The 242,448-nt window shown below is 42.0% G+C and overlaps 2 protein-coding genes across 9 annotated transcripts; one reads left to right on the top strand and one right to left on the bottom strand.

The window, feature by feature from the left end:
* Positions 1–18,618: 18,618 nt before the first annotated feature.
* Positions 18,619–167,059, bottom strand: rps6kc1 (ribosomal protein S6 kinase polypeptide 1). Of its 8 annotated transcripts, none has more exons than XM_055639755.1 (16): positions 166,826–167,059; positions 165,467–165,502; positions 160,356–160,476; positions 150,514–150,629; positions 135,376–135,469; positions 133,695–133,748; positions 110,808–111,179; positions 91,337–91,461; positions 84,052–84,144; positions 70,424–70,471; positions 64,000–64,132; positions 51,759–53,501; positions 51,382–51,471; positions 29,491–29,573; positions 29,298–29,393; positions 18,619–19,200 (listed from the first exon to the last, which is right to left on the bottom strand). In XM_055639755.1, exons 1-16 carry the CDS (start codon positions 166,925–166,927, stop codon positions 19,081–19,083), a joined length of 3,426 nt encoding a protein of 1,141 aa, XP_055495730.1. In that variant the 5' UTR covers positions 166,928–167,059; the 3' UTR covers positions 18,619–19,080. The 8 variants fall into 8 exon arrangements, 7 of the variants coding, with proteins under 7 accessions (XP_055495730.1, XP_055495731.1, XP_055495734.1 ...); XR_008723922.1 differs by lacking the exon at positions 18,619–19,200 and adding an exon at positions 33,438–33,512 and having other exon boundaries at positions 29,343–29,393; XM_055639756.1 differs by lacking the exon at positions 165,467–165,502.
* A 34-nt stretch (positions 167,060–167,093) lies between these two features.
* Positions 167,094–211,230, top strand: angel2 (angel homolog 2 (Drosophila)). The gene is given in 12 exon segments (XM_055639762.1): positions 167,094–167,367; positions 170,032–170,164; positions 170,825–170,941; positions 173,941–174,446; positions 181,665–181,918; positions 199,528–199,597; positions 200,343–200,494; positions 200,496–200,762; positions 204,437–204,548; positions 204,729–204,801; positions 207,587–207,750; positions 210,951–211,230. Coding segments are annotated over 10 exon segments (1,758 nt in total). The 5' UTR covers positions 167,094–167,367; positions 170,032–170,164; positions 170,825–170,924; the 3' UTR covers positions 211,094–211,230.
* The last annotated feature ends 31,218 nt before the right edge of the window (positions 211,231–242,448 follow it).

Raw genomic sequence — 242,448 nt, forward strand, 5'->3', positions numbered from 1 at the left:
TTCTGGCTTAACCCTGCCCGCAGTCATGAGCTGATTCAGAGACAGTTTCTTCCCAGCTGTTATCAGGCAACTGAATCACCCTACTACAACCACAGAGCAGTCCTGAACTACTATCTACCTCTTTGGTGACCCTTGGACTATCCTTGAACGGACTTTGCTGGCTTTACTTTGCAATTAACGTTATTCCTTTATCATGTATCTATACACTGTAAATGGATCGATTGTAATCATTTATTGTCTTTCTGTTGACTGGACAGCATGCAACAGAGGCTTTTCACTGCACCTCGGTACACGAGACAATAAACTAAACTAAACATTGTGTCTATCTTTGGTTTAAACCAGCATCTGCACATTGTGTGGCAGTGAGGGGACCTGACAACGTTGTGGCTGAAATCTTCCATCGATGCTGCTCATACATCAGTTACCACACTACATTGACAATAACACACTTTGTAATCTGCTGAGGTTATGCATGATGCAAGATAAATTAAAGTATTTTATTTTCTTTCCATTTACTTGCCAATCTGTTGAACATTTTTTTCGAAATCATGCATTGCAACGACTAAGATTGCAGTCATTTTGAGAAAATAGTATTTTAAACACTTCTGCTAATACTAAAGAGATGAACGAAAATAGAATCCCCACAATTCACTTAAGGTTGCAAACCTTTTCAGGAAACTGACCAAATCTTAACATTTTTTAAAAATGGGAACATACCGTAGGCTGCAATGTTATATTTGGTAAAAGTAATTGGATTTCAGGCAGAGCAATGTATAGAATGTTTCACCTTGCCTTCCCTTAGGTGTGGGAGCTATACTTCTACAAGAGTGCTCCAATCTCTGCATGGGAAGGTGAGGATTCAAATCCCACTCCAAAACCTGTAGTGTGGAACCCCAGGCTGACTGTCCGGCACAGTTCTAAAGTAATGCCAGAGATATTGCCTTTTGGATAAGTTGCTAAAGTCAGAACATTTGTGGCTTCTCAAGTTCAAGTAAAAAATCCCTGGCACCAAATTGAAGGGAAATTTTCCAGTCTTGGATTCATACAGCACGGAAACAGGCCCTTCGGCCCAACTTGTCATTGCCAAGCAAAATGCCCATATACGTTCATCCCATTTGCCTGTGATTGACCCATGTCTCTCGAAAACCTTCCAATATTTATCCCTTGCTCAAAAAGTAGATGATCGGATAATTACCACATCACTGTTTGTGAAGAGCTTTCTGTGTGCCGTATTTCCTACATTAGTGGCGACATTTCACAAGTTCTTCATTGGCTCTAGTGTACTCAGGAATAATGAAACACTTCAAATTCACCCAGGAGGGAGAATATGCCACAGGCAGCTAATGTCAACTAATTCTTTGTAGGGTGCTGGAACAGAACACTCTGCCATCTTTACATAGACACTTAAAACGCGTTCAATAATGTAGATTAAACATAAGTTTATAAAAAGAGCACAATAAAATATATTTGCAAACAAATCTAAATATATAGGTTCATTTATTGTCAAGAACCAAAGCCATCATATATGGCAATTTAAAATAATTGTCCCAAATTTGGCATTTTTTTCAGTAGGAGGAATGGCCAATTATATTCTTGTTGAGCTTTTTTCTTTTTCTATTTAATACATTTAATGCGTAGGTATAGCGCATAAAGAGTAGTGACTTAGAGCGGAAAGTACTAATGAGCAATTTGTCTCTTTTTAGGATAGGTTTTATTGCAAAATAAACAATCTAGGGAATTAGGGACACAATTTTAAAAATCCAGGCCTTGTTAAATGCTTATCAAGAACAATTCATGCTGAATTAATAACAAATGCTGCTAATGTTGGAAATCTGAACTCAGAACAGAAAATGTTGGAAACAGTGTGTCAGGCAGAGCATCTGTGGAGTGAAGTAACCAGATGAAGGGTTATGCCTGCAGTGTTAACTGGTCATTTCTCCACAGATGCTGTGCCTAACCGAGCGAGCGTTTCCAGAATTCTCCTCATTTTGTTTCATGTTGACTGACACGAGGGAAGAATAACAGAAGTGGTCAGATCTGGTCCTAATGCTTAACTACGAGGGAAAATCTTGAAATGTCATTACAGCTGCTGGGAAATTGAAACAATATGTAAAATAAACTAAAGAAGAAAACCCCAAATAGTTTTGGATTATTAACAATGCCTACTATGCAGTGTTGCTGATATTTGTATGTAAGGTTTTGATAAACATAAATTATCTGAAATATATATTCTGCAAATTTTAATTTATCTTTAATATATAATTGACAATTTGATTTCCTCTCTCCCATTCAAAGAAAAGTAATTGCAAAGTTAAAAAGCAATTCTTCAAAAAAATTAGTCATTAGGATTTTATTTATGTTGGACAGTTTTAGTACAATTAGCAGAAAATCACTTTATATTTAATATTACAAATTTCTTGACAAGATGAATTCTCTTTTTTTTTCAACCAGTAATTTTATAAAACATTTATTGGAAAATGTTGATAGCTTCCCGGTTTGCTTATAACTTTGGTAATAAAAAAGTTTTAAAATATTGCTGTAGTTGATAAAAATCGCTCATGTACTAATTAGTCTTAATACTATAATCTGTTCCTTTTATACGTGGTTGATACGTGATCAACTATATGATCAGGTTTTCTAGTATTGCCCTTAAAATCACGCATCACATCAACAATTGATGTGATGCGTGATTGCCAACAATTAAAAACGGCGGCACGGTGGCGCAGCGGTAGAGTTGCTGCCTTACAGCAAATGCAGCGCCAGAGACCCGGGTTCGATCCCGACTATGGGTGCAGTCTGTATGGAGTTTGTACGTCTCCCCGTGACCTGCGTGGGTTTTCTCTGAGATCTTCGGTTTCCTCCTACACTCCAGAAACGTACAGGTTTGTGTTAATTGGCTGGTAAATGTAAAAATTGTCCCTAGTGGATATAGGATGGCAACTTTAAGATTTGCCTTCCACCACAGTGAGGAGGTGTTTGGTGAACTCACTGTGGTGGATGTTAAATTTGTGTTGACTATGTGTTTTGTCATTTTTTTAATTATATGTATGACTGCAGGGAAACAGAATTTCGTTCAGACCGAAAGGTCTGAATGACAATAAACGAATCTAATCTAATCTAATCTAATCTAGGATAGTGTTAATTTGAGGGGATCGCTGGTCGGCACGGATCCGGTGGGCCGAAAGGACTTGTTTCCATGCTGTATCTCTAAACTAAACTAAACTAAACTAACTAGTATATACTCTCCTCCTCCCTGGCCATGTACCTAACTAAAACTCCTTCCTTATCATATTCCTCTACATCCCACACATAAAAAAGTGATCAAAAGCTACAACTTGACACATCTAACAAACTTTCATGAAATTTGAGACATTTATTGAGAACTTTTCTTTTGCGGTTTTATCTCCTTTTGTGACTGTTGTGGAAGGATAGATACCCAGGTCCCATGAAAATTAACATTTCCCTATTTCTCTCCATTTAATAAATACTCAGCCTTTTTGGTTCTGAAGTGAATAACTTAATTTTGAAACAGAAAAAAAGTGATGAAAATTTATTTTTATTCCCCTACATTTGCCAATATCTATCGAATCTCTCTGCATTCTCCTCACTACTCACATTTTCCACTTAGCTTCATGAACACCAATCCCCGCAGAACCCCTCTTAGTCCTAGAGCAGTGCAGGCAGCATCTCTGGAGAACCCATTCCTTCTCTCTGGAGATGCTGCCTGTTCCGCTGAGTTACTGCTGCATTTTGTATCTATCATCGATTTAAAACAGCATCTGCAGATCTTTCCTACCCCTCTTAGTCCTAGTCTGTTTTTTCTTTTCGAGTACACACCCAAGATTAGAAGTTTTTCAGCCAAAGCTGAACACACTTCTCGGCATCTGCATACAATGGTGTCTGTTTTGTGTGTCTTGTGCTTCTTGTGTGTGGTGGTGGAAAGATTGTTGGAAACAGGGCAGCAACGTAAACGGTCTTTCCTTGACCCCAGTCCCAGTCTGTTGCCCAAGTACGATCTATTATTCCTATCCCCTGTACTAGATACTCAATGCATAAACATCCTATATAGGAGGTTATAAAAAGCCATCTGAAAATCCAAATACATCATAGTCAATGAACATTGAACATAGAAAAATATAGCAATCGAAAATGCCCTTCTGCCCACAAAGTCCGTGCCGAAGATGATGCTGTTAAACTAATCTCCTCTGCCCTTATGTGAACCATACCCCTCCATTCCCTGTATATCTACATGCCTATCTAATAGCCTCTTAAACACCACTATCTTACCAGCTTCCACCACCACCTTTGGCAGCGTGTTCCAGATACCCAGCACTCTCTGTGTAAAAAAACTTGTCCTACATATCTCCTTTAAATTTTCCCCCTCTTATCTTAAAGCTTTGACACTTTCACCCTTGGAAAGGTTCTGACTGGAACAGAGAACAAAATAGAACAGAGAACAATGATTTCCCCTCATCCTCTGCCAGATACATTATCAGAGACCATTGATAGATTACGAGAACATTATTTCTCTTCCATAATTCAATTAGATTGTGGTTGACCTTTTACCTTAATGCCACTTTCCTGTATTAACCCCATGTTCCTTTGCCTCCTTCAATATCTAAAAATCTTTCCACTACTTATCTTGAATATACTCAAAAGGTTGAACTGCTACCACTCTTTTGGGCAGTAAATTCCATAGATTCATCACACAGTCAATTTTTAATAAGTAAAATATTTTAGTTTAGTTTAGAGTCACAGCACATAAGCAGGTCCTTCGGTTCACCGAGTCCGCACCGACCAGCCATCACGGCACATTAACACTATCCTACACACACTAGAGACATTTTTACATTTACACCAAGCCAATTAACCCACAAACCTGTACGTCTTTGGAGTATGGGAGAAAACCGAAGAACTCGGAGAAAATCCACGTAGGTCACATGGAGAACGTACAAACTCTGTACAGACAGCACTTGTAGTCAGTATCGTACCCGGGTCTCTGGCGCTGTAAGGCAGCAGCTCTACCGCTGCGCCACCGTGCCGCTCAATTTTCAATTGCACTTTTCAGAATATTGCACATTTCAATTAGTTGAAAACAGTTTAAAATAGTCAGCTCGCATATGAAAATAGATTGACTGAGAAGGCAAATAATTTTGTAAATCAGGAAAACCCAAATTATATGGAATTGCTGCGTCAGCTCCCACAGCGGGGGTTTTTTTGGAATAAAATCCCTTTATTGGTTTTCTCATTAAAGCAGAATAATATTTCCCCCCAGAGTATAAGTCTGCGACTCTGCATTCCACTCTGACTGTACAACAAATGGGCTACTAAATGGGGTAAGAGATGAAAGAAGCAGTAATGTAGATTAAACATCAATATTTCCTGTGCTTTATTCTCAGAGGTGAAGGATAATCAAACATTTTTCTCAAGGTTAGGGTGAAATTTGCGACGGGAATCAAATACTCTTCAACGTTGACAAATGTCCTGACTGTCACGTTGGATAATTTCTCCTTCAACTTCTGGGTTAAACCAAGCTTTTGTGCTCATTAAAGTGAAATCGATGGTAAACACAAAGTTAACATTTCATTGGTTAGAAAATGTAAGTCAAGTGCTAAGCTGACTGGCATCGGTGCCAAGTGTTTTCTTTATTATCTCGATATTAAACCCTAAATACAAAGGAGAAAGGGTCATTCTGATGCTGCAGCAGAGTATTTCCATTATCAACCATGACCATCTGGCACTGACGTTGGCAAACATTTGGTGCAGATTTTGTTGTGGATTCTTGTTCGCTGAGCTGATGCTGAGGCTGGCAGCAATCAGCACTGCGCGTAACCCCTAACAACAAGCAATGGGATATGCTGGATGTCACTCTGTACATGCACAAGGCAATCTCACGCCACATGGCAAGTAACTTTTGGAGCCCTTTCCAATTTCCATACAGTTTTCAGCAACAGGGATTTTGCTTCTAATGACTACAATTCATCCAACTTGGTGGAAAGTCCGAAGAGGAAAGAGGATTGTCCTACGAGAAAATGTTTGTATCAAATGTAGGTTTTTTAAATTCATTTCTAAGCATATATTAGCTTGTATTAAGTAGCGTTGAGAAGGTGGCATTGGGCCTTCATGAACTGCTGCAGTAGGGAGAAAGGCTGGTCATTCCTTGCTGTGATGAATTCTCGAATAGCCATTAAGGACCAGTGAATGACTCCGCTAAGCAAACCAAAATAAAACCCTGCAGATACTGGAAATCGGAAAAGAGAATGTGAGGGGCACAGAGTCTCAAACAGGTCAGTCTCCTTCAGCAAATTCCTCCTTCAATTTTACTGGGTCGATTCGATTTCCAACAATCCATCAGTCTAGTTTCTCTTCCTCAACAGAAATCAATGCAGTCCCATTGTACCAATATAGTACTTATGCAGACAAAAACACATCAAAAAAGATTTCTGAAATCAGCATTCAGTGTGCAGTAATATTCAATCTCAAAGAAACAATGACAGTGGATTCTAGGAGCTGACATAATACTAAACAAAGAGGAGATGCCAGAGACTTTAGACGTTGGACTTTAGAGATATAGCGTGGAAACAGGCCCTCCAGCCCACCCAGTCTGAGCCATCCAGCGATCACTCCATTCACTAGCAGAATCCTACATACTAGAGACAATTTCACTGACACCAGTTAACTTACAAACCTGGACGCCTTTGGAGTGCGGGAAAAAACCGGAGCACCTGAAGAAAACCCACGCAGAGGTGAGTGAATCTTTGGGAAGTTGTGTCCCAGTCGGAGTTCCATCATCCCCCGAGTCTCAGTTATTCAAACGTAGCATCAATAGATTTTTGGCTATTGGGGGATCGTGTTTGTGGGAAGAAAGTGATGTTGAGGGAGAAGATCAGCCCTGAATTTATTGAATGGTGGAGTAGTTGAAAGGGGATGAATGGATACCTTGGCAAGGTAGGCAAGCTAAGAATTTCACTGTGACAATAAAATATTCAATTCAATTCAGAGTGCGAGCAGGACCTGGGAGGGAATTGACCCTAGACTGACCCTGAATTGGGGACTGGACTTTGTGCCTTCCCTCATAGTGGGAGCCATTGTGGGGGGATGTTCTTTGTGTTTAAGACTCTCATTGGTGTTATGTCTGTATTATTTCTTTGTGTGCTGCAAAATGGCAAAAAGCATTTCACTTCATTACACCTCGGTGTATGTGAATGTGACCAATAAAATACCTTTGATACCTTTGATACCCCATGAACTGAGGCCAAGATACATACGGTCTGTGTGAGCTAAGAATGAAACCACTAAACAAAATTGCACAAGACATTCAGCTTATCATGCGAGTGTTTAGTTGAGTTCAGTTTAGTTTATTGTCATATGTACTGAGGTGCTGTTGGAATAGAGTAGTGATCAAGGCTGATCTATCTTTCCCTAACAAACCACATTCTCCTGCCTTCTCCCCATAACCCCTTGCACAGTGAAACCAGAGACATGGATTATGAAAAACAGGGAATCAATGGAAATTGTTTCTCTGGCCTCACTCGGACTACGTTGCCAGTGCTTGTCATACCTCAGTAGACATTTTGCCTCAGCAAAGACACCTGTGCAAGGCCAGCTCCATCACCAGCAGCAGCAGGCTTCATGTCAGGGCTCTGCGCTTGTTTGGAGCAGCCCAGGGAGAACGTGAAGCCTGCAAAGCCTGTGCATGAATGTTTTTCTTCCAATTATTACCTCCTTCTCATTGACTGCTGTGGGAGCTGAACAATTCCAACTGTGGCAGGTTCAATGCCTGCTCTGTTCACACCTGACAAATGTCCTTTTATACTTAGTTAAAGGGCCCGAGGCTTTTCTCAGACAATTGCCCAGCAGACCAATTTCAACCCTGGTACCCCTCATAGTTTGGCAGCAAAGCAAAAGTCGATCTGCCGATGCCAGCAGTTCAGGTGGACTTGAAATGTCCTAGGGCACAATTTACTGATCACACAGAGTTTTGACTTTCAAGAGAGAGTTTGAAGAGAGTGTTGGATTTAGCTCTTAGGGCTAAGGGAATCAAGGGATATGGGGGGGAAAAAGCAGGAACGGGGTACTGATTGGGGATGATCAGCCATGATCATATTGAATGGCGGTGCTGGCTCGAAGGGCCGAATGGCCTACTCCTGCACCTATTTTCCATGTTCCTATGTTTGACAATGCCCTTCATCGACATTCAAGCCACAACCAACACTGGGCAGAAACAGTCGTATTGTTCACGGAGGTCAGGGCCATCGTGAGCTTGTGAGATTACGCTAATTGAGAGAGGCCATCTTTACCTCTGAAGCAGCAATTCTTCAAGTTAAGGAACGACACTTTGGCCCAACTCAAAAACAGCCCAAATGACACCTATATTCCAGCATTACAGGTATGCTATAAGAAAACCAGCTCTTTCAGTTACTTCAGTTCTGTGAGGAAATGTTGTGGAGATTCCCTTCCAGTTTCCATATGGGTAAGCATTGCTGTTAACTTGGTGAATCATAGAAAAAAAATCTTCAATTATTATAATAATTATAATAATTAATTTGGTCTTCAAGGTGCGGGATGTTGGTGAAGAAATATATAATTAGTCATTGATGCCACTGTTAGAAACATATCTACAATACAAATCAGTAGTGGAGGTCCTTCTGCTCCAGCAAAACACAAACTACTGGAATAACTGGGTCAGGCAGCATCTACAGAGGGGAATGGACAGACAGCATTTCAGTTTCAGACACTTCTTCAAACAGGGTTTGAGACTGAAATCTTCAAACACAAGACTGTGGACATTTCTCTCCACAGATGCTGGAATCTTGAGCAAAGCACAAAGTGCTGAAGATGGACCCAGACCCAAACTGTCGTCAACACGTTCAGTCCACAGATGCTGCCTGATCCACTGGGTATCTCCAGCAGTTTGTTTATACTCCTTCTCTGGCCTGGCAATGAAAACTTTAACAAATCTGGTCTAGATTAAATGTGGATCCTGCAGGCATGGTAATCCACTGTACAACCTTAATCCATAAATTCATAAGTGATAGGAGCAGAATTTAGGCCATTCAGCCCATCAAATCTACTCCGCCATCTGGCCGAGCTATCTTTCCCTCTCAATCCCATTCTCCTGCCCTTTCCCCATAACCCCTGACACCCATACTAATCAAGAATCTATCTATCTCTGCCATAAAATCATAATCTTTCCATATCCTACGAAAAGCAATGCTTGCAGCAGATTATTATCTGAAAATTAAAGTTTACCATGGCTTTCATGTGCTAGATGAGTGTTGCGTGTAGTCTTGGCATTCTTGGGGTGACTGAAACAAAAGTTGGTGCGGGTTTCAGCCCGATTCAAGTGTAAAATGTTACCTGTGTATTTTCCAACACAACTGCCTGCAGGAGAAACAGCTGCTCTTTCAAAGCCACACGTACCGCTGCAAAGGATGCCCAGCCGTCAGGAGCCGTGGTTCAACAACATGAAGCTACCGCAAGTGCTGAGGGAAAAGGGGGACAGATGAGGATACAGTACTCTTCTGTGATTCTGAGCATCCCACATTCGATGGGAGGTTTGATCATTCATCACCATTTTAAGTAGTCCCAAGCCTCTGCAAGGTACAGGCTCACCAAGGTCCCAGTGAGGACAGCATCTTGTTCAGAGGCACATACTATAAAAATGATGTAATCTCTGCAAATTATATCTGTGCAACATAGACAAATGCATCTGTGCCAGCCTGTATGTGTATGTCCAAATGGGAACTCTTTAATAGAGGTCTCGTTACCCATTGCTACATAACAATAGACAACAGACAATAGGTGCAGGAGTAGGACATTTGGCCCGTCGAGCCAGCACCGCCATTCAATGTGATCATGGCTGATCATCCCCAATCAGTACCCCGTTCCTGCCTTCTCCCCATATCCCCTGACTCTATTTTTAAGAGCCCTATCTAGCTCGCTCTTGAAAGCATCCAGAGAACCTGCCTGCACCGCCCTCTGAGGCAGCGAACTCCACAGACTCACCACTCTCTATGAGAAAAAGTGTTTCCTCGTCTCCGTTCTAAATGGCTTATTCATTATTCTTAAACTGTGGCCCCTGGTTCTGGACTCCCCCAACATCGGGAACATGTTTCCTGCCTCCAGCGTGTCCAAGCCCTTAACAATCTTATATGTTTCAATGAGATCCCCTCTCATCCTTCTAAACTCCAGAGTGTACAAGCCCAGCTGCTCCATTCTCTCAGCATATGACAGTCCCGCCATCCCTGGAATTAACCTTGTAAACCTACGCTGCACTCCCTCAATAGCAAGACCAAAACTGCACACAATACTCCAGGTGTGGTCTCACTAGGGCTCTGTACAACTGCAGAAGGACCTCTTTGCTCCTATATTCAATTCCTCGTTATAAAAGCCAACATGCCATTCGCTTTCTTCACTGCCTGCTGTACCTGCATGCTTACTTTCATAGACAGGTGAACAAGGACCCCCAGGTCCCGTTGTACTTCCCCTTTTCCCAACTTGACGCCATTTAGATAGTAATCTGCCTTCCTGTCTTTGCTCCCAAAGTGAATAACCTCACATTTATCCGCACTAAACTTAATCTGCCATGCATCTGCCCACTCCCCCAACCTGTCCAAGTCACCATGCATTCTCATAATTTTACTCGGGAGTGTGTTGCACCTTACTGGGCATTTATTATTCATGCCGTGCACAAATACCTGTTGCACATCAATGGCGTTAATAGAAGCATGTTGACACTGGGCAAATGTCTGATCACAGAAGGGTCTGGGCCATTTTCCTCAAAGGTCACTAACTGACCAGGATAGCTTACTTATTTGGGACAGGCAGCATCTCTGGAGAGAAGGAATGGATAATGTTTCGGGGGGGGTTGCGACCCTTCTTCAGACTCGACCCAAAACGTCACCCATTCCTTCTCTCCAGAGATGCTGCCTGTCCCGCTGATTTACTCTGGCATTTTGTGTCCAACTTTGATTTAAGTCAGTTCTTTCCTGCACATTAGACGCAGCCATTCTATGACAGCTACTGGCAGGGCAACCGTATCAATCCCATTCGCACTCCCTTTATTTCCCTGGGGCCCTGCTACTTTATTCTCTACCACCTGCCCATTAACCCTCTCTGACTCTTCCTGCCCTCAGGATGTGAGAGGAAACCAAAGCACCCGGGGAAATCCTACCTGATCGTGAGAACATGCAAACTTCACAAAGCACGTGAGCTCTTGATTAAACCTGAGTGTCCAGCACTAATGAGGCAACAATTACCTGCTGCATCATATAATGCCCCTATCCCACTTAGGAAACCTGAACGGAAACCTCTGGAGACTTTGTGCCCCACCCAAGGTTTCTGTGCAGTTCCCAGAGGTTTTTGTCAGTCTCGCTACCTGCTTCCACTACCTGCAACCTCCAGCAACCACCTGCAACCTCCGGGAACCGCACGGAAACCTTGGGTGGGGCGCAAAGTCTCCAGAGGTTTCCATTCATGTTTCCTAAGTGGGACAGGGGTATTAAATGCCACCACTAGACTTACCAAACATGCACGTTACTCATCGAACATGTGCTTAAATGTTTCCAATATATAGGCACTAGGTTTTTTTGTTTGCATTTATAAATGTCAGGCTACAAAATCATAAAGTTTAAAGGTAAAAGCTGGAATAATTTTGATGACACAGATCCAATCCATGGATTCCATTTGTGAACTCTGTCTGGGAATCTTGTGAATTTCTGCCTATTTTCCATGGCTATGAAATCAAAACGCAAATCGGAGTGACTAAACAGCCTTAACAAACGTAGAGACAAGTTTTAAGATTTGCAAAACTAATTATGGTGAACTTTAATTGAGTGTGACTTATTTGATAACTGACAGTTTCATTGGCAGGCATGCTTGTATGAAGTTGCACATTGGCCAATTATCATATTGAAGTAGAGACTATTAACATGCTTCCAACTCCTGGAATCGCTGCTGTCTGTGGGTCATCAAGAGGGTAATTTGTGGTGCTGGCTCTGAAACAAAAAAGCCAGGTTACCTAAGTCACAGAGGAGAATGAAATGGGGAAAACATCACTTGTTTAAACAGTTCCATTTATGAAATCAACTGTTACTGAAATAAAGGGATACCGAGATGGTCCATTGTTTTTTTTTGCTCTGTAAATTGTTATATATCCAAGCACACACATCAATGAGTAGTAATGCAGATCATTTCAACGGATCGTGAAATAAGGATAACACATTAAATTCCATCTCTTATGGATATCTGACCTGTTGTCTGTGGATTGTCAAAATCTTTGTCAAAACAGAAAATGCAGAATTATTGCGTTAGTTCATTTCTTATAACCATATAACCATATAACAATTACAGCACGGAAACAGGCCTTCTCGGCCCTACAAGTCCGTGCCAAACAACTTTTTTTCCTTTTTTTTTTTTTTAAATCAAAAAATTTATTCAATTATTAAAAAATAATATTTACACTACAATAAAACAAGCCAGAACCCACCACCATAAATACAATACAAACATATATCCATAATAAACTGTTATACAATTATGATACAATCCTTATTGAGGATACATTCAACACCCTGCGGAGCCCAGCGGTCCCGGAAACTTTTTTTCCCTTAGTCCCACCTGCCTGCACTCATACCATAACCCTCCATTCCCTTCTCATCCATATGCCTATCCAATTTATTTTAAATGATACCAATGAACCTGCTGACACCACTTCCACTGGAAGCTCATTCCACACCGCTGCCACTCTCTGAGTAAAGAAGTTCCCCCTCATGTTACCCCTAAACTTCTGTCCCTTAATTCTGAAGTCATGTCCTCTTGTTTGAATCTTCCCTATTCTCAAAGGGAAAAGCTTGTCCACATCAACTCTGTCTATCCCTCTCATCATTTTAAAGACCTCTATCAAATCCCCCCTTAACCTTCTGCGCTCCAGAGAATAAAGACCTAATTGATTCAACCTATCTCTGTAACTTAGTTGTTGAAACCCAGGCAACATTCTAGTAAATCTCCTCTGTACTCTCTCTATTTTGTTGACATCCTTCCTATAATTGGGCGAGCAAAATTGTACACCATACTCCAGATTTGGTCTCAACAATGCCTTGTCCAATTTTAACATTACATCCCAGCTTCTATACTCAAATTCTATATTCTTCATATAAAATGTTCAGTTCTTTGAATCTAATTATTTTCAAATCCTAAATCTCACGGTTGCTGTCTGTACGTTGTCCCTGTGACCACGTGAGATTTCTCCAGGTGTTCCGGTTTCCCCCCATAATCCAAAGATGTACAGGTTTGTAGGTTAATTGACTTCTGTAAAATTGTTAATTATCCCTAGTGTGTAGGATAGTACTAGCGTTCGGGGTGATTGCTGGTCGGTGCGGACTCAGTGCTGAAAGGCCATGTTTCCACACTGTATCTCAAAGGTCAGTATCAGGACTATCAATAATAACAAATCATCTTTCCTGCTGGTGCTAATTCCTTACCAACCCCAATTGTTTCAACCAGCGTTGCAAAATACTCTTCCACCATTTGAAGATGTTCTATAAATTAGAAAAGCAGATAAATTAACATAGAATTACACATACACTTGTATATTATAGCAAGAAGGGAATTTATGTGTGGCCTTGTTTTTGACATTGAACAAATATGAACCAACATGCACACATCTTTATTATTATCTTCATATCTTCATAATGTTCTTGCTCTGGCAGTTACCACACATGCATGTGAAAGATGACAAGAAAGAGTTTTTGAAAATAGAATGATCCACTTCGCCTTTTTTTTTTTAAGGAAAGCTCATTGAAATATTAACTTCCATTATCTGTTCAGAAGATGCCACTAAATTTCTAAACAATTCAGTCTATAAATTGTCATACTCGGCTGAAGATCCAATAACTGGTCCTATAGACATAGAAACATAGAACATAGGTGCAGGAGTAGGCCATTCGGTCCTTCGAGCCTGCACCGCCATTCAATATGATCATGGCTGATCATCCAATTCAGTATCCTGTACCTGCCTTCTCTCCATACCCCCTGATCCCTTTAGCCACAAGGGCCACATCTAACTCCCTCTTAAATATAGCCAATGAACTGGCCTCAACTACCTTTTGTGGCAGAGAGTTCCAGAGATTCACCACTCTCTGTGTGAAAAATGTTTTTCTCATCTCGGTCCTAAACGATTTCCCCCTTATCCTTAAACTGTGACCCCCTTGTTCTGGACTTCCCCAACATTGGGAACAATCTTCCTGCATCTAGCCTGTCCAACCCCTTAAGAATTGTGTAAGTTTCTATAAGATCCCCCCTCAATCTCCTAAATCCTAGCGAGTACAAGCCGAGTCTATCCAGTCTTTCTAGCGAGTACAAGCCGAGTCTATCCAGTATAGGAAATCACAATTCCAGTAAAAAGCTCCTATACCAGAGTTGAAATTAAGGCTAACGTCGCTACTCTTAGCTGGGGAGTTCTAGAAATGTTGAAGTTTTCATTTTCTGGTACACGCATTTCCTTCTTATTCTGCACAGCACAATTTAGATTTTAAAGACAAAATATTTTTAATTAGGTCCTTCAATACTTGGGGCTGTCCACTGAAGTGAGTTAAAAGTTGCTGCTTTACCCATTTAACACACAGGGTGCGACTAGTCTCTGGACTCTTATAACCAGTGTATAGCAATGTGTCAATGGTAGTATAAAGCAATTCCAATGTGACGTTAACTTAAATCTTGCACAGAAAGACCCTTGGATGACTGATTTCCAAAGAAAAAAACTTACAGTTTCCAAATTTGGAGCTGAGGTTCATTTTGATAACAGGATAGTAGTTTAACATTCTAACATTTGGCTCGGAATGTACCAGGTGCCCGAATTAGGAAATGTTCCAATATTCCGGCAGTGAAATCCCTCAGCTGAATGAGCACAACGGCTAGAAAAACAATATTTAGATTAAAGATGTGGTACTGCTGAAGCGGATGCAGAGGAGTTTCACCGGGACGTAGCCAGGGATGGAACAGTTCTGTTCTGTACTGGAGAAGCTGTCTGTTCTATGGAATGGAGGAGGATAAAAGGGGAGATAATTGAGATAGAGAAAATATTGTGGTATAAATAGGGGAGAGTGCAGGAAATATTTCCTCACATCAGAGGTAGATAAAGAGAGGGCATAGATTTAGGGTAATGGGCAAGAGATTTAGAGAGGATCTCAAGACAAACTTTTATATAGAGAGTGGGAAATCCTATAATGCACTGCCCGAGAAAGTGTTGGAAGCAGAGTCATGCCCCTGTCCCACTTCGGAAATCTGAACAGAAATCTTTGGAGACTTTGCGCCCCACCCAAGGTTTCCGTGCGGTTACCGGAGGTTTTTGTCAGTCTCCCTACCTGCTTCCGCTACCTGCAACCACCGGCAACCACCTGCAACCTCCGGGAACCGCACGGAAATCTTGGGTGGGGTGCAATGTTGGTTAAGAAGGTTCAATGGTTGGGTATTAATGGTGGAGTAGCAAGATGGATTCAACAGTGGCTGAATGGGAGATGCCAGAGAGTAATGGTGGATGGTTGTTTGTCAGGTTGGAGGCCAGTGACGAGTGGGGTGCCACAGGGATCTGTGTTGGGTCCACTGTTGTTTGTCATGTACATCAATGAACTGGATGATGGTGTGGTAAATTGGATTAGTAAGTATGCAGATGATACTAAGATAGGTGGGGTTGCGGGTAATGAAGTAGAGTTTCAAAGTCTACAGAGAGATTAAGGCCAGTTGGAAGAGTGGGCTGAAAGATGGCAGTTGGAGTTTAATGCTGATAAGTGTGAGGTGCTACATCTTGGCAGGACAAATCAAAATAGGACGTACATGGTAAATGGTAGGGAATTGAAGAATGTAGGTGAACAGAGGGATATGGGAATAACTGTGCACAGTTCCCTGAAAGTGGAATCTCATGTAGATAGGGTGGTAAAGAAAGCTTTTGGTGTGGTGGCCTTTATAAATCAGAGCATTGAGTATAGAAGTTGGGATGTAATGTTAAAATTGTACAAGGCATTGGTGAGGCCAATTCTGGAGTGTGGTGTACAATTTTGGTCGCCTAATTATAGGAAGGATGTCAAGAAAATACAGAGAAGATTTACTAGAATGTTGCCTGGGTTTCAGCAACTAAGTTACAGAGAAAGGTTGAACAAGTTAGGGCTTTATTCTTTGGAGCGCAGAAGGTTAAGGGGGGACTTGATAGAGGTTTTTAAAATGATGAGAGGGATAGACAGAGTTGACGTGGAAAAGCTTTTCCCACTGAGAGTAGGGAAGATTCAAACAAGGGGACATGACTTGAGAATTAAGGGACTGAAGTTTAGGGGTAACATGAGAGGGAACTTCTTTACTCAGAGAGTGGTAGCTGTGTGGAATGAGCTTCCAGTGAAGGTGGTGGAGGCAGGTTTGTTTTTATCATTTAAAAATAAATTGGTTAGTTATATGGATGGGAAGGGAATGTAAAGTTATAGTCTGAGCGCAGGTATATGGGACTAGGGGTGATTATGTGTTTGGCACGGACTAGAAGGGTCGAGATGGCCTGTTTCTGTGCTGAAATTGTTATATGGTTATTATATGGTTAATGTCTCCAGAGGTTTCCGTTCAGGTTTCCTAAGTGGGACAGGGGCATTACTGACCACATTTAACAAGTGTATGGGCGAGCACCAGTCACTGAACCTAGAGCTGGAGGGTAGGATAAATAGAGACAGTCCTACAGGTTGGGCTCTATGGTTGGGCGAAAGGCCTGTTTGCATGCTGCATGACTCCATGACTTACTGATGCAAAACAATACAAAGATGCGATTGCATTCAAAACTAAACTTCTTACCCCAGTTAATATTTTATTATAACACAAAGATCTTTGAATTATTCATATTGAATTGATTCAATTGTTCATTCAGGGAATATATTGGTATTCTTGCATGAAAGAAGACAAACAATCTGTTCTGAAAGTGGCCTTTCTTAGTGCGGGCCTGACAGAAGCAAGATTTCTGAAAATAAATGCGGTTGATAATCTATTAAATAAAATCTTCTCCAAAGGTAGGTGTGAGTTTAGATTTTAAAGCCTATAATTACTCAGCTCCCATGGCCGTCCGAAAGGGGGGGTGCATTGGGTGCGACCACACCCCCCTTTTTACCCCCATAGAACAAAAATCACCACAAAAAAAAAAAATTGGTTAAAAAAAAATCAACATTTCCAATTTGGAAACGGCCAGTTCTCTATTCTCCCGTCGCCGGGCAGGAATGGCTGAATCTGAACCCAACGGCTGTAACCCCTGCACCAGACACCGCTGCGGCGGAGCTCGATCCCCTCGCCTCCCCCTGCCGCCGGGGCCCAAGCCATCTTCTCCCCACACCACCCCCGTTGACCCACGCTGGGATCATGCCACCCCCGCTGAGCCCACGCCACCCCCGCTGGGCCCACGCCACACCCACTGACCCCCGCTGTGCCCCCCTCACCCTCACACCACCTTCATCCCCCCCGCGCCCGCTGGGCCCCCGCTCGGCCTGCACCACCTTCATCTTCGCCCCCCCCCCTCCCCCCTGCAAGAAAGAGGGGGGATATGAGAGGAGGGAGGGGGGAGAGAGAGAGAGGGGAAGGCAGGGGAGAGAGAGAGATGGGGGAGGGGAGAGGGAAAGGGGGATTATCTTTAGTGAGATTGCAAAATTAAGTTAGGTTTTAGAGCTAATATATTTTCTCCTACATATGAATAACATTAAACAATATCAAATAATGGGTTATTCATATTCTCCACAGATGCTGCCTGACCCACTGAGTTACTCCAGCACTTTGTGACAATTTTCCCTTCACCCATCTGCCCAAGCCCACTCTCCCCTCTCCTTTCCTATGTTCCTTTTCACCCATAAACCTCTCTCTGCATTTACATTTCACTCCTCTTTCAAATCTGCTCTGCTTATCTACATGCATTTTTCTTCTTCACTTTTTAGTCATAGAATGATGCAGTGTGGAAACAGGCTCTTCAACCCAACTTGCCCACTCCGACCGACATGTCCCATCTAAACTAGTCCCACTCACACGCGTTTGGCCCATCTAAATCTGTCCTATCCATGTACATGTCCAAATGTCTCTTAAACATTAGGATAGTCCCAGCCTTAACTACCTCCTCTGGCAGCTCGTTACATACACCCAGCACCCTTTGTGTGAAAAAGCTACCTCTCAGATTTCTGTTAATTTCTGAAATATTGGTCATAAATTTGGTGCAAAAAAAAGCTCCAAAATAAGGCTCAGAATGCATCAGAGAGCATCTAAAACCCCTGAGCTTCCAGGGCTGGGCCCTGGATCCCGGCATCAAGGAACTTCACGCTTCGCGCTCGTGATGTGAGCAGCGCGCACATTATTTCACATTGTTTTTTGTAATCCTGTCATGCCACCCCCCTTTTTGAAAAGCTTCGTACGGGCCTGGCTCCTGCGATTCCAGATGTGATTATATTGGTTGATATGTGTGCATAAAATAATGCTACCTTGTTTTGGACTGATGCCAATAACATATACATCTAACTTCCAAAATGTGTTTTGATCAAATTACATTTTTGAAATACATTGTACAAAACAAAATTACATGTCACTCTTTAGGAAGAACTGAGATTTTCATGATAGTTAATTTGTAAACCATTTTATTTACTTGGTTCCAATCTATACCCTGCTGCAATTCATTGGTTCGTGTGATAAGAATAGTAATTAGTAACAATGATCAGCAGAAATTACCCTCATTAAGGACAGGCTAAATTCAATATGTTACAGCACCACCAACTATGTTCTATAAATAAATAGGAATTGTGTACATCTTTATTCCAGTCTGGCTGTACCTGCCTATTTTATACAGTTATTCACAAAATATAATCATTGCAGATTCTGCAGCATGATCTAAAATACAGCACCTCAGGCATTTGTAATAGACGCAAATATAATGAAATAATCCCACAAAAATTCAGTTGCTCCATCTTGCCCAACAGTTCATGTCCTTGGTGGTTGAAGGCCTGGGATTCGGCCAGTGGTAATGTTGACCTCCCAAGTGCAATCCTGGTTAGTGCAGTAAAAGCCGTAGTCTCCTCCTTGGCTTTAGTTCATTACTTTGTTACTCTGAGACCAGTCCACAGTTTGGAAGAATGGGTGTGATTTTATGTCTTCAACACCTGACACGCCAGCACCAAGTCTCTCGCTGGGATTAAACTGCAAAAGCTAAAGACAAGACAGACAAACAAATCACACACATTCTGTAGCTGCAATGGTTATTACAGATGCTATTTATCTACACACTATATTTATGAAGATTCCTCTGACCACCCACCCTTTCATTTATCAGACAAATTTCTCGCTCCAATAACCCCAAAATTGATATGGTTTAGAGATTTTTTTTTTTAAAAGACACCATCATCCTTTTTGCTTAGGATTGAACCAATTTCAATTCCTCGCTGATTAAAAAGTGGATATAGAACTCCAAGTGTAGCCTCACTAATGCTATCTCAATTTAATATTCTTAGATTTGTACTCTAAGGATCTACCTAGACAGACATCATTTTGTCTAATTTAAAGTATTTTTAGCAATTGATCAACTTGCTGGCCCAAATCTTTTGCAATGCACTTTAATTCATTAAATTCTGTAGACTCAATAATACCATTACTAGGTTTATGCATCAATTTATATTCTCAATACCATTTACCATTATGCACACGGCTATTAAGGGCTCAATCCATCTTAAGAATACTTTGAGAGGCTTCCACATGCTTAGCAAAACCTTCACTCGGCTACACATTCAGCTACTGCTACTTGTTGTCATTCTTAACCACGGTGGAAGAAGAGAGGAAAGGGCTGTGAAGAAGAGGTAGATGGGTTCCAAAACAGTTCCTCACTTGTCAGAGCTCCAATTGAAACTACTGTAATATTTACAGTGCACTTATTCCAAAAATGATAACGCAATTTATATTCATCATCTTCGATCCATGTGCATACATCTGTCAGGAAAATGTCCTTGATAGAATTTGTCCTGACTGATAAAATACACAATAATCCCCAGTTATTCTTATGGCACAAACATACAGGATTTGCCAAACAGCCACAAACAAAAAAACATAGTCCTTTCATAAATGCAAGCCAGCTTGGATTATTTATCATCATAGTATAGAATAGTCACATAGGGAGGCCACTCATCCCGGTGTGTCTTTGCCAGCTCTCTATCCAAACTGCTCTCATGATCTACCCACCCCGACCCCCTTCTCCATGATCTTGCAAATGATTCTTCCCCATATATTTATTCAACACTCTTGAAAGCTGCAGTGGAATGTGACTCCACCCCGCTGGCAGGAGGAAGGACCGGTGGGCTGCATGGCCAAGACAAAGGACGGAGAGGAGGGTGGATGGAGCCTGCGATGGTGGATGCAGGAGCAAATGCTGGCAAGAGAGTGACCCCGGGCCCTCTGGGTCTGCTGCAGCAAGTGCCTCAGGGGCACACAGGCTGAACATGGCCGGGCAGGAGAGGGACGTTGGTTTGCTGGATGGTCCGGAAGGAGGTAATGGCTGGAGGCCTTGCAGCAGCCTGGGGCTCGCCTAGATCGGGAGCTGCTCCAGAAGACTGATCGCACGGAACAAACTCGAGTTTGAAATGATGCCTAAACTTGGCGATTCTTGAATACGGTCTCAGTGGACTATTTCTGTACACTTTGTACTAATTGGGAAATGTGCATAGGTATGACAATACTCTACTAAATGTTACGCATAAAAATAAATTTCACTGTACATCTGTACATGGGATATTAAAAAAATTAACCCATTGGACCTACAGGCAGTACAGACATTGCATCATACATATTAATATACTACATCTTATTTTTAAGAAGTTAAAGTATATTAACCATCTTTCAGTCGCCCACTATCATCCTCATTTTATTCTACTGTATATTTGGCGAGTGTGCAGAAGAGGTTGACCAGAATGGGGCCTGGATTAGAGGCTATTAGCTATAACAGGTTGGACAAACTTGGATTGTTTTCCCTGGAGCTTCGGAGGCTGAGGGGAACAGGATAGAAGTGTATAAAATGATTAGAGGCATAGAAAGGATAGACAGTTGGAAACATTTTCTCAGGAAGGTAATGTCAAGGTCTAAAGAGCACAGCTTTAAGGTATGAGACGCAAAGTTTAAAGATGTGCAGGGCAAGTTTAATTTTGCACAGAGTGGTGGATGCCTGGAACACGCTGCTGGTTGGTGGTGGTGGTGGAGGCAGACATGATAGGGGCATGTAGGAGGCCTGTAGATAAGCACCTGGATAAGCAGGGGATATGGATCATGTGTAAGGGCAGCCTGGTGGCACAGTGGTAGAGTTGCTGCCTTACAGTGCCAGTAGACCCAGGTTCGATCCTGACTACGGGTGCTGTCTCCTCAGAGTTTGTACGTTGTCCCCGTGACCTGCGTGAATTTTCTCTGAGACCTTCGGGTTCCTCCCACACTCCAAAGATGTACAGGTTTGTAGATGAATTGGCTTCGGTAAAATTGTAAATTGTTTCTAGTCTGTGTAGGATAGTGCAAGTGTGCGGGGATCGCTAGTCGGTGCGGGCTCAGTGGGCCGAAGGGCCTGTTTCTGCACTGTATCTCTAAACTAAAGTAAACTAAGCAGGGGATAAGGATCATGTGTAGGTAGAGAGACCAGTTTAACTTGGCACCATGTGTAGGAAAGAACTGCAGATGCTGGTTTAAATCGAAGGAAGACACAAAATGCTGGAGTAACTCAGCGGGAGAGGCAGCATCTCTGGAAAGAAGGAATGGGTGACGTTTCGGGTCACCCATTCCTCTCCAGAGATGCTGCCTGTCCCACCGAGTTACTTCAGCATTTTGTGTCTACTTTTAACTTGGCATCATATTCGGCACAGACATTGTGGCCCAAGAGCTTGGTCCTGTGCTATGTATAATCATAGGCACTCCTGGTGAGATATCCACTCATCGCTATTCCAGAGGTTTTAACAACTTATTGATTACTATAATTATAAATACTATATACTCTACCATATTATACCCAGCCTCAATACCTAAGTATATACAATGTTATGAACAAAAAGATTCAAAGATTAGCTACGCATCACTCAGCAAATTATAATCAATAGCACTCAAGACCAAGTAGGAATTTTGCAAAAAGGGATAAACATTTTTATTTTTAATACTTTGCAGATTAATCTGAATTCATTTTAACAAGCAGATCATTAATTTACTTTTCTTAAATGTTTTTCATTTGTTTATAATTAAATAGATGATAGTCAAAGTATTCAGAGAGTTGCATATTCTACAAGAAAAGTAACCAAGAACATTTTTCAAAGGTAGACAAAAATGCTGGAGAAACTCAGTGGGTGAAGCAGCATCTATGGAGACCCTTCTTCAGACCCTTCTTCAGATCTCTCTATACATGCTGCACCCGCTGAGTTTCTCCAGCATATTTGTCTACCTTCGATTTTTCCAGCATCTGCAGTTCTCTCTTAATAAAAAGAACATTTTTCTTAAGTGTGAGGTGTTGCATTTTATTTTAGAAATAGCAAACAAAAGGATAACTTCAAGCAAACAATGATATTTGAAAGTGTTTAAGAAGGAACTGCAGATGCTGGAGAATCGAAGGTTACACAAAAAAGCTGGAGAAACTCAGCGGGTGCAGCAGCATCTATGGAGCGAAGGAAATAGGTAACGTTTCGGGCCGAAACCCTCCTTCAGTCTGAAGAATGATATTTGAAATATGTACTCCTTCTTTCACATCTTCAAAGTAAAAACACAGCAGTATTTTAACAAAGAATTCCTTCCTAACATGTATGATTTGTCCCAGAATAATTAAGGTCAATTATAACACCTTTCTCACTTCCCAAGTGAGACTGGCTATTGGTCACAGGCTGCAGACAGATTACTGATGACTCAATTCAACAATGTTATGTATCCTAAAGGAGTCGTTTTCCGAATAATGGGTATGTGATTTATTTATTGACAATGCTGCTAACCTCAGTCAGTGTCTTTCTTTCACATGTACATACATACAGACAGAGGAACGGAGGTCCATTTCTATCGTTATGCTCAGAGTAGGTATAGTTTGGGTCCAGATTCCATCTTTCGACAACAAAAAAATCTTCAAAGTACAACAGTGCTTTTGACAACAACTTGAATTTGGCTTAACTCAGCTCCAGCTGGCCTTTCTGGCCTGAAACATTAACTCTGGTTCTCCCTATCTGTTGAGTACTATTAGCATTTTGTGTTTTGACTTCAGCATGCAAAACATAACATAGGGTTTTAAGAAGAAATGTGATTTAATTGGTTTCAATTATACTATCTTGAGTTGGGAGGTGGTGGTGAGGCATGAATGTCAGTCTTGATAATTAGCTTCTGTGAAACACAAGAAACAGAAGTTGTATGTCTTTCTCTTGCCTGCTCTGCGATTCAATGTCATGGTTGGTCTTTTACCTTGACACCATCGTATTTTACACAGTTCAATGTTTTTAAACACTAATTGAAGAAATCAAATACGTTTTAATACCAGGAGTCTTTGGATACTTATTGCATGGTTTAAGTTGAAAGGGACCAGTTTGACCAGGCTTATGGACATAGTCTGGTTCATGGGACATCCTCTCCACCAAGGGCCTCTTTCCATTCACTCTCCAATTAAGTGAAGGGTGTAAAGCCATTTATATGCATTTTACGAGCATGGTCTATCTTATAGAGTTCCATTGTGTTAGGTGAGGCCACGTTTGGACACCCTGCAATAGGAAAGATATTGTTAAGCTGGAAAGAATGCAGAGAGGATTTACAAGGACATTGCCAGGACATAGGGAGGGGTTGGTCAAGTAGGACTTTATTCCTTGGAGTGCAGGATTATGAGGGGTGATCTTATATAGGTGTGTAGGATCATGAGGGGAGTAGATCCACAGAAGGGGCTGTTTCCCTGCTGCATGATTCTATGAACAAAGCTGTAACATCATATCACTTAATATCCAAAAATCTAACATGCTCTGCCCTGAACATAACCAGCGACTGAACTTCTTCAGATCTGCTGGATGAAGAAGTTATTTTCTGGTTGACCCCTTATTTTGAGACTGTATACTGCTTGAATCTCTGGAATTCTCTGCCACAGAAGGTAGTTGAGGCCAGTTCATTGGCTATATTTAAGAGGGAGTTAGATGTGGCCCTTGGGGCTAAAGGGATCAGGGGGTATGGAGAGAAGGCAGGTACAGGATACTGAGTTGGATGATCAGCCATGATCATATTGAATGGCGGTACAGGCTCGAAGGGCCGAATGGCCTACTCCTGCACCTATTTTCTATGTTTCTATGTTTGTGGCAGCCTAGTCAGAGGAATCATCATCCCAGAAGCTAACCTATCAAGACCAAAGAAAATGCTGTTTGTTTCAATGCCTCATTCTTCTAAAGCGGAGTACAGGCTAGGTCCTCATGACCTCTTGTCATCCAGCAAAAATGGCATCACAAGATTCAATCTGGCGAACCTTCACTGTACTCCCCCGAAACCTAATATTTCCATCCTGGGATATGGAGATCAGATGTGTACATAATATTCCAGATGCAGTTTCATCAGAGTACTCGAATCCAACATAATGGTCAACATAGAGTTTGCCTCCGTGATCACTTGCTGTGTCTGAATGGCAGTGACTCATATACTAAACGATACAAGTCCCTCTGAACATGAATTCTTTTCCATCTCTCACACTTCCATTCTTTCCACCAATGTGGATGAGCTCGCATCTTCCCACATCACAATTCATCTTACATATCCTTCTAAAATTTCCACTGCAATCCAGCTCAGTATCATTGATAAAGGTGATCATAATAAACCCGGTCCCCTTCACCCGAACCATCGAAGCAGATTGGAGCGGATGAAGTGTGGTTTAGGGAGGGGATGGCAGAGAGCAAGGCCTTGGAGACTGGAGCACATGGTGAGAGGCTACATCCAAACATGGACCAGGTGGAATTAAAGGGATTAAACACCAGAGGTGGTTACAGAGACAGGGAAAGTGAGGGGAAGAAAATCTGAATTAAAATAGGAAATTGCTGGAAATGCCGGGAATGGATTGGAGGGAGAAATGGTTAATATTTCAGGCCGGGACCTTACTTCACAAACATGCTGTTTTACAAGAAAAATCAATTACTTTGGTTGTTGTGATGTAAGTCCAACATTGTGCTTCTGAACTGCATTTACCAACTTGGTGCAATAAAATATTTATTGTGATGCCGGTATCTGTTTGGGCAAGTTATCCTTTGCCGTGTGTGTGTGTGTGTGTGTTAGGGATGGAGACTACTCACTGCTGCCTTTCGTCACCGGTCAATAATTAAATATGTAGTGGATAATTAGGAGCCGTGCCAAGTGCTTAGTATTTAATTCTTTAGGATTATCTGTAACTTGCTCAGAGGTGGCAATGGGAAAGAAAGAAATGTGGTCTTGCATTTATGCAAAAGCTAGACACAACGTGCTGGAGTAACTCAGCGAGACAGGCAGCATCTCTGGAGAGAACAACTGGGTGACATTTCAGGTCGAGACCCTTCTTCGGACTCATAAATTCATAAACGGTAGGAGCAGAATTAGGCCATTCGGACCATCAAGTCGACACCGCCATTCAATCATGGTTAATCTATCTCTCCCTCCTAAGCCCACTCCCCTGCCTTCTCCCCATAACCCCTGACACCCGTACTAATCAAGAATCTATCTATCTCTGCCTTGAAAATATCCATTGACTTTGCCTCCACACAGCCTTTTGTGGCAATTAATTCCACAGATTCAGGCAGCATCTCTGGAACAAAAGGAATAGGTGACTGCAGTGGCGGACTGGCCAGGATGTCAGCTTGCCCGATGGCAAGTGGGCCCCTGATGAAGTGATAGCAAGTGATGGCAAGTGGGCCCCTGTTAAATGATAGCATTGTACTTGTGGGTGGGCCCCCGTTGTCTCCTGGCAACCAATATTTTTAGACCCAATCCGCCACTGGGTGACTGGGCTTGTATTCACTGGAATTTAGAAGTATGAGAGGGCATCTTATAGAAACATATAAAATTCTTAAGGGATTGCACAGGCTTGATGCAGGAAACATGTTCCCGATGTTGCGGGAGTCCGGAACCAGGGGTCACGGTTTAAGAATAAGGGGTAGGCCATTTAGGACTGAGATGAGGAAAAACTTTTTCACCCAGAGAGTTGTGAATCTGGAATTCTCTGCCACAGAAGGCAGTGGAGGCCAATTCACCGCATGAATTCAAGACAGAAAGATTTTGCTCTTTTGCAAAGGGAATCAAAGGATATGGGGGAAAAGCTGGAACGGGTACTGATTTTAGATGATCAGCCATAATCATATTGAATGGCGGTGCTGGCGCAAAGGGCCAAATTCAGATTCAGATTCAGATTCAATCTTTATTGCCATTGTGCAGTGTACATTACAGAGACAACGAAATGCAGTTAGCATCTCCCTAGAAGAGCGACATAGAATACGAGCAATAATAAATATATTTACGTGCATACAGTCATAGTAGTGCAATTATTTTTCCCTGGTGGAAGGAGTGTCCGGGGGGGTGATTTGCAATCACCGAGGTACAGTGTTGAGTAGTGTAACAGCCGCAGGGAAGAAGCTGTTTCTGGACCTGCTGGTCCGGCAACGGAGAGACCTGTAGCACCTCCCGGATGGTAGGAGGGTAAACAGTCCATGGTTGGGGTGAGAGCAGTCCTTGACGATGCTGAGCGCCCTTCGCAGACAACGCTTGCTTTGGACAGACTCAATGGAGGGGAGTGAGGAACCGGTGATGCGTTGGGCAATTTTCACCACCCTCTGCAGTGCTTTCCGGTCGGAGACAGAGCAGTTGCACCTGCTGCACCTATTTTCTATGTTTTCTATGTATTATAAGGAGCTGGCGTTACAGCAGCAATCAATGCTCATATGCTCTCATCCTGAAAATAAGCTGTTTATTTCTACTGCTTCCCATCCATCTCCTAATACCATGAGCTCCAGCAATATGCACAGTTCATAAGGGGAAATGCAACAGAACCATGTTCCCACATGGCCCCGGATGGCTGTAGACCTGCGGGAGCGGTGTTTATATACCACCCTTATCCCAAACGTTCGGTCGTACTTTGAGCTGGACATAAGTAGCATGTTCGTGAGCTGTGGTGGACCAGTGCACCACATCCACCAGTTTGCCTTTATCTGCTCCGCTGGTTACAACTTCAACAAAGTAACAGGTTTTTCAAGCTTGATTTAATTGCCATGAATCCACATCGACTCTGGCTGATCATCTTTATTACTTTTTAAATCCCATTACCATTTCCTCAATCATACTCTGGCACTTTCCAAAATACAACAAAAAAAACAGAAAATGCTGGGCTGGAAACAGAAAATGCTGGAAAAACTCAGTGAATGAATATTAAAACAAAAACTGCAGATGGTAGAAATCTGAATGATGTTGGAACACTTTCCTTCCTATTGCTGTCAGGCCAACTATGTCCTATCATTGATGGTGACATGCTGGGTGCCTTTGGTAACTTTCAAACTGTACTGCAATCTGAAGGACGGTCACGGATGTATTAGTTGTCACCTACCTTCTCCAGGGTCAAGGAAAGAGCGTTCACGTCGCGGCCCTGTTTTCATCAATCTTTCCACCACCACACACAAGAAGTGCAAGCCAGACCATTGTATGCAGATGCCGAGAAGTGTGTTCAGCTCTGGTTGAACAACTTCTAATCTTGTGTGTGGACTCGATAAGAAGAAGATCTACCTTCTCCAAAGCAAGTCATTTCAAAGGCCAGAAATGTACAACATCAGGTAGCTCCTTGGTGTTTATCAGCTTTCACTTTCAAACATTTATTATCCAATTCTATTTTTTGTTTGAATCAATGCTAATTTCCTTCATTTCCTCATCCTTTTTAGACCTGTTGTTCTCTACTTTTTCCAGGAAGTTCATCGTCTTCTGTTGAACGGCTCTGCCATTTCGCTCATCAGCAATTTAATTTGTGCTGTCTTAGTCTGCAATTAACTATTTACCACATTAACTATTGCTAGTTTCTTTCCGTGCACATTTAGATGAGCATGGTTCAAAAGATTGGAAAAAAAAAGGTCTGGCATGATCCCCTTACAAGCACATAATTTCTTTGCGTTCATCATTTATGAGGTCATAAGTCTTAAGTGATAAGAGCAGAATTAGGCCACTCGGCCCATCAAGTCTACTCTGCCGTTCAATCATTGCAGACCTACCTCTCCCTCCTAACCCCATTCTCCTGCCTTCTCCCAATATCCCCTGCCACCCGTACTAATCTAGACGTAATATATTACATGTGAAGCTAGTTCAACCATACAAAGATACACATCTCCTGATGCCTGTGGCTTCAATAGTCCATACATATATAATGAAAATGAAGGTAAACACAAAATGCTGGAGTAACTCAGCGGGACAGGCAGCATCTCTGGAGAGAAGGAATGGGTGACGATTCGGGTCGAGTCTGAAGAAGGGTCTGAACCTGAAACGTTACCCATTCCTTCTCTCCAGAGATGCTGCCTGTCCCAAATAAGTAAGCAATCGTAGTCAGTTAGTGACCTTTGAGGAAAGTGGCCCAGACACTTCTGGACATTTGCCCAGTGTCAACATGCATCTATTAATGCCATTGATGTGCAACAGGTATTTGTGCACTGCATGAATAATAATGCACAGTAAAGTGCAACATATTACATTACTTCACACTCCTGAGTAAAATGGGTGGCACGTTATATAGCAATGGGTAACAAGACCTCTATTAAGAAGAAAGTGCAGAAGAGTCTCGACCCGAAACGTCACACATTTCTTCTCTCCAGAGATCCTGCCTGTCCCGCTGAGTTACTCCAGCATTTGGTGTCTACCCTCGATATAAACCAACATCTGCAGTTCTGCCTTACACATAATGAAAATGAAGAATGGGTAAAGGAATTAATAGTTAAAAAATTAAAATAACCCGAGAAATAATGGTTGGTTTCTTATGCCCCTGTCCCACTTAGGAAACCTGAACGGAAACCTCTGGAGACTTTTCGCCCCACCCAAGGTTTCCGTGCGGTTCCCGGAGGTTGCTGGTGGTTGCCGGAGGTTGCAGGTAGTGGAAGCAGGTCGGGAGACTGACAAAAACCTCCGGCAACCGCACGGAAACCTTGGGTGGGGCGCAAAGTCTCCAGAGGTTTCCGTTCAGGTTTCCTAAGTGGGACAGGGGCATTACTCGACTATTACAGACAATGTCTAACTCATTTACTTTAGGGCACAGACTCTCAAAATATTTATCCGATAGAATTTCATTAGAAATAGCAGGTTACCTGCTGCACCACTGATCTAGCCTCCTCTGATATGTGATCTGGCAGGTTTAGAGCTGTGTGTGTATTTATTCCAGCTGGATGGCACTGAAACAGAGGCTGCAACAAAGAAAATCAATTGCCATCATCAAGTATTATTTTAATATACTTAAACATTTTAAACATGCATTACAGTTCATCACCCTGTTGTACTCACTTTCCCAGTCAAGAGTTCAAATAAAATGGCACCTAAACTCCACCAGTCACAAGCATCAGTTTTTTCTGCGATGCCTCCAACCTCTGTAGAAAACATAATTAATTCAGTTTAAACTAGTGCCTTAATTCAGTTTCAAAATTCAAATCAGTAATGGGCATTTTTGCCCAAATAAACATTTGTGCGATAATATTCCTCGATGTGCATCTTGAATTTAACAGATTACTTTTACAACTAGCAGAGGTTTCACAATCTGATAGTCTTAGAGTTAAAGAAACAACATGGAAATGGGCCCTTTGGCCCTCTGAGTCCACACCAAGCATCACATATCCATTTAAACTAATCAAACATCTGAACAACAGGGGTGATCTCTACTGGCCAGACCCACATCAGACCCACATCTTCGGGAGGTGTGCGGAAACAAAAGCAGTGAAGGAAACGCATGCCATCACAGAAAGAACATGCAAACTCCACACTGACAGCATGGCGTTCAGGATACAACTTGGGTTGATAAAGTCAATGAGGCAGCAGCTTCAATAGTTGCACCAGTGCGCCACGCTGTGCTTCCATCTGCTCTGCGCTGCTCCACATTAAGTGTTTCTCTTTCTACGAATGCTGCATGACCTGAACATATCCAGTTATAGGTTTAGGTTTATTATTGTCACGTGTGCTGAGGTACAGTGAAAAGCGTTGTTTTGTAGTCTGTCCAAACAGGGGCGGCACAGTGGCGTAGTGGCAGAGCAACTGCCTTACAGCTCGAGAAACCCGGGTTCGATTGTGACAACGGAGGGTGGCGCCGTTGAGTATGGCTGCCTCGCCTGCAGCTGTTCGTCCTTTCATCCTTTTTAAAATTTTTAATCCGTCAAAAAGTTTTGTTTGGGGGATCTTTTCGTCTTTTTATGTGGGGGATGGGGTGGGGGGGAGGGGGGGGGAGGGGGGGGGATGGGGGGGGGGGTGGGGGATGGGGGGGGGATGGGGGGGGGGGGAAAAAAAAAGGGGAAACTGATTTTTCTAGTCGTTACCTGGTCGAGGATGCGTCTTTCCTCCAAGCCGCATCTTTGCCCCCTCCTCGTGGCCTACCATCTGGATTGGCGCGGCCTTTCCTGCCGGACACCGGCCAGAGCTTCAGCTTTAACAGCGGCACAGCACTGAAGTACCATTTCGGAGCAGGCGATGCCATACTTGGGTCGCCATGTTGGAGCTCCGGAGTGCTGGGACTGTCGACTGGGACATCGTGGAGCTGTGATTTGCGGAGCTTTCAGCCGCGGGCGGCTCTGACATTAACATCGGATCTCTCGCCGAGGATTGCCCTGTGGAGCTCTGCCCAGCTCGGCCTGTGGACTTCGGGAGCCACGGTCTCTGGTAGGAAGCGGCCGATTCGGAAACTCCAAGCCGCTGAGAGTGTTCTTCCGACGCCGGAGTTCCATCATCCGGCAAGAGGGCCTGAAACATCGGGCCTCCGTTGCGGGGACTGCGGAGGCCTCAATAGGCCCCAACCACGGGTGAACATAGAGGAAGAGGACTGAACTTTGTTGCCTTCCCTCACAGTGGGAAACGTTGATTCCACTGTGTGGGGATGTTCATGTTAAATTCTATCGTGTGTTGTGTTCTTTTTATTTGTATGGCAAACCAAATCTCGCTGTACCAATTGGTACAGTGACAATAAATGTGAACTTGAATTTGAACTTGTCTGTACGTTCTCCACGTGACCGGCATGGGTTTCCAACGAGATCTTCAGTTTCCTCCCACACTCCAAAGACTTACAGGTTTGTAGGTTAATTGGCTCGGTATAAATATAAATTGTCCCTAGTGTGTGTAGGGTAGTGTTAATGTGCGGGGATCACTGATCGGTGTGGACGCGGTGGGTCGAATGGCCCGTTTCCAGGCTATATCACTAAACTAAAAGATCAGATATACCATACATAGAAACAAATCAGTTCAAACTGAAGTACAATAGATAGAGCAAAGGTGAAGATACAGAGCGCAGAATATATTTCTCATCATTGCAGCGCATCTGTTCCTGAGATAAAGTCCAATGTCCTCAAGAGGGTAGAGGTGAATCAAACAATACCCTAGCTTATGGAAGGACCATTCAGAAGCCAGATAATCGAGGGGACGATGCTGTTCCTAATTGTGGCACAGCGTGCTTTCAAGCTTCTTTACCTTCTCTATCACCGCTCTGTTGATGTCCCTCATTTTTACAGCCGCTGCCTAATCTTGTAACTATATGCCCTTGTTCAAGGTTCTCCCACTAATGGAAACATCTTGATGTTTACCCTGTCATTCCTCCTAAAGATCTCATACGCTTCAGTAACATTAGAAACATAGAAAATAGGTGCAGGAGTAGGCCATTCCGCCCTTCGAGCCAACACCGCCATTCAATATGATCACGGCTGATCATCCAAAATCAGTACCCCGTTCCTGCTCTCTCCCCATATCCCTCGACTCCGCTATCTGTAACTCTATCTGACTCTCTCTTGAAAGCATCCAGAGAATTGGCCTCCACTGCCTTCTGTGGTAGAGAATTCCACAGATTCACAACTCTCTGGGTGAAAAGGTTTTTCCTCATCTCAGTCCTAAATGGCCTACCCCTTATTCTTAAACTGTGACCCCTAGTTCTGGACTCCCCCAACATTGGGAACATTTTTCCTGCATCCAGCCTGTCCAATCCCTTAATTTTTTTATGTTTCTATAAGATTCCTTCTCATCCTTCTAAATTCCAGTGAACATAAGCCCAGTCGATCCATTCTTTCAATATATGTCAGTCGCTCCATTCCGGGAATTAACCTGGTGAACCTACGCTGCACTCCCTCAATTGCAAGAATTACCTCCAATTCTTCTAAATTTCAAAAAATATAAATCGACTTTCAGTAGCTTGCCACGTTATTATTCACCCCATATGCGGCATTATCAGAAGCCATGAACAGATTACATTTATGCACATTGGCAGTAGGGTCATCTGCATTGGATCTGAAGTACCTTGCAAATCCCCATATATTTATTAAAGGTGTCCAAGGTTGGTGACATCAGCTGACATGTTATTTCAGCTGCATATACACTAAATCAGTCTCTTCATACCTCTTCATACCTGCTGGAGTCAAATTCTCCAGGTACCATCGGCCACTATTATTTTTGTAAAACAGCTTTAATAATAATTATTTTAATTTATATTCATGATAATGACAAACATCACTTAATTCATGATTATAATACAATGAAAAAAACTAGTCAACGATTTCCCATAGAGCTGTCATTTTGTTGCAAATGACGATTTCTTAATACTACTACAATTTTGTTTTAAAAGCCAGCATGTTTTCTCACATACAGGCCATAGGTGAAATCTTAACGTGAATGGGTTAAATTAACAGAGTTTCATTATTGAAGTACATTTGCTGGTGAGTGTATCATTTAAATTGAGTAGCAGATAAATTTAAATGTCACGAACGAAAGAGGAAGACAGTAGTTGAAGTAAAACATTTCTCAATTTAAGGCTTGGCAAGCAAGGTTCCGTGTTCAGATGAAGGAGTTCCACCTGTCCTTTAAGAAAAATGTTTGCATGCAAAGGAAGAAACTACACACTTCCCACTAAGAAACTTCAGCTTCCCCAAAAGCATCCACTTCAAAAGAGACCAAGGGATCTTATTAATTACTTTGCATAGCACACATTTCAAATTACTTCTTTAATTCCAGTAAAGGAAGAACATCATTTCCCCCCTTGTCAGAAAAGAAAATTGATCTATTGTTCTTAGAGACATAATTTTAAAGAGCATCCTCTTCTCTTCATAGCAACTTCCCTGTCATCTTGAATAACCCCCGATTCCAAACAAGAAAGAAATCAGCTGGTCTAGTAGTACTTCAAATTGCAGTGATCTTTTGTTTCAAAATGGTCTATTGAAAAGACAATAGTCCATATCATAAAATTCAGTTTTGGTGCAATTATTTATACCCACTGTCAAAGGCAGACCAATTCAAGTTGTGGGCACATATACGTGATTAATTCCACTTTTCATCCGTTGTAATTTTAACTGTGAATGTTAAAAGGAAAATCATTACTTCTCAATGAAGGGCCTTTAATTTGAATAACATCCATTAAATGAAGAGAAAGCGATCTACCAGTTGGGAGAGATTTCATGGTTGAAATTCATCCTCTTTTGTATACACCAAATGAGTGATGTAGTGACACATGCATTGAACTGAGCTCCTGATATTCAGTTCCATTGACAAATGGAATAGTATTTCAGAAGCCTAGTGTTCGTTTAGCATATACAACCGAGGAGAAATGTCTTACCTTCGGCTGTTCTCTTATGTATAACCTACTGAATCAGGCATGATTGATGAAGGTCATTTGCCCCACCTTAATGTTCAAATCGGCTGCCACATTTCATACATTATAACAGTGACTATACATAAAAATGCATCACTGGCTGTACATCACTTTGGCATGTCTTGAACGGAAAATGAAACACACTATGTAAATGCAAGTTACATTTCTTAAATAATTCTGGATCTTAAGTTCCCTCAATCTGTTCAGAAATCCATTCCAAGTATTGACCACAACGTAAAAGTTATCTCCAAACATCAATCCCAAGGATACGCTTTAGTAGCTTACAACTATTTTTCTTCATATTTCCAGAGTTTAATTTTATTCAATTGTATTTTTGCTCATGTTGAACAACTTTTCCTGTTGGAACATGCAAGCAAACAGCACTGACTGGCAAAGAAATTACTTTTTGACTACTATCTCTTATCTTGTACCAGCACAATTTTGAATCACGACTTGCTTGCACTGGTATTCTGTTATTTTAATGATGCAGTTCCCACTGATCTTGTTGATTTCTGTTCTGTACTGGCTGGACAGGAAGGCGCTGAGTTGACAAAAACTCTTACAACGTCAGTTATTTCAGCCATTGGACTTTCAGTGTTGGTCTTTGTGTATTTTATATTTGTTCATCCTATACTCAACACTTTACAGCTGCCTGCATTAAATTTAATTTGCCATTGTTCAGCCCAGTTATAATCTAGCCTTTCTGAGCTCTTGAGTTTACCCAATTTGCATGGGGTTTCCAAGTCATTATCTCATTATCAAATTAGAACCAGCAGTTGTCCCGATGCTAAGATGAGGTAACGCAGCAAACAGGGGCTTCTTCTAAATGTTGCATGATTTGTACTTAACTTTCAACTCTTTATCCAGTTTATTTTATAATCTGCCCTCAATCTACAGTTTAATTAGCAGAAAGTCAGATAAGATCTCATGTAGGTAAAATATTATCAACTGTTTACTAGGTTCTTATATAATCAGATTCATTACTACATATGGCAACAAAGGAAGTCCAACATGTGCACAGTTCCGTGTTGCCAACACTTTTCGATTTGGAGATCACAAGCCGTTTTAAAGTCCACTGGTATTTCTAAAGGGCCTGTCCCACCAGCATGCGACTGCATGCGACAAGCGCGACCTAACGTGGTCGCTTGAGCCGTACGGCCTCTCGGGGCCGGTCCCACTTCGATCGCCGGAGCCGTATGGAGTTGTGCGGAGCTGGTCCCGACATCGCGCGGGGCTCCGAAAAAATGACACAGTCCAAAAATTCCGCGCGGCAACGGCCTGCCGGCCCACAGCCGCATTGAGGGCGTGTGCAGCGTCTCGACGGGCGTGCGCAGCGTCTCGACGCCGTACGCAGTGTCTTGACGGCGTACGTCACGCGCGAACTTCCCGTGGACTTTGCTAGAACTTCACGTCAACTCGTACGGGATCACTCGACCTCTGCGTGGCCCCCGCTTCCGGTTTGGTTGCGCTCTCCACATGCAGTTGCATGCTCGTGGGACAGGCCCTGTACGGGATCACTCGACCTCCGCGCAGCCCCCGCTTCCGGTTTGGTTGCGCTTGCCGCATGCAGTCGCATGCTCGTGGGACAGGCCCTTAAATCATCCACCTGCATTGTCATCGATTGTAAGCATGAACAAATTCCACTGCAAATCTCTCATAATACGTTGAGACAAAATTACGATCTTATTCCTAAAAAAAATAATTTTGTTCTTTCAGCATGAAATAGTAATCTTGAATGGTAGTCTAATGTGTTAGATCTTGAATAGAAGGAAAAGTAGATCAGTTGGTGTACATGGACTGCAGAAGTGTAGATTTGTCTCACTTTTATTGTAAAATGTCATCTTTCCTATTACTGGTTGTCAATATTGTAATCTTCCCTCTGGTGATTAGAAGATATTTATTGCTGTGTGTTTATGTAGTTTTTGTTATTTTATGTTGGGGTGTGTGTGTGGGGGGGGGGGGGGTGGGGTGGGAGGGGGGGGGGGAACTTTTGAATCTCTCCTGCACGGAGACCCGATTCTAAGGTGTCATTGAGGCCGCAACGAGGAGCGGCCTCCAACGGGAAGAAGCCGGGGACTCTGGTGCTCACCGTTGCCGTCGCGGAGCTGGCCGAGACCGGAGCGGGTGGAGCGGTGGAGGAGCGCTGCTGCTGCTGCCGATGCCGCTGCTGCCGCTGATGCTGCTGCTGCTGCCGATGCCGCTGCTGCTGCTGATGCGAAGGCTGCTAAAAGCCCACGGATCCTGGAGGGAGGGAGACCGCTTTTCGTTCGAATTCTCCCGCCCGTGTAGCGGAAGAGCTAGTACACCACTGCCCCGCTGAATGGTAGTCTAATGTGGGCTTAGACCCGGGTGCGACCTCGCACCATCTTGAATAGAAGGAAAAGTAGCGGGACAAGTTGGTGTACATGGGCCAGCAGGGGGCTTAGATTTGACTCTGACTTTTATTGTGCAGTGGAAGATGTCATCTTTCACAGCTATTATGGATGGTTGTCAAATATTATGTAATCTTCCCTATTTGTGTGATTATGAAAACGATTTAGTATGGACACAAAAGCAATTAAATACAGATCTCAGTAGTATGGACACAAAAGCTTACAGCTCAGAAGTTCCATACAGCTTGAGTTCCAGCATACCTGGTCACTAGCAATCTATTTGCATGAGACAGAAGAGCAACATTTCGTTTCCTTCAAAGTCCACTACACAGTCAGATTAATTAGTACTTCGTTGACCTCTTCACCTTTCCCCTTGAAATAATCGTACCTTAAATTTAGCTTCCTTTCGCTACCTTATTATTATGCTACATACATGTTATTAAAGTATCATTTCAATGGATTCCCCTTCCAACCTGGTTTCTATATAGACCCAGGAACCATCAAGGCCTCAGGGTGCAGAGTGATCCATATTCTATTACCACTCCTATTAATAGACACAAAGTGTTGGAGTAACTCAGCGGGACCTGAAACGTCACCCATTCCTTCTCTCCAGAGATGCTGCCTGTTCCGCTGAGTTACTCCAGCACTTTGTGTCTATCTTTGGTTTAAACCAGCATCTGCAGTTCCTTCCTAAACCAGTCCTATTAACATAGGTTAGTGCGACTCAATCCTTTCTCTAAACAAGAGCCCATGAAGTCTAATGACTGGATGCCTATAAACTAGAATGAAGATAGCAGATTTGCTCCCACTTCAATCTTCTGTCTTCTACTGACCTATTATATATAAATATGGTAACAATAGCTCAAAATGAAAAAAAATCTAAAATTAACCATTTTTCATTTCACATTGATATTTGTGGAAAATTTGGTAAAAGTAGCAAATTGAAGTACTGTAGTAGCATACGCACATTCATGCACATTGGATCAATCGCGAGGAATGAACCAAATAATTGTCATGATAGGTAAGACATTAACACACAAATGGAAATTTACTTAAGAGCTGAATATTATGTATATGGGTGCCAAGAACAGAACAATATTGCTATGAGAAAAATCGGCTTTCATTTTCATGTAGTTGAACGTTTAGTCTACGCGCAAAATTATCCCGTATTACTTTTGGAAACTTTGATATTCCAATTTTAAGATATTTTCAAAGTATTGATTTGCGTTGTGTTTAAGCAAAAAGAGGCCAAACGGTTAATTTTACTCTTCCTTTCAACACGATTGCCTTTCCCGGGCAGCACAGGTGTCTTGTCCGATGCTCACTCTGATCTGCAGGCAGGATAATTGGGATTGACTTCTCATGAAGCATTTCAAAAATATCTGGAATGTCACCTTTACGAGGGTTGAAGATGGTACGCTGGTTTATTTTTCAATCACAGGAAAACGCAAATTCATCGTGTGACTTTAAAACCAAATGTGTAAAACAGTGCTTTATAAATAGAACAAATTTATCCAACAGCTGAATAACTGCATCAGCCAAAATCCTGGTTATGAGGATTCATGCTTGTGAAACAAGAGGCACATCAGTCTATTCTCAGTTTTTATAATGGGCTGATAACACACATCTGAAGGTATTTGTTACATGAATGTGGGTCACTAACAAGTTATTAATAGCACCCACTACAAGACAAAAGGATACAAGGTCACCTTAGATTACTGAGATGTGCTGTCATGTGAAAATAATAATTTAAAGGGGAGGAGCAGAAACATATTTAGAAACTTGTAATGTACAAGAAGCTAATGTCAAAATCCATAAATAGAGCAAACTTGATCTTATAAAAATACAGCTTTTTTTCCCTCTTACACTGCCATACATGCCCCCTCCTGTCTTATGTGTTTCAAACGCTTAAATGCCATGTAACATTTTGATTATATAAAGCTATCAGCTGGATTTGTATGCCATTCCTTCAAGTTTCAATAGATCTGGATTTAGTTGCATTTAGGCATTTTAAAAAATATAACACTGCAGGAACCAGAATTAATGCTCCAACTGGGGCCTTTCAATATTCTCATACTGGAAGTTAATGGGCTTTCTGCACTTAAGTATTTAATCCTGAGTCAATCTGTAACATCTTCTGTCCAGTTAATAATTTACTTCAAGGCTGTTGTGCCAACTGTTCTTTTCTGTGAGCGAGCACCAGACGTGTGCTTTGCCTACAGTAATGTCACTAATGGTGCATGACATCCCCTGCAGGTTCCTTGACGTTACTACAGGTCTTTCCACAAAACTATTTGACAGAAAGAAAAATCTTCATTTAGCTGCCTGCACCAGTTGTTCAAAAAAACTGTAGTCTGTTCGGATCCAACCATTCAAAGAGACTGCCTCTCAGGATACAGAACATGATAATAATCAGATCATATCATTTAACTGAATTGCAAATAGCATCACGTTGACTTTTAATAGCATCAGAGTCATATTCGGCCCAATTTGGCCACACCGGCCAACAATGTCCCAGCTACACTAATCCCACCTGCCTGCCCACGTTTGATCCATATCCCTCCAAACCTGTCCTGTCCATGTACCTGTCTAACTGTTTCTTAAATGTTGGGATAGTCCCTGCCTCAACTACCTCCACTGGCAGCATGTTCCATACACCCACCACCCTTTGTGTGAAAAAGTTACCTCTCAGATTCTTATTAAATCCTTTTCCCTTCACCCTAAACCTTTGTCCTCTGGTCCTCATTCACATACTCTGGGCAAGAACTACTCAATCGATTCCTCTCATGAGTTTATAAACCGCAATATGATCTCCCCTCATCCTCCTGCGCTCCAAGGAATAGAGTCCCACCCTACTCAACTTCTCCCTATAGCTCAGACCCTCTAACCCTGGCAACATCCTCGTAAATCTTCTCTGTACCCTTTCCAGCTTGACAACATCTTTCCTATAACATGGTGCCCAGAACTGAACACAATACTCTAAATCAAAGAAAAACGGTAGCACCTACAGGTTGAACAAATCACCTCGGTAGGAATGATAAATGTATTAACTACAAAAGGTGAATCTGTTAATTAATCCATTAACCAATTTTCAGGTTGGCAATCCTGGAACGCAATGGTTACAGTCAGAATCAAACTGCATGAAAACAGGTCCTTCATCCTGCCATGTCCATGCTACACTAATCCCATGTAGTGGCATTAGATCTACACCTTGACGATTCAAATATTGGATTGGATTCGTCTTAGAAATTAGCAGAGTATCTACTTCCAACAAATACACAAAGTGCTGGAGTAACCCAATGTGTCAGGCAACATCTCTGGAGAAAAAGGAAGGGTGACATTTCGGGCCCAAAACATCACCCATCCCTTTTCTCCAGAGATGCTGCCTGACCCAAGGTTATTCCAGCATTTTGTCTATCTTCAGTATAAACCAACATCTGCAATTCCTTTTTACACTTCTACTTCCAACACAGGCAAGATAGTCACAAAATGCTGGAGTAACCCAGCGGAACAGGCAGCATCTCTGGAGAGAAGGAATGGGTGACGTTTCGGGTCGAGACCCTTCTTCAGACCCGAAACGTCACCCATTCCTTCTATCCAGAGTTTCTGCCTGTTTAGTTGCGTTTAGTTTAGTTTAATTTAGAAACCGGCCCTTCAGCCCACCGGGTCCGCGCCAACCAGCGATCCCCGTACATTAACACTATCCTACACACACTGGGGACAATTTTTACGGTCTCGGGGCGAACGTACAAATTCTGTACAGACAGCACCCGTAGTCGGGATCGAACCCGGGTCTCCGGCGCTGCATTTGCTGTAAGGCAGCAATTCTACCGCTGCGCCACCGTGATCGCCCATGTTACTCCATCATTTTGTGCCTATCTTTGGCAGCATCTACTTTTTCAGGCAATGCAATGCAATGCAGGCTCCTTCTGTGTAAAATAATTCCCCTCAGGTCCACTACAAATGTGGAAGATAGAGGGTAGCGATGTAAGCAGAAGCGGAAAACCCGGGGGGGGGGGGCCAGAGGGGACACGTCCCCCCCATGTTTTGAGAGGTGGGGGACATCCCCCCCAAGTTTTTGTGATCCCAATTTTAAAATCTCCGCTTTTAGCGCTGGATTGAGCCTCCGAAGCCTCACACGTGTGTGGGAGTGTGTGCGCGCATGGCCGCCAAAAAATTGTGTCCCCGTCCCCTCCATGTTTTGATAGTGAGTTCCGCTCTTGGGTGTAAGGGTGTTTCTCCAACTGGAGAACTGTGATGTTCCACAAGGAACAATGCTGGAACTTCAGCTGTTTGTGATGTAAATACATTATATGGATGATGATGTACCTGGTCTGATCAGTAAGTTTGCAGATGTTACAAAAATTGGGGGTTGTCAATACCTAGAAAGGTTGACAAAGGAAATAGCAGAATATACAGTATTCAAAATAGCAGATAGAGTTTAATCCAGACAAGTGTGTAATGTTGCACTTACAGTGGTCATATGCAAGTGGAAAATATTAGCAGATGGCAGGACCTTTAGGGGCAAGGGTGTACAGAGGGATCTTGAAGTGCAAATCAATAGTTCCCTGAAAGTGGCAACACAATTAGATGGGGAGGTGAAAAAGATGTTTGGCATGCTTGTCTTCATCTGTCGGACCATTGAGTAAAGGTTAAGAATTGATGTTGAGTTGATATAAGAATTTAATTAAGCTATATTTGGGGTACTGTGTGTAGGAAGGATGTGGAGGCTTTGGAGAGGGTGCAGTTCACCAGGTTTTTGCCTCGACCGGAGTGTATAAGAAGAAAGAAGAGATTGGACTTAGACTTAGGTTGTTTTTTCTGCAGCGTCAATGGCAGATATTATGAGCGGTATAGGTAGAAAGCAAGAGTCTTTTTTTCCAGGGCGGCACGGTGGCGCAGCGGTAGCGTTGCTGCCTTATAGCGCTTGCATCGCCGGAGACAAGCGTTCGATCCCGACGGGTGCTGTCTGTAGGGAGTTTGTACATTCTCCCCGTGACTGCGTGGGTGTACTCCGACATCGTTAGTTTCCTCCCACACTCCAAAGACGTACAGGTATGTAGGTAAATTGTCTTGGTGCATGTGTAAATTGTCCCTAGTGTGTGTGGTGTTAATGGGCCACAAAACCCGCAGTTCATGGCTGTGCGTTGAAATCGCTGCGCAGCTTGCCGCGAGGAGCAGAGGTATTGTGACGTCATCCAGCTCGCTTCAGCTCGTTAACTTCAAAAAATATGTCAGATTGGTGAATCATTTTATTAAAAAACTCGGGAAATAATTAATAACTTTTTCAGATGATGGGATTTTTGAAATCATGAGGTAAATCTCTACCGGAATATGTAAAACCGCGTCAGGTTTTTGAGGAAATGTGAATCAAAGAAAAAGTTCAAGCAAGCAAACAAACCCACAAGTAAACATACAAGATAAGAGTTTTATATTAGAACTAGACCAAGTGCAGACCCGTTGGGTCTGTTCCTCCAACGCGTGGTAGTCCAACAAACGGTTGTGGGGGGGGGTGAAGCATGCGGCATCACACGCACTAACCAGCCCCACACACACGCTAACTAATCCCTTGATATTATATTAATATTATTAATTTGCTCCTTTTACACCATAACCCCCCTATCCACGGACGCATAGCCCCCAACTCGTAGGCACGTCTAGAGGGGGGGGGGGGTAGAGAGTGAGGGCAGAGACAGAATGGGGAAAGACAGAGAGAGAGAGGGGCAGAGAAAGACAGAGAGGGAGTGAGAGAGACAGAGAAAGACACAATGGCACAATGAGAGTGGGTGAGAAAGAGAGAGAGTGTGTGAGAGACAGAGAGAGAGAGAGAGAGAGAGGGGGGAGACAGAGAGGGAGAGAGAGAGGGGGAGAGAGAGAGAGAGAGAGAGGGGGAGAGAGAGAGAGAGGGGGAGAGAGAGAGAGGGAGAGAGAGAGAGGAGAGAGAGAGAGAGAGAGAGAGAGAGAGAGAGAGAGAGAGGGGGGAGAGAGGGGTTCAGGACAGCCAAAAGCTTCCGCCAGCGTTATAGAGGATCGGGCCGCGGACATGGACCGAGAGGAGGTCGCCGCTGTGATGGGTATAGAGGAGAGGGGAGGAGGTGAGAAAGAAGGAGGGGGAGCCGAGCGAGTGGGCTGCGAACAGCGGAGAGAGACAGAACTGGCTTAACTCTCTGGAAACCAGCAGCAGAGTTAGCAGGCGGGGGAGGGGAGGGGAGGGGCAGGGCTTCACGAGCTGCACGGGCAGCGAGAAAACTTCCCTCGCTCGAGGCATCGCTCGCTCGCTCATAGCCGCTCGCTCGAGGCGTGGTTCACAGCCGCTCTCGGGGCGCCGTTCGCTCACAGCCGGAGGCAACCGACTTGCTTCTGAATCCTCTCTGTCTCCACCGCCCGATCGTAGAACATGCGAGCGGCGGCCATTATCGTCGCGGGGGTGGCCCGCTATAGGATCTTTGGTCCGCAGCACAGCAGGAGGCGAAAAATGACTGAGTGGGGGGGTGGTGGAAAGTGCGCCTGCGCGTTGAGAGTATCTGCTTTAATCAAGAGCGGGGGGTGTTGGAGGGCGGTGCCGCGAGCAAGGGCATTGTGACGTCCGCAGCTGGGCAGCTGGGCAGCAACTTGATTTTTAAATGTATACTAGACCGAGTGGATCTGATCCCGCAACACGTGTTTGCGGGGTGGGGGGCGGGGTGGCGTGCGGCGTCACACACACTAACTACCCCCTTGATATTATATTAATATTATTAATTTGCTCCTTTTACCTCATAACCGCCCTATCTACTGACACATAGCCCCCAACTCGCAGGCAGGTTTAGAGAGGGGGGGGTGGGGGGTTAGAGAAACGACAGAGAATTACTTAAATGGAGAAAAATTACAGTAGGAATCACGGTGTTCTTGCGCATGAATCACAAAGCTTGCACAGAAGTACAACAGGTAATCGGAAAGGCTAACGCAATGATGGCCCTTATTTCAAGGGGCTTGGAGTTATTAATTTTCTGTTTTACTGTACATGGCACTCGTGAGATAACATTTTGTTCCCCCTATTTCGTTGTCTCAATGCATTTTGTTGTCTCTGTACTGTACACTGACAATGACAATTAAAATTGAATCTGAATCTGAATCTATTTCCTTCCATTATTTATTATGTAAAAGAATATGTGTGTTATGATTGTGTTTATAGTTTGTTTTGTTGTTTGTCTTTTACACAAAAGTCCGCGAGCATTGCCACTTTCATTTCACTGCACATCTCGTATGTGTATGTGACAAATAAACATGACTTGACTTGACTTGACTTGACTATTTACTGAATGACATTTCATTGAAGGTGGTTCACATAAGGTTCACTCGGACACTCCTGACTATTGAGGAGCTGACCTACAAGGAAAGGTTAAACAGTTCAATACTCCACTCAATGGTGTTTAGAAGAATAAGATGTGAAATTAGTGAAACACTCAGAATTATTCGGGGAATGAACAAGATAAATCCTGAGAGAATGCTTCCTCTCAAAGTTGAGTCCAGGACCAGCGGGCATGGTCTCTGAATAAGGGGAGCCTATTTACAAATGAGATGATGGAGAATTTCTTCTCTTGAAGGATTGTGTAACTTTGCAACTCTTTGCCACAGAGAGCTGTGGGACCGGAAACATCTGCGTTTTTTTCAGATTGAGATAGATAGATTTCCGATCAATAATGGAATCAAGGATTATGAGGAAAGAGTGAAAGTTGCCTTGAGAAATGTTGGATCAGCATGAATGGGGGAGCATGCTCAAGAAATCGAAAGGCTACTCTTGTTCCTATTTCTAACAAATGCATTGTGTCCAAATTACTGTCAAGTGCAGCCACTTCAAAATTATTTTAGAAACCATTTTATGTCAGTAAGCCTCCGTAATGTTGAAACAGAGTGGATCTTACAAGACAACAATTGCATTTAATACAGTATGCAAGAGTAGTGAAGGGTGGTGATAATATAAAAGTCAACTAAAATGAAAATAGCAAAAAAATAGTGCAACTGATGTCTTACTAATAATACGGAGCAAACAAGATATTTCTGTGAATGTGAGTGCTTGCTATATAACTAGAAAACATATGGAGACCAAACAAAGGTCAAGTGGTCAGAGACACCTCTAATTCTAATTATCAGAGTATATGCTGAACGATTCATGAATGCATTGATATAAAGCGGTCATGTTTCCAGGTTTTATTTGGTTTATCATTTGAATTCAAAGAATATAATGAAACTATAAACAGATTAAATTATTTTAAAAGCATGATTAATTATTTTAACACTGTGAGGAAAACACTCCTACAAATACTAAATTTAATTCTGCAAACAGTTATTCTAAAAGCATGGCGGAGCGACAAAAATGTATTTGACATATTACATTTATTTTTTTCCTCAATACCATTAAGACAAATCAAAATCAAAATCAAAACCACAGATGCTGGAAACCTGGAAAAAAAACAAGTGGAAGCACTCAGCAAATCAGGCACCATTTTTGGAGTGAGAATTCAAATAATATTTCATGCACGCAAACTGGCAAACCATTTGTCACTCCATGATTTTGTTTGAATTTTAGAAAATGACAAGCATTTTCCACTTTTGCACTTAAAATATTAAATATAAAACCATGTTCCTTTTTCCTCAAACATGGTATAATTGCATAAAATGATATACAATTATTTGTATATCATATATATAAACAAATAAATTTACAATATATACAATATACAAATAAATAATCCAAGAAGGCTTCCCTGTAATTTTGTCCCAACAACTAGTATAATATACACAAATAATATGTATATATCATTTATACAATAAATATACATATCCATATAGTTATTTAATTATAATTTATAAATTATGCTGAAACACTTCCTAAGAGCTGAAACTCTTCCTAATTTTTGTACGTTGATATCAGATTTGATTTTATAATTTATCCAAATACATATTCCTATAAAATAAAGGGAATGCATCCATTAAGGTAAATACTTTCTTATAATCTCACAAATAAAAGTTAGTTTATTATTGTTAATATGCAATAAGCAATTTGAGAAATGCTACAAATGTTGAAATGATTCAGGTTACATAGTAATATACAAGAAACATTACAAGCTAAAGGAGGGAGGAAAAGATAATTCCTCAAAAAAATAATGTGCTTGTTTTATGCCAGTTGTATGGCAATTAAGTTTACAGCCCTGCACCTACGAAGATATGCATAAAAATACAAAGATACCTCATGAAATCAAAAGGTGGGGAAATTGCACATTTTCTGACAGAAAGTTATCAAATGCATTTCCCTGCACTCTCTCACAAACCTGAGGCTTTTTACGCACCTTGATATGCCTCCAATGTTTCCCTTTAATTTTGTCCTAACAACTAGTATAAGCCTTCCACACATCCTTATGTTTTCTTAAGGGCCTGTCCCACTTGGCCGTCATTTGCGCACCATCTACGCGACCTGTCGCGTGTGGGTAGCAAGGGACGGGCGCATGTAATGGCGTGAAGGAGTGTGGAGTTGCGCGCGGCATCGCGCAGCGCTCCAGGATTTCGTTCCGCACATAATTTTTCTTGCACCACTGGCCTGTCGGGTAAATGATGGCCAATTGGGACACCCTGGCATGGCGCAACGTCTCACCTCCTACAGCAGCAGAAGTAGGCAAGCAATCGCTGAGCTCGGCCTGGGGCTCACGGCCGTTGCGGATCCGGATCTGCCCCCAATCCTTCTCCCAGAGCGGGGCCAAGACGATTGGAGATAGACACAAAATGCAGGAGTAACTCAGCGGGACCGGGAGCATCTCTGGAGAGAAGCAATGGGTGACGTTTCGGTTCGATACCCTTCTTCAGACTGAAGAAGAGTCTCGACCGGAAACATCATTCATTCCTTCTCTCCAGGGATGCTGCCGGTCCCACTGAGTTACTCCTGCATTTTGTGTCTATCTTCAAATGACGTCCCGCGTTCCAGACGGCTGTGGGAACGCATGATGACGCGCACAACTGTCGTGCATCAGATACCACTCCACACTCCACACTCCTTCACGCTATTACATGCGCCCGTCCCTCGCTACCGGCCCGTCGCGTAAATGACGGCCAAGTGGGACTGGCCCTTTACAATCTAATTTGCCCAAAGACACATTGTGCCATTTCAAAATAGTATCCATGGACCAGCTCAACTCACTGAATAGTTCCCCTCCTAGTTCGGCTTAACCAATAACAGTCACACATAACCTAATTCTTCTCTTGTTCTATATTTCTCACAGTTGTGTCATTATTCAAATCCAAGATCCACCAACTCTCTTGCAGCAACTTACAGCTCCAGGATCCAGTACTTCCCGCCCACCTTTGAATGCTCTTCACAAGCTACCACCAGCTGGCACCTGCATTGACTGCCTGCAAGCAACACCATTGCAAATATAGACACAAGAAGCTGGAGTAACTCAGCGAGACAGGCAGCAACTTTGGAGGAAAGGAATGGGTGACGTTTCAGGTCGAGATCCTTCTTCAAACTGTCTGAAGTAGTCTGAAGAAGGGTTTCAACCCGAAATGTCTCCCATTCCTTCTCTCCATTGAGTTACTCCAGCTTTCTATGTCTATCGAAGGTAGACAAAATTGCTGGCGAAACTCAGCGGGTGCGGCAGCATCTATGGAGCGAAGGAAATAGGCAACGTTTCGGGCCGAAACCCAGTCTGATGCAGGGTGGGGGAGGGGGCGGGAAGAAGAAAGGAAGAGGAGGAGCCAGAGGGCTGAGGGAGAGCTGAGAAGGGGAGGAGACAGCAAGGGCTACCAGAAATTGGAGAAGTCAATGTTCATGCCGCTAGGATGCAGACTGCCCAAGCGGAATATGAGGTGCTGCTCCTCCAGTTTCCGGTGGTGCTCACTCTGGCCATGGAGGAGGCCCAGAACAGAAAGGTCGGATTCGGAATGGGAGGGGGAGTTGAAGTGCTGAGCCACAGGGTGATCAGGTTGGTTAGTGCGAACCGAGCGGAGGTGTTCGGCAAAACGATCGGCAAGCCTACACTTGGTCTCACCGATGTAGATCAGCTGACATCTAGAGCAGCGGATGCAATAGATGAGGTTGGAGGAGGTGCAGGTAAACCTCTGTCGCACCTGGAACGATTGCTTGGGTCCTTGAATGGAGTCGAGGGGGGAGGTAAAGCGACACGTGTAGCATCTCTTGCTGTTGCAAGGGAAAGTGCCCGGGGAGGGGGTGGTGTGGGTGGGAAGGGAAGAAATGACCAAGGAGTTACGGAGGGAGCGGTCTTTGCGGAAGGCAGACATGGGGGGAGATGGAAAGATGTGGCGAGTGGTGGGGTCACGTTGGAGGTGGCAAAAATGACGGAGGACTATTTGTTGTATGTGATGGCTGGTGGGGTGAAAGGTGAGGACTAGGGGGACTCTGCCCTTGTTATGAGTGCGGGGATGGGGAGAGAGAGCAGTGTTGCGGGGTATGGATGAGACCCTGGTGAGAGCCTCATCTATAGTAGGGGAGGGGAACCCCCGTTCCTGAAGAATGAGGACATTTCCGATGCCCTGGTGTGGAACACCTCATTCTGGGAGCAGATGCGGCGTAGACGGAGGAATTGGGAGTAGGGGATAGAGTTCTTCCAGGAAGCAGGGTGGGAAGAAGTCTATGTCTATCGTCGGTTTAAACCAGCATCTGCAGTTCCGCCCTATACACCACTGCTAATATGCTCTTTTAAATGTCGTACCTATGGGTTCATTCCATAAGCACATGAAAATAATTAAAAGAACGACTTACGTCATTTCTTTCTATGTTCTGGTATTGGGCGGCTTCTGCAGTCCGTCTGTCTTTTTTTTTGTCCCGTTGAGTGTGGTTTGTAGTGGGGTTTTTTTAAATTGTTTTTAACTGTGTATGTGTGGGGCGGACTTTAAAATCTCTTCCCTGTACGGGGGACCTGACCTTTTCCCTGTTGGGTCTCCGTTGTCGTTGGGGCCTAGTGCCGTGGAGCGGCCTCCAGCCGGAACGACCTGGGGCTCCAGTCGCGGAGTCTGCGGACTCACCATCGTGGAGCTGGCCGAGTTCGGAACGGGAGGAGCTGTGGTGGCGCGCGGCTGCGACTCGACTTCGGAGCTTCGGAGGCTCCAGGCGCAGGTCCAGTGGATGGTGACATCGAGAGCTCGCGGGTCCCTGGTGGGAGACCACTTTTCAGAGCTCCTGCAATGGCAACTTCTCCCGCCTGAATAGTGGGGTTGAAAATGACCTGGAGCGGGGCCTTACATCGCCCGGCACGGCTTAAACGGCCGTGGGACTTGCTAGCGCCCGCCGGGGGCTCCAACATCAAGACTCGGAGCACGGCCTTGCATCGCCAGGCACGGCCTTAATTGCCACGGGACTTACCATCCTTACGGAGTGCAGGGGAGAGACCAGACTTTGCCTTCCATCACAGTGAGGAGGAGATTCACTGTGATGGATGTTTCTGTAAATTGTGTTGTGTCTTGATTCTTTTCTTGTTGTATGACTCCAGAAACCAAATTTTGTTTGAACTTCATGTGAGGTTCAAATGACAATAAACGCTATTGTATTATTGTATTGTATATGGGCAGATAGATATCAGTTTTATTTATGATGTATTTATGTTGTCAATGAAATGTGCCAAAATTGATTTTAAAATAGTCTGGGGAAAAAAATATGGATATACTTTGATGGAAACAATGCAGCTAACATTAAACACTGCTGGCTGGCTCAAAAACTGACAGGATTGGGTTGTCATTCCTAATCTGCAGCCCTCACTTATTTTGCAATCCAACATCCCATGTCAGGGATTTTGTGGAAAAGTCAGAGGATGGGATTAGGAAGGAGAGATAGATCAGCCACGAATGAATGGTGTAGACTTGGCGTAGAGTGGCCAAATGGCCTAATTCTGCTCCTATTACCTTATGTCCTATTGCTTGGCCTGATATTCTCAAATAGAGAGCCCGTGACAGGTTTCCTGGAAGTCAATGTTCACTACATTCATTTCATTTTCTTATTTTCTCAAAATGTCTCTGTTGTTGGGTAAACAACAGCGAGGGCTAATAATTGGTAAATAGGGATGTGGAGAGTGCTAATGTGGTGGCAGGAAACACAGAGAAAATCTAACAGGAATTTCATTGCTTATGCGTGCACCATTACTGCAACAGAAATTTGGATCTACAGTTATTTAGACTTGTGGATAATCATCTCATTCTCTTTGCCACCTAATTACGTCTTTCTGAGTTCCATTCTGTAATTAGGACCTCGTTTTATTGTTAATCAAGTCTATGTGTAAAATCTTGTCATCTGACAATATAAAAAACGTACCATAGTCGCACTTGACCAGTCAGTTTTGGCTGGCCTCCTGTCCGCTACTTCAAATCGACCGTTACTTCAATCACCATCTACGCCTTTTGCTAGTCAAAAAATTTGTTTTTTTCTTTTCTAAAGTCTCTGTCTGCTTACAAGTATTTTCTCTTCAACTACAGATATCTAGCTTCATTTTAATTAACGTTTCCATAACTATAGTTACTTATCTCCATTACAGCTCCAGGATGAAATTGATGAGAGATTTTTGAAAAGATCACCAGGAGGAGAGAAAGAATCATATAGCATGGAAACACCACCGGGTGGCGCTAGCAATGGCTGCCTCGCCAACAGTCTGTCTCATCCATTCCTTCTTTGTTGTCTAGTATGTGTTGAATGTATGTTTTAGTGTTAATTTGCTTGTTTTATGTGGGGGGAAGGGGAAGGAACATTTTTAAATTTCTTACCTCGACAGAGATGCAATTTTTTCCGTATCTTATCACCGTCCGCACTGCGGCCTAACATTGTGGAGTTGGACACCGATTTTGGGAGTTTCAACCGCGGGAGACTGCGGACTTACCATTGTGGAGCTCGCGGTACCTGTCGGGGATCGATCTTGGAGCTCCAACCGTAGGAGCCTGCGGACCTTAACATCGTGGCGCTCGCGGTCTCTGGTTAGAGACCGATTTTGGGAGCTCCAAGTCGCGGGAGCTTCGATCGCCCCGACACGGGGGCTTCGACCGCCAGCTGCGGGAGCTTCGACCGCCCCGACTGCGGATGGTTCGACTGCCCCGACCACGGGAGAATAAAGAGGGAAGAAGATTGGACTTTATTGCCTTCCATCACAGTGAGGAATGTGGGGAATCCACTGTGGTGGATGTTTCTGTTAACTTTTATGTAGTTGTGTGGCTTGTTGCTTTTTTTCAGTATGGTTGCATGGTAAATCGAATATCACTGTACCTTAACTGGTACACGTGACAATAAAAGACCTTGAACCTTGAACAGGCCCTTCGGCCCAAGTTGCCCACGCCAACCAACATGAAACACTGGTCTCACCCACTTGGCCCATATCCCCCTAAACCTATCTAGCCCATGTACATGTCCAAATATCTCATAAATGTTATGATGGTACTGGACGTTGTCTATACGGAGTTTAGGAAGACTTTTGTTAAGGTCGTAAGGTGGTAGGCTAGTCTGGAAGGTTAGATCGCATGGATACCAAGGTGAGCGATTGGATTCAATTGGATTCAATATTGGATTGGAGGAAGGGATTAAAGTGTAATTGTGGAGGGGACGAAATGTGTAGGAAGGAACTACAGATGATGGTTTAAACCGAAGATAGGCACAAAATGCTGGAGTAATTCAGGGGGACAGGCAACATCTCTGGAATGAGTGATGTTTCGGGTAGAGACCCTTCTTCAGAGGGGGGTGTTTTTTTTTTATTAGAGGCCTGTGACCAGTGGAGCTGCCATATGAAGCTCAAGAGGCAGATACAATCACACATTTTAAAAGACATTTGGACAGATATATGGATAAGAAGGGCTTACTGCAATCTGGGCCTAATGCAGGCAAATGAGCCTCGCCCAATATGTTAACTTGCTCGGCATAGACAGGTGTGGTGAGAGGGCCTTGTTTCTGTACTGCACAGCTCTATCACTCAATGACTCTTTACTTGTTGCTACTTTATTTTCAGGGAAACTATAAGTACACAAAGTTATTTTAATATGAAATTTCCATTCAATATAAATTTACATAAGTAAATGCTTTTAAAAAAATTATAGATTCAACCCATGTCATACTTTTTAATTACAAAAAAATGCTTTGCATACCAAATGGACTACACACATAAAGAAAGGTATGTGGTTAGCATAATACACAGAAGACAAGGAGAACAACGTACTTTATATGCAACTAAGTGTTCTAACCTGGGGCGCAGTACATTTTCTCTATGGCACTGCTGTCATAGGAATCGGCAACCTCACTCCATCTGCTAAAATATGTTAGTTGAATGTGTCCTAAAAACAAAATGACACGAGAAATCAAAACATTTTTTTCCTACATTTTCTGCAGAAGTGAACCGTAATTATTCTTTTGTGGCTAAAAAACAGTATCATTAAGAATAATGGCATCATTAAGCACTAGAAGCTATTACTGTGGGTGAATTCACTGCACTGGAATTGAAGCTTCAGACAGGAAATGAAGATACTAATTATAGGATAAAACGCCTACTCATTTAATTGGAGGCAAGTAAGCAACAGAGAAAGATATTAGGGAAAAAATGCATTTGCAAAAAGTTCCTGACCTTTATCATCCAGCAAGATGTTGTTTGGGTTCAAATCATGGCATACGATTCCTTCTCGATGAAGTGCATCAAGGGCGCCAACCATCTCTGCTGCCCAATGCTGAATACAACTCTCTGGAATACGAGCATTGGAAGCTCGCACTAAACTTTCTTCCAGCTCTTTAAACATTTGTGAGACTAACTTATTGCCAATTTCCCTGGTGACAATAAATCTTTCAGCTGCAGTCTTTTCACTTGTGAACTCCGAGGCACAGTCCTGTCTCCCTTGATCACAGATGCCCAGGTGTTCTCCAAATGCTCGCTCTTCATCTGAATCTTCATTCTTGTCTGCAATTTCTTTCATTGTTCGTGCAAGTTCTTTGTGATCAGAATAATCTTCGCCTGAAACAGTTTGATAATGACCAATTGGATCACTTAATTGAGGTATAGGGCTTGCATTTTGAATGCTGTGTGTCAAGTCTAAAGTGCTACAAGATTCAACACTGACAAATGACAAAGTATTTTCAGTTTTGGTGATGGGCAACATGGAATTAAATTCGGCTTCTTTCTCAACATGCTTGTTGGTACCGAGCTGTTCATTGAGGTCAGCATCCTTTCTATTCTCAGAAGGTTCCAACTGATGCCCAAAGACTTTATTTATGTTTCCATCACTAGAGGAGTCTTCACATTGTAAAGTCAGTCCCTGTGTCCTTTGAGAATTCATGCATTGATCGATATTGTAATTAATTTGTAAGACGTCAGGTTTCGCATATAGCCTATTCTCTGAATTATCAGTGTTGGTCACGCTGCATTTATCAGGAAAGAACTCTCCAGCTGCCTCACCATCCTGCGATACACCTGGTAAATTCACTAACAAATCAGGTCTACCTTCCTCACAGCTGCTTGTATCTCCACCTGCTGCATCCTGGAAGGAAATAACTGGTACAGAATCATTGGAGGATTCCCTGCTGTAGTCATCTGGAGCTAAAATGGCAGTGGAGTCCAGTTTAATGTCACTTGCATCAAAGTTACTCATATTATCTGTTTCAGGTACCAGATTAAAATTCAGTGCAGACTCAACTTTTTCAGGTTTATCTCCCAGTTCAAGGCTAGCCAATTCGTTTGTACTATCCTTGCTATCAATTCTGAAAAATTCCATTGGGCTATTTTTAGACAGATTTAGTGAATCCGAGGCCTTTACAGGGCTAAAAGCATCTGGGTGAATATCTTCGGTGAAAAATCGAAGCTCTTGGATTGTGGTAGGGGAACAAAGACTGTCATTACTGAGAAGGGAATGTGATCTTTTGGTCATTCCTGTGTCCGCAGAACTGCCAGGTGCATCTTCACAGACTGTTGGAAAAGTTTCAGACGATAGACTGTCAGGCTCTTTCTTTTCTTGTTCATATTCATGGCACAATGTAAGATAGCTACTGGTGCATTCTTCATCATCTGCTTCAGAATCTGACGAGGGTGACCCTAACAGTTCATGTGAGCTGTCCTGAGTATCTTCATCTGGTGCACTGCTGTCATCTTGTGAACTTGAAGTCAGGTTGTTATTCATAGGCTGGTCCTGAAGCACATTTCCAAGATCGCTTGCCCCAGAGCCAACACTACTACCCAAACCTTCAGTGTTCAATTGGTCCACAGTAAAGTCATCGTGCACAGCAAGTCTTCTGGAGCCTCGTTCGTCTGGACCAGATGATTTAAAGCTTTCATCAGACATTTTCTGGAGGAACTTGCAAACGTATGACCACAGTTTACCCCCTGAGGTAACAACAAAAAAAAATTATTAACAATTTAAAAAAAAAAAAAAAATCTAGTCTAATTATACAAATGCTCTTTTGTTGCGATTTGCTATGCTTAAATTGGATCCGTACTTTCTGATTTATACCACTCAAACAAAATATCAACATGGTACTGATCCAGACATTTTGCAGTATCATCTGGATAAACGCAAGTAATATAATATTTTATTAACTGGAGTGAATGCCAATTTCATGCAATAACTTCCGGGCAAAATCATATTATTGGAAAGAGCATGAGGAATCAGGCAGCCATTTAGACAGCAGAATGTTTCACTGGGGTTGTGGGTGGGAAAGATGTTTTACAGCTGCAGTCTGATCAACTTTTTCAACAAAAGACAGGATTAAGCATCCACACTTGTATATCTACATAAAAGAAAACAATCTACATCCTTCAAAAATAACACTTTTACTGATCCTTTATTAATGACCAAGAAATCCAACATTAAAAACTCTTTTAGAAATATTGTGTCTTGCCTCCACTACAATACATTGAAGGGACTTGGTTCTCAGAAATATTCTGAAGAATCATGGGTTCACACAAATCAACATCATTACCAATGAAATCTAAGTGCAAGCAATGTTCTTACTTTAATCCTGTTAATGTACCTAAAATATTTTGTTATGGAAAGCCTATTATTATCTGCTTCACTAAGGCACTAAAATTATGCTGAGCATCTGCACAAATAACAGCAGCCCACATGAGCATCTAGGGCCATTATCATGTTCAATTCATCGTGTTTACTGTGCCAGATTGGAATGCAGGTATAAGCTGGCAGCCTTTACTTAATACTCCTCTAAGTGCTCGAATTGTAATGATTTAATTGCTACTTTAAACCCAAGTGCACATCACAGCTTCCAGCATATCAAACAGTGCCTTTGTAATAAGGTTTTACTAAAACTAAAGATGTCATTCCAAATGTCCAGGTCCTCATGCAAAGTGCTTATAATATTAGGTAGGTTTATCAGAGGAGACATTAGGAGGCGCCATTTCTTTTCTAAATTGCATTTATTCCTTCAAAGCCTTTCTGACAATGTGGTTCTCGTTGGAAAACAGAACAGCAGGCCATCCTGGGCTGAGATAGACACAAGGTGCTGGAGTAACTTAGCGGGACAGGCAGCATCTCCGGATAGAAGGAATACAAGATAGAAGAACTCCCCGGCAGTCTTTTCAGGTGAAGCAGAGGTTCACTTGCATCTCCTCCAACCTCATCTACTTTCTGTCCTGGGACTACTCCAATGTTAGAGAGAGGCCCGGTGCAAATTGGAGGAACAGCTCCTCATATTTTGACCCAGCAGTAAGTATATTGATTTCTCCAACTTCAAGTAACCTATGCTTTCCCTCTCTCTCCAACACTCCTCCTTCCTAGTTCACTGACCAGTCTGACTGTCTCCCTGACTTAACTGTATCTCTGCATGCTTCGCTGTCACCTTCTCCTAGTTAACAATGATCTATTCTACATTTTCCTTGATCTTTATCCCCTCTGATGTCTCGTTTTCACAATTATGTGCCTCCCTCTCCCCCGACTCTCAGTCTGAAGAAGGATCTCCACCTGAACCATCACCAATTCCTTCTATCCAGTGATGCAGCTCCTTCATCTATCTACACATCTTGGCTTAAGCATGGTCCCGGGCACCATCAGCAAGATGCCGTACCTATCACCAGCCAAAAGGGATGGTTCTTGCTGGAAAAGTAACAGGATGCACATCAAACCGTCCAGCTTGTCCAGAGTCGTGTTGTAGAGCAGAGGGATCTAGGAGTGCAGGTATCTAGTTCCTTGCTAGTGGCGTCATGGACAGATAGGGTGGTCAAGAAGGTTTTTGATACATTGGCCTTCGTCAGTCAGAGTACTGAGTATAGACGTTAGGATGTTATGTTATAGTTGTACACGTGTTGTTGAGGCCGCATTTGGAATATTGTGTTCAGTTTGGTCACCCTGCTATAGGAAGGATATTAAGAGGAGGTGAGTGCAGAGCAGATTTATGAGGATGTTGCCAGGACTTAAGGGTCAGAAGTATAAGGAGAGGCTAGGACTCACTTCCTTGGAATACAGGAGGATGAGGAGTGATCTTATAAAAATGCATAATATCATGAGAGGAATAGATAGATGAAATGCACAGAGCCTTTTACCCAGAGTAGGGGAATCAAGAACAAGGGGACATAGGTTTAAGGTTAGAGGGGAAGATTTAATAGTAACATGAGAGGTAACTTTTTCACACACACAGGCTGATAGGTATATGGAACGAGCTGGCAGTGGACGTAGACAGGGCAGTTATTATAACAACATTTAAAAGGCATTTCGACAGGTACATGGATAGGAAAGGTTTGGCATAGAACTGGCATAGATAAAGTAAGCAGTACAGTTTTTTTTCCCAGGCTGGAAATGTCCAACACTAGAGGGCATACCTATAAGGTTAAAGTGGGAGAGTTTAATGTAATTGTGCGGGCAAGTTATTTTTGCACAGAGTGGGGGGCCTGGATACATTGCCAGGGATGGTGGCGGACGCAGATACGTTAGTGGTGTTTGAGGGGCTTTCAGATAGGCACATGAAAGCGCATGGAACAGAGGGATACAGACCATCTACAGTCAATGAGATCAGTTTAAATTGGCGCCATGTTTGGCACAAACACTGTGGGCCGAAGGGCCCATTTCAGTGCTGCACTGTTCCATGTCTATAGGGGTATGGGCCAAATGCAGGTAATTAAGACTTCATAAGGGCATCGGCAAAACGCGGGGAGGTGGGACTAGTGTAGATGGGTAATCTTGGTTAGTGTGGGTAAGTTGAGCCAAGGGGGCCAATTTTCCATGCTGTATGACTCTGGTTAAGAGATATAAGCACGATACTTTCAATTTACACCACTTCAGCACCGAACTTCATGGCCCACCGAACTTATTTCCACATACCTCAACTTCATCCTATCCCCCCTGGTCAAATCCCTCCCCACCTATGTCCAAGACACCTCACACGCTCTTTGTCTCCTCCTTGACTTCCGTTTTCCAGGCTCCCACCCTCATGTTCACCATGGATGTCCAGTCACTCTACACCTCCATCCCCCACCAGGAGGGTCTTAAAGCCCACCATTTCTTCCTCAACCGCAGAACCAACCAATCCATGTCTACTAATACTCTCCTCCGCCCAGCGGAGCTGGTCCTTACCCTCAACTTCCCATTTCTTCTAAATCCAAGGCGTAGCTATGGGCATTCGCATGGGCCCCAGCTATGCCCGCCTCTATGTAGGGTTCGTCGAACAATCCTTGTTCGAGGTGTACCGTGGCCCTATCCCCGAACTCTATCTCCGCTACATTGACGACTGCATTGGTGCTACCTCCTGCACCCATGCAGAACTCACTGACTTCATCCATTTCACCACTAACTTCCATCCGGCAATCAAATTCACCTGGATCATTTCCGACATCTCCCTTCCATTTCCAGACCTCACCATCTCCATCCCAGGTAACAGACTACTGACCGACATCTACTACAAAACCCACTGGCTCCCATGGCTATCTGGACTATACTTCTTCCCACCCTGCTTCCTGTAAGGACTCTATCCCCTACTCCCAATTCCTCCGTCTACGCCGCATCTGCTCCCAGGATGAGGTGTTCCAGACCAGGGCATCGGAGATGTCCTTATTCTTTCCGGAACGGGGGTTCCCTTCTTCTATTATAGATGAGGCTCTCACCAGGGCCTCCTGTATATCCCACAGCTCCACTCTCACTCCCCATCCCCCCACTCGTAACAAGGACAGGGTCCCCCTTGTCCTCCCCTTCCACCCCACCAGCCATCGCATACAACATATAATCCTCCGATATTTTCACCACCTCCAACGGGATCCCACCACTGGCCACATCTTCCCATCTCCTCCCCTTTCTGCTTTCCGCAGAGACCGCTCCCTCCGTAACTCCTTGGTCAATTCGTCCCTTCCCACCCAAAGCATTCCCTCCCCGGATACTTTCCCTTGCAACCACAGGAAATGCTCCACTTGTCGCTTTACCTCCCCCCTCGACTCCATCCAAGGACCCAAGCAGTCTTTCAAGGTGAGGCAGAGGTTCACCTGCACCTCCTCCAACTTCATCTACTGCATCCACTGTTCCAGGCGTCAACTGCTCTACATTGGCGAGACCAAGCGCAGGCTTGGCGATCGCTTCGCCCAACACCTCCGCTCAGTTTGCAATAACCAACCTGATCCCCCGGTGGCTCAGCAGTTCATATTTTGCTTGGGTAGTTTACACCCCGGGGTATGAGCATTGACTTCTCCAATTTCAGGTAGTCCTTGCTTTCTCCCTCCTTCCCCTCCTCTTCCCAGCTCTCCCACAGCCCATTATCTCCGCCTGTTCCTTTCTTCCCCCCTTCCCCCATCAGTCTCAAGAAGGGTCTCGACACAAAATGTCGCCTATTTCCTTCTCTCCATAGATGCTGCCTCACTCGCTGAGTTTCTCCAGCACTTTTCTCTACCTTCAGCACTTGTGATTGTTTTTATTAATTAATTGATTTTTAAAATGCTTGAGTTTTAACAACATATTTCTTCAGATAGTAAATTGTTCTTGGAGTTTTAAAATATGACATCATTGTTATTAGTTTCCCTTTGCCTATTTCTTCCCCTCCTTTTCATTTTCATTCACCTTCATCTCTATCATCTGTAATTATCTATCAAATCTCATTAGTCTAGGAGATGGTCACACCTTAACCGAGTCCTGGTGACTTGCTGCCTGTGCTGTTCCATTATCAGCATCAAATCCCAACAAGAGACATCTCCCTACTCTTTAAACTTTAGAGATACAGCATAGAAACAGGCCCTTCGGCCCACCCAGTAAGTGTCGACCAGTGATCACCCTGTACACTAGCATTATCCTACATTCTAGGCACAATTTACAATGTTATCAAAGATAATTAACCCACAAACCTGTACGTCTTTGGAGTGTGGGAGGAAACCGGAGCACCTAGAGAAAACCCACGTGGTCACAGGAAGAACGTACAAACTCCATACAGATAACAGTCATAGTCAGGATGGAACCCAGGTCTCTGGTGCTGTAAGGCAGTAACTTTACCACTGTGCCATCCTGCTCCTTGGCTTTCCTGATCCACCGCACTCCCATTCTCACTCCCAACCCCAAAGGTCCTACCCTGCTTGCCGAGTGGTCCCCCTCAGTTCTTTCAATGTTGGGTATTGTACCTCACTGCAAGATGATAGGCAATAAATTGGAGCTGGAGCTAAGAAGTTTTGCAATGCTCAATTTATTTCCTGATTATTGCCCCATTTTTATTAAATTTGCTCATTTAATACATTTATTCTTGATAAGAAAGCTAATTGAAATGGAGTTCAAGTAATCTTAATAAACTTAAACAGATTGTTTATGCTAAGTAACAATTGCTAAAGGCATAGACTTGGATGTCGGTAAACACACTACTATTAAAATTTGCACGTGAATAATAGATTGGGAAAACACCAGACACATGCTCCAACAAAGGTTGCAATACAGGCAAGAAGACAAAATGAGACGGGTAATAAACTTTATCAAAAATTAGGTGGACGACTTCTCCAAATATAAGATTGTGCTGTGAAAGTGAGTCCCAGTTATTTGAATGCCCTGCAGTGTTGAAGCAGAAAGCCACAAAAAAGTCAGAACTAAAATATTGTATGTTATGGGGAATGGCAATGATCAGTGGTACTTACAGTGCCCTCCATAATGTTTGGGACAAAGACCCGCCATTTATTTATTTGCCTTTGTGCTCCACAATTTGAGATTTGTAATATTAAAAAAAATCACATGTGGTTAAGTGCACATTGTCAGCTTTTAATAAAGACCATTTTAATACATTTTAGTTTCACCATGTAGAAATTACAGCTGTGTTTATAGATAGTGCCCCCCCATTTCAGGGCACCATAATGTTTGGGACACATGGCTTCACAGGTCATTGTAATTGCTCAGGTGTGTTTAATTGCCTCCTTAATGCAGGTATAGGAGCGCTCTCAGCACCTAGTCTTTCCTCCAGTCTTTCCCTCACCTTTGGAAACTTTTATTGCTGTTTATCAACATGAGGACCAAAGTTGTGCCAATGAAAGTCAAAGAAGCCATTATGAGACTGAGAAAATAGAATAAAACTGTTAGCGCCATCAGCCAAACCTTACTGTAGGCTTACCAAAATCAACAGTTTGGAACATCATTAAGAAGAAAGAGCGCACTGGTGAGCTTACTGATCGCAAAGTGACTGGCAAACCAAAGAAGAGAAATACAGAAATACAGAGGCTACGCTGCAAGATGCAAACCACTGGTTATCCACAAAAATAGGATGGTCAGGTTACAGTTTGCCAAGAAGTACTTAAAAGAGCAACCACAGTTCCGGAAAAAAGGTCTTGTGGACAGATGAGACGAAGATTAACTTATATCAGAGTGATGGCAAGAGCAAAGTATGGAGGAGAGAAGGAACTGCCCAAGATCCAAAGCATACCACCACATCTGTGAAACACAGTGGTGGGCGTGTTATGGCCTGGGCATGTATGGCTGCTGACGGTACTGGCTCGCTTATCTTCTTTGATGATACATTTGCTGATGGTAGTAGCATAATGAATTCTGAAGTGTATAGACACTATCAGCTCAAGTTCAAACAAATACCTCAAATTCTACAGCAAGATATGGGAGGGGTAGTTGAGGCCAGTTCATTGGCTATATTTAAGAGGGAGTTAGATGTGGCCCTTGTGGATAAAGGGATCAGGGGGTATGGAGAGAAGGCAGGTACAGGATACTGAGTTGGATGATCAGCCATGATCATATTGAATGGCGGTGCAGGCTCAAAGGGCCGAATGGCCTACTCCTGCAACTATTTTCTATGTTTCTATGTCTAAGACAATGATCCCAAACATATTGCTAAAGCAACAAAGGAGTTTTTCAAAGCTAATAAATGGTCAATTCTCGTGGCTGTCAATCACCCGATCTGCAAAGGATATGCAACAAAAATACTAAACATGACTACTTTCATTTACATGACATTGCTGTGTCCCAAACATTATAGTGCATTGAAATGGGGGACTATGTACAAACACTGCTGTAAGTTCTACATGGTGAAACCAAAATGTATAAAAATGGTCTTTATTAAAATCTGACAATGTGCACTTTAACCACATGTGAGTTTTCCTCTTACAAATCTCAAATTGTGGCAGGGGCAAATAAATAAATGATGGGTCTTTGTCCCAAACATTATGGGGGGCACTGTATTTGGAATGCAACGGTTAGAGTTGCACGTTTAATAATAAACAGACTGTGGGACCGGTTGGGTCCCAGTCACATGGGAGGCCTGGTCCCCCAACACAACCCATTCCCCAACACAATATTCCACCACTCACCCATAGCCCCTAACTTCGCAGGCACGGCTCATTTCCCCTCATCCCCATACACTCCCTCCCCCTCTTCTTTATGTGTGGGAGGGGAGATGGGGAGGTGTGGAGGGAAGTGGGGTGTGTGTGTGTGGACAGGGAGATATACGAGGGGGGAGAGGGTGGTGTGGTGGGGGGGGATGTGTATGTGGGTGGGGAGGGGGAGTGGGTATTGGAGGGGGAGAGGGATATGTGGGGGAGGGTATGTGTGGGGGGGGGGAGGGTGTCCTGCATGGGATATGTGGGGGGAAGGGGTGTCTGGGTGGGGGGAGGGGTGTGTGGGGGCGGGGGGGGGAATTGCGTGTGCGGGGAGGTTGCGGGGGGGGTGGGGGTTGTGGGGGCGGGGGAATGTGGGGCCGGGGGGTTGTGGTGGGGGGGTGTGGGGTAGTTGTGGGGAAGTTGTGAGGGAGAGGGGTGTGTGGGTGGGGGGGGAGAGGAGAGTGAGCTCAGAGAAAACACGGGGAAGAGCCATGGGGGAGGGGGGTGGGGTATCACGGTAGATGGGGGGAGGAGCCAGTGAAGAGGACCAGAGGGGTAGTGGCTGGAATTGGCGGTGCGATGGGGACTCACAGCGGGCACTGGTCACTGGTCGTTCTCCGCCGGGATCAGAGTCTCTGCTCTCTGTTTGGTGACTTCGGCAACTTCTCTGACTCTGGGCTGGGCTGGGTGTCCATCTCTGGGCTGGGCTGGGTGTCCGACTGTGGGCTGGGCTGGAACTCCGACTCTGGGCTGGGCTGGGTCTCCGACTCTGGGGGCTGGACTGACCAGGGTCTCCGACGCTGAGCTGCTTCGGGACCCTCTGAAAATTCAGTTGGAAAACTCCATAAGCCATCCTCAGCTCCAGTAAAGATGCGATGGCGCAGGAAGGGGCGGACTGTCCCGGTGAGCGACTGGGAAAGAGACTAATCCGTGCGGCGCTGAACGGCAGAAGAGATCGATCTGCACACGCGTGGTTTTTAAGATTTTTTTTAAACCTCGCTAACTTTTACCACATTCAACTGATCGGAACGAAACTAGGTGCACTCGCAGCACAGGGGAACAGTAAGTGAAATGGCAAAAATCGTAGCACTATCGTAAACTGGTTTTGTGCAAATAGAAAGACTGCACAAACCGGAAGATAACAAGTTCAGAGTTTTAGTTATGTATAAGACAGATAGTAATGCAACCTTACAAACCAATGTTCCAGTACATAACGTTATTGCATTTCATGAGGGAGTATTTTGTGTGGCATCCACAAACAATCAGTGGATAATTCCAAGTAAACACATGGCATCCAATCTGTGATAGCAGAAAATTTAAATCAAATGAAGACTCTTCAATTATAAGGTGCATTAGCTGAGCATAGTTATGATCTTTCCTAGTGACAGTAAAGTTCTCACAGTACTTAGCCTTGCTGAAGCAGTCATATATTGCTGAATAAACAAACAGAGCAGGAACAGAGCCATCTTGTCCCTGATAGAACTTATAGTGGGGTTTTTTGAAGAGGTCACCAAGAGGGCTGATGAGGGGATGGGCAGAGGACACTGTATTTGTGGAATTTAGCAAGGACTGACAAAGTCCTGCATGGTAGACAAACCTGGAAGATTAGATCAAATCGAATCCAAGCAGGAAAGATATACCAGGATGATGCCAGGATTAGAGGGTGTGAGCTATAGGGAGAGGTTGAGTAGGCTGGGTCTCTATTCCAATGGAGTGTAGGAGGATGAGGGGAGATCTTATAGATGTGTACAAAATCATGAGAGGAATAGATCGGATCTTTTACCCAGAGTAGGGGAATCGAGGACCAGAGAACATAGGTTCAAGGTGAAGGGATAAAGATTTAATAGGAATCCGAGGGTCACATTTTTACATGGAGGGTGGTGGGTGTATGGAACAAGCTGCCAGAGGAGGTAGTTGAGGCTGGGAATATCCCATCATTTAAAAAACAGTACATGGACTGTTGGAGGGTTATGGACCAAGCTCAGGCAAGTGAGACTAGGGTAGCTGGGACATTGTTGGCCGGTGTGGGCGAGTTGGGCCGAAGGGCCTGTTTCCACACTGTATCACTCTATGACTCTATGACTTTAAGCAGAGCTAGCCAACTGGCTACTAAATTATCCTAGAAGGAGACAAAGAGTGGTTTGAAAGCCAGTGACCAGTGTAGTGCCGTAGGGGTCAGTGTTGGGTGCACTGTTGTTTGTTATCTACATTAGAGTTTAGATGACAATGTAGTTAACATTGTTAGTAGATTTGCAGCTGGTGGTGCAGTTGACAGTGAGGAGGAATATCCAAGTTTACAACAGGATCTAGATCAGTTGTGAAGCTGAGCCAAGAAATGGCAAATGGAATTTAACTATGACAAGTGCGAGGTTTTGTACTTTGATATTTCAAACCAAGTCAGGACATACACTGTAAATGGTAACGCCTTGCAGAGTGTAGCAGAGTAGAGAGTTCTGGAAATATGGGAGCATGATTCCCTAAAAGTAGTGACTCAGGTAGGCAATGTAGTAAAGAAGATCTTGAGCATGCTTGCTATCATTGGGAAGGGCATGGAGTACAAAAGAAGGGACATCATGATGCAGCTGTACAAGGTGTTGGTGAGACCACACTTGGAAGTACCATATAGTTCCGGTCATCCAGGAATGGGAAGGATGTCACTAAGATGGAAAAGGTGCAAAAGAGATTCACCAGGATGTTACCTGGGCTTGAGTTATAGGTTTCTCTCTCTACAGATGCTACCTGTCCTGCTGAAGATTTAAAGCATTTTCTGCTTTTATTTCAGATTTCCAGCATCTGAAGTTTTTTTTTTGATTTTCACAGAGCATGTCGCTTTTAAAAAAAAAATAGAAAACACATCTGCTGGAAGATGTTACGCAGCAGATAATGCCATCTGATAATGACGGATTCTGGGAAAATATCAGACATGCCAGGCTGAATCACAAGAGGCACTAATCAACCTGCCAATGTTTAGTAGCGTGACCTGGCATTTCTAGGCATGAACAACTCAGCAGCGTCATTTCATAACAAATACACCAGTTTGAATGATAAAGTCAAAAACGAGTTAGCAAATGATCATGAGATGAATGAATCAAAGCTCAATACCGACCTTCTGCATGCTGCAGCAAAAGAAAGATGGAGTCTTCAGAAACTATTTGCTTCTTCAGTTGTACCATGTTAGGCACACTGTGGGGAATGATGGTTTTTTTGTTCCTGCTGCCCTCGCTGCTTTTCCTTAGACTCTGACGGAGAACAGAAAGGTCAATTAAACCTCTACTGCATTTGATCATCCTGTGCTCTGCATTTATGCACTACTCGAATCTATCCGTGCTATTCCGTGCTGTTAGAAAACCAGTTAGTCCCCTTTGCCTTCCCTTCAGTGCCCCAAGCTTTCTGACTTATGGCAACTGGCTCCAACACACAGAGGATGGCACTGAGCTACCATTAAATGTTCTATTGATTATTGAATTGAATACTTTATTGTCACATGTGACAAGTCACAGTGAAATTCTCTGCTTGCATACCTTGCCAAGGTATGCAAACAGTCACCCATAAAGAGCCCTTACAAAGTTCCAAATCCCCGCCAGTTCCCCCTTTGCTTTTCCCCCCAACCCCCCTAACTCACGGCAGCCCCCCCACGCCGGGTCCTCCTTTATTCCTTCCCTATTTGTCTCTCTCATTGAAGTCATCAAAATAATACATTATTTTCTTCAGAACAAATGCCAACAGTAAATTATATTGAAAACTGTACAAGCTGATCAAAGGTCTGCATTTATCTCTCAGGTTGAGTGCGGAAGACCAAGTCGAGACCCGAGCCATTGATCACAAAGACTAGCGGTTTTTAAAAATGAACAATTTCACAGGTTAGACCATTAACCATGACCAGGTAGCTTGGACATTCTTGAAAGAACATAAACAATAGCAGCATGAGTAGTCCATCACCTCCTTGTGACAAAATCCATTCTCAGCCTCTATGGTGGGATGGGTTGAGCTGGTGATCTACTGTGAGACACTGCAGCCACAGTGAGTCCAAAAGTGAAGATAAAGGGCCAAGATCTAGGGATCTGGCACAAGGGACACACCATGGATTGGGTGGGTGTCAGGAGAGTGCCTGAACATGGTGTTGGATGGAGTGCTCTTTCCTCTGGCTCTATATTCCCTTGCGATGGTTTCAGGGCAAACCAATCTTGGGGAAATACAGGGCGGCATTTACCCTCTTAATGGCACAACCAGAAATCTGTTCATTTGCTCCAATGTTCATGCACTTGTAGTCCTTCGTGGAGATAAAGGTCAAAGTGTTTTGAAACTAAGGTGATAAAACCTTGGGGTGTTATTGCAGTGTATTTAGTCACTGTTATACCTTGCCGCCTACTGATCAGATGGCTACTGTGTCCAAGTTAGGACTGAACTTAGTGAGTGCTTTGGTGTTGCACATGACCACAAATGCAGTGAGAATCTTATCATAACCCTGACTTACGTCTTGCAGTTAGTGGAAAGATTTTGGGGAAACAAAGCACATATTACTTGCTGCAGGACTCCCAGCCTCCGACCTACCGTAAGTAGTTATTTATAATCAATAACACTGTGACTCATCCAACATTTGGTCCAGAGAAAAAAAACCAAGTACTTCATTAAATCAAAGATAAAATAGTCTCAACTCCAAATTATTCCCTTATTTGAAAATACAAGCTATGATCCATGAACATTTTTAAGGATCTTTGCAAAATATAATTAAATAAGCTTTCTCATTCCATATTGTGTTCGCTATCAGAGGATTCTGTTCACATTCTATTCAGAAAAGTCCCAGCTGCCGACTCTGTCTGCTATCAGATAGCTGATCTCAATTAAGGCATCAAAAGGATCACAGCAAATGGCAGCTGTGGTCCAATGCTATGGATAGCAAAAAGGAGAACCACTTGGGTTCCTGTTATTGATTGCAAATAATTGAGTGCATTGCACAGTCTAAACTAACATATGAAGAATATCTAAATGAGTCAGAATCCCTGCTGCCTATTAATCAATGGTTAGGCTTCTCTGTGTTTCTTGATTGAACTATGATGGAAATTTCTTAGGAACTGGTTTCATTGGCTTCTGACGACCCCTCCACTTGCAAGGTTTTTGCACTTAACGTTACTGGAGCGCACAATATGCTTGCTTATTTAGGCCAGCGGTGTTATTATCTATGCAAATATCAGAATTACTTCAAGCTCAGTGCAATTTCTGTTCAAAATTTAAAAGATTTTTTTTATTTTGGCCAGCCAAGACCACCAGCCAAGTCGATTGCAAATCGTGCCACAGTATTTTTTTACGCCCTACTCTCACCAGATGAGCTCTCTAGTAAAAACCAGGGAACATGCCAAGACTATGCAGTGCCCTATCACCAGAAAATCTGCAGCTGGTGTAACTCCCCACATAGCAAATGTACCGGTTGAAATGCTGTGCGAGTACAAACTAAGTCAACATCTTTGGGAAATGTGAACCAGAAGATACTGAGAGTAAATACAATGATAAATATAGTTGTATGCTAAAGGGGTACTTAATTTAACAATCATTAAAAGATAACCAAGATTATAGGAAGCCAGTTTCGAAGCATGCTGGAGCGCCACAACCAAGGGAAATACTTAATCAACTGAATCCTAAAACAAACAACTGTTTTGGCAAAGTGGTGTACTACATATTAAAATTTATCGATGAGGTGTACCAACTCATTTCACTTTCTTTGCTTCCAAAGTGGAACTTCATTACCACATGAACATGTGATCTCGAATAAGGTACCAAGTCCAGGAATGGGCTGGGGGAAGATGATGTTCCTTTCATTTTTACTGTTGTGCAGCTCAGATTGAATAGAATTTGCTGTAGTAACACACCAAATTCAGAATGGCACTCCCTACCTCATGAGCATGATTTTTTCCACTGCACAAAACAGCCATCCTTACAGCATCTTAGTGAGAGATTGCTCAATTAGTGTCAATTAGTGATGAATTATGGACAGTTTTGTGCTGCTGGGAATGAGTTGAGAATGTCCAGGCTAATTTAACTTGGAATAACAGCTGTTAAGTAGAGAGACAGAGACAAAGCTACTAACCCATCTGCCAAGATGTATTTAGACATCTTCTACAGGTGAAAGAATAATACTTTAAACAGGTCTCGCTTTCGTCATTCCCTACACAAAAATTTGGATTAATTGAAATTTGAAACCAAGTTTGTTAATAATGAGCATAATGAGAAATATTAAGTGTCTTTTATTTTAAAAAACCTATTTTAAACTCCAGTTTAAAATACAATGTTTTTCACCTCTCAAAGCAAAACATAAGGAATTTATGTCTTTCTTTTTATTTTAAATGTCCATGTAATACATGTTTTACCACACTAAAGCTAATGATTATAAAGCATCTTTCGCAACCATCAGCTGTTCCAAAGTGCCTTGTAGGTAATGAATGTTCACTGTTCTAATGTATGGAGATGTGGTATCCAATTTGCATAGAACATGGTCCACAGACATTCATGAGAAAAATCACCAAATGCGTTCCAATGACATTAGGTGGAATGTCAGTATTAGGCAGTTCCTTGGGACAACTTCCATGCTCCAAGATAATGCCATGTGATCTTTATGTCCATCTGAGAGGACAGATGGGACTTCAATAATGTCAGTACTGAATGTTCAAGCTTCTTTGTGGATTGTCACCTTGTCGTGGTGGAGAAGCTTGTGTGGACCTGAGATCCTGAGAGCGATGCCGTCTGGAGCAATGCTCCTGGTAGGGCCATCCATGGCGGTAAGGTCGAGGGGGAGGACTCTGACAAAGAGCAATCCAACCAAGATCTCAACGGTGGAACAGGCGGAGGATGATGGCTGACCTTAGTGGAGCGTCACAACGGCTGGGAAGGCGGATGAAGGTTGCAGCAGAAAAAGGTCTCCGGTCGTTTTGGACTCCATGCCACTGGATCCTGACCCAGATCTGTCAAGGACCGTGGGGTGGCTGTCTGTGCACGAGTCTCCCCACGTTAAACGCACAGGCGTCACGCACAGGCGTCCTCCATATAGGGAATAGCACCCTGGAGACACCCATGGTCAGCCTGACCGAAGGGGGCCTAAGAAGAATGTTCAACATTGATCATGTGTTTAAATTCATAGGAACAGGGGTAAACCATTTTGTCTCTCGTATATTGGCAGATCGAGGTCTGAAATCCATATATTCACCTTATATCTTGATACCTCGAGTAAACTGAAAATCTATCACTCTCCAATTTAATACTTGCACAAATGATCTGGCATCAACTACAGTTTGCAGAATAGTGTTTCAAACTTCTTCAATGCTTTGTGGTAAAAACACTTCTCTATTTCATTTCAAAAAATTCATGGCTGTAGTTTTTAAGACAATGGTCCCAACCACATCCAACACTCCTCAATCAGAAAAGTTTTTCAAACCAAGTGGTTTTCATTTTCTTCTTATCCTATTACATAGAAACATAGAAACATAGAAATTAGGTGCAGGAGTAGGCCATTCGGCCCTTCGAGCCTGCACCGCCATTCAATATGATCATGGCTGATCATCCAACTCAGTATCCCGTACCTGCCTTCTCCCCATACCCTCTGATCCCCTTGGCCACAAGGGCCACATCTAACTCCCTCTTAAATATAGCCAATGAACTGGCCTCAACTACCTTCTGTGGCAGAGAGTTCCAGAGATTCACCACTCTCTGTGTGAAAAAAGTTTCCTCATCTCGGTTTTAAAGGATTTCCCCTCTATCCTTAAGCTGTGACCCCTTGTCCTGGACTTCCCCAACATCGGGAACAATCTTCCTGCATCTAGCCTGTCCAACCCCTTAAGAATTTTTCTATAAGATCCCCTCTCAATCTCCTAAATTCTAGAGAGTATAAACCAAGTCTATCCAGTCTTTCTTCATAAGACAGTCCTGACATCCCAAGAATCAGTCTGGTGAGCCGTCTCTGCACTCCCTCTATGGCAATAATGTCCTTCCTCAGATTTGGAGACCAAAACTGTACGCAATACTCCAGGTGTGGTCTTACCAAGACCCTGTACAACTGCAGTAGAACCTCCCTGCTCCTATACTCAAATCCTTTTGCAATGAAAGCTAACATACCATTCGCTTTCTTTACTGCCTGCTGCACCTGCATGCCTACCTTCAATGACTGGTGTACCATGACACCCAGGTCTCGCTGCATCTCCCCCTTTCCCAATCGGCCACCATTTAGATAATAGTCTGCTTTCCCGTTTTTGCCACCAAAATGGATCTCACATTTATCCACATTATACTGCATCTGCCAAACATTTGCCCACTCACCCAGCCTATCCAAGTCACCTTGCAGTCTCCTAGCATCCTCCTCACAGCTAACACTGCCCCCTTCACAGCTAACACTGCCCCCCTTATCCTTCTGATCTTGAAAATTTCTGATCAAATCACCTCTTGATCTTACAAAATTTTCAAAAGTACGGCTATTTTCTGTGATCTCATAATTTATCCAATGGAATCCAGATATAATTTTGGTAAATATGTGTTGTATTATTTTTAGTACCAGTAGTTTAGTTTATTTTAGAGATACAGTGGCCCGTCGGCCCACCGAGTCCATTCCCACCAGTGATCCCCGCACATTAACACTATCGTACACACGCTAGGGACAATATACATTTATACCAAGCCAATTAACCTACAAACTTGTACGTCTTTGGAGTGTGGGAGGAAACCAAAGATCTCAGAGTAAACCCACACAGTCACGGGGAGAACGCACGTACAGACCTGTAGTCGGGATCAAACCCGGGTCTCTGGCGCTGCAGTATGTATCCATCCTATCATAATCATCATAATCATAATCGTAATTTATTAGCCGAGTACGTTTTGCAACATACGAGGAATTTGGTTTGCTGTACAGTCATAACAAGAAAGCATCAGGACACAAAACTACATAAAAATTGACATAAATATCCACCACAGCAGCTCCTCCACATTCCCCACTGTGATGGAAGGCAAAAGTATTGTTCTCAGAATATATCCTTTCTAAAGTATTGTTCTCGTAGTTGCTCACAGAACTCCAGATCTAGTCTAGGCATGGCTTTGTATAGCTGCAACATTGTGCCTGTTCTAGGCCAGCATTCCATTAGCCTCTTTTTATTATTTGGAGTGGGACCTGACATAAATCAAACAGCAAGACCATCTATGGGATTGTCCATCTGTTCTCATCTGGGCTATTAAGGGAACAAGTGACTATAGGATGGCAAAGTTGCAAACATTCTGGCTTCAATATTGTATATCATTGGGCAAAGAGGTTCTCATTAACCATCCGCGAAGGCAAGCATTGGTGCTGTTTCTCTTACTCGCTTTCAACATTACAGCAGAATAATTAAGACGAGGTATGAAATAGCTCAGGATGTGTGTGGAATAAGACGAGGTATGGAAATATTTTTGAAGAAGAGTATATTGAGAATATGCAAAACAAAAAAAAGTCAAGGAACAATTACAATATTAGAATTAAACCACAAAGCTGGAATGAACTAACATTTTAGAAAGTTGCTTACTTTTAAAATGAAGGTTTCCTGTGTTCTGGAATCCAACACGAGCAAAACCTTCAGAAATAAATAAATACAGGTCAATAATACATTTTCCATCAACGCTCAATAGAGAGTGCATGCATACTTACTTATCGCAATGTCAAATCTCAATTTGAAAATTGCATTTAAAAATAATATCAGATACAATAAGGCACCATGGAATACCTGAACCTGATCCCCAAAAAATTATGTTAAATAAGGAAGTGGCAGGGAGGAGAGGACTGGACAAACATTTACCATCTCCTCGCCCCTCTCCTCTGTTATTCTTATATTTACAGTGTGCTGACACGAAGAAAGCACATCTGCGATTTTTTTTCGCTGTAAATTGGCCATCGGCAGATAGTTTTCCCAAACAGGTGTTTTATAAATGACTGTAAATCAGCCCCTGGAAACACCACCTCCAAGGCAGGCGAAACCAACGATGATACAATTAGAGCCAGATACATCAGGCAAGTAGATAGTCTCCATCTGTTCAATGTCATATTTAATCACTTTTACTTCTTTAAATCTACAGCAACTGAGCTTTCATAAACTTACTTACTAAAACATGAATATTGGTGCTGCCAAGTCCTGCTGTAGCTGAGTTATAACAGCATGGAATACAGCTGGGTTGTATCTAACCCAACTGGTGGTCTATGATGTAAACAGAAATGCAGTATTTTGCATTTTAATTATTTATCATCCACAATAAACGCTTTCTACAGGGGGTGACAAATGTCTTTACAAAACCTGTTAACATTTTACCACAACTTGACTTTCTCCCTCCACGCCTCTGGCATGATGTAATACTGTATTTCTATATCCAATTGATCTGTATTTTTGAATCGTGATATTTTATATACAATCCTGAATAGCATAAATGTGCAGATCCAAAATGTTTATCCTGGCTCCCCATGCTGGACAAAATGATTAATTTAGTTCAGAGATACAGCATGGAAAAAGATCCTTCCACCCACTGAGTCTACTACACTACACTAGTTTATGTTCTATGTTATCCCATTTAATTGGATAGTTATATGGACGGGAAAGGAATGGAGGGTTATGGTCTGAGCGCAGGTATATGGGACTAGGGGAGAATATGTGTTCGGCACGGACTAGAAGGGTCGAGATGGCCTGTTTCCGTGCTGTAATTATTATATGGTTATATGGTTATTTGTCCTCGGATAGGAGAGACTCCTTTAAGACTCCCTTAAATTTATTTTTAAGAGGTCAGTTAACCTACACACCTACACGTTGCGTGCAGCCACAAGGAGAACCTGCAAACTCCACACAGACAGCACCCAAGGGCAAGATCAATTTCGATCTCTGGCACTATGAGGTCAATGTGTCTTAATATCATATTCTAAATTAAAATTAAAGAGAGTTGAGGTGCAAAACAGCTATTTTAGAATTATGAATGCTATTATTGTAAAGCTGCTTTGGTTATTTTAGAATAATTGGGAGTCAATAGGGGCTAAAGGGGATAATAGGGGCTAAAGATGCTTGTCCAATATATATTAACAGGCATATTCAGCGGGTGTTGATACCTCATAGGTGTGTATTTTAATTGTCTAGTATTTTCTTTGTGATATAATATCAATTTGCGGGGAGAGTGATAAATATCCCTTCTCAATGCATGAGGGAAACTATCCTTGGCCCTGCCCAATGCCCAGGCTCCCAACCTACCCACACTAATTTGTTTCTGTTTGTGGAAGATGTGATAATCTTCTACACTCAACAGATATCCAATGAGGTCAAGTCACCAACATATAGGCCTTAGGACCGACCATTGGATCGCACTACAGACTTAGAGAGTGAACTGTCAGTTTCCAAAAGCTTCTCATAATCAAAGAGCTCAATAAAGAAAACAAAATGATTTATTAAAAAGGAAATGCATTAAACACTAACAAATAATATAAAACATAATACTAAAGTGGGAAAACATTACAAGGAAGCGAGGTCATTTCCCTTTTATACGGTTTCTATACCAACCACCCTGACCTACAGCCAAGAGATGTGATGAGCTTCTTCAAAGGGAAGGCACAACTGCACAATGGGGTCCATGGTGAGACGAGCACTGGAGGAATCAAATATATCACAGAATGAAATCATAAAGTGTTACAGATAATCTGGAGATCTCGATTCAAATTGCCACAACGACCCAGTTTAATTTCCCTTTACTGGTGATTTGGAGAATTTTCACCAGTAAAGCCACTTTTATTAATTATCCAAAATAAGAATTCTGATTAGATTTTCAGAACTGGGTGAGAGGTGGGTAAAGATATGAAGGGCTTTCAATTCATTTCTCTTTTTTTTCTTCTCTCTTTTCTCTCTCCTATTCTTTTTGCTTAGTTCACACCACCTTCTTCTTTTCTTTTTCGAGCTATATAATATTCTCTCTCTCTATATTTCTTGCTTTTCTTCCTTTTTTTTCTACTATTAAATTTAAAATACGTACATGAAATGTAATATGTTATTCACGTCTTATATTATTGTACATCACTTCTAAGAAAAATATTAAAAAATTAAAATAAATTGTTTTGTGTTTGCTCCTTATTTATGTTGAATGTAAAAATTTGGTCTGCTATTTCTTCTTCAGCCGCCTAGTAGTATGGGTTCTAAGATGACTATAGAAGCTAGTGTGGTCGTTGTGTTCCCTCCCACAGATGGATCTGATAACTCAGGAGAGTTGATGGTCTGATAGGGGTGATGTAGGACACCAGGTTGAGTGGTGCAGCAACAACAACCTTTCGTTCAACGTCATAACTACCAAAGAACTAATCGTTGATTTCAGAAAGGGAAATTGGGGAGACGACGTGCCATGATTTAATTGGTGGGCAGCAATAGGAGTTAGCAGCTTCAAATTCCTGTGCTTTATCAACGTGACTAACCTGTCCTGGGCCAAGATGCAATCACGGAGAAAGCGCACCCAATGCCTCTACTTTCTTAGAAGTTTAAAGAGATCTGGGTTGGCATAGTGGTGCAGTGGTAGAGCTGCTGCCTTACAACACCAGAGGCCGGGGTTCAATTCTGACCTCGGCTGCTGTCTGTATGGAGGTTGTATGTTCTTAAATTGACTGCGTGGGTTTCCTCCGGGTCCTCCGGTTTCCTCCCACATTCCAAAGACGTGCAGGTTTCTAAGTTAATTGGCTTCTGTGAATTGTCCCTAGTGTGTAGGATAGAACTGGTGTATGGATGATCGCTGTTCAGCACAGACTGAGTGGGCCGAAGAGTTTGTTTCCATGCTGTATCTGTAAACTAATTGATGTCATTTTTTGCAGTATTTTTCTTTACACTGCCTTGTATAATTCATGTACAATTTAAGTATTTGTATGTTGTCTGAGTCTGTGCCTTTGATGCTGCTGTATCTGTACCTTACTGCATTCGCGCATTGACCATTAACTTGGCTTCACTTCACTTGACTATGAGCACCACATGCATGGCTTTGAAGTTCCCAATATCATCCCAAATGGATCTCCATGCTAAACATGTTCCAAGCAGTCAATGGCAATTTGAACAACTTTAAAAGTGTAACTCAGACCCTAGCTTTAAATGTTAAAATTAATCACAGCTGTGAAATCTCATTGTTGCATAGGTTGCTTTAATATTTTGGTTCAGTTCAATTTATAAGTTCATCACTGATTCTATTAATGTTCTTGCATTTCAAAAGATCTCCACACTTTACTCTTAACTGCATATTGATAGAATATCATTATATGAAAAGTCAAAATTATAAGCCCTAAAAAAAGTAATGGTGAACGTTGACTGAAAGATTCACATAATGTGATAGAAGTTGAATCGATTTTCCTTGTGACTTCCTGAAATTAAATGCTTTGAAGATCCTATGACTTTAAGTGGACAACACTCCAGTAACTCAAACTTGGGATCTGTTTGACAGTCAAATTCCATGCACTTTTCAACACTACAAAAGCTTTGCCAATTTGGTTTGACTCTTTTTCTTTCGACAATTCTACCAGAAGTGTAACTGAATATTGAACAATTAACCTGTTCACTGCCAAGTTTGTTTTTTTAACTATTGGTCATGACCCGATTATACTCGTAGGGTGGCACTGAACAGGTTAAACGCTCATTCCCACAACCCCACCCCCTATATCATGACACTTGGAGCATCACCACTGCAGGGGACTCAGGGTCATATTAAGAACCAGTTAGGTGTAATGACCCATGTCTGTGTGTCGTTTCCATTCACAGGAATCACTGTTCAGTCAGCCACACTTGGACAAATATCAGAAGATAGATGGTTAACAATGCCAATGCCACACTGGTTTCTACAAAGAAGGTGGGAAAATATTAAATATAAGTAACAGAAATGTAAATCTGAGTGCTGCCATAGTTCGTAGCAACATGAAGTACAAAAAAAGCTTTTTTCTTGTGTACTTAGTGCAATTGGATCCCACGGCATCTAAATGGGTAGTTTAGACCCCAGAATTACTGCTGTACCACGAGGATGTAGCATAATTACTCTTGTAATAAAATATCCGGAATCACTGGTCCTTAAGTTGTTCTTCCCATCTGGAAAGCCATCGAATGCTTCCCAATACAAAACAACCTCCCTCCGTAAATTATAGTCAGAAGAAAATTTTGAAAATGCAACAAAGAAGATGCTTGAATGAATTTGCTTAAAGTGTGCGACTGACTTTTAATTCAATGTCCCAACCAACCAGCAGCATGACCTAACTACCCCAAGGGTCTACCATCTGCTCTAATCTAAAATCCCGTCAGCCATTTTCAATGGAAAAGAGACATAATTAACTGATGAGAGAAAGTAAAATACAGTGGTGAATAACTTACCAAGGCTAGCTTACTATATCAAGGATGACAGCAAATATAAAGGACAATAATGGCTGAGGGACAAAATTGCAAAGCTTACAAAAGATTCATCACGTAAAATATTTCAGATTAAAATGTGGTCATGTCACATTTGATTCTCATAAAACAAAACTAGAACTGGCATTATACTTTGCATTTTAAGGAGCAGAGTAGACCAAGCTATTAGAAAAGCGGAAGAACACATTCATTTCAAAATGCCACGTGAGTAGTGGAAAACCAAGGCAGTAAAAACACTGATAGAATTAAATAAGTCAAAGTGTGTGGCATCCTGCAAGGAGCTGTTGCAAAAGCATCTCCAACCTCCACTGATGTAATGATTAGGAACGTCAAAAACTGACCCGACAACTGTGTACCAAAAACTACTTTGAACGATTAAGGGAATAAACTTGGATGTGACACATAACAAAGTGGTCAATCAACAATCTGTTAGTAAGGGAAATATATAGTGACCATAATATGCTTCATTTACATAAGAGATATTGGATAAAAGATAATGATAAAAGATATAGATATAAAAAATATTAGACAAAAGATCTAGAAGGTAAAGATAAAGATAGATAGGGGAAAGATAAAGTAAGAGGGGAGCAAGAGGGACATGAATCAAGGTTTCTAATTAATTTGGTATATGTTCGGAAAGGGTGACAATTGAGAATGTATCTTAGTGGACAAAGCTACAGAGTCAGTGATAAACATTACAAGTAGTAATGCATCAGGAGGTCACCTGCATAAGCAGAAGAGTGCACCATCTCACAAATGTCACACCTGTCGTTCTGCCCCATTCCTGTAGCTGTCAGACAATGCTATCCACGTGGCTTAGTGGAGAGAACAAAGTGATGATCCCATTGAAAGGCACAGTTGAGGAGTCTTGACTGAACAGACCCTACGAGGAACCTTTACCACAAAGAGAGCAGAGAAACATTTGAGCAGAGAGTCAGGATAAGAGGTTAGCTACAAGACTGAGATGAGGAGCCCAAAAACGCTGAGAATGAGAAATAAATTCAGGGCAATTTAATTTACGATGATAGGGAAATCAAAAAACACTTAAGGGCCTGTCCCACTTAGGCAACTTATTAGGCGACTGCAGGAGACTATGCGGTCGCCACATGGTCGTCACATGTTCACGGGTGGTTGCCGGGGAGTCGCCTTCATGGTCGTGAGGAGTTCCCGCATTCTGGGAACTAGTCGCGGCCTCATTATGGTCGCCGGTAAATTTTCAACATGTTGAAAAATTAGCGGTGACCAGAATGAAGCCGCCATGGAGAGTAGCGAGAATTCTCTTGCCGTAGGTGCAGTGGTAGTGGGTTGCCAGGAGGTCAAAGGTTGTCGTAGGTTGTCGTAGGTTGTAGCCAATGCTGACCGGTGAATTTCATTGGCTCATTGGGAAAAAAAACGTACGCAGTAGTTTTCAGAACCAAGGATAACCGACCGGTAATGTTAATGTCCGCCGAGCTTCACAGCTGTGTATCTCTGGCTTCTTAAAAGGTGTCTCCACACCTCCCCCCCCCCCCACTTTTAAAGGACCTGCGTGACCCTTCCCGTATTCTGTGCTTTCACTGTCTTAATTACAGTGCCAACCTTCCTGTTCATCGCGGTGTGTGTCTGTATCACATTGGCTTTGCACCGTGTGAATTTCACTCAGACAGTGCCCCCTCCCCCCGCTTGCCCTGTTCCTCGCCTGCATAACGAGCTGGTGAAGGATGTGTGTGTGTGTGTGTGTGTGTGTGTGTGTGTGTGTGTGTGTGTGTGTGTGTGTGTGTGTGTGTGTGTGTGTGTGTGTGTGCGTGTGTGTGTGTGTGTGTGTGTGTGTGTGTGTGTTCCACTCTGACAGTCGCTATTCCAGTCGCCGGTTTTTCAAGCGACTGCCGGCGGCTTAGCAGTCGACAGGCCCATTAGGAGTGGGCAGAAAGGAGTTGTGATGAAAGATCAGATGAGCTATGACTTTCAATGATGCCACAGATTTGGACGCTGCATGGCCAATACCCACTCTTGTTTACTGCTGGAGTGTTGAGCTGCATGAAATCAGCATCAAATGTTTTCATGGCCTATCTTCTTTACCTGCTTCTAGGGAATGTTCATTGTGTATGCAAGAACACACTCGCCAAGGTGATGTCTGCTGCATTTTGAGCCACAACTTGTATTTGCACAACAGATTCAGTTTCTTAATCTCAAATTTTATAACAGTGGTAGCAAATTTATCGTGTGTTAGGGGGGGAAGTGAGCACAAGTCGACATGATGGCGCAGCAGTAGAGTTGCTGCCGCAGCGCCAGAGACCCGGGTTTAATCCTGACTATGGGTGCTGTCTGTCTGGAGTTTGTCCGTTTTCCCCGAGACCTGTGTGGGTTTTCTCCGCGATCTTCGGTTTCCTCCCACACGCCAAAGACGTACGGCTTTGTAGGTTCATTGGCTTGATGTAAATGTAAAATTGTCCCTAGTGTGTGATAATGTACGGGGATCGCTGGTCGGTGTGGACTTGGTGGGACGAAGGACCTGTTTCCATGTTGTATCTCTAAACTAAACTAAAAAGTCAATTAGTTGTAGTCTTGGAGACACAGAGTAAGATCAGTAAATATCTTTTTCTCTAAAATACATTAATGAACAATAAATGCAACTTTATAACAATCCAAAAGTTTCATTTTTCACAATTAATGATGATGGCTTTCGTAATTAACTGAATTAAACATCCATTGTGGGATTTGAACTCCAGAGATTTAGTCTAGGCCTCCAGGTTACTAGTTCAGTAACTTATCCATCATCCTACTATCCTGCTGAATGTAATTACCTCCTGAAGGCATCAAACTCCATCTTCAGTTTGCTGCCAATTGTTCAGAAAAATCTGAAGATCAAGCACCGAGTGAGTATACCACTAATGGAGCCCTTTTTCAAACTGTTAACAAAGCATCCAATCTCCCCAAAATGGGAATCTGTGCACAGAGCACAACCGGTAAAAATGATAAAAGGCATTTAGGCAAGGAGTTTGGGTTGCACTTGCTTTTAACTGCACCCCCAACCCCTACCAGCCCTCCAGAGGTGTCGGTCATGAGGTTGAGGGGAATGGAATTTAAAATGCTTAACTATATAATTATTCATATATCAAATAAGCATTGCACCTTCAAGGCCAGAATGACTGAATGCCTCGAATTAATTGAAGATCATCTGGAAGAGCCAGGATCAATTAATAAAAGATCACAGAGGCGGGGGGGGGGGAGGGGGGAGAATAAATTGTACAGGAAATCATCAGTATTATCAGTAATAAACATTCACAGAATTAGAGGAATCCTTGTGTCATGGGCTGATAGGTAGCAAACAGCGTATGATAATAGACAAGTTCTCCGGGTGATAAGTCTTGTATCCAAAGATATTTATCTGCACCTTTCCTTTTCATTATTTGTTTCAATAACCTGACTGAAGGAATAATGAGGAAGATATACATGCTTACATAAAAGTATTGATATATTGGGCTGAGTGGGGTGTATTGGAATTGCATAGTCCTACAGCATGGAAACAGGCCCTTCAGCCCTACTCATTCATGCTGACGTTGCCCCATCTAAGACAGCCCCATTTGCCCAAATTTGGTTCATATCTCTCGAAGCATTTCCTATCCATGTACCTGTCCAAGCGTTGTTAAATGTAGTTGTTGTACCCTCAGTGAGTGAAAAAGTTGCTCCTCAGGCCCCTATGAAAATCTGTCCCCTTTCACCTTAAACCTATCTCCTCTGGTTCTTAATTATCCTACCCTGGGTAAAACATTCATTCTATCAATTCATGTTCATAGGAAAAATAGGATCAGAATTAAGCCATTAGGCCCATCAAGTCTACTCTGCCATTTAATCATTGCTGATCTATCTTTCCCTCTCAACCCCATTCTCCTGCCTACTCCCCATAATCTTTGCCATCCTTACTAATCAAGGATCTGTCAATATCCACCTTAAAAATACCCAATGACTAAGCCTCCACAGCGGTCTGTGTCAATTAATTCCACAGATTTACCATCCTCTGATGACATAAGTTCCTCCCCATCTCCTTTCTAAAGCTATGTTATTTTATTCTGAGGGTGTGCCCTCTGGTCCTAGACTCCCTCACCAGTGGAAACATCCTTTCCACATCCACTGTGTCCAGGCCTTTCATAGCAACATAGAAACATAGAAAATAAGTGCAGGAGTAGGGCATTCGGCCCTTCGAGCCTGCACTGCCATTCAATATGATCATGACTTTCACTATTCGGTAAGCTTCATTGAGGACCCCCTCACCCTTCTAACTGCACGAGTACCGGCCCAGTGCCGTCAAACGCTCACCCTACATTAACCCACTCCTTCTGGGATCATTCTCGTAAACCTCCTCTGAACAATACCATCACATCCTTCCCTAGATATGGGGCCCAACACTGCTCACAATATTCCAAATGTGGTCTGACCAGTACCTTACAAAGCCTCAGCATTACATCCCAGTTTCTATATTCCAGTCCACTCGAAAGAAATGCTAACATTGCATTTGTCTTCCTTACTACCGATTCCAATTGCAGATTAACCTTTTGGGAACTCTGCACCAACATTCCCAAGTCCCTTTGCATCTTTTATTTCTGAATCCACTCCCCATTTAGAGAATAGTCGATAACTTTATTCCTACTAACAAAATTCATAACTTCACTTTGCTATGCTGTATTCCAACTGCCACTTCTTTGCCTACTCCTCCAACCTGTCCAGGTCCTTTGCAGAGTCCCTGTTTTCTCTACACCACCTGCCTCTTCACTTATCTTCATATCATCCACATATTTGGCCACAAAGCCTTCAATTCCCTCATCCAAATAGTGTCATACAGTCATAGAGTGATACAGTGTGGAAACAGGCCCTTCAGCCCAACTTGCCAACACATCCCTCAGAATACTTAGTAACTTTCCAACTACAGAAGTTAAGCTTACCAGCCTATAGTTCCCAGCATTTTCCCTGCAGCCCTTCTTGAAAAGAGGCACGACATATGCCACCCTCCAGTCTACCGGCATCTCTCCTGTATTTAAGAATGACTCGTAAATTTCAACCGGGGCATACTTCGTGTTTTTGACGAACGCATCAATTTCCCTCGTCAGCCAAGCTTCCTTACGTTTGCCTGCTTTGCCCTTCACTCTAACGGAGATGTACATATATCCTGAGCTTTCGTCAACACACCTTTAAAAACATCCTGCTTGGCTGATGTTCATTTCCCCTCAAATAACCTGCTCCAGTCAACTTGCGCAAGACCTTCTCTCATACCCTCAAAGTTGGCCTTACCCCAGTTGAGCATTTTAACACGTGGACCCTCTCCGTCCCTATCCATAACTATCTTAAACCAAATCGAACTGAGGTCAATGGTCCCAAAAGGCTCCTCCACAAACACTTCATTAACTTGCCCTTCCCAATTTCCCAATACTAGATCCAGTGTTGCCCTCTCATGTGTGGGGGCCTCCACATACTGCTTAAGAAAACTCTCCTGAACACTTTTGAGGAATTGCACCCCATTTAAACCCTTTACACTATGATTTTCCCAGCCTATATTGGAAAAGTTAAAATCCCCTACTACAACAACCTTATTCGACCTGCAGCTGTCTGCAAACTCCTGGCACAGTTGTTCTTCTAATTCCCGTTGACTATTCGGGGGTTTGTTGTATACCCCCAACAAGGTGATCATCCCTATCTTGTTCTTCAGTTCCACCCACGGAGCCTCACTAGACCAACCGTTTGTAATGTCACCTCTGATCACAGCCGTGACATCCTCCTTAACCAACAGTGCAACCCCCACCCTCCACTTTTTCCCTCACCCCTGTCTCTCCTGCAGCTCCTCTACCCCGGAACATTGAGCTGCCAGTCCTGCCCCTCCCTTAACCAGGTTTCAGTCATGGCTACAACGTTCCAGTCGCTTGTACCTATCCATGCCCTAAGCTCATCTGCCTTACCCATCAGGCCCCTTGCATTAAAATACGTGCAGTTTAAACCAACCCTCCTTCCTCACTCTCTGCCTTTCACCTGTCTATTTTGTCCACTAACCTTCCCCACACCACCCTCCGTACCAACTTCTAGCTTCTCACGTACCTCTGTCCTATACAAGATCCCATCCTCCTGCCAATCCAGATTATACCCTCCTTTGTAGCATGAGCAAACATGCCTGCCAGGATGTTGGTCCCCCTCCAGTTAGTCATCCCTGCCCCAGAAGAGATCCCAATGATCCAGAAATGTAACTACATGCCCCAACTCCTCAGCCACACATTCATTTCCCCAATCTTCCTATTCTTACCTACACCAGCACAAGGTACTGGAAGCAATCCTGAGATCACCACCCTGGAGGTCCTGCTTTTCAGTCTTCTACCCAATTCCGTAAACCCGTGTTGCAGAACCTCCTTCTTCTTCCAATCTATATCATTTGTGCCAACATGCACATCAACCTCCGGCTGCTCCCCCTCACTCTTGAGGATGCCGTGCAGCTGCACCGAGACGTCCTGGGCCCTGGCAACAGAGAGGCAACGCACTATCCTGGAGTCTTGCCTGTTGCCGCAGAATCTCCTGTCCACACCTCTGACTATTGAGTCGCCCACCACTGGCTCTGCCTGACGTCACTCTTCCCCGTTGAGCCTCAGTATATCATTGAAGAGTAGCTGCCCCAGCACCAACCCGTGGATCACTGCTAGTCACTGGCAGCCAACCAGAAAGGGCCTCCTTTATACCCACTCATTGCCTTCTGCCATGGTGCTCATGATGTCGACCTCCCCGTGGTGAGCCCTGTCAACTGACCTCAGCATGCGAACAACAACAAACAGAGACAGCAGCAGCACCGCAGCTTGGCGCCAACCCGGAGCATGCACCCTTTTTAGGGTGGGCACCTACGGATGTCGAACTGGATGGCATCACCCTGCTGCAGACTTCTGCTGCCTCAAACGCAAGAAGAAGAAGCCTTCTGCCATTCAGCCAACCTTCTCTCCATGTTAGTATCTTCCCTCTAATATCATGGGCTCTCATCTTCTTTAGCAACCTCCTCATGATTGTATACAGCTCTATAAGATCACTATTGTGCCTCTGGAGCTTAAAGAAGTAAAGGCCTAGCTTTCCTAAATTCTCCCAGTAGCTCTGGCCCTCAAGTCCTGGCAGCATCCACATAAATCTTCTCTGCACCAATTCTAACTTAATGACATTCTTCCTCTAGCAGGGTAACCAAAACTGAACACAAATGTGGCCTCACCAAAGGCTTGTACAACTGCAACAGAATGTCCCAACTTTTATACTCAATACCCTGACTGATGAAGGCCAATGTACCAATAGTCTTCTTTACCACCACATCTACCTGTGACACCACTTTCAGGGAATTGTGGACCTGGACTCCAAGATCCCTCTGCTCTACAACACTTCCTAGGACACTATCATTTATTGTGAAGGTCGTGCACTGGCTTGACTTCCAGTAGTAATAAACTAAATAGTCATAAGCGTTGTAATTAAAGTGAGCAAACAGAATAGGGTCGTTGGGGTTCAGGGAGAAGAGCGTAGTTATTCATTTTCAATCCAATCAAAATAATTCAGATTATTTCCTCAGGAGGGGGTCTCGTGTTTCTGTGGGCTACTTGAAGACATTTAAATTAGAATCTGATCACTGAACCCAACCAACTCCTTTATGTCTAATTGCTGGCACTGAGAGACCTTGGTACGAGATGGTGAGTGTTCAGCACTATTTCCAACAAGAACATCACAGGCTCATTGCACAATAGAGCTCTGCTGCAAGCACAGAACTGGTTTGCATCAGCCCTTTAGAGGCACTAAAGACTGGAAAGGCTGTTGTTTTCCCTTGCTAGATTAGAAAAAACAAAATCTTCAGGTCTTATGCATAAACTGATTCAAAGAAACACAAATATTTTAGATTAAGCCCCAGTTCACAAATTAAGAAAATTCGAATAGAGGCATGGGGGACACAAACCTACCTTCAACTAGTAATTTAATCAGGTTTTAGCCTTGTAATTTGCTCTAAGCTCTCCCAGTGTTCGATTCAAAAGGAATCTGCTGAAAATGATTCACTGTGATATTTGCAGCAACCCATCAGTATTATGTTTAGTCCTCACGACAAATATAATTTGTGAAATTGCATAAAAAAATTAATACTCTGTGGCTCAACCGTATCTGTTTTATACAAGGTCACTAAATAAAATCTCCTTTGAAGAAGTGATTGAGATGTCAAAAGGTTCTCATTAATTCTCTCTGTATAATATTAGTTTCTGCCGGTATCAGTTCTCTTTGCAAACATGAATGCAGGGATTAAGATAAACACTACCTCTCACTCATGCATAGATATGAGAGGAAGAGAGAGCACAGTAATAATTCAGAAAAAAAGAAACGGAGTCATATAATATTGTGTCAAATGATATGTGGTACAGTATACATTCACCTCTTAGATTGTCACAGACCCCGACCTAAACAAAGTTTGATGTGAAAGCTACTGAGCAGCAAACAAAACTAAACACTTGCTTAAACTCAAAAGAATAAATGCCCAGAATTTAAGATATTAGTTCAATTTCAATTTTCACTTGACCATGCAAAACTAAAATTGATATTAAAAAAGACCAAGGTTTAAAGGTCCTCTTATAATATGTACTGCACCTACATCATCTTACAATCCCCTTTCTCTGTGCGCGGAAAAAAAAAGCAACAAACCAAGTCATTTTTCTTTTGTTTCCTGTCAAAACCAATTGCTTCAAAGCTCCAGTCTCAGCTGGCGGTTGATTTATGGTTGAACCCTTGAAGTGAAACTGAAGAATTACCTTGTCAATCACCCCAAGGACTCTGAAGGCCTTCAGTTCCTCTGCAGGACTCCTCAGGTTCCAAGCAGGCCTTGAACTTAGCGGTCCTGGAGGCTAATGGAAGATATCAAAGAAAACACATCAATCACAGCCACACTTAAAGGAAGATGGCCTACTGGAGCAAATGCCACGTTACAGAAAACTAAATCTGTCACACAACAGTTGTGCGTAAGATCAAAAGGCAATTTCTCTCCGCTTCAAACCTGCAGCAGGCACCAAGGAGAACGCACTCCCCCATAGAAGATATTTATTTGGTTCGGATACTGTCATTGTTAAGTTTAGGGGGTGACAGCTGTTCACAAATATCAGCAATGTAATAGTCACAAGTGTTTTTTAGTATTGTGTAACAAAAGAGCAGTTATCACCAGTCAACAAGATCTTTGTGACCTATATATAGAACTGCCACTTGAATAAAGCAACCACGAAGAGAAGCTGTAATGGATTAGAACACTGAAGAAGCTGTAGACATTCCTGTAAATTCCTACCATTACTCAGTGGAACTCGTAATTATAGAAGTGTTTCAATAGAGGAGGCTATTCAGCCCACCATGTCCAAGGCTGTTCCCAGTGGAACAAGCCTGTCATTTCCATTAGCCTGTTTTACCCCCCACCAAGTTCCTTGCAAATTAATTGCCCACCATTGCTTATCTATTCCCTACTGAGAGCCTGATTGGCTTTTTCTTCCAGTAGGCTGGAAATTCCTTAACAATCGTGCTTTACACACATTCTCCTGTATCTTTTCATGGAAAACATATATCTTTGGCCCTGGTTCTTGAACCACTTTTCCTTAATTTGCCTCATCGGAACCAATCATCATCTTGTATACCTCAATCAAATGATCCCTTAATCTTGGGTTAGCTCCATGGTGACGCGACAGATGTATTCATTCTAACCATGTAGCCACGATCCAAGACCAGTAAATCTCTCTGTCCATGTCCATTCTCAAGTGAGGTGACCCAGGCCCTCCAGACTTCCCTAACCTTGAAAAAGGCTACAACTAACTACACAATCTATGCAATTCATAATCATTATAAGATCACTCTCTAGATACTCTCTAGAATTTAGAAGATTGAGAGGGGATCTTATAGAAACTTACAAAATTCTTAAGGGGTTGGACAGGCTAGATGCAGGAAGATTGTTCCCGATGTTAGGGAAGTCCAGGACAAGGGGTCACAGCTTAAGTATAAGGGGGAAATCCTTTAAAACCGAGATGAGAAGAACTTTTTTCACACAGAGAGTGGTGAATCTCTGGAACTCTCTGCCGCAGAGGGTAGTTGAGGCCAGTTCATTGGCTATATTTAAGAGGGAGTTAGATGTGGCCCTTGTGGCTAAGGGGATCAGGGGTATGGAGAGAAGGCAGGTACGGGATACTGAGTTGGATGATCAGCCATGATCATATTGAATGGCGGTGCAGGCTCGAAGGGCCGAATGGCCTACTCCTTCACATAATTTCTATGTTTCTATGTTTCTATCACCCCTCAGCTTCCTTCAGCCTATCCATTCCCTTCATATAACTCAAGCCCTACAGTACAGGCAACATTTTTGTACATCTTTTTTGCACACTCTTCAGCTTAATTACGTTCTTCCTTCTGGGGTTGTTTTTTCCTTTTTTGTGTCTTTCTCAAAATTCTTTCTTTTCTTTTTCTTTTCTTCTTTCTTTCCCTTTTTCCTTTTTCCTTTTTTCCGATTTAGTTATTAGTTTATAAAATGTTAAAATTGAAGCAGTACGAAAATTGTATAATTGTTATGTCGATTAATTTTTCTTTGTACAATTGCTTCCAATAAAATAAATACTTAAAAAAAAATAATAATAATAATAATAATTACATTCTTCCAGTAACGCGGTGACCAGAAGTGCACACAATACTCCAACTGTGGTCTCATCAATGTCATGTACAACTGTCACATAACATCCCAACTCCTGTGTAGGAAGGAACTGCAGATGCTGGTTTAAACCAAAGATAGACACAAAAACTGGAGTAACTCAGCAGGTTAGACTACATCCCTGGAGAAGAGACCTCCCACCAGAGATGCTGTCTGACCTGCTGAGTTACTCCAGCTTTTTGTGTCTATCCCAACTCCCGTACTCAGCGCTCTATCTAATGAAGGTAAGCATGTCGTATGGATTCTTCACTACCCTGTCCATCTGTTTTTCTACTTTCATGAAACTTTGTACTTGTAGCTCTTGGTTTTCTCTATTCTGTTATAGTTTCCAGCCCCTTGCCATTCACTGTATACGCCCTGCTCAGGATTAACTTCCCAAAATGCATCATGTTACAGTTGTCCGAGTTCAATTCCATCTGTCATTTCTTTGCCCACTTTCCCAGCAGATCTAGATCCTATTGTAACCTTAGACAACATTCTTCACTATTCACGATGCCAGCAATTTGGTGTCATCGGCAAATTTATTAATCATGCCACTTTCATTCTCATCATTAAAATATATGACAAGCAACAGACGATCCCTCCACCAATAAAAGCACAACTGATTCGACCAGCGCAGTAAGTATGAACAATCCCCGTGCCACAGGCGTCCATACTCCGTGGAAGCCCCATGAAATAATGGCAGTATTAAACAAATTCCCTGATAGAAAGAAGTCACCTGCTGCCTTTATAGACTATTTGAGAACCACAATGCGTGTATATCATGCAGATTCCCGGGATTTATGGAAGACCATACAACAGATAATTACTCCAGCTGAAAATACTAAATTTCTAGTAGCCCTAGGACACCCAACATGAAGCCTTGGCAAACATAGTAATGGATGACAGTGCAAGAGAAGAGGCTGTTTTAACAGCCCTTGCATACACGTTTCAAACAGCAAGCGATCTAACACGAATTCTGGAAAGAAAACCAGAAAAGGGTGAATTTTTAGACCGTTTTTCAAAATTATCCATGGACCAATCAGGTGACTTAAACTATCAAAATGGAGCAAGTTCCCCACAATATTGTGCTATCTTATTGAATTGGCTTCCCACTACAGTAGCGGACTCAATTAAGACTGATAACAGGGACTGGTCTGAGAACTGCGCCAGTCAAATGGCCAGAGCTGTGAGGCACTATTGGAAGGATGGTAGGAAACAGGAACATTATCCTGTAACTAGAAGAGAAACTGAACATATGGTTAAGAAGGAAGAACCAAGCTCTGACTCAGGACCACGGAGTCCCCAAATGTTAGTGAGGAACGGAATGGGAGAAATTAGAGTCCCAGACTCATCAGATTATTATTACAATTATACTCCCAATCTAGAACCCATTCCAATGGAACAAAGGGGTAAAACAAAGCCAACCATATTATCTAATCAATGTTACACTTGTGGGGGAATGGGACACTGGAGTCGAGCCTGTCCGACAAGGGAGCGAGTGAGAGAGGGGTCAAAGAAAGGATTTCCAGGATTATGAAGAAATTAGAGATCCTAGAGGATATAGAAATATCTGAGATCCCAGGAATTATAGGAGGTCCTTCAATTCAAGAGACTACTGGGACCCGAGAGAAGAGAGAGAGAACTGGCCCGAATGTCAGGAACCAAGAAGCCACACACCGTTTACTCAAACCAACCCATTCTCTCAGTCACGACTTACCAACCCGTCCAGGAATTGTGGACGTGGAGACATGACCCCTACTCTAGAACCCCCTTAAGTAATTCACCAGAATGAACGAATTGGATGTACTATTGTAGTAAAAACTGAAGATCACATAAAAGAAAATTGTAAACAATCTTATCACTGCCCAAGAAAACCCCTTAGAGCAAAGAACATTGTAAATCAAGGAGCTTGTCACAACTGTACACAATTAGGTCATTGGAGTAGGGAGTGCCCAATGAGAAGACAGAATATAGCAGAACGGAAGAGAAACCAAGGGGGCAATAAAGAAAGTAAGAAAATGAACCCAGTAGCTGGTGTCAGAAAGAATAAGATCAAAAGGAACCTAAACTGGCACTAGGGAGAGAAGAAACAAAGTTACTGTGCAGGAGGTACAGGAGTAGGGAAAGGAGCTATTGTACTAACTTGTTACTAAGTTGTTGTACCTTCAGGACAGTATAATCTACAGCATACTACTATCTGGAGAATGAGGTAAAGAGAATGTGGACCCTTTAGAACGGCAGAAGACACAGCTCAGGTAAGGTAGTTCCCCAGTAACAAGGAGGAAATGATACTGTCCTGTCCCTTTAAGACACATCTGGGAAGGCCAACAGTTAGAGAAGGCTGCTCCTCAGTATCCCTACTCTTTGAAACTAACATCGAGGAAGAAGAAGATACCTACCCTGGTGCCCAACTTTAACATCATCTAGCTGTTGACACCAGTGAATGAGAAAGAACATAACAGCATCCAACCTTTTCTAACAGATACAGACAACCTATGACAACTATCTAATTTGAAGAATTGAATTTAAAGTTGAAAATAGACACTCCTCTGTGGCTCGGGGCAAAATACTCACTTTGCGCCTAAATTTTGTTATAAAAATAAATTGATTTGAAAAAGGGCTTATGGGGTATAGTCTTAAAAAATTATTAGAGGATTGATAGTTGACTTTGCATTCTTCTCGTCTCACCCACAGGACGATAATCGAAGATGGGACGGGACTATTTAGTTTCTATCAAGAAAGGGACAGACCCTAGCGGATATCAGGAATTAAGACATACCCTGGAAACGTAAGGTAGTGGTATAAAATGATGAGGTAGACTGAAAATTTAGATAGTGAGTTCCCCTCGGAAGGTCAATACTAACCATCCAGAAAGAGTTTCTTAGAGGTAAAAGGAAAATAGTTATGAGGAAGAACCCCTATGGACTGAGAGCTGAGCCAACATACTAAGGAAGAAGTACTGGAGGAGAAATCTATAATTAAAAAGAGGAATAAAATAAAAATGTGGATATCAAATATGTTTGAAACATTACATCTGGAAGAGATGAGATTCCTCTTAGCAGGTAAAGCAGACCAATTCCAAAAGACGTGGTCTATGTTTCTGGACCTATTACAAGTATGAGGTGCAATAGTAATTTAAATAAACAAATAAATAAATAAGTGGTATCAGGACCTGGTAACGGGAGGTAAAACAACAAAAACAGACTTAGTTGGTAGTCCCCTTTCTGTGGAGTTTAATGTTATAATAGAGCGATTGTTCCTATTTTCTTTTTCTTTCTTTTCTAGGATCTATTTTCTCACTTTACTTCCTTCTCTAACTTCTTTTCTAAGGGGCTTTCTTTTCCCAACACTCTTGCACTTCACGACTCTCGCGCACTTTCTTTACTTTCCTTACTTCTACCTTTTTCTTAAAGCTCAAAAAAAATGAAGCGGTACAAAAAATGTATTAAGATATATGTGTTGTGTAGTATTGTAATTTACCGTACTTCTAATAAAAATAAAATTAAAAAAAAAAAAAAAAAAGAGGAATAAAGAAATGGGTGTTGAGATATCAGTCGATGTATTTGACCGGTGGATCTAAATTGTTTGACCCTTGATAGTAAAGCGGCTTCTATTGTCAAGATGGAAAGAAATTGTCCCTGGATTCGGCATCCTTAAATGGCTTGATGATAAAATTGACAACATATGGAAATTGATTGATTAAATTTGAACATCTGGGAATTCCACAGGAATTGGAATGGAATTGTGTTATCGACCACAAGCTGTGGAATGAGGAGGATGAGATGGGCCCTGAAACCTAAAATATTAAATTGAAGGTTGAGACTGAATTTGGTTGAATTTAAATATTTTTCATGGTTTGCTTTAAATAAAAGTCACGCCTGTTGGGAAATCTGGCCTGAACCCAGCTGAAATTTATATGAAAAACCATCATCAGCTATACATTAAAGAACATTGTGTGATTACGGAGAGGGCTGATTAGTGTTGATCCTGATTAGTGTTGATCTTAGTAAAGAGTATATTACAGAACAGAATAGTAATAGGAATACAGTGATAGAGCAGAATATAGTAGGGATAGTTATAGTGAAATGGAAAAGGCATAGTGTTGATAGAATGGGAATAGTACAGTGAATGTATGGTAAAGCACTAGAGCATGAATGATAACTTGCTTTGTCCAGGTTTTTCAGGAATTATAGGTTGGACTATGGAAATGGATGGAAGAATGGGCAACAACATGGATGGAAGGAATTTGCGCCCACGAAAACTCGGGAAGCTTGATAAGCTTTTGGGAAGAAATATTATCGTCTTCTTGTTGTTAATGGATAATGACACACATATGTATATCTGATTATCTGATTATTTGGTTATCATCAATGATGGTTTATCATATATGATAAAAGGAAGGAATGTTAATTCTGGCCAAATTGGAGATGCCAGGACTAAAATTGAGTAAAGGCTGGGCTGCTAGGCCATTTGATCAATTTAAATGTGCCTTCTGCAGAAATAGGACAAGCTGCAGAATGGTGCCAGCTTGTCTAGAGCCTAGATAAGAGTTGCAGGACGAGAATGGAACATCTGCAGATTCTTACAATTAGGTGTAAATTGCATGAAACGGATTGGGTGAATGCAAACCAGACATATACATTGTAAATATTGTTACAAAGCTTTACTTTGCTAGATGTTGATTGGGTTAAGTGTTGAGCCTTGTCTGGGTTTCTTGAATATCCAGGCACATGTTGCATAATTCATCTCTGTTAACTTGTATCTAGAAACTTTGTCAGATGCTTTGTATTAGTCACTGTATTATTGGGGTTAGGGAAATGTCTATCATGTACTGTGTTAATCGATATCTGTTATTGGACTGTATAGAGACCACCCCTATGTGGTTTGGCCCCTCAAGGTTCGGGAACCTATAAAAGGCCGTTCCCACAAGCCCCTGTGTCGATCTTCTGGGAGAACGTTTAGGACTGGGTGACCTTCTTGAGTGTCTCTGCTTGCACGAGGCTAGGAGGGCTTGGCCAGATAGATACAAGAATCGAACCCGCAGTGGTTAGGTATAGTAGTGGGGAACTGTTATTGTGTTTTACCAAAATAAAGTTTAGATGCACAAGTGCTTCTCAGTGGTTTTTGACTGAAACTAGACTGGGGGGAAGCTTAGAACAAGCTATTTACACTGTGAGGCAGCAGATCTACCAACGGCGGCAATGTGCTGCTTTAGTCTGTATGGTGTGTAAAAATAATGATCACTGGCAAACATTCTTGTGGACAAAATTTGCATTATCTCGCAGTAAAACAGATTTTATGAACTGCGAGGAAGAATTTTATCTACGCATTTTAGCAGAGAAACATGCGAAAGGTAAAATAAAATGCAAACGTGGACTTACCCACGACTGAAGGGAACCACCGTCCACGGGTGTCCTGAGACATCGAGTAGAGATCTGTTCTGCACGCATTAGATACTCTGCAGTCTTCTTTTTCACTGCTTCTCGGCGACTCGGACTCGATTCACCTGGATATACCAAAGATATTCAGAAACATTTTAATTTATTGAACCTGTATCCTAAAACAGCTTGAAAAACGTGTTCATTCTCAGCAACTGCAAATTTCTGAAAGGTGTCATGCAATGAATTCTATGGCAGGCAGTTTTCAAATTGAAACTAATGTCACAAATGGCACAAGTAATTACCATCTGTGAAAACAATATACTTTTTGGCTACATCACCATGCATTGGCTATAGTAATTAGCTCAATGAAGGCACAATACAAACACTTCATGTGACTCAGTGAAGTAGGACTTTCAGCCACACTGAAGATAGACACAGATTGAAGCTGGAGTAACTCAGTGGGTCAGGCAGCATCTCTGGAGAGAAGGAATGGGTGACCTTTCGGGTCGAGACCCTTCTTCAGACACACTGCCCCCACTTTAATCATGTAAAAATATAAATGATTTCTCTTGATTAAATATTCAAATCCTTTTTTTAAGGCACACCAAAAATCAATATTCAAAATGTTTAATGTCATGGCTGATAATAGTACAGATGTGTTTCAAAACAAAGTCCATATTATTTATTGGCTATCACCGTGCACTGTGTATTTGAGTGATGGAGAAGTATAGTGCATCTGAACACACTTTTTGTGCACGCTTTTGTCTTCACACCCTTCTCGCGCCAGAGATCACTCATACAATGGAGAATGTTGGTTCAGGTAGTGTCCATTGCAGCCATGAATGAAGATTTTTTTACATTTTTCCTTTAAAAATGCAAGTCAGGACGTGTGGAATGAATTGTGGTTGTGCATCCAGTTATGCCTCAAGCTCCAACTCTACTTCACCCTAAAGACACACATAGTCAACTATGTAAGAATCATTTGCTCACCAAGATAAATGGGTTGGATTGACTGACCCTCTTCCATTTTGCCCAATATATTGAAATAAAAACAATTTATAAGCAGTTCCATATAACCATATAACCATATAACAATTACAGCACGGAAACAGGCCATCTCGGCCCTACAAGTCCATGCCGAACAATTTTTTTTTCCCCCTTAGTCCCACCTGCCTGCACTCATACCATAACCCTCCATTCCCTTCTCATCCATATGCCTATCCAATTTATTTTTAAATGATACCAATGAACCTGCCTCCACCACTTCCACTGGAAGCTCGTTCCACACCGCCACCACTCTCTGCGTAAAGAAGTTCCCCCTCATATTACCCCTAAACTTCTGTCCCTTAATTCTGAAGTCATGTCCTCTTGTTTGAATCTTCCCTATTCTCAAAGGGAAAAGCTTGTCCATTGATAGTTCCTATCAACCTTTCCTTTTGTAAGTTCCTCAATAACACAAACTAATTGCAATGCTGAAAATACAGGAACGCCATAGAAGACACTGGACTTGTAGGCATTATATTAACACTAAACTGAGGATGTTACCCCAGCATTACAGCAAACTACTAAATATACGCAACTATGGAAACCAATGTATATCAAAAATACATGAATATTTATTGCATTAATCAGAGAGCATGTGATGAAAATCAAAACTTTATCAACCAAACAAAACACATTTGCTAGCTTGATTGTTGCAAAATGCTAAAGTAACTCAGTTTGATCAGGCAGCATCTCTGGAGAAAATGGATAGGTGACGTTTCGGGATGGAACCCTTCTTCAATGTCAGTGTCTGAAGAAGGGTTCAACCCAAAACGTCACCTATCCATTTTCAATAGACAATAGGTACAGGAGTAGGCCATTCGGCCGTTCGAACCATCACCACCATTCACTTTGATCATGGCTGATCATCCACAATCAGTACCCCGTTCCTGCTCTCTCCCCATATCCCTTGACTCCGCTATCTTTAAGAGCTCTATCTAACTCTCTCTTGAAAGCATCCAGAGAATTGGCCTTCACTGCCTTCTGAGGCAGAGATGCTGCCTGACCCGCTGAGTTACCCCAACATTTTGTGTCTATCTTTTGTCTAAACCAGCAACTGCAGTTCCTTTTTATTATATTCAGTGTTCAATTGGAAAGATGGTTTCTGAATCAGATATTCTAATATACAATATTTAATTAACTGCAGGCGAGAATTCAAGATTCAAGATTCAAGAGAGTTTATTGTCATGTGTGCCTGATAGGACAATGCAATTCTTGCTTTGCTTCAGCACAACAGAACATAGTAGGCATTAACTAAGAATGTGCTTAAATCATAAAAGTCAAAGTCAAAGTATCCTTTATTGTCATTCTGACCTTTCGGTCTGAACAAAATTTCGTTGCCTATAATAAAAATAACAAAACACACAATAAACACAAATTTAAAATCCACCACAGTGAGTCCACCAGGCACCTCCTCACTGTGATGGAAGGCAAAAGTCTTAAAGTCTTTGTCTCTTCCCTCCTTGTTCTCCCTCTGCGTTGAGGCGATCCAGGCCTCCGATGTTGTGACCCCACCGGCTGATGGTAAGTAAGTCCCGCGGCTCAACCGAGCTCCGCAAACGGGCCGGCTCAAACTCCGCGGCCTGGGGCGGTTGAAGCTGCCGCCCTCCAGTCCAGCGGACGAAGCTGTTGTTGCGGGAGCTCCGGAAAAACAGGTCACCAACCTGTGACCTGCGAGCTCCTGATGATGTCGTCCACTGGGCCCACGGCCGAGCCTCCAAAGTCGGCCATCCAGCCTTGTCGCCTCCGGAACGCCAGAACGCCTCCACAGCTCCAAGTCAGGCCGCCGCCGGAACGCCGGAGTGCCGCCACAGCTCCGTCGGGCTGCAGCCAGGAACGACGGAACGCCACCACAGCCCCGAGGCCGCCAGCTCCACCATTAGGCCTCAGCGCCGACGGAGACAGAGGACACGGGGGGACACGACAAATTATAATAATGCTGCAACTTCCTCTGTACCAATTATGACCCTTCTCAACCTCTGTACACTATTAAAATATATTTGGAGAGATTGGTGGATAGGATAGGTTTAGAGGGTTATGGGCCAAACACGGGCAAATGGGACCCACTTAGATGGACATCTTGATCAACTTGGATAAGTTGGGCCAAAGGGCCCGTTTCTGTGCTGTATGAATTTATGAGATATAAGACCATGTTCAATGGAATCAAAGATAGACACAAAATGCTTGAGTAGCTCAGTTGGTCAGGCAGCATCTCTAGAGAGAAGGAAAAGGTAACATTTTGGTCGGAAGCTTTCTTGAGACTGAAAGATAGAGGTGGGGCGGAAAGCATTTCAAATTTTGACCAATAATATTTTCTCTCAGGTAATTAAATAAAATAACCTCAAAAATATCATAAAAACAGCATCATTTTTAAGAAATTCTGAAAAGGGTCTCGACCCGAAACTTCGCCTACTACTTTTCTCCATAGATGCTGCCTAAACCGCTGAGTTTCTCCAGCATTTTTTGTCCACTTATAATTTTTAAGAAAGTTATCTTAAGGATGTTGAGGTTAATCCGCATAATTTCACAGAGACTGAGCGCCTGTGGAAATTGCTGAGGCCAATACGTTGTCGATGTTCACGGCTACATAGTGTGGGAGATATGTGTAGCAACATCTCCCACAAAAGCCTCTGGGGAACAAAAATCATGATGATCTGGAAACTACAATAAAAGTCTATACCATCGGGCAAAAGGTATAGAAGTGTGAAAACGCACACCTCCAGATTCAGGGGCAGTTTCTTCCCAGCTGTTATCAGGCAACTGAACCATCCTCCCGCAATTAGAGAGCTGTCCTGAACTACTATCTACCTCACTGGTGTCCCTCGGACTATCTTTGAACGGACTTTACTGGCTTTATCTTACAATAAACATTATTCCCTTATCATGTATCGGTACACTGTGAATGGCTCGAATGTAATCATGTATTGAGTTCCTCCGCTGACTAGTCAGCACGCAACAAAAACTTTTCACTGTACTTCGGTACACGTGACAATAAACTAAAACTGAACTGAAACTAAACTATAACTATTTAGCATTGCCTCACCAGATGATATTTGCTGCGCTCTCTTGAAACAAAGTCGACAAGGGCAACATTTTCTGTTTCGGCTTTGAGGAATCTTTGGATGGGGCATTCTGCAGAAGAGGTGATAGAATAGGAGGAGCAAGGGGTTTCGAAGGGAACATGACGAGTGTGTGTCAATGTTCATGGCATCCCCCAGTATCACAGATGGAGCAGATTAGATTAGAGCAATCCATGTCATTGGGCAGCTACAGTAGTCCCATATAAGCAATGGGGCAAGCTACAGGATAGATCCCTGTTATATAGCAGTTTCATGGGGCAGGGAAGATGTAGTTCATGCCTGAGGGAGGTATTTGATATTTGCAAACCACCCCGCTATTGACCATGATGGTAAACTGCTTTACTCATGACAAGGTTTAGAAGGAAACAACCTGAAAAAACAAAAAACAGATGTAGTTCATTGTCTGCGGTGCTATGGAATATATATAGGATGGATGACATGTGAATTCTTGCTTTGCTTCCATATAAATTCTCCTTCATTCAGTGGGAGGTCTGATCTCTACCAAATGGTAGCAGTTTGGTCCAAAGGAACAATGACCAAGCCAACAGTAGATCCACTTTGAGTAGATCACTGCATACAGACACAGAGATTATAATCATTCACGGTTTATGGTTCCATAAGAGCAAAGGTGCCCGAATCAAGAGCCTAGCTATTCTCCAGGTATATGGAGTTGCAAATCACTTCCCTACAAGAGAAGAAAAAATGGTACACAGGAACATGCCTCACTTCTGCAGGAGTAGAAACATACCACCTCACTAGCGTACCACTTCATCACGAGCAGCGTTCTGCGCAGGTTGCCTAGGAAGCTAACTCCAAAATGGTGGTTGAAGACAACAAACCTACGAACCTGTGCGTCCTTGGAGTGTGGGAGGAAACCGGACCACCCAGGGAAAACCCACGCGGTCACGGGGAGAATGTACAAACACCGTACAGACAGCACCCGTAGTCAGAATTGAACCCGGGTAGCTGGCGCTGTACAGCAGCGACTCTACCGCTGCGCCATCATGTCACCCATTTATATTGGTAAATCTACCGTTCTATTGCAGATAGGGTGCACTAAATGTCAGCCCTTTAAATTTGCCCTATTAATATTTCTCCATTTGCTGATACTATTTCTTGCTTGCCTTTTGTTCCATTGCCTATTTAATTTACACAGTACATATCTAATGTTCAACTCTCAATGTGTTGATCAGTCCACGGGGGGATTCTAAACTTCCAGTCATCTGTCACTTTCATTCTCTGTGCAACTCTGATTCCCATCCTCATCCTGTGTTGTTCCAATAATCCGCATCGTAAGCTGAGGGACAGCATCTCGTCTTCTCCCTGATTACACTACACCCTCTGAACTTAATATTGACCTCAGCAATTTTAAGTAACCATCTTTTTTTTAAGTTCCTCTCCACATACGTGGCTGCTACCTTTCTGCTGTAATAATTACCTGGATAACTTTGGTCTACACTATCAGATATGCCTTCTGATGTTTCCCCCCTTCCCCCTGTATGCTATTTAATAATGCTCACCTTTCCATTTTTCCCGTTCTAATGAAGGGTCCTTGACCTGAGGCGATGGATCTGTTTCAATCACTACAGATGCTGCCAACCTGCTGCGTTGCTTTCTGCATTTCTATTTGTGTTTCCTATTTCCAGCTTGTTGCTCCAATTGCGTCTCTCTCCTTGCTGACTCTCCTTTGAGGTTCCCTTCTCTCCCTGCAAGCTCATTTAAACCCCTCCAATGTCAACAGACTGCCTCTTGAAATACACACATATGGAAGAAAGTAGCACTAGTTGTACTTGCAGTAGTGCACTCAGTGTTCAATGAAGGTAATGGGCTGCACACAAAAGCCCCTATTCATGCCATTAATGGATAGAACATCTGATATCTGACTTATGAATTCATAGGTGATGGATAGATGCCAGGTTAACAACAGCCTCACTAAAATAAAGTGCCCAGGCCAATTTCACAATTGGCACCATTTCTCCCACAAACAACTGAAAAAAAAATGTGTGCATGAACTGCCCTTGGAAAAACAGGCATTAATGGGTCCTATTTTCAGGCTATTGCGAATACACTTGATGGAATATAAAACTCTTAATTAATCTCCCAGTTTACAGGACTGCAAAAAAATGATATTCTTTGGAGTGAAAAGAACTGAAACAGGGATAAAGGGGCCATGGAATGCCCTTGACAAGTTGGATTAAGAAACTTTGAAAGGCATTTTATACATACAGTACAAATCAGCAGACAGTTAGGGGGAAGGTTGGACAAGTCAAGGATGAAGGAGGGAATTCATGACTAGAGCCGGAGGAAGAGGCAAGGTACCATCAGTGGTTTGCATCAGTGCTCACCAAAGAGATGGGTCTGAAGGATAGTGAGATCAGTGTGGAGTTTCTCAGTAAGGACATATTGATATCAAGAAGATGATGGTGTTGGGTCTCTTAAAGAACACTAAGACGGATAAGCCATTAGGGCACTTTGGGATTTATCCCAAGTTATTAAGATAGGCAAGACAGGAAATAGATGTGGCCTGAACAGGTGTGGCCTCAGAGACTAGAGAATAGCCAATGTTGGTCCTTCGTTCCCGAAGGGCAATGAGGATAATCCAGCACATTACAGGCCGGTAAGCCTCACGTCAATGAAAGGGAAGGTCATGGAGAAGATCCTCAGGGATCTGATTTACTCACATTTGGAAACGCAGGACTTATTAAGGATGGTCAGCACAACTTTGTGTGAGGGAGGTCATGTTTTATGAACTGGTTTGAGTTTTTTTTTTGAAGAGGTGATGAAGTTGATTGATGAGGGTAGGGCAATGGATGTTGTCCAAGTGGACTTCAGTAAAGCATTTGAGATGGCCCCGCATGGTAGGCTGATCCAAAAGATTACAAAATATGGAATCTACCATGACCTAGTGGACTGGATTCAAAATTAGCTTAGCCATCGAAGACAGAAGCTGAAGGAATGATATTCTGACTGAAGGTCTATGGTCAGTGATGTTTCAGCTGGTCAGGAAGCATCTATGCAGGACATGGATGTCTTGGGTCAGAACCCTTCCACGTCCTCCAGAGATGCTGCCTGACCCACTTAGTTGCTCCAACACTTGCGGGTGTTTTTTCTTTGTAAAACCAGCAACTGCACTTCCTTGCGTTACCGAATCAGAGTACTGCTTGCATGCTTGCCTTACTCAGTTACAGTACTGAGTATGTCAGAAAGACATTTACAGCTTTATAAAACTACCTTTGGAATATTTTGTGTATTTCTGGTTGCCGCATTACAGGAAGGATTTATAGAGGTGTAGAAGCAGTTTGCCAGATCATTGCCTGGATTGGAATGAATTGGCTGTAAGGGGAGCTTGGACAAACTTGGACTGAAGAGTTGGAGGCTGAGGCGGGACCTGATAGAACAGTATAAAATTATGAGAGAGATAGGCACAATAGTCAGTGGCTTTTTCCAAGGATGGTCTTGCCAAATGCTGGAGGGCATCGGTTCAAGATGAGATGGGGGTGGGAAAGAGTTTAAAGAAGATTTCAAGGCATTTTTTGTTTACAGTAATTGGTAGGTGCCTGGAACACACTGCCAGGAGAGGCGGTGGAAGCAGATACAATAGCAACATTTAAGTGGTATTTGCATATAGGGCGGCACAGTGGCACAGCCATAGAAGGGCGGAACGGTGGCGCAGAGGTAGAGATGCTACATTACAGCGCTTGCAGAGCAAGAGACCCGGGTTTGATCCCTACTACGGGTGCTGTCTGTAAGGAGTTTGTATGTTCTCCCCGTGACCTGTGTGGGTTTTCCCCCCCAAGATCTTGGATTTTCTCCAACACTCCAAAGACGTAGAGGTATGTAGGTAAATTGGCTTGGAATAAGTGTAAATTGTCCCTCATGTGTGTAGGATAGTGTTAATGTGCGGGGATCGCTGGTCGGTGCAGACTTGGTGGGCTGAAGTAGCAATGTTACAAAATTTTGAGATTTAAAAAATCAAGTCTGCAATTTATCCCATCAGATAAAGCATAACAATAAGTTTAATTTGACACCTAATTCACTTTCATATCTCAAGTAATAAAAAAGTTATGGCCATTTTCATACTCGGAAATTAGCATCTTGTTTCCTATTGATTTTCTATGGACATAACAAAAAAGCTGTGATCGAGGACAGTCAAAAGCCCATAACCTTCTTAAAAATTAAGAGAACTGAATGAAATTTTCAGTTATCATAGATTGAACCATTCTGAAACAAATATAAAATAATCTTACTTGGAGGACCTGAAATTAAAGCATATAATTCGTTAGTTACCCCAATTGTAGCTAATTTCAAACTTCAATTACTAGATCTAAACATCTATCCATTTCTTAATAAATGATTAACATTTTTAAATAGCCTAAGTGTCCAAATAATATTCACAAATAATTCACAATAAAACATGATTTTTAAATCTCATTTACATCAATTTATAGGCCAAATGGAAGGCCAATTGCTGTAAATTAAAGTCAATTTAAATCGGCTTTCTAGTGGGTTCCTGTGAACGCGCTGGTTTAGAACGTTCACATTGCAGTGGATTTGTGCCCCCAAATGCCCAGAAAAATACTGCGGGATATAAAGAGCCCAAAATGAACTATTCGCTATAGAAAACGTTATATACAGGGTTCTTAAGAAGCCCCTTTTAATGTAAAAATAAGGTACATACCTTTAATTGTTTGCTTTATAAAACCCTGGGGCTGCGAGAGGTAGCGGGTTTAGAGAGTGGTTTTTAAACTACTATAACTATTATACAAGGCCATAAAAACTAATAATACCTTTTGCGACGGGGTCTTTCAGCGATTTTCCGTTAATGATTTACTAGGCTGAACATTTTCGATTGCAACAGCCTAGTAAAAATCGCGTTTTAAACCCGCCCCCTCTAAACAGCGCCAAAATCACGCACACGGGGCTGGGACAGATTCTCAGCCACGATTCAGGTAGGTTTTGTAACATACCTAGCTGAAGGGCCAGTTTCCGCGTTGTCTCTCTAAACTATAAAACTAAAGTAACACGCAGAGGATGGAGGGATATAGACTATTTGCAGGCAGATGGGATTTAATTTGGCATCCAGCACAGACATGTTGGATTGAGGCCTGTTCCTGTGCTCTACTGTTCTACATTCTATCAATACAAACCTGTACAGTCATCACCACTCTGCTGTGATATACTCTCTGCAACATTATCCTTTACTCTTGGGACATAGGATGCATACAACACAAGTGGAAAAATGAAAGCAGAAATTGCATAAAGATGCCAAAATTTGTGATATTATTCATATCTTTAAAATTATCAACACGATTACACTAACTTTTTTTTACCACACCTAGGCTGTTGAATATTGTAATGAGGGCATTTATGGTCTCAGTTAGCAACAACTTTCAAGTATATTGTAAACATTTTTCTCTGCATGTTGTACTCTTCCGATATCACTGGTGTCTGCTCCTGCACGTCCTTTCAATACTAAAATTCACGCATCAATGAGACCCAGATAATGATACAATTGCTGATATCACAATGCCAAACGTGACATCACGTAGAATGTTTGTGTTGGTCAGACCACACAGGTCCACGTGGCTGAAGGCAAAAGAGACTGCAGATGCTGGAATTGCAAGTAAAAAACACAAAGATGGAAGAACAGTGGAACAAGCAGCATATCTAGAGGCAAAACGCGTAAGATGGCATTTTGGGTCAAAACACTGCAGCTTAGGAGAACACTGTGCATGATATTGAGTCATAGAGTTATAGAGTCATAGAGTGTGGAAACAGGCCCTTCGGCCCAATTTGCCAACACCGGCCAACATGTCCCAGCTACACTAGACCCACCTGCCAGCATTTGGTCCATATCCCTCCAAACCTGTCCAATCTATATAGTGGAGTGTTATTACCATTCTACTATCATATCTAAAGACGTTTTGGAAGAGTCACCACAAAAGGAATGTAAAGAGCTTCAAGAATCTCAGAAATCTAACTTTTCTGCAGAAAATAAAAGCAATGGTCACATATCCTCCAAATACAAAAATAAATCATGCTACAGAGTTCCCCCGTTCACCAATATCTAAATCCACCAAAACCATCATCTTTTTTCCCCAGCCTGGAACGCATCTGATGTACTATCAACCCAAGCACTGGCTTCAGATACTTGATCATAGCTGAGTGCATTCCCTTCACAATACTCGTTTCATAAGTGGCATGTAGGCCATCAGATTTGCATCTTCTTTGAGAAAAGGAAAACAATTCCAGAATATGACTATTCCCAAGTCATCAATAAAAATACTGCAATGTAACACATTGGAAGAGTTTTATTCCTTTTGTCATTTTGAAACAATGCCCATTATTTTTTCCCCCACAAACGGCATGCTGTTTGTTGCATGTTATTTGAAACCACCAATTTTCCTGATATTTTGTCAATTTAAATGTTGTACATTGACATGAGTAGATTCTGTAGCACGAGGCATTTATTTGCAAAGGGATCTATAAAAGTATGTAACTTTATTGATATGTGTACAACACTCCATGACGACGCAATATACCTGTCTTTGCCCCTCCAGCAGTCACTTTAACTAGTTGAAATTCTGAAAACAAACGTCAGGGTTTTCTGTAGCTGACAGTACAAGGAATATACTGACTAAATAAGGATTTGTTACTGCCATCCACAGGAATAGTGGCTCCATTGCTTTTTTTTTTTTAATAGTAACATTATTCTGCAGAAATTGTTTCCCTCACCATCACTCTTATATTTCTAACAAAGGTGTATTGTCAATAAAAACCTTTTTACAATAATCTTCAAATTTTAGACACTTAGAGGCATGGCAAAACCACATTAATTTTGTATGGTGATGGATTCATTTGTGAAGTTTAGATTATGAAAGCCATTCCAATTAAAAAAAAGACTTAATTTCACTGCATTCTACATTGCTAACACCAATGCCCCAAATCTTTTTCCGGACTACCCTTCTTCCCTGACTTTTAATTTCAGCAATCACAAATCCTTGAAACATATTAAGCAAACAATTTTTATTTTCTATTTTTTATTTTAAAATTTATATATTATGTCTATGCAGAAATTCAAAACTCCATATTAAAAAGACGCCCTGACTCTCAGACTGAAGAATGGTCTCGACCCGAGACGTCACCTATTCCTTTTCTCCATAGACGCTGCCTGACCTGCTGTTACTTCAGCTTTTTGCGTCTATCTAAAATATTCAGCATGTGACAAGCTCATGAAGGCCTCGAACTCTGAGTGCTTTTAACTACATCTTTTTAACAATGATGGCCTTAGTACTGTTACACCAGTAAAAAAAGCCAGACACACAGCTGGGATCAACTAAACAAGCAAGATTGTCTTCCCTTTTGTAGACCAACAATACTTCATCAGGCTAACAAGGATAACAGATCTCTAATGCCACAGATTTTAATCACCAATGCAATTTCCAATATCCCTCCGGTCAGACGAACATATTTACTGAGAGTTTTGCTCAATTTTGTTACTTTGGGAGATGACATGCTCACCTGTAATTGTCACACATTAAAATACCATACTTGGTACGGGCAATTTCCTCATCACAGCTAAAAATCAGACTGTTCAGCCACAGGTGAACAATAGTCTCTACCTGGCTATAATCCAGTGAAGACAAAAAATAATTTGATCTTTTCATCAATTTATAAGGTGAAAACGTTACTTACTAGTGACCAGATAAAAGTACTTTCTGTATTTTTCACAGAATAGCAATTGATTTAGCTAAACGCTAAATTAACCTGCATTTTATCCAGTTAACTACAACATCATTAATTGATAGGCAATGGAAATTGTGAAAGGAAAGAAATTGTTTTCACAAATTTCAGCAAATTAATAACTAAAGATCCAAAATGAATAAATTGTGCGATTATATATGAAACCGGAAAGCTGCATTCCTTTTCATATGAAGAGGACTCGCAACTAATCATTTATAATTTATAATTTATAATTTTCGGAAAATAGGAGCCCGACAACTAAAATGTGACAAAACCACCAAACTGGCAAGATGAATGTACGTGCTTACATGCATCTGATCAGCCACATAAGGGAGAATGATTACCTTGATAACTGCAGAATTGAGTGGAAGAGGTTCTTTTCTAAACAGGACATCATTGGGTAGAAATTCATCCTCGGTCGTGTAAAAGTGCAACGTCTAGTAGCTGCACATTGAAATTCACTTCTGAAATTCGCTCCCACTGACTTCCGTACAGCAGAATTTCAGAAGAGAGTACAACACACATATGCTGCAACAATGTGAGTTTAGCAAATTATAAACTTCCACCCCCATACACTTTAGCTAATGCTGATACAAGTGTGTAAATGCAACACTTGCTGAAATCAGAATATATTCTGAACATATCAAAGTAACAAGGAGGGGAGTGCTGATTTCAAATGTTATTCAAGGCCACAGCTGGGAGACTCAAACCATTTTCAGATTCTGGCTTCATTTGAATTTTATCAGTGAGCTGCAGATGTCAAGCAGAATGTTAAACACTTTCTCAAACAGGAGCGCACCCTCCTCATAAAAATTCTCTAACCATAGAAACCGACCCAGAAGCAAATAGAGGGAAGAAATAATTACTGTCAAGAGAGAAAAACAAGTGATCAGCAGAAAACATCTCTCAAGATTCTCCTCAGAAACCTGCCTCAATTTTCTTTTTAAACTGATCAGAAAAGCAGCTGATACTCTGCAGCATTTAAATGACGGAGCTGATGGGATGGAGAGCCATCCTTTGGATTTGGCAATGACACAGAGATAAGCCGCAAAAGTGGCAGCACTACATTGCAAAGAGTTATTGATAGATTAAACAAAGTAGCAAAAACTCTTGCAAATGAATTCTATAGCATGCAAATGAGAAGGCATATGCTGCACACAAAATAAATATTTTCACATAAGAATATGGAAGGGTACCGACCTATCCACATTCTCCAGCCATGCTGCCTGGCCTGATGAGTTACTCCAGCACTTTATGTCTATCTTTGGTATAACCCAGCATCTGCATTTCCATGATATTAAATATGTTCATCAAATATGTTCAGGGAGGCTGGCTAAACTGAGGTCAACATTAGTAATTTGTTGAATCGATTCAAGTGTTTGCGGTGTAAGTGGATGTGCTGTCACCAGAGATGGCTCGCTCAAGGCATGGGGCTCACCATGTGGGTTATGGCCGGGTCAAGGTGGCCAGGCACACAATCTGTGCCAAAGATTATAGATCAGAGCAAGATGCGCCACTCTGCGAAAAAAGTGTAGTATGACATGGGTATGACATGACATCATTTTATTGAGCAGCAATTTACATTAATATTAATACATTTTACAATAATATTAACTAAATATGTGACGTGATCGATGCTATATAAAACACTGTTCCCTCCAACACTGATTACACCAAAGATGATAGAGCGGATCAATCTTTGGAACGGATTACACCAAAGATACTAGAGGAGCGTTGCCCGCTGCCTCGGGAGCGCCGACCACGGGCAGACGCTTGAGGCTCTCCCGCCGGCCAACTTCATCTGGTACCGGGGGGGACCGAGAATCAGTCCTGGATCAACTCAGGAGTGGAGGAAACGTCCTCTTCCCCCAAAGATACTAGAGGAGCCTCCAGTATCTTTGCTTTTCCCTGTGACCTGATGTAAGAGCAGATTGTATAACTGTGGAACCCGTCCCCGCTACCAAAGATGTCGCGTTTGGCATAAACAAATGGCGGCCGTGACGTTCCGTTACGTACTACACGTCAGCCCATTGGATTTAGGAAGAGTGGTCTATCTTGCTCTGCTCTATAATCTTTGATCTGTGCTGTTCCTCATGTAGCGCCTGTAGGGAAGCCAGTCACATCTTCACTGGCCTGTCCTCAAGCAGCTGAGGGTTATCCGGGCTTTCCTTGAAAGATTAAAACTTGGGACTTCATCATTCGTGTCAGTTGCAAGGTTGTGGTCGGTGATGTTTACGACAGTCAGGAGGTGTGCCACCAAGAGGAGAGGTGGGGCCCACATTTATTTGTCGAGCTCCAGGCATGTTCTCCCAGCAGATTAATTAATGTCCTTTGTCAGGGAGTGCACATCACTAGCCACCAGCGATAAACATTATTTAAGGAAAATGTTTTTAGTTTAGTTTAGTTTACTTTAGTTTAGTTTAGTTTAGAGGTATGGTGTGGAAACAGGCCCTTCGGCCCATCGGGTCTGCACCGACCAACAATCACCCGAACACTAGTTCAATCCGACACACTGGGGACAATTCACAGAAACCGATTAACCTACAAACCTGCACATCTTTGGAATGTGGGAGGAAACTAGAGCACCCAGAGAGAACGTACAAACTCCACACAGACAGCACCCGTAGTCAGGATCAAACCCGGGTCCCTGGCGCCTCTAGGCAGCACCTCTACCACTGTGCCCACCATGCCGCCCCCTTTTCTTGTGAACAGCAGGAGATTCAAAGTGGTCAAGCACAGGAAGACACTCAAGCCACATTGGTCTCAATGCTCCAGATGATCCTCATGGCTTCCCGCAGATGAATAGCCACCAAGGTTTGTGCGGCAGCTCGCGTGTCAGGTAGAGCAGCAGCGTTCAGCTGTTGGTGCAGGACTCACATCGTAGAGACGAAGCTTACAGGCTGTAATTTATTTTTCAAACCAAAATAAACATACTATGTTGGTTCCGAATGTTGCTGTTTTTGTCCCCCCAACAAACCTAGTATTTTGCAGAAAACAGAATCAGAGCAGCAACAAAGTCTTTGAAATTGTCTCACGGAGTAGCAATGATGGTGGCATTATAGTGAATGTATGATAGGACAAAATCAGCTGGAAATACATTTGGACAAAAGCCTCCTAATGGCAACCTTTGTTGTTTCTGTAACCATTCACTTGCATTAGCGTCGCTGCAGCTGCAACTCATACAGTTTCACTTGAATGAAAATATTAAGGCAAGAAACCACTCGCTTATTTTATTTTCATTCAACTTTACTGCATTTATTTTGTAAACTGCGTGCACAACAATACACTAAACATCTGGAGAAGCAGGTAATTAACGTGTCATACCAAATTAACACATTTAATACTAAGCCCATGCATGCGATCATAATTATAGCTGTTTTCTTCTAAATGATGATACTGTAGCTTAATGTTTGATAGTGCACAAGTAGTGATTTTCTGCATATTCAGTACAAAAAAAGGGCATCCATAACTTGCCATGGTTCAACCAATGCAGTTCTCTTGCAACTCAAATTTCATAGAGTGCACACAGCAATGTCTCCCCCCTGTCATTATTCAACATCAAAATTACAAAAAGCTCCAGCAAATTCTATGAAAGTGTTCCCTTTTACTTCCAAGCAGTTACAGTAATGATTACAATTAGTCTATTAATTGAAAAACATTTTCCATAATGTATTGTACTGCTTGGTGCTCCTGCTAAAATTGACTCACTTAGTTCATTTACATGCAGAATAAAATCATATTTGAAAACAGCATATTTAAATCAATGTGTAAAGCTTATCAATCAGATGTTCTATTTGCAAGTAAAATTAAAGTATCAGTCATATTTTTCTTTCATATTAAATGGAAGTAAAAAATCTTTGATTCCTGGTACCGTCCCATTTAACAGCAAGATAGCAATGTGAATGCTGTACACAACAACCACTGTGCTTACTTATATATGAGAATAACGTGTTGTTGCTCTACAGCACTGCAAATCTATCCAACAAATGATAAAAAATATGCAAACAAAATGAAGATGCGGCAGCCATATTACAAAACACAATCGTTTTATTAAAAGCATACTGTACACTCCCCTCCACCACCTCTGAAAAGGCTTCAGGCATCACGACTGCCCGCTTTTACATTTTCTCCAAATCTAACGTAGCCACTCCATATGAAGACTCCTTAAAATGTCCCCTTTCAATCTCATCTTTGGACTTCTCTTCTGTTTATGTGTCACCACCTGCTCAGTGCAATTCTCCTTTCAACCTTTCAAAATGTCTTGGGACGCCCTGCTTTTGTTCAAAGGCGCTTTTTACTTTAACTGTTGCTGCCGGCACTGCAAAACAGTTGTGGCTGTCCAAGTAAAGTTGAACATCGAGTAAACAGATTGCTTGAAAACTCCCCAGTACTGTCAGATTAACTAAATTCCCAATTACTTTATTGCTTAAAAATTCAGAAAATAACACGTTGAGTTCTGGATATAAAAATATTAGATGGAAACATAGAAACATAGAAAATAGGTGCAGGATTAGGCCATTCGGCCCTTCGAGCCTGCACCGCCATTCAATATGATCATGGCAGATCATCCAACTCAGTATCCCGTACCTGCCTTCTCTCCCTACCCCCTGATCCCCTTAGCCACAAGGGCCACATCTAACTCCTAGATGTAGATGTACTATGAATGGGGAGAATGGCCCAATTCTATCCTCACATAACATTCTGAGCATTCTTAGCCTGAGAAGAAGTATGACATTGCATTCATTTGAAGTTAGGAGTTTGTCACTGAATCATAGAGTCAAGCAGAGTAGAAACAACTCCACGGGCCCATCATGTCCAAGTCAACTATTGTACCCATTTACACGAATCTCATTTTCCCACATCAGGTCCAGAGCCTTCTATGCTTTGACTAGTCAAGTACCTGAGAATATCTGCCTCCACCAGCTCTTCAGGCAGACATCCAGTTACTAACCCTTTAACTCCTCCTCCCATTCCCACACTGACCTCTCTGTCCTGGGCCTCCTCCATTGTCAGAGGAACAACAACTCGCTTGGGCAGCTAACACCCCAGTGGTATGAACATTGACTTCTCTAACTTCAAGTAACCCTTGCATTCCCTCTCTCATCATCCCCTCCCCCTTCCCAGTTCTCCGACCAGTCTTACAGTCTCCGACTACATTTTATCTCTGTTTGCTTTGTTATTACCTTCTTCCAACTAACAATAATCTATTCTACATTGTCCTTGATCTCCATTCCCTGTCCTGTTTTCACACCTTATACTTCCTTATCTACGTACCTCCCACTCCCCTGACATCAGTCTGAAGAAGGTTCTCGTCACCCATTCCTTCTCTCCAGAGATGCTGCCTGTCCCGCTGAGATACTCCAGCATTTTGTGTCTATCCAGATACCAATGCAGAAAGAATTCCCCCCTCAAAACCTCCTTTCTTTCACCTCAAACCTAAGGTGCAAAGGAGTTCTGAATGGGATGAATGATGACCTCCTTCTGCAGCGTAACTATAATGCGACTCTCGTTAAAACTTACAAAAACCTTCTTTGCAACTCCGTACCGAGTTTGCTGAAATCCAGCCTCTGTATTCTGTAAACACTGGCAACATAAAAACTCTTCCTATATGTCACAGTGCAGCTTGTATCTTCATTAATGAGATACGCATGTATTTTACGGTTTAATTGCTCTTCACATCACAGGAAGAGCAGGTGATCATTGTGGTCTATCTCTATATCAAGTATCAACAAAAGTCTGCTGGGAGAAGATTAAAAGTATAAAGAAAATAAATGGCCAATTGCAAAATTGATTTTGCAATCGTGTCGGCATTTTATATGTGTGATATTCAAAACAAAGTGACCATTCTTGGTTAGGCAAACTCTTAATTGTTGTCGTACCTGACGAGTTGTCTTTGCCAGGAACCAACAAATACACAGAATAAGCATTTCTGTATATCTTTTAGAACATAACCCCCCCCCCCCCCCGTACTACCAGAGGCTAAAAACAAAAAGTCCATTAGAATATAACTTGGTCAGCATACAAATGATTTCTACTTTAGTCTGCAATCAAATTATGACTTCAACCATTTGGTAAGTCAAATGTATCAAAAGGTCCAATAATGTTAGTGATTTCAAATGTATTTGCCTCGAAAATGTAACTTGTCTACAAATATGTTAGAGGAGTTGCGCGGGAAGATTGTGCCAGTTTCTACAAGGCTCCCAAGCTCAGATATTCTATCAAGCTCAAGGCATTGTTTGCAATGGGAAGATTTTAACAACAATTTTATTTGTAATAGCAACATTAAGACAGGAAAACACAAGGCATCGTGAGACAAGAATAGACAAAAGGAGATCATCATACAACCAAAAGCTTAATCAAAGAGGAAAGCTTAAAGGAGCAATTATAAGACGGACTGAGAAACAAAAGGCTGAGAGGTTTGGGGAGAGAATTTCTAACCTTCAAACCTGGGCACTGAAGTCAAAGCCTTTGAAGGTAGAGCAATTACATGCAGGACAGAAAAAAGAATCAGATTCAGAGCAGTGTTTACGAAGGAACTGCAGATGCTGGAAAATTGAAGGTAGACAAAAATGCTGGAGAAACTCAGCGGGTGAGGCAGCATCTATGGAGCGAAGGAAATAGGCGACGTTTCGGGTCGACACCCTTCCTCAGAGTAGAGCAAGTTTCTCCAAGCACGAGAGCACTATGTGGCATTACAAATAGGACCAGGGCTAAGCCACTGATAGGTTTGAAAGCAAGATTCATAGTTTAAAATTATGGTACTGTTTAAAACGAGGAGCCAGTATATATCAACAATGAAAGTTGAATCGAAACAGTACAGGATTTAAGCAACTTCAAGCTTGCAGCAGAAGAAGAGGACTCATGAGGAAAACATTATAATAATTAAATCCAGTGATAGGAAAAGCATGGATGCAAGGTTCAACAGCAGGGTAGTTATGGCACAGCGAGAATCAAGTGACGTTATAGAGGGTAAAATCACAATATCATGGATATGAAATACCATGTCCAAGACATGGTAGATTGTGAACAGCCTGGTCCAGAGACAGGACAGACTCGCATGAAACTAGAGAATCAAATTGGTGAAGGATTGAATATAATGTCTTCTGCCTTCCTTAAAGGAATTCTCTGCTCATCCAATGCTGGATTCAGGACAAACAGTGGGATCATTTAATTGTGAAAATATCAATGTAAAAGGTGGCAGTGAGGTTAAGTTGTGCATCATGCCATATAATTGAAAACACAAGAAACCTCAAATCGGATTCCTTTGAAGCATGCCAATTTTAAAATGTCCAATATCTGTCACTGAACCGGTTGTATTTCCCTTGTGGGGCAAAGTGGAGAAGAGGGGGTAACTTTTTTCTGTTAAAATTGTGTTATGAGAAGATACTGAAAGTTTTCTATTCCTTGCACAATTTGAATTGTGAATAATTTAATTCAGATTTGCAGAATTTACATTAAACCTGGTTTGATCAGAAATCATTGTCTATTTTAAAGTATTTTTAAATGCAGAAACACAGAATAGAGAAAAAACGTCAATGTTATTCTTTTGGTATATGTATACTGTATAATCAAGAAACCTGCATGATCACTGCTTTTGACAAACTCACCTTGAACTCCTTGAAGCAAAAAATCAACTCCAATCTGGTAGAAATGGAAGGCACTTTCATAATCCTGTTCTGCCTCCTTTTGCAAAGCCAGCTTTATCTGCTCTCCAGCCTTTACCAAGTAGTCACCTCTCCCAGTTCTCTGCTTCAGACTTCCAAATGGTTGTGACCATGAGACTTTGTTTCCGTCTGCTCCATCTTTGCTCATGTCCTGACGAGGTCTCGCACTAGGTTCGGGGGAGCCGTTAGGTCTCCTATATCTGGTTGGAGAGCTTCGATTTGATGCCATTCCATCATCACATTCGGTGAGAGAATCCACATCCACTGTCAGTGACAAAATATCACTGTCGCTGGACAACCCTGGTTGTTCTTGTTCTACGGAGGGCAAGGAAAGAGAAGAAAATTAAAAGGCAAGTAAAAGAATTCCAGTAAAAGAATGAAAGAAGGAAAGATGTTGGCAAGCTGGGAAGGGTGTAGAGAAGATTTATGAGGATGTAGCCAGGACTTAAAGGCCTGAGCTGTAGGGAGAGTCTGAGCAGGCTAAGACTCTATTCCTTGGAGCGCAGGAGGATGAAGGGTAATCTCACAGAGGTGTACTAAATCATGGGAGGAATAGATCGGGTAGGGTGCGGATGCTGAAGGGTGATAACATAGAACTCGTGTGAATGGGTGATTGATGGTGAGCATGGACAGAAGTGTGAAGGGTCTGTTTCCATCATTCAATCATGGATAAGCAACGTTTCAGGTTGGGACCCTTCTTCATTCCGATGATAGTAGGGAGGGGAAAGCTGGGAGTGAGGTGAGGACAGGACAAAGCCTGGCGAGTGTATGTTCAATACAGATGAGGAAGATGTACACAAAATATACACTAAAATATACACTGGGATATAAGATCAGCAACAGAAATGGGGGGGAAACAATAGCGCATGGAGTTTTAATCCCATCAAGTGTGAGGTGTTGCACTTTGGGAGGTGGAATGCAAGGGGAAAATACACAATTAATGGCAAGATCCCAAACAACGTTGATGTACAGAGGGATCTTGAAGCTCAGGTCCACAACTCCCTGAAAGTGGCAACACAAGTAGAGAAGGCATATGATATGCTTGCCTACACTGGACGGGACATTGCTGACAAGAGTCAGGAAGTCATGATGCAACTGTACAGAACTTTAGATAGGTCGTATTTGGAGTAATGCATGCAGTTCTGGTCACCCCATTACAGGAAGGGTGCGGAGGCCTTCAAAAAGGTGCAGAAATGGTTTACCAGAATGATGCCTGGATTAGGGGGTATTAGCTACAGGGAGAGGTTGGACAGACTCGAATTATTTTCTCTAGAATGCTGGAGGTTGAGGGGAGAAGTATATAAAATTATGAGAGGCATAGATGGGATAGAAACTTTTACCCAGGATGAAAATATGATTTACTAGAGGGAATATCTTTAGGGTGAGAGGGCAAAGTTTAAAGGAGATGTGCAGAGCAAGATTTTTTTTACACAAAGGGTGGTGAGTGCTTCTACCTCACTGCCAGTGATGGTGGTTGAGGCAGATACAATAGTGACATTTAAGAGACATTTGGATAGGCACATGGATATGCACAAGAGCGGAACTCACTATCAAAACATGGAGGGGAAGGGGGACAATTTTTTGGTGGCCACGCGCGCATGCGCACACTCACACACACGCGCGAGGCTTCGGAGGCTCAATCCAGCGCTAAAAACTGAGATTTTAAAATCGGGATCACAAAAACTTGGGGGGGATGTCCCCACCTCTCAAAACATGGAGGGGACATGTCCCCTCTGCCCCCCCCCGGGTTTTCCGCCCCTGGATATGCAGGGAAGAGAGGGATCTGGATCATGTGCAGAGGGTTAAGAGTTGGTCTTGGCATTATGTTCAGCATAGACATTGTGGGCCAAATGACCTGTTCCTGTGCTGCTTTGTTCTACGTTTCGATTCAGGGCAGAACGGAGATGACATGAAGAGGCAAGGTGACCAGCCTGCACACCATGCTACAAACCTCACGGCTGGCAATCACCAAGGTCAATTAGGTGTTCTGAGGAGGTGCAAACAATTCTTGTCCGCAGCAATGCAGGAATCTGGTTTCAAGCCTATCTAAGCCTCTCATGTTTCATGTACATCTACCAGGTCTCCCCTCAACCTCTAGCGTTCCAGAGAAAACAATTAGTCTAAGTCCTATCAAGCAATAAAGCATGGGCAGTAGCTCAATGCCCAGGAGCAAAAGGGAGTCAGTGACAAGGGATTAGAGACCTGCTACTTCCAGCATTTTCTCTTTTCAGTTTCATTAATATCATCACTTTCCTCCTATTGATCCGCAGTAGCAACATAGAAGAACCTTCATGTTAATTCACTGTGGCAATTTCTGCAATATATAGATAGAAACATAGAAACATAGAAAATAGGTGCAGGAGTAGGCCATTCGGCCCTTCGAGCCTGCACCGCCATTCAATATGATCGTGGCTGATCATCCAACTCACGGGGAATAAAATCAAATGCAGACCCAAGCATATAATTTGTTCCTTCCTATCAATCCATCACAGCTCAAACATTGCTTTCCTTAAATTCACTGACCAGATTCCCTATATCTGTGCATCTCATGCAATTGCTGGCAAGAAGGGGGGGAGAGGCAAGGATCAGGAGGGAATTGTCTTCTATTGGGGAACATTGCTTTCAAGTGATGCAAATGAAACAAAAGTTGAATGGCATTGCCACGTGACTCCTTCATATTGCATGCATGTATTACAAGATGTGTTACTAGGAATAAATGTATACACAACAAAATCAAGAAAAGGATAGTAAAACAGAATAGTGTGAACTTCAAGTTTGGGAGGACACTGAAGATTCATCTTCCGTGCCGATAGGCAGAAGTAGGAAATTCTTGCTATTGAGGGAGTGCAGCGTAAGTTCACAAGGTTAATTCCCGGGATGATGGGACTATCATATGATAATAATAATAATAATAACTTTATTTATAAAGCGCTTTTAGACAACATCAGTTACCACAAAGTGCTGTACATGGGAAGTCAACAAAAATTTATTACAAACTACTAAAACCATTAAGACGACAGGACTATAAAAACAGTAAAAATTAAAAGACATTAAAAGCACTAATGTCTTTTAATTTTTACTGTTTTTATAGTCCTGTCGTCTTAATGGTTTTAGTAGTTTGTAATAACTTTTTGTTGACTTCCCATGATGAAAGAATGGAATGACTGGGCTTGTATTCACTGGAATTTAGAAGGATGAGAAGAGATCTTATAGAAACATATAAAATTATTAAGGGATTGAACATGCTACATCAGTGCTTCTCAAACCATTTCAGTGTTATTCACCCTTGAGTCTTTATCACAAAATTTCATTCATCCTCGACTACATTTTATTATGTTATTTTGGTAATTTTCATCTTATTCTCCCTTGTGTATCATTTTATATATAATTGATTTTGTCACATGAGCAAAAATTAAAAATTAACTAATTTCTTAAGTGTTTGTTTTATTCAACTTTATGAACATCCTAAAAATATGTAAAGAAAACCAGGAGTGAAAAAAGTTTCATTACCACTGGATTTGGAAAATCATTCTATTAGAATGATTTAAAAAACCATTACAACATCTAAACACTGGGCTTCAGCCCCATCTTACCCTTTCGGGCTTTGATTACTGCAGTTTTTTCTTAGAAAACTAGCTCAAAAAACCATGAAGTATGTGATGTAATACATTTGCGTACAGTTTTGGTCTCTTAATCTGAGGAAAGATTCTTGCCATAGAGGGAGTACAGAGAAGGTTCACCAGACTGATTCCTGGGATGTCAGAACTTTCATATGAAGAAAGACAGGATAGACTCGGCTTGTACTCACTAGAATTTAGAAGATTAAGGGGGGATCTTATAGAAACTTACAAAATTCTTAAGGGGTTGGACAGGCGAGATGCAGGAAGATTGTTCCCGATGTTGGGGAAGTCCAGAACAAGGGGTCACAGTTTAAGGATAAGGGGGAAGTCTTTTAGGACCGAGATGAGAAAAACATTTTTCACACAGAGAGTGGTGAATCTGTGGAATTCTCTGCCACAGAAGGTAGTTGAGGCCAGTTCATTGGCTATATTTAAGAGGGAGTTAGATGTGGCCCCTGTGGCTAAAGGGATCCGGGGGTATGGAGAGAAGGCAGGTACAGGATACTGAGTTGGATGATCAGCCATGATCATATTGAATGGCGGTGCAGGCTCGAGGGGCCGAATGACCTACTCCTGCACCTATTTTCTATGTTTCTATGTTTCTATTAGTATCCAATTAATATAACTTTCTATAACTCTCTCTGACGAAAGCTCACAATACCGCCAAATATCAACTTTGGCAGCTAAATTGCTGCACAAAGTAAAGCAACAGTTCAACAGTTGCCTACAGCGATCCTCCAGTGTTGCCATTTATAAATGTATGATCCCACTAGCTCCTCTGGTCTTCCCTAAAAGGTTGTATTACAGTAAATTTGGGAAATATCCTGCTGCTTTGAAATTAGAAAACCATAGGCAGAGAGAAAAAAACATAGCAAGTTTCCAGTTCAACTGCCATTAAAACCAATGAGCTTCAAGAAGTCATGTGAAGAGAGTTTATTGTCATGTGTCCCAGATAGGGCAATGAAATTCTTGCTTGCTGCAGCACGACAGAATAGTTTAGGCATAACTACAGATCAGATCATTGTGATCATATACCATAGAATATATAATACACACATAAATACACAGATAGGTGTGGTAAATTGGATTAGTAAGTATGCAGATTATACCAAGATAGGGGGTGTTGTGGATAATGAGGAGGATTTCCAAAGTCTACAGAGTGATTTAGGCCATTTGGAAAAATGGGCTGAAAGATGGCAGATGGAATTTAATGCTGATAAATGTGAGGTGCTACACCTTGGCAGGACAAATCAAAATAGGACGTACATGGTAAATGGTAGGGAATTGAAGAATACAGTTGAACAGAGGGATCTGGGTATAACCGTGCATAGTTCCTTGAAGGTGGAATCTCATATAGATAGGATGGTAAAGAAAGCTTTTGGTATGCTAGCCTTTATAAATCAGAGCATTGAGTATAGAAGCTGGAATGTAATGTTAAAATTGTACAAGGCATTGGTGAGACCAAATCTGGAGTATGGTGTACAATTTTGGTCGCCCAATTATAGGAAGGATGTCAACAAAATAGAGAGAGTGCAGAGGAGATTTACTAGAATGTTGCCTGGGTTTCAAAAACTAAGTTACAGAGATAGGTTGAATAAGTTAGGTCTTTATTCTCTGGAGCGCAGAAGGTTAAGGGGGGACCTGATAGAGGTCTTTAAAATGATGAGAGGGATAGACAGAGTTGATGTGGACAAGCTTTTCCCTTTGAGAATAGGGAAGATTCAAACAAGAGGACATGACTTCAGAATTAAGGGACAGAAGTTTAGGGGTAATATGAGGGGGAAGTTCTTTACTCAGAGAGTGGTAGCGGTGTCGAATGAGCTTCCAGTGGAAGTGGTGGAGGCAGGTTCATTGGTATCATTTAAAAATAAATTGGATAGGCATATGGATGAGAAGGGAATGGAGGGTTATGGTATGAGTGCAGGCAGGTGGGACTAAGGGGAAAAAAAAATTTTGTTCGGCACGGACTTGTAGGGCCGAGATGGCCTGTTTCCGTGCTGTAATTGTTATATGGTTATATGGTTATATGGTTATAAAGTGTAATAGGCAGTTATAGTTCATAGTTTGTTTGAAATTGTGGTTAATAGTCTGATGGCTGTGGGGAAGAAGCTGTTTCTGAACCTGGACGTTGCAGATTTCAGGCTCCTGTACCTTCTACCTGGTGGCAGCAGTGAGATGAGTGTGTAGCCAGGATGGTGTGGGTCCTTGATGCTGCTGGCAGCCTTTGAGGCAGCGCCTGTGATAGATCCCCTCGATGATAGGGAGGTCAGAGCCAATGATGGACTGGGCAGTGTTTACAACTTTTTGCAGCCTTTTCTGCTCCTGGATGCTCAGGTTGCCGTAACAAGCCACGATGCAACTGGTCAGCATGCTCTTACAAACCACTTTAAAAGCAATGCCTTTTTTAAGTATCGAAAAAAAAAAATTAATATCTGAATAAATTAAGTAATTCACCTTTCATTCACCCCTCTAGTTTCATTCACCCCAAAATAATTGCATTCGCCCTTGGGTGAACCATTCACCAGTTTAAGAAGCACTGCGCTAGATGCAGGAACATTTTTCCCAGTGTTGTGGGAGTCCAGAACCAGAGGCCTCAGTATAAGAATAAGGGGAAGGCCTTTTAGAACTGAGAGTTGGAAAACTTTTTCACCCAGAGTGTTGTGAATTTGTGGAATTCTCTGCCTCAGAAGGCAGTGGAGGCCGATTCACTGGATGCATTAAAAAGAGAGTTAGATAGAGCTCTTAGGACTAGCGGAACGAAGGGATATGGGGAGAAGGCAGGAACTGGGTACTGATTGTGGATGATCAGCCATGATCACATTGAATGTTGGTGCTGGCTGGAAGAGCTGAATGGCCTACTCCTGCACCTATTTATGCATCTATGTATGATCCTAGGCTATGCTCCTTTATTTCTAAACCTGCTTCCAGTTCTTGTCTTTCCTTTGTATTATGTTCCTATATTATTATATGCAAATGTCAAAAGGCACCTTTAAGTTGAAGACGAGTACACATTCACTCCGAAGAATATCGTGTTGCATGTAAGTAATCATGCTTCTGGGCTAGGTTGCAGCCATTTTGTACAAAAAGACCTTCAAAGTTATTTTAAAAAAAGCATTTTAATTGCTGGCTGCAGCTTCAAAATTGTGCCATAGTGGAATATAGGTATAAATGGTAAACAATAAAATAAGGCTTCATGGTTATTCAAGGAATGGGGCCGAGTCAAAATAAATGCAAGGACAAGATGAGAGATAACATTTATATCGAAAACACTTCGGCCATGGAAAATAACCTTACCGATAGTTTCATCTTGGCAGATATTTGCCCACATCTGTTCCCAGATCCTGCAGGCAATGTGCATAGCACTAACACTGACTGCCACCTACTGCCAGGGACACTGTAATGCTGACTAAATAAGACTTCTCTTCATATACATGAAGCAGCACTTCCATTTTGCTAGCTGTCTTACACACACAGTTCCAATCAGAAAGCAAAGACTCAATTCCTGCTTCCATAGGCACTGATTTTGCCAGCTATGCTTGCATTAAAGAAACAACTAACAAAAATCTCTTCTAGCATTTCCCATTGCTTAACAACGCAAATATTACAATGGAAGGACATATGCAGATTGATGGCCAGCTCCATGGATATATTCCAATGGAAAGATGTTTGACTTTACTGCAATGCATTCAAAACTAGCAGATTAAATTTCACACTGTAAACAGTACAGCGAAACAAACTACCAAGGACCTTCCAAACATATGATAAAGATCTTATGTTACTATTTTAAACAATCAAGTCCACAGTGTTTGTATTCAGAATGGATCAAAGTGTTTGGCCTTGTGTCTAAGCTGCAGGCATTATAATACCACAGGAAATGGAAGAGATACCTAGTTTGCAGATTCTAGGGGACCGTCGCATCCCTTAAATTACATTATATTTGTCAACTCTCTCACAGCAGAGGTAACTATTTAGCCATCAAGTTAATGTTAACCCAGAGCATTTTGTATTTGTTGCAATCTCCCCCCCCCCATTCAGTTTATCATAAAGCTAATGTACATGTATGTAGGAGAGGAAACTTTGGAAATTTAAAGAATACTGATACAATAGGTAATGATAAACAGTGTGGCAGGGTAGAACGGAGTGAATCTCAGTAAAAGTGCAACATCAAATGTTGTCAAAGTAGGGGAAAGTGAAGACAAGCCAAAACTAAATGTTAAAACAAATCTTGATTAGAATGCACACAACGTTTATGACAGGATAGCTGAATTAGTACCCGCAAACAGGTGGATTGATTTCTCTAAAAATAATTGCAGAGGTGAGGTTGGAAATTGACAGGGATTGACTTCTTATCCCAAGGTATCAAATTTCAGATCATCATCAGAAAGGAAAGTGAGTTAAAGACAGTGGGCAGAATTTGAAGCTTTGATAATGAAAGATGATATTAGCTACACAAACACAAAAATATCATCTGTTTGGGTAGAGATTAGGAATAAGGGGTAGAAAACACAGGTGGAGGTTTCCTTCATGGTAGCAATTTTGGACATATTTTCAGTTCCCAAATAAAGGGGCTTCCATCATGCACTCACTTTCATAAAAACTGGACGAAGATGGTCTTGAGAATAAACGTGAAATGAACCCTTAACAGTTTCTTAGAATAAAGGGTTATTGATCCAGAGGTGAACACCTTATTTTGCATCTTGTCACGGATATTGATATAGGTATAATTAGCTCTTATTTTATACGTTCCTCTGGGAAGCAGTGATCATAATTTGCTAAACTCCCATTTCAGGTTGTAAGTGACATACTCAAGTTTGAATCTAAGGTCTTACATAAATAAAAAGCAATTGCATTGATATGAGACACAAGTAGATTAAAATAATAGCCTAAAAGAAATACATGTCGTAGTGGTTTTTTGAAGAAATATTTTATAATATGCACTCCATTGATAAATGAAGATGTCACGGAAAAGGTGATCCCTTCATCCATGGCTGGCTAAAGTAGGCAAGATTCATATTACATTGAAAGAAAAGACAAGGTTTTAACTGTAGCAGCTTTGAGAATCAGGAGAATTTGGCTGATCTCTGCCTCCTAATCTCATTTTCCTGCCTTCTCCCCATAACCCTTGACACCCGTTTGTGACTCACTGACCAAACCAGAGTGTAGGGGAAGAGGTTCATTGTGCCTTTGGGGACTAGTAAAGTGAAATTTCACTATCAATCATGGATCGGGCCTTTCTTTAACCAGAATGCTGCCTGTTTTAAAAGAAATTTAGCTACAAGATGAGGTTCGACAAATTTTGATTTATTTTCTCTGGAACTTTGGAGGCTGAGGGGAGACCAGATGGAAGTTTACACAATTATGAGAGGCTTAGATAGGGGAGACAGTCAGACCTTTGGGGGGGGATGGAACAGGGGTAGAGATGGAGGCAGATACCACACTGTTGTTTAAAATCTTCTGGATAGACTTGTGGATCTGCAGGGAATGGAGGGATATGGATCACATACAGGCAGAGGAGATTAGTTTAACTTGGCATCACATTTTGCACAGGACATTGTGGGTCTAAGGACCTTTTACTGTTCTGTACTGTTCTATGAGGAAGAGAGACACCAAAATATGGCTGGCATGTTTGCCTAGCCTCAAAAACCAGGAAAATGATTGAATCAATTGCTAACAGAAGTGATAACAGAGCATTTAGAAAAGCATAGCATTGTTCCACGGGGTGAAAAAGGTTACAAGAAAGAATCTGTGTCAAACAAATTAATTAGAAATCTTTGAGGTTGTAACTATCAGGAGAGATAAAGACTAACAGTATATGTAGTGTGTTTCGATTTCAAAAAGGCAATTGGTAAGAAGTCACAAAAGAGTATTGCACAAGGGCTCAAGATAATGATAGCAACATATTATAGACAAAAGATTAAGTGAACATTCAGAAAATAAATACCCCATGGATAAACCACCATGCAAAGTGCCCACCAGACGACAAAAAATAGCTTTTAAAAATAAAAACATGTTCACTCAGATTATCCTTTTGATATTTTTAAAGGTTTCCTTATACTGCTGGAATTATGGAGTAGAACAAAGCATTTAACACTAAAAAAACAGTAAAATTCAACAAATCAGGCAGCCTCTGTGGGGAGCGAGAAGCAGAGTTAGTGGGAGTCATTCATGCTGTTAAATGATATGCAGCTGAGTTCTGGCCCTCAGCTTCCTACAATCTATATTAGTGACTGTGATGGAGGAGGGAAACGGCAGAGAACTATGTCCTGTGGCCAACCAAATCTATATTGACTACCAACCATCCATTTGTACTAATCCTACATTAAACCTTGTTTCATGTTTCTCCCAGAGTCTGTCACTCACCCAACACAAAGGCGTAATTTTACTGTCCAATTTACACACAATCCCACACTTTGAGACATGGGAGGAAATTGCAGGAAACTCCTATGGTCACAGGCAGAACATGCAAACTCCACACAGACAGCACTGAAGGTCAGGACTGAACGTGGTCCCCAGCAGTGAAGCAGCACCTCTACTAGTTGTTGAGAAATAGTGGGAAATATGGGATGGTCCGCTTCGGTAAGAAGATATTTAAAAGTTACTTGGAGAGGTAGATATCCTCATACAGGAAGCAAAGATAGCGTGTAAATACAGAAAACAAACAGGAAGCAAATCGATATTGCTCTTTATTGCTAAGGGCAGGGCCGGCCTTAGGAGGTGCAGGGCCCAATTGGGAACAATTTTGGAGAGCCCCAGGTTCCCAGCTATGGTCTGTAGAATCGTAGAAATATAAATAAAGTCTATTATAAACATTATATCTCTATGGCAGAATGGAAAGTAATGAAAATGTGCGCTTAAAAAGATTTTTGGCCATCTAACTCAGGGTCCCCCTCCGCTGTGCAGGACAAGAGGATTTTTCCCATCGATGAAAAATAAAACAGTTATTAATGTTTAAAAATGTTGAGATTCTCTCTCCTGTCAATAACTGCCAGGACGGCCACGCCCCTTCTTGTGGGTGGGGGGACAATAAAACCCGGAAGTGTGGGCGTGGCTCAGTCTCTGCAAGATGGGGGAGGGAGAGGTCACCTTGGTAGCCTTGCACCCTGCTTGAAATGGTAGGAAACTTTGTTTGAATGGAGTTTCAAGGAATAGCCATGAGTCAACTGCCAGTCCACCAGCCGTGAGTGAGTGAGCTGCCAGCCCAATGAAAGCCTCTGTGAAATGAAAATCCTACCCTTTTGTGGGGGGAGGGTGTGTGTAAAGGAGGAAGGAGTGAGGGAAGGAGTGAAAGGAGGGAGGAAAGGGAAGAAGGGAAGAAGGGAGGGAGATGGCCGGCGGCGTGAGCGGATGCCGGGGTCCGGGCGGACGGGTGTGCGCTGAGGCCGAGGTTTGTAAACATTGCTCCAACCCCCGGCCCGACCCTACCAGTATGTTTCATTGCGTCACCCCGGGGAGAGAGAGGGGTGGAGCCAGGGCTGTGTGCGTGAAGCACGGCGACTGGAGAGGCGGGAGCGCTGCCCCAGGACCGTGAAGGATCGACACACATCCCCCTTCTCCATTCCCCCTCACACCACCCTCCCCGTCTACCCCTTTCTCCCCGTCTACCCCTTTCTTCCCCCTCCACCCTTCTACTCTCTCCCCACCACTCTCTCCCCCCTCCACTCGGGGTAGATCTACCGGAGCCAAGAGTAGATTACTCTAGCGCGGGATCTCCTTAGGCGCGGGGCCCAATTGGGAGCAATTGGTCCAATTGGCTTAAGGCCGGCCCTGGCTAACGGCAACACAGTCTCATAATTTTATAACTATGCAAGGCATTAGTGGTATGCAACAATGCTAAAAGAAATTTCCTCTTTAAAATGGTAATTTGTTTTAATACACAAGGAACTGCAGGTACTGGTTTACAAAAAAAGACACAAAGTGCTGGAGTCACTCAGATTCGGTGGATCAGGCAGTTTCTCTGGAGAGCATTTTGGTTTGGAACCCTTCTTTAGACTGATTGTGGTGGTGAGGGGGAGCTGGGAGAGAGGAAGGGGAGGATAAAGCCTGGCCAGTGATAGTTGGATGCAGGTGAGAGGGGGCGCGGGGAGGTGATCAGCAGATGGTTGGACAAAGGCCAGAGATAAAAAGACAAAAGGTGTGAGGATTGAAGTGTGAGGTGCAAATAGAGCAGCCGGAGGAAGGGGAGAAATTACATTTCATGTAGTGGAAGAGTCTGGAACCAGAGGGCACAGCCTCAGAATAAAAGGACGTACCTTCAGAATACAGGTGAGGAGGATTTCTTATAGCTAGAGGGTGGTGAATCTGTGGAATTCATTGCCACATGGAGCTGTGGAGGTGAAGTCATTTGGTATTGTTCAACCAAAGATTGATAGAATTCTTGATTAGTAAGGGTGTCAAAGGTTACGTGGAAAATGGCAGGAAACTGAGTTGAGAGGGAAAAATAGATCAGCCATGACTGAATGGAGGAGTAGATTCAATGGGCTGAATGGCCTAATTTTGCTCCTATGTCTAGTGGTCTGAATTGGAATGAGTCCAGGTGGGGCACAGTTAAGATTGGGAAGAAACAGTGGGCAAGGGATGGGTGGGGGGGGGGTTGTATAATGATTAGTTACCTAAAAGTTGGAATGTTCATACGTTGGGTTGTAAGATACCCAAGTGGGATACGTAGTGCTGTTATTCCAGTTGTCTGCGGCCTCTCTCTGGAGGAGGCCGAGGATAGAAAGATCAGTATACGAATGGGAAAGGAAGTTAAAATGGTTAGCAATGGTCATTTTATGTTAAACATATTTTTCAAGATCACTTCCCGCTTGCAATTGCTAATTGGAGGTATATACATATATGGTCTTGAATATTAGAAGTTTCACTGATTTGTTTGTTGTTAGAATTATTATTGAATGATTAGATTGCTGTGTTAGTCAAAAAATGAACAGAGATGATTCCTCAGCAACCACTCAAGTTTCTCTTTTTTTTAAATCCACCACTTTTTCCGCCAACATTTGTCATGTTGGCATGTGGTTAGGTGAAGGAAATATTGATGGAAAGAGCACTGGCCCAGATTTAACAAGAAATGTCAGAGTTTTGTTAAGAACTGCTGACCTTGCTCACGTTGTAAGTCCTGTATTGCATGCATGTGCTCACAAATCCTGAACTTGCTGGCATCTGCTTGACAGTTTCTGAGTTGTGCTCAGATGCTGAAAGGCTGGACTCACAAGCCCAGTGCCAGAGAGTGACGTTGGGTCATTTCCCCATCATTCATTCACGAGAATCTGCCTGAAAATCTTACTTTCTCCATTCATTTGAATGGAGACGGCTGATAACACAATAGGAAATTTTAATCAATTTCAAGGCCAAGTTTACTTAAATGCTTTCATTTGTTTTCACGTTGTTGCTAAAAAAACAATTTTTAGTTGTATTTAAATGAATTGGTTTTGATATTCTTTGATCATTTCTGCTATTAAATACACACGTGAACAAACGTTTCAGAATTGCAGGGTTGGGTAAGTGGTACAACATGGGATGCTGGAATTTATCATTTAGAAATGGAGACGTGACGTACAAAAACAGGGTGGCCAACTGTGGTAGACTGCATGCAATTAAGGCCACCCAACCTTGGGAAGTACAGGACAACAAACAGATACAAATAGAATGATTTTAGGAATAACAAATTTTGGTTATTACGCTGAAGAAACTGAGGCTATTCTCCCTGCAGATGCTGGTTTAAACTGCAAGGAGAATATGCAGGAACTGCAGAGGAACCTGCAGAGGAACCTGCAGAGGAACCTGCAGAGGAACCTGCAGAGGAACTGCAGATGCTGGTTTAACCCGAAGATAGACACAAAAAGCTGGAGTAACTCAGCAGGTCAGACAGCATCTCTGGAGAAAATAGGTGACGTTTTCGGTGGAGACCCTTCTTCAGACCTTCTTTTAGATACTGGCATAAACGGAAAGGGCTGAATGGCCTCCTTCCATACCATGACAAATGTATGGCTCTATTCAACGAATCGAACAAAATCCCTGTAGATCTTAACTGCCTGACTAACATATTTAACGATGTTCTGCACTGATCACAGGAATTGTGTAATTGCTGCATTAGATTAAAAATCCCTTCACAAGCTTTACATATATTTTGCAAATTAAGTAATAATCGAGTCGCATTACAAACATCACAGATTTGTCATGTGGATTCAAAGAGTCAAAGGGTCATCATAATGTTAGTGCTACCAATGTAAATAAGACTGAGGCTTTAAAAAGAGAAAATTATCATTTGTGGATGTTATTTTGCCAGCCCAAAATGAATGAACACAATGTTAGGATGAAGTTTTGGTGGATCTAAGTTATATTGTTGACTGCGATGGAGCTCATCGCAAAGAAACACCGCAGAAACGCATTTAGACACAACATGCATCTTGGCAATCTGCAATATCATATTTCAAACAAGAAAAATATCTTATGGAAACACAAGAGACTGCAGATGCTGAAATCTTGCGCAAAACACACAAGAGTGCAGTTTCTGGCAAAGTTGAAGCTCAGCACCTCATAATCCACTTAGGCACACTGCAACCCAACAGCATGAGCACTGAATACACAATTTCAGCATGAGCACTGAATACACAATACACAATTTCAGATGGCACCGCCTCCTCACCTTCCTTTCTTCCCACTGCCTCCACCGCATCACCTTTCATCCATCCGTTCATCTCAAAACCCCCCTTAACACAGGTCCCCCATTTTGATTCCCTTCCCCGTTCCTTTCTGCCCATCACCGCTCCCTCTGGTTTTACATTTTGCTCCCCACCTTCCTGACCTATCATTCTGTCTTCTCCACCTCCAGTTTTGGTTTACTATCTCCACCCTTCTTTCCCCACTCAATCAACCCCTCCTCACCTGGCTCCACTTATCATTTGTCAGCTCTTGACCTACTCTAACTCTCACCTCTTTCTCCCAGCTATTTCTCCTCTATTCCGTCAGTCTGTAGAAGGGTCCCAACCTGAGAGGTCAAGCAGAGAGATAACAGGAGTATCTGTAATAAGACCACTGGGTTGACGACTGATAAGTGGGGATTTATGATAACTACAAAATAAATTAAATGGCAAACAGTCTTTTATATTAACTCCACAATTATGCTCCGCAAAAATAGTGGAAGCAAATGTAAAAAAATAACTTTCAAAAAAGAAATTACTGAAGAACTGAAAATGTAAAAAGTTGCATGGCTACAGGGAAAATGAGAAAGGAATTGATCAAATTAGAAAGCTCTTTTGCCGGAGTTCCATCTTCACGGCAAGAGGGCCCTGAAAATTATCGGACTGGCTGCAAGGCCACAAATGGGCCCCGACCTCGGGTGTTTCAGAGGAAGAAGACTTAACTTTCTGGTGCCTTTCCCCACAGTGGACATTTTTGATTCTGCTGTGGGGGGACGTTGGCGTTGAACTCTATAACGTGTTGTGTCCATTTTCTTTATTTTTTAAAACCTTTTTCTATGGTGTGGAAACTTATTATCTATTTTATGTAAAGCACTTTGGTGTCAATGCGAGCTGACTTAAAATGTGCTATATAAATTAAACTTACTTACTTACTTACTCTTTAAAGTGCTGGTGCAGACTGAGTAAAATGGTCACCTGCACTATCAGATTTTGTTCTCTCTCGTTCAAAAAGATTAATTAGAAACTGTATTTTTGTCATGCTGCAGTTGATGGCTCACTGATGTAATTAAGCCAAGCGATTTGCTTTCTAATGCATTCCACTGGCGGTATCATGGTGTGTAGAAAGGTACTGCAGATGCTGGTTTAAACCAAAGGTAGTCACAAAAGCTGGAGTAACTCAGCAGGGCAGGCAGCATCTCTGGAGCGAAGGAAAGGGTGATGTTTTGGGTCGAGAGAAGGGTCTCGACCCAAAACATCGCCCGTTCCTTTTCTCCAGAGATGCTGCCTGTCCCGCTGCGTTACTCCAGCATTTTGTCTCTATCTTCGGAGTTATCGTGGTGTTGGGTTTCACAGTTTACTTCTTGCACCATAAGATCCAAGGAGTTAGGGCCAAGAAGGGATTCACAAACTGCAAATTAACAAGTTTTTCCAAACTACCCACAAATATGAGCCGTAAGCTATTTAACGGAAAAAAATATATATATAATTTCTTGCTGTTCACTGGCAATGTGAACAAGAAGCACAAAAAAAAATGGATGATGAAGAAGCTGAAATTAGCTGCTGAAAAATGAGAATTAAAGAGGAAAAAAACCCACAAAACTAAAACTGAACCATATTCACCTATACTGAATTAAGAACAGCCAGCAAATGATTTAAGATCAGCTCAAATTTATGCAGCCTAATTGGTCATCAGTTACTCAAATCAAGCTCAGTCCATCAATATGGATACACACTGCTTTCTCAATTAGATGGGGTATAATTATGAGTCAAGGTCTTCTGCTCCATATGCTCATTAATAGGAAATGAAGATGCCCATGTAATATTCTCAAGCATGCTGATGCAAAAGAGAGCAGCAAATATTCTGACATTCACCGAAAAACAGCAGTGTTTTTGTTTAGTTGACGTTGGGAGCGTTAAAGGTTACAGCTACTGAAATGCTTCAATAGGCAAGAAAGGAAGAATTCTAGAAGTTACAATTGAATGCACACATTTGAGGAGGTTTGCAATTAATTTGGCCCTAATGTACTTACTCTGCTGGTTAAGATAAATAAACACTGATGTTTTGCACATTAGAAACATGTATTGCCGCATCTGGAAGTGCCAGGTGCACACACCACTCGACTATTAGCAGAAACTAAATGCCTGGACAAGGTGACTTTACAAATAATTTGCATTCTCAATGTGGTGGGAGCATTGCATTTCTCCCCAACAAACAATTCCTGAATCAACAAATAATTGTCCCCTGTCCTTGACTCGCATAATCGTTTTCCTGCCTCCGCTGAAAGAGAGTTGTGCTAAACCGGTGAAGGACATATAAAAACCTGGCTCCGCCAAGTGAGAAATTATGACCAGATTAAGTTCTTCTGAAATTGCTACGAAACCTCATGCTAATCAAAATGCCAAAGCTTCCTCAGAATGCAAGAAATTTCCTGCATCTCAACCTATAGAAAGAAGGAACTGCAGATGTTGTTTTACAAAACAAAAAAAGACAAAGTGCTGGAGTAACTCAACGTATGAGGCAGCATCCCTGAAGTACATGGATAGGTGATGTTTCGGGTCGGGACCCTTCCACAGACTCTCATTTCAAATTTTCATTAGGTGCTTATCACTCTGAATGTTCGGTGCTTTTGCACGGACACCAGTAGAAACAAGAGTAGGCCCTTCGGCCTGTTCCACCATTCAACAAGACGGTGGTGGATGGTGCTGCAGCAGCACCACAGTCCTGTATCAAATCCATTATCCACATTCTCAAAAATCTATCAATCACTGTCGTGAATGGACTCAGTGACTGAGCCTCCACTGCCCACTTCGGCAGTGAATTCCAACCATTCGCCACCCTCTGGGTAAAGGCATTTCTTCTCACCTCAGTCCTGAATGGTTGACCCCTTCTTTTGAGACGGTGACCAACCTGCTTCTGGACACCTTAGGACAGTGAAAAACATTGTATTCCTCCACTAAAATCTCTTAATAATTACACAAAAAGATCATTTTTTATTCTCTATGCCCAAATATAGGTTAGATCTGCCATGTCTATAACTGTACAGGGATTTATCTTAAACCTATGCTGTATTTCTTCATTGCAAGTATATCCTTCCCTTTTGTAGCAAGACTAGACCTGTGCATGATATTTCAGGCTCAGTCTCAGCACACCTCTATAAATGGAGAAAAGTGTCTCTACTCGTACTAAGATTCATTTTTCTCCAATCATTATCTTTTTGTCAGCTTTGTAACCCTTTTCCTTTGATCTAACAGATCTTGCCAGTCCACATTTCCAGGTTTTTTTTTTTTCATAACATGCAAAATATCACTACCATGACTAATATATATTTGCCATTGGTGCTATCGATATACAAAACACAATATCGCTCTCCTCAAGGAGACTCAAGATTATTCAAAAGGATTAGCACTGCAACAGATGCTTTCCTGGGCTGGTTCCAACAGCAGATTTACTGTCAGAGACCACCTGTAAAGTAAGACATCAACTGTCTTTGTGCCTGACCATACCTTGTTCCCCTCCCCAAGCATTTTCCACGTGCAATAAGATCAGCAAAAACATCCTCACACTTCCCTTTAAGACTGTCCTCACAGAGTCCTCCTACATGTCAAAATGCAATCTGAAGAAAAGATTTCTTCCAGTCTCAAAAATTATCTAGTCTAAAAAGTTGTTTTTTTTAAACGTAACCATTACCCCTCAACAGCACCATCTGTAAAATGAACTCTATTCCCATTCTGATCCACTGATGCCAGTTAGCTCCCTCGCACCATACCAGCAGCTTAACTTTAACCTTTCCATTTAGAGTCATACAAGTCACTCGTAGAGTCATACAAGTCAAGTCAACTATATTTGTCACATACACATACAAGATGTGCAGTGAAATGAAATACAGCGTGGAAACGGACCCTTCGGCCCAATCTGCCCATGCCGATCAACATGCTCCATCGACACTAGTCCCACCTTCCTGGTTTTGGCCCATATCCCTCTAAATCTACCCTAGATCAACATGCTCCATCGACACTAGTCCCACCTTCCTGGTTTTGGCCCATATCCCTCTAAATCTACCCTATCCACGCCACTGTCTAAATGTTTCTTAAACATTGCCATAGTACCAGTTTCAACTACCTCCTCTGGCAGCTTGTTCCATACATCCATCACCATTTGTGTAAAAAAGGTACCCCTCAGGTTCCCATAAAATCTTTCTCCACTCACCGTAAACCTATGTCTGCTGGTTCTCGATTCCCTTACTCTGGGCAGTAGCCTCTGTGCATTTACCCGACCTATTCCTCTTATGATTTTGTACACCTCTATAAGATCATCCCTCATCCTCCTGCGCTCCAAGGAATAAAGCCATAGCCTGCTCAACCTCTCCCTATAGCTCAGGCCCTAGAGTCCTAGGAACATCCTGGTAAATCGTCTCTGAACCCCTTCAACCTTGACAATGTCATTCCTATAACATGGTGATCAAAACTAAACACAATACTCTAAATGTAGCCTCAACAACATCTATATTACTAAAAGTCTGATCTTGACCGCATTTGGCCCACTGTGTTGCGATTTCCGAGAGAATGCCACCACCTACGGCCGTCATTTTTGACCACCTCACTCAGAGCCCTCCGCCTTCCGGGACCAGAGGATTTTTCCCATCGATGAAAAATCAGAAAGATATTAACGTTTTTGTTTTTTTAAACTATTCTCTCTGCTGCCCCCGCTGGCGGGAGGGGGGAGGGACTATAAAACCCGGAAGTGTCGTGCCTCACTCAGTCTCTGCCAGACCCAGGAAGCGAGAGGGTCACGGCTCTCTTAGCGGTGAATAACACTGAACGCACGTCTACTCCACGGTGAGTCCCCTTGATGTGGCTGCTGCCAAATTGTTTGCCTTTTTATTTAAAGTTTGTGTTCACAAAATGAATTTTGGTTTGTCAGGTGGCTGCAGCCCAATTGTTTGCCTCGCCTTTTTAACAAGTTTGTGTTCACAAAATGAATTTTGGTTGTCAGGTGGCTGCAGCCAAATTGTTTGCTTTGGCTTGGCTTTTAAAATCATTGTAACAGTCGGTTGCCAGCCCAAGAATCCATTCGGCCCACAATGTCTATACTAGCCCTCTAGAAAACAGTACCTTCGGCCCGCAACACCCAAACTAGCGCGACAGAAAGCCCCCCACTGGCCAGCAATATTGGAATTGGTGGAGAGGTGGAATATTGCTGGTGGAATACCAGCCCTCCCGTGTGATGCTGGGACCCAACGGGTCCCACTTAGTCTAGTCTTATATAAGTGTAACATGACCTCCCAACTTCTCTCTCAATGTGACTGATGAAGAACAATGTCCCAAAACCCTTCTTGACCACCCTATCCATCTGTGACGCCACTTTCAAGGAACATTAACTTGTTTTCACTAACCTGCAAATTAATTCTCATAGATTCTTGTAGTCTCAGAGATAGAATCTGCTCTACACTTGTTTCAGACCTAACATCACGTCATATTAAATAGTGTGCTGAACTTTCAATATTTTAACAAGGACTGATGATTGCTATATTTAGGTCATGGACGAGTCAAAACATCCTACAATTAAACTGTGATGATATCACCATCTTCAATAATTGCTGTAAAAGTTCTGATGTCATTTCCGTCCGGCTGAAACAAATGACCGGAAACATCACTATTCCAGCTATCCCACATAGTAGCATAAATATCTATAATCAGGCTCATTGTCCACCCCACAAGTCTCAGAAATCCTGATCCATGTTTTGTTTCATCCCCACCACTTTCTCATTGAGTTCCCAGAATCCACAATTTATGATTTTCCAACACTTCTCTTTTCTCTTCTTTCTCACACCTCCACATTTACCTTTTCTAAAAGTCTGCGACTTCTATCACCTTGCTTTAGTCCCAGAAATCCATGTCATCCAATCCAATAAATCACACATCCCTGGCTTCACTTGTGCATCCCTCTATATTTGTGGTTCACTACACCCTCTTTGCAACTTGCTGCCTTAATCACCCTGCCTAACTATTTAATTTCTGCTATCCTTTAACGCTCCTCAAAACAATGCTCACAGTCGCCTCCCAGATCCACTGTTGCTCTCCTTTCCACCTACATCCTCCATTTTCAAATGAATATTTTTCTGCCCAGATGGAAGAATAACGCTCCTGACAGAGAACAGCACAGAACAGAACAGGCCCTTTGGCCCACAATGCCCGTGTCAAACATTATGCCGAGTCAAACTAATCTCCTTTGCCTGCGTAAGATCCATATCGCTCCATTCCCTGCATTTCACTTGCCTATTTAAGATAGGCACATATGGGAACTCTGGTAATCACAGCTGTAAAAGTCCTTCCGTCCCAAAGTCAGTATTTTCATTTTGTCTTTAACTTTATTTCAGCACCAGATTGAACTTGACTTGCTGTAAGCAACTAAACTTACAAGCAGTTTCTGAAGTTGCCTGCAAATCCATTAAAATAAAGCTTTTGGGCAATCAGCATAAATTAAAATGACACAATTGTTAATCATGACAATGCAGTCTCTACTAATCAATACTATCTCTTAAAAACTAACAATTAACTATGATATTTGTTAAACATGGATGAATCTCTAAACAGTGTTTTATCTCCATTATGCTTTGTCAGTTCAGCAATAAGATACATTTATTAAAACACATAACTTTAATCTACCATAAATGTCTTATAATGTACAAAATTGAAACATGTCTTGTCCTTTCAAGTAATGGGTCATTTTTTTCTGTTGTCCTGTCTTTAACCAAATTACATTTTAGGAATTCCAGATGGCTCTTTATGATGCTCATGCAACAGAACTGATGACTTGGGGAAGCAATCCAGTACCATTAACATTCACAGGGTGAATGGTTATTGTGATGGACAATTTACTTGTTAAATGTACAATAAATAAGCTTTTGGTTCATCTCTGTTGCAGAATGCAACATCGCAATCAAAATGGGCGTGCCTCAAATTTTAATCATGTTCATGTCAATTATGAGATAATGTCATTCGCCAGCTAGGTGATCTGCAGATTGATCAACATTAGCATAAAGGACAATGATAACATTGAAATAACGATTATAATGTTTCATATTTGTACATGTGTCAACAACATAAACCTAGCAAAAGGCCCATGGGAAATGATGTATGTTCCTATAGCTTTCAATGCGGTAGGTGGAAAAGGAATTAAAAGAATGTAAAGCCAAATATGTCTATAAATGCTAGTAATCTTAAAACTAAAAATATTGGAGAGCAGCACGTGTGAAGAGAAACAAAATTCGTGCTTTTCATCAATGGACCCTCTCAAAGCTCTGATGAAAGGTCACCAACAAGAAGTGCCTAACAGAGGATTTCCAACATTACTGGTCTCCCAAAATTCAACTTATTTCATGTAGTTGTACAGCACAGAAACAGCCACTTCAACTCAACTTGTCCTTGCCGACCAAGATGCCTATCTAAGTTAGTACAAATCCACATTTTGTCCGTGTCACTCTAATCCTTATTTGTCCATCATTTAATTTTTCTCCTTCGTCTTTGCTGGTTCCAGGACCCACCTTGTCTTTTTGTCCTTTAAATTTCCATTGTTCCCCGATTCTAAGGCATAATATCCCACCTGGCTTACTTCATTTGTCCGATAAAGTGTACCCCTGCCTTTCTCTCCATTATATTTGGCAGAACTATCAGTCAACACATTCTGGCTTTCTTTTCCCAAATGTCTTCAAATTGCTATATATTAGTTGGATGATCAGCCATGATCACATTGAATGGCGGTGCAGGCTCGAAGGACCGAATGGCCTACTCCTACACCTATTTTCTATGTTTCTATTACCTCAGATACCCACCTTGTTCATTTTCCCTCCAGTCATCTTCCCAACCTCATTGGTGTATGGATGGCTATTTGCAATTATTGGGAGAGACTCTGGGAATTTCAGGAAATACTCCACATTTGTAAAGGGTTTATGAACAAGTCAATTGTACGCTTTCCTTCAACACACAAAAAAGTGTCCACCGCGACTACACCTGGACGATGTGGATCCAGGGAGTTTAATGGGAATTTGGTCATTACAGTGAAATCATAAACTGAAATAGAACTGCAGTTCTGGGGAGAGAGAAAATAATTTGAACTCAAAAGCCTGCAGCACTTCAGTGCTCTGCATTAATGGATTGCAGCCTTTCTCAATGAAATAGCAAACCAAGGCCCCATCTGCCCACCCAGACGAATGCAAAAGATTAATTGACTTTTGGAGAGTTGGGGTTATCCAGCCCATCACTTCTCCGTCAGACGGCTTCCTTTATCTCGTTGCTTTCACATTTCCAATGAGAGCTTGCCCCGTACAAATTCAGCATCCCAATTCTGACATTTACAGGAACAACCATGTTCGAGGAACTATTGTACAGGTGTAAGGCACGATACATCCGTGATCGTGAAAGGCGCTATGCAAGAGCAAGCGTGCCTGTTTCAGATAAAGGACAGCTCATTTATACATTATTAAACAACAGCTGCCTTGTATCACAGGGCCCAGCTGATGCATGGTCACATTCAGATCAATTATAGGATAATTAAAGACATTCTGGCATCTTACCACCACATTCTGATTGACTACTAAGAGTGACGTCATCGAAGAAGTCTCTCCGGGCTAAAAAGAATATAAAAAGAGGCAATCAGAATCTTACTCACTGTGACATTTAATTCAATTTTAAATATTGGTGGATAAAACACAGATTTATTCCAATTTTCCCTCTTTCCATCTTTAGGTATTTCAAAAGCTCATTTTAAATTAATTTTAAGCTAAAAGCTAATTAAAAACATACATTCATTTTTGATAATCCTGTGAGGTACAATAACTGGTCTATTCTGAAGCCTCTGGTGCTCCAACCAAATCATTTGACAATCATATTCATGCTTCTAAATCACTGTGCCCCCCGATCTGGAAGGAAAGCTTTGCACTGCAGACCTTCCAAATGTTCCTAAAATTAACAAGCGGGTTCAACAAGGTTTTAAAGACTTCAATTGCATAGACACAAAAATCTGGAGTAACTAAGCAGGACAGGCAGCATCTCTGGAGAGAAGGAATGGGTGATGTTTCGGGTCGAGGCCCTTCTTCAGAATTGCATATATGATCCCATTCTGTGTTTAGTCTTAATAGACCCGGTCCATGAAGAGTGGATTACTAATATTTTCTTGTCATTATCACCTCCCCCAAAATGTTGGTAAGCATTGCTTTGAGGGATATGGGCCAAATGGCAGCAGGTGGGACTAGCATAGATGGGGCATCTTGAGTGATACGGACAAATTGGGACAAAGGGCCTGTTTCTGTGCTGTATGGCTCTATCTTACAATAAAAGTGATGTTAGTGAGGAAAGCATCTTTGTAAGAGATCTTGTATTCTACAAATGGCCCAGACTAATTCAGTAGCAGCTCCAGAGAAAGAAAAGGATAACTAGAAGATTTTTATTCCAGTTTTGTGATAGCAATTTTTTTTCTGAAGTTTAACTCCTTCTCAAGCAAAGTTTTATTTTGAATTATAGTCCTCAAGGTAAAATCGATATCGAGGAGCCGCATCATAAATCACAGTTCATGTGCCATCTCCAGAGACTGGCTGGGGCATTCAACAATAATTTGGCTTTGTATGGTTCCTTTAATGCAACAAAGCTTCACAAATGGCTTCAAAAGACTTTTGACACTGAAGAGCAATGCAGAGTAGTTTACTGCATTGTGGATGTGGTTTGTGACCTGTAAAGTATAGCATCAATTTCTTTATTTTGGAATTTTAACATCATGTTTCTATAAAAATGGAATTTGGGTCAAATTTAAAAAAAACTTCACAATCTAACTCCGCAATATGGTCAGAGGTTTAAAACATCAGCACCCTGCACAGACCTGAGGAGATCACCTGACATGATTTCCAAGTGATCATCCAAAGCTGATGGTACCCTAGCATGCAGTGCTCGCGGTTAAAGCAAGCGGAAGCCAAACATTTAAAGCATTGAATGTGTTGTTAAGCCCCACCTCCAATTGTTAGTGCTACCATGGCCACAGATAACATGACAGCAATAGAGGGATCTAACCAATAATCATTAAAAACAAAAAGTTTGGGGCTGCAGGAAAATGTCAGTTCCACAAGTCATTAGAGACAAAAGTTAATGGCAACATTCATACCAAAATATTTTCAGTAAAAATAAACAACTCCGAAACCACCAAAACTTGGTGGATTCGGACTTCAAGGTTTGGTGTTCCAACTTTTGAGTTATGTCCCTGCATACCTTCAGAACTGCCATCCGACAGACTATCATTCAGCGACTCCGATGAGGGATCTACTGGACCAATGAGTTCTGAACCATCGTGAACTTCGCCATCCTAAAAGAAAACTTGCAAATGTAATAAGGTCAAACCAAAATCTGGATTGCCCCCAAATGAGGCCCGTTTAGAGCATCCGATTATATGTCTTTGCATGAGCTGCACCTTGATCAGGACAATGGGCTCTCCAACTGTGCTCTCATATGCTGGCAGGGTGGCTAACAATGAATGTGTCCAAAATAAAAATGTGCACAGGAACTGACTGCAGATAAAACTCTCTAATAAATTCATGACCTAAGATTAGAAATGGAATCTGCATGTTGAAGGATTTGGCATGAGCTTCTCAATCTCAATGTATCCATCTTTAATGCCTCATTTAAATGCCAAAATTCCAGGTCTGACCCATTATACCCTTCATGGAGCAACGGTTTATCTTAAGTTAATGTGGGACATCTTTAGACTGAGAAAGGAGAAATAATATAGAGGAATAAGAAAAGGACAGAGGAATTTAACAAACCTCCAATGTGGTGCAAACTACAGTTCCAAAATGAATGAGAATGTTTGAAACATGCAAAAGTCTCACTGAGTTTAAAAACATAGAATATACAGGAGTACAGCACAGGAACAGGCTCATCGGTCCGCAATGTCAGTGCCGAACATGATGCTAAGATCAACTAATCTCAGCTCCATGCACGTGATTCATATTCCTCCCTTCTCTGCCAATCCATAGGCCTATCTTAAAATCTCTTAACTGCCATCTTCATATCTGCCTCCATCACCCCCCTCCCCTCGACAGCATGTTCCCAGTGTCCACCATCCTCTCTGTAAAAATGTTGCCCCAAGCATCTCCTTTAAACTTAGTACTTCTCACCTTAAAGCTATGCTCTTTGACATTTCCACCATGGGAGAAAGATTCTGACTGTCTATCTTATCTATGCCTCTCATAAATGTATATAATTTGATAAGGTCCCCCCCTTCAACCTCCAATGATCTAGAGAAAACAATTCAAGTTTGCCCAACTTCTTGTAGTTAATACCCTCTATTCCAGAATGCATTCTGGCAAACACTTTCTGTATCCTCTCCAAAGACTCCACATACTTCTCATTATGAGGCAACCAGAACTCGAAATGAGGCCTAACCAAAGTCTTATAGAGCTGCATCATGACACAGTGCAGAAACGGGCCCTTCTCCCCACGGAGTCCATGCTGACCAGTGATACCCATAGACTTGCACTATCCTATACTTGAAGGGCAATTTACAATTTTTACAGGTCAATTAACCTACAAATCCATACGTCTTTGGCATGTGGGAGGAAACCGAACACCCATAGAAACCCCACGTGGTCACGGGGATAAGATACAAACCCCTTTGTTTTGTTTTTTCGTTTTGTTTATCTTATCGTATTTGTGTGGATGTGTACGTATGTGAGTGTTGTTTGTCCCCGTTTGGTCCCGACCTGATTCGGGTGGATCGAGGGTGGGTAAGGGTAAGGGTTTTGAGGTTCGTTTACATACTGTTGTACAATTATGTCCTGACTATCACTGTCTGTTATCATTGTATGTATGCAAATTGCTGTGAAATTCAAAATTCAAATAAAAAGATTTAAATTAAGATACAAACCCCATACAGACAGCACCCACAGTCAGGATCGAACCCAAGTCTCTGGCGCGGTTAGGCAGCAACTCAACCGCTGCGCCACCATGACCTTGTGACTCTTTATACTCAATGCCCCAACCAATGAAGGCATACAAATTATACACCTTCGATACTATTCTATCAAATTGTGGTCAACTTTCAGGGATTTGTGGATCTGGATTCCAAAATCCTTCTGCATATTAATGTTGTTAAGGTTCTTGCCATCAACTATATACCTTCCCCTTACATACGGCCTCCCACAAGTGCAACACATCGCACTTGCTCGGGTAAACTCTACCTGCCATTTGTCCGCCCGTTTCTGAAGCTGATTTATATCCCACTGTATACTTTGATAGCCTTCAGCATTGTCCACATTTTCAGCAATCTTGGTGTCATCAACTAACCAACCCATCTACATTTATGTCCAAGTCAGTTACATATAATCACAAACAACAGAGGTCCCAGCACAAATGCCTGCAGAATCCTCCTGGTCACAGTCAACAGCGTGAATAACTCAAATCCTTCCACCACAACTCTCTTTCTCTGTCAAAGAGTATGGGGAAAAAGCAGGAACAGGATTCTAATTCTGGCTGTTCAAGAAGGAACTGCAGATGCTGGAAGATCGAAGGTACACAAAATGTCTGGAGAAACTCAGCGGGTGCAGCAGCATCTATGGAGCGAAGAAAATGGGCGACGTTTCGGGCCGAAACCCTTCTTCAGACTACATTATTGCAGGAAATTCTAATTCTGGATGATTAGCCATGATCATATTGAATGGCGGTGCTGGGTCGAAGGGCCGAATGGAATACTCCTGCACATACTTTCTACATTTCTATGTTTCTTTTATGGAAGATGTGGATTCCTCTAGCTCAGGTGTGTGGATCTATGAATCACAGTGTTAACATAAAGTGTTGGACGTTCTGGACTATGCCAAGGAAAAACAAACTCATCGGAGGGCAATAAATCTACTACTCTCTGCCTTGATGACTTTGGAGGTTCAGTCACTGAGCACATTCAAGTCAGGTTCATAGACTTTAAGACATTAAAAGGAATCAAAGAATATAGGATTATTGCAGGAAAGTAGCACAAGTACAAAATCACCCACACCCTTACTGAATGGAAAAGCATGTTGACAAATGGCCGACACATACAAACTTCAAAAAGCAAATTGCAAGATACCATTTAGGGATTCTCAGTACAGTCTGCCTCAAATGAACTCCATATAACCAAACTAGAAGTACAAATTCTGCCAATGAAAGAAGTTGAAAGAAAGATGTTAGAACAGGCTTATCTTCACTGGAATTTAGAAGGATGAGATATAAAACTCTTAAGGGATCGGACAGGCAAGATGCAGGAAAAATGTTTCCCATGTTGGGGGGAGTCCAGAACCAGGGGTCACAGTGTAAGAATAAGGGGTAGGCCATTTAGGACTGAGATGAGGATAAACTTTTTCACCCAGAGTGTTGTGAATTTGTGGAATTCTCTGCCACAGAAGGCAGTGGAGGCCAATTCACTGGATGTTTTCAAGAGAATGTTAGATAGAGCTCTGAGGGCTAACAGAATCAAGGGATGTGGGGAGAAAGCAGGAACAGGGTACAGATTTTGGATGATCAGCCATGATCATATCGGATGTAGTTGCTGGCTCGAAGGGCCGAATTGCATACACCCACCTATTTTCCACGTTTCTATAACAATGGGATGAATTATGCTCAAGCCAAGTCATCAACCCTTCCCGTATTTTGACTAAATTATGGGGCGAACAGGCCACCACCAGCCACACCTGACAGGCAGCCAGAAGATGAAACTGTCATGGTGCTACAGGTGGCCTCTGGCAATGCATCGAGGAAGTCCTAGCCCTGGAGCACCACATTGACCACTGTCTGTAAAAGGCTTTTTAAGCGTTCTTCAAATATCTCCAATGGCCAAAGACGTATGCTCAAAGTAGATATAAATAACCAAATACACAAAGAAAGCTTAATAATTAAAAACACTGAAAATAAAATGATCACTCCAAAGCTAAGCTTGTTTTGTTTTTTTTTCTCCCTCCAGAGGGTTACCAACCCCATTCAAATTCGGATGAACGGGGTCACCACACTTGCAACACTGCAAAGCTGAGGCCAGGATGCAAAGGGCATCTGGTTTCCCCATTCAGTGTACCACTACATCAACGACAAGTCCAATGACAGAGCGGACGGAGCGATGCACTGCACAAGTGCACCATCTGAGGTTTGAGACCCTGACAGCTGGCGGTTCTTTTCAGAAACACCAGCTGTCAGGCAGCAAGATCTGGCCCAACAGACAAAGAGGCAGACGAAGAACAAACCAGCTTCCACGCACATCTTTTTCATTTAAAAAAAAAATCAAGTTCCAAAACTGCCTTATACTCAATTATATACTTTGATCGGTATTAACAATTAGGGCATAGGAAAGCAAAAACTAATTTGAACACAACAGTGTTCCACAAACAACAAACCAGATTTTAAACAAACTGATTTTTTTTAGTGATGCAGATTTATAGATATAAATTGCTGTCCTGAGATCTTTTGAAAGCAACTGGGGGATAAACAATGCACATCTTTAATATTTAATTTAGATGCATAAAATCATGAGGGGAATACATCGGGTAGATGCACAGAGTCTCTTGCCCAGAGTAGAGGAATCAAGGACCAGAGGACATGGGTTTAAGGTGAAGGGGAAAAGATTTAGGGGGTAACCTTTTTGCACAAAGGGTGGTGGGTGTATGGAAGAGGCTGCCAGAGGAAGGAGTTGAGGCATGGACTATCGCTATGTTTAAAGAAACAGTTAGAAAGGTACATGGATAGAACGGGTTTAAAGGGATATGGGCCAAATACAGTCAGCCGGGACTAATGTAGCTGGGACATGTTGGTCGGTGTGGGCAAGTTGGGCCGAAGAGCCTGTTTCCATGCTGACTCCATTTATTTACAAAGCGAATAGATTTTTCCTCGGTACAGTTGATTAATTGATCCCCACACCATAAACTAGGCTCCAGATTGTCCCAATTATGCTGCGTTACATTAAGAACATTCCTACAGCATCTCAGGCCTGCAACTATTCTATGTCAAAATATCAACAATACTTTAAATTGCTGGAATGATCCCTAAATAACAATATTTTCAAGGAAACATCTATTGATGTAATGAATTTTATGACCACTGGCACTACAAAAGATACACTGAAGAACATACGTAAAGTTAACCAATAGATTCTTACTAGAAATGACCTCAGAAGAGATGTACTTCAACGCAAATGAAAACATCCATTATACTGGAGGACACTGAAAATCAGTACTACTTTTGCTCACTTTTTCTTTAAGTAACATACTCTAAAAATACATCATCCAGAAAACGGCATCAAAATCTTACCGCTTGCAATAATTTTCCTGGTCACTTGGTGGCACCCAAGTGTTTCCCACAAATAAACCCTCATGTTTTGCTTGGGCAGCTTCCACCCCAGCAGTATGAATATTGACTTCTCTAACTTCGTAACCCTTGCTTTCCCCCTTCCCTCCATTCCGCCCCTTTCCCGTTTTTTCGACCAGCCTAACTGTCCCTGATTACATTTTATCTCAGTCTGAAGAAGGGTTTCGGCCCGAAACGTTACCTATTTCCTTCGCTCCATAGATGCTGTTGCACCCGCTGAGTTTCTCCAGCATTTTTGTGTACCTTACATTTTATCTCTGTTTGCTTTGTTGTCACCTTCTCCTAGCTAGCAATGATTAGTCACGTGACAATAAAGTATTCTTAATCTATTCTACATTTTCCTTCACCTTCATCCCTTTTGATGCCTCGTTCTCACACCTTACACTACCTTATCTGTGTCTCCCCCTCCCCTGACATTCAGTCTGAAGAAGGGGCTCAACCCAAAATGTCACCCATTCCTTCTATCCAGTGATGCTGCCTGTCCCGCTGAGTTATTCCAGCATTTTGTGTCTATCCAAAGATTGAATCACTGGCCAACGAGTTGTTTACCAACTATTTCTTCCATCATATGACAGGGATAGCTTGATTATCAATGCATGAAGGAATTAATTGGCCACGATTAAATTAAACTGGGGTAATTTTGAATGTACATTTGTAGAAGAGGCAACGACGAATCAACAGCTTGATTCAGAACGCTTCAGGTTTTTATTTTCATCACTGGGATTGACAATTGGGAAATGTAAAATGGGCTGCTGAGCCTATCAATAGTTTTTCTGATAGAGCTATTAATTTTTCTGTTAATTTAACTTCCTGATTATGCAAATCAGCTATCAGACAAATTCACTAGCACTAAAAAAGAATGTGCATAAAATGTTAAATTAGTATATTTTTAAACAATAGTGCCAACTTTTTCTCCTCTTCAGCATCATGCACAGGGCTTGGAATGTATTTTACTATTCCATACATTAAATCAATAGTGAATGTTATGAGGGATGGCTACATTTACAATACCCTGGTCCATCACAAGGAGATTTAGCAAGATTTAGAAGACTGCTAGGTACCCCTCCAACTTCTTGGTAGTTTAGACCTGTCTCAGTGATAGCACCTTTAATTCTGAGTCATATTGTAAGATCAAACCACATTCCTAAGTGCACATACTGAAAATCCCCAATGCATGTTAATTGGTGTATTAAATGGGTACAGCGTCAGTTTCCAAAAATGTTCCACATGCCAGTGTAAAACACACAAGTGCCAGCTCAACACCAAAAAACATGTCCCCATTTCTCTTAGGGCTATGGGTGAGATCAAGCAATGTCAGACACAGGCCTGACTGTACTGGTGCCATGGCCAGGGTGGTCCTGAATGGTAAAAGGGGAAGAGATGAACCAGGGACCAGTATTAATGAAGCTGGTGCCATAAGGATCTGCAGATACTGGTTTACAAAAAAATAACAAAGTGCTGGGCCACCCAGAGGGTCAGGTGGCTGAAGAAGACTCAAAAGAACTCAAAACATCGTTGACGCTTGTGCTCCAGAGATGCTGCCCGAACCACTGAGTTACTCTAGCATTTGGTGTTTTCTTTAACAATGCTGGTGGTTGGAAGATGGCGGATCATTTACGAGTTTGTTGACGATGTAGCGGCAGATTTTTCTATTGTTCAAGAAATTACTCTCTCTAGCCACTAAAGTAGACTATATGATTAAGGAGAATGTCATAATACGCATGTGAGCTCTCCATGAGACCTTCAGAGCTTCTTAACAGATACATTTTCATAACACAGTCTTTTGATTAATAGTTTCTTTATTGTTGAAGAAAAACAATAAGGTACATCCAACCTTATCCTCCGACACGTACACTTTAATCTTCATTAAAGTCCAGCACATCGCTTTAAAAGTTAGAAAACTCCCCGTGTCTCGGTTAATCGTCACATGGTCGAAGGGTATGCCTTCCTCATGTAAGTCAAAAACTAAACTAAACAACTAAGCTTCTGCTCAAGAAACCTAGCTCCAAACACGCCCGAGAATACGTCTATAATCCCACCCACATAATAATGGGCAGTCTAAAAGTTAAAGGCAAATGCCATAATTAATGACACACAAAACAAGCCAAATGGCCACTACATACCGGTCCCTAATTGTTCCGAGTATATAATGAGGCAATTATTAATAAGCATCTAAAAAGTAGACATAAAGGCTTAACATATATCGAAAGCAAAAAGTCGTAGAATTGAACCCCGATCTCCCGCGTGACAGGCAGGGATACTAACCACTACCAAGGAAAAAATAGCATGCACTATATATCCACAATCAGAATTCTTCATCGACTCTTCCATCTTCACTTTCGCCTTCTAGAAGCAAGCATAACTTGATTATTGATCTTATTAAAACACGGTTTTCAGTTTAAAGTCGTACCGTGCGCACCAAACCCTTAACATCAGGCATGATACCCAGTATATAGTCCAAAACATAAAAGTCCAAAGTTTTGATAGCATGAAACTTCTTCCACCATGTCTGATCAACTCATGGGTGTGTTGTAACAACAATGTTGAAGTGTGAAAATCCTTTGAGAGAATAACAGGATTTGTAGCAATAAAGTTCACCGTTAGGTTTGATTTGATTTCCGGATCATTAGCAGAGATTTCAAATCCCAGCTCAAGCTTTGGCCATTCTCTGTCTGGCTTACAGAGAGACTTTCGTTCATTGATCCATCTCTTCTCGCTTAAGAAGCAGTTCGCTGTCAGTTCTCTTGAAACTTCATCCGCAGGATTTTCTTTAGTGTTAACATATTTCAATTGTGAAACATTAGTAACTCCCAATGCTCTTTCCATTGGCAAATTGTCTCTGTCCAAATCCAATTCTCTAGTTTCTTTGGCTCTAATGGAATGCTCTCACAATTGTTTCTGATCCACTTGGAAAGCACGAATCCTCCCTTATTGGAGAGGGAAGTCAGATGTTTTACCATTTGAATTGCTTCCTGCTCAGTAGACATGGATTTTAAGCAATCATCCATGTAGAAATTATTCTTTAAGGAGATTATTACTTCATGAAATTTAGTATTCTCGCCAAACTTGTCTTTCAAATTCTGGGTGCGTTGCTCTGCCATACCACAATTATTTGGCAGATTAACACTTTCTTGTTTGAAAGATAAGTCCAGACAATAGTGTCCGTCAATCTTTACCGAGTCGTTCATAATATCCATGAACTTCAACTCTTCATTCGACATCTCTTCAGATTCCTTATTGGTACTTTCATTGAAGTCATGATTTTATTGCTTCAGCAACAGCTTTTCTAATTTATCAGTAGCTAGTTGATTAACAGCAATGATAGAATATTTCTTCTGATTCCTATTTTTCGCTATTCCTTCACAAGGAGCTATAGATAACCCATCCAAGTCGGGTTTTCGCAGCATACGGTCCATCACCATGGCTCCTCACAATCTGTATAGGTTCCAATGCCTTCTAAACATTTGTTCTGATAAGTAGGTCAACACTAGAATTTATTTCAGATATTTTGACATCCTTCAGATAAGGCCATTGTTTCAAGTTTTTACGTCTGGGTATATTTTGACGACCAACAGGCATGGTTTCATGTGTAAACACTTCAGATATTTGTATAAAAATTATCTTCATCCAGACTGGATATCTCCATATTTGTAATGTAATGACTCATGCTCTCTTTATCTTTAGTCATGGTACGCAATTGAATCTTAGTCTCTTCTCCTGTGATGTTCAGCCTTCTCGTCAGGTTTTCTGTGCAAAAGGTAGTCGAACTTCCGTAATCCAAAAAAGCACATGTTTGCAACACTATATTTGTCTTGCTATTCCTTACCTGGTAAGATAGAAAAAATACCTTAAACCCCGGCCCCAATACGCACATTACTTGAGGCAACAGCATCACTAGTAGTGCTATCTCCTTACTGTTAAGTTTGCTCCGGTTTCTACGGGTAGCTTCTTCAATGTGAAGTCCCCAGAATGATATTGCCTGCACTTACTTTAGGCGGACTCTTACAGCATCACACCAGTAGTCCTTTTTTCAAACATCCAAAACAGATTCCTGTTCAAGAAATCCACCTTTTTCTCTGGACCTTCCTCTTCTGGGTTTCCATGGCCACAGCGAGCAGCACCGGAAATGTGAGGAACAGCACCTTCATAATCCGTTTGGGGAGTCTGCATCCTGCACTTATATCGAAATTTTGTAGGACTCCTCCCCTACAGTGCTCTCCTCCATCCCCCATGTCCTTTTTTTTCTTGTCCCCATCCCCCGCCCCCGATCAAAAAGGGTTTCGGCCCGAAACGTTGCCTTCTTTCCTTCGCTCATAGAAATCCACCCGCTGAGTTTCTCCAGCTTTTTTGTGTCACCTTTTTCTTCATATTCTTTCCTCTTGAATCTTCGACACTATCTTATGGTGTGACCAAATTCATCACATAACAAGCAAAATCCAATTTGCTTGCTAGTAGATACATCTCCTTTCGTTCCATCTGTCATTTCCACGGGTATTATAGTGGTAGTAAAACTACTTCTCATTGGTTCTGATATTTCTTCAGTTTTGGTAAAGTTAGAACGTTTGAAATTCGTTTATGATCTTCAATGGTCCCATGGTGTGGCTCTAACATGTACCATACTTCCTTGTCCAAGAATTTCTCCAGGTCTGGTAGCCTGGCTACTTGCTTCATCTCATCCAATATTCCTGCGTGCTTCATATCTCCACCTTTCTCTGTCTTCTGGGCAACTTGCTAATGATGACTCTAGTATTACTTGCAAGATTCATTTCCTCCATGTGGCTGAGATTTTTCATCGAGCTGCAACAACCTCTAAGAAATATTGCATAATCACTCAATACCTCCCCATCTTCTGGCTTGATTTCTTTCCAAGCATGGGCCTTCTCCATGTATGTGTTACCAATTCTCTGTTCATTATCAAAACGTTCTTTAAGTAACCTTCTTGCCACTTTATAACCTTGGCTGTCAGGCTCATTTTGACAACTTTCTACAAGTACCTTAACACTTCCACTTGTGTACTTCACCAGAGATCGTAACCGCTCCTTATCATCCATAATTTTTGTATCTAATACTTCTTCTAATGCCCTTACAAAAGCATCATACAGCAAAGGATATCCATCATATTTAGGAATTTCTGCTGGTGGTAGAGTAAGAGAGGTATTTTGTCGAGCTATAATCTGGTTGAATTCAGTTTGCCTATTCGCCCATGCAAATAATCCATCCTGATAACCTTGGCTTGGCTCCAACGGACGATAGACAGGCCTTGGCTCAAACTGGCTTGCTCGAGCCTGTGCACCAGGCCTTGGAAAAGCGTGTTCCGCTATTGGTTTGTCTCAAGCATCTACAGACGCTCCATAAGTAGTTTGTTTCGATCTAGCACCCATTTGCTGAGATGCAGTTTTATTCTTCTTACTCTGTTCCAATGGGTTTTCAAAGCCATGAAATCCAGTGGACCTCGATTGTGGAATTGATCCAACTGCTGACTCAATTGGAGCAGTTTTTCCTCTTGGTCCAGAGCTCATCATCTTCGATGCTCTAGAGCTGCATCTTGAGCCCTCACTTTCCAATATCTCTTTCTTTGGATTTGATCACCGCCATCTTTGTGTCTAATTCCAGTTGTTCTTTTTGTCACTTCATCTATTCTTCTTATCACGCCATCTCTTCTTTCTGTCGCGTTCTCTCTTCTTTCATCTGTTCTTCTTGTCGCTCAATCTCATGTTTCTTCTTCAAGGCATCCACTTCTATTGAGAGAGCTGCTAGATCAGCTTCAACTCCCAATCGAGCAGAAACTCTTGATACTGAACAGGCTATAGAACCAGATTTATGTCCTGATCTTCATGTAGATGCATTCGAGGTACAATCTCGTGGTGTAATCTCATCTTTCAATCCAGCACCTGGTTGCATCGCACTTCCAGCTGTTGAGCGCGTAAGTTGTGGTATCATTTCAGATAACCACTCCTCTGCCTCATCCATGTAATCATTGAATATATCCACCTTTGGCTCCCACCACTGGGTGTGTCTTTCACGTTCTTCCAGAGATGGCTCTGAATCCATCATTGCATTATGTTTACCTTGAACCTCCTGGAAGAGGTTAAGTAGTTGGCTCGTATTAGATTGCGTTCTAATCCGATTCCATTTGTTTCTTCTGTTTCTCAATTATTCTGGTAACCTGTTTCCATAATTTGTTTCTCACCTTCTCAGCTTTCTTCAGAAATAGAACTCAGCCTTTCTCAGTGAATTTAACTTGTCTCTTTCATCGCCACCTCGTGCTTCCTCAGACGTGACACTTTCTTCATCTTCTTGCTCCATGATTTTAAACAGGTCTTGGCAGGTTGCCAAGTCTTTAAATTGAACGAACAAAGTCTTCTTGGCTCTGCTTTAGATTTGTTTTGTCAACATCTTCATCATTACAATAACAAACTGAATATGTAGACATCTCTCAACATCCACAGGCTTAATAGTGACGTTAGTCCAAAAGGAATGTATCTTATCTAGACTTCAAAGCAATCCAAAGTCGAATGTCTGGATTTCACCAGGCATATTGGAAAAACACTTTCATGGCTATCTTCTAAGCTAGTGGCTCGCATTCATTTATCTGGCTCTTCTTACAGAAGCCATTTAAAATTAAAGCTCTGCAGCTTCAAAATTCAAAGAAATAATAGTCGATTTCTACTCACGTTCATTAAAATGTCTTCAGATCTTCAGATAAGTCGTGTCACTGTCGATAAACCTCTAGTCCACCTCTTCAGTTCCCAGCTAAAACCTCTTTCGCGATCCTAACCTTTCTTCTATCCCACTCTCTGGGACGGGCTCTCACCTCCTGTCAGAGGTATCCTTCGACTTTATGTAGCGGCAGATTTTTATATCAATAGACAATAGGTGCAGGAGCAGGCCATTCGGCCCTTCGAGCCAGCACCGCCATTCAATGTGATCATGGCTGATCATCCCCAATCAGTACCCCGTTCCTGCCTTCAGGTTTAAGAGATTACTCCCTCTAGCCACTAAAGCAGACTACATGATTAAGGAGAATGTTGTAATACGCATGTGAGCTCTCCGTGAGACCTTAAGAGCTACTTAACAGATAAATCTTCATAACACAGTCTTTTGATTAATAGTTTCTTTATTGTTGAAGAAAAACAATAATGTATACATCCAACCTTATCCTCCAACTCGTACACTTTAATCTTCGTCGAACTCCAGCATATCACTTTAAACGTTAGAAAACTCCCCGTGTCTCGGTTAAACGTCACATTGTCGAAGGGCATGCCTTCCTCATGTAAGTCGAAAACTAAACTAAAAAACTAAGCTTCTGCACAAGAAACCTAGCTCCAAACACGCCCTAGAATATGTCATAAATCCCACCCACATAATAACGGGCAGTCTAAAAGTTAAAGGCAAATGTCATCATTAATGACACACAAAACAAGCCAAATGGCCACTACGGACGATGAGGGGGCGGAGAAGAAAAAAAGAAAGGAAAATTAAAATGACCAAAGCCATGATCAGGATTGTGGGGTCCAGCAGCAGACTGAAGATCAAAGGGGGGTGTGTACAGAACTGTGAAGACAGTTGAAGAACGCGGCATTGTTGCTTTTGTAGTTATCGCTGCATGCCACACAAGACAGACTGGGTTGATCCAGGATTGTGGCCAATTACGTTGAAATGCAAGACTTTACAGAGAACGCCAAGGGCACAAGGGCCCCATGCAGAATTGCCCTATCAAAATTTCAATAGTACTATGGAACAATCTCACCTGAAGGCCAAGGACAGGCTTCTATAATGGGGACAAACTCAGGCAGTGGCAAAGATGGACCATCCGCTTGGCATTTCTGGCTGCTCGTTGTTGAAGATGTTTCAGCCTTGGATTGAGCACTCGCATGCGGATCCAGCCAGCATTGAGCACAGGGATGCCCTTGGAGCTTTCTCCTTTCATTAGCTGTTTGATTCTCCCCCACCCAACAATGAATAATGAAGTACCCGGCGTGGGGGGACCCAGGAGGAGGGGAGGGAGGAGAACAAAGGAGAAGCCGGCGGGGATACTTTATAACTTTGTCAGCGTCATATATGTGGCGACTATTCACATTCACAGAGGGAGTTAGATGTGGCCCTTGTGGCTAAGGGGATCAGAGGGTATGGAGAGAAGGCAGGTACGAGATACTGAGTTGGATGATCACCCATGATCATATTGAATGGCGGTGCAGGCTCGAAGGGCCGAATGGCCTACTCCTGCACCTAATTTCTATGTTTCTATGTTTTCAATACCTTGGGCATGCAAACAAAGAATTTCACCGTGCCTTGTCACATGTGGCAATAAAGTACTCCATTCCATTCACAACCAGATGTGCTAGCACTGCAGTCTGATCAATTGTTTCAGTTCTATTTAGCACACGTGTAGTCCTGTGCTGCAGCTTCACAAGGCTGGCACTTCATCATTTTTAAGTACATCCAATCCTGCTCCCATGTACCCTGCTGCACATTGAACAAGGGCTAATCCCCCATTTAATGGCAAAGATACAATGAGAAAATCACTGATTGCAGTGGTGTAACTTTTTACGCTATTTATAGGCCAGGGTACTAGGACTGTATTTATGGTTGAGGGTATCAGGGTACTGTTTCCGCGCTCTTCAATTTTCAAAGTAACGCGTGGTTTTCTAGCTCCCGATAGAAATTGCATTACAGCCAATTCAGCCCGCATATTACAAATAAAGTTCCCCAATTCAATCACTTGTCCAATTCAAATTATGGAAACTCACTTTATAGTAGAACTGCCAATAGAATGTCTTATGTATTCATGTAGGCAAGTTTTATAGTATATGGAAGGAAACGAGAGCACTCGAGGGGGGGGGGGGGGGGGGGGGGGGGGGGGGGGGGAGAGATGTGCAAAAGCCACACGGAGAGTGGTCTGGATTGAAGCCCGGCCAATGGAGCTGAGGCAGCAGCTCTGCTAGCTACACCATAGTAGTAAAACAATGCGAAACGCATCAAAATTCATACAAAATATATCACACCTTCATTTTATGTCCAGTTTGCTTTTGGAAGTCTAGGAGAGGAAGAATTACAAATGCACTTGAGCCCACATACCTTTAAGTGATCTATTCTATAGACACAAAGATTGAAACAGTTACAAATTTATAATCTGTATGACTTTTCCCCTCGAACAATAAAAAGCGCCAACTATAATTCTAATAATTTGAATTGCAAAGGGGTGAGGGCATTTTATAGACATCATTGCTGGTAGCAATGCAGCTACCAGAAACTGTAATTACACAGCATTTAACTTAGGATGGTTTATTTCATTTTATTTGCAGTCAGCAAGATCCCAAAGGAGCTCTTGACCGACAGTCATGCCAGGAGGTCAGACGGTTTGCATCCTGTTTTGCAATACACAAGGACAGGGTGATCAAAAGGTACGAGTGCAAAGAATAGAGCACTTACCTGTCATTTCCGATACAATGTGAATTTAAAAACTGTTATTGGGGCAGAAATCTTTGTCCAGGTGTCCAGTGCACACCTTGGTGAATGTTTTAGTTGATTCCAGAAGTCTCTCACTGGTGTCTATTTTAATTTCTTGCCCCACTGTCATTCCTTTTACTGTAATTGGTGACTGTGTTATCAGCCAGTTGCCTTATGGGCCTGTCCCACTTAGGCAATTGTTTGGGCGACCACAGGCGACGGCTTCAAAATTTTCAGCATGTTTAAAATGTTTCAGCGACAGTGGCGACAAATTTTGCTGTCGTAGGTTGTTGTCAGGTATCGTAGGTGAATTCCATTAAAACTAGTCCCTGGCAGTTGCCGAAAGAGTCACCTAAGTGGGACAGGCCCATCACGCTTCATGATTCTCTCCCTTAACTCTTCTGCCTCCATCCACCTTTCAAGACCCTCCTGAAACTCCATCTGTAAAATTAGGCTGCATTAAAAACAGTACTTCTGTAATATACACATCAAGCTGCAGCAGCTCCCCTCCCCCAACCCCAACCCCCCCAGCATGTTCTGGGAGAGCAATCTTTGGATGAGCGCATAAAAGGGATTTACCTTAAAGAAATCTTCAAGCTGTTTACTATTATACAAGGCTGGAACATTAGCTGAGAACTGCAAAAGATCTTCAGCGCACTGTCTTCTCTCTTCAATCACAGACTTGTCAAAACGACCTACAATAGAATAAGCAGTAATTAAAACAGGAAAACAAATTCTCATTTACTTCAACCTTAATTATACCCATTAGTGATTTGGTCAGAAAATAGTACGTTGCTCAATGCAGAAAGATTTAATCAAAAAGTACTCCCAAAATGGAGCAAATTGGCAATAATCCAGTTACTAACTTCATAACAGGCTATTTCATTGCAGAATTAGACTGTTTTAGCTCATTGAAACAAAGAATGTTATCCATGAGAGACTCTTTGGTCCAGAAAGGGAAAAACAATGGTTCACATGACTACATAGCGCATCAATAAATACCAATTCATCTGTTGTAGCTAAAGGTTGTGTGCAGGAAGAAACAGCAAATGCTGGTTTAAACCGAAGATAGACACAGCACAGAATGCTGGAGTAAATCAGCAGAACAGAACAGTATCTCTGGAGAGAAGGAATTGGTGACCTTTCGGGCGGAGACGGTCTGAAGAAGCGTCTTGACCCGAAACATCATCCATTCCTTCTCTCCAGAGATGCTGCCTGCCCCACTGAGTTACTCCAGCTAAAAGTTGTGAACAGATCACAGGAACGTAATTATTGTCTATTACATAAATACTTAAACTAAAAAATCTTCATACAACTTCCAAATCAAAATGGGTCATGTTATTTTATTCAGTTTGATTACCATTATTCAATTGGGACATGTTGCCCAGGTACTCCATGTCAGGAACGTTGGAGAAATGCCTCTTTGCAATTATATGGTGGGAGACTTCAGTGTGACCAGTAAATGGAAATGTATTTCTGCAAAGCCAGGTCTCCCTTGGGAATTCCCAGTCAACGTTTTAAGGACTAGGATATTGTCCGGGCTGAACCTTAACACATTCAATTGACCATCGTGATTACAAACTGATTAGAGACAGTCTCTACTGGACTAAATGTTCAAAAAAGTACTGCAATTGTCCACTTTGAAAATCATTTTAGAATATTTAAGAAACATTGGCAAGCTAGTTTGATAGAAAATATTTGTATAATGTTTAATAAATATTTAATAATAATAAACCAATACCAATATTGGACTCATTTGCTACATTGAATAACTTTAAACACAAAATGAAATAAACCAGTCTAAGTAAGGTACAGATTATTTTATTGCTGTGTAATCTCCAAATCAGATGGCCACAAATTTCTGGTCTGCCGAAAGAGCAAAACTCCAATACTAGGAACAGCTCCATCCAAGACCGCAAGAAATTGCAGCAAATTGTAAGCGCAGCCCAGACCACCACACAAACCAACCTCCCTTCTATTGACTCCATTGAAACCTCACGATGCGTCGGCAAGGCCAGCAGCATATTCAAGGACAAGTCGCACCCTGGCCACTCCTTCTCTCCTCTCCCATAAGGTAAACGACATGGAAGTGCGAAAATGTACACCACCAGATTCGCGGACAGTTTCTTCCCAACTGTTATCAGGTATCTGAATCATCCTACCACTACCAGGGAGCAGTGAACTACTATCTACCTATTTGACGACCCTTGAACTATCCTTGATCAGACTTTGCTGGCTTTACCGAGCACTAAACATTATTCCCTTATCATGTATCTATGCACTGTAAATGGCTCCATTGTAATCATGTGTGTTCTTTCTGCTGACAGGCTAACACGCAACAAACGCTTTCACTGTATTTTGGTACACGTGACAATAAAATAAACTAAACTAAAAAAAACTAGACACACTGACACACGCACACGCACACACACACACACACACAAAGAGACACACACAAAGAGACACACACAAAGAGACACACACAGAGATTGAATCGTTGCAAAAGTCTAGTGCAACCACAACCTGACTACCGTGCCCAGTTCTGGCACCATCTTTTGGAAAAGATATCAAGACTTTAGAGAAAGCAAAGAAATTTAGTAGAATGATGCCAGAGTTGAGGGTCGTTAGTTATGTGGATATATGGGGGAATCTAGGGATATACTCCTTGGAAGAGAGAAGATTGCAAGGAGAATTCGTGGGGGCATTTCAAATCCAAATGGGCGTAGACAGATAATGTGAAATCTCCATTGGCAGAAGGGGTCAAAACTAGGGACCAACATAGACTTAAAGCAATTTCCAATATAAATAAAAAATGTCCTTGATAGTATTGGTTAAGTCTTATTTTTTTCTATCTTTGATTATAGGGTCCACTGTGTATTGCCAGAGTTGATAGACGAGGCAGATTCTGAAAGGAAAGAACTTGGGAAGCGATAAAAGGGAGGGAATAAAATAATATGTCCTCGAGACACTTGGATTAATATATCCTCCTCCTGTGCTGCAACCATTCTATGGTTCTGTGGGTGGCTAGGAAAGAAGAGGAGGAAAATCAGGGAAGGAAGTCAATGGTCTGGCTATGGCAAGGTCTGAAGTCCAGGATGAAAGACAGAAAGCCTAGAAATGCTATAAAGATTTACATTTTAATTAAAATCAAAACTAATTCTAACTAATCAAAACTAATGAAACTTTACACAGAATTAACAGATTAATTTGAGATTACTTGAACAACAATTCAGTGATAACCTAATGGATAACCCATGGTGACATAGAATAGCAAATCCTTATTCATTATTATCTCATTGACCCTGGTTAAATTAAACATTGAAAATCAATCCAATGGCATTGATTTTTGTACTTTCAACATAAGTAGGCAATACAAGGAAGCTAGCGCAGTGAGCAACTGAGAAGCTAAAAATCACCTTGAGCAAGACTGCTTGCTGGACTCAAATATGCATTATGCTTTATACATGCCAAATCTGCAGCAAAAACAGACCAGATAGCAAGGAAGCAGGAGACAAAAACATCAGTGGAGGCAAAAGGACCCGGGCAGTCGTTTCAGGCGAGGCAGAGGTTTACTTGCATCTCCTCCAATCTCATCTACTCTATCTACTATTCCAGGTATGGACTCCTGTATATCGGTGAGACCAAGCGCAGGCTTGGCGATCGTGTCATTGAACACCTGCGTTCATTCCACCTAAGCCTACCTGATCACCCAGTCCCTTCCCATCAACCCCAAGACTCGAAGCCATCCGTACACATGAATCAGCTATTCACCAATTTAGTGTACCAAATTCAGTGCTCATGATGGTCTCCTCTACATTGGAGAAGCAAACAATTCGCAGGGATGACCACAGGTTTACAGTCACTGCAATTCACCACTCTTTCTTTCCTCACCCCCACTCTCAACTTCTGTCTTTGGCCTCTTGCACTGTTCGAACCAAGCAGCATGTAAACTGGAGGAACGAAGCGCGGCACAATTGCACAGCGGTAGAGTTGCTACCTTACAGCACCAGACACCCGGAATCAATCCTGAGTGCCAGTGCTGTCTGTACGGAGTTTGTACGTTCTCCCTGTGACCGGGTGTTCCAGTTTCCTCCCTCATTCCGAAGACATGCAGGTTTGTAGGTTAATTGGCTTCTGTAAATTGTCCCTAGTATCCAGGATAGAACTAGTGTCCAGGTGATAATTGGTTGGCATGGACCCAGTGGGCCAAAGGGCCTATTTCCATGCTGTATCTTTAAATCTAAAACTACATTGCAGCTCATCTTCCATGTTGGCAGCAAACTCAGGACTAACATATCCTCAGGACTAAATAATGAAATCAACAATTTCAGATTACCAACCTTTCCCATTTGTGTCTCATACAAGGTGTATTAATTCAGCTTTTCACTCTTCACTCAATTCAGCTATTACCTGATCAGTTGGGCATTTCTGACTTTTGTTCATTTTAGTTTCTCTGCAACTGCTCTGTTCCACATCTCAGTAACCACCCTACTAATAATATCAACACTAGTTATATATGGTTAGTTTAATTGGGTATAAAGTATCTCAAGACCTTAATTGCCCTCATTCATCTGCCTCCCTTTACATCGATAGATCACTCCATGTCTTGGGTAGCACTAAACACATCCTATCTGGGCAACCTTAGAATCCACCAGTGAACCAATTCAGTAATGCCCCAAGATTTCTACACACCAGGTGCCATAGTGCAAACACCTCCGGGTGCCAATATGTCTAATCTGTATTTCCAATTTCCTTTCTTTTCTTAAAAAGGTAAGGAAAGATAATTTACATGTCATCTCATAGATTAGCCACAAAATGTTTTGAAATCAATAACATATTTTTAAAGTATGGTCATTGTAAGATGTAGGGAAACTAATAAGTCATTGATCAGAGATTTTATTTCCTAATGCAGATTTTTCATCCAATGAATTACTAGAATGTTGCCTGGGTTTCAGCAACTAAGTTACAGAGAAAGGTTGAACAAGTTAGGGCTTTATTCTTTGGAGCGCAGAAGGTTAAGGGGGGACTTGATAGAGGTTTTTAAAATGATGAGAGGGATAGACAGAGTTGACGTGGAAAAGCTTTTCCCACTGAGAGTAGGGAAGATTCAAACAAGGGGACATGACATGAGAATTAAGGGACTGAAGTTTAGGGGTAACATGAGGGGGAACTTCTTTACTGTGGTAGCTGTGTGGAATGAGTTTCCAGTGAAGGTGGTGGAGGCAGGTTCGTTTTTATCATTTAAAAGTAAATTGGATAGTTATATGGATGGGAAGGGAATGGAGGGTTATGGTCTGAGCGCAGGTATATGGGACTAGGGGAGATTATGTGTTCGGCACGGACTAGAAGGGTCGAGATGGCCTGTTTCCGTGCTGTAATTGTTATATGGTTATATGAATTGCCTAGATCTACACAATGACATAAACCCTATTTATAATATCAACACTAATTCTATTTATATATAATTAGTTTTATTGGAGTATAAAATATCTCAATGCATTAATATCTGTAAGAATCTTGGCACTTTTTAGGTAGACACAAAATGCTGGAGTAACTCAGCGGGACAGGCAGCATCTCTGGAGAGAAGGAATGGGTGAAGTTTCAGGTCGAGACACTTCTTCAGACTGTCACTTTTTCTGATATTACAATAATCATAGGTTGACCAGAATTCAATGATGTATTTTCTATGTTTCTGTCAGTTGTGCAATAATATTAATGTTACAAGAGGAGTGAATACAAACATTTTCACTGGCACTACGAGACAAAGTAGTAGCTCGCTGCCCAATTAGAATAGTCCAATAAATATCCTGCAGGGCATTGAAGAAAATGATTACAAATGGGTTGGTTACTTGATGGATTTAGTAGATTCTAGATCCTCAACCTACACATACATATCATCAGGATTTCAAAACGGAACTGCCTTTTAGAAAGAACATGGCCAATCTCATGACAAGGGGAAAAGGCGACAAGGCACGCTTTCATTATGAAGTTCTAGATAGATAGTACAGATTTGAGACATGCAAGAATGTGTACTTAAAAAGGAGAACAGATTTGTTCTATTAAATTTAGGAGCATAGAAATTGACAATGATGACAATATACATGGAAATAGTCAAATTCAATTTCTGCCAACATAGATATGGAATTAGAATCTCGTCTGGGACAAACTGCCTTTTGAGATGTTACAAATACAAAGAAATTCTGCACAAAATTAGTCGGTTGTTTTAGAAGCTTTTGACAAGATCCTCTGCAAGAGAACAAAGATGAATTTGCATAATATCTACATTATTGCAAGGGCATTTCCTTTTACACCAATGTTACAGTTTTAGCAGAGATACTGTTGGAATAGATAGACGATCTGGTCTGGCATCAGAAAGGAGAGGAGCCACACTTTAAACAATGAGGTTTCATATTTGTACAGAGATACTTTGGAAGGTCATTATCCTTGCAGTATGAATACACTATAATATTACCAGCATGAATTTGAGCACCAGGCACAAGATAAAAAGATGACAGGAACATGAGCAAAAGTCACATACAGTAAGGATGAATCTGAAGGATATACTTTAAAATAAAGCAAGAGCAAAAAAGTAAGCAAGAAATTTCTATATAGCAATTTCCTCCTAACCCAGGGTTCCAAAATGCTTCACTTTCCTTTCTGCAAATTACATTGCACATAACATCAAAATCAAAAAAGCACTAGATGAAAATTGGAAATAAAAATTTTAAATGCGGGAAGCATTCAACAAGTCATGTACCACACACAAGGAGAGAAATAAAGTCAATGATTTGGATAAGGACCCATCAGAATTGGAAACATGAGAAAATAAGCATTGTTAAAAAGTTGTCAAGGAACCAAGAACTTCAAATACCAGGTTAAACTGAGATAAGAAAACAAAAACAAATTAAAATCCCAGTCACATCTGTGGAGGGAAAAGAATCTGAAATTGAAAATACTAAACTGAAGTCAAGAGGACTGTAATGTGCCTGCATAGAAGATAAAATGTTGTTCCTCAAGTACATACTGCTGAAATTGAGCAAAATGTAGGAGGCCAAATGCAAGAGATCAGAGTGGAAGTGGAATGAAGAATTAAAGTGACAGGCAACTATAAGAACGTTGCCAGCCTTAGATTTAACAGAGGTGTTCTGGAAATCAGTCACGTTTCTGCACTGCATCTTGTTTCCCCATTGTAGGCACACTACATTGTGTTTATGTAACACAAAACATTGGAATCGAAAGAAAACAGCTGCTTCACATGGAAGAATTTTTTAGGTCCTTTGATGATGGGAAGGGAGGTGGAAAAGGGCTGGAGTTGCAATTGCAGCACATGGATAGGAAAACCTGTGAGAACGTGAGATGAAAGAATGGACCAGGTAGACAAAATTCTAAAAAGGGAGGAGTGTAGATTTCTCACACCACGGACGCTGCTCAGCATGCCAATTACCTTAAGCACATTCAATTTTTGCAATCTTGTTAAATTTGGTAATCTTGGTAATATTCAAAGGGGGGCCACGGTGGCGTGACTATTGAGTTGCTGCCTTACAGCGCTTGCAGCACCGGAGACCCGGGTTCGATCCGGACTACGGGTGCTGTCTGTACGGCGTTTGTATGTTCTCCCCGTGGGTTTTTCCCGAGATCTTCGGTTTCGTCCCACACTCCAAAGACGTGCAGGTATGTAGGTAAATTGGCTTGGTGTATGTGTAAATTGTCCCTAGTGTGCGTAGGATAGTGTTAATGTGCAGGGATCGCTGGGCGGTGCCAACTCGGTGGGCCGAAGGGCCTATTTCCGTGCTGTATCTCTAAACTAAACTAAATGACTGCAGTAGGGGTATATGTTTTAGATAATGCATAATTTGAGAATAGGTTTTAATCAAAACCCACAGACAATTATTTGCTTGTAAGGCTCAGCCTCCGAGATGATTTATTTGATTAAAACCTATTCTCAAATTATGCATTATCTAAAACATATACCCCTACTGATTTATTTGAGCCCTGGATAGTGCACTTAATTTGATGCAGAGTAGTGCCTGTGATGGCTCGCATTAGAATAAGAGTCTTTATCACATCTGTGGTTATGGAAAATGGACAGTCAAGTTTGTGTGCATTGGATATTTTGAAGGGTTCTTTTGTGACCAACAACAAAACCAGCAGAGGTATAATGCTGAGGCTCTTTTAGGCGCTGGTCAGGTCACATTTGGAGTACTATGAGCAAATTTGGGCCCAATACCTGAGGAAGGATGTGTTGGCTCTGGAGAGGGTCCAGAGGAGGTTTACAAGAATGATTCCAGGAATGAGTGGGTTACCATTGAGCATTTGACAGCTCTGGGCCTCTACTCACTGGAGTTTAGAAAGTTGAGGGGGGATCTCATTGAAACTTACAGAATTACGGAAGGTATAGAGTGGATGTGGAAAGAATGTTTCCACTAGTGGGAGAGTCTAAGACCAGAGGTCATAACCACAGAATTAAAGGGCACTCTTTTAGAAAGGAGGTGAGGTGGGACTTCTTTAGTCAGAGGTAGTTCATCTGTGGAACTCATTGCCTGAGGGCTGTGGAGACCAAGTCAGTGGATATTTTTAAGGCAGAGATAGACAGATTCTTGATTAGAAAGGGTGTCAAGGGTTATGGGGAGAAGGCAAGGAGATGGGATTCTGTGGCATGGATCAGCTATGATTGAATGGCAGAGTGGACTCGATGGGCCGAATGGCCTAATTCTACTCCTGCAACCTGTGAAAATCTTCAAACTCCAATTACTTTGTTTGTTCATTTTATATTTTGGGTATAAGGTCAAAGAGCTATATCAGAGTGCCACAGTGGTGCAGCTGGTAGAGCTGCTGCATCACAGTGCCAGAGACCCAGATTCAATCCCAACCTTTGGTACTATCTGTGTGGTGTTTGCATGTTCTCCCTGGGACTACGTGGGTTTCCTCCAGGTACGCCGGCTTCCTCCCACATCCCAAAGACCTTTGTAAATTGCCCCTGGTGTACAGAGAGTGGATAAGAAAGTTGGATAAGATAGAATTAGTGTGAACAGGTGATCAATGGCTGGCATGGACTCGATGTTGCGAAGGGCCTGTTCCCATGCTGTATCTCTAAACTAAACTAGAATTTTTGTTTTAAATGCTCTCAAGAGAAAGAAAAACATGATTGGAGATCCTATTGCTACTGGAGCTCCATCCAATCTATTGTTGTCCCTAGAAACTGTCTCTGCCACATCCTGAAAATATGAAGTCAGACATTCCCATTCAAACCATCTCCAGATAATTTATATTTAATTTTTTTTATTCCTGTAAACCGCCGCACCCCTCCCCCCCCCCACCCCCCCCCCCCCCCCCCCCCCCACCCCCCCAGAACAAATTGACAAATCAATTTTGCTGTCACCGATCTTCATTGTTACATCTTCAACTATACATCAGAAAAGTGTGATATTTTGTAGCAAAATATTTTATATATTTAGTGTGTCTGTTCCATAACTTTCAGTAAACTTTCAGTAAATTTTACTATTGAGTAAACTATTTAACTATTTATTGAAGACAAATAATTACTATTAAAGAACTATTTAACTATTTATTGAAGATAAGCCAGAAAATGAACAAATACATTTAATTACAAAGGAACGGATTTTTCATGTGAAATTGAAGAATTTAAGGTAAAATTCACTTCCATATTTTGGGGGACGTCAAATGAGAAACATAAACCTAAGCTGGAGAAAAGGGAACACCAAAGGATTTCACCACTTTTCCAATTTCCTCCAGATTTTAGGAAGATTTTCATCTCAGAAAACATGACAATAATAAATCAGTGTCAATAGAGAGAATGCCAAATAAATGGCGATTTGTGCGAAGCACTCACAATTCTTTTGCCTCCTTTAACTCTTGGTTTATGTTCATTCACCTTCTTACTCCTCATATCAAAGTGCACCACCTTGCGATGTTTGCTCATTCTAAACGCATTCTGCAAGTTTATTCATATCATGCATTTCATTGCAGTCTATCTCAGTATTAATTACATCCCAAACCAAGTAAATTTGAAACTGTAGGTCAAATTATAAATGTCATATATTCTAGAGCAAACAACAGCACAACATTTTGCAGCATTATTACTTCCCATGTATGGCCAGTCTATAAACCCTCTTAAAACGCCACTTTAAACCCTCAAGTCTCCTTTGTTTTGTGCGTGTGGTCTATCCACTCTACAAGTCGTCTCCTCATTTTAATTCCTCAGAATTCAGTTAACAGTGTATTAGCATCACACACATATGCCATGTTTATTCTGAAATCCCAAATTCTCCAATTCTATGTCAACACAGCAGAATTTATTCCCCCTTATAAATAGTGGCATCACTGCAATTTTTTCCAGGAAAGAAAAATGGAACTCTGACACTGCATTTTTTCAGTTTGAAATAAAAATGTAACTGCCTTACCAAAAACTTTTCCTTTAGCAAAAGGTGGAAATAATTCTGGATGCCTGTATAAAGTTTTATGAAGCTGCCAGAACTCTTTGTGAAGTTTCTTAAAATCATTGTAACGTTTCCAAACTACTATCTGAAACAAGGGGGGAAAGTAAAAAATTAGCAAACCAATATGATTATTTGCACATATTACAGAAGCTATATTGACAGAGAAAATAAATTGCTCTAGTATAAAGTTCTATAACTGCTCAAGCAGTTATGAGACTTATTGTACCATGGCATAAACTACTCTATATAGGCTTGCTAGTCAGAAATTCAATTCCTGATCTGTGACAGGTCAGTTTGTCATTAATGGGATTGTTTCCACAATGAATTTCAGAGGCCCCAACTTCAGGAACAAATCAGCTGGGTTATTGGATAAATATCAGCAAACCCCAGCTAACAGGTTTGCCCATGGTTGTCATAGAAACATAGAAACATAGAAAATAGGTGCAGGAGTACGCCATTTGGCCCTTCGAGCCTGCAACACCATTCAATATGATCATGGCTGATCATCCAACTCAGTATCCTGTACCTGCCTTCTCTCCATACCCCCTGATCCCTTTAGCCACAAGGGCCACATCTAACTCCCTCTTAAATATAGCCAATGAACTGGCCTCAACTACCTTCTGTGGCAGAGAATTCCAGAGATTCACCACTCTCTGTGTGAAAAATGTTTTCCTCATCTCGGTCCTAAATGATTTCCCCCTTATCCTAAAACTGTGACCCCTTGTTCTGGACTTCCCCAACATCGGGAACAATCTTCCTGCATCTAGCCTGTCCAACCCCTTAAGAATTTTGTAAGTTTCTATAAGATCCCCCCTCAATCTTCTAAATTCTAGCGAGTACAAACCGAGTCTATCCAGTATTTCTTCATATGAAAGTCCTGGCATCCCAGGAATCAGTCTGGTGAACCTTCTCTGTACTCCCTCTATGGCAAGAATGTCTTTCCTCAGATTAGGAGACCAAAATTGTACGCAATACTCCAGGTGTGCTCACCAAGACCCTGTACAACTGCAGTAGAACCTCCCTGCTCCTATACTCAAATCCTTTTGCTATGAATGCTATCATACCATTCACCTTCTTCACTGCCTGCTGCACCTGCATGCCTACTTTCAATGACTGGTGTACCATGACACCCAGGTCTCGTTGCATCTCCCCCTTTCCTAATCGGCCACCATTCAGATAATAGTCACCTTTCCTGTTTTTGCCACCAAAGTGGATAACCTCACATTTAACCACATTATACTGCATCTGCCATGCATTTGCCCACTCACCCAGCCTATCCAAGTCACCTTGCAACCTCCTAGCATCCTCCACACAGCTAACACTGCCCCCCAGCTCCGTGTCATCCACAAACTTGGAGATGTTGCATTCAATTCCCTCGCCCAAATTATTAATATATATCGTAAATAGCTGGGGTCCCAGCACTGAGCCTTGCGGTACCCCACTAGTCACTGCCTGCCATTCTGAAAAGGACCTGTTTACTCCTACTCTTTGCTTCCTGCCTGCCAGCCAGTTCTCTATCCACATCAATACTGAACCTCCAATACCGTGTGCTTTAAGTTTGTATACTAATCTCTTATGTGGGACCTTGTCGAAAGCCTTGTCATGTGAAAACAGAAAGAAATAGAAAGAAATCTGGCTAGGATGTCCTCCAGGGCAATAATTAATTGACTAGGCTCATCGTGAAATTCCCCCCCCCCCCCCCCCCCCCCCCCTTCCCCTTCCATAAATCATGAGTGATGTGCATCATAGTGCAATGATCTTAAAACAATCTATTCTGTTACATTAGAATCAAAGTTAAACGATTATACGGCGGCATAGCAGTAGACCCTCTGCCTCACAGCAACAAAGACCTGGGTTTGATTCTGACTAAGAATGCTGTCTGTGCAGAGTTTGTACGTTGTCCCTGTGACTGCATGGGTTTTCTCCAGGTGCTCCGTTTTCCTCCCACATTCCAAAGACGTACACGTTTGTAGGTTAATTGGCTTCTGTAAATTGCCCCGTTGTGCTAGATGCAAAAGTGGGATAACATACAACTAGTGTACAGATGATTGATGGTCGGTGTGGGTTCAAAGTGCCGAAGGGTCCGTTTCCATGCTGCATTTCTAAACACGTTTTAAAATTAAGAACAAGATAATCACTGAAAACGTTGACATTGCTGTTACAAGTTTCAGTGGAAATTTTCCAAATTCCATTGTTTCCACCCCACAATATTTGCATAATTTGCTTAAGTTTTATCTCGTTAATGCACATCTATACATTTATAATGTTGTTGTCATTAACTCAAAAACACTAACTGCTGCCTCAACGAAATGGGCCAGATTTTTCTTGTCACTCTTTGCGACTCAAGGTTTTGACTTCATATAATCTGAAATTAGAGAAACCCAATCGCAACTCGGTGCACCTCACATCGTGCACTGAATGTCAATGTACTGTACTTTCCATCACCTGCTGCTGGCTGCTCACAAAGCTGCTGGCTGCTCACAAAGCTGCTTAATCCTTCTGTCAGGCAAGTCTGTTTCATGACTTCCACTTGTGCAGTTTGCCATGGGGAAGGTCAGAAGCACCCTGCAGCTCCACTGCTGGCCTTGGCACAGAGTCTCAGGGCAGAGCCCAAACCTATCGAGCCTGCGTCACTGCTTTCATCTCTCAACTTCATCAAAGCCATGCCAGATACAAAATAAATAACCAGGAGAGTAGTTTGACTTGCCAACCTGGAAATGTTGAGTGCAGGCAAGTTACCATTAAATATTTAAACATTTAATCTCTCAGTTAAATGTCTCAATATATGTTCAAATGCTTTTAATTGGAGTCTATTTTAACTTTTTCCTTTGTATACATCTCTGTTTATCGGAGAACTGTCAGCGTCAGACTCCAACAGAGGATTAGACTTGATTATATCAAGCAGCTGAAGTTTAATGCAGCACACTCTGGTCCATTCTCTCAAGCAAAATGTATCCCAGGGAATTTGAAATCTTTTAGGTAAATACACAAGAAACCATAAACAGGAATGTTTGAAAAGGGGGGGAAAAAAACAATAGGACTTAACCGCACTATTAGCCCATTGGACACATTTGCTTCTTACATGAAATACTTCAGATTTGTCTCCATGAGGTGCAAATCACAAGTACTCCTCCTGCTTTTTCCCTTCAAGATCTTTGGCTTTTTACTTGGAATCAAAATGTCCATCCCAATGCAATTCGCCCCTCTAATCCTCCTTCATCCAACACAAAAGAAATCACAAATAAATCAAGATCTGAACTTGATCAGAAAATTTTAAATTCAATAATTTTTGCACAATTTAAAAACTTAGGTCTATATACAAAAGATTCCAAGGCATGATGTTCGCTCTAACACTGTATTAGATCCCTAATATTACACTTGTCTTTTTGAATTATTCTTTATTCCACCCCCACCCAGGATGATGAACGCAGGTGATCTCACTCATCCGCCCCCACTCCCTACCTACCAGTGGCCACTTGCAAAGGTACTTCCATTAATTTCCCACAAATAGCACAGCCAAGATCTGCATTCACATTTTAATATTTTGCAATACATTAATAATTTTAATATTGACTGTTGCATAATATCTATTCCAAAACGTATTTTGCCAGCACTCATTTCAAACAAGTGAAATAAAGTAACCTAAAAACTGGGGGGAAAAAGTGCTTATTAATTTGTAGAAATTTTGTGCGTCCCAAATGAATGGGTTTGCGTGTTGCATCTCAGTAGTATGTCTCAAATTTAAAAAAAGGTTTTAGACAGCTCTTCCGATAATTAACATCCACTGATTTCTACAATTTACGATATTTACAGAGGACACAAGTCCTGAAGAATCTGATTTGTTAGAAACAGAACCCAAGCTGTTGGAATATTGAGATGAACCCAGATGAAATTACCTGCCTAGGAACAGGATAAATTGGTATTCGGACCAGGAATGTGATCAGAATAACCAGCGCCTTTTGTCTTTTGAAGCCTAGAGTAAAACTCATATTATAATGTAGATGCTTCTTATAACCACATTCTAAGTCATGAAGGTGTTAGCTGAGTTCAGAACTATCACAAGCAAAGGAAACCATATTCTGGAAGAATACATTTATTCACATTGATCAGGATTTGAAAACAAAAGTCAATTGAAGGCCAGTGGTAAGATACTTATAAATTGATTAGGAGATCTCAATTTACATATTAGAAGCTTCATTCAACTTGTAAGTGAATTTAGAAATAGCTTAAAATTTAAGGACCTGCTAATTTTTTATTCTTTAAAAAGTCCTATTCTTTAAAACATTTTAATTACTAAATATTTTCTGACAAAATAAACTTTTTTCAGCAAGAGTATGACAGATATTCAATATATCCAGCATGATATCATGAAAGGTGTACAAAGGGCACAGGACAGCATTTAATTCACAGAGAAATAATCATTTGAATATATTTCACAACTATTATACCGAAGTAGGCAGACAAGAATGAAATAGAGATAGTATTGTTGAAAAATTAATGTTACATAAAGAATTACAAATGCTGAAATACATATTTTGGATAGTTTGGCAATGCTATGCACTCAGAGAATGTTACACATGTGTGGCAAAATGTGACATACTGCTGAGAATCAACAAGCAAATGCGTTTTTCATAAAAAGCCATCAAAAATATTAGTTTCAAACAAACGACTCTCAAGAAGAGGAAACAAGTTATTGCGTCAAATTTGGGGACGGTTTGTGAAATATGTCATCAAGGAAAATTATCTTCCTCATATATAGCACAAAGCTGCTACTCTATTTTCAGCTGCATATCCAAATCAAATTTCCTCACCTCTGTTTAAGTTTTGTATGATTCACTCCATCATAAACAATATTAAATCCTCATTCTACGAAGGCAATTGCAGCAGTTCAAGGAGGCACACTACTTGACCTGCTCAAAAACAACTAAGAATAGGCGATAATTGGTGGCCTTCCCAAAAATGACCAGATACCAAGAAAAAAAATCTGTTTTTTGGTGACGAATGCGCCAATGATTTAGTAAAATACATCAATTATGAAAAATAACTCAATAAAGCAACGTTTGATAGTTTGTTACCTCTTGGACCTCCTCAGGAGTTCTCCTTGAAACGACCTATATTTTTAAATATATATATATAATTAATATGAAAAGCCAATGCTCATTGACATAAATTGCAAACTGGATATGTTCCAAATATATTCATCATACAACATAGTTTATTTCAGAGCACCTCCTCTGGGTCAACTTCTATGCTCAGATGGATGAAACTATTCATAGCCTTGTTTTTTGAAATGGAATATTGCATATTTGATGAAATAATGTAACTTATGGAAATGACGTGGAATTACCAACACAAAACAAATATTCAGCTTCAAGCACATACACTAATTTTATTTTTTAAGTTCATTTAAATATTCAGATCTTTGCATTTACAACTTCATTGCAGTTGTTAAAAAAATACTTTGTGATACCAGGAACTGCAGATGTTAGTTTACAAAAAAAGTGCTGGAGTAAATCAGCAGTCAGGCAGCATCTTGACTGAGATCACAGATAGACAACGTTTCAGGTCTAAAGAAAGATCCCAACCCGAGAAGTCACCTATGAATGTCCTTCAGAGATGCTGGCTGACCCGCTGAGTTACTCAAGCACTTCTGTGTGTGTGTTCTTTTAAATAAATACTTGACTTTTATCAGCAACTTCTCAAATGATGTTATTGCCAAACAGGAACAGCCTCTGTAATCGGGCTTCTGAACGGCTCTTCCATAAGGTAGGGTTCAGTCCGATTCTCCTCTTCCTCGTTGCAGAAATTGGACTTTATCTCTGGAACTGTTACACTACAATGCTGAGAACTATATTCTGCACCTTGTATCTTTCCCTTCGCCGTACCTATTGTGCTTTAATTTGGCTTTATTGTATTTATGTATAATGTTATTTGATTTGATTGGATGGCATGCAAAACAAAGCTTTTGTACATCAGTACATCTGACAATAATAAACCCAAGATAGACACAAAAACCTGGAGTAACTCAGCGGGACAGGCAGTATCTCTGGAGAGAAGGAATGGGTGACGTTTCGGGTCGAGACTCTCCCCGAAGAAGAGGAAGAATAAGAAGGGTCTTATAAACCAGCATCTGCAGTTCCTTCCTACACAATAATAAACCCAAAGTGCCAGTGCAATCAACGCAAGCAATGGATGTGTTGTCACTGATCCTTTCCCAAGAGGTTGCTCTGCGTTCGTGGTGCAATTGTCCCGGGGTCGTTCTCTATTGGAACCCAGGCAGACACTCCTCAACGCGACCACGCTGGGCTGCCTCTGAGGGCGGCTCTTTAATGATCGATCCTCTCTGCACAAAAGCTCCGCAACGAAAGCATCAACAACACCTCCCTCTCCCCGTCGCGATGCAATGGGTGCATGAACAGAAGGGGGTCACTCACCCGCGCCGTCACTTTGTACACGGTGTAGCCTTGCCTGTGCCTCTTGGGGTCAGTGACGGTATAGAAGCGAGCCAAGTCCCCCTTTTGTCCCTGTGACAACATGATCAGCCCAACCCCTCACCCACTCCCAATACCCCAGGGCACACTTTCCCATATCACATCATTTCCGAGCCGGCGAGCTCCCTGCCTCCTTGCCTCCCTGCCTCCTCCTCTTCCTGTGCAAAGATCCTGTGCGTCCACTGTGTGGCCTCCCCCTCCTCTTCCAGTTATTATCACATTTTGCACATCAGGGGCTGTGCTTTTATTTGCATGGAGGTCGTTTTCAAAAATTAGAGTTCGCGATCTAAATCTACCATTGCGTGTGATGGAAAGAAGTTTCGACCTGGGTTCTTGGGTGCATCTTCAAAAGGAGTGGCTCAACTGATCTCTACGCGGAGCTTTCTGCAGGCAATGTTTTCAGTACAAATGTTTCCTCGAGAGAGATAGCACAGCGGAAAGCAAAGGTTATAGAGGAGCGGAAAGCGACGAAATTTTAAAAAAAAGTGCGTAACAGCAGTTAATACTGGAAATAGTAACTTGTGCGTGAGGTTCCACACGGGTGGGGTTGGGGCTTTTGCACCAAAGTGCAACTCTTTCGAAATGGGATTGAGATGGGATAGAATTATTCCATACCCCACTTTCACGTTGATGCTCCCAATAGTGGATAGCATTCAAATTGATATGTGGATATGCTAAATGATGGTATATTATACGACAATTATTCTCTATTTTTTTATATTCTTACCAAAGATTCCATGAATCTCGAAGCAGTAATAATTGTCAAACTAGGACCTGGCTCACCACAAAGCATCCATTGTAAATTATGGTTTTGTGTTTAGTTCTAAAGTGCCACCGGTAATTTATGAAAATCATTAGGAAAAAAAACAGTGGCTTGCACAGATACTTTAGGTCAAATTCGAATAGTAACCCAGAATATCACAATATGACGTAACTCAGAGCCATAATTTCATGAAATGGATGTCCATCAGTACGTCAATAATACAAAACACATTCATTATTTTCTGAGGCAGTTTTCCTTGTGCTTTGTAAAAATGTCAACAATACTGGGATCAAAGGCCAGCTATTCCCCAGCTTTTTTTCCATGAATTGGTGATGTTATTACTGGATGCAGTTCACATGTGACTTAATATAGTAAATATTGACACGTCTGTGAAGTTGGTGCCATGGGGAAATCATAGCTCACCACCCATCTTTTCTAACCATTCCACTGTCAGATTATTTGTCCAAAGTACAACACTGAATAGACAGAAATATCTCCAGTTAAACATTGGAAGATCCATATCATTGTCTTAAGTTTATGTCACAATCTTAATTTCCTTGGTATTGACTATAGCATTTTTATAGAAACTGAAGTAGACGTTTCACGCTTTCACCCAATATGCTCCAATATGTGCTTTGGATTGATTATTTCTCCTGTCGATAAAATCAAAATACTTCTGTAAAATTCCATAACCCTACCACCAGTAATTTGCTTTTCAAGTCCTTATTGAAGCATTAACACTGCTAGATTTGACCCATCTAAATGAAACCATTCTAATGCCCATCTCCTGGTGCTCAACATGGATTTTTCCACCCTCCCCCCCCCCCCCTTTTTTTTTTAGTCTTGTGCTTATTGACCTAATTAGAACACAGCAAAATAGGCGCAAGTAGGCTACCAGGTCCCTCAAGCCTGTCCCACCATTCAATATGATCCTGACTGATCTATGCTGGTTTCATCTATGTGCTAGTTCCCTAAAAACCCTCAATTCCTCAATCTTTCAAATATGTATCTGTCTCCACCTTAAATGATGGGGTCTCCGCCACCTTGAAGGACAGTAAATTCCAGAGGTCCCTACCCTTAGAGACATTTCAATGTACCTGACCTGGCTCTTATTTTGTTGCTAATGAGGTTAGATAATGAGGTAACATTATTTCAAAACCTCCCTCCTGCTATCAAATCCCTTTTTAGCCTCAACATTCTATATCGATAATGTTCTCCAGTTCAATAATACTCTGAAGTATCTGAACATTGATCATTACAACTGTTTGTGGTTCTTCTGCTGATATGAGGTAGACACCTTTAACAGTTCTTTCGATTCCAAGTTAGTTCCCGAAAATAAGGATCCTATTGAGTTTGTTTAGGTAATTCCCATTAAGGGATTCTAACTATCAGCAACAAAAAAATGTCCTGATTTGACTGAAGTTATAATATCCAAAATTGTGTGATTGCTGTGCATTTGTTTTATCTCCTGAATTTGACGACTGGAATTATTTACATAATTATTGTTTTATGTATTTGCTTGTCTACCTTGGAGAAACAGTAGAGCAAAACTACATTATTCACTCAAATGATTCCCAAATAGATTATTTCCAGTTAGGATTGGGAGAGGTGTGGATAAGGTACAACCAGTTATCACCAGAAGACGTTGTATTTTTTAATGATATTGCAGAGTTAATAATCTAAGATCAATAATTTATAATCATTGCCAGAAGATTGAAGGAACAATGGTAGAAATTCACACAGATAATTCCATTGAAGAAATAGCTGGAAATTTGCATTGGGCATTTTATATTGGATTTCCCATATCATTTCCTGGAATTTAGCTTTCAGCATATACTTGCTGGGTATATACTCACGGAATCATAGGGTCATAGGACAGAAACAAGCCTTTCAGATGCCAATCAAGCACCAATTTACCCGAACGCACTATGGGAACTGCACTCACCCCCCTGCAGAACCTATACACCAGGAGGTGCAGATCCAGAACCAGCAAGATAGTATGGGACCTTCTACCACCCCAGCAAAGGACTGTTCCAGCTGCTACAGTCAGGCAAGCGCCTCCACTGTCACGCTGTGAAAACAGAGAGGATGCGACGGAGTTTTTTCCCACGGGCCATCGGGACTGTAAACTCTTATCTCACCAGGGACTAATTTACTATTGTGTTGTGCATTTTTTAAACTTTTTTTCTAAAATGTAAATACTGTTTCTATTCTGTTCTGTTGTTCTGTTGTTTTTGCACAATCCGCAGGCATTGCCACTTTCATTTCACTGCACATCTTGTATATGTATGTGACAAATAAAGTTGACTTGACTTAATCCTAAAACCATCTCATTTTATTCTCCCCACATTCCTATCATCTACCCCCCTCCTCCCATCACTTCCAGATTCCACCTATAAACTAGAAGCAATAACATCTGTACATCTTTGGAATGTGTGAAGGAACTGGAGTCTCCAGAGGAAATCCACAAAATCACAGGGAGAACATACAAACTCTGCACAGGCAGCACTAATGCTCAGGTTTGAAGTCAGGTTGCTGGTGCCTTAAGGCAGCAACTCTATTATTGCTGCCATTATGCTTTATTCGCCATGCATGTTAATACTGTGTTACTCCAGTGACCTTTATTGTTCATCAAGTGTTACTTCACCAGGCCTTTGTTATGCATTAAACATCATTTCAAATTGAGATCATTTCAAATTCAAATCAGGTGTGGACTTAAAACACATGGGTTAAGATCAACAATGTTATTGGTAATGTTAATGAGATTGGGTAGACATTTCAAACGAACACCTTTTATATGATGTTAGTTAATATACACTGGATTACCCATCAATCAGAAGAAGGGTCTCGACCAGAAACGCCACCTATTCATTCTCTCCATAGATGCCTCACCCGCTGAGTTCCTCCAGCATTGTCTACCCATTTGTTCGTGTGTTTTAAGGAGAGTTGTTGTATTTTGTCATAAATCCACCCACAGCCGATATAACTCAACATCAAGGCTGTATCTTTAAAAAAAAAAGACAAATTGGTGTTTTACTGTGACTGAGCACACGGATTAACAAAAGCTAGTCTGTTCAATGATTGCCTTAGTTCTAGGTTATGATTCCTTTGTGGGGCCCGTTTCCCCCTGGGTATTAATTACGTTAATTCCACCCTCACAAATGGTGTATTTTCAACAGATTTAACGTTTCTTTAAGGAAGGGATTATCATCAAATAGGCTTGTGTGATTGCTACCGACGGGAACAGCTTTGGACAGTGCGACAACACTAAAAGTAGCAATGATGTGCATCTGTATGTAAGTTAATATAACTTACATTTATTTATTTTGGGGGGAGGGTTGCGATTTGGATGCCTAAATTAATTGCAGGATTTTGGCCGCTGTCTTTAATGTCGTGGATTTTTGCAAAATGTTTAGGCAGCATCTATCCAGAGATTTAGTTACTCCAGCATTTGGTGTCTATCTTCATTAATGAATAAGTAGTTTGTTGATGCATTGACTACAATTCCCAGAACGCCCGGGCCGCGGCCCAAAGATCATAGCTGCGGCCTAGTGGATCCGGGCCGGGAAACGAGAGCGCCTGGGCCTGGGCCTGGACTCACTCGGCAAGAAAGGACTTACTCACTTACCCTCAGGCCTCCAGTTTCCCCAGCTCACTGCTCAGTCAAGGAGCAGGTCTCCACCACTGATAACATGTTCTTTAAATCGAGCACGATAACCTTTCGCTGGCGACTCCGTAAGTTGCAGTTTAATCGTGATCTTTAATGTGCATTATTCCCTCAATAATGTTCCTTCACCAAACGGCTCAGTTCTGCATGAAACATTTATAAACAGTAAAACGCTTTTCCTCGTAAACATCAATGGCAGAACGAGGGAGTACGAGCAGAAATATTTTATAAAAGGTCTTATGTAGAATTATGTTCTTGATGTGAGAGAATGTCGCTATCTTTGCTTTGAGTTAAATATGCAATTGCTTTTGCACAAAAATAGGTACAGCTCAGTATACAAAAATATATTTTACCCACTTAAAATGACAATAAGACTACTCCGGTAAACCATTCAACGGTAAAATCGTGACATTGTATTAAACGATTGATGTGTGAAGCACCTCGATCTTTGTTTTAATGAGTTTACATATTGTTTTGTGAGTTTGACTTGGTAGATACCGGACGAAAAGAATTTGGGAAGCAATTCTTGAAGAATGAATGGCCGTAGATTTATACCTTTTGGGTACTCAGCTGGGCTGAATACACATGACAGAAGAGGGTAGGAATTAACTTGATATTCATAATACACATCAATAAATGTAATATAATTTACTTGTGGGGGAAAAAATACATTAAATTACTACAGCCACATTCATGGCAAAGTTCCCCATGTTCTCATTCCATTATCTCAAATCAAATTTAGGCTGGGTAACTTGTGAGTTAATATAATCCTATGAAAAACACTTACATTTTAATAAAATGAAGCTTGCAGGGAAAAGTTTTTGTGACAACTTTACATGTTGTTAATGTACTGCGCGGTGATATAATTTCTAGCTTTGCAAAATGTTTACGGAGGGAGGAGGATTTCCTATTTCCTTTACTCCATAGATGCTGCCTCACGCGCTGAGTTTCTCCAGCATTTTTGTCTACCTTCTAGCTTTGCAAATACTGTTTAACACTATTCTAAAATGTTGATTATTTAAACATAATTCAATATGATATCAACTCATTCAATATTAAATGTACTCCCTGACACAAAACTAAGTATTTACTACAGAAGTATGGAACCTAGCCTTTAGTTGGAAGTATATGTTCCCTATAAATTGAGATCTTTAATTAAGTGATATTAAGGGTGGTGCTGATTTTTGAAAGCTCTGCTAAGCTAGCTATTTCCATAACATTAACTTGGATGAAAGTGCAATCACATATGCAGGGACTTTAGCATTGTTAAAAATAAACTTCTGTTCAAATAGTGCCTTTCACGGCCTCGGATCAATCCAAAATGATTCCAGCTATATGGGAACTTTACAAGTATGGTAACAGTTGGAAAATAGAAAATGTGGGCACAAATTTGTTGCACAAATCAAGATCATGGGCCAAAAGCAGGCAGGTGGGACTAGTTTAGATGAGGCAAGTTGGTTGGCATGGTCAAGTTGGGCCGAAAGGTCTGTTTCCACGCTGTATGACCCTATGACTATCCCACCAACAGGAAGTTGATAAAGGAGCAGATTACCTGTTGATTATTTTGGTTGCATTTGTAAACATATTTTGGTTTTACATCTTTGCTGTTTAGATTTAAATGCTCAAAATGGATAAAAACAAATGATAAGGGTTTGACATGGCATTGTGATGCAACATGTTTCAGGGTATATGATTATGTTCCATACCTTTTCTGCACAAAATTCATGCCTTTTAATTACAGTGCAACCTTGTGGAGATCACAAGCAATCTCAATGAATAAAATAGAAACTGCAGCTATTTCCTTTTGAACCCTAGCAGGACTGATCTGATAAATTGATAGGTTGCCTTGGATTTTTTAAATAGCAATTTAGAGTTTTGCTAAATCATCGCATGCAAACATGCTCTGTGTTCGGACATGTTGCACTTGGCAGCCCTTGTGCAGTCCGTAGCACAGTTATAGGAGTAATGTGCAGGAACATTTAAAAAGCAACCAATGATTAGCCTTCCTGTTCACTCCTTCCCATTCCCATGCTGACCTTTGGCATTGGCTTTTTCCATTTCCCAACTAAGGCTGCATACAAACTGGAAGAATAGCTCCTCATTCATCTTGGATAGCCTACAATCCAACAATATAAACATTGAATACCCCTCTCTCCTTCTGTTGCCCCATCCCGAAGGACAAACATTTCTCCCGCCATCTTGTCATCCCACTCCTTCTCCATATGGTGCCTCCCATCCATAAGCCCCATATTTCCCGTTTGCCCCCCCCCTTCCCCTCCTGTCCCATTCCACCTATATCCGTCTCTCCCTCTGGCTTTACATTTCATATCTCCTCTTGTTTCCTTATGTAACACACTTTTGTCTCCTTTCCATCTCTAACCTTTGTCACTTACTCCACCCATCTACCAATTAATCTGTAACAACCTGGCACTTGCCAGGCTCTGCCCCACCTCTTCTCCAGCTTCCTGGTCGCGATATGGTCTGTGTTTTATTAACATAACCACTCCTCAAAAACAATGTGGGGGTTGCCTGTGGTTACATTTTAAATATACTTTGAAAACATTTTTTGTATTACAGGTAGAGATAAATTGCACGGCGCATTGTAATAGGAATATTTGCTTTTTCTAGCCACCACATGATTGCTCGTCATCTACAGAACTTAGGAAGAAGCAATATTGTTCACTTTTCAGCTCCTCAGTGGTCTCATCACATTCCAAACTTCTATCCTCATTGGATGTCCAATTGTTCTCCTTGGATAATTAATCCATATGGTTTTGGAAGTTCTCGCCCCTTCCATTGGACTCCATATTTCAACTGGAATCCTTCTTTCCATCAGAGACCACCATTGTCCTTTTATGGTGATTCGTGGACAAGGGGTGGATACGCACCACAAACTTTTAATTCTTACACAAGTCGATCATCAGGTTGCTCTATGGAGGCGAATATAGATGCACCTCAAAGTAAACGGAGAAAGTGTGATCCAGCAAATAAGGAGGAACTTAACCTTTCAGAATCAAATGAAGCAAATCATGCAGCACAGGACAAAACTGACTCTGTTGCTCCTCATGGCATGGAATTGGAAAACTTGCGTTGCTCCAACATAGCCGAAAGTCAAGAAACTGGAGCTATCAAAGGTAAAAATAATTTACGTTTGATGCTATTATAATCAGTGTAAGTGTAAATGATTCATTATGACAATGATGCATCTCCACATATGTCTAATCTTTTGAGGGGTGCATGCTTTTAACATCGATGGTTGAAAGTGAAAATGTTTAATGCCATTCTGTTCTACAATCAAAATTGGATAGGTACTCATTGGCAGATGGTTCATGGAATCAAGATAGAAATTATATTTTTTTGGAGAATGTGATTTTTTTTAATGAAAGAAAAATAATGATCTGGAAGGCATTGCTTGCAAGAATAGTGTCAAAGAAGGTTTTCTGAAGGGAATTTAAGAGGCATTTGAGAGAATGGGCAATGTGACAGGACTGAGAATAATTTCACAAGAATCACGAGGAGACCAGATTTACTACTCTGTTTCTACAATCATTGCATTACCTTTCTTGCAATCTCTCTCATTTTGTGATTGATTGCCCAAATATAGTTTAAACTAAAAATAATGGAATAGCTAGTTTGGGGAATAATAGACTATATTTTTCTTTACATATTTTCTGATTGCGTAACTGTGGCTCTGACTGCCCTTCTACCAGGCATTGGTATTTCTTTTTCTCCACCCTAAATAATTCTATTTACTGATCCTCTGAGCCAAGATTCATTCCCATCACTGTCCAAATGTCATACTAATTTTCAGAACCACGCCCATTCCTTATCCACTCTGCCAGTATTAATATAATGTCAATTACCATGCTATATTCAATTCACACTTTTTGTATAATTGACCTTATACTCCAAAACACTTAATTCACTTTTCTGAGATTTTACACAGTAGCATGACATATGTTTCAGTGAACCCAGTAAGTTTAAAGTGAGTATGGGGAAATAAGGCCTTGGAAAGGGCAATTTTAAAATGAGTGTGGGAACAGAATTGGATGAGTTGGCAAGGAGCACAGGCACCAGGTGAGCCATAATGAACTGTGGAAACCAGTCCCAGGTGAGCCATAATGAACTGTGGAAACCCGGCCCAAGTGAGCTGCACAGTCCGGAAGCCAAGCCCCAGGAGAGCTGCAATGGAAGGTGGCACGCATTACCCAATGAGTCAGATGCAAAACCATTGTCTTCAGCATTTCCGTCACCCGCACGTCATCCTCTTACATTTCCGTCACCTGCCATGTGATCCCACCACCAATCACATCCTCCCATCTACACCGCTTTCTGGTTTCCCAGAGACCTCTCACTCTACAACTCCTTGGGTCACTCCTCCCTTCCCACCCAAACCAACCACTCTCCAGGTACTTTCCCCTGCAACCACAGGAGATGTGACACCTGCCCCTTCACTTCCTCCCTCGTCTCCATCCAGTGACCCCAGCAGTCCTTCCAGGTGAGACAGGGGTTCACATGCACCTTATCTACCGTATCCGGTGTTCCTGATGTAGCCTCCTGTACACCGGCAAGACCAAGCATAGGCTCAGCAACTGTTTTGCCAAACGTGCGCTCAGTTTGCCAAGATCTACCGGATCTCCTGATTGCTAACCATTTTTAACTCTCCTTCCTATTCCCACGCTGTCTGTCCAGGGCCTCCTTCATTGCCAGAGTGAGGCCACATACAATCTGGAGGAACAGCACCTCGTATTCCGCTTGGATAGTTTACCACCCAATGGTATGAACATTGAATTCTCCAATTTTAGGTAACATCTAACAACCTCCTCCCTTTTCTCCCCTACACACCCGCCTCTTGTGTGTCCCATCTGGACTCATGCCTATTTTTTTTCTCTCCCCCTCCACCTACATTCCTTCTTCTGGCTTCACAACTTCGCAATTCTTTAATCCTTTTGGCTTGCCCTTTTGTCCACCTGGTCCACGCCGACCAGTGATCCCCTCACATTAACACTATCCTATACCCACTAGGGACAATTTTTACCTTTACCAAGCCAATTAACCTACATACCTGTACGTCTTTGGAGTGTAGGAGGAAAACGAAAATCTCTGAGAAAACCCACGCAGGTCACAGGGAGACCGTACAAACTCTGTACAGACAGTACCCGTAGTCAGGATCGAACCCGGGTCTCCAGCGCTGCATTCGCTGTAAGGCAGCAACTCTACCACTGCGCCACCGTGCCGCCCCAAAAATGTTTTTTGCTGAACCATTGGGTTTTCTGAACAGTCAGATAATCTAGTAGTGTTTTACTGTGAGGTGCCATTAATTCTTCATGGGTCTAAATCCTAGCACTCCCTACCAAACATCATAGTGGGCACACTTGATGCAATTGTTCAAAGAGGTTTAAATCAGGGCCAACCCACCATACCAAATGCAATTGGGCAAAGGCAATAAATGCTAATCTTGCCAATGCTGCCTGGATCTAGTAAAATAATCGATTATCTCAATCTTTCTTTAAGCCAATACGTTTGTACCAAATTATATTACATTCCCAAAATGTGTCTTTGCCTGAATTCCTGAGATTTTGAAAGATGATTTTTGGTAAATTGTCAAACACTTATTTCACAATCTACCTGGTATTTGTATCTGGGTGCAAGAGGGATGTTACCACCATAAATCAGTGCACAATAACTTCAGAAAAACATGCAGTATTCTTTTGGATCTTAGTATGATGGATTATTATGACCAGTAAATTAATACTAAAGAACTAGCTGCACAATATGGTTGAAAAAGTTGTTGCAGCTAATCTCTGGAATGTTTTACTCGTGTGAATTAATGGGTGGATGCAGTTGGCATTTGAAACTTACTTTAGAATTAATTTCACTCAGTGGCGGACTGGCCAGGGTGTCAGTTTGCCCGATGGCAAGTGGGCCCCTGACGAAGTGGACCCCCTATATCAAGTGGGCCCCTGATAGAAACATAGAAAATAGGTGCAGGAGTAGGCCATTCGGCTCTTCGAGCCTGCACCGCCATTCGATATGATCATGGCTCATCATCCAACTCAGTATCCCATCCCTGCCTTCTCTCCATACCCCCTGATCCCTTTAGCCACATGGGCCACATCTAACTCCCTCTTAAATATAGCCAATGAACTGGCCTCAACTGCCTTCTGTGACAGAGAATTCCACAGATTCACCACTCTCTGTGTAAAAAATGATTTTCTCATCTCGGTCCTAAAAGACTTCCCTCTTATCCTTAAACTGTGACCCCCCCCCTAGTTCTGGACTTCCCCAACATCGGGAATGATCTTCCTGCATCTAGCCTGTCCAACCCCTTAAGAATTTTGTAAGTTTCTATAAGATCCCCCCCCTCAATCTTCTAAATTCTAGCGTGTACAAGCCGAGTCTTCATATGAAAGTCCTGACATCCCAGGAATCAGTCTGGTGAACCTTCTCTGTAATCCCTCTATGGCAAGAATGTCTTTCCTCAGATTAGGAGACCAAAACTGTACGCAATACTCCAGGTGTGGTCTCACCAAGACCCTGTACAACTGCAGTAGAACCTCCCTGCTCTTATACTCAAATCCTTTTGCTATGAAAGTGGGTCCTTTGTTTCCTGGCAACCAATATTTTTAGACCCAGTCCGCCACTGATTTCACTCCTGTTCAATATGAGGGCGACATATAAAAGTAAATTGTATTCCACAAGATAATAATGGTTTAGTTTGATTTGGGTTTAGTTTAGAGATGCAACGTGGAAACAGGCCCTTCGACCCACCGGGTCCTCGCCGACCAGCAATCACCCATATACTAGTTCTATCCAACACACCAGGGACAATTTACAGAAGCCAATTAACCTACAAACCTGCACGTCTTGGGGATGTAGGAGGAAACAGGAGCACCCGGAGAAAACCTACGTGGTCACAGGGAGAACGTACAAACTGCTTACAGACAGCACCCGTTACCGGGATTGAACCCAGTTCTCTGGCGCTGTATGGCAGCAACTCTGTGCCACTGTGCTGCTCTATATGGTATAATGATATAATTTACTGTCTGGATGTATATTTGATTTACACTCGTAAGGATTTCCAATTAAATAAATTATTCTGTAACAAATCGCTACGATCAATTTAGTGAATATGTCATTATGTCTCGGAAATTATTATTTTATTTGCCAGAACTATTCAAGGTAAGTGTCCACAAGTAAATAAAGAAGCCAGTATACAGTATCCTGCTGTATTTAACTATATCATCTAGCTGAGCAGAATTCCAATAAATGCTTGTCTCCTAAATCCAATGCATGGACAATCTTGGCAAGGCTGCACCCAATACATTTCAAATTAATGTATGGAAAATAAGTTTTCATGGAAGAGGATTTAGCTAAACCTGGCAAATGGCTGACATTTCGTAGCCCTGAGATATTTCCTGCCACCTAGATTGTTCCTGCTTGTTTCCTTGTTTTATTCTGGCATCTGATGGCTAATTAAATGAATCATAGCTTTTCTATATTGACTCATAATTTGGAGAATCATCCAAGAATGTGGTGGAAGGCCACCACCCAATATTGGTGAATTCTACAGATCTAATTATATCTTGTTTTTCTTGAGATCAACTACCTTGTCATGTAAGGCACAACATGTGAAGAGTTAGAAATGTAAAGGAATGGCTTTCAGGTGCCCGAGAATGAACAGCTTCAATATCGTAAATAATTAATATAAATGCATGTCAAATAAATTAAAAACGAAAATTGCCACAGTTTCAAAGCAAAATTGCAGAACTTTCACCACCATTGGTGGGATTAAAAGATGGGAAGAAATAAATTAATTAAACATGAATAATATAGAAATACAAAAGCCCAATGGTTCTTTATTGTCATGTGCACCTATGAACAGTGAAATTCTTCTTTTGCATACTGTTTAGTGACTGTCGTACAATACATTAGACACAATCCCACGTAATATAAGAGGTAAGGTTGTTTCATAAAGACTCACCACATTTTATGCACCATCTTGTGTCCTTCAAATCCAATTTTTTTTTTTTAAATGTTAGAATTTTAATTTGGCCATAAAGCCCCATTGTCCTGGCAGCGATGCTGGGTCGGAGCTGAATGGATTGGCCTGGTCAGAGGATGTCTCTACTGCTGCTACTGGCCACATCCGTTCCGCGCACTCAGTCACTTGGAGCGGTGCCCAATCTAATGGAGTCCCAGGCTGCTGGAGGGCTTCCAGCAGCCCACTTGGCTGACTGACCACTCTTGATGCCGTCTCGACATCGGCCTGTGAGTGCGCCTCCGGTCATCACTCAGCCTCCATGCCCGCCTCCCGTAGCTGACCCAGAACGTCGCCTAGGGTGCAGGAGGTAAGTCTCCAGCCCACTTGCCGGAATCCATTTTTTTTTCCGGCTGCCGCCATCTTGCAGGGACCAAGAGTACTAGAGTAGCTGGGCAGATTGGGCAACATCTCTGGAGGACATGGATAGGTGTCATTTCAGGTTGGGACCCTTCTTCAGACTAATTGTACTAGGTGGGAGAAAGCAGAAAAAGAGGTGGGGGCAGGACAAAGCCAAAGGCAGGTGAGGGAGTTTGATTGGCCAATGAGTAGATGCTCGAGATGAAAAGGAGACAAAAGACGGTAAGCTTGGTGAAGCCAGTAGATGGAAGGGGACCGGGAAATGGGAGAAATAGGTGTGCACCGTACCTTTGGGTTGTAAGCTACCCAAACAGAATATGAGGTGCTGATCCTCTAGTTTTGCGTGTGGCCTCACTGCGGCAATGGAGGAGTGGAAGACAGGTAGGTGGGTATGAGAAGGGGAGTTAAAATGATTAGCAACGGGAGATCCAGCATGCCTAGACGGATGGAATTATATTTGGGTCAGGTATAAACCTTTGGAGTTTTAAACAGACTATTTTATATTTAATGCAATGAGAATGGAAAGTTAATGATGACGAGATGGACAAGGATATGTACACTAAAATCTTGCACATGTTTAAATTCATGGAAGGATGTGGAAATGAAGCTTGCATTGAGGTACTCGCTGCCAGTAGTAAAATAAAGTCATGTGGCAGTCAAGAAATTCACTGCCAATCCCATTTTATGTTTTTAACTTCCACTTGCAATTAGGGATTCATAGATTATATTGACTCTCTATCCCAATTGCCAAAGTCTGTGATGTACTCCCTGATTCCATAAGTTGCACTGCAGACAGTTGATGATGAAAGTAAAGCATCCAAACAAATCACTTCTACACTTAAAGAGCCGTAATCTTTTAGGCTACAGAGCAAAACTGGAAAGTAAGATGAACCTAAATATTCAATGACATTCAAAACAAAAATGCAGATTCTGGAGATTTGAAATAAAAACAGAAAATGCTAAAAGCACTCAGCAGGTCAGGCCAAATCTGTGGAAAGGGAAACAATTAATGTTTCAGGAACCTGAGCCTTCCAGAACAGTGAAAGAGAGCAAAACAAGTGTTTTCCCATCCTGTTTCCTGTAAAGACTCCATTCTATTTTGTACATAACTCATCCTTCTAATCTTCCTGTCTAAGAAGGAACTACAGATGCTGGAAAATCGAAGGTACACAAAAATGCTGGGGAAACTCAGCGAGTGCAGCAGCATCTATGGAGCGAAGGAAATAGCCTATTTCCTTCGCTCCATAGATGCTGGTGCACCCGCTGAGTTTCTCCAGCATTTTTGTGTACCTTCTAATCTTCCTCCTCTACTTGTTCTCTGGTTCTAAGACATTCCATACATGTGGCTCTGAAATAGAGTTTTTCTTCTTGATCTATAGGTTCCCCATGTCAATAGTGGACAATGCTCTCAACTGCATCTCTATTTCCTACACCTCTGTGGTCTTTTTCTGGACTGGGCAAGAACAGAGTAGTTCTATCTCATCATCCTTGACATTGAACTGATCATCCTTGATCCATACAGAAGTTAAGGGACAGTTTCTTCCCAGCTGTTATCAGCAGGGGAGTAGAGGGCTTATGATTTTTTTTTTCTCTCCAACCATTGCTACGCAGAAGGTGCTCTGCTGCTAAGCTTGTGTTAGTATATTCCATAGCTGCCAGCTCAGACATATGTGTTCATTACCTCACATAGCAGGGCTTTCATGCTTTACTCTGCAGGTAATAACATATGCATGGCCTTCACTATCCATTTGAATGTGTCTATAGCCACGTTAATAATGTGAAGTATTTTAAAATTTTACAGATTATGAAAATGTGGCAAAATATGAGCATTATTATTTGTGGTTATTATAGTACAATGTCAAATGATGTCTCGTTAAAATGTAACCGTGACACTGCTGTGTAATTATGTTGTGACATACCTTTGTGATTTTCACGTGTAATCTCTTTCCAGTAGGGGCAGTACATAGAACATGGGAGGATGTTACTTCATTGTACAAGAGCAGCCATGATACTAGTGAATCCAACGAAACCTCCGATGGAAAACAAAGGGAAGCTTTTGATTTTTCTGTCCTGTCGTATAATATTCTGGCACAAGATTTATTGGAGGACAACAGTCACTTGTATAGACATTGCAGTCAACCATTATTGCAGTGGGGATTCCGATTTCCTAACATCCTTAAGGAACTGAAACAGCTGGATGCAGATGTAAGTAGTCTAATTAAGTTCATACCTGTGCATCTTCCGAATGATTCAATGTGTTAATGCATTTTCACGGTATACTATGCAGTCCAGGAAATTCCTAACGCTAGTCTCAACTAAGCCAACAGGGGCAGGGTTCTTGCCCAGTGTTCTTGCTCATTCGCTCGTACTGAAAAATATGTTTGAAAAAGACACAGATTTTAACCATTCATCATTTTATGTTTTAATATTGAAAGTCACAATAGCGAAAATAGCTATTTGGGCAAGTTGGACTCTTGTGACTGTAAAGTTAGTTGTATCTGAATTAAGGGGAGAAAAGATGAAGTGAAAATTAAGTGTTGAGCATTTGATAATGTGCCATGTAAAAAGCTTCTTCACAAGATAAGAGGCCACGTTATTGGAGGTGGTATGCTATCCTGGATTGAAGACTAGTTTAGGTTAGAGATACAGCATGGAATCTGGCCCTTCGGCCCACTGAGATTGCACCCACAAACGACCACCCAGACATTAGTTCCATATTCTCCCAGTTTCTCATCCTGCACACTAGGGGCAATTTACAGAAGCCAAGTAGTCTACGAGTCTTTGGAATGTGGGAGGAAACCGAAACGTACAAACTCCATCCAAACAGCACCCATAGTCAGTATCAAACTCGTTATGATATGTTCCTAGGTAGACAAAAAATGCTGTAGAAACTCAGCGGGTGAGTCAGCATCTATGGAGAGAAGAAATAGGCAACGTTTCGGGTCGAGACACTACCTCAGACTGATGTCGGGAGGGGTTGAGGGCGTGAAAAAGAAAGGAAGGGGTGGTGACAGTGGGCTTTGTGGGAGAGCTGGGGAGGAGAAGGAGGGAGAAAGCAAGGGCCATCTAAAATTAGAGAAGTCAATGTTCATACCGCTGGGGTGTAAACTACCTAAACAAAATATGAGGTGCCTCCAATTTGTGCTTTGCTTCACTATGGCAATGGAGGAGGCCCAGGACAGAGAGGTCAGAATGGGAATGGGAGGGGGAGTTGAAGTGCTGAGCCACCAGGAAATCAGATTGGTTAGTACGAACTGAGCGGAGGTGTTGGGCGATGTGATCGCCAAGCCTGCGCTTGGTCTCGCCGATGTTGCGACAAGTGTAGCATTTCCTTATTTATTCCTCTAAATTATTCCTTTAAAATCACCTCACATTAAAAATTTTCAACACTAGTCCGTTCTCAAAGACTGCATACAATGTTCAATACATTTGTTCCATAAACATTGATTTGGCCAACAATTTTTTCCTAACCTTCAGTGGTGGCCATTTAAAAAATGCCCTCCCAGAGTGTTTCCTTCTTGGTTGGAAATGCACATGAAACCTTAATAGAAAATGTAGGGGGTTTTCCTCTGGTACTTTGTACCTAATAATGCATTGTTGCTAAATTAAGATCATTTTTTGGAGATGAGATACAAGCTTAAAAAAGTAATTTAATCACTGGATTTCAAAGGTATCAAATATTAATGATCTGGAATGGCTTTGGTGCTTCCGATGTGCACACACAATACATTGGTTTTAAGCTGGTTTGTTTTGTTGCAGAATATGCTGTATGTCTTTGTTGGGGAGAGTCATCCAATTTAATTGAAGAACGTTTGCATTTTAGACAGTTGGCTTTAAGTGTGAAAAGTGCAACAATCACATGAAATGAAAACCAGAGATCTGCTGGAGTTCTGTTCTGTCCAGCCTTGGCAGCCATTGTTGAAGGCTCTGAAGCAGGGCATGTAGAAAGGTCTTGCACACGAGATTGGCTCATGGGCACTAATTTCTGCAATCGGTCCAAATGTTTGCTCTTTGTGAATGTCTCTTGTGCTATACCTCATCTTTTTTTTTTATTTCTTATTGTTTTTCTTTTATTCACTTTGACCTAGGTCTCTTTTGTCACCTATGCCTATCTGCATCTTTCTCATTCAGCTGTAAAATTAATTTAGAGTTGTGTAGCAACTTCAAACCAAACATATGTTAGGTGAAGGTAGACAAAAATGCTGGAGAAACTCAGCGGGTGAGGCAGCGTCCATGGAGCGAAGGAATAGGCGACGTTTCGGGTCGATGCCCTTCTTCAGACTGATGTCGGGGGGGCGGGAAAACGAAAGGAAGAGGTGGAGACATTAGGCTGTGGGAGAGCTGGGAAGGGGAAAGGAGGGAGAAAACAAGATTACCTGAAATTAGAGGTCAATGTTCATACCGCTGGGGTGTAAATTACCCAAGCGAAATATGAGGTGCTGCTCCTCCAATTTGCAGTGGGACTCACTCTGGCCATGGAGGCGACCCAGGACAGAAAGGTCGGATTCGGAATGGGACGGGGAGTTGAAGTGCTGAGCCACCAGGAGATCAGGTTGATTATTGCGAACTGAGTGGAGGTGTTGGGCGAAGCGATCGCCAAGCCTGCGCTTAGTTTCACCGATGTAGAGCAGTTGATACCTGGAACAGCGGATGCAATAGATGAGGTTGGAGGAGGTGCAGGTGCACCTCTGCATCACCTGGAAAGACAGCTTAGGTACTTGGATGGAGTTGAGGGGGGAGGTAAAGCGAGAAGTGTAGCATTTCCTGCAGGGGCAAGGGAAAGTTCCGAGGAAGGGTTCAGGTGGGAAGGGACAAATTGACCAGGGAGTTACGGAGGGAACGGTCTCTGCGGAAAGGGGAGGAGATGGGAAGATGTGGCCAGTGGTGGGATCCTGTTGGAGGTGGTGAATATGTCGGAGGATTATGTGTTGTATGCGACGGCTGGTAGGGTGAAGGTGAGGACAAGGGGGACTCTGTCCTTGTTACGAGTGGGGGGATGGGGAGTGAGAGCAGAGCTACGGGATATGGAGGAGATCCTGGTGAGAGCATCTATAGTCAAAGAGGGGAACCCCTGTTCCCTAAAGAATGATGACATCTCCGATGCCCTGGTTTGGAACACCTCATCCTGGGTGCAGATGTGGCGTAGATGGAGGAATTTGGGAGTAGGGGATGGAGTCCTTGCAGGAAGCAGGGTGGGAAGAAGTGTAGTCCAGATAGCCATGGGTCACCTTCATTAAGTGAAGGAGTTGGCCATTCCACCTCTCAAGACTTCTCTATCATTTAATCAGATCATGGCTGATGTAATTGTAACATCAGAATCAGAATAAATTTATTGGCCAAGTATGTATACATACAAGGAAATTGACTTGGTGCTTTGCTCGCACATGGCAAGAACACGATATACAGCAGACAATTAAAAATAAAACATTATAATTTAAACATTGCAAAATAAGTACCAGAGTAAAAAGAGGCAATAGACTTTTGGCTTTTGAGTAGAGCCACTGTTCATGAGAAGAAGCTGTTTTTATGTCTGGCTGTGGCGGTTTTGATAGTCTGGAGTTGCCTCCCAGAGGGAAGTACTTCAAAGTTTGTGGCCATGGTGAGAGTGGTCGGAGATGATCTTACCCGCTCGTTTCCTGGCCCTTGCAGTGTAGAGTTGATCAATGGGGGGGAAAGTTGCAGCCAACAGCTTTCTCGGCTGATCAAACGATGCGCTGCAGCCTCCGGATGTCGTGCTTGGCGGCTGAGCCAAACATGATCATGATGGAGAAGGCGAGGACATACTCTATGATGGTAGTGTAAAACTGGGCCATTATTGTCTGTGGCACATTGTGTTTTCTCAGCTGCTCCAGGAAGTGCATCCTCTATTGGGCCTTTTCGATTGTGGAGTCGATAGTGGCCTCCCATGGGTTCGAGGAACTTAAATTATTCCAAAGTTGTGACGGTAGTTATTGATGAAGAGTGGTGGTGGTGGGGGGGGGGGGAGCTCTCTTAAAGTCTACAATCAATTCCACTGCCTTAAGAGCATTGAGCTCCAGGTTGTTGTGATGATACCAGGACGCCAGCTGTGTCACTTCCTGACTGTAGCCAGATTCATCCCCATCCTGTATCAGTCCAATCAGGGTTGTGTCATTCCCAAACTTGAGAAGTTTGACAGAGGAGTCTGTTGAGGTGCAGTCGCTGGTATAGAGAGAGTGGAGGAGAGGGGAGAGTACACAGCCTTGCGGTGCTCCTATGCTGAGGGTCAGCAGGTGCAAGACCTACTTTCCCAGCCTCGCATGCTGCTTCCTGTCTGTCAGGAAGTTGGTGATCCATTGACAGAGGGGTTCAGGCACAGTCAACTGGTAGACTTTGGAGTGTAGTAGCTCTGGCACCATGGTGTTGAATGCAGAGCTAAAATACACAAACAAAATCCTTGCGTAGGTCCCCTGGCGGTCTGGGTGCTGAAGGATGAAGTGCATGCTTTGGTTGGCTGTGCAAATTGGCCCGCTATGCAAACTGCAGAGGGTCCAGCCGGGAGTTTGTGATGGTTTTCAGGTGGGCACGTTTTTCAACGGTTTTCATGACTACAGAGGTCAGTGCGACCGGCCTGTTGTCATTAAGACCTGCGGGTCTTCCTGTGTGTCAGGGCCTTGTACATAACTGCAGCCCCGCCAAGTATGTCCAAATAATTCGGCGAGTGAGAGAAATCCGGAAGAATGTTTGGAGGAACTGAATGTCTGATGTTAATGAGTTCCTCTCTCATGAAAGTAATCTTTGTGGGATTTCCATAGACAACACTAATGAACAAACACGGACAAAATAGCAACTGTAACTTTTTTTTTTTGCTTCCCCTCAGCACCCATTTGCCATTAGTGCCTGCACCTCCAATTTTCCTGGCCCTGTGCTTGGCCAGAACCAAGTGTTGCATAATCTTGGCATTCTGCTGCATCCAGAGTATTTTTCTACATCTGCTTGTATGTGCCTGTTCTCTTGTTTTCAATTTTCCTCTCTATCAAAGTTTCTGTCCCTCCCTACCTTCCTTGAATGACCATAAAATATCACTCTTTAAATAGTTCATGTTCTTAATGCTTTTGCAGGTTGTGCTGCAGGTTTTTTTTAACATTTCTCTTAAACATTTCCCTTTTTCTTGATTATACAAATGTATTTTTGATGAAACGGCCACTGCATATCAACTAGCCTGTTGTGCATTAGTGCTGAGCATTGGAATGCACATCAAGAACTAAACTGCTAGAGGAACTCAGCGGGTTGAGCAGCATCAGGGTAGGGAGGAATTTGCTGTTTCAGCTTGATCCTGTTTCAGGATTGTGTGGAGATGAACGATGGCAGGTATATAGAGGAGAGGGTGGGGCGGTGGGTGATCAGTGGACCGATGAGGGGTGAAGGGCATGTGGACCATGTGTATGTTCTTTTAATATCTTCTGTCAATTATTTGACTGTTGATCATATTGTAACTAGCTGGCATAAATTTTCAACATGGGTTTTCTGCAGGCAATATAGAAACCTATAACTTCTCACAATAGAAGTGTGCATGGATGAAATGTTTCATCCTTTGTCCCTTAAAGCATAGAGTGCAGTTTTATGGTTTGGGCTTCAGGTGGCAGTGTTGTACCTCTGAAAATCATTTATATCAGAATTATTGAAATTGCTCCCTTTCCGCTCTTTCTACATAGATTGTAGAATCTTTTGAAAAGGAGCCATGATTTTTCATTAAACCACTGATTTATGCCAATTGTGTAGGATGCTGATGATAGCGTATCTTTCTTTATTGCCGTGTTCTTCGTGCATGTTCATGTATAACAAAACAAATTCGACTTACTAACGCAAATAGAATAGAACAGAATGCAATTTATTGTCATTCAAACCTAGGTTTGAACGAAATATCATTTCTACAGTTTAACATTACAACACAATCCAAGACCCACACTTAACACAGTTTTACATAAACATCCATCACAGTGAGTCTCCAACATCTCCTCACTGTGATGGAAGGCAAAGTCTTTATCCCTTCCCTTTGTTCCTTCTCCCGCGGTTCAGCAGTCCCACTGCAGTGTTGAGGCGAACTGGGGCTCCGATGTTAAAGCCCCCGGCAGGCGATGGTAAGTCCTGAGGCCGTTTAAGCCATGCCGGGCGATGTTAGGCCCCGGCTCCATGTCCTTAAACCCGGATTCCAGTAGGAGAAGTCGCCGTTGCGGAGCTCGGAAAACCATGTGCGCATGGTATTATTAATTGCTTGCACAAATCATTACATGGCAAATAGTTGGATTCCATTTGACAGCATCCATATTGGGTGGTGGGCTGAAATAGATTGATCTTCTTCTTCTTATTGAATCCACACACAGGATTAGAAGTTGTTCAGCCAGAGCTGAACACACCTCTCGGCATCTGCATACAATGGTGTCTGTCTTGTCGCTTCTTGTGCGTGGTGGTGGGAAAGATTGGTGGAAACAGGGCCGCGACGTGAACGCTCTTTCCTTGACCCCATAGTATGATTGAAAGATACAGTGTGGAAAGAGGCCCTTTGGCCCACAGTATCCATGCTGACCATCTATCACCTGCTCACACTAGTTCCATGTTATGCCACATTGGCATCCACTCCCTGCACACTAGGGACAATTTACACAGGCCAATTAACCTACAAACCTGCATATCTTTGGAATGTATTGGGAAGCCATAACACCTGGAGGAAACCTATGTGAAAACATTAAGGGAAAACATACAAACACCACACGGGCACAACCAAGGTTGGGATCAAATCCAGGTCTCTGGGCCTGTGAGGTAACAATTCTACCAGTAGCGCCACTGTGCTGTAGGTTTCCCAAAGTGAAGAAGATGCTGTTTCTCTGCATTTGGAACACACCTGGATAGTTCACAATATGGATTCCGTCAAAATGGGTCCCAAGGATCCCATCTAAGGAAGTCTAAGTCTGGAAGTAAATAAAATTATGAGAGGCATGGATAGGGTAGGCAGTCAGAACCTTTGTCCCAGCATCCAAATATCAAATGCTGGAGTGCATAGCTTTAAGGTGAGAGGGGCAAAAGTTTAAAAGAGATGTGTGGGTTAAGTTTTCACACAGAGGGTAGCGAGTGCCTGGAACACTGGAGCTGCTGGGGGAGGTAATGGAGGCAATGGAGGCAGATATGACGGAGGCATTCAAGAGACTTTTGGATAGGCACATGGATATGGATAATGTGTAGGCAGATAAAACTTGGTCTTAGCATCATGTTCAGGACAGACGTGGGTTGAAGAGCCTGTACCTGTACTGTTCTTCCATGAATAAGCATGTAAACAATACAAAATCAAGCTGGTTTTGATATTATAAAGGAGAACAAATATGTCGTCAAACAAAGTGTCCCTCAAGGGAAGAAGGGTCTCGAGCCGATACATCACCCATTCCTTCTCTGCAGAGGTGCTGCCTGTCTCTGCTGAGTTATTCCAGCATTTTTGAGTCTATCCACAAAGGAGACTGATGGAAATTGATCAAGAAAAACATAACATTGTAGCTAGGTGCTTGTTTTAGTCTTGTTTATTTGCTGGTTATGGAAGAGGTTATTGAAAAGTCCTTGTATGGAGTGCTTGGGCCCAGTATTGGAATACAGTGTAAAAGGCTACAGCATGTATGCTTATTATTTTGTGAGCTTTCTTGCCGATGGGAGTGTTCCCAAAACAAACCCAACAGATCTTTTCAAGTTTCATAATTAGTTTCAATCCGTTGCTTTTAGTGAATGTTTGAGAGGTTATCCAAATTATGTTTAGGATAACAAAGTATGTTTTGTTTTAAAAAGCCATTCAGTGATCACTTATCTCTTGATTCGGTTAATATATTTAAAAATCTATCAAAAGGAATCAGATTATTTGTTCTAATGTAATTGCATAAATAGTGTTTATGGAATTTCTCCAGATCTTTGGGACAATGTACTTTTGAGGCAATGATTCCTTATTGAGATTAGGTGGAATATACAGTGCTAAAATAGATCATCATTCAGCTCAAAGATGGACATAAAATCTGGAGTAACTCAACAGGACAGGCAGAGTCCTGCTCTCCAGTTTTGGAGAGAAGGAATGGGTGACGTTTCGGGTCAAGACCTTTCTTCAGTCTGAAGAAGGATCTTGACCCAAAATGACCCAAACCCGAAGGATTTTGGGTCAAGATCCTTCTTCAGACTGAAGAAAGGTCTTGACCCGAAACGTCACCCATTCCTTCTCTCCAGAGATGCTGCCTGTCCCGCTGAGTTACTCCAGCTGATTTAAACCAGCATCTGCAGTTCCTTCCTCCTCATTATTCAGCTCAGATGGAATGTTAATCATCTACATAAGCCTTTTCCAACTGCACTTCAGTCTCATTAGTATAGCCTTTATTTAATCTTCGTATGACCTTAAATGCAATCATCTTAATCACTGCAATGTTGGACTGATGGTTTTCATGACGGACTGGGCTGCATCCATAACTCTCTGCAATTTCTTACCATCTTGAATAGAGCGGTTTACCAAAACAAGTTATAATGCATACCAATAGGATATGTTCTACAGTGCATCTGTGTAATTGGTAACCACTCATAGTGAAGAAGTTTCTCAAATTCTTTATTGTACATATTAACAACTTGATTGTGAGTGGCAGCACCTTCTCTGTTCTGTGCACAATTTCATAATGTAAAAGACCCCATTAAGTCACAATGTCAGTCTTTTTCCAGACTTGTTTGCAAATTTTTATTTCCCTATAGTGAAATTATCCTTTCAGTTTTGCATTTTCGCCCATCCCTCCAAATCATCTTGAAATTTGGAGACAAGAACTGACTGTTTTTGAAAAGCCCAACATTAGGTAATGAACAAGGGAATATTAATAAAATTGGGGAATGTAATCTTGCACAATTTTTTTTGGTTGGAAGGCATTGTTAGGCATATAAAACTACATTATGCTTGACCCTTTTGCATAAAATGGACTGGATTAAACTTTTATTACATTGTAATTGAGGTCTGCAAATCTATAAAAAGACTAGACTAAGTGGGACCTGTTGGGTCCCAGCATCACACGGGAGGGCTGGTTACCAACGCAATATTCCACCTCTCCACCAATTCCAATATTGCTCGCCAGTGGGTGGGGGGGCCAAAGGTATTGGTTTCCAGAGGGCTAGTATAGACATTGTGGGCCGAATGGGTTCTTGGGCTGGCATCCAACTGTTGCAACGATTTCAAAAGCCAAGCCGAGGCAAACAATTGGGCTGCAGCCACCTGACAACCAAAATTCATTTTGTGAACACAAACTTTTTAAAAAGGCGAGGCAAACAATTGGGCAGCAGCCAATTTACAGCCGCATCAAGGGGACACACCGTGGAGTAGACATGCATTCAGTGTTATTCGCAGCTCAGAGAGCCATGACCCTCTCGCTTCCTGGGTCTGGCAGAGACTAAATGAAGGACTACACTTCCAGGTTTTATAGTCCCTCCCCCCTGCCGCCAGCGGGAGCAGCAGAGAGAATGGGAATTTTTAAAAAAACATTAATATCTCTCTGATTTTTCATCGATGGGAACAATCCTCCAATCCCGGAAGGCGGAGGGGGGCTCTGAGTGAGGTGGCCAAAAATGACGGCCGTAGTAGGAAATCGCAGCACAGTGGGCCAAAAGCGGTCAAGATCAGACTTTTAGTAATATAGATTTTGCTCCCACTATCCCTAACACCCTGAATCTGTCCTTGTTTTTCTTTCATCATCCCTCAACGGTGCCACGCTGTCACAATTTTAGGGAAACAATTTGTGGAAGTTCATGCTGATCATGGACTTTAGGAGGGCACATCATCCGAGGACGTACACTCCATTGAGGATAAATGGGGATCCTGTGGATAGGGTGAACTATTTTAAATATCTGGGAGTCCACATCTCCGAGGATATGACATGGGCATCACACGCCCCAGCACTCGTGAGTAAGGCAAGGCAGCGCCTTTACCACCTCAGGCAATTGAGGAAATTCAGAGTGTCTCCGAGGATCCTCCAGTGCTTCTACGCAGCGGCGGTGGAAAGCATCTTGTCCGGGAACATTACCATCTGGTTTGGGAATTGCTCTGCCAAGGACAAGAAGGCTCTGCAGAGAGTAGTGCGTTCAGCTGAACGCTCTATGGGAACTTCACTCGCCCCCCTGCAGGAACTATGCAACAGGAGGTGCAACTCCAGAGCAAATAAAATCATGGGAGACCCTTTCCACCCCTGCAACGGACTGTTCCAGCTGCTACGGTCAGGCAAACGCCTCCGTTGCCACGCGGTGAGAACAGAGAGGTTGAGAAGGAGTTTCTTCCCAGAGGCAATTCGGACTGTAAACGCCTATCTCACCAGGGACTGACTAACTCTACTGAACGTTTTTCCTTCCATTATTTATTATGTAAAAGAATATGTGTGTTATGATTGTGTTTATAATTTGTTTGGTTGTTTTGTTGTTTGTCTTTTGCACAAAAGTCCGCGAGCATTGCCACTTTCTTTTCACTGCACATCTCGTATGTGTATGTGACAAATAAACTTGACTTGACTTGACTTGGAGTTGGTATTCTTCCAGAAGCTTTGTATAATTAACTTGTCTTGCATAATCTGTTGCTTTGACAAATTGAGCAAAACTATACTTTCCTCCCTTTGTCTGCCCTGAAACATCAACTACTTCAGGTTGTAGTTAAAAGCCTATTATGAAACGAGGCTCTCAGTACAGATGGAATTGTCCTAATTTGGGGTGTTTTTTGGTGATTGCAGGGCTACTTTTATCCTGGATACTGTCAAGATTTTTGAATGATGTTAGTACGATAATCACCCAGTTCATGTTTGAAAGGCTAAGAAATGCCAGAGTATGAATCGTACCTTGCAGGATACCCAAACTTTGACCTGTTGTTGTAGTACCTATGTGACTGGTCTAATTGAATATCTGATCAACGTTGACTTCCAAGAAGTTAATCGTGTGGAGACACAGTAATTGTAATGCCAATGAATATCAGATGTAAGAGATAAGACACTTTATTTGACAATGGTCACTCATTTGGCTAAATATGCACTTCAGGAGAAAATTTTAGTCTCCACAATGTGTGGGTTGTATTGAGATATTTTAATTCCATTGATGGCCACTTAGCTATGAGCTTATGATATTTGTCTGTCCCATGAAACTATTTTGTAGGGACACTTGTGAGCCAAGACAATATTTTTGTGCCTTAGTCTTCTATATTCAATTTCTTTCCATGCTAATGTTATGAAATTCAGGTCTCTGTCCTACAGCTGTACTTTTTGCTTATCCCCCATGTAGTCAATAACATGTTATACTCCCAACTCAATAATTAGGTTTTGCTTCCAATGTCCAAACTTACTACATCTGCCAAAATCTGCAGAAGTTTGTGCAAGCTTGGTAAAACCATGCACAATAGACATTTCTCCATATAATTAAACTGACCATGCTTTGATTAACAGGATAAAACCGATGCATTCTTCCACCTTTGTGCCTTGAGACTGTTCAAAAGCTTTGGGTTTAAGATTCAGTCTTTTTGGAGCTTTTGTGCGAGTTTATAGGGTCTGATGGTTGTGGCTATTGGGGGTTGGGTAGGTGGGGAATCCTGTGGGTGGAAAGAGTGAAGTTAGGCCATTATGCCTAAGTCAACCTTCATCAGAACTGGTTTATCAGACCAAAACTTCACCTGTGCTTTGGTTGGACAAAAGTGATTTATAATGGCATGGCATTTTCACCTAGGAAAATGTTGCCAAGGATTCCAGAAAACCTAATTGAACAAAAAAAGAAGGTGGTTAAAAACTTGGTCAAATGTAGATATGAAAAAAATGCCTTTATGTAGTAAGGATTGTTTACTGGAAGTGTTTCTGAAAAGGAAGGTTAAGAACCAAGATGCCTAAAGTAAAGTGAGTTAGAGGCTTGAATTTCTTTCAGAGCTGGAGATGGTGATATAGATACAGAGAGATAAGGCCTAGTAGGTATTTAAAACAATAGGATTTGAAAATCAACCCCTGGACCCAATTTTATACAGAAAACTTGAGGATTAGTTAATGAATTGGATGGTGCTATTTAAGGGCCTGTCCCACTTGCGCGACCTTTACAAGCGACTGCCGGCACCCGTGATAGATCACCGAAATGTTCAACATGTTGAAGCGGCGACCAGAAAAACTCTATGACTCTTTGGCGACCTCTCACAGCCATAGGAAGCCTCTCACGACCAAACAGGCTGTATGTTCGTGAGAGGTCTCTAATGGATGTGAGAGGTCACCCGCGACATGTCGCCTGTATGGTCGTGAGAGGTCTCTAAAGAGTGGTAGCGTCTTTCTGATCGCCGCTGAATTTTCAACATGTTGAAAATTTCGGCGACCTATCACGGGTGCTGGCAGTCGCCGAAAAAGTCGCGTAAGTGGGACAGGCCCTTTAGGAATGTGTGAAGCCGAGCTTTCAATTTGTTCAACTTGGTTGATGGAGGACAGCCAGAGGAAAATTGGAATAATTGATTCGGTAGTTGGGAAAACCATGGACATAGCTTTCAGCAGCAGATCTTACAGAAGCCAAGTATGCAGAGCGGCATGCAAGGAGAGAGAGGTAAAGAAAATAATGATATAGAATTGGGGATTGCCGATGTACATTCAGAAACTGATGCCCTGTGTTGGGATCATATTGCTAATAAATACCAATTTAGATGAGAGGATAAGGTGAACCTTATTCCAAGACTCCAACGGTGAAGAAACCCTATTACAGGAGATTCTTGGTAGTGACAGGAATCGCAGTCTCAGTAAATATCCCCAGAGAGGAAACTCTTCCAGATCTTGCAATGCTTTTATCAAGTGTGCATCTTTAAAAGGTACCGTTTTAGAAACTGAGATCAGAACATGCATGTCGACCAATGAGTTGAAATGCTAGACTATATTATTAAAAATGGACCATCAATCACCTGTTCACACTTGTTTCAATGTTATCCCGCTTTCTCATCTACTCTCTACACATTGGGGACGATTTTATAGAGGCCAATTAAGCTACAAAGCTGCACGTCTTTATGGGAGGAAACAGGAGCACCCAAAGGAAACCCATTCGGTTACAGAGAGAATGTACAAACTCCACACAGATAGCACAGAAGGTTTGGATTGAACCCAGGTCTCTAACACTGTGGGACAGCAGCTCTACCAACTACGCCTGTGTGGCACTTTTCAATTCCTTTAAGTACATGAGTGAATACACTAAGTTTATTAATATATTCAATGTCAAGTAATTGAGCAGAAAATTTGAAGCATGTGCTCGCCACGACCTTAAGGAATTGCAGGACTGATTTAAAGGACAAAATGGCCTTCTAATTTATTTTTTATCATCCGATCTAGAAATGAGTTGGAAGAATTGTAATAAAAAGGGACAATGTCTGAGTTGGAAATAAAGATCTACAACTAAAATATTGCAGATAAAATCTATGCAATTATCGTGTTAAGGAGGACGTCACAACTCTCTGGAGTATGCTCTTGCAATATGAGATGCTTTCAGAAGCTCCACAGGCCCTGTGTCAGTGGTTTGGCAGTGGCCTAAGTTGGATGTTGACACAGTGGGAATGTGAATAGTTCGGATGATGCAAAGGGCCTATAAAATAAGTTAAATAAGTGGCAAGAACATGGAGTAAAGCATGGAAAAATGGGAGATTATCTTAGTCTCTTAAAATATAAAAATACTTGGTGTTTATAAACTAGAAAGATATTTGGTAATGTTAATGTTTAAAAGGAGCTGGGCGTTGCGCACAAGTCGCTGAAAGCTAACCTGCACATAAAGTGAGCAAGTTGTAGCCCTTGTTACGGGACGTTAAGTACAACAGTAAAAATCTTGTTACAATTATGTAGGTGCGAGACCACATACCAAGTAATGTACATCATTTTGGCATACATCCCTTTTTTTAATATGGGTATTCTAGCTAAAGACAGAGTGCAGTCTTGATTCATCAGACTGGTTCATGAGATTATGTGTCTGCCACATGATGATGGGTTGTATAGGCTGATCTAGAGTTTAGAAGCATGTGAGGTGACTTCACTGAAACATCCTAAAAGTTTTTATTTTACTTTGAGGGTAATAATTCTTTGGAACTCCCTGCCCAGAATGTAGAAACTTAGTTGTTGATTGCATTCAAAAATTATTGATAAATTTCTGGAGTAATCGGGATATTTAGGTTTATTATTGTCACATGTACTGAGGTACACTGAAAAGCTTTGTATTGCATGCTACCCAATCACATAACTTTATACTGTATATAAATACAATTAAGCCAAAGTTAAGTACAATAGGTTTAACAAAGGGGAAGATACAGATTGCAGAATATTGTTCTCAGCATTCTCAGCATTCTCTAGAGCAACAATTCCATAGATAAATTCCAATGCCCACAATGGGCTAGAGATTAATTGGATAGTACCCTTCTGGAACGACTGTTCAGAATCCTGATAACAGAAATGAAGAAGCTATTCCTATGTCTCGTACTGTAGACTTTCAAGCTTCTATCTTCTGCCCGGCAGGAGCAGGGAGAAGAAGGAATGACCAGAATGGGAAGTTATTAATTAGTGTGGCTGTTTTCTGAGGCATAATGAAGTGTAAATGAAGTCGATCATGTGGAGTCTGGTATCACCATAACTTTCTGCAATTCCTTGCAATCTTCGATAAAGTCGTTCCCAAATCAGGCTGCGATGCGGTCGTTCCCAACAGCTTGCTTTCTGTGGTGCATATATATAGAAGTCAGTAAGAATCATTGGAGACTTACCAAATGTTCTCATTCTCCTGAGGAAGTAGAGGCATTTGTGTGCCTTCTTGGCTGTCACTTCAATGTGGTTGGTCCACGGCAGATTGGTGTGAATATTAACGCCAATGAACTTGAAGCTCTCAACTATTTGCATTTCAGCTTCATTGATGCTGATTGAGACATGCGCTCCAACTCGCTTGCTGAAGTCAATAACTCGCTCTTTCGTCTTGTTGACATTGAGGGAGAGCTTGTTGTCCTGATTAGTTATAGTTTCAATTCTTGAGGGAATAGATGGGGTGAGTGCACATTTTTTTCCCAGGGTAAGATAATCAAGAACTAGAAGGCAAAAGGTGAGAGTGGAAAGATTTAATAAGAACCTGCAAGGCAACCTTTGCACATACCTGATGGTGGATACATGGATCAGACTGCCAGTGTAAGTAGTTGAGGCAGGCAAAATAACTACATTTAAACGACATTTGGATGGGTACATGGATAGGACAGGTTTAGAGGGCTATTAGCCAAACATGGGTAAATAGGATGACCTTAGATTGGAGTTCTTTGTGACATGTTTCTCTACTGTGTGACACCGACACTCAACCTGTGACCATCTCCTGAGGTCTGCTATCCATAAACCATCAATCTCTTGGCCAAACCTAGTGAAGATAACTGTTACTCACGCTCCAAAGCCAGAATTCAAACTAATTTGTAGAACTTGTTTTTGTTTATTCAATGAGTACTGAGTTTACAGACCTGTTGTATAACAAAAACAGAACAATGAAATTATTTCTTGTAGCAGCATATCACCATTAATCATTCCTGATGTTTTTTTGAATCTGCGCTTCAAACGTTTGGAACACATCCTATGTTCTGGACTCGCCATGTGGCACTGCATTTGTATTCCATGAAGATAGACCCAAAATGCTGGAGTAACTCAGCGGGACTGGCAGCATCCCTGGAGAGAACGAATGGGACACGCCATTCCTTCTACCCAGAAATATATGCTGCCTGTCCCGCTGAATTACTCCAGCATTTTGTGTCTATCTTAAGTCTAAACCAGCATTTGCAGTTCCTTCCCACACATGTGTACTCCATGGTCTGAGGTGTCCTGTCTTGCTTTTGTTTGTTAGCTGAACTCAACTAACTGATAATGAATATATTTTAAATACTGTTGATATTGAGTTGCTTATTGTTCAAGAAGGAACTGCAAATGCTGGAAAATCGAAGGTACACAAAAAAGCTGGCGAAACTCAGCGTGTGCAGCAGCATCTATGGAGCGAAGGAAATAGGCAACATTTCAGGCCGAAACCCTTCTTCAGACGAAGGGTTTCGGCCCGAAACGTTGCCTATTTCCTTCGCTCCATAGATGCTGCTGCACCCGCTGAGTTTCTCCAGCTTTTTTGTGTACCTTTGAGTTGCTTACTGTTTACTTTGAATCTCTCCCCCCCCCCCCCCCCCCCCCCCCCCCCCCTCTCTCCCACCTCTCTCCTCTTTTAAACCATCACAAATTCTGTGTCCCATACATTAGAATGCAGGTTTAAACTATTGAAGTATGTATAGCAAAGTTATCCCCATATTGCTTTTATATATTGAGTTTCTGTTTTTTAATGGTACGATAAAGAGGGGAATTATGATACAATGCCCAGTCAGCAATGATGTGTGACGTGGAGGTGGTAGTCTTCCCTTGTGCTTGTCATCCTTGTACCTAGGTGGTCATGGGAGTGGGGGATTTTGTGCAAGAAACTTTGGCGACTTACCACAGTGCATCTTTCACCTGGTAATCATTGTGGCTTTATCACACCAACAATGCATGAGTGTTTTTCCCAGACTTTTTCAAGCCTCTTGTGGCTGTGATATCTTTCAAGTAACTGGAAAAATATTTGAACCAGAAATGGGCATCAATAAAGTGTGGCATTTTCAAAGAATGGTTTGACAAGATATTTGTTTTACAAGTCCAGGCATGATTGAAGAAATATCCTATTAGTGGATAGTCATCCGTTCAACAGCCTCTCACAACAGGATGGAAAGCAAAGGATGGGATAGTATCACCCATGTCCCTCTATTCCAAAGCATCAGGAATCTTTCCACACTACAGCCCTCGCCTATTTTGAGATACTGCTGGATTATGTAGGGTAGCAGGGCGCTGGATTCTTGAATGAAAAATATTTTCTGAGTTCTGTAAACAAATAATAGAATAGACAGGTCAGTCCATGAAACAAGCACTAATTATTTTGACATACAATAAAATACAGTAGATAGACACAAAAAGCTGGAATAACTCAGTGGGACAGGCAGCATCTCTGGAGAGGAATGGGTGACATCTCAGGTCGAGACTTCTTCAGACCTTCAACTGGTCGATGTCAAACATGGTGCCTAGAATAACTCTTATCTGCCTGCTTATCACCCATATCCCTCCATTCCCTGCATATCCATATGCTTATCCAAAAGTCTCTTAAGCGCTACTGTCGTATCTGTTTCCATCACCACCACAAATGGCAGTGCGTTCCAGGCACTCACCGCCTCTGTGAAAAAATAAAACTTGTCCTGCACATCTCCTTTACATTTTGCTACTCTTACCTTAAATCTATGCCCTCTTGTATTTGTTTTTTTTGTTTTCCATCCCAGTAATTGAGTATAGAAGTCAGTAAGTAATATGTATTAAATATTTGTTCAGCCACTTTTAGAATATTGTGTGCAGTTGTGGCTGTCCATTACAGATAGGATGTGGAAACTTTGAACAGGATGCTGCCTGGATTAGAGGGTATTGACTATAAGGAGAGGTTGGACAGACAGATTATTTTCTCTGGAAAATCAGAAGCTGGGGGAGAGCTGAAAGAAGTTTTTATAATATTAAAAGGCATTGATAGAATAGGCAGAGGGTGGAAATGTCAATTACCAGAGGATCTCGACCTAAAACGTTACCTATTCCTTTTCTCCAGAAATGCTACCTGACCCACTAATTTACTCCAGCATTTTTGATATGAAGCAAATCAATGTCTGAATAGAGTAATTTTAAAGTATTGGATAAATGTGTTTGATAATCAAAACTGCTAATTGCCAAATTGTAGTAAGCGGAATCGCTGTATCATTCTTTGATCTTTTCTAGATCATGTGTTTACAAGAAGTTCAAGACAACCACTATGGAATGCAGCTGAAGCCAATACTGGAATCATTAGGTAAGTGGTTGTTGTATGGTCATAAGGTCTTGGAGTAGAATTAGGCCATTCAGCCCATCAAGTCTACTAAGCCATACAATCTTGGCTGATCTACCTCTCCCTCCTAACCCCATTCTCCTGCCTTCTTCACAAAACCTCTGACACCTGGACTAATCAATAATCTAGCTATCTCTGCCTTAAAAATATCCACTGCCTTGGTCTCTACAGCCTTCTATGGCAAAGAGTTCCACAGATTCACCCACTGACTAAAGACATTTCTCCTAATCTCCTTCCAAAAAAAACCCTTTAATTCTGAGGCTATGACCTCTAGTTCTAGACTTTACCACTAGTATATTGTGTGGTATAAGGTATGGTGGTGGTACTTTAGCCTAAACTTAGACTTTTTTGCCAAATCTTGGACATTGTTCAGATATCTTTGTTCAGAGTTTTTTTTTGTGTTGCTTGATTGAAGAAGATTAAGAAAATATCCCTTGATCCTTGCAATTTCTGATCATCTTCGATCTTGCAGTAAGACAGATCATTTTCCAAGGAAAGAAACAGAAATATAAGGGTTTGATTTAAAAAATAATTGGTATGAACTCTGTTTATAGTCGGAGTTCAATAGATTAATCTTGGCCTTTTCACATCTCAGTTTGTGAGTTATTAAGTTTTGTGCTTTCTACTATTCAGAGATTAATTCCACCAAGTTTTAACAAACGTGTCAATCGCTAATATTGAAAACATTGTTTTTGTCTTCTTTCTACAGGTTATCATTGTGAGTACAAAATGCGGACAGGAAACAAACGAGATGGCTGTGCCATTTGTTTTAAACGTTCAAAGTTTTCACTCGTCTCTGCTAGCCCAGTGGAGTTTTATCGTCCAGTGATCCAGATACTAGACAGAGACAATATTGGACTTTGTGGTATTATTACAACCAACTCTTTCTCAGTCTGCTGCTCGCGTGTGTGTGGCAAACACTCATCTCTTGTATAATCCACGTCGAGGGGACATCAAGCTCACTCAGCTTGCAATACTCCTGGCTGAAATCAACAAACTGGCGTCTGATGGGAAGGATGGACACTGTCCAATTATTCTATGTGGGGACTTCAACTCTGTCCCTGATTCACCATTGTACAATTTCATTCGGAATGGGAAACTCATTTACGCAGGACTTCAAATAGGAAAGGTACCGGCTAATAAACTATCGAAAATTACTTTTAATATTGTTTAAACTTTTTGATGTATTTTTTGGAAAACATGAACAATATTGTCTAAAAAAAATAATTTAATAACACCTTGCAACTCTTAAGATGGTTTTCCCAAAAGCAAGAACAAGACATTTCTTGCTTCTAACTGTCACAAGACACCAAGTTAATGGTCAATCATGGTGCAGCTTTTCAGATGCTAAAGTGACTCATTTCAAAGCACGGTACCTGAAAACCATAACCAATTTGGATTGGATGTGATGAATGTGTTTTGTGCTTATGTTTTTCCATTTAGATTAACAAAAGATAATTAATTTAAATGGCTAATCAGATTGCCAGTATTAGATCACTTAAAATAAAAGCAGAATCTGTAATATAAGTACCTTCTCATTTTCTTTCATAGCTTAACTTTATTGACACTTTTGCAGCTCTTTGTATGGGTCAGTTTCACTTGATGAGTTAATTGTCACGAGGAGCAGTAATTGCTTGTTGCATGTTATTTGTGTGCATATTTTTACACAGTGAAGCCATTAATATCTTTCTAAATGCAATCCATTTGCTTAAGGTCCATTTTTGTTCCCAGGTGAGATTTGGACAATTTACCAAACTTCGGTTCTCTTCAGGTCACCAGTTCTGTAAACTGAATGATAGTATTTAAATTGTCAAAAGTATAAATATTCTTTCTGGGAATTGCCACTTTATTGTAAAGCTCCAAGTCCAAATGCGAATGGGAGTTTTATTCTATTTGAACTAGTCCAGGCCGAAATTCTGTGAATTTAGCCCCTTGTGTTTTGATTCACTGCTTTTTATAATAGATCCACCACTCCACCAAAACCACCTAAATTCCTTACCACATCTATACTAACTTACGATTGCAAAATTATCATACATCAAAATGTTTTCGGTGAAAACAAGTCTGTATACAAAAATCTACTTGATCGTGTCGTTCTCATTTTAACTTTTATTTTCTCTGAAGCCTGTGACAAATAAATAGCAAAAGCTGCTGCAGCCTGGTTCCTGCTGCCAATTTTAATTCTCTTCTCCCGGTGGACATTCTCCAGTTTTAAATCAACAGCATAAGTCTCTGGTGAGATCAGGGTTGGAAATTAGTCTATAACAACTCGCATTTATATAATTCAATAAATATGTTTATGAGAACTCAAGGGATTTAAGTGGAAAAGGAATGGAGCTGGAGAGAGAGAGAGAATGAATATGAATCAAGGTTGGTTAGATGATTGCACTTTGAAGAGTTTCTAGATTAAATGTTGCAGAATTTAATGAAGTGTTTGCGGAGGAGCATTTTGGGACCAGTGACCACAGTTCGATTAGGTTTAAAATAGTTATGGATAGAGACAGAGAGGGTCCATGTGTTAAACCACTCAACTGGGGTAAGGCTAACTTTGAGGGTATGAGAGAAAGTCTCGCTCAAGTTGACAGGAGCAGGTTATTTGAGGGGAAAGGAACATTAGCCAAGTGGGATGTTTTTAAAAGTGTGCTGACGAAAGCTCTGGATATGTACATCCCCGTTAGAATGAAGGGCAAAGGAAGCTTGGCTGACGAGGGAAATTGAGGCATTGGTCAAAAACAAGAAGGATGCATGGGACAAGTATAGGCAGCTGGGATCAAGTGCATCCCTGGAGGAGTTTCAGGAGCTAAGGAGTAAACTAAAAAAGATCAGAAGGACAAAAAGGGGCCAGGAGATAGCTCTGGCCAGTAGCATTAAGTACAATCCCAAAAGATTTTATAAATACACAAGGGGGAAAAGGTTAACTGGAGAGAGAGAGAGGGACCTCTCAGGAATCAAAGCAGTCACCTCTGTGTGGAGCCACAGGAGATGGGCAGGTCCTCAATTAATATTTCTCCTCTATTTACCGAGGAGAAAGACAGCAGAACGGAGGAACTTGGGGCAGTCAATGGAAGTGTCTTGAGAGCAGTCAGTGTTACTGTCGAATAAATATTGAAGGTACTGTTGTGTATGAAGGTGGCCTGATCAGATATATCCGAGGAACTAGAGAGGAAATTGCGGGAGCCCTGGTTGAAATTTACGAGTCGTCCTTAAATACAGGAGAGGTGCCAGAAGACTGGAGGGTGGCAAATGTTGTTCCTCTTTTCAAGGAGGGCTGCTGGGAAAATGCTGGGAACTATAGGCCGGTGATCTTAACATCTGTAGTTGGAAAGTTACTGGAGAGTATTCTGAGGGATAGGTTATACAGGCATTTGGATGGGCAAGGGCTGATTAGGGATACTTGGATGGGCAAGGGCTGATTAGGCATAGTCAGCATTGTTTTGGGCGTGGGAGGTCGTGTCTCACAAATCTGATTGATTTTTTTGAAGACGTGAGCAAAAAGGTCAATGAGGGCAGAACTGTAGATGTTGTGTACATGGATTTCAGTAAGACATTCAACAAGGTTCTGCATGGTAGGCTGCTCTGGAAGGTTAGATCACATGGGATCCAAGGAGAGATAGCTGAATGGATAGCAAATTGGCTCCATGGAAGGAAGTAGAGGGTGATGGTGGAAGGTTGCTTCTCGGTCTGGAGGCCTGTGACTAGTGGTGTGCCACAGGGTTCAGTGCTGGGCCTGTTACTGTTTGTCATCTACATCAATGATTTGGATAAGAACATACAGGGCAAGATTAGCAAGTTTGCTGATGATACAAAAGTGAGTGGTTTTGCAGATACAGTTGGTTGCGAAAGATTGCAGCAGGTGGATCGATTGGTCCGTTGGGCAGAGGAATGGTTGATGGGATTTAATACAGAAAAGGGTGAGGTGTTGCATTTTGGGACGTCGAACAAGGGCAGGACCTACACAGTAAATGGTAGGCCTCTGGGTTGTGTTGTAGAACAGAGGGATCTAGGAGTACAGGTGCATGGTTCCTTGAAGGTCGAGTCACAGGTAGATAAGGTGGTCAAAAAGGCTTTTGGCACTTTGGCCTTTATCATTCTGAGTATTGAGTATGTAAGTAAGGAGGTCATGTTGCAGTTGTATAAGACGTTGGTGAGACCGCATTTAGCATATTGTGTTCAGTTCTGGGCACCATGTTATAGGAAAGATATTGTCATGAAAGGGTTCCAAAAAGATTTACGAGGATGTCACCAGGACTAGAGGGTGTGAGCTATAGGGAGAGGTTGAGTAGGCTGGGTCTCTATTCCATGGAGCGCAGAAGTATGAGGGGTGATCTTGTAGAGGTGTACAAAATCATGAGATGAATAAATCGGGTAGACGCACATAGTCTCTTGCCCAGTCTAGGGGAATCGAGGCCATAGGGTCAAGGTGAAGGGAAAAGTTTTAATAGGAATCCGACGGGTAACTTTTTCCACACAAAGGGTGGCGGGTGTATGGAACAAGCTGCCAGAGGATGTAGTTGAGGCTGGGACTATCCCATCGTTTAAGAAACAGTGAGACGGGTACATGGATAGGACCGGTTTGGAGGGATGTGGACCAAGCGCAGGCAAGCTGGGACATTGTTGGCTGGTGTGGGCAAGTTGGGCCAAAGGGCCTGTTTCCACACTATGACTCTATAATTGATTATTAAACATGTCTACCTCTTCTATCTATTACAATCCTCTTTAAAACATATTCCTTTAGCCAAGATTTGCATAATTTCTCCTGAAGGCAAGTGTGTTATGAATTACAACTTCTTATCATTCATTTAGGTTTCAGGTCAGGAAACAGGTCACAGGGGCCAAAGAGCTTTGACAAACCCACTTTGGCCTCCAAGTCTTGGAATTTCATCAGAATGTCAATATGAAACAATGAAGGATGCAGGTATGACATCTGTTTGTTCTTAGCATCAAAACACCACTGAATCCCTTTTCAGTATAGTTCTAAGAATTGGTGAAATTCTGATTTTAAACTACTTTTGTAAGTTTTTAAAAATACATCAGTTTACTATTCTTGTTTTTCCTTTTTGAAATCTAAAATGTACAATTCTTATTCAATTTAAAGAGTGTCCTGTAGATGGTCTGGACAATTCAGAAAAGCCGATGGCTGATATAAAGAATTATCCCATGGATCAACAGTGAGTTAACTTTATGTTAAAATCGGGTGATTTCAGTGATAAATAGTAGTTTGACACACAAACTTGTTTTGTACCCCATCTGAACCATAAACACAGTAAAGGAATATGGTTATATGAACATTTTTGAACCCAACATTGTTTTTGCAATTGAATTTGAAATTAGAAGTTGCTTAAATGGTATTTGAAAGAGAGACGCGTGGATAGATTGAACTGGGCTGCATACTCATGACCAGGAATGTGCAGGCCCTAAATTTGCTCACAGTTAGCCCTCATTATTATGCCTTGCAGAGATGCAACCATCTAGAGGAAAAAAAGCTGTTCATGGAAAGAACAGGATGGGAATTTGAATCGAGACATCTAAGTTTAAGGGCTTAGGAAGAAACTGCAAATGCTGGTCTAAACCAAAGATAGACATAAAATGTTTAAGTAACAATATCTCTGGAGAAAAGGAATAGGTGACTTTTCAGATCAGGGCCCTTCTTCAGACTCGGGGGAAGGGGAAACGAGACCTGAAATGGCATCTATTAAGTTTAAGGGAGCAGGTTGCAAGTTTTCTGGGATAAATTAAAATAGTGTGTGTGCTGGATGAGAAGATTCTGAAGAATTTTCAGCACAGTGGAATATTGGCAGAAGGAAAATAACATGATGAAATGAACAGATGGTTTCAGTGAGCAGCTCATTTGCAGTTGTGCTGCAAATAATTTGATGAAGAGGCAGAATAAAAGGTAGGTTTTAACTGGTTAATGGCATAAAAGGTACGTCATTCAGGTAAATTCTAAATTATCACATTCTGTATTTATACGTGGATGATCATTTTTTACATAATCCAAGTGAAGTAATTAAGCATTGAATATGTGTAGGAAAGAACTGCAGATGCTGGTTTAAATCGAAGGAATGCTGGAGTAACTCAGCAGGTCAGGCAGCATCTCTGGAGAGAAGGAATGGGTGACGTTTTGGGTCGAGACCCTTCTTCAGACACTCTCGACCCGAAAGGTCCCCTATTCCTTCTCTCCGGAGATGCTGCCTGACCCGCTGAGTTACTCCAGCATTTTGTGCCTAAGCATTGAATATTGAAGCATTGAGTTTGGAAATTAATGTGCATTCACTTTCTCATTAGTACAGACGCACATGTTTGGGATTAATTGTTTGATTTTGGCAATGTTAATTCCATCAAAATGTTTACATGACTGTTCTTAAAAAATCTAAATGCTAATCTTTATCTTATGGAATTGTGCTAATTATAAATGATTTGTGTTCTTTGATTTCATAACAAACATGTGTTCTTGACCCGAAACATCACCTATTCCTTTTCTCCAGAGATGCTGTCTGACCCGCTGAGTTACTCCAGCTTTGTGTCTATCTTCAGCTATGGGGTCAAGATCTTGTGTGGCATGGAACGTACTTGTCAGTTTTATTTCCAAATGAAATATTACATTTCAAGGCTTTACATGACCATGTGCAAGCAAACCACATGATGCTGCATCACATTGTATATGTAATTCTACAAACTAATCAAACATGGTGAATGATACATATTATTGGAGAACTCCAGACCATAGTACAGGTGCACAACCTTTTATCCGAAAGCCTTGGGACCAGACACTTCTCGGATTTCGGAGTTTTTCGTATTTCGGAATGGAATATTTTTAGCGTAGATTAGGTAGGTAGCGCAGGCGGCTTGAAAAGTCTGGAGCGGCTGCCTCCTTCCCGGAGACCGGGGAATCATTGTAAATCATTGCTTAAATGTTAGTCAGTTAGTTTGGAGGGATTTTATGTGGTAGGGGGGTGAAGGGGGAAACTTTAATTCTTAGTCCCCTACCTGGTCGGAGAGGCGGGGAGCGGGCAATGCCTTACCGGGTCGCTGTGCGGTAAGCTCCGGAGTGCTGTGGCCGCCGACACACATCGCGGAGCTGGGGCTGCGAGCGTCTGGTCGCGGGCCGCGCTGGATTTGGAGCGCCGCGCAGCCAGGGGTAGAGTTGCCGGGGTCGGAGCTACAACCGGCGCCGCCCACGGCCGGACGCCCGCAGCCCCAGCTCCGCGATGTTGGGAGTCGGCGGCCACAGCGCCCCGGAGCTTACTGCACGGCGACCCAGTAAGGCATTGCCGCTCCCAGCCTCTCCAACCTGGTAGGGGACTAAGAATTAAAGTTTCCCCCTTCACCCCTCCCCCCCCTTCACATAAAAGCCCTCCAAACTAACTGACTAACATTTAAGCAATGATTTACAGATGTTTAAGTGCCCCCGGTCTCCGGGGAGGAGGCAGCCGCTGCAGTAGTACAGACCTGGGTTGACCGTGGGTCGTTTCGGGTCAAGTTTGGTGCCAAACGCGAGCTTTGGTGTGCAGACGACATCCTGGAAAAAATGTCCGGTTTTCAGAGCTTTTCGGTTTCCGGAACTCCGGATAAAAGGTTGTGCACCTGAACTTAGATAATCAACCTTGGGTGTCAATAATGTTTATTGCATAATTGAGCAATGACAATACACAAAAGTAAATCCATTAAGTTGATTTTACTTCCTGAATTCCAAACCATTATTGTCAGTGCATGAGAGTGTACTTAGAAAATGACTAAACCATGTAAAGTATGACATTTATTTGGTTTCTTTGGACTTTATCGTGTTTGTAAACTTATTGCTTTCAAATCTGGCCATTACCGAAATGTTATATTATGTTCAAACTATGTGACATAGCTGTATCTAAACATTTTAAGTCATCTATCGATGTGTATATAGCATCCACGAATGAAACAGTCAATTAAAAAACAGTATTACAATTAATTATTTTCTAGGACTGCTTCTGCAATTTGCCACAAATTCAAACTACTTTCTGTGTACTCCCATTATCTACCTGGGAGCAATAAAACAGAGGTCACCACTTGTCATTCCAAATCTGCTGTCACCGTGGACTATATATTTTATTCAGCAGCAAAACATAATGGAGCTGCAATGTCAGGTAATGAAAATGAAAAGCAAAAGATCATTTGTATTCCAACATTTTTCAAGGTATTATCTTCATGTTCATTAGTCATAGAAGCAGCATTCGGCCCATCAAGTCTACTCAGCCATTCAATCATGGCTGATCTATCTTTGCCTCTCAACCCCATTCCAGTGCCTTCTCCCCATAACCCCTGTAGGAGCCATTCATGCTTAGACTAGTAACTGTTTGCATATTTTATTTTGTCAACATAATTCTGCAAGAATTCTGCATGAATGGCTCCTACAACCCCTTTCACCCTTGATAATCAAGAATATGTCAATCACCACCTTACAAAATACCCAAAGACTTGGCCTCCTTAGCTATCCATGACAACCTTAAACTGATATATTATTGTTTTATAATTACTTCCATTTATTGCAGATATTGAGTATAAGACAACAGCTTCAAATCATTATTGTTTATAAATTGGTGTGAAAGAAGATTTACAACCCTGACCTAAAAATAAATGTTATTTCATATCAACAATTTATATAATTCAGGACTATTTCACTATATACCCAACACATTGTGGAGAGATAATAGTCTCTATGGAGACTTTTTAAATATTGAATATAATAAAGTTGCAACACTTCCATCTTGATTTCAAATTGCCCTTGCATACGAGTAATCTCCACACTGATATCACTTTCCTTCTTTCTGAATGCAAATTCAAAGTACTTGTTTAGTTCCCCTTTATCATAGAGCCTTCTGCTTGTGTTGTTAATGTACTGGAAAGCCCTGGGATTTTCTTTAATCCAACTGACCAAAGCCATTTCATAGTCCCTTTTGGTCTTTCTAACTGACTGCTTGAGTTCTTTACTACTCTTGCTGTGTTGCTCAAAGGCCCTGTCTAATTTCATCATCTTAAACCTAATGTACACATCCATTTTCTTTTTGACCAAACTTCTAACATCTGGTCATCCACAGTTTCCTTACCTAGCCATCTTTATCTATCTTCCTTATTGGAACATGCTAGTCCTGAACATTGATAAACATGTCTTAAAACGACTCTCACATGTCATACCAACTTAGCCAATAACAACAGAGGTGAGCATAAAGCAGAGGGGCTGGAACTTAGGTACATCAGGCCACTCCGCTCAGCAAATGAATGGAACATTAATGAGTCAGAGGCATGGTGCACACTGCCAGAGGCATAAGTGAGCAACCTTGCCCATAGCAGCCAGTTTTTTTTCCCCTGGATTTCCTGGAAAAATAGTCCTGGATTATACTAATTGTTGAAATGAAATAACATTTATTTTTTCCAGACTTGCTAGCTAACCGCTTTGCCAGTTCTTCTCCATTGTGGTAATGAATGCAGAATTCTTATGCGGGAAAGACACCTCGGTTCCGATGAAAGCAAATTTCCGTGCTTTATATTATTTAATGCTTGTGAACATTAATTGACATGTTACGCATGTTTGCTCGATTTTGTTGGAAAATGCCATATCTCTACTACCAAGGTAAATATAAAACAAGAGACCACTGACAGCTGCTGCAAAAGTCACATTATCTAACTAGTAAAGCAGCAAGTAAGAATTTCATTATCCTATCTGGGACACATGACAATAAAACTCTTGACTTGACTCTTGAGCTACGCTGATTTTGTTTTTAAAGACCCCAGTGGCACAAAATTGGTCCTGCCCCATATAAATATTGTTCCCCTCCAGCTCCCCCAATTATCACCTTTCTAAATATGTAACTCCAGGGCAAGAATTAGGATTTCACCTGTGTGGTCTTCTTAGTCTCCCAAAGAGTCGTACCTTTTTTCTGGTCGCCGCTGAATTTTGAAATATTCAAAACTTTTCGGCGACAGTCAGTAGCCTGACGTAGGTACTGTTGCCAGGATGACGTAGCTAGTCGCCGGTGCCGACTTCGGTGAATTCCATTGGCGACTACTTACGGCGACAGATACCGGCGACTGAATTGCCTTAAGTTGTCTTCATTTATCGCCGACAGGGTCATACCTCGTTGTGGGTGGACGTAGGTTGTCGTAGGTGGACATCCTAATGGGTGGCTGGTTGTAGACATTGTGGTGGGGGGGGGGGGGGTCCAGTCGCTGTTTTTTTGGCAACTTGCTACGACTATGACAGTCGCTGAAAATATCGCCTAAGTGGGACAGGCCCATAACTTTCAGCATTCTGAGAATCTTTTGTCATATCTCACTGGTATCGTCTTTAGCTGGTTGGCTCAGTAGACTATTTCTGTACAATTGCTAATCGGGGATGGTATGGCAATCCCGAAATAGAATTCCAAATTACCTGGAATTTGATGGTATTTCCCAGCCCGGTAAACCTTCCCCAACTGAGCACGCACGGATAACGGGCCCACAGCGCATGCGCGGGGAGACGGCGTCCCTACCGTGTCACCACCGCCATTTTCAATTGTAACGCGCAGGCAGATTGTAAGTACATACTTTTTCCCCCACAAATCATCCCGCGGGCCTGATTGGACCCTTTGGCATCTCCCCGCGCGTGCACAGTGGGTCCGGATTCCGCGCATGCGCAGTTGGGGCGGCAGTCGCACATGCGCAATTGGGGAAGGCTTCCCGGGCCAGGAAATTTCCCAAAATTATTTCATTTCCCTAAAATTACCCGAAGACATCCATAATTTCCCGAAATCGAGGTAATTTCCTTCAAAGTGGAAACACTGATGGCAATACTCTACTGGACTGTTTGTAAGAAAAGAATTTCACTGTGTGCTTGCACGTCACACACGTGACATTAAAGGCACCTCTGAAGTATTCTGCACAACTGAAAAGCAATACCTGTGGCTTCCAAAGAAAAACATTAGTTAAATATTCTGAAATTTCATGGAAGATAATGCAAGAACAGAATTAATATCTCGCAATAAAAATGGGCAATATTTCACAACTGCTCAAAAATGATTTTTGCGTGGTTTTGACAATAACTGGCACACCAGGCATGTTAATTTTCATCCACGTGCTGACAAAACTGAAAGGCAAGTTAGCAGATAGGCCATTTGGCAAACTGATAAATGACTCAAATATTTCAGTACCAGAATACATAAATAAGCGAACAAAATCTCCATGAGCTTTGTTTTATATACTGGGATAATTCTGCTTTTTAAACTGAGGTCTAAATGTTTTAGAATTCAGTTGCTAATATAACATTAGTTGCTAATAAACTAATGAAGATAACATTTTTTTTCTTTTGTAGGAGAAGATGGTCACTTGCAGCTTCTTGGGAAACTTGCACTACTTACAGAACAGGATCTTTGGACTGTAAATAGATTACCCAATGAAAACAACTCATCAGATCATCTCCCTTTGTTGGCCAAATTCAGACAAACTTTGACATGAAAGAAAGTTGCCAGTAATTATTTCCTTCTGTTCAGTATTTGATCAAAATTTGTATTTTATGGGATACAGCATTTATGTGTGTTTTTTGGGCTTTGATAGATTTCTGAAAGATTTTAAATAAAGTTTTTTTAAATCTCTGGTTATAATTTTGTACAAATATTTAAAGCTGTTGTCAGTTAAGGCAAATGCAAAACGACAGATACGAGTAAATGCACTTCATTGTGCCAAAAAAAAAAAGCAGACACATGCAAATCAGACATTACGGCACTCCTTTCGCCACAGGAAAAAGCAAAATAAAATTGACTGCCTCAAAGCTTGTGCCATAATTAAAGAGGCACAATAGACTCTGGTGCAACTTGGCATAGTGTGAATTAGGATGAGAAGAATGACGATTGGACAGAAGTAGATTAAATATTGCAAACATGTAGCTAGTTGAAAGAAGGAACAGAAGCATTAAAACAGGATGTGGGGGTATGTGGCTGAAGTGGAGCAAGATGGTGCAATATAATTTGCCAACTTGCATGAAGCTCAAAAGGCCACATCCTCTTCTGCCAACTAAATCGCAGCATTTTCTCAGTTATAATTCAGTCTTCCAAGCACTACATAGGAGAATACAGTAATATGGCATTCTTGATTACTTAACCAAAATGTGGATTGCTCCAATGAAAGAAGATATTACATTAAAACCAGTTTCCACACCTCTTAAAACCTTTCCTTTGAAATTCCACAGTATGAATATTTTGGTGGATGCACAGGAAAACACACAAGGAAATTTACTCATCTTTGCTATAAAAAATGGGAACTAGGAAAGTACCAGGTTTTATCATTAATTAAGATCTGGGAAATTCAGGTCCCATCAATTGAGTTTTGCGGGGGGAGGGAGAGTAGAGGCATGAATGGAGAAAATGGTTGTGAGGACATGCAAAAAGGCAAAATTAATGGATGGAACTATACACTTCTCATCATTAATGGCATGTGAATAGTGAATAGTGACAAAGCAGCATTCATTGTCCTTCCCTGATCGCCCCTGAACTAAGATGTTTAGCAAGAGTTAACTACATTTACAAATCTGGAGTTGCATTTATGCTGAGCCAGCTGTGCATGACCGATGTACGTGCCTAAATCATAGGATGGGTAATTGGAGAGAAGACACGATCCAAGAACAAATGGAATTACATTTTGCTGTTACAAAAATGAAAATGGAAAACAATTTGGCTAGTGTTATCATTGCCTGCTGCATTTGTGTACTCCAAGATTCCTTCGCGTGCAGGGGGATGAGGGGTGATCTTATAGAGGTGTACAAAATCATGAGAATAGATCGGGTAGATGCAGAATCTCTCGTCCCAGGGAAATCGAGAACCGGAAGACATAGGTTTAAGTTGTAGGGGAGGAGGGGGGAGATTTAGTAGAAACTTGAGAGTGTTGGATCGAGCTGCCAGAGGAGGTTGTTGGGGCAGGTACTATCGCAACCTTTAAGAAACATTTTGACAGGTAATGGATAGGACAGGTTTAGAGGGATATGGGTCAACACCGGCAGGTGGGACAAGTGTAGATGGGATGTTTGCCAGTGTGGGCAAGTTGGGCCGAAGGGTTTGATTCCATGTGACCATGACACTGAGTGTAGGATAGTGTGAAGAGTTCTGAGGTCATGAAAGGCAAATGCTCCTCTTGCCACTGTTGACTAATATCAGGAACCGGATCTCATGACACCGATGAAACCAAAGATCAATTATCGTGGAGGGTATACGCAGATGTCAACTTTCTATCAAGGTAATTATAGTCTTACCATTCCTGGCCCCAGCCAAAATAATTTAAATTAATTATAGTGTCTCAACTTCAACTCTGACTACTCCAAAGTCTGGTTCAGATTAATAACTTCTGTAGGTGGAAAGGAATAGCTATGGTTGGGTTGGTGGTAGGAATGTGGTGTAGGGAGGCTGCAACCCAACTCTTGTGAGTAGCATTTTGCACCAAGCTTACCTGGTCTAGATGACTCGGCCTCACACTGCCTTGTGCACCAGATCCTCTGCTTTATTGTCTTCAACATAATAGATATATTTCAATTACATTTTGTGGCATTTTCACGACAAAGGATGCACCATTACTTTTCATGTTATAAAAATATTACTTAATACCATCCATTAGATTACATTATTTAAGTGTTGCTTAGTGAATTGTGACAAAAACATTGGGCAACTTAAGTTTCAAATTACTTAGTCTTTTATTTTTGCCATATCACAATAGGAATCTGAAGATACAGTAGGGTTTTTTAAAACTATGTAAACATTATAACTTTACTTTTTAATGTTTTTGCTTAGAGAAATACATAAGCAATTAAAAGTCAAACGGCCAAATCAGTGTACCCAAGTTGCATATCATTAGCTCGGCACCAAACTGGTCAATTTTGTGGAAAAGGTAATCTTGCTTCTGTCAGGTAATTTCGGATTTGAATGGACAAAGCTATGAAAGTTATAATGTAGGGGGAAATGTGAGCTCTCCTTGACCCAAGACTAAAAATCCAGATATTCCCTCAATAGTGAACTTGTCCAAGTTCTGGAGCAGCAAAGATTTAAATATTTATATAAAATCACCAAGTGCATTAGCACATACAAAAAGATACCATCAAAGATCCTTACAATCAGCTGGGAGGACAAACGCACCAACATCAGCGTTTTGGAGGAAGCCAACATGGCCAGCATCACCAGCACAATAATGTAGCACTAACTTTGATGGACTGGCCATGTCATCCGCATGTCCAACACACGTCTCCCTAAAATCCTGTACTCTCAATTGAAGAAAGGTCGGCGAGCACCCCAGCAGGCCAAAGAAACGCTGCAAGGGCAACATCAAGAGCAGTCTGAAGAAATTCCACATCACATCAAGCAACTGGGAGCACATTACACTGGACACGTGTTCCTGGAGGAAATCCGTGCAGGAAGGAGCTGCACTTCACGAAATGGAACTACGCCGTGTCGCAGAGACAAAGCAAAAGCACCGTAAGGAGAGTGAGAGAAGGGGGCTCGACAACTACAAACCACCACCAGTCTCCACTGCCCACGTTGCACCAAGGTGTGTGGATTGCGGATCGGCCTCTACAGACATCTACAGACCCACAAGTAGACGACCCTATGGAGAAAACAGTGTCATACTCGTTTTGAGTGACCGCCGATGACAAAAAGAAATCGGATGCAATGTTGGTCATTACTTAAATGGGAATTAAATTCTAAAATGAGCAGAAAATCTTAGTTGTATTGAGTCATGTAAATTCCCTTCTGCTTTAAACATTAGACATGGGTGAGGTGCTGGACCCTAGTGGGTGGCTGATATTGTGCCTCTATTTAAGAAGGATTGCAAAGAAAAACTTGGGAACCATAGACCTGGAAGACATATCTTTACTATCTGTGGTAGGAAAATTACTGGAGAAGATTCCGAGGGATAAGATAAGCACACATTTTGAAAGCCAATCAAGGGAGAGGACACATAATTCTCTTCCCAGGCTTGGGCCATATTTCCCTCCATTGGCTTTAGTTTGCCTCGTGCCATGACTGGATCTAGGCTTAGAGTGTGTTTTGTAGCCATCAATATCAACTCTTTACAACACCGGAAATTGGAGGAGCAGCACCTCATATTCCGCCTGGGCAGCTCGCATCCTGATGGCATGAATGTTGAATTCTCCCAATTTTGCTAGCCCTTGCTGTCTCCTCCCCTTCTTTAACCCTCGAGCTGTCTCCTCCCATCCCCCCGTCCTCGGGCTCCTCCTCCTCCCCTTTTTCCTTCCTTCTCCCCTCCCACCCCCCATCAGTCTGAAGAAGGTTTTCAGCCCGAAACGTCGCCTATTTTCTTCGCTCCATAGATGCTGCTGCACCCGCTGAGTTTCTCCAGCAATTTTGTGTACCTTCTACTCTTTAGAAGGACTGGGCACAATATTCAGTAAATGCCTCCCAAGTCAGGCAACATCCACAGGAAAAAAAAGGCACTGGTCAGGTCTGTCTTGTCTGTGGTTAGATTGAGTCTAAGTGCGGTTTTAATTTTATACCCAGGTAGGCCTCCATTCAAAAGGGCAAATATTGTACACTGGACTATTCATTACTGACTGAACTTTCATGCATGTTTATTGCAGTGACTTCAGTGTACCATTCTGGAACCAGTTAACAGATTAGAAACATAGAGAATAGGTGCTGGAGTAGGCCATTCGGCCCTTCGAGCTGAATTAAAAGCTGGGCATGGAATTCAGTCAGGAGCTCAACACAATAGCCTGTCCAATTTCTTCAGAATTTTATATGTTTCTATGAGATTCCCTCTCATCCTTCTAAATTCCAGTGAAAATAAGCCAAGTCGATCCATTCTCATGGCACTTCTCCCCATCCCAAGAATTAACCTGGTGAAGCTACGCTGCCCTCCCTCAATAGCAAGAATTGTTCATCCTTACTTTCACAAAAATGTAGTTAGGAATGGAAATAAATATTGGCCCTGTGAGGGACACCCAGATCCTGCAAAAAAACAAACAAATAAATGCTGTGGAATTTAAATTCACTTGTTGATTCAGGATTTTAAAGAAACACTTCAGTGATGACTACAAAACTTCTGTAATGTCATCAAAACTCACTATTTACTAATGCCCTTTGGAGAAGGAAATTGCTTTTTTCCCCAGTCTGAGTTTATGGAACTCCAGACCCAGAGCAATGCAGTTGACTATAAATCACCTTCTGAAAGAGCCTAGTAATACGCTCTTGTCATAATTGTTTGGTTTAGTTTTGAGATAAAGCCTGGAAACGGGCCCTTCAGCCCACCGAGTTCACACCGACCAGCAATCACCCATACATTAGTTCTATCCTATGCACTAGGGACAAGTTACACAAGCCAATTAACCTACAAACAGCATGTCTTTGGAATGTGGGATGACACCGGAGCACCCAGGGAAAACCTACGCGGTCACGGGGAGAACGTACAAACTCCTTACAGACAACACCCATAGTCACGATCGAACCCGGGTCTCTGGCGCCGTGAGGCAGCAGCTCTACTGCTGCGCCACTGTACCTGCTACATTAGAAAGGAATGTGGCAGATCAAGAAGAGGGTCCACATGCACAACTTTCAATACAACTATAGATGGGTCATAAATACTGACTTTTAGTGATTCACACATCCTGCAAAACGCATAAATAAAAAAATATACAATCTAAAAGGAAGCATTTGAGTATGTCTAAGGCAGCAGCTCCAATGACAAGTATATTAGACCAGACATGAGTTTTCAAATAGATATATGATAAATATTGGGTTGTAATACAAAGGAAACCTCAGATGTGGAGTGGAAGCAAAAAAAGATTTTAATTCCTGGAATGAATGGAAAACATGAGGCTAGAGTGGACATATGAATAAAGGTTTTTGTAAATATTGATGTCAATAGTAAATAGAACTTTATTGTCACATGTACCTAGATACAGTGAAATTCTTTTGTTTTGCATACAATCTAGTAAAATCATACCATCCATAAGCACAAGTACAACAGGACAACGATTGTTGTGTAAAAACAGTAGATTTCTTCTGTGGCAGTACACAGAGTCACCACGTGATGTAAAACAATGGTCAAAGCACAAGGAAGACAGTCTGAGATAAGAATGTATCTGAAAGAACTCATCACAGAGAGGGGGAAGCAGATGAAGAATGTTATTTAATGCTTGAGAGAGTGGCAATGGCAGAGATAATGAAACCGTTCATCAATTTTACAGAATGAGAATGTAGAGGTCAGTGGATGTAGATTCAAAGCACAGAAGCCCAGACGATCTACAGTTTCAGCCGATGACAGCAAGTCGCCATCCCTTAATTATCAGTTAAAATTGGTCAAGTCCTCTGGCCCTACAGAACTTAATTCCATTTTAATTAAATAGCAATCCGTAGAGAGATGTTTCATCGTGTCATCAAACCCAACTAATTTACCAGAAGCCCAGCAGGCAGAGGTCATTGTAGTTCCTTGACAAATTGGCCTAGGTGTTGAATGTTCTGGGATCAGAATAATTATAGAAAAGTAAATATTTTGTCCTGCTTCTTGTGCGTTTGGAGGGCTTGATAGGCTCCTTGGAAGGAAATGGCAAACTTGTTTTATGCTCTACAATGTCCTTCTGACCATTCCTAAGCGTTTACTAAGTTTAGTTTAGTTTATCATTCTTCTTCTTATCGAGTCCACACACAAGATTAGAAGTTGTTCAGCCAGAGCTGAACACACTTCTCAGCATCTGCACAATGGTGTCTGTCTTGCGCTTCTTGTGCGTCTTGTGCGTGGTGGTGGAAAGATTGGTTGAAACAGGGCCGCGACGTGAACGCTCTTTCCTTGACCCCTAGTTTATCATTATCACATACTGTATAGCAAGGTACAATGAAAAGCTTTTTTGTTTGCGTGCTATCCAGTCAGTGTAAAGACTATACCACATGAATACAATCAAGCTGTCCATAGTGTACAGATCAGGGTAGAGGGAATAACGCAGGTCAAGATAAAGCCCAGTAAAGTCCGATCGGAGATAGTCCAAGGGTCTGTGTGAATAACTGGTGAATTTCCATTCAGCTTCCCATTTAATCAAATCCCTCACCCTTTCCAATCTATTCTCCCAGCTCTCACTCCCTTCTGGGATTAGAAGGATCAACGGGACCCAATGAGTCAAAATCCAATGAGAAAAAAAACAATGAGAAAAAAACCCAATGAGAAACAACAAATCCAATGAGTCAAAATCCAGGTTCTATTATCAATAAAATTATTACAATTAGTACACAAAAAAAATTGCAGTGAATATGTAAGCATTTAAAGTCATGAACCTGTGGAATTCTCTTCCACAGAAGGCAGTGGAGGTCAATTCACTGGATATTTTCAAGAGAGAGTTAGATTTAGCTCTTAGGGCTAAAGGAATCAAGGGACATGGGGGGAAAAGCAGGAACAGGGGTACTGATTTTGGATGATCAGCCATGATCATATTGAATGGCAGTGCTGGCTCGAAGGGCCGAAGAGCCGAATGGCCTACTCCCGCACCTATTTTCTATGTTTTTATCGCTTCTAGTTTAAAAAATATTTGAAAAATCAATGGATACCCCAGGTAACAAGTTCAAAGGAGACAATAGAAAGATGCAGAGCTGCCTCATTGAGGTCTGAGGTGATTATGGGACTAGGTTGTGGGGGCAGTTTCATTAAACTAAAGGCTCACATCAACCAGGTTAGCTGTTAGAAAATGTTTCTCTCCACTTTGCAGAGTGAAAAATGATTCACCGAATCCCTTCAATGGAAAGCTGAACCTGCTTTAGTCTAACAATCAAACTACATCTTGGATTCTACAGTAACGAGTTTATTTAAATTTCTGCTCTATGTTCAAACTCGCTGTCAGGAGTTTACCAAGGAAGTCTCTCAACACAGTAACACAACCTGGATGTATTCTCTCAATGTCTGCACTCAGAGGCTATAATGCAAGTAAATCCCCAGGCCCACTCCACTTGCTCATCAGCAGAAGGAAAAGTAGGTAAAGCCTTTTGTCATCTGGGCAACCTCTCTAACAAAGCAATGAGATCAGATGTGGATCAGTAGTAGAAGCCTGGAATGATCCTGAAGCCAAGTGACTGACCCTAACTATCATGACCAAAGCAGTACACATACATGCTTAGTTTAGAGATACAGCGCGGAAACAGGCCCTTCAGCCCATCGAGTCCGCACCGACCAGCGAACCCCGCATATTACCACTATCCGACACACACTTGGGGGCAATTTACACTTATACCAAGCCAATTTACCTACAAACCTGGACATCTTTGTTGTGTGGGAGGCAACCGAAGATCTTGGAGAAAATCCACGCAGTCATGGGGAGAACGTACAAACTCCATACAGACAGCACCCGTAGTTGGGGTCGAACCCGGGACTCCGATGGGGCAAGCTCTGTAAGGCTGCAACTCTACCGCTGCGCAACTGTGCCGCTGCCCATGTGCGAGGCTACAGGAGATCACCAATCTCAGTCAAGGTGACCTTTGTAACACTTCACCTACATATGCATGGTGCTGTAGAGAGGCCTAGCTATGATCATAGGTCCCTATGTGTGGATAAGCCATTCTGTTACTCCTTCATTATGCTCCCAGTGTCTGCCTGCAAGGCTTCTGGTATTTATGGTCATGTTCCATGCCATCCACAAGCTGCAGACAGATAAATCCCCACGTAATCAATTCTGCATGCAGAAAGGCTGTCAAAGCTGCAAGTAAGGTGTCTCAAGGACATCGTTTTCACTCAGAGGGTCAGTCCATATCTGGAATAAGGTGCCAGAGGAAGCTATAGAAGCAGATACAATGATGACCTTTAAAGGACATTTGGACAGATGTATGGATAGGAACGGTTTAGAGCAGTGGTTCCCAACGTGGGGCGTACGCCCCACAGGGGGGCAATTTGATTTTTAAGGGGGGCAATTGAGCGCGACTGAGGAGGTCTGGGTCCAAATTTTCGATTTTTATTTTTTGGGATTTTCCATCAGGTAAACATATGTAGTTTATGTTTCAGATGTTATTTTGACTTTTTAAATGTTAAGAATTATATATCGCCACATGGGGGGGGGGGGGAATCAGGATTTTAGAGGTGATTAGGTGGGGCATGGCCAAAAAAAGGTTGGGAATCACTGGTTTAGGGGGTTATGAGCCCATTCTTGGTGAATGGGACTAGCCCAGTACACCAACTTGGTCAGCATGCGCAAAAGGGCCTGTTTCTGTGCTACAACATTTGGCAAGATCTGTGTGTGGGTACAGAGTGCAGAGTTTGAACATTTCCTCTTTAAATAGAAGATAGACCTAAAATGCTGGAGTAACTCAGCGGGACAGGCAGCATCTCTGGATAGAAGGAATGGGTGATGTTTCAGGTCGAGAGCCTGCTTCAGACTGGCATGGTTTCAGCGAAGCTTAAATGGCATGGTTTCAGCGAAACCGATAGTTAAAATTGGTTCTCTGAACTGCTCTTCAAACAAACAAAGTTGAAAATGAAATTGTAGTTAACAATTGGGTGTTAACCTGCTGTTGACATCATCGCATGGAATTTTACTGGAGAACCAAATTTCCCAGTTTTCACAAATATTCATCTGAAAAGTCAAGAGTTAATTTCCCACGAATTACTGAAAGACCAGGAAATGTTTTCATTTTTGTTCTTCTTTGGTCAATCTCACGTTCAAGTACAAGCAATGCAGTTGACACCATCTGAATGGGAGTCGGACAAGTATGTGAAGAAAGCTTTCGGTAACATTTAAGGAAATGGGAGAAGATGAGTAGATGTAATTTAAAAGCTGGCGGTGATGAGATGAATTACTTCCTTTGTTGTGGAAATTATAATTGTATGACTCAGGAAGTCTCTAGCTTTCACTTAACCCAGTCCCACCACTAACACACACAGCAACCATTATCTAATACAGCTGGTAGCCAGAGAGAAATTCATCACCTTCTACCACCACTTCAGTCTATCCTGGTGTGGCAGCTAACAAACCACTGGTAACAATCCATACATCTTGTAAACAAATGAAGTATTGGAGAAAAGGCAATTGCACTATGATAGTTGTGATTTAAAAAAATAATAATTTCTGACCTTGAATTCTATCCAAAAAAAAATCTCCACCAATGCAGGCAACACACTTCAAACACAATCTTTTGTGAAGCAGTTGGTTTTGTGAAGCAGATGATTTTCTTGTGGTCCACACACAAAAAAAAAATGACATCTCTTTGTTTCTTCTTTCAATTTAAAGATTTTTTCCCTAAACCACAATTGAAAAATGAGTCACTCTTAACTTAAATGGATGACTGTTAATAGGAGGAGAAGCATTTATGAAAAACAAGTAGAGTCTGTGTAGGGAATGACAGGCAATCAGAATGAAATCACCGCATAATATACTGACCTCAATAGGCCCACTTAGAAGAAGTCAGCTGCTTTGAATAATCACACAGAAATGGCCAGCACAGCATTAGCTTTATGCTGTTAATTGGATGAAGAGGCAAAGCTTCAAAATTTAGCCTCCTGCTCAAAATGTAATTAGATGTGAGTGGAGCAATCCAAGAGAGAGAGAGAGAGAGAGAGAGAGAGCACATCAGTGTGACATATTTGTCAGTCTTTGCCAGGGCAGAGGATGGGGAAAAAGAAGCACGATTAACATACAAATGTTGCAAACAAACAACAAATCAACAGTTGAAACAAGTAACTGCAGATGCTGGTTTACAAAACAAGACACAGAGTTTCTTATGATAGGCAATATGGGAGAGTATAAGTGAAATCAGCAGGCACAAGGAGGTTTGTCATTTGAGAAGCTCCAGTGTATTCTCCCCAGGAATCAGTAATGCCCGTTGTCTGTCAGAAGGTGGCAGCATGGCCTGGGACATTTCAGCAATACATTGTCCTCCTGGGAACCATTTTCTGCCCATTTAACTGATGGTTCCTCTCCGTACAAGAGAAACCTTGCAAATTATTATTATACCTCGTCAACAAGCAGCTGCCTGCATTTCAAGATAATGGTTTGGAATTATCTGCTGGAATAAAAATGTAAAGACCGCTCTCGTTTAAGCATATTATCATAAGGATTGTAATTTCAGTGTAATGACCTCTCTCACAAAATGGAGGCAGCAAAAACAAACGTCTCACAGTACATAGGCAGATCTGATCGGAACAGTAAATGCAGTTCCTGGTATAGACCACAATATAATTATACCATCACTGGCTTCCTCAGAACTCTCTTCCTGATCTAAATCATTCACCATGATCAGAGCCCACAAGCGAAGTACATTTATGACTTTGGAACAAAGCAACCGAGCTACACTGCCATGCATCATTGCAGTGGTTTAATCTTTACAACGTCAATAACATTTACATGGAGTTTTAAAAATATTAATGCCAAAAACTGATTGTAATTATCAAGTGTTCAAGAAGGAACTGCAGATGCTGGAAGATCGAAGGTACACAAAAATGCTGGAGAAACTCAGCGGGTGCAGCAGCATCTATGGAGCGAAGGAAATAGGCGACGTTTCGGGCCTGAAGAAGGGTTTCGGCCCGAAATGTCACTTATTTCCTTCGCTCCATAGATGCTGCTGCACCCGCTGAGTTTCTCCAGCATTTTTGTGTACCTGTAATTATCAAGTGCCTATTTGTACACTAAAATACATTCCACAGGCATTGTCAAACAAAATTTGATACATGGACATACAGGGTGATATTACAACAAATAATCTCAGGCTTTGTCATAAAATCAAAGAAAATTGACATTTACTGATTTGCTAACTCCCACACAGCCCTTGTTTGTCCCCACAAGGCAAGGAGTTGCCTAATCTAAAGTCACGTTCTAGCACTAGGTCCATAGCCTGCAGGTCATGACTCCTCGAGTATAAATCCTGGTGTTTTTTTTTAAATGTGATAAGAGCTTTCTGCTGCCATTAACCTTTTCAGGTTGAGAGTTCTAGACCCCGATCGAGCAAAAGCACCTTTCCCCATCTCCCCTCTAATCCTTCCACAAATTACTTTAAATGTATGCCCTCTGGCAAGTGAAATACTTAACCTGTGTATTTACAAGATTCCACAACCCTAAAATCTATTCTCCTTCCCCCCCGACCCTTCTTTCAGTATTTTGAATGGACCACTCCCTTTACAATACCCAGGTTCTCACTTCTATCCCCACCTACTACTCCCCCGCCCACAACCCCTGTCATGTTATGTGATAATAGCAGAATCAGGCCATTCGGCCCATCCAGTTTACTCCGCCATTCAATCTATCTCTACCTCCTAACCCCATTCCCCTGCCTTCTCCCCATAAACCCCTGACACCCATACCAATCAAGAATCTATTTATCCCTGCCTTAAAAATATCCATTGCCTGATCCATGTTCCAACGACATGGTCCAATATCATGTGGTACTTTGTCTGTTCAACTCTTCCCTTCCCACCATCCAGGGACCCAATCACTCCAGGTGTAGCAGAGATCCAGTGGTCACATCGGTGTTCACATCATTTACAACGTGGCCTCCTCTACATTGGCAAAGCCAAATACAGATCAGGTGATCACTCTGTGGGAACCTGCCCTCAGTGCACAGGGATGCACCCCGAGCTTCCAGATACATACCTCTAGTTCATACCTTCAGTTTTTCTCTCCCCTGCCTCTCAGTCTGAAGAAGGGTCTCGACCCGAAATGTCACCTATTCCTTTTCTCCAAAGATGCTGCCTGGCATTTTCTGTCTATCTTCAGTGTAAGCCAACATCTGCAGTTCCTTCCCACACATGACCTTTATCTGTGGCCTCCTACAATGGGGCCTGCTTTAAGCTAGAGGAACAACACCTCATTTTTCTCTGGGCAAATTGTAGCAAGTACAACTCAATAGTGAATTCTCCAAATTCACAGAAAAGACAGGCCCCGTTATACTTCCCATTTCTCTCTTCTCTTTAGCCTCAAATTTATATTTTGTAACCTGCTTTGGTCCCAGGAGACCAGACTGTAAAATATCACAAAGACACAGAGTGCTGGAGTAACTCAGCGGGTCAGGCAGCATCCCTGGAGAACATGGATAGGTGACGTTTTGGATCAGGACCCTTCTTCAGACTAAATCAATATCATCCAGACTTCACAACAGATAACGCAAAACTGTCAATGCAATGACTACATCATTTCACCAGGAGGTCTGAGAAGAGGTCCTGACCTGAATGAAACGATGCGTTTGAAGAAGGGTCCTGACCCAAAACAGATATGTTGCCTTACCTGCTGAATTACTCCAGCACTTTGTCTTTTCTTTGGTAAACCAAATCCTGCAGTTCCTCATTTCGTCATTTGACCTTACTGTAGGTATTCCCTTTGCTTGACCCACCACCTCCCCCATCCTCTCCACTATTTAGACCAACGTCGAATTCTGATGAAGGAGTTTTTACCTGAAATGTTAATTGCTTCTTTTTCCACAGATGCGTGCGGCCGAATCTGCTGATCTGTTTCCAGTATTTTCTGTTTTTATTTAGTTTAATCTATTACTTTTCACTGCCTTTCAAAGTCCTTCCTTCATTTGTGCAGGAAAGAACTGCAAATGCTGGTTTAAATCGAAGGTAGACACAAAATGATGGAGTAACTCAATTGGATAGGCAGCATCTCTGGAGAGAAGGAGACTGAAGAAGGGTCTCGACCAGAAACGTCACCCATTCCTTCTCTCCAGAGATGCTGCCTGTCCTGCTGATTTACTCCAGCATTTTGTTTCTCCCTCATTTATTTTCTGCCTTCCATTTCCAGTTTGGTTTTCTCCCTTCTCAATCTTTGCTCAGCTTCCTATCCCTTTGCCAAACGTGTTATAAACCTCTCCTTGATTTGAAGATTGCCAGGTTTTGCATGAAGAAAATGAAATGAAGGTATTAGTTGATAGATCAATGTCAGTGTTTATGCAGCTACCAATGGTGGAACTATTAAACTGGAAAATGTGTTGGTCATAAGAATAGCAGGTGCCCTAAACTGTGAGAGACAAGCCCATGAAGGGAACCTAAAGAAAGTGACTGCATTTTAAAAAATGAATAAGACAAAAAGTAGCTCAGCATGTCAGACAGCATCTCTGATGAACATGGATAGGTGACGTCTCAGGTCGGGGCTCTTCATCAGACTGAAGAACGGCCACGACCTGAAACGTGATCAATCTGAACACAGGTCTATACTCGAAGTGTCACCTATTCATGTTTTCCAGAGATGTTGCCAGACCTGTTGAGTTACTCCAGCACATTGTATTTTTTGTTTTTGTAAACCAGCATCTGCAGTTTCTTGGATCTCCTTTACAAATTAATTGTTATTCGATCAAGTGGTAGAGCAAGTCAACCAGCTTTGCGGGGCTTTGGTTGAGCAGAACTTAAGATATAAATTGTTGAACAAGCAGCAATTTGGACAACCTTAAAATTACAGAGGATGGAAGATGGGAAGCTGACCAGCCACAAATTGGAATAGTCAAGTCCAGAGAGGATAAAGGCATGAGTGAACTGAAGCAGCAGATGAGCTGAGACAGGGTGGAGTCAGGCAATTAAATGGTAATGCCTTAAAAATGTGGTGTGAAAACGCTTAAGGTAATGAACGATCTGATCAGATTGCAACATTTTACCCACGAATGGGTGTGGAGTTAATGGCCGGGAAAGGAATTTGCTGCCATGGTAACTAATGTTCCCAGAATATAACTGGCAAAAATCTGTGAAGAAAGAGAAATATGAACTTTCTAGGTCCATATTTTAATAATGAATGTGCTGGCTCCACCGTAATGCTTCCTTGATCCACATTCTTGATTAGAATAGGGGGTCAAGGGTTATGGGGAGAAAGCGGGATAATGGGCAGAGATCAGCCATGATTGAATGGCGGATTAGACGAGATGGGCCAAATGGCCTAATTCTATTCCTATAACTTGTATGTGAACATGCAATACCATCAAAAAGAGATTATAATTTAAATTATGAACATCTCTGACATAGGGTCTCTGACCAGAAATGTTAATTCTGGTTCTTATTCCACAGATGCTGCCTGACTTGCCGAGTGTCTCCAGTACTTTGAGGGTTTTTTCAGATTTGCACTTTTTCTTATATTGGGAGATATTTCTGCTCATTTTGAGCAGATGGCATGGTAAGGAAGAGAAGAGTGATGAGGTAAGGCGGCACAGTGGTGTTGTGGTGGAATTCCTGCCTCACAGCGCCAGAGACACAAGTTCAATCCTGACCACGGGTGCTGTCTGTAAGGAGTTTGTATGTTGACTGCATGGGTTTTCTCGAGGTGCTTGGATTTCCTCCCACATTCCAAAAACATATAGGTTTGTCAGTGAATTGGCTTCGGCAAATTGCCCCTAGTGTGTAGGATAGTGCTAGAGTGTGGGGGTCACTGGTCGGCAGCGTCTGTTGACAAGGCCAAACAGTGTCTGTTGACAAGGACAAGGAGGGACAGTTCATAAAAGTGACAATCACATCGGACTCATTGGAAGAGTGACTTCAGCATCATGGTGGTTGAGAGTAGGAGGATCTTTAAATCTACAACATTCAATCACCTTCACAAGTTGCCAGTGGGTTGATGATTTGCATGGGGTATAATCAAAATGTACGACTACCAAAATAACATTTCACGAACTTGATGTCCAAACCACAAGATGATTTGCCTCTCATTATGCAAATGGAGTTCCAGCTGGGCTGCTAATCCACACCTGTCATCCTTCTTTCCCCTTGCGTCATTGTTTATCCCAATAGGCTGCTCCATCTCAGCCAGTGACTCCTGAAATAGTGGTCGCCACAAAACTTTCAAGAGGCCTGAACCAGTTAGTGAGGCCGGGGGAATTATGGCCCAGTACTCTGCAAGGCAAGTACATGATGCATCATCATTCAGTGAGGAGCCAACAAAGTTCAAGTCCATTGCAAGCCTGCCTGTTACTGCATCAATGCATGTTTCAATATGGCTTTGTCAGTATCTTCAACCACCTGCACTGCACATTCCTCTATGACCTTGCTTCCTTCTTCTGTGATCACTTCCAGCTGGGGTCTCTGCTCCAATTCTAAACTCGCATTTTTTGGCTGAGGAAATTCAGTGAAATGCCTTCAATAAATCCAGTCTGCCTCTCATTCTCTCCTTCACTTCAAGATCTAACTTGAATAAATTCTTCCCTCAGATCTCCTTATTTGACATGGGGCCAATGCTATTTTTGATAAAATAGCCGTGAGGCCCTCTGGAACAGTTCAGAATATTAAAGGAGCCAAATAAATGTGAATTATGACTGAAGGATTCAAAACATTTGGGCTTCATGGACTGGTATAAGTGATCAAATCAATGTAATTATATTGATCAAGTCAGTATAATATATTTAGGATAACAAGAAAGGTAAATCCTTACATACTACACAAAATGTAACCATGAGAATAAGCCAAGCAGGGCCGGAATTACCTATAGGCTTCATAGGCTGAAGCCTAGGGCCTCAAAATCTAGGGGGCCTCCGGCCAAGGTGTTTTTTCCCCAGAGTAAAAAAAATCCCGAGGAAAAAAAAATATTGGAACGCAATTCCACTTTGATCGAAATTACCCGAAATTCTGGTTCCGGCCCGCTGGAAGTTTTGGGGAAGAAATTGCGACCATCGGAGTTGGGGGAAGCCGGTGACGCAGTAGCGACGCAAAATGACGCCGTCTCTCCGCGCAGTGGGCCTGGACGGGTTCAAATCTCCATTTGCACTCGATGCCTCGAGTCTACTCTAGGTAAGTAGTGGAATATTGCGTTGCGGTAGTGCCCATTTCCCCGGGAGGGGGGAGCTGCGGTGTCTGCAGTGCGGAGACGTAGCCTCGCTGCGTGGGAGGGAGAAAGAGTGGGCGGGAGAGAGAGAGAGAGGAGGGGATGTGAGAGAGGGAGAAGGGGGGAGAGAGAGCGAGGGGAGAGAGAACAATGGGAGGGGGAGAGAGGGGGAGAGGACATAGATAGTGGAAGGGGGCGGGGGGAGGGGAGAGAGAGAGAGATGGGGAGGGAGAGAGAGGTGGAGGGAGAGAGAGGGGGAAGGAGGAGGGGGGGAGAGGGAAAGGGGGATTATCTTTAGTGAGATTGCAAAATTAGGGTAGGTTTTAGAGCAATTATATTTTCTCTTCCATATGAATAATATCAAACAATTGGAACTGATTTATTTTCCTTGATAACAATACAGAAAAATATGAATTCCATAGTTTGCACCTTTCTTTTTGCATCATATTTTTAATGTGAACACACTAACACAGTTGAACAGTAACAGGCAATCAAATCAACACATGAAACATTTTCTAAAAAAAATGTTTTATTTACTGCAAAAACTTACAGTATTTTATTTGCAGTGTTTGCATGCTCCTTTATAACATTTTACATAACATTTTACAGTACAACTTGATTATTAAAACAACTTCAATTCTTGATTTAAAAAAATGTATACAACAATGACCCCAATCATCCCATTCCAACCACTCATTACTCTTGACTCAACCAAAATTATTTCTGAAATAGTGGTCATAAATTTGGTGCAAAAATGCTCCAAAATAAGGCTCAGAATGTAACAGACAGGATCTAAAACCCCAGAGCTTCCAGGGCCCTTAAGCGGACCCCTGCCGCAAGGAACTTTGAGCTTTGCACTTGTGATATGCGCTGCGTGCACTTATTTCACATAAATGTTTTGTAATCCTGCCATTCCCCTTTTTGAAAAGCTTCGTACGGGCCTGGTGTATAATATTTTTGACACTGTCATAGGCCTTTCTTACATATGCTGTCACAATGCACTGTAGTCTCTAAACAACACTTCAGTAATTTACCTTGTCCTCCATTTCAGAATAATAGTGTTTTAAGCCGATAACTCGACACTAGCACTGGCAATAAATAAATATTGCAGCTTTCCAGCCCTTATCTCATTGGCCACGCTCGGCTGCACATCGGTATCAATCTGGTGGACTCTTCCATCTTCCTCTCGTGGTGGTGGTGAAGGTTTTGGAGGGGCCTCATAAGTGGAATAGCTTAGGGCCTCTCTTCATCTAAATCCGGCCCTCAAGCCAAGAGGACACAGATTCAATCAGGTGAAACGCTAACCCAGTTCAATGGTCAAGAATGACTCCTTTAGATAAATACTCATGTATTTTTGCAGTGGTCGATGTGAAAGCCTTGGGATCATCGAAGAAACAAACAGCTTCTGAAATGGCAGAATATTGAGAAGGGGCAAAATCGTTCATACTTACCAGATAATCATTATATTTTACCAATAATCTTTAAAATATCAAGACCATTGAATTGATTAGCTGCCTATTCTGCATGAGCTCTTTAATTAAGAAAGGAGATTAAAATGGCACCAGCCTACAGTGGCCATATGGTGATCACTATCTGGTGCAATTGGCTAGCAAATTAGCAGTTGACCACCCGAGGCCGTTTCTCAAAGTCATAATCACAAGGCACAAAAACAGGATCTTCAGCCGACCGCGTTTGGGCTGACCATCAACCACCCAATTACAGTAATCCTACATTAATCCTTTTATTAAACCTTGCACAACTTCATCTATTAACTGTTGTTTAAGAAGGAACTGCAGATGCTGGAGAATCGAAGGTACACAAAAAAGCTGGAGAAACTCAGCGGGTGCAGCAGCATCTATGGAGCGAAGGAAATAGGCAACGTTTCGGGCCGAAACCCTTCTTCAGACTGATGGGGGGTGGGAGGGGAGAAGGAAGGAAAAAGGGGAGGAGGAGGAGCCCGAGGGCGGGGGGATGGGAGGAGACAGCTCGAGGGTTAAAGAAGGGGAGGAGACAGCAAGGGCTAGCAAAATTGGGAGAATTCAACATTCATGCCATCAGGATGCAAGCTGCCCAGGCGGAATATGAGGTGCTGCTCCTCCAATTTCCGGTGTTCTGAAGAAGGGTTTCGGCCCGAAACTTTGCCTATTTCCTTCGCTCCATAGATGCTGCTGCACCCGCTGAGTTTCTCCAGCTTTTTTGTGTACCTTCATCTATTAACTGTTCTAGTAGTGAGCGGGTAAGACCAGTTCTACTGACACCATTACCTCGACATACTGCTCATAATTCACTCTGCTCCTTGTATCTCCATGTCTGTGCCTCCATGAACACACACTAAATTGATAAATTGGGGTGTTCCTCATCACGTATATTTGTCTCCCCCTTTGTTGAAATTCCATAAATACGAGTACTTCTAGTGACATAGGAATAAATGTGACATTAAAGGGTGGTGGGAAACAATCTACTGTTTAGTTTATTGTCACAAGTACCGAGGCACAGAGAAAAGCTTTGGTTGCATGCTAACCAGTCAGCAGCAAGATCGAGCCACCCACAGTGTACAGATTCATGCTAAAAGGAATAATGTGAATAACGTTTAGTGCGAGATGCATTCCAGTAAACTCTGATCAAAGATAGTCCAAGGGTCTCCAATGCAGTAGATAGGACTGCTCTTTAGCTGTTAGTAGGATGGTTCAGCAGCTTGATAATACATTAAATATGTCTCTCAGAGACAATTCAAAGAAAACATTTTCCTAATAAAAAAAATAGTAATAACCATAAAATCTGCTGCATTTTCTAACGAAAACATAACGTCCAAAACATATTATAACTCCCTGTGGGCAGGATTATGCCTAAATGGAATGTTCAACCATGTGTATCTCGTGGATGTATTCAAAAATGTGTTTCCTCAGTTAAAAGTGCCTTCCTGTTAGAACGGTCAGGAAACAGCATCAAGTGTTTAGATATTTGTGCATGCTCTTTGGGGCCTCTCTGGGACTGCGGTATTGCATACATGCAAGCAACCATCAGCAAGAGAGAGTGAAGAGGAAATTACTTTCAAAGGGAATTCTGCATGAATTAACTTTCCAATCCTCATACAGCAACCTGGGCTCTATAATCCATTCTATTCACAGCAAATAAAGAGTTCCTTCCTACACAAGATGTCTGTTAATATACATATTGTTACACTTGTTATGAACATAATACATAGTAGCAAAAATAGACATTTGTGCCTATTGATAAAAATACATCTTTTGAACACATCATCAGTGATGTAACCTGGGGTCATTGGGTGTTTCAGGTCTTTCAACATCAGACACCCTCACCCAGGCGACCCAGCCGTGGTTGATCAGACCATGACTTGTATTCAGGTGGCATTCGCTTCTCCCCATGGACCTTCTCTCCTGATCTAGAGTCATCTCGAGGCCTTTGCCGGCTCTCCACTTCCTCCCAGTTTTCACCTCCACCCCTGCCTGAGCCACCTTGGGGTCGCTGGAGTCCCCGTACAGCATCACCTCTGGCCCGAGCCACCTTAAACTCCTCCTCCATGGTAGTTGAGGCCAGTTCATTGGCTATATTTAAGAGGGAGTTAGATGTGGTCCTTGTGGCTAAAGGGATCAGGGGGTATGGAGAGAAGGCAGGGATGGGATACTGAGTTGGATGATCAGCCATGATCATATCGAATGGCGATGCAGGCCCGAAGGGCCAAATGGCCTACTCCTGCACCTATTTTCCATGTTTCTATGGACTTCAGGGGCAGCTGGAGCTTGGTGTTGTTTCCGTAAATGGCGATGCTGCTAAGACTCCTGGGCAGTCCCAGCCACCTCCTGAGGAAGCTGCTGACTTTCCTCTCCAATCTCTCTACGATGGAGATTGGGACTTTGTAGATAAGCAGTGGCCAGCATATCCTTGGCAGGATACCATGCTGGTAAATCCATGGCTTGAACTTGCCGGGAAGGCTCCTGACAGGTTGCCTGGATTGATGCTGTATCCTTGATGCTGCTGTTAAACACATTGCCAAGACTCTTTACTGGCCTTTGCACTGACATTTGTGCCTATACAACTATTCAATACAATAACGGGCAATTTTCTTTAACCTCAGTGCTGCTTTTGCATATTGACCCATATCACCGACTCCCATAATATCACAGGAGCAGTGGCGGAAAAAATCTGGGGGTCTGTTAAGAAATCCAGGTAGAATACTCTGTATCTGTGCTTTCTCAAATAGTTTAGGTTTTCCATCAACACAAACTATTTAAAAACCTATTGCTTCTGGCTCTGTTACGGTTTTAGAATGGCCCACTAACCACACTGCAGTCGTTGAAGATTAAAACCATATAGGACTTGAGGAAAGAACAGGGATTGAAAATAATTGGTCAGCAAAGACCTGACATTAGCAACCAAGAAAAAATGGCAATTTTCTTTTGCTCCATGATCCCAAGTTTCCAACTGGAAGAGATTCCCAACTTCTAGTCCAATTCATCCTGAACAAGAGTTCCATCCCAAAACACCACCTATCCATGGTAGACAAAAATGCTGGAGGAACTCAGCGGGTGCAGCAGCATCTATGGAGTGAAGGAAATAGGCAATGTTTCGGGCCAAAACCCTTCTTCAGAGTCTTAGAGTCTGAAGAAGGGTTTCGGCCCGAAACGTTGCCTATTTCCTTCGCTCCATAGATGCTGCTGCACCCGCTGAGGTTTTCCAGCCCTTTTGTCTACCTTCGATTTTCCAGCATCTGCAGTTCCTTCTTAAACACCACCTATCCATGTTCTCCATGGATGCTGCCTGACCCGCTGAGTTACCAGCATTTCATGTCTTTTCTTGCTAGACCAGCATCTGCTTCACCTTCTATACTCCCATTCATACTGCGTATCATACAGCTGGTCATTGTGTTAAAGAACAATCCATCCTTTTCATCATTGAAAATCTCTAATCATGTTCTATCTCATTAACTAAAAACATTCCAAAGCATTTCACGGAATTGACCAATTTCACATGCAACGGAATGTGAATGCAAAATTCAGTCCATAGACTTCAAACTGTTATAGCTTGCACAGCGATAGAGTTGCTGCCTTACTGCGCCAGAGGCCCGGGTTTGATCCCGACTATGGGTGCTGTCTGTACGGAGTTTGTACATTTTCCCTGTGACCTGCATGGGTTTTCTCAGAGATCTTTAGTTTCCTTCCACACTCCAAAGAAGTACAAGTTTGTAGATTAATTGGTTTGGTGTAAAAATGTAAAATTGTCCCTAATGTGTGTAGGGTAGTGTAATGTGCGGGGGTCACTGGCTGGTGCAGACTCGGTGAGCCGAAGGGCCTGTTTCCGTGCTGTATCTCTAGAACTAAACTAAAACTTTGTTACTCCATTCATTCCTAATTTAAATGACTGTAATTTTCAGTTCCAAGAAATGCAAATAGGTCATAATTTTTAAAATGGTTGTTTACATTTGTCTTGTCTTAGTTCCTTTAATTTCTACAGCTCCCTTTCAAAGAAGAAGATAATAAATAGAGGCCCCCTGTGTCAGTTCTATCAGCCAATGAGACTGTCTGATCACCGGAGCTACTTTTCTGCAATAAGATCACATCCCTTGATTTCCTTTTAATGCACAAATCTATAATTATCTAGCGAATATACTGGGTGACTGAACCTCTACTTATTTAGGCAGTAAATTACAAATATTCCCTATGCCCTCAGTTAAAATAAAATCATTTTGGTCATCCTTTTAAGTTGAATGGTCATCCATTTTATTCCACGACCCTGGTGCTAGACACCCACCCAGAGGAAACATCAGCTTGCATTTACCCTCTCAAGCTCCGTGAGAATTGTGTATATTTTAATGAGATGGCCTCTCATTTTTGCAAACTATAGTATAGTTCGTGTAAGCTTCCTCGTGTGACACAACCCAATTTCTAGTGAACCTTCACTGCATTCCGACCATCACGAGTACATTCTTACTGCTGCAAAGGCAAAGTTCTTCTCATTGTTTTTAGTTTAGATTAGAGATACAGCTTGGAAGCGGGCCCTTCAGCCCATCAAGTCCATGCCGACCATTAATCACCCATTCTATGTTATCACACTTTCCCACTCCCCATGCACTAGCGGCAATTAACCTGCAACCTCACACGTCTTTGGGATGTGGGAGGAAACCTTAGCAGCTGCACGAAACACATGGGTCATGAGGAGAACGTGCAAACTCCGCACAAATAGCACCCGAGGCTAGGATCAAACCTGGGTCTCTGGTGCTGTGAGGTAGTAACTCTACCGGCTATACCACCCATTTAAAAAAAAATTAAGACCTAACCAATTGAAGTAAAATACAATACAATACAATACAATACAAATTTATTATCATTTGAGCCCCAGTGAGACTCAAACGAAATGTTGTTTCCACAGCCATACAAACAAAGACACTGTCTTACAGACATACACATAATTAAATTCACACAAACCATCACAGTGGAAATACTGTGATGGAAGGCAAGTCTTTTTAAGTTCTCCGTGTCTCTCCCGATGTCCAAGCCCCAGGGGGCGATGATGAGTCCCCACGGCCAGAGGAGGCGCGCGGGGCTTGATTTAGGCCCCGCTCCCGCTCTGAAAGTCCAAGGTTGGAACCCCCACGGCGATGGTGAGTCCCACGGCCATGAAGCCGTATAGTATGTTCGTCCCGCTCCGGGTCGTTCCAACCCCGTGACACAACCCAGAAGTCTAGTTGAACCTCCGGGAAACGGTCATCTCTCTCCCTCCTCCCAGAGTACATTTTTACTGTCGCGGTCCAACCAACCTGCGGCTGCGGCTGCATTGCTTTTTAGAGCCCCAGGAGTCGAGTCGCACAGCTTGGTCACCGCCGCCCCCACGCTCAGGCCGGCCAGCCCCGACGATGGTGCTGCCCATTATCCGCAGCTCCGCTATCCGCATCTCCCTTTCCCCCCGGGTCGTTCAGGCTGGAGGCCGCTCCACGGTGCTAGGCCCCACCGACAGCCAAGACCCGACAGGGAAAAAGACGGGTCTCCCGGACAGGGAAGAGATTTAAAACAGTTTCCCCCGCCCCCCACATTTACACATTTAAAAATACTATTAAAAAACAGCAAACACTACATTTAACTAGACAAAAAATAAAAAAAAGACAGACAGGCTGTAGGGGCCGCTGCAACGGGTGAGTCGCGCCGCCAAATTCTTAGTCTTACTCAAACTAAACTAAAATGGCAGCATTCAATTACATGGATGATTATTTTAAAAAATCCTTAATTTAAAATATATATAAATCTCTATCATAACTGCAATAAAATTCAATGACTCACCGTCTGCCTGTGTTCAAATATTAATTGTCAAGAAATCTTATACGATTCTGTCTGATAACAAAAAAAAATAATCTTAATAATAAGATTTTTTTTTCGTGAGGAATTCTGATTAGGAATTTTGAATAGGAATTCTGAAGATAACAATTTTGCTAACTGTTCACCAAGCCGGCAAATTCTTCTTGCAATGTACAAAAATGTGGCAAATAAATATTTCCACTGGCCGTGTGTGGGAGGGGAGATCTTTTTGGAATGTCATTCCACTTTTCTGAATTCAAATGTGGCTAATTCGGCTTTTGTATTGCTGCATTGCACAGTGCATTGGACAAGACAAACATGATTCATTTGAGATGTTATCATAAATGGTGAATTATAGAGCTCTTTTACATATTTTCACTAGTGCATAGAAAGTTAAGTGGGCCTGATAGATTAAGAAGGCTCACAATAAGATTAGTGGTCATGAATGATTTATTACTCATTACTTTGAACTTTATTCATTTTTAATGTGTCAATAGTCAGAATAGACTGAATATCTCCAGAGGAGAAAATACTGGTGCCGACCCGAGTGTTGAAATCCACTTGTTAGCTGCAGCATTCTACGATTTACAGTTCATTTTGCTTTATCTGTGTTTTTCCAAATGTATTTGCTTCCCCCACAAGGAACTTGTAACGTCTTTGAAGCCTGTGCCAAGGAAACTGTGGTTTATTCTTATTATCCAACTGACTTAATAACTTTATATTTCTCTTTATTTAACCTTTCAACTCCCAAGCAATGCTGCGACTTTTATTCCCCCCTGAAGCTGGAGTAGCAACAAACTGAGGCTGTGGTGCGTTGAGGCACTTGAAAATGAGCAACTGTTTGTTCCAGTGGCTTTTACACATGTCAGTAGAATTGCATTCGTAAAATTAAAAAAAAAACTTGGAATTTGAGACAGAAAAGAAAATCAGAAAAGAAGGAAATAGAGATGTGAAACCTATATGCCCAGTTTATTATTACATCTGAACGACCCAGTGTTGGAGTAATATGTGCAGCGTTTCACTAAAATAGTCTCTTTGGATTCATTTGGTTCTGGCTGGCACAGGTGCACAGTGTCATATGGGGTATTAATGCACAGACTTACTCAAAGGAGCAGTTACAATTTTAAACACTCATGCACATAATGCAGCTGTCCACGAGCCAAATTATCCATGAACATCATGTGGGGAAACTACTCCATTACCAAGTTACCACGCCACAATATTGTATGTCCAGACGTTTGAGTACACCATCTCTTGGTGGACCAAGGAATGTGCTGCCTATATTAATTCATACCAGACCTATGGTAAAAGTTTGCGAATTTGGAAAGAAGCTCTGAAGTGGAAACTCTGTGGTTCCAATGGATCCTCAGTGCAGAAGCCACAGATGTGGTTTCAATGCTGCACTGGCCACTTGGAAGTGAATCGGAGCTTGAAACGTTCTCCCCCATGGAGGCACAGAACAGCTGCACAAATGGCAGCCTTGGGGGTGCAGGAAGCTGCCAGGAATGGAGGAATGTGACATCCCCTCCCCTCCCCCCAATGTAAAATGGTCCAGTTGACTTCAACCAATGAAAGGCCAATGTCTGTACAAAATGCACCCATGTTAAGGGCCAATAAACCACAAGCCAATGTAAACTTCCTGTATCGGGAACCCCAGCCCAAATTCACATTTTTTCATCTTTTCTAGGGGAATTCAAATCTATTCTTTTATTCATCTCATTCCACCAGATTACATTAGAAACAGCAGAATATTTTTTCCCAATTTCCTGCTTTCCACATCGACCCAGTGTTGTGTTGCAGTAGGATTAATGCCAATAGACAATAGGTGCAGGAGTAGGTAATTTGGCCCTTCGAGCCAGCACCGCCATTCAATATGATCATGGCTTATCATCCCCAACCACGTTCCTGCCTTCTCCCCATATCCCCTGACCATAGAAACATAGAAACATAGAAATTAGGTGCAGGAGTAGGCCATTCGGCCCTTCGAGCCTGCACCGCCATTCAATATGATCATGGCTGATCATCCAACTCAGTATCCCGTACCTGCCTTCTCTCCATACCCTCTGATCCCTTTAGCCACAAGGGCCACATCTAACTCCCTCTTAAATATAGCCAATGAATTGACCTCAACTACCCTCTGTGGCAGAGAGTTCCAGAGATTCACCACTCTCTGTGTGAAAAAAGTTTTTCTCATCTCGGTTTTAAAGGATTTCCCCCTTATCCTTAAGCTATGACCCCTTGTCCTGGACTTCCCCAACATCGGGAACAATCTTCCTGCATCTAGCCTGTCCAACCCCTCAATAATTTTGTAAGTTTCTATAAGATCCGCTCTCAATCTCCTAAATTCTAGAGAGTATAAACCAAGTCTATCCAGTCTTTCTTCATAAGACAGTCCTGACATCCCAGGAATCAGTCTGGTGAACCGTCTCTGCACTCCCTCTATGGCAACAATGTCCTTCCTCAGATTTGGAGACCAAAACTGTACGCAATACTCCAGGTGTGGTCTCACCAAGACCCTGTACAACTGCAGTAGAACCTCCCTGCTCCTATACTCAAATCCCTTTGCTATGAAAGCCAACATACCATTCACTTTCTTCACTGCCTGCTGCACCTGCATGCCTACTTTCAATGACTGGTGTACCATGACACCCAGGTCTCGCTGCATCTCCCCTTTTCCTAATCGGCCACCATTTAGTTAAAAGTCTGCTTTCCTGTTTTTGCCACCAAAATGGATAACCTCACATTTATCCACATTATACTGCATCTGCCAAACATTTGCCCACTTACCCAGCCTATCCAAGTCACCTTGCAGTCTCCTAGCATACTCCTCACAGCTAACACTGCCCCCCAGCTTAGTGTCATCCGCAAACTTGGAGATATTGCCTTCAGTTCCCTCATCCAGATCATTAATATATATTGTAAATAGCTGGGGTCCCAGCACTGAGCCTTGCGGTACCCCACTAGTCACTGCCCGCCATTGTGAAAAGGACCCGTTTACTCCTACTCTTTGCTTCCTGTTTGCCAGCCAGTTCTCTATCCACATCAATACTGAACCCCCAATGCCATTTGCTTTTAGTTTGTATACTAATCTCTTATGTGGGACCTTGTCGAAAGCCGTCTGGAAGTCCAGATACACCACATCCACTGGTTCTCACATTTTCAAACAGGACAACGTGCAAAATCAGCTCTGCTTGTTCTGGTGCCAAAACCATCTGGGGCTAAATGTATTCCCACACTGATTCAGCTGCCCTCCGAGCCAGAACCCATTCACAAGTGTTTGAGCTTATTGTTCCTCCTTCTAGTAGCGTCACCATGGCTAAAGCAGTTGGCATTGTGGCTCATTGACTGGCTACAGCATTGAGTGACCTGAGCCGAGAGCAAACTCACTGGAGAGGAACGGTTCAAGTGGAGATATATTGTCAACATCCCTTCTACTGCAGTTGTACAGGGTCTTGGTGAGACCACACCTGGTTCTCCCCTATCCACGCTACTAGTTACTAGAAAAATTCTATAAGATTCGTCAGACATGATTTACCTTTCGTAAATCCATGCTGACTTTGTCCAATGATTTCACCACTTTCCAAATGTGCTGCTATCCCGTCTTTAATAACTGACTCTAGCAGTTTCCCCGCTACCGATGTTAGACTAACTGGTCTGTAATTCCCCGTTTTCTCTCGCCCTCCCTTTTTAAAAAGTGGGGTTACGTTTGCTACCCGCCAATCCTCTGGAACTACTCCAGAATCTAAAGAGTTTTGAAAGATTATTACTAATGCATCCACTATTTCTGGAGCTACTTCCTTAAGTATTCTGGGATACAGCCTATCTGGCCCTGGGGATTTATCGGCCTTTAATCCATTCAATTTACCTGACACCACTTCCCGACTAACCTGGATTTCACTAAATTCCTCCAACTCCTTTGACCCACGGTCCCCTGCTATTTCCAGCAGATTATTTATGTCTTCCTTAGTGAAGACGGAACCAAAGTAGTTATTCAATTGGTCCACCATATCCTTGTTCCCCATGATCGACTCACCTGTTTCTGACTGCAAGGGACCTACATTTGTTTTAACTAATCTCTTTCTTTTCACATATCTATAAAAACCTTTGCAGTCAGTTTTTATGTTCCCTGCCAGTTTTCTTTCATAATCTATTTTTCCTTTCCTAATTAAGCCCTTTGTCCTCCTCTGCTGGTCTCTGAATTTCTCCCAGTCCTCTGGTATGCTGCTTTTTCTGGCTAATTTGTACGCATCATCCTTCGCTTTGATACTATCCCTGATTTCCCTTGTTATCCACGGATGCACTACCTTCCCTGATTTATTCTTTTGCCAAACTGGGATGAACAATTTTTGTAGTTCATCCATGCAGTCTTTAAATGACTTCCATTGCATATCCACCGTAAACCCTTTTAGAATTAATTGCCAGTCAATCTTGGCCAATTCATACCCTCAAAGTTACCTTTCTTTAACTTCAGAACCATTGTTTCTGAATTAACAATGTCACTCTCCATCCTAATGAAGAACTCAACCATATTATGGTCACTCTTGCCCAAGGGGGCACGTACAACAAGATTGCTAACTAACCCTTCCTCATTACTCAATACCCAGTCTAAAATAGCCTGCTCTCTCGTTGGTTCCTGTACATGTTGATTTAGATAACTATCCCGCATACATTCCAAGAAATCCTCTCCCTCAGCACCCCTGACAATTTGATTCACCCAATCTATATGTAGATTGAAGTCACCCATTATAACTGTTTTGCCTTTGTCGCACGCATTTCTAATTTCTTGTTTGATACCATCTCCAACTCCACTACTACTGTTAGGTGGCCTGTACACAACACCCACCAGCGTTTTCTGCCCCTTAGTGTTTCACAGCTCTACCCATACCGATTCCACATCCTCCAAACCAATGTCCTTCCTTTCCATTGCGTTAATCTCCTCTCTAACCAGCAATGCTACCCCACCTCCTTTTCCTTTCTCTCTATCCCTCCTGAATATTGAATATCCCTGGATGTTCAGCTCCCAGCCTTGGTCACCCTGGAGCCATGTCTCCGTGACCACTATCTTTAAGAGCCCTATCAAGCTCTCTCTTGAAAGTATCCAGAGAACCGGCCTCCATCGCCCTCTGAGGCAGAGAATTCCACAGCCATAGCATCTTATTGAAATTCAGATCATCTAGAATATTGTACACTTCCCCAGGGCTGCTATTTGACTAAGCCATTTCTCCAAAGTCTACAAAGAGTCATGGAGTCATACATCATGGATACAGGCCCTTCAGCCCAACTTGCTCACACCAACCAACATGTCCCGTCCACACTAGTCCCACCTGCCTGCATTTGGCCCATATCCCTCTAAACCTATTCTATCCATGTATCTTCCTAAATGTTTCTTAAACATTGCAATAGTCCCTGCCTCAACTACCTGCTCTGGTAGCTCATTCCATACACCCAACAACCTTTGTGTAAAAAAAGGTTACCCATCAGATGCTACTTGACTAGCTGAGTGCTGCCAACACTTTTTGTTTTTACTAAAAGATTGAGAGCCAAGTTCCCAGACTAGACGGATTATACCATCCCAATGTGAACCTATTAAAGGTGGCTTCAAATGGATGGCATTTCACATTTTAGAACAGGACAACGTGCAAAATCAGCTCTGCTTGTTTTGGTGCCAAAACCATTTGGGGCTAAATGTATTCCCACACTGATTCAGCTGCCCTCTGAGCCAGAACCCATTCACAAGTGGTTGAGCTTATTGTTCCTCATTCTAGTAGCGTCACCATGGCTAAAGCAGTTGGCATTGTGGCTCATTGACTGGCTACATTGATTGAGCCAAGAGCAAACTCACTGGAGAGGAACGGTCCAAGTGGAGATATATTGTCAACATCCCTCCTCTCCTAATTCGCCAGGCACCCATTAGAGGAAAAACCCTCACCCCTCCACTAACCAGGTCTAACAAAATTAAATGTAAAATAAATAACTAATAAAATCTGTTGCAATTAATAACTTGTGGTTCTGCACTCTGTGGGTCAAAGTCCTGGATAATCTCATTAGGTTTGACTCCGCACGGAGGACAGTAACAGCCAACAGATACAAGGGAAAGACTTGCCAATTGGGCTCGGTCAGTAAGTACGGGACTTCCAAAACATTTACCGGGTACATTGGATTCTGAACTTTGGGCACTTATGCCAGCGTTTGTTATGCTGCTATGAGAATTATAAGCAAGATTTGTCCCATCATGGATTCATAAAATCAGAGGGTTGTGTCGAACCATTTGGCTCACCATGTCCATCCAACCTTTATGCCCATCCACACTAAAACCATTTGCCTGTATTAGGATTGTATCCTTCTATGTGATGCTTATGTGCATGTCTGCATAAATGCTTCTTATAGTAAAGGGCCTGTCCCACTAACGTGACTTCTCAGCGACTGTCTTCGACCTTCAAGCTCGAGGGCACTCGCTTGAAAAACCTCGAACTGGATCGACCGTCAGCGATGAAACCGCGAGCTGGATCGACCGACCGACCGACCGGACACATAAACACATTGCAAAGGCGGGGGCCAAGGAAAGAAGGGGAGCGCTGTCTGAAATTCACACCCGCGATGAACAGGAAGGTAAAAGACGGCTGGCACATAACGGTAAGTTCTTTAGAGAGTGCGGAGAGGCTGGGGGAGGAGAGAGAAGGGGAGAGAGGGGGAGAGAAGGAGAGAGAAGGGGAGAGAAGGGGAGAGAAGGAGTGGAGACACTTTTAAGAAGCCAGACAACTTTTAATAAAGTTTAGCGGGCATTTAACATTACCGGTCGGTTTACTTACCATTTTTTTCTCAACGAGCTTTACTTTCAACTGTCCTCGATTTTTCCCTTGACTACCCTCGATTACCTACGAATAATATGCTGACCTACTACGACCTACCTCGACTAAACCTAAGAGTATAAAAATCTATTTTCCCCATGGCGACCTCTATTTACTCGCGGGCATTTTTCAGCATGGTGAAAAATACGCCGCGACCTAGCCGAGGCCTCGATTATGCGGGGACTACTCTCGAGCATGAAGGAGAGTTACAAAGACCTCCTAGGACCTCGTGTTGACCATGCTGCGAGTATGAGTCGAGAGCAAACACTTCTGAACTCACGGATTAGGTCGCCACAGTGGGACAGCCCCTTAATTGTATCCAATTCCACCACATCCTCTTGCAGCTTCCAGAATTCAACCAATCTCTGCGTGAAAATCTATCCTCTCAGATCCCCTTTAAAAAACTATCCTATCAGATCGCCATTCAAGCTCCTACTTCTCACCTTAAACCTGTGCCTTCTTATTTTTGATATTTCTACCATGTGAAAAGAATTTTGTCAAACCAGTATAGATATGCCCTGTTCATTTAGATGTGGACAAGCCATGAGCAGGAGCTCGGGCACTGCCTACCCATTTAATTTTATAAAGCATTCTCAGAAAATGTCTGGCAACCATCTCAACTGCTCTCAAAGGAGTAAAAGTTTACGCATAAAAGAAATGCTTAAAATTTGATGGAACTAAGAGAAAAATATAACATAAATAAAGAACAGAAGATATACTGTACAGATTCCACAGAGATATCTGTTGCAAAAAGCAAGTATATCAAATTAAAATCCTAAATTTGAAATTTTGGAGGATTAAAAAAAGATACGACATTTAAAAAAGGAATACAAAGTTATAAAGCTTTTTTTCCACAGGAAGCCTTCCGGGACAAAGGTGGATCGAAATATCTGGCTGGGGTCTATTTGCATTCTGGCGCCTGGCTCTCTCCCACTAGAGCTTAAGGGGTGTGACTGAAGCAGCTTT

This window comes from Leucoraja erinacea, chromosome 8, assembly GCF_028641065.1.
Source record: "Leucoraja erinacea ecotype New England chromosome 8, Leri_hhj_1, whole genome shotgun sequence".
NCBI lineage: Eukaryota > Metazoa > Chordata > Chondrichthyes > Rajiformes > Rajidae > Leucoraja > Leucoraja erinaceus.

Bases quoted from the DNA above. Each gene is read 5' to 3' on its own strand.
- rps6kc1 (XM_055639755.1), bottom strand. From the start codon at position 166,927: ATGTTGTCACAGGGACAAAAGGGGGACTTGGCTCGCTTCTATACCGTC. The intron at 29,574-51,381 runs GTTAGAACACTT...TGTTTTCTACAG, and splicing joins GAAAATGTACTGCGCCCCAG to AGGTTGGAGGCATCGCAGAA. The intron at 29,394-29,490 runs GTGAGTACAACA...TCTTTGTTGCAG, and splicing joins TTGAACTCTTGACTGGGAAA to CCTCTGTTTCAGTGCCATCC.